At 41.3% G+C, this 243,793-nt stretch overlaps 3 protein-coding genes and 1 pseudogene across 8 annotated transcripts; 3 read left to right on the top strand and 1 right to left on the bottom strand.

The window, feature by feature from the left end:
- The first annotated feature begins 108,884 nt into the window (after positions 1-108,884).
- Positions 108,885-111,266, top strand: id2a (inhibitor of DNA binding 2a). 2 transcript variants are annotated; one of them, XM_063038077.1, is made up of 3 exons: positions 108,885-109,403; positions 109,604-109,667; positions 110,219-111,266. In XM_063038077.1, the coding sequence occupies exons 1-2, from the start codon at positions 109,047-109,049 to the stop codon at positions 109,658-109,660; spliced, it is 414 nt and encodes a 137-aa protein (XP_062894147.1). In that variant the 5' UTR covers positions 108,885-109,046; the 3' UTR covers positions 109,661-109,667; positions 110,219-111,266. The 2 variants fall into 2 exon arrangements, with proteins under 2 accessions (XP_062894147.1, XP_062894140.1); XM_063038070.1 differs by having other exon boundaries at positions 108,894-109,403; positions 109,601-109,667.
- A 10,253-nt stretch (positions 111,267-121,519) lies between these two features.
- On the top strand, positions 121,520-123,962 carry LOC134357250 (craniofacial development protein 2-like; annotated as a pseudogene).
- Positions 123,963-131,616: 7,654 nt separating this feature from the next.
- kidins220b (kinase D-interacting substrate 220b) lies at positions 131,617-227,404 on the bottom strand. Of its 5 annotated transcripts, XM_063038044.1 has the most exons (31): positions 227,293-227,404; positions 215,021-215,103; positions 206,513-206,661; positions 205,435-205,533; positions 205,237-205,335; positions 203,528-203,626; positions 202,984-203,082; positions 200,944-201,042; positions 198,792-198,989; positions 197,744-197,842; positions 194,075-194,173; positions 192,416-192,514; positions 190,050-190,227; positions 175,781-175,945; positions 174,204-174,383; positions 171,724-171,889; positions 169,840-169,991; positions 168,863-169,161; positions 163,414-163,554; positions 161,069-161,309; positions 160,884-160,972; positions 158,668-158,812; positions 156,263-156,425; positions 155,250-155,428; positions 152,275-152,480; positions 151,875-151,991; positions 141,239-141,376; positions 140,105-140,203; positions 137,708-137,947; positions 133,421-133,616; positions 131,619-133,243 (listed from the first exon to the last, which is right to left on the bottom strand). In XM_063038044.1, the coding sequence occupies exons 3-31, from the start codon at positions 206,618-206,620 to the stop codon at positions 132,252-132,254; spliced, it is 5,184 nt and encodes a 1,727-aa protein (XP_062894114.1). In that variant the 5' UTR covers positions 206,621-206,661; positions 215,021-215,103; positions 227,293-227,404; the 3' UTR covers positions 131,619-132,251. The 5 variants fall into 5 exon arrangements, with proteins under 5 accessions (XP_062894098.1, XP_062894105.1, XP_062894114.1 ...); XM_063038028.1 differs by having other exon boundaries at positions 131,617-133,616; XM_063038035.1 differs by lacking the exon at positions 151,875-151,991 and having other exon boundaries at positions 131,617-133,616.
- On the top strand, positions 226,457-227,230 carry LOC134357253 (uncharacterized). Its single transcript, XM_063068596.1, has one exon. It carries the CDS (start codon positions 226,457-226,459, stop codon positions 227,228-227,230), a length of 774 nt encoding a protein of 257 aa, XP_062924666.1.
- Positions 227,405-243,793: the final 16,389 nt, after the last annotated feature.

Below are 243,793 nucleotides of genomic sequence, written 5' to 3' on the forward strand. Positions count from 1 at the left end.
TGGATCCCATGCCTTCTGACTTTCTGAATAAGCCTACCGTGTGGAACCTTGTCAAATGCTTTACTAAAATCCATATAGATCACATCCACTGCACTACCCTCATCTATATGCCTGGTCACCTCCTCAAAGAACTCTATTAGGCTTGTTAGACACGATCTTCCCTTCACAAAGACATGCTGACTGTCCCTGATCAGACCATGATTCTCTAAATGCCCAGAGATCATACTTCTAAGAATCTTTTCCAACAGCTTTCCCACCACAGACGTAAGGCTCACTGGTCTATAATTACCCAGACTATCCCTACTACCTTTTTTGAACAACGGGACAGCATTCGCCTCCCTCCAATCCTCCATTACCATTCCCATGGACAACGAGGACATAAAGATCCTAGCCAGAGGCTCAGCAATCTCTTCCCTTGCCTCGTGGAGCAGCCTGGTGAATATTCCGTCAGGCCCCGGGGACTTATCTGTCCTACTGTATTTTAACAACTCCAACACCTCCTCTCCCTTAATATCAACATGCTCCAGAACATCAACCTCACTCATATTGTCCTCACCATCATCAAGTTCCCTCTCATTGGTGAATACCGAAGAGAAGTATTCATTGAGGACCTCGCTCACTTCCACAACCTCCAGGCACATCTTCCCACCTTTATCTCTAATCAGTCCTACCTTCACTCCTGTCATCCTTTTGTTCTTCACATAATTGAAGAATGCCTTGGGATTTTCCTTTACCCTACTCGCCAAGGCCTTCTCATGCCCCCTTCTTGCTCTCCTCAGCCCCTTCTTAAGCTCCTTTCTTATGGTTTATGGAAAGAGGAGTAAGATTTGCCAGGAGCATCACCGTACAAAACTACTTTTTTTCTGTCTTTGCTTTATTCTGAATAGGAAGATGTAAACAAAAAGTCATTTACTGCAGGCTAGGCATAAGATGTAATTATGCCAATCAACATTAAGTTAGGAAATTAGAAGTCTTTTCATTCCAGTCAATACAATTTTCACACACACACACCCAAAGCACATTTTGGAATGAGCATTCTCAAATGAATTCGTAACATAGTAGATGAATACAAGTTGGCAGCAAATGGACTATTTGCTTAAGAGGAACTAAATATATTAAATCCATTATTAAATGCACTGCCACTACAGCTTACAGATCCCCACAATTTAGCACTAATTGGCATCAATTTGTAGCTGACTCAGAGGTTGAATGTTATGAGCAAATGAAAATATCCACATTGGTGCTGCAGGTGGTGTTCCTCCCAAATCGCAATGAGGCACATCACTGAGGCAGAGCACAACTCAGAGTGGGGGATTCTGATAATGCATTGCCAAGGGAGAATCCATTTCTCCAATGCTAATCATCTCTGCTGCCGCATCGAATATGATGACGCAAAGTCCTTTCAATGTGTTTAAACTCTAACCTCTGCTGCAGGGATGTGACTTTTTCCATTACCTAACCTGCCATTTCCCTGTGACCCGGCTCAGCACAGTTGATGAAGTGGTGCCTGTTGTAGCAGATATAAGAGCATTTCTGTGGCACAGATTCGTGTCTACTGGGAATTAAGTTGAAGCTGTCAATATGCATTAAACTTAAGATCCTTAACGTGCATCACAGAGGGGAGACTTTCATCCCATCTGTCATGGATGGATTCAAACCCAGGTGCTAGGAGTGAAAGGACAGCTTTCTGGCTACGTCACCCAATTCCCTGGTTTATTGAATTGCTTTGTTCGCTGCTGACATTTAGCATCAATTCCTCCTCTATATACCGTATTGATTGTCCAGACTTACAAAGCAACGTGGATCATAGTTCCACTGCTGTATCAATGATGGTTCTATTTTTCTGATTCACAAGGCAGTGATTGAAACAGTATTCACGAGCATTCTTAACCCCCTGAGCCCTACTGCAGCTAATGAGTAACTGGGAACTTTCGGAATAAAGCTAAACGTAAAGGAAGCAGCCGGCACCCCTAAAAACAGATATCTCTTTCACAGCCTGAAAGTTCATTTCCAAGCAATTTAAAATGCAGGACGTTTCATCTTCAGAACAGTCCAAACAACGGTCTCATCCGCCTGACCAATTATAAGATGAATCCAATGGAAGGAGACTGAACACTGTTAATTATACATTTATTTTCCTGTAAGTTCACTTGTTATAGAGCTGGCATGGTCAGTACAGTAAGCTGAAGCCTACTTTCAACACAAAGTGGGGGATGAAGGATGACTCAGAACTCTACTAAATAGCCTTGAGAACAATGACATTTTGCACGTTTACTGTGGACTGGGACGACTTGTCCAGATTCTTAAATAACAAAGTATTATCCCTGGGTTACTGATTGGTAAGCAAAACACTTCTGTGTCTCAGGTTTACATTGTACAGACATGCAGACGTCATCAAATGCTTCTATATACCTCACTTTCTTATCACGGACAGAACCTTATCGTCTTCTTCCTGGATCAGCTGCCCACTTCATAAATTGTTCACGATGCATAGTATAGAGGAATCTGTACCACTGGATGTAGTTTTAAAGTAGCTGCTCCCCCAGAGCCCTTGCACTAGTATCATGGATTGAGTCAGTAAAAAGCATTGTGCATTGGAATTAAAAGAATAACTAGGATACTGCAAATTTGCTGAACATACAAGGTAAAAAATGGACAACAATGTGCCTGTACCTGGATTGATTAGCACAGGAAGCACATTTCACTTTACTTTGATTTAAACTCTGAAATTCACAGGATGACTAAAACAATCATAAGGCACTGTGCACTGCATTAAAGTTCTCAGCCTTCTGTCTCCAAGGATGAAAGGGCGGGGGTTAGTGGGAGAGCCCTTTGACTTCCAGCAAAGCACATGATACAGCTAATCTGTCTTCTCATGGACAGCACTGGAAATGTATGCAAATCCAATTGGCACCAATAGGTTTTACGTTAATAACTTCAGAATTAGATACAGTTGTTCCAGTGTGTGAATTTATCACAATCTCTTTTTTTTTCAACCTCTGTCCTCTAAAAGTTAGTCACAGCACAAAAGTTACTCCGTTATTATGTTTACGTGTGCGTAATCTTCTGGCATATGCCTGCAATTTGGTAGAAACATCTGAAGATGGATTTTGGGAACTCGATCTCAACTATAGTTTTTGATGTGCAATAAACTGAAGGCCTTTTTTGAGGAATTAAGTTCAAATCATGTATGAACATTGATCTCCAGATTACTTTTATTGCAATCAACTAAATTGCTGCTAAATCCAAACAATCAAATGAATTTGACATTGAGTATTCCTTCAGAGTGGCTAAATTTTGTTTTCTTCTCTCTCTGTTACAGTTGCCACAGTTATCAGGTCAAACTACTGAGCAGTTTGCAGGGGATCCTGTGGAAAATCTGGTCAAGGCATACTCATCCAAGCTTTGGAGACAGGAGAAAGGCATTCAGATCGTCCAGCCTTTCTGTCATTCAATTAGCAAGATCCATATTCTCTGGTCTCCCTGTATTTTATCCTCAGTATCCAGTACCTTACGAGAATTACAAGAACCAGCAAATTTTAGGATGTTGCAAGCCAGAGAACCTGACTTACTAGCCCATATCCAGCCCACCACTCCCATAAGTCTCCACTGCTGGTCATGCACCACCATGTGACCTGATAGATCTTCAGGTCCATTAAATACAATTGTTGGCTCTCAGTGAAAGAGTTGGTTGAATTGCCCTCCAAAACATAAAAACTGATTTAAAGGAAAAGGCGGGGAGTCCAAACTGTGACACTAACTTCATTTTTTACTTAAAGCGAGGCACCCACTTATGACATTGAGGTGTAATGATGTATGCTATTTACATACTTCTATATTTGACTCACAATGAATTATGTAAACAAAGAATGCTTAATCAAACAATACCTTTACAATATTGCTCAAATATTACTGAAATATTAAAAACACAATACACCTCCCTGCTAAGCTATAAGGTCCAACTCAACATAGAATGCATCTCAACATATATATGATATATAGACATATATAGTATACTATGGAATGCCATTACAGTATAGACATCTACAGTATAGTAAATTTAAATTGTCCCATTCAGAACTAAAGATTTAATTGCTGTGAAGAACTTATTACTTTTGTGGGATAATGTCTTCCCTGACAAACAGGGGCAACTCTGCTTGGTAGGAGAGAATTGTGGCTGTGAACAAATCTCCAGCTCGGGGCCTCCTCTGTGGTGGTTGTAGGAGTTGACTCTGGGTCTGCAGGGAGTGGTTCTGACAGCTCTGGACACCTTTCTTCTGGGTGTATCGGCATCCCGAACATGGCCGGGCAAGCTTCACAGGACTATGTGGATCATAATGTGTGAACACAGTGTCTGAGTTCACCATTTCATTTGCCTTTTTGAAAACCACCTCACACTGCTTTGTCCATTGCCATTTCTTCCCGATCTGTAGTAATGATTTCAAGGGATGGAGCACATTAGCCAGGTTAGGCATAAACCTGTTATAGTAATTGTCAAACTGAGACATATCCTTTGGCCTTGGATATTCACCACTGATTCGATTGTTTAATTCTCATGTGCCAATGACATAACTACAAAATGTGATCACAAAATAATCTGCAGATGCTGGGGTCAAAGCAACACTCACAACATGCTGGAGGAACTCAACAGGTCGGGCAGCATCAGTGGAAAAGATCGGTCGATGTTTCGGGCCGGAACCTTTCGTCAGGGTTCCGGCCCAAAACGTCGACCGATCTTTTCCGCTGATGCTGCCCGACCTGCTGAGTTCTTCCAGCGTGTTGTGAGTGTTACAAAATGTGATGTTTGGTTTAAAGAATTCACACTTGTTGCATTGTGCTCTGAGCCCATAATCTTCTAAACTTTTTAACACTATCTTGAGATTTTGGAGACATTCCTTGTCATCTTTAACAGCAACACTGATGTCAACCAGGCGACATTGAATACCTGGACAGCCTTGCAACACCTGGTCCCTAGCTTTCAGCCGGAGTGTAGATGCAGAATCTCCTCCAAAAATAATCCTATTATAGTGATAATAGGATTTGTGAGTGCTTATGGTGAGAAACACTTTGGACCCTTCTTCCTTCTCCATCTGTAGGTAGGCCTCAGCTAAGTCCACTTTGCTGAAGTGTTTTCCTCCAGAAAGTTTTCAAAGATATCCTCTATCCTGGGCAGAGGGTATTGAAGTGCTTTCATGATTGGGTTGATGATGCCTTAAAATCACCACAGATCCTGACAGACCCATTCCTCTTAGCTACTGAGACCACTGGCATTGTCCATGGGCTCCACTCAACCTTGGAATGAATTCCTTCAGCCTCCATACAATCTAGTCCTCTGGCTACTTTATCACAGATGGTATAAGGAACTGGACAGGCTTTGCAAAACTCGGGTGTGGCATTTTCATTTAATACTATTTTATTCTTGATAGGTTTGAGTTTTCCAATGGCATCCCTGAAAATGACTCTGGCATCATCTAATACCTTTCTTATTTCACTTTCAGTTTATTCTTCTGCAGGAGATGTGGTGGATGAATCTCCAATCAAGTTGTAGTTGTCTCAGCCAATCACGCCCCACAATGCTGACCCTCCTGTTTTTACCACATACAAGCCCAGTGTGGCTTGTTGATTGTTGTACTCTACTGTTACGAATGTCATTACCACAGGAGTTATAATTTCTCCAGCATAAGTTCTGGCTCGATATCTATAGGCTTCTCTATTGTATGTTTGAAATGCCATTTCATGTTGTGGAATGACTGAAACAGCCAAGCCAGTAACCAATTCCATTTTAATGAATGTGCCACTTATTTCTGGTGTAAGCCATACTGCCTGTCTATTCAACCAACACACATAAAAGTTGCTGGTGAACGCAGCAGGCCAGGCAGCATCTCTAGGAAGAGGTGCAGTCGACGTTTCAGGCCGAGACCCATCGTTTGTTGTTTGTCTGCCTGTTTACTATTAATTTTCACATTGTAAATCTCAAGGCTATCCATTCCTGCATCATTCTCATCATCAACAGATGTCCCTTCAACAGTGTGCAGTTTAGTGATTTTTCTGAAACTGTGCAACTTGACTTTTTATCTGTTTCTTTAACCTATTCAGTTTGTTTACTATTGTCTGCCTGACATGGTCTTTGTATATATCCTACTTTATTGCACTTTCTGCTGGTGGACGCAGCAGGTCAGACAGCAACCAGAAGAAGAAGCACAGTCGACGTTCCAGGCCGAGCCCCTTCGTCAGGATGCTGTCTGGCCTGCTGCATTCCACCAGCATTTTGTGCGTGTTGCTTGAATTTCCAGCATCCGCAGATTTCCTCCTGTTTGCATTATTGCACTTCCTGCTAGTTTTGCTTTGAAATCTGCATTTGTCTGGTGTATTTGAGCCTCTGCCACAATGGGAACATGATTTGTTCGCCCAGGCCAGTTTCTGTTTAGACGTCGCAATTTTGTTCATGCTTACTTTCAGTCCTGACTGCAACTCCACTGCGTCTTTGTCTACTGTCCAACTTCCCTTCTAAATGTAAGTTGTGCTTCAGTTTTTCAGTTGTTTCTTGTAAGATTCCATAAACTAACCAATCTCTCAGTGCATCATTAAACCCATCATTGAACTGCCAATGCTCAGACAATCTCTTCAATTCAGCTACATGCACTAAAATGAACACGCCTTCCTTTTTATTTATTTATTGGTTGATTGATTGAGATTTAGCGTGGAATACGCCCTTCAAGCCGCCCAGCAATCTCCAAATTTAATCTAAGTCTAATCACAGGACAGTTTACAATGAGCAATTAACCTAACAACCGCTATGTTTTTGGACTGTGGGAGGAAACTGGAGCACCTGGCGGAAACCTACACAGTCATAGGGAGAAAGTACAAACTCCTTACAAGTAACAATGTGAATTGAACCTGGGTCGCCTGTACTGTAAAGCATTGTGCTAACCATTACGCTACTATGCTGCTGTAAATGATTCTGCTTATGAAACTTAAAGCATTCTGCAATCAATGGTTTCTGTTCTAAATGTTCCTGCATTACTTTCATGCTATCAGCAAAGCACATTTCGGCTGGTTTAGTTGGAGCAGTTAAACTCTTAAGCAAACTGTATGCTCTTCCATCTAGTACGCTCGGCAAACGTGGCACTCACTTTGCAATGGCTATCTCATTTGGTTCAAAACACTGCTCAGTTAGCTTAGTTTCCAGCCATCTCTTGTGGAATTGAACGCATCTCTCTTTCCAATGTAGCCAACCACTTCTGCTGATTTAATGATTATTATCACCTGGTACTCACCGTTCATCAACCTGTGAATTCCTCCACTTTCTGCTTTTTTTAAAATTCGTCTGTGTCTTCCCTTGACTACAGTTCAGCATTCAACACCATAATTCCATCCAGGCCCGACAGGAAACTCAGAGACCTCGGCCTTGATCCTGTCTTGTGCAGCTGGATCCTGGACTTCCTGTCAGATTACCAGCAGGTGGTAAGAGTGGGCTCTCTCACCTCCACCCCTCTGACTCTCAACACAGGAGCCCCACAGGCCTGTGTACTAAGTCCCCTCCTATACTCCCTGTATATCCATGACTGTGTCGCCACCCACAGCTCTAATCTGCTAATTAAATTCGCCGATGGCACTACATTGATTGGCCTAATCTCAAACAATAACAAGGTGGCCTACAGGGAAGAAGTCATCTCTCTGACACAGTGGTGTCATGAAAACAACCTCTCCCTCAATGTCGCAAAAACAAAGGAGCTGGTTGTGGATTACAGGAGGAATGGGGACGGGCTAACTCCTATTGTCTTCAATGGATCTGGGGTTGAGAGGGTAAACAGTTTCAAGTTCCTCGGCATCCACATCACCGAGGACCTCACATGGTCAGTACACACCAGATTATGGTGAAAGAGGCACAACAGTGTCTCTTTCACCTCAGACGGTTGAGGAAGTTTGGTATGGGCCCCCAAATCCTAAGAACCTTCTACAGGGGCACAACTGAGAGCATCCTGACTGGCTGCATCACTGCCTGGTATGGGAACTGTACCTCCCTCAATCGCAGGATTCTGCAGAGAGTGGTGCGGACAGCCCAGCACATCTGTAGTTGTGAACCTCCCATGATTCAGGACATTTACATTTTTCACATTCAGGTGTGAAAAAAGGGCCTGAAGGATCACTGGGAACCCCAGTCACTCCAACCACAATCTATTCCAGCTGCTACCAACCGGGAAACGGTACCGCAGCATAAAAGCCAGGACTGACAGGCTCTGGGACAGCTTCTTCCACCAGGCCATCAGACTGATTAACTCACGCTGATTTGAGTGTATTTCTATGTTACATTGACTGCTCTGTTTATTATAAATTATTATTAATTACTATGATTGCACTTTGCACATTTAGACGGAGACGTAACATAAAGATTTTTACTTCTCATGTATGTGCAGGATGTATGAAATAAAGCCAATTCAGTTCAAATCATTTGCTGCATTACTTTTTTTAACTTGACCGTTTCTCGCTGCACTTTTTCAACATGAGCATCTCGCTGTGCTTCAACATTCATCTCGGGCTTGTTGTAATCCCATCCTCATTACCACTGTTATGTTTTGTAATGCCAAAACATAGAAACTAATTTAAAGGAAAAGAGAGTCAGCAATGCAAGTCTGACTTCATTTTTTTGCACTTTAAGCATATTTATGATGTGCTGGCATAATGACGTATGCCATTTACATACCTTTAGCTATAACCCATAATGCATTATGTAAGCAACCAAGTATGCTTAATCAAACATTATATTTACAGTATTACTCAAATATTACAGAAATATTAAATACACAATATGTTATCATGTAATGGGAGATGCCAGTTATTTACTGATATCATGCTGGAAGGACCCAGCTGTAAAATGATGAAACTTGCCTCATTTGATAAGCAGACAAAAGAGCCAGGAATGAATTTACAATTAAGGACAACATGACAAAAGCATCTGGGCTACCAAGCAACATAAGCACTAGGGAAAGATTGCTGGGGGACTGACAGGCATTCTCAAGTCTTTTGCAGCCACCAGAAGAAAGATGATTGGAGAACAGGAACACACTCACACTCAATAAATCCACAATAGAATATTAACCATAATAGAATCAATGAAAGACCACACCAACTTGGGCGTTAAGCCAGTGTAGAAAAGACAGCAAACTGCACAAAGTATGGAAAGAAAGAAATAATATTAATAACAAATAAACAGTAAATATCAAGAACTTGAGAGGAACAGTCCCTGAAAGTAAGTCCACAGGTTGTAGGAATAGTTCAAAGATGGGGCAAGTGAAGTTGAGTGAAGTTATCCCCTTTCATTCAAGAGCCTGATAGTTGAGGGTTAATAACTGTTCCTGAACCCAGTGGTGTGAGCACTGAGGCTCCTGTATCTTCCTTCTGATGGCAGCAGTGAGAAGAGAGCATTTCCTGGGTGGTGGGGGTCCCTGATGATGGACGCTGCATTCCTGAGACAACTTTTCATGTAGTTATGCTCAGGGGTGGGGAGGGCTTCACCCATGATGGGCTGGGCCAACTCCTTCCTTCAGTTAGTCCTGACGAAGGGTCTCGGCCTGAAACGTCGACTGCACCTCTTCCTATAGATGCTGCCTGGCCTGCTGCGTTCACCAGCAACTTTGATGTATGTTGCTTCCATTACTTTTTGTAGGATTTTCCATTCAAGGGCTTGGGTGTTCCCATACTAGGCTGTGATGCAGCCAGTCAATGTACTCTCCACCACATATTTGTAGAAGTTTGTCAAAGTTTTAGATGTCATTCTGAATCTTTGCAAACTCCTGAGGAAGTAGAGATGCTGTCGTGCTTTTTTTATAATTGCACTTACTTGCTGTGCCCAACGCTGGTCCTCTGAAATGATAACACTGAGAAATTTAAAGTTGCTGACCCTCTCCACCTCTGATCCTCCACTGAGGACTGTACCACGGACCTCTGGTTTTGTCCTCCTTAAGTTAGTAATCAGCTCCTTGGTCTTGCCGACATTAAGGAAAAGATTGTTGTGGCACCACTCAGCCAGATTTCCAGTCTTCCTTCGGTATGCTGATTTGTCACCACCTTTGATTTAGTGAACAGTAATGTTGTCGTAAGCAAAAGTAAAATATGACACTGGAGCTGTGCTTAGCCCACAGTAATAAGTGTAAAATGAGCAGAGCAGGGGGGGTAAGCACACAGACTAGTGGTGCACCTGTGCTGTTGGAAGCTCTGGAGGAGATGTTGCCAATCTAAACTTACTGGGGCCTGCAAATGAGAAAATCGAGGATCCAATTGCAGAAGAAGATATTGAGGTACAATCAAGACATCTTGTCCTTGTATTGAGGGCAAAGTCTTGAAGCCTATTGATTAGTTTTGAGGGGGTGATGGTTTTGAATGGCAAACTGTTGTCGATAAAAAGCATCTTGATGTGTGCACCTTTGCTGTCCAGGGTTGAGCAAAGAGCCGATATGATGGCATTTGCTATGGACCTTTTGCTCCTGTAGGCAAATTGGAGCGGATCCAAGTCACTTCTCAAGCAGGTAATATTGGTGGTAGGGATTAATCAGAGATAGTCAGTCTGGTGATCCTCATTGATTAATTTTATTAATTTTAGCTTTAAATAATTGTGTGGATGGAAGTATGATCTATGGACTTCATTTAGGCTTTTGTCAAGGTTCCACATAGGATCCAGGGAAATTTGACAAATTGGATACAAAACTGATTTAGACAATAGACAATAGGTGCAGAAGTAGACCATTCGGCCCTTCAAGTCTGCACCGCCATTCTGAGATCATGGCTGATCATCTACTATCAATACCCGGTTCCTGTCTTGTCCCCATAACCCTTGATTCACCTATCCATAAGATACCTATCTAGCTCCTTCTTGAAAGCATCCAGAGAATTGCCCTCCACTGCCTTCTGAGGCAGTGCGTTCCACACCTCCACAACTCTCTGGGAGAAAAAGTTCCTCCTCAACTCTGTCCTAAATGACCTACCCCTTATTCTTAAACCATGCCCTCTGGTACTGGACTCTCCCAGCATCTGGAACATATTTCCTGCCTCTATCTTGTCCAATCCCTTAATAATCTTATATGTCTCAATCAGATTCCCCCCTCAATCTCCTTAATTCCAGCATGTACAAGCCCAGTCTCTCTAACCTCTCTGCGTAAGACAGTCCGGACATCCCAGGAATTAACCTAGTGAACCTGCACTGCACCTCCTCCACAGCCAGGATGTCCTTCCTTCATCCTGGAGACCAAAACTGCACGCAATACTCCAGGTGTGGTCTCACCAGGGCCCTGTACAAATGCAAAAGGATTTCCTTGCTCTTGTACTCAATTCCCTTTGTAATAAAGGCCAACATTCCATTAGCCTTCTTCACTGCCTGCTGCACTTGCTCATTCACCTTCAGAGACTGATGAACAAGTACTCCTAGATCTCTTTGTATTTCTCCCTTACCTAACTCCACACCCTTCAGATAATAATCTGCCTTCCTGTTCTTGCTCCCAAAGTGAATAACCTCACACTTACTCACATTAAACGCCATCTGCCCACTCACCCAGCCTATCCAAGTCACCTTGAATTCTCCTAACATCCTCAACACATGGCACACTGCCACCCAGCTTAGTATCATCAGCAAACTTGCTGATGTTATTCACAATGCCTTCCTCTAAATCATTGATGTAAATCGTAAACATCTGTGGTCCCAATACCGAGCCTTGTGGCACCCCACTAGTCACCACCTGCCATTCCGAGAAACACCCATTCACTGCTACCCTTTGCTTTCTATCTGCCAACCAGTTTTCTATCCACGTCAATATCCTCCCCCCAATACCACGAGCTCTGATTTTACCCACCAATCTCCTATGTGGTACCTTATCAAATGCCTTCTGAAAGTCAAGGTACACCACATCCACTGGATCTCCCGCGTCTATCTTCCTGGTTACATCCTCGAAAAACTCCAATAGATTAGTTAAGCATGATTTGCCCTTGATAAATCCATGCTGGCTTGGCCCAATCCTATCACTGCAATCAAGATATGCCGCTATTTCATCTTTAATAATGGACTCTAGCATCTTCCCCACTACTGATGTTAGGCTAACAGGGTGATAGTTCTCTGTTTTCTCCCTCTCTCCTTCCTTAAAAAGTGGGATAACATTAGCCATTCACCAATCCTCAGGAACTGATCCTGAATCTAAGGAACATTGGAAAATGATCACCAATGCACTGTAATTTCCAGAGCCACCTCCTTTAGTACCCTAGGATGCAGACCATCTGGACCTGGGGATTTGTTAGCCTTCAGTCCCATTAGTCTACTCATCACCGTTTCCTTCCTAATGTCAATCTGTTTCTGTTCCTCTGTTACCCTATGTCCTTGGCCCATCCATACATCTGGGAGATGGCTTGTGCCTTCCCTAGTGAAGACAGATCCAAAGTACTTATTAAATTCGTCTGCCATTTCTCTGTTTCCCATAACAATTTCTCCCAATTCATTCTTCAAGGGCCCAACGTTGTTCTTAACTATCTTCCTTCTCTTCACATACCTAAAAAAACTTTTGCTATCCTCCTTTATATTCCCAGCTAGCTTGCATTCATACCTCATTTTTTCTCCCCGTATAGCCTTTTTAGTTAAGTTCTGTTGCTCCTTAAAAATTTCCCAATCATCCGTCTTCCCACTCACCTTAGCTCTGTTATACTTCTTTTTTAATGCTATGCTATCTCTGACTTCCTTTGTCAACCATTAGTGATGGAAGGCATAGTCAAGGATTGTTAATGCAATGTAAGTCCATGAGGACCTTGCACTTTGTTACATCTATCAATAATCTGGATGTGAATGCTGCATATATGATTAGCAATTTTGTGGATTGTTGGTGTTGTTGACACGGAGAAGGCTGCTCTTCAGCTACAGAATGATTTTGATGAGTTGCTAAAATATCTAGAGTGATGTCAGACAGAACTAAAACATGTAAAGTGAAGTGGTGAATTTCTGTCAAGGCAAAGCATACACAATGAATGGTAGTCCCCTATGGGAAACTAAGGAACAAAGGAACGTTGGTGCACATGTCCAGGTATCCCTGAAAGCAGCAGCATAGGGAGATAAGGTGGTTAAAAAGGCACACGAGATTCTTGCCTTTACTTGCTAAGGCATGGAACATAAGGTAAGGGAGGTTATGATACAATGATACAAAATGTTAGTTAGATCACGGTGGGGAGTATTGTGTGAAGTTCTGATTGCCATACTAAATGAAGAATGTGCTTGCATTGGAGAGAATGCAGAGGAGATTCAGCAGAATATTGCCAGGGATGCAATGTTCCACCATTCAGTAGATACTGGATAGGCCAGGTCTGTTTTTCTTGGAGAGGGGAAGGCTGAGGGAGGCCTGAAGAAAAATTGCAAGATTATAAGGGGAATAAATAGGGTAAAACTTTCTCTTTTGCAGAGGTAATTATAACGATTGGGCATAGTTTTAGAGTAAGGGGAACAGTTGGAGACGACTGGTGATATTATGTTATAAGTGCTTTCTCTGATGGAAATTAGATTTGAATCCAAATTATATTGGAAGGATTAATGTTTACCTTTGATAACAGTGTGTATTACAAAACTGCCAATGATGCAACATGGAGCACTCAAGAGAAATGGTTATCATTTTATCTGTTTGAGCACAGGAGACTGAGGGGTGACCTTATAGATCTACATAAAATTATGAGGAGTGCAGTTGAATGCATTCAATCTTTTTCCCAGGGTGGTCTGTGCATGGAATGAGCTGGGAGGAAATGGTTGAAGCAGGCACATTAAGAACATTTAAAAGATATTTGGATAGGTAGGTGGATAGGGAAGTTTTATTGGGATGTGGGTCAAAAGCAGACGAATGAGACTAACTTAGACAGGCATCTTGGTTGTATGGATGAGTTAGGCCAAAGGCTCCGTTTCCATACTGTATGGCTTTATGACTCTATTAATGGAACTAATTCCGATTATAATTCCAATATGACAGATATTGGTAAATTAGATGCAATGGTAGTGTAACAACAGTTCCAGCCTTATGTTTTCATTTTCTGTGCCCTGGAAATAAGTGGCACGTACAATAGCTGAGGAAAATTACCATTTTGAGCAAGTTGGCATTCACAAGAAACAGTAAGATTATTGAAAGGAGCAAATAAATTTCTTATGCTGCCTATTTTCATTGTCATCTTAAAATCATTTCGTACTCATATCTCACATCCTTAATACCAAATGCCAGTAAAACTAATTAATGTTGCATTCTGTAAAATGATGCGTAGGGAGCAGAGTCCTTCTCTGCTCAACATTACCCAAATGCCAAGTGACGGTACTAGATTAACCTGGTGACAGACTTACAGAAACAGATGCTAGCACAATTCAGTGGGTACTAATCGACTAAACTCGCTAAGTGCCAGGCATATTTAAATTAGTAATAAACCTATATCAAATGGATGACAAGGCTGTAGCAAATTATCTCTGCTGCTTTATTAATTCGATGACAGCTCTGTGCACTTCTGGTACTAAGCCTATTTAAAATTTATGCTACTACTCCAAAAAAAAGTGGTGAAGGCTCTTGACTAAATTGGTCAGAGGACCATATTATACTTGTGAGTGGGTTTATTAAATTATTTTTAGTGCTATTTTAATTTGGTTCTAGGTTTATGTTAGAATTTCAGTAATTTGTGAATAAGGCCACAGATAGGGTTATATTAAGCACAGATGCTGGAAAATGTTAAAATGTTGCTTGAATTACTTGACTTCCTACTCCCAAATCCAGACCTTGCTGGGGCTTCACCACAGAAATGTGGCCTCAGCCGGATTGCCCTCATATGCAATAAATGAAAAGGGGCAACTCTACTCTCTGGAGCACAGGAGAATGAGATGAAATCTTATGTTTGTATACAGAATTTTGCGGGGCATAGAGAGGGTAAACGCACACTGGCTTTTTTCTGCTGAGGTTAAAGCTATTGTTCATACATTTAGGGTGAATGGTGAAATATTTAAGGAGAATCTGAGGGAGGAACTTTATCAGATTTATTATCAAAGTACATATACGTCATCTTGTGCGATCCTGGGATTACTTTTCTTGCGGGCATACTCAATAAATCCATAGTAGAATGATAACTACAATAGAATCAATGAAAGACTGCACCAACTTGGGTGTTCAACCAGTATGCAAAAGACAACAATCTGTGCAAATACGGTAAGAAAGAAATAATAATAATAAATAAACAATAAATATCAAGAACATGAGATGAAGAGTCCTTGTGACTGTGGAACTAGCTGCCAGCAGAAGTGATGGGTTCAATTGCAACATTAAGAGAAGTTTGGATAGATACATGGATGAGAGAGGTATGGGCAGCTATGGTCCAGGTACAGGTAGGTGGGACCAGGCAGGAAGGCAGGTCGGGGTGGATTACATCAGCTAAAGTGTTGTAGTGCTCTATGACTCAAGGCCAGGGACCCTGGTTCAATCCGGACCTCGCATGCTGTCTGAGTAACATTTGTCCATGCTCCTTGTGACCATGTGAGTTTCCTCTACTGCTTTGAGTTCCCCACACGCTCTAAAGCTGTGCGGTAGAGAATGTAAGAGAGTCGATGGGATGTGGGGAGGCAAAAAGTGGGATAAATGAATGTAAATGGGTGGTTGAAGGTCAGCATGGCCAGTGGATCAAAGGGCCTCCTTCTGTGCTCCATCTTTCTATCATTCAATAAATCTATGAAAACACAAATCTGTAGCAGCAAATCCCTTCAGCACACAATAGTAATTGCACGCTGACTGGGAAGTGGATGCCATAATGGTCGTGTCACTGCCTAAAAATCAGCAAGGGCAACATGCAGTTTCCCTTTATTAAGGAAAAGATCTTTTAGATATCTAGTTTACACTTTAGAAATTTTCCAGACAATTACTCTGGAAAACAAGCTGCATTGTCCAAACTCAACTGGATGCTATGTTCTGATGAAGGGTTTACACCCTAAATGTCAATTTGTTTGTTTTCTGCACAGCTGTTGCTTACCTGCTGAGTTTTTCCCTGTATTTTGTGTTGCGTGGTAACTCTTTTTGGCTGCTCCTCTTAGCAATGTGGACAATGTTTTCCATCCTATTACAGATTGCCATGTAAGAGAGAACTAATAATTTTGTACTAAGCAGCCAGATTATTCTAGGAGTAATTGTGCATGTGCTTTTGTGCACCATAGATTTTAGGAGACATTAAAGTTCCCATCATGCTTTGGGTCAATGCACTCTAACCTTTGACTGAAAAGTATGGTTTCAAATCCATTCCAGAGACTTCAGCATATAATCTAATTTGACATTCTCAGCTTTAAGATTCAAGATTCATGATAGTTTAATGTCATTTCCATTACACAGGTGTAAAGAAGAATGAAATAATTGTTACTTCCGATCCGATGCAGCACAAAAAAATCACTATGAGATAAAGAACACAATAAAGATAAATACATCAGATAACATATACATAGAATGAGTGTATGTCCATAAAGTTAAGCTAGGCACAGGAGTGTCTGTACATAAGGTGACTCTGACAGGAAATGATAAAGTATTGGTGGTGGGGTGGAGCAGGGTGGGTTAGCAAGGGAGTTACACAATGTCAGAAATAGTATCTTTCAGCACTATCCAGTTCAGTCTCCACCTGCTGTCTCAAGTGGATTTAAAAGATCCAACTGCACTTTTCAAGGAGTGTAGTTATTTTCCTCTGTCAATATTAATCCTGTAACTAACATTACTAAACAAAAATAGGTTATCCACTGCAAATCACACAAAATGCTGGAGGAAATCAGCTGGCTGGGCAGCATCTATGGAAAGGAGTACAGTCAACATTTCAGGCTGAGACCCTCCCTCAGGACTGGAGAAAAAATGATGAAGAATCGGAGTTAGAAGGTTGGGGGAGGGGAGGAAGAAACGTAAGGTGATAGGTGAAATCGGGGGGAGGAGGGTATGTATTAAGTATGTGGAATTAAGGTCTCAATTGAAAAATTGTCATCTTCCAACATGACCCATTGTGTAACACTGCACTTCAGCAATAAAGGTTAACCATTTTCTATACGTTGCGAGCCACCTCTAAACAAAAGTAGCCACTGACGATCACACCACCTTCAGTGCATCTGTATAGCCTTTGGCTTTCAGAGAAAATAGTGTTTGAAGAGCACCAGCTCAAGGCCAAAAGAAAACTAATTTTCTGCCAGATAGCTGTGACTCCTACCCTTCCAATAACTGGATTATTAGAACAGACTAGGGCTTGAATGGTCTATCTCTTTTTCAATGCTCCTTCACATTCTGTGAGGGACAGATTGACACAGTCCTAGATGTTACAAATGTAGCTTTCCATCTGTGACAGTAGCCAAAGCTCCTCAAACACTACGGCCAGCTCTCAGTGCTACACAGACAGATTGGAAATAGACACAGTATTATACATGTGTGCTCATTTTAACAACATAGAACACAGCACGCAAACAGGCTCTTCGGTCTATAATGTCTCTGCTGACCACAGTGCCAAATTTAACGGCACATGGTCTATATTCCTTCATTCTCTGCCTGCTTATATGCTCATCTAAATGTCTTTTAAACATATCAGCATTAATTCTCTAATTAGGTAACAGGATGTCAACTAACAGAAAGCAACAGACTCAGGAAGAGAAGATGGGCCCAATTACTTTTTTCCACAGTTATGGTAAACAGTGTCCAGACTTTATGGCTGATTATTCTTAGTCACCATAGACAAAAACATTGCGTGCAGTTCAGAACATAATACAACCTCCTCACCCCCCCATTCTAAAGGCATGATTTTGAGCCCGTTTTCTGTAAGTTACTGGAGACTGGAAGAAATGTCCAAGCAAGGGACCAGACCCAGAAGAACAGTATCCTTTTGGCTATCGTTTACAAGATCAACCCAGCCACGTGTGCTCTGGAAGTGTGCTGGAGGACATTGCATCTGAAAGGTCACAAAGGTCAAGTGAGAAATACAAAAAGGTAGCTTTGGAGGAGGAGCAGAGAACCTGCCACTCCAATGACTACAATGCTCCCTGCAGTAACAACCTCTTTTGAGGGATATGCAGCAGTGTAGTGTTATTGGTCAGCCACGGCTTCCTACCACTGCTATCCCCCCCCCCCAAAAGGAGATGAAGGTGCTAGCCAGGTGCCCATTGATACATGTGTGGGCAGAACTTTGATTGATTACAGTGACTGATCCCTAACCTATGGTAAAAGGAACAGCAGTCAATGTTGCTGGGGTAAGAACTGACCTTCAAAGCATTTGACAACAAGGCACTTCATGCACACAGTGCATTTGCTCAGTAATAGCAAAAGAAAATCACAAATAGATCAAAGAAGTCACTTCTTTTTCATTAAATTATTGAGATATTTTAACTAAAAACAATACTGTGCACAAAAACGTCAAGATCTAACTTGTAATTTTTTAGGGCATCTTTTGAAGGTTCCCTTTAGCCACTATTGCAAAAGTATAGTTGAAGCATTTGTGCCATGTTTAACATGAGAGCACAATAATCAAACAAAAATTGTGTTATTCTGTCTGCTTTAGTTAGTTTATCATGCACAGTACAAAAATACCACAGGTCCAGCACATGAATCTGCATCCTTCCTCAAGCAATGTTTTCACCTTTGTGCTGATAACCCATCTAAAAGACTTATTCATGCAAAGAATGTGGCTCTGTAACTAATCCCGACTATTAATGGGTGGCCCTTTCTAATCCTCTATACCTAAGAGGTTCACAAGATTTAATTTGGACTACAGTTGAAATCAGCTTCATGGATTTAAACTGAAAAGTGGCTTGAATGGCCAACAATGCAGAGTAAACAATACTGCTTACGAATTGAAACAACAGCACAAGTCCAGACAATGACCCTCTTCAGAATTGGGTGACCCCCTGACAATACCGTTTTCAGTCAGTGGGGAGAGTGATGAAGTCTTTGGTACTGCTGAAGGGAATCATTGAATCTTCCAGCAGTAAGGAGGCCCTCTAACCCACTAAGCTCTGTTCTGTGCCTCTGAAAGGGCCCACCATCCAGCCCCACTCTCTCCCCTCTCCTCATGCCTTTTCAAATCTTATATTTTTAAAAATATTTGACTAACTGTTCCTAATGTTTTGCTTCCATTGTTATTCTGCCTTGTTTGCAGCAGAGGGAACAGCTGTGAGATGCTAAACCTGAGTTTGAGGTGGCAGCACTGCTCACTCATTGCCAGGCAGCTGTGATTGGTGAATGGGTGTGGGTGCCATATACGTCCACCCATTCCTTGATTGAGGAAAGAGACACATTTCCCAAAAATGTTTCGCTAAACAAGACTTCATGAGTTTAGAACAAACAAGAGAAAATCTGCAGGTGCTGGAAATGCATGCATCACACACAAAGTGCTGGAGGAACTCAGCAGGCCAGGCAGCATCTGTGGAAAAGAGCAAACAGTCGACATTTCGGGCTGAGACCCTTCAGCAGGACTGGAGAAAAAATGAGGAGTAGAGTTAAAAGGTGGGGGAGGGGAGGGAGAAACACAAGGTGATAGGTGAAGCCGGGAGGGGGGAGGGGTGAAGTAAGGAGCTGGGAAGTTGATTCCACCATCAACACTGCCCTCAAATGCATCTCTTTCGTTTCACACACTCCATCCTCCCACCACCCCTAACAGGGATAGGGTTCCTCTTGTCCTCACCTACCACCCCAGCACATAATTCTCTGCAACTTTCGCCATCTCCAACAAGGTGCCACCACCAAGCACATCTTTCCCTCCACACCACCCCACCCCCCCCCACTTTCTGCAGGGATCGCTCCCTACGCGACTTCCTTGTCCACTCATCCCTCCCCACTGATCTCCCTCCTGGCACTTACCCTTACAAGCAGAACAAGTGCTACACCTGCCCCTACACCTCCTCCCTCACTACCATTCAGGGCCCCAAGCAGTCCTTGCAGGTGAGGCGACACTTCACTGGTAAGTCTGTTGGGGTCATATACTGTGCCTGGTGTTCCTGGCTGTCTGCCAGAAAAAGCAGGATCTCCCAGTGACCATCCATTTTAATTCCACTTCCCATTCCGATATATCAATCCATGTCCTCCTCTACTGCCATGATGAGGCCACACTCAGGTTACAAGAACAACACTTTACGTTCCATCTGGTTAGCCTCCAACCTGATGGCATTCCCCATCCCCTTTTCTCTCTCTCACCTTATCTCCTCACCTGCCCATCACCTCCCTCTGGTGCTCCTCCCCCCTTTTCTTTCTTCCATGGCCTTCTGTCCTCTCCTATGATACCCCCCCCCCTTCTCCAGCCTTGTATCTTTCCCAATCAACCTCCCAGTTCTTTACTTCACCCCTCCCCTCCTGGTTTCACCTATCACCTTGTGTTTCTCCCTCCCCTCCCCCACCTTTCAACTCTACTCCTCATCTTTTTCACCCCAGTCCGAGTGAAGGGTTTTTTGCTTGAAACCTTGACTGTAGTTTTTTCCATAGATGCTGCCTGGCCTGCTGAGTTCCTCCAGCATTTTGTGTGTTTCACTTAAATTTAGAACATTGGGCAAACTGCATTATGGGCATTTTGGTGCTGAGTATTTCTGTGGGCAGAAGGTCAAGCGCTGGTTGCTAGAGTAAACAAATAAATTCATAAATCAAAGAGTCAAGAGCATTATCACCAAAAGCTGCAAGTTAAGTTTTCATAAATTGAAAATTACTGTTGTGCCATCTAATATCTCTGGCAGCCATCGTGAGACACCCTGAACCCATCTGCTTCAGTGGCTGTGGTTTTAACGTGTAGTGCAGCAAAAGCAGATTTGAAGTTACAATAGCAAAAAAACACAATTGACTTGCAAAGCTTTTCACAGAAATTACTGCAGTCTCAACACTGAGCCTGAATAGCCAATGTTTTGATAAAGCACACTCACATCAGAACTATCTGCGAGGATGTAAGACTGAAGATTCCGAAAGAATGGACCAGTTTTAAGTTCTGGCTAAGCCTTGCCTTAAAGTAGTTAAAGTTGTGACAATATGTGGTATCATACCTATATGTGCTGTGTGCTGTATGTGCCGTGTTTTACTGGATACATATGTCTGGTTGAATGACAATTAAATGTGAACTTGGAAAAGTTCTGCTGGAAGTGAATAAAAAATTCTTCCAGGTGTCCTGGTTTCCTCCAGCATTCCAAAAACATGTGAGCTGGCAGGTGAATGGGCCACCACAAATTGCCCCAGGGCATTGGTGATCATAGAATATGAAAGAGGGAGATGATGGAATGGAAGAGAATAAAAGGGTAGGATAAAGGGTAAATGTATACTTGGAAGTCAGAAAAGACTTGAAGGGCCGAATGTCCCTTTCCTTGCTACATCTCTGGAAGACACTAAAGGCCAGCTACAGCCATGCAAATAATTCTGCTCATACAATGTGCCTGACTTGATTTTTGATTATTTCAAATAAAGGTTCTCCATGGAATTTCCAGAGGCCAGTCCCTCTTGGTGGGATAAATATTGAAAAAGAAAGCAAGAAACAGCAGAGAAGACGGGAAATTAAACTAACACAGAAACACAAAGAAAAGATTTTAAATCTTTTAGCAGAATCCCATGGTAAAATGAATCAGGTAGACATTATTTACATATCAGCCTGAAATTAAGTGCAAAGAGACCATGGTTTAATCCAGTACTGTACTTCCAAGGAGCTTCAGTTTAAAGATCCAGAATTTACTATGGGTCAGAAACTCAAGTCTGCCTGCCTTTTAATTTATCAGTTACTGGCTCAATTTAAGTTTCCATTTTTACATTAAGGGCCAGTATGCTCGAATATAAAAATGTATAAATGTATTAATGTATAAATTGCATTTGACACAATAAGGCAACTAAAAGAGTGAGTAATTAATTTTCATCTAATTTCAAGCTTCCATGGAACTTTGAAGCAATGGATGTGTAGGCATACAGGCCCTTTCTGTCAGTCATTATTATACAGTCAAATTTCCTTGAAATTAAATCAGAAAGCAATACAAGTAACAAGTTCAGTAAACTGTTCAGAATTATTTATCCTGCAATCCAGTTGCCTTACACACTTTTTTAAAATAGGGTCTGGTACAAGGTGGGATCTTAATGATAAGATTTGTCCAATATTCAGTTTTATGGCTGTTAAATCATTGAGAGAAAGCAACAACAAGGCAGAAAAAATCTACAATGAGATTGAGATCTTGATGTCAAACTGAAACCAAACTTGGTAAAAGCATGCTGAAAGGAGGTTTCAGAAGTATACAGTATCTATGTCTAGAAGCTCTTCGATACTCTCCCAATTATATTCCATGACATGGAGTTATACTGTGTGCTCCATAACACTGCTTTTCAAAACAGTCCTGGAAATTGAAATTCCTAGGAGGAGCAGAGTTTAGTTAGACAGAAAACATTGAACATACGTAAGGCACAGCAGGGTCACAACTAATAAGTGAGAGCTGTAAAACATAGTCAGCAGAGATTCACTTCACTAAGCAGAATGCTCCATACAAATTAACTTTATATTCCTTCAGAATAGTCCATCCGTCATTTCAAAACTAAACTTCATATGGGATTCAAATATAGAACCATTTTCATCAGCATTCCAACCTAGGGTTCAACGTTCCCCATTATCTCATTCTTAATCTAAGAACTTCCTGAGAAAGAAACTGTTGTTCTCTTTGACTCAGAACTTCTTGGGACAGGGGCATCTATTAGCTCAAAACTATTAAATACTGTGGCAAAGCTCCCCTGGATTCTTGATTTTATTCCACAGGCACAGATTACCAAGAGAAGACAACCCACCCGTTCCTACAGTTCACGAGAGATGTGTAGCTGGTGCATATCAGAAGTCCTGGTTATACGACCACTGACGCCAGGCAGACAATTTCTGAAGAGTATTGATAACGGCTGGCATCATCCATCTTGTAAAGGCACTTCCACTTCTGTAGAAAAATTTACCAAGAACAATCATGGCCATGGAAAGACCAGGATCGCCCACGTGATACGACATGGCATGTGACGAACAAACATGAAGTCTTCAGAGATACCTGCTGTTCTACACTCGACATGAAATTAAAGTTCTGGTGGCTGCCTATTTGTAGGAAGTTAGGTTATGGGTGATTTTACATAAATGATAAAGTTGAGATGTTGAAATCCAGTAATTGTTATTCTCTACATACAAGGCCTGAATTCTATCAGTCAAAACTTGGATGTTGAGGAGATATCTTGGCTTCAGATTTCACTGCTCCTTCCTGCCACAGCTAAACATTGCATTGGTGAGAAACCCTCCATCTTGCCACCCTGGGACTTCACCCTCAGCTATGCCACCTCGTACATATTCCCTGAGAGACATCTCAATTTGTCCACTCATTTAATGCATGGTAGCTTCCTGATTTTTTTTTTGACAGAGAACATAAGAAACTGCAGATGCTGGATTCCAGAGCCTGATGAAATTCCTCAGCCCAAAACATCAATTATTCCTTTGCCTTTATAGATACCACCTAACCCACTGAGTTCCTTTCACATTTGTTTTTAAATCAAAGTCAGAATCTGTTTGGCTGAGGGCTGAGATTTCCTTAAGATCTACTGGATGATATCCTCTCCACATTTATTTACTCTCAGTCATTCAAGAACAAATGATGCTGAGGTAGATTTTGGGTTGGGATTTGAGAGCCCTTACCGTGGGTAACCTACTTTCTTCAGTCTTCCTGTTTCTATTTCTGGTCCACGCATTTTCAATTGTCTTCTCCTCCTATTACCTCACCAAATTAATAGCTGTTCTTCTTTCCCCAAGGTCATGTCTCTGTGAATTTTGCTTAATTTTTTCATCCAAGTAAAATAGTAGTTGTTTTCAGTAATAGACAGATTTATTTGACAGCTTTTCAAATCCAGCTTGTATTATGCATGATGCCAGTACCATTTTCTGGCCTGTTGAGAAAATAAATGTTAGTTAGCAACTTCGCTTCTTCCCTTCTTGGGTAGTCCTTCAGGATGAAGGATGCTTCCACTCCAGTTTTGAGGCTTCAGATGATGAGGTCAATATGTGACTTTGACATAGATGGGACAGGAGGAGTTTGATGAGAAAAGTGGATGAGTAGTTTGGGAGGTTGTATGCACCTTCCACTATTTACCTTGCATGTTTCCAACTCAGGGGACCCTTAGTGCTGAATGCCAAGACAAGTCCTCTTACTTCATTTGTAACAGCCATGATCCAGAGATGCCCAAGAAATGATAGAAATGTTTTGCCCTTTTTTGAGGTGGCTTTTAAAAAACACTCAAATCATTTCCTCTGTCCACCTAGTAATCAGCTCCTATGGCCGAGATCAAAATGACAATAGCAACAGAAATGTCACAATAAGAAAATGAATACTAAGGGTCTCAAGAACCCTGCAAAGATAGCTCTTTCTGGTTGTGCCTCATACACAACCTGATGACTCCCAGCTTACAGGAGCTGTAAAGTGTTCAGAGCATCTGGACTGCCCTGAAGTCCACTATAATTAGCACCTATGAAGAAACTCTTGGCTTTACTATCAAAAATCACCAGGACTGGTTTCATGAGAATGACCAAGAGATGTAGGAGATAATTAACTGCAAACATAAGGCATTACTAGATGGAAGCTCCACCATCCTCAAGGGAAAAGAAGCAATTCTACAGGCACCCAAGAAGTTGTCAAATACTGTTTTAAAACAATCTATTTCCAAACTTAATGCCAGCCCAATCACTTGAAAGGACCAAGGACCACAAACATGACTCTTGCTATTCCCAGCGTGAACTAATTTTCTAGCAGCACATATTTAACACCGTTGTGGATATATATTAATTATGACATATGTTAATCAGGATACACATTAATCAGGAAAATATTAATTAGAATATCTATTAATCAGAAGCAATAATGACTGATCTTAATCAGGCCATAAATTAATCAGAATATATATTAACCAGGACATATATTAATCAGGAAATATGTTAATTAGGATATATATTAATGAAGACACAAATTAATCAGCATATATTTTAATCAAGGCTTTTTTAAAATCAGGATATTAGTTAATCAGGGCAAATTGCTAGATATATGTTTGCCAATGCAAGGGTTAGTCCAGATATACCTTGATCCTCATAAACATAAATGAGGGCATAAGTTACCCAAAGGGATTTCAGTCCAAGTATATGTTTCTCAAAGTACATCTTACTCTGTGTATTTATTAATAAGAACAAATATTAATATAGCATTAATTTCTGCCTGTCCTTTTGCTTTAAGTGTTCTGTAGATTCACCCAAAGGGACTGAGTGTGGACATCTGATCATAGCTCTGTACTATGCCAAATGGACAAACAGATCTTTGGTTTGATCTCCATCCACCTTATGCTGAGTTACCTTATAACAACAGTACAGCAGATGGTCAATACTGTTGGCATCAGCTTCCATCTGGTCCCCAACCCCACCCATGAAAGGAGCAACACAAACAGGGTTCCCTCTCCCGAGCCAGTTGCTCCTACTATAAAATGTATGTGTCAAAGTGTAATGGAATCATGCTCAATAGTAATTATTTCCCCAAACAGTCACCAGAACTTGTTCTCTAGGGTCACAGATGTTCATTACTTACCAGAGGGTGACATCTGCACCTGGCAAAGGAAGTCATTGTGAGCCAGTACCCTTTGGAAGGGAGAAGAGAAAGAACAGCAGAGCAAAATAAATCCAATGTCACAACAGACAACAAAGAAATCTGTTTCTGTCTCTCTGAACAAATTTGGAATGGCCAAGCAAATCTTTAAAAGGCAGTATGCTTGGCTTTGTTTCATAATAATCTTGTCAGTTGAAAAGAGAAGCAATTCACCATCACATTTACATCACTTTCTTCATCGGAAGTGCTCAAACCACATCCTAATTAATAATAAAAGCTCTGCTTAATATAGCTTTTGTCTGTGTGTTTACTCCTGCTTTCTTAGAAATTGCATTTTTCTATTTTTAAATAGAAACAGACAACTTTTAATTTGTGTGAACAGATGTTCTAACATTACTTGAAGGAAACAAGGAGACACGGACAGTGCAACAAGGTTAGCTGCTGTGTTTGCTTTGCTCATACGTCCCACACAACCTGACTAGTAAAATCAAGTTTATTAGACCAATTATAGTCAATTTTAGCAAGTAACAAGATTAGTAACCAACACCTGCAAAATCATTGTATTTTTTTTGCTGTGGTCTGATGCCACAGTGCTTTATGCTTTTGATTTTTACATGTACTTAATTATATCCACAGCAGAAAAGAAAATGTACACGGCTATAGCAATTAAACAGATAAGTTTTGTTGGATGAATGCATCTTACAATGCAGAGATATGAAATTAAATTTATCCTCAAATACCAGTTGCAGTTCTTTGATTAATTTACGTGAAAACTCTTATTATCTTTTTTGATGGCTGCTTTTGTGAAGTCTGTTAAAAAAATTCTGAATGTGCTCTTATAGATTCGCTCTTGTTAAATATGGATTTGCTCACTTAGAAGCCATGACTATGGCTTATGCTTTTGCACTCATAAGGAAACCGGTTCTCAACAGAGCATTGGAAAATTGGTTGGAAGGGTCAGGGTAAGTTTTAGAGGGCAATCATTATGAGTAAATCTTAATATTCGATGGCCTTCAATAGCTGATTGCTCTGCCCCCAATCCCATCCTCATCCCATTAGCACAATGTTTTAATGTCATTTCAGTAATAATTTTGTACATTAAAAATGATAAAGGGCTAATTTCACAAACATTCTCCAAACATTAAACTTTGTACATGAGGGGCACATTTTAGGAATTTACAAGCAGAAGTCAGCATGTTCTTCAAACCCTTTCAAATATAAATTCATCAAGCTCATTCAGTTTGGAGAAAGACATCATCCAAATTATTTATTCTCTCAAGGGAACATTTTTTCCTGATCTCCGTTATTTTTAGCAAACTTCTAATAATTAGTTTGTAGTAAAATAACTATCATGTAATTCATAGAAATACGGCAAACATATACCAAAGCCTATGATGGCTACTCTTACAAGTCATACCTAATCCTCTCTATCATATACTCAATTCTAATTATTAAATTTCATTAGGCTTCAGCTCCGAGAAAAACATTATCACAATCTGCCAGCTGATCAAGTATTAGAAACAAAAAGGTATTTCTTTGCTGGGGGTGTATTGTAGACCTCCCAACAGCCAACAGGAGGTAGAGGAATATATATGTGGGCAGATAATAGCTGCAATAAAAATAGGGCTATTGTACTCGGGGATTTCAATTTCCCAAATATATATTAATTGGGATTGGCTTAGTATTAAAGGTTCAAAGGAGGTGGACATTTTGAAGTATGTCCAGCCAGTCTCATTGATGCAGTATGTGGAAGGAGCATTGCTTGACCTTGTCTTGGGGATTGTAGCTGATCAAGTGGAGGGGGTGCCACAAAGATGGAAGTGGGGGAGAGGTGTGTTAACGTTGGAGATAGCGAACATAACTCCATATGTTTTTCCGGCAAAGGATAGGGATGGACAGGTAATAAAGTTCTTAAATCAGAGTAAGCCATTTGACACAAAGGAAAAACCTGGCAAAACTTAGATTGGGAGCGTCTATTTGCAGAATGCTGAGACCGCTTCTTAATCCGCATCTTCACAGTGGGAAGAATTCGGAGGAGAAATAACAAAAGTTCAAAGCCAGCTTGTTCTTGTCAGAGTAAATCCAGGCGCCCTGGATATCGATGGACACTGAAGGCTGAATAAAGAGGAAAAAGAATGCATATGGAAAGTAAAAGGAAATATGGCCTGTTATTTTGAACTTTGAAGTACATATAGGAGACGTACTTCTAGCATATGTAGGGAAATGTTTATAAAGGAAACTAGGAAGGCTTAGAGGGGTCACAAAAATATCACTGCGAAACAAGATTATGGTAATTTGGAAGGCATTGCTGGGACTATGGTAGAGATTTATAAATCTTACTGGACATAAGAGAGGTACCAGATGATCAGAGGATGGTAAATGTGGACCCCTTTTCAAGAAAGGCTGCAGCAAAAAGCTAGGTAACTATAGTCTTTCGAGGCTAACATTGGTAACAAGGAAGATGTTGGAAGAAATTCTGAGGGAAAGGATTAATGATCACTTGAAAAGGCAGGAACTAATTAGAAATAGTCAACATGGCCTTTCAAAGACAGATCCCAACTGACCAATTTGATTGAATTATTTCAAGAGTTAACAAAGCATATCACTGAGGGTGGAGTATTAGAAGTGATTTACATGGACCTTACAAGGGAAACAGGTTCTCATGGTTAAGGCCCATGAAATTTAGGGTAAATTAGCAAACTGGATCCAAAATTGGTTTGGGAACAAGAGGAAGACGGCGCTGATAGTAGGGAGTTTATGTAATTGGATGTCTGTATCCAGTGGTGTCCTACAAGGATCTGTACTGGGATACGGTATATGTGAATGACTTAGATGCGGATGAAGGAAACCTAATCAGTAAATTCCCATATGACATTAAGTAGGAGGAGCTGCTGACATTATGCAAGATAGTCTTAAACTGCAGAGGGATATCAATGTGTTGGTGAAATGGGCTAACAAATAGCTAATGCTGATTAATTCAGACAAAGGTGAGGTGATGCACTTTTGAAGCGCTAATCAGGCAGGACATTTATCATGCATAATCACAGAATAACATACAAACCTTGGAGCATGTCTATAGATTCTGGAAGGTGACAACACAGGTTGAAAATGTGGTTAGAAAGGCATATCAGATACTGGACTTCATCAGTTGGTGCATCAAATACAAACAATAGTCGGGGAAATTATACTTCAAATTCATAAAATGTTGGTCTGACCTCAGCTGAAGTTAGTTCAAAGTTCAAAATAAATTTATTATCAGAGTTCATATATGTCTCCATATATATTCGTTTATCTCCATATATATTCATTTTCTTGTGGGCATACTCAATAAATCCAATAACCATAGTAGAATCAATGAAAGGCCACACCATCAGGATTGATAACCAGTGTGTAAAAGGCCACAAACTGTGCGAGTACAGAAAGGAAGAAAAAAGAAATAATAAGAATAATAAATAAATAAACAATAAATATTGAGAACATGAGATAAAGAATCCTTGAAAGTGAGTCCATAGATTGTGAAAGCAGTTCAGTGATGGGGCAAGTAAAGTTGTGTGAAGTTATCCCCTTTGATTCAAGAACCTGAAGGGTAAAAACTGTTCCTGAACCTGGTGGTGTGGGTCCTGAGGCTCCTGTACCTCCTTCCTGATGGTTGAGGGGTAATAACTGTTCCTGAACCTGGTGGTGTGAGTCCTGAGGCTCCTGTACCTCCTTCCTGATGGTTGAGGGATAATAACTGTTCCTGAACCTGGTGGTGTGGGTCCTGAGGCTCCTGTACCACCTTCCTGATGGCAGCAGTGAGAAGAGAGCGTGACCTGAGTGTTATGTGCAGCTCTGGTCACCATATATAGGGAAGATGTAATAGTGCTGGAGAGGATGGAAAGCAGGCTTACCAGGATGTCGGCCGGAATGGAGCAGTTTATTCACAGGAAGAATTTGGAAAAGCTAGGATGGTTCATCCTGGAGTGGAGGAGGTTAAGAAGGGAGATTAATGTGGTATATTAAATTATGATTCGTATAGATAAGATGGAATGCAAGAAATTTTTCCCCATATCTAAGCTGGATAACTGTAAGGATTTAGGACAAAGGGGAAAAGATTTAGAAAGCATGTGAGAAGCATCCTCTTCAACATCAAAGTCGGGTTTATTATAATATGCACAAGTACATGTATGCAGAGATGCGATGAAAACTTGCACTAGCTTCATAGACACGTAGCAGCAGAGACACAACTTTTGCAAGAAAAACAAATGATATAAGTTCTACAGAATTATAGAAGAAAGAACACAATTAGAACAGAAAAGTGATTAATGTAGTCGTGTCACTACTATGCAGAGGAAGTGATTAAGCTTGCACACGTGGCTCAGGAACTGAATAGTTGAAGAGAAATAAGTGCTTTTGAACAAGGGAGTAATGGACTTCTCTACTTAAGCTTTCTGTACCTCCTGCCTAACAGTGGGTGTGAGAAGATAGCGTGGCTGGACAAATGGAGACCTTTGAGGATAGATGTTGTCTTCTTGAGGCAATGCCTCACATAGATACTTGCGATGGTGGGGAGGTATACGCCAGTGTTGTACTAGCTGTGTCTGCTACTCTCTGCACCTTCTTACATTCATGCATACTTGAATTGCCATAGTAGACCATGAAAGGAACTGCTTAAGAGAGTGGTGCAAGTTAGGTAACTGAAAGCATCTAAGTTAGCTGATCTCAAAGTGTATCTTTTTTCGTAATTAAATATTCATCAAATGATTACATGGAGTTTAGAAGTGTGATTGTAAGCCCACTTACTGGAAGCTGTCTCACAATACATCGCTCTACAAACAAAAGAAATTTAACCATTTGACTCCCATTGCTCAAGGTAATTAGTTTTGTTGTCCTTACACTATCACATACCTTTGACATTCAAGAGAATTCCATTGTTATTTTCCCAGAATCCGCATCCTTCTGATCAACTTTAACCAGAAACTCAGTTGGACCAGGCACATAGATGCTGTGGTTTCAACAGCACTTCAGATACTGGATGTCCTGTGGTAAATGACTCTTCTGACAAACCCAAAGCCTTTCTAATGTATAGTTATTTCAGAGTCTTCCTAAATCTCCTTATAGATTTAGGTGTTGAATTAGATTTTAGACTGGTTCTGGATCTGAAGTCAAAGAAGCTCTGTTCCTTTGTGAGGCTTCCTTTGCTCTGGTATTCTACTTCTTTAAACTGCACTGGATTCAAAATTCAACACTTCATGACTGAGTCATTCATCACCCAGACTTCACTCAAGCAGAGATCATTTGATGTCCTTTAGATTTTTGCTGCAATTTCAATTGAATATCTCTTGCTCCACAAGCCCAGCTGTTTCCTACCCCCCACATGTGAGGTTGAATTGTTGGAAGGAGGACAAAGTGCACAAAGTTACTTATTTTGCTTGAAGCTGCCTTCTTTCTTATTAGTGTCAACGTGATATTTCCGATCCAACTGCTTTTATCCTTCTCCAGAAGTCAGATTTGTTGATCAAAGCTCAAGCATATTCTTTAGCTGTTTATCAGAAGTTGTACACCAAATAGTAGCATGCAGAATGGCTGTGTACTTAAGCATGAAGTTGACTAATGGTAGTTATGCTTCATGCTGAATTTTATACAATACTGCAAAAACTTCCTTCTGAAAGCTTCCTTAACTATTCTTACTGGTCTCTATACTACTTTGACCAGTGACCAATCGGGAGATCAGGAGCTTGAGAAGACGGAATTTCACTCGGGTTCACTGACCGAGTACAAAAAGGCAGCAGCTTATGGCAATATTTTTGGAGCTTTGACCAGCAACCAATCAAGAGACTGGAAGCTTTGAGGCAACGGAATTTCACTTAGGTTTGCTGATCGAGTATAAAAAGGCAGCACTCACGGCAGTTTTTGGAGCTTTGACCAGCGACCAATTGGAGTTTGGAAGTGATTAGTGAAAACAAACTCATGAAAGGCAGGAGCAAGTGGAGTGGACAGAGCTTGAGTGGAGATTTTGTGGCTTTAGCTCTTCGAGGCTTCAGTCAGAGAAGACAAAAACAAAACCCTGCAGATAGAGGTCCCCCACTCCCACCAATTCTTTACATTTGATCAGTTAGATCAGTAGAGATGCCAGGTAGGATAGTTGAATGCTCCTCTTGCAGGATGTGGGAAAGCAGGGAGACCCTGATAACTACAACTGCGAGAAGTGTATCCAGCTGCAGCTTCTAGCACTCTGCGTTAAGGAGTTGGAGCTGGAACTGGATGAACTCCAGATCATTCGAGAGGCTGAAGGGGTGATAAGTAGAACATGTAGAGAGGTAGTTACACTCAATGTGCGGGACACAGGAAACTGGGTGACACTTAGGAAGGGGAAAGGGGTTAACGAGACAGTGCAGAGTACAACTGTGACCATCCCCCTCAACAATGGGTATATCACTTTGGATACTGTTGGGGGTGGGGAACAATCTTGCTGAGGAAAGTCACAGTGGTAGGGTCTCTGGCACTGGGACTGGCTCTGTAACTCAGAAGGGAAAGGGGGAGAAAAGGTGAGCTGTGATGATAGAAGATTGGTTAGTTAGGGTCAAGAACAAGATTCCCAGACAGTATGTTGCCCCCTGGATGCCAGGGTCTGGGATATCTCAGATTGAGTCCTCAGCATTCTTAAGCAGGAGGGTGAACAGCCAGAAGTCGTGGTCGATGTAGGTACCAATGACATGGATAGAACGAGTGACAAGGTTCTTCAAAGGGACTTCAGAGAATTAGGTCGTAAGTTAAAGGGCACGACCTCCAAGATTGTGATCTCAAGATTGCTACTTGTGCGGTGTGCTAATGAGGCCAGAACAAGGAAAATTATACATTTTAATACGTGGCTAAGGAGTTGGTGTAGGAGGGAGGGCATAAGATTTTGGATCATTGCGCTCTCCTCCAGGGAAGGTGGGACATGTACAGAAGAGATGGTTTGCACCTGAACTGGAGGGGGACTAATATCCTAGAGGGAAGGCTTGATAATGCTGCACAGTGGGGTTTCATTAGAGTTGCAGGGGGACAGGAACCAGAGTATCAGAACAGTTCATGGGAGAGGTTGTGGGGCAGATGTTGCAAAGACCTCAGACAAAGTCAGGAATCAAAAGGTTGGGGATGGTGTGACTAGTGTCCTGAGCTGCATATATTTCCATGCAAGAAGTATCGTAGGAAAGGTGGAAGAGCTCAGGTCACGGATCAACACCTGGATTTATGACATTGTAGCCATCAGAGAGACTTGGTTGCAGGAGGACAGGACTGGCAGCTCAGTATTCTGGAATTCCGTTGTTTTAGACGGACAGAGCTGGAGGGATTAAAGGAGGAGTCAGGGAAAATGTCATGGCAGTGCTCAGATAGGACAGTCTGGAGAACTCGTCTATTAGACAATAGACAATAGGTGCAGGAGTAGGCCATTCGGCCCTTCGAGCCAGCACCACCATTCACTGTGATCATGGCTCATCATCCACAATCAGTATCCAGTTCCTGCCTTATCCCCATAACCTTTGATTCCACTATCTTTAAGAGCTCTATCCATCTCTTTCTTGAAAGCATCCAGAGACTTGGCCTCCACTGCCTTCTGGGACAGAGCATTCCACATATCCACCACTCTCTGGGTGAAAAAGTTTTTCCTCAACTCTGTTCTAAATAGCCTACCCCTCATTCTTAAACTGTGACCTCTGGTTCTGGACTCACCCATCAGCGGGAACATGCTTCCTGCCTCCAACGTGTCCAATCCCTTATATGTTTCAATCAGATTCCCTCTCATCCTTCTAAATTCCAGTGTATACAAGCCCAGTCGCTCCAATCTTTCAACATATGACAGTCCCGCCATCCCAGGAATTAACCTTGTGAACCTACACTGCACTCCCTCGATAGCAAGAATGTTCTTCCTCAAATTTGGAGACCAAAACTGTACCCAATACTCCAGGTGTGGTCTCACCAGGGCCCTGTACAGCTCTTTGCAGAAGAACCTCTTTGCTCCTATACTCAATTCCCCTTGTTATGAAGGCCAGCATGCCATTAGCTTTCTTCACTGCCTGTTGTATCTGCATGCTTGCTTTCAGTGACTGTTGTACAAGAACACCTAGATCTCGTTTTAGTTCCCCTTTTCCTAACTTGACTCCATTTTAGATAATAATCTACCTTCCCGTTCTTACCACCAAAGTGGATAACCTCACATTTATCCACATTAAATGCATCCGCCAACTCACCCAGCCTGTCCAAGTCACCCTGCATTCTCATAACATCCTCCTCACATTTCACACTCCCACCCAGTTTTGTGTCATCTGTAAATTTGCTAATGTTACTTTTAATCCCTTCATCTAAATTATTAATGTATACTGTAAACAGCTGCGGTCCCAGCACTGAACCCTGCGGTACCCCATTGGTCACCACCTGCCATTCCGAAAGGGACCCGTTAATCGCTACTCTTTGTTTCCTGTCAGCCAGCCAATTTTCAATCCATGTCAGTACTCTGCCCCCAATACCATGTGCCCTAATTTTGCCTACTAATCTCCAACGTGGGACGTTATCAAAGGCTTTCTGAAAATCCAGGTACACTACTTCTACTGGCTCTCTCCTCTGTCCATTTTCATAGTTACATCCTCAAAAAATTCCAGAAGATTAGTCAAGCATGATTTCTCCTTCGTAAATCCATGCTGACTCGGACCTATCCTGTTACGGCCATCCAAATGTGTCGTAATTTCATCTTTTATAATTGACTCCAGCATCTTTCCCACCACTGACATCAGGCTAACCGGTCTATAATTCCCTGTTTTCTCTCTCCTTCCTTTCTTGAAAGTGGGACAACATTAGCCACCCTCCAATCCACAGGAACTGATCCTGAATCTATAGAACATTGGAAAATGATTACCAATCCATCCACGATTTCTAAAGCCACCTCCTTAAGTACCCTGGGATGCAGACCATCAGGTCCCGGGGACTTATCAGCCTTCAGACCCAACAGTCTATCCAACACCATTTTCTGCCTAATATAAATTTCCTTCAGTTCATCCATTACCCTAGGTCCTTTGGCCACTATTATATTTGGGAGATTGTCTGTATCTTCCCTAGTGAAGACAGATCCAAAGTACCTGTTCAACTCGTCTGCCATTACCTTGTTCCCCATAATAAATTCACCCTTTTTCTGTCTTCAAGGGCCCAGCTGAAGGGCCCACCTCTATTGAGGCGTTATGGGTGGAACTGAGAAATAAGAAAGGTATGACCACATCAGTGGGGCTATATTACACATCACCCAACAGTCCTAGGAATTTTGAGGAACAAATTTGTGGAGAGATTACAGAGTGTTGCATGAAACATAAGGTTTTTATAGGAGGTGATTTTAGCTTCCCCATATTGACTGGGAATCCCGTACTGTAAAAGAACTCGATGGGATAGAATTTGTCAAATGTGTTCAGGAAAGTTTCCTTAGCAGTACGTAGATGTCCTAATGAGTGAGTGTGCGATATTGGATCTACGATTAGGGAATGAGTCAGGGCAGATGACAGAAGTCTGTGTAAGAGAACACATTGCATCCAGTGACCACAATGCCATTAGTTTCAAAGTAAATATGGAAAAAGATAGGTCTGGTCTCCATGTTGAGATTCTATATTGGAGAAAGACCAATTCCATTGGTATATTTTCTGGCAAAAGTGTACTTGGTAAATGAGAGACTTTAAATATACCCACAGACTTGGCCCCAACCGCAGTCTGTAGCAGAGCATTCCCCAGATTCACCACACTTGGGCTAAAAGATTCCCTACATAAAAGGTCGCCCCTCAATTTTGAGGCTGCGGCCTCTAGTTTTGGATACCTCCACCAGTGGAAACATCCTCTCCACGTCCACCTTATCTAGGCCTTTCAACATTCGGTAGGTTTCAATGAGATCCCCCTGCATTCTTCTAAATTCCAGTGAGTGCAGGCCCAAAGCTGCCAAATGCTTCTCTTATGTTAACCCTTTCATTCCCGGTGTCATCTTCGTGAACCTCCTCTGGACTCTCTCCAATGACAACACATCCTTTCTGAGATAAGGGGCCCAAAACTTCTGACAATACTCCAAGTGCAGCCTGACTAGTGTCTTATAAAGCTTCAGTATTACTTCCTTGTTTTTATATTCTATTCCTCTTGAAATAAACGCTAACATTGCATTTGCCTTCTTTACCAGATTTAACCTCTGAATTAACCTTCTGGGAGTCTTGCACAAGGACTCCTAAGTCCCTTTGCACCTCTAATGTTTGTATTTTCTCCCTATTTCAATAATAGTTCCTTTTACCAGAATTCTTTATCATACATTTCCCAACATTGTATTCCATATGTGCCTGTGAGAATAAAAGGTAACATTAACAGGTGCAGGGAACCTTGGTTTTCAAGAGATTTTGACCCTGTTTAAGAGAAAAAAGGAAGTGCATTGCAGGAGTAGGCAGGTAGGAACAAATGAGGTGCTTATGGAGTATAAGATTTGCAAGAGAACCCTCAAGGAAGAAATCAGGAGGGCTAAACGAAAGCATGAAGTTTCTCCAGCAGACAAGGTGAAGGAGAATCCTGAGGGTTTCTACAGATATAATAAGAGCAAAAGGATAGGATGGGGTCCTATGGAAGATCAGAATGGACTGAAATAATTTCTTTGCATTTGTCTTTACCCAGGAGATGGATACAGTCTATAGAAGTGAGGCAAAGCACATCAACTTCATAGACCAGTTACAGAGGAGCAGGTGTTTGCTCCCCTGAGACAAATCAGGGTGGATAAATCTCCAGGGGCAGACAAGATATTCCTACAGTCCCTATAGGAGACACGTGCAGAAATTGCCAGGACCCTAGCAGAGGTATTTATATCATCCTCAGTGAGAGGAGAGGTACCAGAGGATTGGTGGATAGTGAATGTTTTTCCACCGTTTAAAAAAGGATCTAAACATAACCAGGAAATTATAGGCCAGTGAGTCTGACTTCAGTTTGGAAAAGTTATTGGAAGGTATTCTAAGGGAGCGGTCCCCAACCACTGGGCCGCGGACTGGTACCGGGCCGCAAAGCATGTGCTACCGGGCCGCGAGGAAACGATATGAGTCAGTTGCACCTTTCCTCATTCCCTGTCACGCACTGTTGAACTTGATGATAGGGTTGCCAACTGTCCTGTATTAGCCAGGATATCCCCTATATTGGGCTAAATTGGTTTGTCCCATATGGGACTGCCTTTGTCCCATATTTCCCCCGCTAAGGTACAGCGTTCTTATAAAACCTTTCGTGCCAAAATGGCATAAAGCAAAGCAGCAATTACCATTAATTTATATGGGAAAAATTTTTGAGCATTCCCAGGCCCAAAAAATAACCTACCAAATCATACCAAATAACACATAAAACCGAAAATAACACTAACGTATAGTAAAAGCAGGAATGATATGATAAATTCACAGCCTATATAAAGTAGAAATAATGTATGTACAGTATAGTCAGGAAGATTAAGCCAAAACCGATTTGTGGGGAAAAAAAATCGGCACGTACGCGCATGCGCACATCACACATGAGCACACAGGTGCCCGTGCAAGGCTTCATGGTCATGGTAGTCTTTCTCGGGGTAAGCAAGAGTGTGTCGTATTTGACTGCTACTTTTGTCCTTTATTTGGGAATGAGAAAGTTGGCAACCCTAACTGTAAAAGACATGCTGAGGTGAGTTTAACCCTACTTGAACACCCCCCCACCCACCCCCACCCCGGTCGGCTGGTCCACAAGAATATTGTCAATATTAAACCGGTCCGCGGTGCAAAAAAGGTTGAGGACCCCTGTTCTAAGGGACCGGATATACAAGTAGTTCAATAGACAGGGATTGATAGACATGTCTAACCAACTTAATAGAGTTTTTAAGGGAGTTACCAGTAAAGTGGACGCAGGCAAGGCAGTAGATGTTGTCTACATAGATTTTAGCAAGGCATTTGACAAGGTCCTGCATGGGAGGTTGGTCATTCAGGATAAGGTAGTAAATTGCATTATACATTAGCTTTGTGGGAGAAGCCAGAGAGTGGTAGTAGTCAGTTGCCTCTCTGACTGGAGGCCTGTGATTAGTGGTGTGCCACCGGGATCGGTGCTGGGTCTGTTGTTGTTTGAAATCTGTATCAGTGAATTGGATGATGATGTGGTCAACTAGATCAGCAAATTTGCGGATGATACCAAGATTGGGGGTGTAGTGGATGGCAAGGAATGCTATCCTGGCTTGCAGAGGGATCAGTTGGAAAAATGGGCTGAAAGATGGCAGATGGAGTTTAATGCAGAGAAGTTCATGGTTTTGCACTTTGGTAGGACCAACCAGGGTAGGTCTTGCACAGTGAACAGTAGGGCACTGAGGAGTGCGGTAGAAAACAGGGATCTGGGAATACAGGCCCATAATTCATTGAAAGTGGTGTCACAGTAGTTTGGGTCATAAAGAAAGCTTTTGGCATATTGGCCTTCATAAATCAAAATTTTGAGTACAGGAGTTGGGATGTTATGCTGAAGTTATATAAGACATTAATGAGGCCTAATTTGGAGAATCGTGTGCAGTTTTGGTCACCTACCTACAGGAAAGACGTAAACAAGGTTGAAAGAGTACAGAGAAAATTTACAAGGATGTTACTGGGACTGGATATCCTGAGTGATAAGGAAAGATTGAATAGGTTAGGACATTATTCCTGAGAGGTGATTTGATAGAGGTATACAAACTTATGAGGGCTATAGATAGGGTAAATACAAAGAGGCTTTTTCCACTGAGGTTGGGTGGGATTACAAGTAAAGGTCATGGGTTAAGGGTGAAAGGTGAAAAGTTTAAGGGGAACATGAGGGGAATCTTCTTCACTCAGAGGGTCGTGAGAGCTGCCACCACAAGTGGTGCATGCGAGCACAATTTCAATTTTTAGAAGTTTGGATAGGTACATGGATAGTAGGGATATGGAGGGCTATGGTCCCAGTGTGGGTCGATGGAAGTAGGCAGTTTGAAAGGTTTTGGCACAAACTAGATGGGCCAAAAGGCCTATTTCTGTGCTGTACTTCTTTATGGCTCTATGACTCTATTGTACCATTTGAATTCAGGTGATAAAAAGAAACCAGAGTATGTTTGATACCATTCCATTTCATAAAAGTTGCCCACAGAGCAGATGGAAAGTGAAGAGTAACAAAAAGAAGCTGTTTACCCATTACGAGGATCTCAGAGCAATTCTAGTATAATCATGAACCCATATGTTTCACGTCAGTGCATTTAGAGAGGTTAAGCAGATCATGAGAACTGTAATTCCCCTTTTCACAGAAGTTTACATGTACTCTTTGAAGCGCCTCAGTAAATCATCATAACCATGTCAGCAAAGCAATATTTGGTGACTTCTTCCTACATTTTGAAAAATATTTCATTTTCTTTCTGATAATTCAGACAATTTCCAAATAAGGGCAGTAAATGAAGTGTTTTGCAATTGTTTTCATTGATTAGTCCTGTGTGTCCAGTATGAGAATTCGATCAGTTTCTTTCTCCCTCTCACAGTATGTATTGCCACTCCAAAGCACAACGTTGAGCATCTCTACTCACATGGTAGATAATAGCAATGATTCTGGAATAGTTTCACATTCTCGGCAGTTTCCCAGTCAATGTCTGTCTGTAAAGACTGTTGCAAGGAAGCAGAGGGTGATGGTTAAGTGTTATTTCTCAGACTAGATGTCTGAGTCTGGTGGTGTGTCACTCAGATCATTGTGGTTTGTAATTTATATAAATGATTTGAATGGAAATGTACAAAGCCTGGTTAGTAAGTTTGCACCTGATATTGAAATAGCTGGTGTTGTAGACAGTGTAGAAGATTGTGAAGAATTACAGGGCGATCTTGATCAGCTATGTGGGCTGAGGATTTGCAAATAGCTTTTCATCCAGATAAATGTGCTGTATGGGACTTTGGGAGATCATACCAGGGTAGGAATTATACAGTGAATGGTAGGGTGCTGGGGAGTGTTATGAAACAGAGGGGTCTAGGAGTGCAAATACATTGTTGCTGAAAACGTGCCAGTGGCTAAACTTCATTAGGAGATTGAGGAGATTTGGTATCTCTGGCAAATTTCTACAGAGGTACTGTGGCCAGCATTATGACTGGTTGCAATGCCACCTGGTATGAAGACTCCAATGCACAGGAACAAAAGAGGATGAGAGGGTTGAACACTCAGCCAGCTTTTCGGGGGCACAGCCCTCCCCCCCCCCCACTACCATCAAGGTCATCTTCAAAAGGTGAAGCCTCAAGAAGGTGGCATCCATTATTAAGAATCTTCATCAACCAGGACATGCCCTTTTCTCATCAGAGAGGAAATACAGCTGCCTGAAGGCCCAAACTCAACATTTTAAGAACACCTGTTTCTCTTCCGCCATCAGAATTTTGAAGAGTCCTCGAACCTATGAACACTACCTCACTCTATCTCTTTTGCACAATTTATTTATTTTATATTGTAAGATAGTATTTGTCTTGCACTATATTGCTGCCACAAAACAAAACAAATTCATGACATAGCTCAGTGATAATAAGCCTGATTCTGATTTCAAATAAACCTGATTTTAATTTTGATTTTTAATTCTGATTCTGTTTTGGGCTTTCTCAAAAGTCTGACTTTGTATTTGCATAATTTACACTGCATGACGTAAATTTGCCTGTTTTGTCAGTGTAGCTGATCGCCAACAAATTGTCATACCATCCCAACAATTCATAAAGATGCAATGTTGAAGTGTTCTCATGTGTAGCTTAGGTCGCTGCAACCAGTCTCCCCTTTGCAGTTACGCCATTTTTATTGTTTGCTTAGTTGGTGGGTGGCTGTATTCATTGATTATTGTAAAATAAAAACAGAAGATGTGGGAAATAATCAGCAGGTTAGATACATCCAAGACATAGAACATAGATCAGTACAGCACAGGAACAGGCCCTTTGGTCAATGAGGTCTGTACCAATTTAAAATGCACATGTCTATATATTGTCTATATCTCACAATTTCCTGCCTGTTTATGCATCTGTTTAAATCCCTCTTAATTTTGCTGTCATATTTACTTATACCATTTCCTCTGGCAGCAAGTTCCGGGCGCATATTTGCCTTTGAAAGTCTCCTTGAAACTTTTCTTCCCTCACTTTAAAGTTATGTCTTCCAATATTTGACATTTCCATACTAACAAGCAATATCCTACGTATTCCACTTATAATTTATATACTATCAGGGAAGAGGAGTAAAAGATAACAATTCAGGACACAAGCAAAGTTTGTGAAGCTGCAGGAGAAATGGGGGAGGGGATGTCTGATGTTTTTGATCCCCTTGTTTCTTTTTTTTGGGAGTGGGGAAGATGGCCAGCCTGACCTGCCAGGGATGTATTGCTACTCTTCATTACACACTCCTACATTCCTTTGTCCACATTCTCCCTCTCTAACAGTTCTCATTCACTCATTGACCAGCTAACTTTCTTTGCAGTTTACCACTCTCACCCTGGTTTGACACGTTCCCCCTCTCCCACCCTCCCTGGTTAATACTTATGGTATATGTGATAACTAATCCCAGCCCCTCATTGTCAAAGTCAAAGTACATTTATTTATTATCGAAGTATGTATACTTTATACAACCTTGAGATTCATCTTTTTACAGGCAAGCACAAAGCAAAGAAACCCAATAGTACTCACTAAAGCAAGACCATCAAGTCCCCAACGTGCAGAGAAAAATACAAAGAAAAAAATCCATGCAAGGAATAAAAGTAAGCAAATAGCATTCATAAAGTGAGTCCACACTGAGATAGTTGCAGACCACAGCCACAGTTCAGTGCAGAGATGAGTAAACCTCGTGGAGTTGAAGTTCAGCATGGAAGTGAGTAATTTGAAGGAGCAGCAACTTGAACTAGCTCGTGCCTCACCTCCAGCCACGATAGCCTGTCCTTTTCAATCTGGCCCGGCACTTAAATCGTACAGGCCCTGCCATTTTGATACACACCTAGGCTGGTGCCCATCCACCTCAATTTGGCACGTACCCAACTTTTCCAGTTCAGCTCGGCACTTAAATTGATCAAACCTCGAGACTTTCCTTGCTCTCAGACCTGAGTCTGGGCACCCCCTCTCCCAGCCTCTTCCCACCTTGCATCAGTTCTGCTGAATTGAATTGCCTCTGAATTCACTCCAAGAAAGACCAAACATTGGCTCATTCTCCAGCCCAAACCCTAACACCTTGTTTCAGCCCGTACACACCATGCCACAACCGTCCTGCACCTTCGAGACTTCTGTTCCCACTGCAAAAATGCCAGATTATACAGGCAGTTCAACTCCGACATGGAAGTTACAGTCTATTCTTTGCAGTGATCGTTCAGCTGAAAAAGTATAATTAATTACGTATTTAGTTGTTTTCTTTGTTTTATTTACCATCAGCAAGCAGTAGTTGAGTTTCACCAGCATCACCTTGAACCATTGACTGAGTAAACTTTCAAACTATGAAGACATAGCAGTAGAATTAGACACCTAGCCCATCAAGTCTGCTCCGCCATTCAATCAGGGCGGATCCTTTTTTTTCCTCCTCAGACCCACTTTCCGGTCTTCTCCCCATAACCTTTGATGCCATGTACAATCAAGAACCTATCAAGCTGTATCTTAAATACACCCAATGATCTGGCCTCCACAGCTGCCTGAGGTAATAAATTCCACAAATTCCCCACCCTCTGGCTAAAAAAACTTCTCCACATCTCTGTTTGAAAGGGCACCCCTCTATCCTGAAGCTGTGCCCTCTTGTCCTAGTCTCTCCCACCATGGGAAACATCCTCACCACATCTACTCTAAGTCTTTCAACATTTGAAAGGTTTCTATGAGATTCCCCTCCCCATTCTCCTAAATCCCAACGAATACAGACCCAGAACTGTCAAACCTTCCTTGTATGATAACCCTTTCATTCCCAGAATCATCTTTGTGAACCTCCTCTGAACCCTCTCCAATGCCAATACATCTTTTCTTGGATGAGGGGCCCAAAACTGTTCACAATACTCAAGGTGCGGCCTTACAAGTGCCTTATAAAGCCTCAGCATCACATCCCTGCTCTTGAATTCTAGACCTCTTGAAATCAATGCTAACATTCCTCACCACCGAATCTACCTGCAAGTTAACCTTTAGGATGTTCTGCACATGGACTCCCAAGTCCTTTTGCATCTCAGATTTTTGGATTTTCTCCTCATTTAGAAAATAGTCTGTACATGTATTTCTTCTACCAAAGTGCATGACCAAGCATTTTCCAACATTGTATTTCATTTGCCACTTTCTTGCCCATTCTCCCAATCTGTCTAAGTCCTTTTGCAGCCTACCTGTTTCCTCAACACTACATACCCCTCCATGAATCTTTGTATCAGCTGCCAACTTGGCAACAAAGCCATCTATTCCATCATCTAAATAATTGACATACAGCAGAAAAAGAAGTGGTCCTAAAACCAACCCCTGTGGAACACAGCTAATCACTGGCAGCCAACCAGAAAAGGATCCTTTTATTCCCACTCACTGCCTCCTACCAATCAGCCAGTGCTCTAACCATGCCAGTAAACTTCCTGTAATACCATGAGCTCTTAACTTGGTAAGCAGAAGACCTTACTTCGGTTATCATTTTGAATGCCCCAAAACAATTCTGGGAGCCTATTCCTAGATCTGATTCTGCAGGCTGTTGAAATGTGATCTTTCTATTGCCAAGTGAAAATATATGGCAAATGATGGCCATTGCAAGGATAACAATTAATTTAGCTGGGACTCATTGGTACGCTTTTTCAGGACCAAGAACCTTGCTACTGTTTTCTGACTGTGGCGTGTAACTAAGCTAGTTACTTTTGCTGTTTAATATTTTTGGAAGGCCATTTCCAAAACATGGCACTTTTACATGCAGGTTCAAATGTCAGGTTTTATGCACTAAATACCTTTGAATGAATTTATTCATCTATTATTCCACACAAAACCTGAGACACAATCCAAACAAGCACCAAAATTGCAATGCTAGTATAAGTTCTTTAGTGAACTAAAGGATCAATTAATTGCCTCACAACACACACAATTTCCAGTTTTCCAGCATCTGCAGAGTTTCCCGTGTTTATGATTAATTGCCTCACCTTGTTTCTGGCTACTTAGTGGCTTTGGATCAAAGACATTTTCCAATTTCTGCATGGTATCTTTCAAAAAGACATTTTTCAACTCACTTGATGCAAGATTAGTCAGTGTGCTGTTTCTTGTAGCCCAGTCTCCATCAGAAACATTGCTTTTATCTGCTTGCATATCATATTATGCTGTGCCATCATTATACAACCTCGCTATTAATCTCTGCCATATTGTTAATTTTAAATAACAAGTCCATTTATTCATTATATGAGTTGAATTGTTTTTGAACTTGGTCATATGTGGCAAGGCTCCCAATATTAACAATTGGGGCAAATCTGTTGTCCTATTTCTATTCAAAAGGCTGATCTACATCTGGTGTATGTGATAGCCTACTGATAGGTCAACTTCAAAGAAGTCAGTGTCCCTCTCCTTTGTCATTGTAGCCTATAGTGCTGACACACAATATGGGCCTATCTAAATGAGATTCAAGAAAAACATCATAGAATACATTCGTGGGCCAGAAACCTTAATAAAAACATGGTAAGCAGGAATAACAATGTCTAAGAGAAACTAACACCTTGTTGACAATTTGGAATATTTAATAAATACATTAAGGCTCAAAATATATGCAGGTATATATCCAAACAGATCATGTAAGACAGCACTCTTAAACTAGTTGCACATTGAGATATTAAAGTGATCGACCAAATGTGTTTCATCACCACAAACTGAAGGACCACATGATTTTCCTGACCAGCAAGATCACACAAAAATACACAGAGAACAGGATGTACCAGTTTAAAAATGCACTGCAAGAACAGAAGTAATTTCTGTGATACTTTACTACAAGCTAAGATGGCGGTAAACTTCCAGCAATTTCACTGCAATATATCCAAACTCGGAGCTTGAATTTTTCAATTTTAACTGACGAAAACAGAAGAAACACTCCCTGAAGGCCCAATTGAAAAAGTATTTTATTCTTTATTGCAAACAACAGGAATTCTGCAGATGCTGGAAATTCAAGCAACACACATCAAAGTTGCTGGTGAACGCAGCAGGCCAGGCAGCATCTATAGGAAGAGGCGCAGTCGACGTTTCAGGCCGAGACCCTTCGTCAGGACTAACTGAAGGAAGAGTGAGTAAGGGATTTGAAAGCTTTCAAATCCCTTACTCACTCTTCCTTCAGTTAGTCCTGACGAAGGGTCTCGGCCTGAAACGTCGACTGCGCCTCTTCCTATAGATGCTGCCTGGCCTGCTGCGTTCACCAGCAACTTTGATGTGTGTTGCTTATTCTTTATTGTCTCTTTTTTGATAAAAACACCCTCCCAACAGTAAAAGTCAACTAGGCAATATTTACAATTCAGTTTGCTTTGAGAATGCCACACATAACTTTCAAAATGTACATGCAAACCTGTGACTTATGTTACTTGCTTGTAGGATGTGCTGATCAGAGGATTAACAGCGATGTCCTGATTGATGGTGTAAACTTAATAAGTTAATATAATTAAATGTGCATATGTTTATTTCTGGTTTTCATTACTAGAGACCAGAAGTTGATAGACCTTTTGAATGAAGCCTTTTTAAGTAACTGAAAGTACAATTTTGCCAGAAACTTAAAACCAACAAAAAAGACAAAAGAAAATCACATTCCATTTATACTCAGCTAAATACAAGATGTTCATAAACCCAGTAATCTGTGCAATCTTTCCATTCAAGTTGAATTACAGCTTTTTAACAAAAATGAAGTTTATTATATTCTTATAATTTAAAAATTACAAGAAAAAACTGCAAAGCTTTTCATTTTTATATTCATAGACAATGTGTTAAGTAATGTTAAATTACATTTTAAAAACAATAAATTTAGCTGATTCTTCCACAGGAGCAGGGGAATTGCAGATTTTTTTGATGAACTGGGCTCTTTCTGCAAGCATAGTGTTTTTTTTCTCAATAACAAAAGGATTGTGGGGATGACAGTCACTTTCCACTATTGCTATGCAAGCAGAGCAGTAAACGCATGTTGATTAGCATTTCAAGAGCCAACACATTAGTTCTGGCAAGAAAAGCTCTTCTTGCTGGGTAGAATTTGTTTTGTCCTCCCTTCTGACATTTGTTGCAACTTTACCAGCCCAGGGAGGCGGGAGGAGGGTGGCAGAGTGGGGGGTGGGATTGATGATGGGAGTGTAAGTTAAAAAAGATTTACAGAAGAACCTTGGAAGTTGCTTAACTGTAGAAAAGCAAACAGTTAAATATTCATGAATGTAAATGGTTAAAAACACATTTGAGAGCAAGACCTTGTAGAGTCCATTAGGATGCAATGAAATAAGTTATGACAGATCAGACATCGGACCTTATTAACGTATAATTATATATACTATTATTTTCAGAAAATATATACATTCAACAATGGCCTTTTGCCAATAATTTAAACAGTACCACACATTTTCTCATGCAACAAAGGTCATTGCTAGTAGTTAGGCAACCAATGCAGTTGTCTCAGGAACTCTTTTGCTTTCCCAGTTTGTAAATGTAATACTATTCAAATAGAACCCTACAATGAAAGTAATAGTTTTGTGCACTGTAGAGAAAATGTTCTGTGTTTACCTAACGGTTGAATGGATTTGTCACTGAACTAAATGAAAGGCAAAGAAAATAGATTATTCAAAAGTGTCAACTTGACAAAGTGCTAATAATAATGAGGTCCCTAAAAGAGTCCTGGAGAACGTTATATTTGTATGTAAATCAAATATGCTGCAATTGATTATTTCAGGTAACACTCACAACACGCTGGAGGAACTCAGCAGGGCGGGCAGCATCCATGGAAACGATGAGTCAACGTTTCGGGCCAGAACCCTTCGTCAGGACTGTAGAAGGAAGGGGCAGAGGCCCTATAAAGAAGGTTGGGTGAGGTGGGAAGGAGAAGGCCGGTAGGTTCCAGGTGAAAAACCAGTAAGGGGAAAGGGGAAAACCAGTAAGGGGACAAGCCAGCGAGCACTGTGAGGGTCATGTTTTTTGACTTCTCCAGTGCGTTCAACACCATCCAATCTGCTCTGCTAGGGGAGAAGCTGACAGTGATGCAGGTGGATGCTTTCCTGGTGTCATAGATTCTTGATTACCTGACTGGCAGACCACAGTACGTGTGCTTGCAACACTGTGTGTCCGACAGAGTGATCAGCAGCACTGGGGCCCCACAGGGGACTGTCTTGTCTCCTTTTCTCTTCACCATTTACACCTCGGACTTCAACTACTGCACAGAGTCTTGTCATCTTCAGAAGTCTTCTGATGACTCTGCCATAGTTGGATGCATCAGCAGGGGAGATGAGGCTGAGTACAGGGCTACGGTAGGAAACTTTGTCACATGGTGTGAACAGAATTATCTGCAGCTTAATGTGAAAAAGACTAAGGAGCTGGTGGTAGACCTGAGGAGAGCTAAGGTACTGGTGACCCCTGTTTCCACCCAGGGGGTCAGTGTGGGCATGGTGGAGGATTACAAATACCTGGGGATACGAATTGACAATAAACTGGACTGGTCAAAGAACACTGAGGCTGTCTACAAGAAGGGTCAGAGCCGTCTCTATTTCCTGAGGAGACTGAGGTCCTTTAACATCTGCCGGACGATGCTGAGGATGTTCTATGAGTCTGTGGTGGCCAGTGCGATCATGTTTGCTGTTGTGTGCTGGGGCAGCAGGCTGAGGGTAGCAGACACCAACAGAATCAACAAACTCATTCGTAAAGCCAGTGATGTTGTGGGGATGGAACTGGACTCCCTGACGGTGGTGTCTGAAAAGAGGATGCTGTCCAAGTTGCATGACATCTTGGACAATGTCTTCCATCCACTACATAATGTACTGGGTGGGCACAGGAGTACATTCAGCCAGAGACTCATTCTACCGAGATGCAGCACAGAGCGTCATAGGAAGTCATTCCTGTCTGTGGCCATCAAACTTTACAACTCCTCCCTTGGAGGGTCAGACACCCTGAGCCAACAGGCTGGTCCTGGACTTATTTCCTGGCATAATTTACATATTACTATTTAATTATTTATGCTTTTATTACTATTTAATTATTTATGGTGCAACTGTAACGAAAACAAATTTCCCCCGGGATGAATAAAGTATGACTAAGACTATGACTATGACAAAGGGGTGGGGGAGGGCAAGCAGGGAGGTGATAGGCAGGAAAGGTGAAGAAGGAATATGAGAAAACACAATGGGTAGTAGAAAGGGGCGGAAACGTGAGGGAGATGATAGGCAGCTGGGGGAGGGGCAGAGTGACATAGGGATAGGGGAATGGAGGAGGAGGGAATTACCGGAAGTTGGAGAATTCTATGTTCATACCAAGGGGCTGGAGACTACCTAGACGGTATATGAGGTGTTGCTCCTCCAACCTGAGTTTAGCCTCATCATGGCAGTAGAGGAGGCTATGTACGGACATATCTGAATGGGAATGGGAAGCAGAGTTGAAGTGGGTGGCTACTGGGAGATCCTGTCTATTGTGGCAGACGGAGCGGAGGATCTCGACGAAGCAGTCCCCCAATCTGCATCGGGTTTCACCGATGTAGAGGAGGCCGCATCAGGAGCACCAAATGCAATAGATGACCCCAACAGACTCACAAGTGAAGTGTTGCCTCACTTGGAAGGATTGTTTGTGGCCCTGAATGGTGGCAAGAGAGGAGGTGTAGGGACAGGTGTAGCACTTACGCTTACAGGCATAAGTGCCGGGTGGGAGATCCATGGGAAGGAACGTGTGAATAAGGGATTCACGGAGTGACCAATCCCTGCGGAAAGTGGAGAGGGGTGGAGAGGGAAAGATGTGCTTAGTGGTGGGGTCCTGTTGAAGGTGACGGAAGTTGCAGAGGATAATGTGCTGGATCCGGAGGCTGGTGGGGTGGTAGGTGAGGACAAGGAGAACTCTGTCCCTGTTGTGGTGGCGGGAGGATGGGGTGAGGGCCGAAGTGCGGGAAATGGAGGAGATGCGGATGAGGGCATCATTGATGACGGTAGAAGGGAAACCACGATCCCTAAAGAAAGAGGGCCCTTGAGATGTCCTGGAACGGAAAGCCTCATCCTTGGAGCAGATGCGGCAGAGACGGAGGAACTGGGAATAGGGAATGGCGTTTTTGCATGTGGTGGGGTGGGAAGAGGTATAGTCGAGGTAGTTATGAGAGTCAGTGGGCTTGTAGAAGATGTCAGTGGACAGTCTGTCTCCAGAGATGGAGACTGAGAGATCGAGAAAGGGGAGAGAAGTGTCCGAGATAGACGAAGTGAATTTGAGGGCTGGGTGGAAGTTTGAAGTAAAGTCGATGAAATTGACGAGCTCAGCATGGGCGCAGGAAACAGCACCAATGTAGTCATCAATATACTGAAGGAAAAGTTGGGGAGCAGTACCAGAATAGGTTTGAGCACAGGCTGTTCCACATAACCAATGAAGAGGCAGGCGTAGCTGGGTCCCATGCGAGTTCCCATAGCTACACCCTTAGTCTGAAGAAAGTGGGAAGAGCCAAAAGGGAAGTTATTAAGTGTGAGAACCAGTTCCGCCAACTGGTGGAGGGTAGTGGTGGTGGGGAACTGGTGAGGTCTATTATCCAGAAAGTAGCGGAGGGCTTTGAGGCCTTCTTCGTGGGGAATGGAGGTGTATAAGGATTGGACATCCATAGTGAAAATGAAGCAGTCGGGACTGGGGAACTGGCAGTTATTGAAGAGGTGGAGGGCATGGGATGTATCCCGGATGTAGGTGGGGAGGGACTGAACTATGGGTGACAAAATGGAGTCCAGGTAGGCAGATACAAGTTCGGTGGGACAGGAGCAGGCAGAAACTATAGGCCTACCGGGACAGTCAGGCTTGTGTACCTTGGGGAGGAGGTAAAACCGAGCGGTGCAGGATGTGGGAATAATGAGTTTAGCAGCTGAGGATGGAAGGTCTCCAGAGTTGATAAGGGCGGTGATGGTGCAGGAGACAATGGTTTGATGATTTTTGGTGGGGATCTGTTCCAGGGGTAAGTAAGAGGTGGTGTCAGAGAGCTGCCGTTTGGCCTCAGTGAGGTAGAGGTCCGTCCGCCAGACTACTACGGCACCACCTTTGTCAGCGGGTCTGATGGTGAGGTTGGAATTAGTGCGGAGAGAGTGGAGAGCAGTGCGTTCAGAGGGAGTGAGGTTGGAACAGGAGAGAAGAGTGGTGAAGTTGCGACGGTTGATGTCTCAGCGACAGTTGGAGATGAAGAGATCGAGTGCAGGTAGAAGGCCCAGGCGGGGTGTCCAGGATGAGGAGGAGGGTTGAAGACAGGAGAAGGAGTCATCAGTAGGAGGAGGGGAATACTTGCCAAAGAAGTAGGCTCAGAGACGTAGGCGACGGAAGAAGAGTTCAGCATGCATTCACTGGCTTGTTTTTCGTGTGCTATTGTTTCAGAAAATTTCCCCCGTTGTGTTTGTCTTTGGCCTCACTTCATGTGAGTAAGTGTGACTGCTGCACTTAGGCAGCAGTCAAAAGCAGCTCTTCATGAGTAAGAGCAGGAACAGGCCATGTGGATCTTCAGCCTGCTCTTCCATTCATCATGCTGATCTTCAGCCTCAGGGCCAACTTTCTGCATGTTCCAAGGAGGCAGAGACTGCAGCCAAAGGTAGCAGTCTTTCAATGGTGATAGTCATTGTATGGATTAAAATGGAGAAATTTATTCCAAACAACATTGTTTTTAAAAAAAACTGTACTGTTGAAAATCCAGCTAACCGAGCAATTTGGGCACCTCAGTCTCATTCAGGGAATTTGTCTCCTCCTTTTTATATGAGAGTTTTGGGCTCTGCACAATTTTTTTTGTGTAAGGCTCCACCAGTAGCACTGCAATTAGCAATGTTTGTCTGGGGGGAGATTTTCTAGCACTCCACTCTTATCAATTCACGGAACATAGTTTTATACTAGCTCCATTCCCCTGAAACTGCGAAATTTAATGGTCCAGCACTCAAACAGCACCCGTTGTTATCACTGAGATCTGAGTTCTCCCTCAACAATGAACGTAATCTCAGATGTAAGCAGAATAGTTTTCTCTCTCAGCTCGTTCCAGACAATGTTGATCTCTGTCACTGACAATGTTTGCTGCTCAGTGCTGCATTACAGAGGTCATCCCAAGCTTCACACACAAGGACAGAAGATGTTTGCTGGTCCTTCAGCCTATGGGAGCAGAGAGAGTGGGCAGAGGCACTTGCTTGTTGTTTAGACTTCCACAAAGTGCATGGATTTAAGGACTGCACGTGTTTGCACATGACTTCCCTGGCAACTTGCTGCCAAGAAAAACCTGGCTGTAATCTCAGTGGCCTCTAGCACAAAGGAAGTGCCTCCTGTGGACACTGCCCCTTGTTGCCAAAGTCCATCCCACTGAGTCTATGTAACATGAATCACTAGTAAGTAATCAAAGACCCCAAAGTATAACTAGCATTTAAAAATATTTGGTAGGTAACCTTATCATTTAGTGAAATGGGTGAGTTTGCCGCAAAGAGAATTTGAAATCTCATCCTGCAACTGACTACAACCTAAGTAGGCAATACAAGTTTTGAGGATAACTGCCCAGCCTTGTACTATTTTCAAAAGCTATAACCCAAGCTTGTAAATTTTAAATCCCACTATTATGACAAAAAGGAATACAATGGAAGTGGAAGTTACAGCATCCACCACAATCTCTGTCTCTCTCACACACACACACAAATTCAAAGAACATTTGATGGATGAAGAAAAGCATGAATATTTCTGCACCTCATGGTAATTCCACTCTTGTTCACCTTCTTTCAAAATGAAGGTCTTGTTCTGATGTAAACACGAGGAATTCTGCAGATGCTGGAAATTCAAAGTTGCTGGTGAACGCAGCAGGCCAGGCAGCATCTCTTGGAAGAGGTACAGTCGACATTTCAGGCCGAGACCCTTCATCAGGACTAACTGAAGGAAGAGCTAGTAAGAGATTTGAAAGTGGGAGGGGGAGGGGGCTGGTGGGGTGGTAGGTGAGGACCAGGGGAACCCTATTCCTCGTGGGGTGACAGGAGGATGGAGTGAGAGCAGATGTACGTGAAATGGGAGAGCAGAGTTGATGGTGGAGGAAGGGAAGCCCCTTTCTTTAAAAAAGGAGGACATCTCCCTCGTCCTGGAATGAAAAGCCTCATCCTGAGAGCAGATGCGTCAGAGACAGAGGAATTGCGAGGAGAAGGGGATCTTGTTCTGATTTCCACTTGATCTTTCCACACAGAAATTTATCCTTTGTCTGTGTTCACTGCTTGAATGTGAATGGCTGAGATCCCAGAAGTGAAATACTGGAACCCAAAAATTCAGTTCCACAAAATTATGAAAGGTCATCTCAATATCAATAATTAGATTAGATTAGATTCAACTTCATTGTTATTGTGCCGAGTATAGATAAAAAGCCAATGAAATGCATTTAGCATCTGACCAGAAATGCAAAGAATAGTGTTATTTACAAAAATGTCTGCGAATAAAAAAAGCGCTACAGCACACAAATATAAAAGTACTGAGACAATGGCACAATGGCACAATAATGGTACAATGGCAGTGATTTTTCAGCCTACCTCTCATCCTAAACAACTGACTGGAGCTCCATGTCTGAGTATTATCATTTATCTGTATTCTCCAATACTACTTTACCAGCATGTCTTCAAACCTTCCACCTCTACCATCTGGAATGACAGAGTTAGCAGGCAGATGGGAATGATACCAACTGTACGTTGCTTATCAAGTCACAGACCATATTGAAACTATAAAGCAAATCCTTCATCTCTGCTCAGTTAAAATGTCAGAACTCCCACCAAATGGTATTCAACTGTGATGGTTCAAGAAGACCATAAGATATAGTTACCAATTCGTTTCCAAGGTCAATTAGGGCTACACATAAAATCTTGCCATAATTAGGAGATGACCCACAGCCATAATTAGGAGATGAATAAAAAACGATTAGTTGAAACAAGCTACTGACAACAATGAAAACCAATAGATTGCTTTTATATTCATAATTGTTCTTCTAAAACTTGTGCACCAGTAGATCTCCTTCATATTTTTCTCAGAGAGCAGCATAACATGCTGCTTTATAACTGACATGTACTTGCTTCATTTTGAGTGCATTTATATACAAATTCCATTTTAATTTATTCTGTGATTTGTACCATTGTTTAAGGGCTCAAATTCTACAAAGCAGTCTATGAGAGTCACAAATCAATGGGATTATTTCGTATATATTCCTTCACTATCTTTCGTTATCTTGACTATGGCACGTTGAATGCAGAAATGCATTCGGCAAATTTTATGGTGTCAGAAGGACACCTGTCTCTCTTCTTATAACTTCTCCTCCGGAAGAAGATGCAAAGTCCTGAATCTGGTGGGTGCCATATTACTCAATATGACCCTTCCAAACAACTGTCTTACCACAGGTACTCAATTAAAAATGTAACGTTCCATTATATTAGCTCGTGTATGTCTAGGGGAAATCCCACCCAGCACCCGCCTCAACACTCCCCACAGGGTCGGTTGCCACCCGAATCAATCACAACATCAATCATCAGCCAGCACACCCAGTAAATTCTAACAAATACACTTTATAGATATTACTAATTCTATGACATTAATATACATTTGATACAGAGAGGAAAGTAATGAAAAAAAAAGGCGCCAACACTTATCAAAGTCCAAAGTCCAAGTTCTTCGCGCGCTACGTGGAGCTCAATTCGACTTCAGACGACCACCCGAATTCCGTCGACTCACGGCTCGGGACCACCCTTAGTGATCGACCGGAGCCTCTCCACATGTCCGCGGTTCTCCTCGTCTCTCCTCTGACTCCCGCCAAAACTCAGTCCACAGTCATATCATACAGCATGGTATCCGAAAACAAAATGATACATAACCACCCATTGGCTAATAGAACCCTGCTATCTCAATTTAAAGTAAAACAAACTGCTAGCGCAAACTCTCTTCAGCGTTAAAGCACAACAAAGCCGCATTCCCCAGATTAACGTAACAAAGTCGCCATTTTAAATGTAACAAAAGAAAGACCCCATACAAAAATAATTAAGGGAAATGCAACATCTTTTGGTCCAGCATTATCCCAGATTGCCACTCAGTTTAGAATGTTTTGAAGTTGGCAAACATTTTTTTATTACTGTCTAGCAGCTCCCAGTATAACTGTTATTATGTGAGAAGGCATTAGACATGACTTCACTGCCCCATAAATGCTCTCTCACAGCATCATTTTTACAAGGCCCTTTTAACATAAGTTGTCATTTTAGAAAACCAAATCTGTTTAGTTGACTATGCCCATGATTGTCAATACAGCTATACTGACTGGTAACACCGGAATTATTTTTCATCAGCAAGTTGAGGCAAGATTACTCCTCTGCGATGCACGTAAATGATTTCTGGTGCAGTAGCTCTTTGATTTGTCCCCTCCACCATCCCTAAATCCACCTACCCTAAATGCAGCTCAGCCATCAGCTTGGGAAGCTACTTTGGGAAAACATGCTAACCCACTACTTATGCACTAATTAGGGTCAGACAGACCCCATAATGATATTGCTACTGGAATGTGTCAGTCAACCACCTGATAGTTGCAGTCTGAACCTGGTAGGAGAGTAATGGGCTATGAGAGAACATACTGTAAAAGACACAGTGTTCAGCATCTTGGAGACCGCAGTCACCTTGTCAGATATATCCTACAGGCCCCTTGGATAGATTTTCTCTGGGTAGGCATCTATTGACAGACATCCCACCTCTCCCGGAACTTCCGGGAGTCTCCTGCATATTAATAGTGGCTCCCTGATGCCCGCAAATTATATACAATATCACGGAAATCAATTTTTTTGAGAGCGAGCGAGAGAAAAGCAAGAGAGAGTGCAAGAGCGACTACGAGAGCACGCGTGCAAGCGAGACAGCGAGCGAGCGAGCGAGAAAGTGATAGAGAGTGAGAGAGCAAGCAAGCGAGAGCGCTTGAGAGCGCGCGAGCGACCACGAGAGAGAGAGAGCGCACGAGCGAGAGCGCGCCATGGCAGAGTGTTCCAAAAAAAATATAAAACGTATGTCACCCCAGACTACACTAAAGTGTACCCCTGCCTAATAGGGGTCAAAATAATGACAGTGTTGCTCACTGTACTGTTTGCAACAGCAACTTTTCTATTGCCCATTGTGGGTTAAAATGTAAAAGACATGTTGAGGTGAGTTTAACAGGTGTCATTCGTTCATTAGCATAGCTAATGTTATTTGAACTAGCTGGCTAGCTGCTAAGGAGCTACTCTATTGCAGACATCCCACCTCTCCCGGAAGTCTCCTGCAAATTGATGGTGCTACCTCCCTGAAATGAGTTTTTGCAGGGTGAGATGTCTGTATTGATAGCTAGTAAGGGCTAACACAGCACTCCTTTGCATTGCCACAATACATTAACTTCCCAAGGACGCACACTCTGAAACTCCTAATTGGCAAATGGTAAGGTGAATTTATAATCATCTTTTCTTCTATGAAATGAAATAGGAGTTTAATTCAGAGGATTCACTGATCTGAATTTCAAATTTTTCTTTTATTTCTTGAATAAATACATTTCATGTATCGATTGTGATGCAACATCAGAATAAACTTTATAACTTGACTGACACAGCTGAAATTATTTTCAAGGAAGAATTCTGCCACAGATTTCACACAGTGATGGTGTTGAATATTTTGTCTCATGTTCGCTTTGCACACTTTCAAACAAGAAGTAAACATTTGCTTAGGACTTATTCATAATGTCAATAAAAGGTGGCCTGGAACTCATACACTGTGGCAGTAATCAGTTTAAAAATAAACTTAATTGACATAAAATAAGCAAAAAATTAATGTAAAGATTCAAGAAGCTGAAGAAAAACTGAAAAAATCCCAAAGGATTGAGCGAGAGAGAAAAGAAATTAAAAGATAAAGGGAACAGAAGGACAGAGTAAGTATGGTTTAGACAGATTTCATCCCATTGTCACCATCTGTACAACACAGTTCCATGGTTTCTTTCATGAGAACAGAGCCGTGAGCAGATTCTAGCAGTTCCTCCATTCACCATTCAGTCACAGCCTCATCAGCTCCATATGGATGGAAACAACTGCTGGGCTGAATCAGGATTTCTTTCCCAGAATTGACATGGTAATGAAGTCATGGGCTCGTCTCCTAAAGGACCTCCGTGGGTACTCTCCCTCTGTAACGAATCCAACCTTTTCACTCCATTCACTTCCCAAAATTATCTCATAACTCTGCAACATCTGTGACTGGCTAATTTCTCTTTGAGTGCCTGGTAATGGTTTATTAGTTTTCCATGCACTACATGCTAGCTAACACTGGGTGACGTGGACCACTACAGGACCCATGCAGACACATGGAAATTGTAAGTCCCCACCACACAATATATATGGCTTTATGTGGCACATCTGCAGATAAAAACAAATACAGTATCGTCTCACAGTAACAGCAGAAGGGATTTTACAACTAAAGTGGGCCCAGAGAAACGTAACAATAAATTCCACCACTCCCCTCTTGCCTCAGGCGCTGCTAAAGCATTTCACACATTGTTTTGCTCTAGACTTAGTTATTCTTTCTACTACTAAAAGCTATTAACAGCTGCTTTAATATTGCATCACAATCTGCATGAGTGGAACAGCATCTGACATGTGATCCAAAGAAGAGACCGTTGACCTGAAATGGTAACCTTCCTCTGTGCACAAATGCTGTCTGAACTACTGAGTATTTTCAGCACCAAATGTTTATATTACTCACACTCAAACCTCCGACAGCTGGTTGAGACTAGAAGCAGAACTTATAGAACCTTACCAAGCCAAGGACTGGAAACTTCTAATGAAAGGTTCTTTTTTCCCCACTGCAGTGTGAGTTGAATCCTGGGAAATTTATGTCTGGAAATTTTAAAAAATGCAGAAATCTGCAATCTGAGGCCTCTGCCAGTCAGAGTTGACCGTGGATATTGTGTCCTAGCTGTCAGATACACAAGCCTGGGCAGTACGATATGGAGAGCAAGCTGTTGCCTGCACATGTAAGCAAGCTCCCCCTCTCCAGACATCCGATGAACCCAAAGGAACGGCAGAGACCGATAGAGTTTGGTACCAGCAGCGTCGCAGGAGTTGCCAGTTAACATTGAACTCAAAGTAGGACTGCCTTAGGGACTCTGGCTCCGGATTTTTCCCTTGGGGTTTACTCCTGAAACCTTCCCCAGGAGTGAGGTTTGAGATCAGAGTTTTCCTTCTCCTAGATGAGCTGCCAACTACGGCTGATGAGCCCCATCTGCCCAAAGCTGGTAAACCACCTTTGCCCTTTCTCCTGTCAGTATAACTGGTTCTGCTGGGCATAGTAGCTAAGCCACATGTGAGGGCCATGAGCTGGATTTGGTTGTCAGAGGCTATTTGAAGCGCACGCCATTGGGATCACTTAATAAGTAATGCGAGCTTGTCCCCATTATTACCCCTGGCTATAACAAACTTAAGGAACCAAATCTACAGTACAAACAGGAAATTAAAGAAACACTCAGCAGGTCAGACAGCATGTGTGAAAGGAGAAACAGAATTAATGTTTCAGACATGATCTGTCATTAGAAATTAAAATTCACAGATGATGCATGATCTCCTGACTGTTCCAACAATTTCTGTTTTTATTTAAGTTTATGATTGGGTTAAATAATTTTTTTCACAGCTTTTCCAAGTATTTTAAAATCCCCTCACGCTTTTGTGTTGAGGGATCTCATTGTTTCCTGCACAATGCCAGTGTAAAAAGTTCAAAAGTTCAAAGTTCAAAGTAAATTCATTATCAAAATACATATATGTCACCATATACAATCCTAAGATTTGTTTTCTTGCAGGCATAGTCAGTAAATTCAAGAACCATAATAGAATCAGTGAAAGTCTGTCCTTCAACCAAGAGAAAATCTGCAGATGTGGGAAATCTGAACAACACAAACAAAATGCTGGAGGAACTCAGCAGGCCAGGCAGTATCTAGGAAAAGAGTACAGTCAACTCTTCCGGCCAAAACCCTCAAGCAGGGAATACCCAACAGGGCAGACAAACAACCGATGTGCAAAAGACAACAAACAGTGCAAATACAAAAGAAAAATAAATAAATAAATAAACAAGCAAGAAACATCAAGAACATGAGATGAAGAGTCCTTGAAAGTGAGTTCACAGGTTGTGGAAAAAGTTCAGTGATGGGCAAGAGAAGTTGAAAGAAGTTATCCCCACTAGTTCAGAGACTGATGTTTGAGGGGTAATAACTGTTCCTGAACCTAGAGTGCAGGTCCTGAGGTTCCTGTACCTTCTTCCTGATGGCAGCAGTAAGAAGACAGCATGACCCAAGTGTGGGGTTCCCTGATGATGGATGCTGCTTTCCTGCAACAGCACGCCACGTGGATGTGCTCAGTGGTGGAGAGGGCTTTACCCATGAAGGACAGAGCCATATCCGCTACTTTCTGTAGGGTTTTCTGTTCAAGGGCATTGGTGTCTCCATACCAGGCTGTCATGCAGCCAGTCGATATACTCTCTGCCACACATCTATAGAAATTTGTCACAGTTTTAGATGTCATGCTGAATCCTCACAAACTTCTAAGGAAGTAGAGGTGCTGTCCTGCCCGACGCAGGCCTCTCATGGTCTGAGTCGACGTTCCCTCCCTCCCCCCTGCTTTCTTCATAACTGCACTTAAGTGATGGGCCCAGGACAGACTCATTGAAATGATAACGCCAAGGAACTTGAAGTTGCTGCCCCTCTCCACTTTTGATTCCCCGAAGATGACTGTCTCATGGACCTTTGGTTTCCTCCTCCTGAAGCCAATAACCTTCTCCTTGGTCTTGCTGACACTAAGTGATGGCACCACCCAGCCATGTCGATTCGTCACCACCTTCGATTCAGCCAACAACAGTGGGGTCATCGGCAAACTTGAATATGGCATTGGAACTGTGCTTATCCACATAGTCACAAGAGTAAGGCGAGAAGAGCAGGGGACTATGCACACAGCCTTGTGTTGCATCTGTGTTGATGGAGATTATGGAGGGAAATATTCAAGTTTGCTGATGACACCACTGTTGTTGGCCGAAGGGAGGGAGATGTTGTTGCCAATTCGAACTGACTGGGGTCTGTAACTGATGGAGTCCAGGATCCAATAGCACAAGGAGGAACTGAGGCCAAGGTCTAGAAGCTTATTGATTAGTTTTGAAGGGATGATAGTATTGATGACAAGCTGTATTTGATTTTAAAAAATCCTGGTGCATGCACTTTTGCTGTCCAGATGTTCTAGAGTTGAGTGAAGAGCCAATGAAATGGCATCTGGTATGAACCTGCTGTGTCATTAGGCAAGTTGGAGCAGATCCAAATTGCTTCTCAGGCAGGAGTTGATGTGTTTCATCACCAACTGCTCAAAACACTTAATCACAATGAATATAATGCTACTGAATGATAGTCATTGAAGCAAAATACCACATTCCTTGGGCACTGGTGTGAATGAGGTCTGCTTGAAGCTGGTGTGTGCTTCAGACTGCTATAGCAAGAGGTTTAAGATATCGGTGAACACTCCAGTCAGTTGATCAGGACAGGCCTTTAGTACTAGGCCAGGTACCCCATCTGGGCTGGATGCTTTCCGTGGGTTCACCATTCTGAAGGATGCCCTCACGTCGACCTCAGAGACTAAAATCACAGGGTCACTGTGGGCTCTGAGAGTTCATAAAGGTGCCTCCATGCTTTCATGGTCAAAGTGAGCATAGAAGGCATTGGGCTCATCTGGGAGTGAAGCCTTGTGTCACCTAGGTCGCTTGATTTCACTTTGTAAGAGGTACCACAGCTTCAAGCATCCTTCATTGATCAAAGTTTTGTCTGGAATTGCCACTTCGTACATGAGATGGATTTCTGGAGATCGTACCTGGGTCTCCCGTATATCTTATTTGGTCGCCAGACCTGAATGCCTCTGATTTGCCCTTTGGCAGACTGTGGATCTGATGGTTCCCAGGCCTTCTAGTTGGGGAAGACTCTGAATGATTTTGTGGGAACACACCTATCTATGACTGCTTTTATGAAGTCTGTGACAACCATGGTCTATTCATTCAGATCCACCGATGAGTCCTTGAACACGGCCCAGTCCACCGACTCAAAGCAATACCATGGCTGCTCCTCTGCCTCCAGCGATATTGTCCTTATCTCTAGACCTTGCTCTTTAGCCACTGCCTGTATGTGGGTAGAAGAAAGATGGTCAAGTGATCAGATTTACCAAAATGTGGTCTCGTCATGGAATGGTAGGCATTCTTGTCATAGTAGAGCTGTGGTTTAGTGTGTTGGGATCTCTGATGCTACAGGTTGTATGCTAATGGTAACTAGGCAAAGATTTCTTTAAACAAGCCTTTTTGAAATCCCCAACTATGATTTGAAATGCATCAGGGTGGACTGTTTCTTATTTGGTGATGGCAACATGCAGTATCTCAAGTGCCAATGGTGATATTTAAACTGCAGTCAGGATCACAGACTGGGAGGAGAAGATGACGGCGCGATGCAGCTTACAGTGGCCACTCCACTGATGATGATATCTGTTATCTGTCAAGTAGGGTGCCGTGTGCAATCCTGATTTGATGGAGACAGACTTGAGAGCACGGAGGAACATCCGGTGAAACTTCTGAAATGCCCGCTTCGCTGCCACTGCTACTGTGTGATCCAGAATCTCCGAAGGGGAAGGCCCTGAGTCCTTGGCTTTGCATGTTGCTCAGCGGCCGGGGCAGAGTCAAAGCGCTCAGCAGAGGATGGTGCTTGGAGAGGCTGGGTCGGCGGGAGTGGTTGGAGGCTCGAAGTTTTCGGATGGACTCAGAGTCGGCTGCGGTCGGGTGCTTCCAATGGTGCTGCATCGGCAATTTTGCGACGCTTGGAAGTTCATGGCAGGGAGAGTTTCTCCCCTCTAACGTCTGCATGAGATGATGGGGCTATCAGGACTTGAGACTTTTTTTTACCATGCCCATGATCTGCTCTTTATCAAATTACGGTATTGCTTTGGACTGTTGTAACTATATGTTATAATTATGTGGTTTTGTCAGTTTTAGTCTTGGTTTGTCCTGTGTTTCTGTGATATCTCTCTGGAGGAACATTGTATCATTTTTTTAATGCATGCATTTCTAAATGACAATAAACGAGGACTGAGTGTCCTCATAATCTAATAATCTAATCTAAGAGGTGAACTCTCATGGTAAGTAGAATTTGTCTGAAAAAATAAGATCACTCCCTATTTTTTTGAGGCATTAGGTCCATTCAACTTATGGGAGGTAGTGTGGTGTCAAGAATAACATTCAGAGCGGATCAATCTACCTGTAATTATTATTGCAGCTGCTTCAAAAGAGCCGTAGGATCATTGGGGACCCAAGTCACCCCAACCACAATCTATTCCAGCTGCTACCATCCAGAAAACGGTACCGCAGCATAAAAGCCAGGACCAACAGGCTCCGGGACAGCTTCTTCCACCAGGCCATCAGACTGATGAACTCACGCCGATCTGAGTGCACTCTAGATTACATTGACTGTTCTATTTACTACAAATGATTATGATTGCACATGGCACATTTAGATGGAGATGTAACATAAAGATTTTTACTCCTCATGTATGTGAAGGATGCAAGAAATAAAGTCAATTCAATATTCAATTCAATCATAACAGTGTTAGAGTGAGTTTTTCGGTAGATGATTCATTTACACTTAAATGACTCTGGCCACCAGTCTTCTGTTCTTTGACAAAGTACTGTGGATTGAGTTCACAACAATGCATTCCTGAAAGCTATGAACCCAGTTCATTCCTAAAAGTTGTGAATACCGGAATACTAGCCCAGACGCTACGGATGGAGGTGTGAAGTTTACAGGTAGTTTCGAAGACAGTATTATCTATACTTTATAATTATGAATTGTCCTCTATGTTAGCATGTAAAATACCAAATAAATGTATTGTGGATTTAACTTGCATTCCTAAAGGCTGTGAGTACCAACCCAGACATGCGGGCATCAGCAGGAAAGGATGAAGTCAGAAGGTGTGATGTTTTGTATGTAGCTTCAAAAGAAAGTATTGTCTATACTTTGTAAATAGAGATTGCCCTTTGTGTTTAGCAAATAAATACGGCGCCCACATTGGGCTTCTGAAAGCATCCCCGTCCATCTGATGCCTGCTGTACCTTGTTTTGTCGAATAAGGAAGCTGTTTTGTATCTACCAGTAACTCTGTCTCTCTGGTGATTTCATCCATGTCACAACAGTGTCCGAGAAGAGCAGGGTGAGCTGCCACAATGCCTATTGCCCAGTGACACTCACATCTACTGTGAGGAAATACTTTGAGAGATTGGTCATGACTAGAATCACCTCTTGCAAGACCTGAACCTTCTTCAATTCACCTGCTCTACCTGCTGAACCATGTCTATGCCCACCTGGACAAGCCAGCGAGCACTGTGAGGGTCATGCTTTTTGACTTCTCCAGTGCGTTCAACACCAGCCGCCCTGCTCTGCTGGGGGAGAAGCTGACAGCAATGCAGGTGGATGCTTTCCTGGTATCATGGATTCTTGATTACCTGACTGGCAGACCACAGTACATGTGCTTGCAACACTGTGTGTCCGACAGAGTGATCAGCAGCACTGGGGCTCCACAGGGGACTGTCTTGTCTCCCTTTCTCTTCACCACTTACACCTCGGACTTCAACTACTGCACAGAGTCTTGTCATCTTCAGAAGTTTTCTGATGACTCTGCCATAGTTGGTTGCATCGGCAAGGGAGATGAGGCTGAGTACAGGGCTACGGTAGGAAACTTTGTCACATGGTGTGAACAGAATTATCTGCAGCTTAATGTGAAAAAGACTAAGGAGCTGGTGGTAGACCTGAGGAGAGCTAAGGTACTGGCGACCCCTGTTTCCATCCAGGGGGTCAGTGTGGACTTGGTGGGGGATTACAAATACCTCGGGATACGAATTGACAATAAACTGGACTGGTCAAAGAACACTGAGGCTGTCTACAAGAAGGGTCAGAGCCGTCTCTATTTCCTGAGGGAGACTGAGGTCCTTTAACATCTGCCGGACGATGCTGAGGATGTTCTATGAGTCTGTGGTGGCCAGTGCGATCATGTTTGCTGTTGTGTGCTGGGGCAGCGGTTGAGGGTTGCAGACACCAACAGAGTCAACAAACTCGTTTGTAAGGCCAGTGATGTTGTGGGGATGGAACTGGACTCTCTGACGGTGGTGTCTGAAAAGAGGATGCTGTTCAAGTTGCATGCCATCTTGGACAATGTCTCCCATCCACTACATAATGTACTGGGTGGGCACAGGAGTGCATTCAGCCAGAGACTCATTCCACCAAGATGCAACACAGAGCGTCATAGGAAGTCATTCCTGCCTATGGCCATCAAACTTTACAACTCCTCCCTTGGAGGGTCAGACACCCTGAGCCAATAGGCTGGTCCTGGACTTATCTCCTGGCATAATTTACATAATATTATTTAACTATTTATGGCTTTATTACTATTTAATTATTTATGGTGCAACTGTAACGAAAACCAATTTCCCCCGGGATCAATAAAGTATGACTATGACTAATTTGCCTATCACCACAATAGGTCTACAGTGGATATAATCTCATTGGCTCTCTCAGCCTTGGATCACATGGAGTATAACAATATCTAAGTCAAGCTGCTGTTCATTGATTACAACTCAGCATTCAACACAATAATACCCTAAGTTCTAATCAATAAGTTCCAAAACCTGGGCCTCTGTACCTTCCTCTACAAATGTATCCTTACTGAAAGACCATAGTCTGTGCAGATCAGAAATAACATCACCTCCTCGCTGTCAATCAACACTGGTGGACCTTGAGGATGCGTGCTTAGCCCACCGCTCTACTCTCTCTCGCCCATGATTGTATGGCTAGGCACAGTTCAAACATCATCCTTTGCCGACGACACAACTATTGTTTGCAGAATTTTATATCATGATGAGAAGGTGTACAGAAGTGAGCTAGATCAACAACTTTGCACACAACATCAGTAAAACCAAAGAATTTGATTATGGACTTCAGAAAAGGGAAGTCGAGGGAACACACACCAGGCCCTCAGAAGTGGAAAGGGTGCGCAGTTTCAATTTCCTGGGTGTCAACATCTCTGGAGATCTATCCTGGGTCCAACATATTGATGCAATTACAAAGAAGGCAAGACAGTGGCTATATTTCATTAGGAGTTTGAGGAGAATTGGTATGTCAAAAAGACATTTGCATATTTCTACAGATGTACCGTGGAGAGCATTCTAACTGGTTACGTTATCATCTGGTATGGAGGGGCCACTGCACAGGATCGAGAAAAGCTGCAGAAAGTCGTAAACTCTGTCAGCTCCATCATGGGCACGAGCATCCCCAGCGTCAAGGACACCTTCAAAGAGGCAGTGCTTCAAAAGGGCGGCATCCATCATTAAAGACCTCCATCACCCAGAACGTGCTTTCTTCTCATTACCGTCATCAAGGAGGAGGTACAGGAGTCTAAAGATACACACTCAACATTTCAGGAACAGCTTCTTCCTTCTGACATCAGATTTTTGAACGGACATTGAACCCATGAACATTACCTCAGTATTTTTTTCCTCTCTTTTTGCTCTCCTTATTTAAATAAAATTTCTTTCTCTATATATACTTCTTGTACTTCCTAGTTTTATTATTATGTATTGCAAAGTACTACTGCCACAAAACAATCTATTTCACAAGACATGGCAGTGATATTACACCTAATTCTGGTTCTGATTTCTGAAGCTGTACAACTTCTGCAAGGATTTCTGTCTGTGGAGCTTCAAGCTGCAAAACAATATTTGCAACCTGATGGGGTGGTTAACCACTTCAAAGTATTTTGTTTGACAGTTTGAAATGTCCTCATGTTAAACTCTACGGTGTTAACCAAGAGGCTCACAAACTGGATTTGGTGAATCCCAGAAATTAGACATTAGCTTTAATTATCACATGCACATTGAAAGATCAAAATATACTGTGAAATGCATTGTTTGCATTGACGACCAACACAGTCAGAGATGTGCTGGGGGCAGCCCACTACCAGTGGTCATGTGTGTTGCTTCCAGAGGCCCTGGTTTCCTCCCACAGTCCAAAGATGTACCAGTTAGTAGGTCAATTAGTCATTGTAAATTAGGTTAAGGTTAAATCAGGCTTTTTCGGTAATGTGGCTCGAAGGGCCGGAAGGGCCTATTTAATCATAGTCATAGTCATAGTCATACTTTATTGATCCCGGGGGAAATTGGTTTTTGTTACAGTTGCACCATAAATAATAAATAGTAATAGAACCATAAGTAGTTAAATAGTAATATGTAAATTATGCCAGTAAATTATGAAATAAGTCCAGGACCAGCCTATTGGCTCAGGGTGTCTGACCCTCCAAGGGAGGAGTCATAAAGTTTGATGGCCACAGGCAGGAATGACTTCCTATGACACTCTGTGCTGCATCTCGGTGGAATGAGTCTCTGGCTGAATGTACTCCTGTGCCCACCCAGTACATTATGTAGTGGATGGGAGACATTGACCAAGATGGCATGCAACTTAGACACCACCACCGTTGCATTGTATAAAGAAAAACATAACCTGCCTACAACTTCCTAACTCTAACTCGTATGTCTTTGGAATGTGGGAGGAAACTGGAGTACCCGGAGGAAACCCACATGACCACGGGCAACGTATGGACAGCAGTGGGAATGGAAACCCCAATCTTACAGCTGGTGCCATGAAGCATAACACTAACCGCTAAGCTACCGTGCCATCCCAGGGAATGCTAAAACTCTCCGGGAACCTCTGTAATCAGAAGGAAAATTGTGGATTTTTGTCAGGCAGCTTAACATTCGAACCACGTTCCAAGTGTTTGTTGCACTGAAACAATGTCTGCTTTGGGTAAAACCTTATGTCTGGTGCCTTTCTGAGTGTTATTGGAATGTGGTCAACATTATAAACTCCCTGACGTTTTAAAACTTAATATATTTCTATTAAAATTGTTCCCATTCATCCAGCTTCATTGAACAAGCTGGGGAGGAGGGGGCAGGCAAAAGAATTATCTCTGATGTAGTTGGATTAAAGGGCATTGAAGAATCATTCAAAGGTTTCCACTTTTAATTACCACAGGAAAAAGAATTTGACACGCAATTGTTCACCTCTGGGTGAAGAACCTCCCCCTTTCCTTATCTAAGCTTGCAGAGATAAAATAACTACATGGCATGGAAACATAATGTAGTATTTAACACTCCAATAAAATGAGGCAGTAAAAATGAAAAAAACAACTTATTAAGGAGCCTCTGATGGTATTTTAAATGTTCAGTCATCTGCTAGGCACACTCTTCAAGTAATAAGGTTTGATTCAGATTAAACAAAGAAAACAACAGATAAGGCAAAGCGGAGAAATACTGGAATACTCGACAGAATTAATGTTTCAGTTGATGATCGCTCCACAGCAATGTATAAAGATTAGATGAGTTGGTGTTTGCCCCAACTCTAATCCATCGATTTGCACGTTTGCAAGAGTTGTGAAGAAGTCAGTCTACTCTCAGTAGAGAGGGTGGACTTGTTGAAGCATATTTAATATTTTAGTTAGGCTGGTATGCTGAAGCATGGTTAATTTCCCAAGATTCCTGAAATCTGGTAATAAATGGAGACAATACACTAGAAAGGATACCCCAACAAACTCTCAAATAAGAACCTCTTCCTACCCTCCAGTAAATCAGCGATTGGAGCCCACATATAATCACGGATCACTGGCTTCTTCTGGAATTCCATCAATACTTGCAGCCCAGGGCTGAATTCTCCAGGAACTGGACTCCACTCTTTCAGTGTTGTTTCCATTAGCAAAAGCACTTACCTGTGGCTATGGCCTTTTTAGTGTACTCCTCACCAGTCTGGAAGATAAACCTGGTAATCAAGCTAACTTCCACCAATGGCTCTATCAAACTACAGCTATGCTCACTGTGCCGATTAATTTCCAGAACAATAAACAATGGGTCAAACAGCATCTGTGAGGAAAAAAGAATTGCCAACAGTTTGGGTCAAAACTCTGCATCCAGACTAAGACCGGAGAGGGAAGATAGCCAGTGTAAAGAGGAGAGAGGGACGGGTGAGACAGGGCCAGAGGCAATTGGTGGACTAAGGAAGGATAAAGGAAATGGGCAGATTCGAAAAAAACATCTAAACCTGTAGGCTTCAACTACCTCCTCTCATCTCCCAGAGACATTAACTATATTTAAAAAATTGTATTTAAATACAATACCTATAAAATGCCAAACACATGTCACAGGAGCATTATCAAACAAAAATCAGCACCAATCCAAACACTAAGTCAGGTAACGGAACATTATGACTAGATAGGTTGGTTTTACAAAGCAACTGGAAGGAAGGGAGCGGTAAAGATACGTTGTGCTGGAATACATAAGCACAGGAGTTAGATGTAATGATAGAAGGTTAAATATATTTGTATGAATGCACCATATTCTAAGAGGGAGGGGCTCTTGTATCTAGACCTAATCTGTTTTCTTCACCTTAGATGTGTAGGATTCTGATGAACCTAACTGCCTGTGATATCGCTATCATTCATTATGTTTATTTATTTATGTATCTATTTCTCTATTTATTTATTTGTTTATTTGTAGAGATTCAGCACAGAATAGGGCCTTCCAGCCCTTCGAGCTACATCGCCCAGCAATCCTCCGATTTAATCCTAGCCTAATCACAGGACAATTTACAGTGACCATTTAGCCTAAGAAGATGTTCTTTCGAATGCTGAGGAAACTGGAGCACCCAGAGGAAAACAAGGTGGTCGCGGGGAGGACATACAAACTCCTTACAGGCAGTGGAGGGAATTGAACCCCAGCTGCCTACACTGTAAAGCGTTGTACTAACCTCAACACTACCATGTCATAACAGAGTCAGAAACTTTTCTCCCTAAATAGAAATGTCAGATACTAAGGACATGCTTTTAAGGTGAGATGGGGAAAATTCTTGGAAGATTTGCAGGGCAATGTTACTTACACAGAGTAAGTGCCTGGAATGGGTTTCCAAGGGTAGTGGTGGAAGCAAATACATATCAAAGTGATGTTTAAAAAGCTTTTAGATAGACACATGAATGTGCAGCTAATGGAGGAATATGGATCATGTTCTGGTAGAAGGGATTAGTGTAATTTTGCACCATGTTCAGCAGAGATATACTCGGCTGAAGGGCCTGTTCCTATGTTGTAAGATTCCATGTTCTATAACTGCAACACATCCAGTCAATAAAATACAGTACATGATCCACATGAACTGGAAGACTTATTTATGGAAATACCAAATCCAGAATAAATAAGGTACAATCATATTTCAACCAACTAGAAGCCGCTGTTAGCTACTTAAAATTTTCAGCTCAAGACCGGGTGGGTTATAAATCAATGGCAGAGTCAAAGGCTTCAACACTTTTTCTTGAAAATGATTTAACATGAGAGACAACTCTTACAACAGAGTAACAAAGCAATAGAATTTCCACCCCAGAGCTTTAGCCAAGGTGTCGTTTGGAAAACAACGTGGGCAGGATCCTTTTCTGAGGGAGGAGAATGAGAGTTAGAAGGGGTGGTTTACATCTACTCTATTTCTGGGTGTCAGAAAAACCACTCCACAAGCTCCAGGAGGACAAAGAAGTCATTCCAAGGCTTTCTTGGAAAAATGTTTAAATCCTCACCAATATATGAAAATCCTTCACCCATGTCCAAGCAAAGTGGAGAAGAAGCAGCTGGGAAGGCACTGAGAACTTTGTTCCTTTGTGGAAAGCAATTAGAAGCCCAGCAAAAGAGACTGAAGGAGCTCATCACCTCCCTACCCATCAAGCACCTTGTCATACCAGTACCTCGTCTGGCATCTCAAAACCCACAACACTGGAGTGAAAGCAAGCTACCTGTTACCCCAAGAGAGTGCATAAGGAAGGTGTTAATCTGAAGTCCATGTCCACCTCTTCTGATGTACCGGACACAATGAATTGAATTGAATTGACTATTTCTTACATCCTTCACATATATGAGGAGAAAAATTCTTTTTTATGTCTCTGTCTAAATGTGCAATGTGTAATCATAGTCATTTATAATAATTGATAATAAATAGAACAATCAATGTAACACTCAAATCAGCGTGAGTTAATCAGTCTGATGGTCTGGTGGAAGAAGCTGTCCCGGAGCCTGTTGGTTATTGGAGATGCAGTATAAAGTTCTCAAATTGACCTGGACAGTGTTCCATGCTACAATGGGACAAAATAACTATTCGTTCTGTGAGATTTTGCTGTGAATGCACTTTGAAAGCTGTCAACTGCCTAATCAATAATTTGCCAATTCTAAACACATAATAAGGGACATAAAACCTTAGGCTTTCTTGAAATGAATCCTCCAACACCATAGGCATTTTGGAGCACCCTTTCATCACTTGTACTTCCCTGTCTGCCCCCACAGCTACCATTTTCCCTAGTTGAACTTCCATGTTACATTTCCAATAAAAAGTTCAAACCTGTAATCTTTCATCTCTTCTGCAATCCAGCAGTGTGTATCTCCAGCATTCAGTGTTCAGTGCTCTTAATTTAAATTTCCTCTTTTTATTTCTGCTGTTTATTATGGGAAAGGAAATAGATGTAGATCTGGGGGCAATGGGATTAAGCATTACTCCTGCACAAAGTCAGCATGGTCACCCTCTTTGCATTGAATTTTATGATGTAATCTTCTGGTAAAGTTTGTTGTCATTTCTCTTTGTTATCCATTGCTTCCAAGATAGTATTAAGGGAATGCTTTCTTTTATGACCTGCTATATTTTCAGTTAGTTGATTTCCAGGGAAAGGTGATACTGTAGTTCCATCATTTTAGAACCCTTTGTTTTTCACAGAGTATATGATTGCCTGCAGTTATTTACCCTTGTAACCTTGAATTTCATTTCTTGCAAACAATACGCTCTGCTTCACAGCCTGTAAGTAATGGTCTTCATGACTGTCAGGCATCACAGACAGCTTGCTGTAAATAAGTACAATGATTACAAAACATAACTGGTTGTTGGCCTACACTAGGAGACTTTATTCGCTGAATTTCAGATATATATTGTCCTTCAAACACAAACAATTCTACTACCAACAAAAAATATTCATGCATTCCGTGAATTGTTTGTCATTATCATGAATTGGACAATAAAGTACAGCAGCCTTTCACTGAGAGGAGCCCGCCCCTCCATTGCGAAGATTGTTTCAAGATACATGAGTAGTATCACATTGTAAAGCAAGCCAGTGTTGAACGTGGCTTCAACATGGAAATTTCAAGCTATCATCATAAATTAGATCAATAAAACATTGAAGAAACTCCAACAATGCAACTTCGTGTACATGAAATGGATGGTAAACTACATTTATGAAACATGCATTCTGAACTCAATCAATGAAAAATTACCGCACTTTTGCAGGACATGAACTGAGAACCCCAAAGAATAATGCATTCTAAAGTTCCTAACCACCGATAAGTGTCTTTCTGCAGAATAACTGTATCCAATACAGATTCATCACAAAGTATTTGCGTTGAAACCAAGTCGTCTTAAAGTTGGGATCTTCATATTAATATAATGCCCAGAGAATGTGCAATAATTGGGAAAGGACTCAAGAGATAACAATTGAATTGACTTTATTTCTTATATCCCTCATATACATGAGGAGTAAAAATCTTTATATTCATCTAAATGTGCAATGTGCAATCATAGTAATTTATAATAAATAGAACAGTCAATGTAATATAGAGTACACTCAAATCAGTGTGAGTTCATCAGTCTGATGGCCTGGTGGAGGAAGCTGTACTGGAGCCTGTTGGTCTTGGCTTTTATGCTGCGGCACCGTTTCCCGGATGGTAGCAGCTGGAATAAATTGTGGCTGGGATGACTTGGGTCCCCAATGATCCTACAGGCCCCTTTTTACACACCTGTCCTTGTAAATGTCCTGAATCATGGGAAGTTCACAACTACAGATGCGAAAAGACAGAGAGCCATGAATGAGATAGCTACTTCAGATCAACATGTTTAACTGATTACAAATCCACAAATGGGGCTGCACTAATGATGTATCACAGAATGCTACACTGATACCGCTGGTTTCCTTGGCTGCGTAAGTCTAGGGAATACACACTCCAGTACTGCCAAACCCGTGAGATTGAGACGGCTTCTCCCACCCCAGACTCCGGTTTGTGTGGATGCTGTGTAATTTGCTACCCTGTTACAACTCAATGCCAAGAAACAAATGCATACGATTAAAGGAATTATATTTATGAATCTTAACTTAACTAAAGGGTTAGTAAAGAAAAGAAAGAAAAAACCAAAAAGGACCCATTATAATTAAACAGTCAAATGTGCACAAGTTGGAGCTCAATTCTTCCCAAAATTCATATTCACTGATCCTCAGTCAATCTCGACGCCTGGCTCCATCGAATCACGGTCCCCCACTAGGTCGTATCCTACGATCAGTTCTCTTCAGCGTCTTCTCTCTTCATCTCCCACCAAACAAAAGACCCAGCTCACATTTCAAAGCACCCGTTATCTCGACTATAACTCAAACACTGCTTCTACATAAAGACTATTACGTTAGCCATCAAACCTCTCCCAGGGTGATAAATCAGTTAAGTTCCTTCATCACTGGTGCACCTTATTTCTCCTTTTTACATAAAATGATTAACATGGAAAGCTGGATGTTTTCAGGTTAGCAATGAGTAAATTGTATTGTATAAGAACAACAATGATATCTAGAAAATCCATGTGAATTTACAGTCCTCTTCAACGATCACACCATACAGTATATTTATTCCCCATCAAAAACTTTACCTTCCCAAATCTAGCACAGAGACATGATCTTAGCCCATGGATCCATAACAGACCCAATCACAGTGCCGATGCTCTCAAGTAAAGCTACTTCATCACACTGACACGTTTTTTCAATCTTTCTCACCGTAGTGCTGTTGGAGTGGAGCTAGTCCAGAGGACAAATGGGAAACGATGCAATGTCCTTTGCCTTCACTCTTGAAATAAGGTCATTCCAACTTCAGGGAATGGTCTGCAGAGTGCAGACAGTAACTGTGCGCACACATTATTTGGTCACTCAGCCCCAAATCACGATCAACTTGTTCACTGAAGTGTGGAAGAGAATTGGCCTAAACTGAAACTCAACAGAAGTCCATCCTCAGGCATAAAACATTCTGAAGGACAACTGGAAAACATGGACTGCTTTCCAGATCTATGCAGCCACTTCCCAAATCTATGCATCCACTTCCCAGATCTATGCATCCACTTCCCAAATCTATGTATCCACTTCCCAGATCAATGAAGCCACTTCCCAGATCAATGCAGCCGTTTCCAGGGAAGCTAAGCATCAATAATAAATTTCTCCATCACCTTCAGTGAATCATTACTCTTTGGCTATATGATGGAATACGAAAGTAAGTTGGACTAACAACTAACTAAGTTAGACAGCATTAAAGAAGATACCAGATTTCTTCAGATACATAAAGTGTAAAAGAGAGGCGAGAGTGGATATCGGACCACTAGAAAACAATGCTGGAGAGGAAGCAATGGGGGACAACGAAATGGCGGACAAAATAAATAAGTATTTTGCATCAGTCTTCACTGTGGAAGATACTAGCAGTATGGAGGAAGTTCCAGGTATCAGGAGTCATGAAGTGTGTGAAGTTACCATAACTAGAGAGAAGGTTCTTGGGAAACTGATAGGTCTCAAGGAAGATTAGTCATCTAGACCTGTTGCAATGGGGCGTAGGGAGTGGACCCAGAGCAGGACACAGGCATGGAGAGTGGGTTAGGATTCTTACACGGACTTGAATGTTGACTTGGACTCAGAGCCAGGACTTGAACTTGACTGGAACACAGAGCCAGGACTTGGAACTTGGACACAGACATGGAGACGATAACACCAAACAATGATAGGCAATTCGTATCGCGGCTTGGAGCAGCGGCAAATGGCCAGCAATATGCAGCCGGACACAAGACGACAAAAGCAATGACAGACAATTTATATCTCGACTCTGGGTAGCACATGAAGCAGCAAACAGCCGGCAAAACTCAGCTGGACGACAGGCTCTCAACTCGACCCAGGAATTGCGGACGACAGGCTCTCGACTCAACCCAGGAACAGCGGATGACAGGCTCTTGACTCGACTCATTCTTGGCAAAGCGACACTGCTGAAGTGATGAACCAGCAGCAAGTAGATGAAAGCCAGAGTTTTTATGCTGCTGGTTTGAATGAGAATCAGGTGCCCTAATCAAGGAGCCCAGTGGAACACAGGGAAAAGGAAATTAACTGAAATGAGGAGTCAACAGACCGGACCGTGACAAGACCAGATGGTGTACACCCCAGGGTTCTGAAAGAGGTAGCTGAAGAGGACGTGGAGGCATTAGTAATGATCTTTCAAGAATAACTAGATCCTGGAATAGTTTCAGAAAACTGGAAAATTGTAAATATCACTCCATGTTTCAAGATAGGAGAGTGGCAGAAGAAAGGAAACTATAGGCCAGTGAGTCTGACTTCAGTGACTGGGAAGATGCTGGATATGATTAAGGATGAGGTCTCAGGCACATAAAAAAGGCCATAGTCAGCATAGTTTCCTAAAGGGAAAATGTTGCCTGACAAATCTGTTGGAATTCTTTGAAGAAATTACAAGCAGGATAGACAAAGAAAAATTGGTTAATGTTGTGTACTCTGATTTTCAGAATGCCTTTGACAAGGTGCCACACATGAGGCTGGTTAAAACTATGAGCCCATGGTATTAGAGGAAAGAGTTTAGCATGGATAAAGCAATGGTTGATTGGCGGGTGGCAAAGACTGGGAATAAAAGCTGCCTTTTCTGGTTGGCTGCCAGTGACTAGTGGTGTTCCACAAGGATCTGTGTTAGGGCTGATTCTTCTTACGTTATATGTATTGATGGCTTTGACGGCTTTGTTGCAAAGTTTGCAGATGATATGAAGACAGGTGGAGAGGCAGATAGTTTTAAGAAGTACAGAGGCTACAGAAGCACTCAGACCGATTAGGAGAATGGACAAAGAAATTGTAGATAGAATACAGTGTCGGGAAGTGTATGGTCAAGCACTTTGGTAGAAGAAATGAAAGTGTTGACTATTCTCTAAATGGAGAGAAAATACAAAAAACTGAGATGCAAAGGGACTTGGGAGTCCTTGTGCAAGATTCCCTAAAGGTTATTTTGGAGGTTGAGTCTGTGTGAGGAAGACAAATGTGATGTTAGCAATCATTTCATGAAGACTAGAATATAAAAGCAAGGATGTGCTGAAACTTTACAAAACACTGGTGAAGCTTCACTTGGAGAATTATGAGCAGGTTTGGGCCACTTATCTTGGAAACATAGAACATAGAAAATAGGTGCAGGAGTAGGCCATTCGGCCCTTCGAGCCTGCACCGCCATTCAGTATGATCATGGCTGATGTGCTGAAACTGGAGAGGGTTCAAAGAAAATTCACAAAAATGTGAAATGAAGAGCATTTGATGGTTCTGGGCCTGAATCAACTAGAATTCGGAAGAATAAGGGTTGACCTCATTCAAATCTATCGAATATGAAAGGCCTTAATAGAGTAGATGTAGAGAGGATGTTCCCTATGGTGGGAGAGTCTAAGACCAGAGGATATTGCCAAAAAATAGAGGGGTGTCATTTTAGAACGGAGTTGAGGAGGAATTTCTTCAGCCAGAGAATGGTAAAACTGTGGAATTCTCTGCCACAGGCAGCTGTGGAGGCCAAATCTTCATGTATATTTAAGGCAGAGGTTGATAGATTCTTGATTGTTCAGAGCATGAAGGGATATGTAGGGAATGGCAGGAGACTGGCGCTGAGCGAAAAACTGAATCAGCCATGATAAAATGGTGGAGCAGACTTGATGGGCCAAATGGCCTAAATCTGCTCCTATGTCTTATGTCTTATGGAAACAAGCCCAGTATAAATTTTATGGTCCATGCGCAGCAGAGGCCCTTGATCTCTTGCATGCCTTGGAAGCATGAACTACCAACCTCAGGCAAATCAAAACATTGGAGATTAACCACAAAATCCTACAAATTCTTTGGCAATGTAACTGAATGATAAACCACCATCCTCTCACAGACCAACGTCTCCCACCAGAATCTAATAATACTTAGTTGATCATATCTATCACTTCCCCAACACCAGGCTCCCAAAACAGATACTCTGAGCTGTGTCACAGCAAGAAATTACCAGATGGAAAGAGGAAAATCCTTTCAAAGCCTCCTTGGAAATGTGTAATAGTCCCAGCAGCTCTGGGGGCCCCTGGTCCATGGTTGTTTTAAGTGAAGAAGGAGCATTCAAGGTTGCAGTGAGAAAACTGAGTCCATGCAGCAGGAGACAAAGAAGCTAGCGTATATGACAGAAGAAACAGACCTGCTCCCAAATTCACCATGCACCTGCTCTATCAAACAGCTCCTGCCCTGGCTATGGCAAAGTTTGTGAATCCCACATTGGCATCACCAGGCATCTTAAACCTCATGGAACAGGAGTGGAATCCAGTCACCTCCAAACCTGAGGAGCTGTAGATGAAGGTTTATTCCTGATATTACTATTTCAGTGTGCATTTGTGAAAATGAATGCTACCTTAACAAAAAATGAATTTATAGAAACTAAAGCTAATAGTTTATAGGTATCACCTAAATCAAACTCTTGATTGAATGCCAGGAAGTTAGGGTTTGCATCCTTAGATGCCATCGCCCCATGAAATCGGAAAACTAGCACAAAGGGTAAGGTTTCACTATTGATTTCACAGTGATGTCACACACTTTCCCCGTTCAACCCTTTCAAAACCAAACTGTTTACTAAAAGGCCAAATTAAATTTCTTCTAGTACTTAAAATAATTGCAGTTTTCTACAGAAGGGTTCCTTAATCATATTCCTGTTTCCTAAGACATACCATTTTTTTACAATGTCTGGGATACTGAAGACTTCAAATCAAACTGACTTGATATTCTCACACAAGTCCATCTCACCTCTGTCATATCCATATTGCAATGTTCACAAACAAATGCAAGCACGTAAATACACAGATCCCAAGTATCTCTAAAACATCAAATTGTTCTGCTGTTCTTTTCTCTTTTAAATTCCTCCTTAAAACCTACCCTTCAGATCGAACTGCTATCACCTATTCTGATCTTGCTGTCTGTGGTTGTGTCAATTTTTTACTTGCTATTACTCCATCAGAGGAAGGTCTTGTTATTTTAGACCAGGTATTCCCAACCTTTTTTATGCCATGGACCCCTACCATTAACTGAGGTATCCTGGAACCTCAGCTTGGAAACCCCTGACTTACAGTCATCAGATGAATGCAAGTTATTGTGTTTCTTTAAGCCTGTAATGTGCCTGTGGAATGGGCTGGAAAGCACTCTAGTGTGTCACAACAATATTTTGATTTGCAGATCCACTTCCCCCTTAGCAGCCATTAAATGTCAGGAAGTGTTAAATATCACAAACAAAACATGTATTTAAATGAAAATACTTAACATACAGATACTTGCTGGTGAAGTAATACCAGGAACAAAACAGTTGTAATATCAGTCCAGCTATGAGGTTGCATATTTCAGAAGGTGATTATGCTGCTAGCTTGAGAGAAGGACTGCATGTCTGGCAAACAGCGAAACAAAAGAAGGGTCAGGTATATTTGGCACTGTCGAAGGCATCTCATTCTCTAATCACTATTCAGTTCCAAACACAATTGAAGTTCCCCTGGGGAATGCTGCGACACCACGCACTCCAGCTTCATGGGTGACTCAGCTGCACAGGAAGAGAAAGTTCAAAGTTCAAAGTAAATTTATTATCTAAGTACATATATGTCACCACATACAACCCTGAGATTTATTTTTCTGTGGGCATACTCAATAAATCCAATAACCCCGATAGGTTCAATGAAAGACTACAGCAACTGGGCGGACATCCAGTGTGCAAAAGTTAACAAACTGTTCAAACACAAAATAAAAAAAGTAATAATAAATAAATGAGCAATAGATATCTAGAACATGAGATGAAGAGTCCTTGAAAGGGTGTCCATAGTTTGTGGGAGCATTTCAGTAATAGGGCAAGTAAATCTGAGTGAAATTCAAAAGTCTGATGATTGAGGGGTAATAACTGTTCCTGAACCTGGTGATGCGAGTCCTGAAGCTCCTGTACCTTCTTCCTGATGGCAGTAGTGAGAAGAGAGCATGACCTGGGTGGTGGGGGTCCCTAATGATGGATGCTGACTTCCTGCAACATTGCTCTGTGTAGATGTGCTCAATGGTGGGGAGGGCTTTACCCGTGATGGACTGGGCTGTATCCGTTACTTTTTCATAAAAGGTCATAATGATAGAGAATGTTGCAGTTATAAGATTGGAGAGATGCAGATATGAGTCCAGGACTGCCTTCTTATTACTAGAGACAGGGACACCATTCTGGAGGGAAAGAGTGGTTGTGGTCCATCACAATAGCAGAGTATTATGCAAACAAAGAGCAAAGTTCTCCTATGAAAACAGAGCTCTGCAAGTAGATTTTGAGGAACAGTAATGAGATTTAAGAAGCCAAACTTGTGCCAATGAGCACAGAGATGGAAGGACGACACAGATGAATGCTTTGCAGAAGATAAAATGCAGGAAGGAGACTGCTAGGATATTGGGACTGATTCTGGGGTAAATGCAATCCATTCAGGGGAAGAAAATTAGCGTGAGCACTCAATACTTTATTGAAATGTCCACACCAGACCTGCTGAAGCTTTCACCATCCTTGGATTTTTTTCCTTTTGTCTGTCCAATGATACCTCTTTGGCATTTCACTTCATGTTCAGTGCTTTGTTCAAGTCCCAGCTCTTTAATCACTCTCCCCAACAGCCATAATCTTATCATGAATTGTAAAATGTAGAAGCCATAAACTGTTGCTGGGGCATTGGAAGCAGACCCAAGTGCAGGACACAGACACGGACGTAGCATTAACAGATGTGTATTTTTATTAGTAGTTACCAGGAAGGCCGGAGAGCAAGGATTAAATGATTACATGGACATGACTGTTGGACAACAAACCAGAGGAGCTTTGACTTGGATTTGGACACGGAACATGGACTTGGACTTGCACTTGGACATGGACACGGGACCTGGACTCGGACCCGGACTTGGACTCGGATACGGGGCTCGGACATGGAGTCGGGACTCGGACTAGGACACGAGAGGACAAAACCAAACAACGACAGTCAATTCGTATCTTGGCTCGGAGTAGTGGCAAACAGCCTGCAATACTCAGCTGGACACGAGACGACAAAACCAAACAACAGTCAATTTGAACCCTGGCTCAGAGTAGCGGCAAACGGCCAGCAGTTCTCAGCAGCCCATGAAAATGACATAATTCGTATCTTGACTCAGAGTAGCAGCAAATGGCTGGCTAATCTCAGCTGGACACGAAACGACAGAATTCACAAAGCAACCCCTGGCACCGAAGCAACTTAGAATAGAGTCCGCTATTCTCAGTGGCCCCAGAACGTGCATTGCCGCACGGGCTGCGGTGTGACAGTCCAGCCCTGAGTAGATGAAAGCCGGGGATTTTATGCTGCCAGTTTGAATGAAAATCAGGTGCCCTAAACAAGTAGCCCGGTAGAACACGGGGAAAAGGAAATTAACCGAAATGAGAAGTCAATGGACCGGACCATGACATAAACTAAATGCTACAGATGTTGGAAACTTTTGATAAAATCAAAAAATGCAGTGGGGGGAGCATACCCATAGAGAGTTAATGCTCTAAGTTAGTAACCTATAATTTGCTCCACAGATTGTGCTTTCTGACCTTTTCCAGCACTTGCCATTTTTATTAAAGATTTAGAAGTCTTGCTGACACTTGGTTACTGTGAAAGTATTTCCAGAGCAGTCACTTTCATAGTCCATTGCCAATTGCACTAAACCATTGCGTTGCGGACTCAGATATGAATCACTGGAGTGAGAGGACATTCATATTTGTATATCCCCTGAGAGTCTTTCTGTTTCTCACATTCTGATATGTCGGGAGGAGATCTGGAAACAGTCTGGTAAAGGATCTTTTCCCACATTCGTCAAATGATCTTCTGGCAAGTCACCCAAGGCCAACCTAGCAGATCTCAAACTGAACCACTCCTACAGCTTAACTGATAATGGTTAAGGGTGGCGAAAGATACAGAATGGTGGAAGGGAGTGGGATGGGGTTTTTCCCTTGTGGTTTGCATTTGGAAACGTATGCATCTCATTTCAATAATAATTTTAAAAGCTTTTTTTAACTGTAGTCTCCTTCTCCACATTCTTCTGGTATTTTAAAAGGCACTTTATCTTGCGTTTTTATATTCCCATCTCTACTTGCAGAGATATCTATTTAAGTTACAACTATAAATAAGCTACATGGGAAATTTAATTAGCACAAACATGCCTGTGTCATCTGAATGACCAGCTCAACATATCCCCAGATTAGTATCAGTAAGGAAGAAAATTATTATTTTGGATGCTCAAGAGACAATTCCAAAATGATCAATTACAAATTTTAGTAGATTATACTTAAACTTTCGACAAAACGAATATCTAATATCTAATGAGGATGTCATGAACAGAGCAAGCACAAAAAGAGAAATAATGTATGAGATCATGAAAAGGCAATGTAACTTCATTGGACATGTGATTAGGAAAGAGGAGCTAGATTGCACAGTAATTATGGGAAAGATTGGAGGGAAGAAAGCAAGAGGAAGGCAAAGACAAATGATGATGGAGACAGCAGCCAGAGAACTGGAAATGAATACCAATGAATTGATCCACTTGACCCGAAACAGAGTGCGTGAGCCATGGTAGTCAAAGCTCAAAATGGGCATGGCACCTCATGATGATGATACTTAATCTTACTTAGCAACTCTAATTGGCCTCACCAATATCTTACATAACTGCAGCATAACTATACTCAAATATTCAAAGCACTGCTTGATGAAGGCCAGCATGCCAGATGTCTTCTTCACCACCCTTTCTATCTGTGATGCTGCTTTCAGCAATTATGCATTTGCATTCTTATGTTCCACAACATTCCCCAGACCCCTACCATTTACTCCACAATTCCTCCCCTGGTTTGATCTCCCAAAATGCAATGCCTCATTTTCATGTGGAGTGAAAGCCATCTGCCAACCCTCAACCCACATACCCAGCAGATCAAGACCCCTTAAAATTTTTCATAATCTTCTATACTATCTATAACAGCACCCATTTAAATATCATCCACAAATTTACTAACCTCGTTCTTTCACAATCAAATCATTTATATAAATTATGAACAACAAAGATCTCAGCATCGGCCCCTGTGGCACACCACTGAACACAGTCTAAGAAGCAACTCTCAACCATCACCCTCTGTTTCCCATCACGGGGGCAATTATGAATCGAGTATGAATCCTATTGAAGAGTCTTAGCCCAAAATATTGACTGTTTATTCCCCTCAATAGATGCTGCTTGGCTTGCTGAGTTCCCTCAGCATTTTGTGTGTGTTGCTCAAAATTTTCAGCGTCTGCAAAATCTTTTTTGTTTGTTTATGATCCAATCCCCTATCTCTCTCTCTGGATCCTTTGTGACCTAACATTGCAGACTAGCCGGCCATGAAGGACCTTGTTAAAGACCTTAGCTAATTACTATATAGATTGTTCTGTTGTTTTCTCAATCACAAATGGGATCAAGCAGAGATGCGTGTAGACACACACCCCCTTCAGCATGATGTTCAGTTCGATGTTGACTGATACATCCTGGGGCAGCGATCCTGGAATCCACATCAAATACATGATAGATTGCAGGCTGTTCAACCTGTGCTGGCTTTAAGCCGTTACTAAGGTCAAAGAGACGGTGCTGAAAGACTTCCTATTCACTGACCACTGTGCTCTCAACACAAGCTCTGAGTCCAACATGCAGGACATCATCGATAAATTTTCCACTGCATGTGACAACTTCAGTCTCACCAACAGCAACAGGGAGACAGAAGTCATGCATCAAGCAGCCCCAGACCAACTGTATGTGGAGCTGTCCATCTCAGTGAATGGCCAGCAGCTCCAGGCAGTCAACAAGTTCACATATCTCGGCAGCACCCTCTTAAGAGCAGTTCACATTGACAACGAGGTCAGCTGCAGGATTGCCAAGGCTAGTGCTAATTTTGGGAGACTATGTGACACTGTCTGTGGGCAAAGGGGAATTACTCTGAAGACCAAGCTGAAAACCTACTGTGTTGTCATCCTACCCACACTCCTCTATGCATGCAAAACGTGGACTGTGTACATGACACATGCATGTAGACAGAACCACTTCCACTTGTCATACCTATGGAAGATCATGATAATCAATTGGCAAGACAGATGGGCAGGTCATGTCGTCAGGATGTCAGACAATCACATCCCGCAGTTGTTCTTCAGGGAACTGCCCACGGAGAAGTGCTCTCATGGGGATCAGTGAAAACGATTCAAGGACATGCTCAAGGCCCTTAAAATTGATCACGTCTTGGGAACATACAGCCGTGAACTGCTCATCCTGGCGCAGCCTTCTCAGTAGAGGTGCCACCTAAGCTGAAAAGAATCGCTAAGCCGAAACAAAAAGGAATCGACAACAGCAGCAGGCACGTTAACTACAGAATCTTCACACACTTCATCTAGGTGCAGGAGGTACTTCCTAGCCCAGATTGGACTCATCCGGACACACAAATAACAAACACACCCACCCAAAGATGCCAGTGGTCCTCATCACTCACGATGGACGCAGACACACACATCCTTGAGGTGTTCCTGCGTTGAGTATTATGGAGGAGATGTTATTACCAATCTGCATTGACTGTGATCTCCCAATAAGGAAGTCAAGGATACAGTTATAGGGGGATGTTAAGAGGCCAAGAATTTGAATCTAGTTTATTAACACTGAGAGAATGGTGGTGTTGAATGCCAAACTGCATTCAATATAATCAGCAGCCTGATGTATGTTTTTGCTTTTGTTTTGGTGTTCCAAAGCACAGCTGAGAGCCAGTGAAATTATGTCCACTGTTGTGGAGGTAAGCTAAACTGCATCTAGGTTCTTGCTGAGCGGAGAGTTAATTCTAGTCATAGCCAGCCTCTCAAAGCACGTCATCACAGTAGATACAAGTGCTACTGAGTGATAGTTATTGAAGTGGCTCACCCTGGCAAATCAAGCCACACTTGTTAAACTTATAAAATGACCTGCCTGAGACAGTGTTGGAAACAGGTTCAATAGGAAGCTGGACATACCTGAGAAAGAAAATTCTTCATTGATCAGAAAAAGCAGAGTAACGGAAATAACTGAATAACTCCTTCCAACAACCAACACAGGTCTAATGATCTTAAGTGTATGTTTCAAATAGAATATAATATCAAAGCACACTGTATATATAGTTGTACATTTACTCATGGTCTGAAAGAGCAATTAGACAATACATTTTATAGATTTTAAGATGCAGTGTTCACATGAGTTCATTAGTACATGAACTCTGTTAGACACCTTGGGCATCAAAACACAGAGGAAAAATATGGATCATCTCGATGAACCAGCTTTCTTCACCTTGGTTTTTAGACGCTCAGTAAGCAGTTGGAGGAAGCTATAAATCTTTCTATTTTGCTGGTGTTGTCGGCAGGAATTGCTGGATTGTAACTATCAATCACAAGTTTCTATGTTGAGGAGAAAGTTGTAGCTTTTGATCAGTGAACCTCCATAAATCTGTCCCAGATGGACTGGTGTTCCTCACGTTCCAGGTGGTATGATTGCAATGATGATGCTACTACAGTGCCAGATGGTATCATTTCAGTACCAGGGAGTTTTTGTTCCCTCTCCATGTGCTACTTTCCTAGTTCCAGGTGATGTAACTCTGGCTTCAGACAGCACTGCTTCAAGTCTTGACTCAGTTCCAGGATATTATTCCATTTCTGGGAATGGGGCGGGGGGGGGGTGTGGTACTATCTCAGAAGCAAGCACTCCATAGTGTTATCAGCGTATTCTCTCAGTTCTAGCACGTACTATCACAGTTTCAGTTAGTTTTATTCCAGTCTTAATTTAGAACTATTCCGGCACTGTGGGATGATACTATAGCTCCCTGATCATGTTATTCTAATCCCAGGTTGCATCATTCCAGTTTTAGTGCAAAATATTCTGTTTTAGCTGCAGACAGTGTTACTCCAGTTCCAGAGTCACAAAGTTATAGAGTACTGCAGTACAAAAACAGGTCCTTCGGCCCAACTAGTCCATGCCAAACATGCCAACTAGTCCATGCCTAGTCCCGTCGACCTGCATCTGGACCATATCCCTTTATATCCTTCCCTTCCTTGTACTTATCCAAATATCTTGTTGACATCGAACCTACATTCCCCACTTTTGCTGGCAGGTCATTTCACATGTTCACCATCCTCTGAGTGAAGAAGCTTCCCCTAAAATATCTCACCTTTCACCCTTAACCCAGGACTTCAGCGGAAAAAGCCTGCCATACCCCTCTTAATTTTGTATACCTCTGTTTTCTCTGTATTCTTTCAATCTTCTTGACATCTTACCTGTAGATAGGTGACAGAATACTCCAAATTTGGCCTCACCAATGTTTTATACAATTTCAACATAACATTCCAACTCCTGTTCTCAGTGCTCTGATTTAGGAAGGTCAATGTGCCAAAAGCTAACTTTACAACCTTATCTACCTGTGACACCACTGCCAAGGAAATGTGGATCTATATTTCCAGATAGCTTTGTTCTACAGCACTCCTCAGTGCTCTACTGTCCACTGTATAAGTCCTACCCTGATTTATCCTTCCAAAGTGCAACACCTCAAACATATTAAATTCCATCTACTATTTTCAGCTCATTTTTCCAGCTGTTCCAGATCCTACTGCAAGTTTTGATAGCCTTCCATGTTATCCACGACGCCTCCAATCTTGGTGTCGGTTGCAAATTTGCTGACCCAGTTTATCACATTATCAGCAAAGTTATTAATATGGATGACAAACAACAACAGACATAGCACAGTTCCCTGCAGCACACCTCTTGTGATAGGCTTCCATTCACAGAGGCAATCTCTGGCTTCTCCTGCTAAGTTAATGTTGAATCCAATTTACTACTTCATCCTGACTGAGCCTTCTGAAACAACTGAACCTTCCTGATTGGTCTTGTGGGACTTTGTCAAAGGCTTTGCTAAAGTCCATGTACTGCCTTTCCTTCATAAACTGTCCTGGTAACCTTCTCAAAATATTAGTTAGAAATGATCTACCACACACAAAGCCTTGTTGGCTATCCCTAGTCAGACCCTGCCTATCCAAATAACTATATTACACACCCAAAATGCTGGCGGACCTCAGGAGGTCAGACAGTATATATGGAAAAGAGAAAGCAGTTGACGTTTCAGCCCAAAAAGTCGACTGTTTACTCTTCCATAGATGCTGCCTGACCTGCTGAGTTCCTCCAGCACTTTGTGTGCGTTGCTTTGGATTTCCAGCATCTGCAGATTTTTTCGTGTTTGTAAATACCTATTTATCCTGTCCCTTAGAATACCTTCCAATAATTTACTCACTACTAATATCAGGCTCACCAACCAATAATTTCCTGGTTTATTGTTAGAACTTTTCCTGAACTACAGAAAAATAGTAGCTATTCTTCAGTGCTCCAGCACCTCTTCTAATATTTGTATATCTGTTCACTTGTAATGTTACTGTGGCACTGTAATTTCCTTTGGGATCAATAAAGTATCTACCTATCCATCTAACTATCTCACCCATGGTTAAGGATGTTTTAAATATCTGTACTAGCATCTCACAGGGTCTGAGTGGACACCTTGTCAGTGCCTTGAGACTTATCCACCATAATTTGTCTCAAGATAGCAGGCATCTCCTCTTCTGTAATCTGGATACATTCCATGACCTTATTACTGTTTTGCTTCAGTCCCTTAGACTCTGTGTCAATCTCCTGAGTAAACACAGATTCAAGAATCTATTTAAGATATCCCCCAATTCTTTTGGCTCCATGCATAGATGATCACACTGATCTACAAGTTAACCTACCTTGTCCCTTATTATCATTTTGCTCTTAATATATCTGTAAAAGCTCTTGATATTCTCCTTCACCTTGTCAGCTAGATAAACCTCATGCCTTCTTTTAAATTTGCTCTTAAATTTTCTCTGACAGTTTTTGTACTCCACAGGTGCCTCATTTGTTCCTTGCTGCCCATACCTGCCATGCACTCCTTCTTCCTAACCAAGGCCTCAATATCTCTCAAAAACCAACGTTCCCTAAACCTGTTTGCCTTTCCTTTTATTCTAACAGGAACATACAAACTTTGTATTCCATTGCCAGAACACAACCTATCCCAATCCAGACCTGACAGATTTTTTCTGATGCCATCAAAATTGGCCCTCCTCCAATTTAGAGTCTCAACTCAAGGATCAGATCTATTCTTCTGCATAATTACCTTGAAAATTAATAGAATTATGATCACTAGATCCAAAGTGTTTCCCTACACACATTTTTGTCTCCCGCCCTGTCTTATTCCCTAATAGGAGATCCATCCAGTATTGTGCTCTTTCTAGTTGGGACCACTATATACTGATTAACAAAACCTGCCTGAACACATTTGATGAACTCTATCTCAACAAGTCCATTTACAGTATGGGAATCCCAATCAATATGTGGAAAGTTAAAATTAACCACTATCACAACCTTATTTTTACTGCAACAATCTGTGATCTTGCTACAGATGTTTTCCTCTAAATTCCACTGAATATTGGAAAACCTATAATATAATCAAATTAATGTGGTCATCCCTTTATTCCTCATTTCCACTCATATAGTTTCAGTGGACAAGTCTTCCAATCTTACCTGTCTGAGCACTGTTATGACATTTACCCTGACAAGTAATGCCACTCCTCTCCCTTTAACGTCTCCTCCTTTAACCCTGGAACACTGACTGCTAATCTTGGTCTTGCTGCAAAAAAGACTCACTAAATGGCTACATTATCATAATTCCATATGCTGGTCCATGCTCTAAGCTCATCTGAGATCAAAACCCTGAGGGCCATATCTTTTGGCTTAGCACCTAAATCCTTGCACACACTTAGCAGGACTTCATTACCATCCTGCCTACATCACTGGTACCGACATGGACCATGATCTCTAGCTGTCCCTTTTAGAACGCTTTGGAGATGATCTGAAATAACCTTGGCCCTGGCACATGGATACAACATACCATCTGCTATGATGCTGACTGACGGTTGCTGATGCTGGAGAGATAGCAATGGGGTACAAAGAAATAGCAGATGAACTTAATAGGTATTTAGTGTCAGCCTTCACAGTGGAAGACTCTAGCAGTATGCCAGAAATTCAAGAGTATCAGGGGGTAGAAGAGAGTGTAGTTGTTGTTACTAAGGAGAAGGTTCAAAGTTCAAAATTCAAAGTAAATTTATTATCAAAATACATGTATGCCACCATTTGCAACCCTGAGATTCATTCTCTTGCAAGCATGCTCAATTAATCCAATAACCTTAATGGAATCAATGAAAGCCTGCACCAGCAGGCAGCCACCAGTGTGCAAAAGACAACAAATTGTGCAAATACAAAAAGGAAAAAAAAATTAAATAAGCAATAAATATCAAGAATATGAGATTAAGAGTCCTTGAAAGTGAGTCCTAAGGTTATAGTAATAGTTCAGTGATCAGTCAAGTGAAGTTGGGTGAAGTTTCCCCTTTGTTTCAAGAGCCTGATGGCTGAGGGGTGATAACTGTTCCTGAACCTGGAGGTGTGAATAATGAGGCTCCTGTACCTTCTTCCTGATGGCAGCAGCGAGAAGAGAGCGTGTCCTGTGTGGTGGGGGTCCCTAATGAGAGATGCTGCTTTCCTGTGAAAGCGTTTCATGTAGATGTGCTCAATGGTGGGCAGGACTTTATCCATGAAGGACTGGGCCGAATCCATTTTTTTTTGCAGGATTTTCCGTTCAAGGACACTGGTGTTTCTATACCAGGCTGAGATGCAACCAATTAATATACTGTCCTCCACACGTCTATAAAATGGTGCTTGGGACGTTGAGAGGTCTGGAGATATATAAGTCCCCTGGAACAAATGGACTACACCCTGGAGTTCTGAAATAGTTCGCTGAAGAGATTGTAGAGGCATTAGTAATGGTCTATCAAGGCTCTAGATTCTGGAATGTTTCCAGAGGACTGCAAAGTTTTAAATGCCACTCTACTCTTTAAGAAGGGAGAGAGGCTTTCTAGGCCAATTAGCCTGACTTCAGTAGTTGGGAAAATGTTGGAGTCCATTCTTAAGGATGAGGTTTCAGGGAACTTGGAGGTGCATGATAAAGTAGGTGAAAGTCAGCATGGAACCCTGAGGAGAAATTTTGCCTGACAAATCTGTTGGAATTCCTTGAGGAATGACATACAGGATAGACAATGAAGAGTCAGTGGATGTTGTTTACTTGAATTTTCAGAAAGCCTTTGACAAGGTGTAATAAGACTGCTCAACGAAAGTATTAAAGGAAGGATACTAGCATGAATAGAAGATTGGCTGATTGGAAGGAGGCAAAGAGAATAAAGGGGCCCTATTCTGGCTGGCTGCCGGTGACAAGTGGTGTTCTGCAGGGGTTGATATTGGGACCGCTTCCTTTCACGCTATATGTCAACGATTTGGATGACGGAATTGATGGCTTTGTGGCCAGATTTGTAGATGATAGGTGGAGGAGCAGATAGTGTTAAGGAAGCAGAGATTCTGTAGAAGGTCTTGGACAGATTGGGAGAACTGGCAAACAAGTGACAGATGGAATACAGAGTAGTGAAGTGTATGGTCATGCACTTTGGTAGAAGGAATACAGGTGCAGAGGTGGAGTTACGAAGACTTAATGGCGATTCCTTCGAGTTCATCTGCGAAAACAGCTTAATTTCTGTTTTTGATGTCTCTCTTTTTCCTTTGCAGGGTAAATGGGATTATGTTGAAAACCCTGACCTGGAGTTACACTCAGACTCTGGGTCTTGGCTGCTCCCAGGAGCTCACAACCGGCCACTTTTTGAAATTCCGAGGACATGGCCTAGAAGACGAGAATGCCTTCGGAGTTCTGAGGCTTCGTATCTCTGTTGACGAACCAACTCTGTGCCAGTGTTGCAGACTAAAGCATCAAAGGAGAAAAATGGAACATCGGGAGCTGTCGAAGTCTCTGTACTTGAAAAAGTGAACTCTCTCGCTTTCGCTCTCGATGGTGCCAGTACTTTGTTGCCAATTCCCGGGTCGAAAAACTCAGAAAAAAAAGCAGCGCGACTGACTTTTAACACCATAAATCAGCAAGTTGTTTTCTTTTATCTCTCCCCTCTCGCTAAGAAAGGGGACACCCCTTTTTCCTTTTATTAGGGAGACAGCCTGTAGTATGTCAAATTGTCAGGTGAGCAATTATTTTTTGTTGTACTGCAGATCAAGGTCTTTTTTGTGGGCTTTGCTATTGCTTGCTTGGTGGCTGCAGGGAGCTGATGCATTTTTTGTGCTGAGGTAAGTGGGAGAGGGGTGGGTCGTTGCTTTGCTGCTGTTTGTGTGCGAGAAGGGGGAGTAAGGAGGCTTCAGGGTTCTAACTTTTTTACTAGCACTCATTATTTGGGGCATTCTTCTGTTTTTGTGGATGTCTGTGAAGAACAAGAAGTTCAGGGTGTATATTGTATACATTTCTCTGATATTAAATGGAAATATTGAACTATTGACTATTTTCTAAAACGGAAGAAAATACAAAAAATCAAAGGTACGAAGGGACTTGGGAGTCCTTATGTAGGATTCATTAAAGGTTAAATTGCAGTTTGAGTTGGTGGTAAGGAAGGCAAATGCAATGTTAGCATTCATTTTGAGAGGACTGACCGCACTTGGAGTATCGTGAGCAGTTTTGGGCCCCTTATTTAAGAAAAGATATGCTGGCATTGAAGAAGGTCCACAGGAAGTTCACAAGAATGATTCCAATAATGAAAGGGTAAATGTATGAGATGTGTTTGATGGCTCTGGGCCTGTACTTGTTGGAGCCTAGAAGAATGGGTGGGGGTAATCTCGTTGAAATCTATTGAATATTTAAAGGCCTAGACAGAGTGGGTGTGGAGAGGATGTAGTGGTTGAGCCTAGAACCTGATAGCATAACCTCAGAACAGAGGGACTTCCATTTAGAACAGAGACGGGAAGACATTTCTTCAGCCAGAGGGTAGTGAATCTGTGGAATTTGTTGCCATGGATGGCTGTGGAGGCCAAGTCGTTGAGCATTTTTAAAGCAGAGGTCGATAGGTTCTTGGTCAGTCAGAGTGTCAAAGGTTATGGGGAGGAGGTAGGAGAATGAGCTTGAGAGGGGTAATAAATTAGCCATCATAGAATGGTGGAGCAGACCCAATGGGCTGAGTGGCCTATTTCTGTTCCTATGTCTTATGGTCTTAACTTATCTGGTCTTATCTCCTCCCTATTCCCTTCTGAGCAACACAGCCAGACTCAGTGCCAGAGACCTGGTCGCTGTGACTGTTCCTGGTCGGGTTTTCCACCAGCAAATTCCAAAGCAGGGAACAGCCACAGGGATAGTTTGCATTCTCTGCCTGTCCCCTTTCCCTTTCCTGACAGTCACCTAATCGCCTGCCTCCTGCAACATAAGTGTAACTACCTCCCTGCAGCTCTTATCTTTCACCTGCTCCAAATGTTATCCAGCTCCAGCCCCAGGTTCTTAATTATGACTGTAAGAAGCTACAACTGTATGCTCTTCTTGCAGCTGTAGTCAGGGATACTGTATGCCTCTCTGTCTTCCCACATTCTGTAAGAGGAGCACTCAACTGTCCTGACTGTCATACCCACTGCTCTGACTGTGCAATAAGAAAGAAAGGAATCTCACCCTCGTCTCGGCTTCTTTTCATAGAAGTCTCCTGAGCTAAAGCCTCATCTCCCTTCTCTAACTGTGGCCCACTCTAACAATGGCCACTCCACTTAAACTTCACTTCTTTATATTGTCCCTCGCCGAGTGCCTAATAATGCAAACAATCTCAACCACCACACGAAGTCCTGACAGGCCCTGCTCACTTTTTAAAACTGGCACTTGAAATCCACAAGAAAACATCTTCAACTGTCTCTGTGATCTCAAAGCACCACAGATTTCAAGTGCAGTCAGTATTATTCAAATTCTGAATGGTACTTATTCTTGTCCAAATATCATTATTCTATCTCCAGGTGTAATAATTCCATATCAGAGTCAGATGGTTGTGGTAGGCAGGGGAGGGAATGGCGATGGAGAGGATAGTTCAAGTTCTCTGTGGTATTGTATTGATAAGAACTCTTCTAGTTCCAAATTGTGTTATTCTATTCTAACGTAATTTAATTTCACTTCTAAGGAATTGAGTTGCTAAGTTTTCTCTTGTTGATGGATTATTTCAAATGGAGGCAATATTATATTGGTTTCTGTACTGTTACTCTAGTCCAGGGTGATATTTGATTGGGATTTCAGGTAGGTCAAGGAGTTCTGATTGAAAATCCCAGCTCTCCTAATCACTAGAATTTTAACTCCGTGTCATGTATGATATCTTAGGTTGATCATTGTTTGTATACCACCCGATAAACAGCTTTGACTTACCAGGTAACAGTGGTGGTGGAGAGGGGTGGGGAGGGGGTGGGTGGTTGCAGGAGAAGGTAACAGTTGTGCAGCAGGAACTACAGGAGGCCATAACCCAGGAGCAGATTGACTCCAGACAAGGGCATATTGATACAAGTTTTGTTAGAGTTTATCTGGTGATTGTGCAGAGTAACGTGAAATTGTTGTCTGAGGAAATCAGCAAAAGCGGAGATGAATGCCCCTCATAATTTCATATACTTTTGTCCAGTCTCTCCTCAGTCTCTGATGCTCTGGAGCAGTGGTTCCCACCTGGGTCCATGGACCCATCAGTTAATGGGAAGGGTTCATGGCATAGAAAAGGTTGGGAACCCCTGAACTAGAGAAAACGATACAAGTTTGTCCAATCTCTCACAGCTAAAAAGACGAAAGGTCAACCATTCTGAACAAAAATGTACCCAACAGCCGGTGGCTGGTGGCTAACTGCGATACACAGAAAGTGTACCTTCATTCAGGTGAAATGTGAAGCTAAGCCTGGGCTATCAGGTAGCTACAAAAGATCCCTCAACATCATTTGAAGAAAGGAAGGGGAATTTTGCTATTCTGACCAGTACTTGTTCCTGTGGGAAGTTCACATCCACTGATGCTCTGGGCTGTCCGCACTACTCTCTGCAAAGCCCTACAATTGAGGGAAGAACAGTTCCCATACCAGGAAGTAATACAGTCAGTCAGGATGTTCTCAATTGTGCCCATGTAGAAAGTCCTCAGGAGTTGGGGACTCAAACTTCTTCAACTGTCTGAGGTGAAAGAGGAACTGTTATGCTTTTCTTACCACACAGTCGGTACGTACAGACCAAGTGAGATCCTCGGAGATGTCTATACTGAGGAACTTGAAGCTGTTCACCTTCTCAACCCCAGATCCATTGATGTCAATAGGGGTGAGCCTGTCTCCATTTCTCCTGTAGTCCACAACCAGCTCCTTTGTTTTTGCTACATTGAGGGAGAGGCTATTTTCTTGACACCACTGTGTCAGGGTGGTAACTTCTTCTTTGTCGGCTGCATCATTATTATTTGAGATATGGCCAAACAATATAATATCATCTGAAAATTTAATTAGCAGATTGGTGCTGTGGGTGGCGACACAGACATAGGTATACAGAAAGTAAAGGAGGGGGCTTAGGACACAGCCCTGGGGGGCTCCTGTGTTGAGAATCAGAGGAGCAGAGGTAAGGGAGCCCACTCTTACCACCTGCCTGTGATCTGACAGGAAGTCCAGGATCCAGCTACACAAGGCAGGGTGAAGGCCGAGGTCTCTGAGCTTCTTGTCAAGCCTGGAGGGAATTATGGTGTTGAATGCTGAACTGTAGTCCAAGAACAGCTTTCTCACATAAGCATCCCTCCTCTCCAGGTGTGTTAGTACAGTGTGTAGAGCTGTGGCTATTGCATCATCTGTCAATCGATTATGTCAGCAGGCGAATTGTAGGGGATCTAGTGTGGGTAGTAGTATGTTGCAGATGTAGTCCTTGACCAGCCTCTGAAAGCACTTGCTTATTATTAAGGTGAGCACGATAGGATGCCAGTCGTTCAGACATGTTACCTTGGTCTCTTTAGGTAAGGGACAATGGTGGATGTTTTGAAGCAGGAGTGCATTTTATACTGGGACAGGGAGAGATTAAAAATGTCTGCAAACACAGCAGCCAGTTGTGCCGTGTACACTCTGAGTACTTGCCCTGGGATGCCGTCCGGTCCGGCAACCTTGCGACTGTCCACCTGTTGGAAACACCTGTATACCTCAGCCTCAGAGATGACCGAGTGTGGTAATCCATATATATGTTGTAACTGGGTTAACTGTCTGGACACGCTCCTCTGCTGACTGCCCCTGTGGCTCCTCCCACAGTTCCTGTATAAAGGTGTTTTGCCTTGCCCATCCCCCTCAGTCCGGGGGCAGACACTCACCATGGAGGTCGGATTGTACAGCGAATAAAAGCCTTTCAGTATCTTACCCAAACGCAGTATCTTACCCAAACTCAGTCTTTTGGAGTTATTGAAGGTGCTTCAATTTTATTCGCTGTACATTTGAAAGCATGGAACATGCACTAAGACCCGACAAATTAGACCTCGATACGCAAACGCCTGAAGCTGGAAACGCTTTCAAACTCTGGCTGGCCTGCTTCGAAGTGTACCTAGAGGAGATTAAAGCGACCAACCCCGTAGTGAAGCGCAGAGTTCTACTCTCCAGGGTCAGTCCAGGGGTCTAATCGCTGATCAGAGACCAGCCGAACTACAATGGCGTGATGAGCGCCCTCAAAGGACAATACCTGCGGCCGATAAACAGCGTCTATGCTCGGCACCGCTTAGTGACACGGCAACAACGGCCCGGGGAATCAAGTGTTGAGTTCGTCCAGGCTCTACGGACACTCGAGCGAGCCTGCAATTGCCAGGAGCTGACGGCAGTGCAGCATGCAGAGCTCCTAGTGAGAGACGCCTTCATCACGGGGATCAGGTCAGTGTATCTGTGCCAGCGGCTGTTAGAAAAAGCCGATCTTACCTTAAGTTCGGCGATCGAGCTGGCCAACATGCTGGAGGCCACTCTGCATAACTCTGAAGCTGTCCAGGCATGCGATCCCCCAATGGCCTCGTGGGCGCCACAGACCCCGCAACCCACTAGCGAATCGACCTCGGCTGCGGCCAGTCGCAAGTCCGCAAAGTGCTACTTCTGTGGACTGGAGAAGCACCCCCGGAAACGCTGCCGGGCCCAAGAAGCTACCTGCTCCAGCTGCGGAAAGAAGGGCCACTTCGCAAAGGTCTGTAAGTCAAAACCATGAGTGGGATCGAGCAGCGCTGCATGTGAAACATGGGGGTCGCCATCTTGCCTGCCGCCATCTTCCCAGCACGCCGCCACCACATGCGAGACATGGGGGCCGCCATATTCCCTGCACGCCACCACCACATGCGAGACATGGGGCAGCCATCTTGGTCAGCGCCACCTCCCACCTCCTACGACCAACGGGTGCTCATGGGGCACCCCACCAAGCCAGACCAAGACAGCGACCCAACCCTGGCCTCCGTGATCCTCGACCAAAGCGCTCCCCACCAGCTCGCAAGGTCAATGATGGACACCTTGGTGGAGGGGCACAGGACAAGCTGCCTGTTTGACATGGGCAGCACGGAGAGTTTTATCCACCCGGACACAGTGCAGCATTGCGGACTCATGATATGGCCGGTAAGTCAGAGGGTCACCATGGCTTCCGGATCGCATACAACAGACATCCGGGGGGATTGTGTAGTGACACTAGTGGTGCAGGGCACAGAATATCGAGACTTTACGTTACTGGTCATGCCTCAACTGTGTGCCCCTGTGCTATTGGGGCTCGACTTCCAGAGCCACCTGAAAAACGTGATGATGAAGTATGATGGGCCCCTCCCACCAATTACTGTCATAAATCCCGTTTTGTTGAGATATGCCACGTACCCCGCTACTGACCACACACACACACCGACCCGCACATCCCACCCAACTCCATGCCAACTGCCGCACTACCGATGCCACTTGCGGCCTCTCCACCCTCAGGATCCCGCCCCCACCGCTGTTCGCCAACCTGACCCCTGACAACTAAAAGCAGGAGGTACAGCGCGGGGGACAGAGCTTTCATTAAGTCAGAGGTGCAGCGGCTGCTCAGGGAGGGGGTCATTGAGGCAAGCACAAGTCCTTGGAGGGTGCAGGTGGTCGTTGTTCGGAACGGGGAGAAGAATAGGATGGTTGTGGACTATAGCCAGACCATCAATAGGTTCACGCAGCTCGACGCGTACCCTCTACCCCGCATCACGGATATGGTCAATCAGTTAGCACAGTACAAGGTGTACTCGACCATAGACTTAAAATCCGCGTACCATCAGCTGCCCATCCGCCGGGAGGACCGCCCTTACACTGCCTTCGAGGCGGACGGCAGGCTTTATCAATTCCTGCGCGTCCCCTTCGGTGTCACGAATGGTGTATCTGTCTTCCAGAGGGCAATGGAACGGATGGTGGACCAGTGCCAACTGAAGGCCACGTTCCCATATCTGGATAACATCACCATCTGTGGTCACAACTGGCAGGATCACGACAACAACCTCCAAGAATTTCTCCAAGCCACCAAAGCTTTCAATCTCATCTATAACAAGGACAGGTGTGTATTCGGGACCACCCCACTTGCTATCCTTGGGTGTGTCATGGAGAATGGAGTCATTGGCCCTAACCCCGACTGTATGCGCTCCCTGTTGGAACTCCCTCTTCCCAACACCCTCAGAGCTCTCAAAAGGTGCCTGGGCTTCTTTTCATATTATGCCCAATGAGTCTCTAACTACGCAGACAAAGCCCGCCCCCTGGTCAAGTCCACCACGTTCGCCCTCTCAGCCGAGGACCGCGCGGCCTTCAGCCGCATAAAAGGGAATATTGCCAAAGCAGCAATGCATGCGGTGGATGAGGCCATTCCCTTCCAAGTAGAGAGTGACGCCTCTGACTTTGCACTGGCTGCTACCCTCAACCAGGCGGGAAGACTAGTGGCGTTCTTCTCCCATACCCTTCAAGGCCCTGAAACTCGGCACTCCGCGGTGGAGAAAGAGGCCCAGGCCATAGTAGAAGCTATTAGGCACTGGAGGCACTATCTTGCCGGCAAAAGGTTCACCCTGCTAACTGACCAGCGCTCAGTCGCATTCATGTTTAATAATCAGCAGCGGAGCAATATCAAAAATGGTAAAATTCTGAGGTGGAGAATCGAACTCTCCACCTACAATTATGACATCATGTACAGGCCTGGGAAGCTCAACGAGCCCTCCGATGCCCTATCCCGGGGAACATGCGCCAGCACGCAGATCGACCGGCTATACGCCCTACATGTAGATCTTTGCCACCCGGGAAAGCCCGGAACCTGCCTTACTCCCTTGAGGAGATCAGGATGATGACCAGGGACTGCCATGTCTGCGCAGAGTGCAAACGACACTTCAACCGACCTGAAAAGGCACAACTCGTCAAGGCCACCCACTCTTTTGAGCGACTGAGTGTTGACTTTAAGGGCCCCCTTCCCTCCACCGACCGCAATGTGTACTTTCTTAACGTTATTGACGAGTACTCGTAGTTCCCCTTTGCCATCTCCTGCCCCGACACCACTACCACGTCAGTTATAAAATCCCTGCGCAAGCTCTTCACTCTGTTCGGATACCCATGCTATATCCACAGTGACAGAGGGTCCTCGCTTATGAGTGACGAGCTGCGCCAATACCTACTGGCTAGGGGAATTGCAACCAGTAGGACCACGAGCTATAATCCCCGTGGGAATGGACAGGTAGAGAAGGAGAATGGCACGGTGGGGAAAGCCACACTCTTAGCCCTCAGGTCAAATGGACTGCCGGTCTCCCGCTGGCAGGAGGTCCTTCCTGAGACACTCCACTCCATCCGCTCCCTTTATGCACGGCCACCAATGCCACCCCTCATGAGCAGCTGTTTTCTTTTCCCAGAAAATCGACCACTGGAACCACCCTACCAACTTGGCTGACGTCCCCGGGGCTAGTGCTGCTCCGGAAACATGCGAGGAGCAATAAATACTCCCCGATGGTCGAGAGGGTTCACTTACTTCATGCGAAACCCCAGTATGCCTATGTGGTTTTACCTGATGGGCGGGAGGACACGGTCTCCATTCGCGACCTGGCGCCCACAGGAGCACCGGACCCCTACCCTGAACACTCCATGGTGACTATTGACCCCATACCCACCAATGTATGTACCCACGAGACACCACGCACTCCAAACCCTACACAGACACCACACGACACCAGGGATTAACAACGCCTAACGTGCTAACACCTCAAGTCAGGCCGGAGCCAGCACAACCGCTGTAGCCAATGCAATCACCACTGGTGCTATGTAGATCACAGCGACGGACTCGACCACCTGATAGACCTGACCTGTAAATATACTTGATGTAAATATTGTCAGTCACTTCACCCCGCGGGACTCTTTTTTTAAAAAAAGGAGGGGTGAATATGGTAAACCATATATATGTTGTAACTGGGTTAACTGTCTGGACACATCCCTCTGCTGACTGCCCCTGTGGCTCCTCCCACAGATTCTGTATAAAGGTGTTTCGCCTTGCCCCTCCCCCTCAGTCCGGGGGCAGGCACTCACGATGGAGGTCGTACTGTACAGCGAGTAAAAGCCTTTCAGTATTTTACCCAACCTCAGTCTTTTGGAGTTATTGAAGGTGCTTCACCGAGGTTCAGGTCACATCAGTGGCTCTCCTCGGGGACTCAATGGTGGCCATATCAAACCGAGAGTAAAAAAGACTTAGACAGATTAGGACAAGTGTATGGTCATGCACTTTGGTAGAAGAAATAAAAGGGTTGTCTATTTTCTTAATAGAGAGAAAATATAAAAAACTGAGGTGCAAAGGGACTTGGGAGCCCTTGTGCTATATTCCCCAAAGGTGACTTTGCAGGTTGTCTTTGGTGAGGAAGGCGAGTGCAATGTTAGCATTCATTTCAAGAGGACTAGAATATAAAAGTAATGTTGAGACTTTATAAAGCCTCACTTGCAGCATTTTGAGCAGTTTTGGGCATCTTATCTTAGAAAGGATGTGCTGAAACTGGAGGGAGTTCATAGGAGGTTCACAAAAACGATTCCAGGATTGAAAGGCTTGTCAGATGAAGAGTGTTTGATGGCTCTGCACTTGTTTTTACTAGAATGCAGATGAATGAGGGGAGTGACCTCACTGAAACCTAGGAAAGGCCTTGATAGAGTGGATGTGGAGACGATGTCTCCTATGCTGGGAGGGTCTAAGACGAGAGGACACAGCCTCAGAACAGAGAAGCGTCCGTTTAGAACGGAGATGAGGAGGGATTTCTTTAGCCAGAGAGTGGTGAATCTGGGGAATTCTTTGTCACAGGCAGCTGCGGAGGCCAAGTCTTTTTTTACATTTAAGGCAGAGGTTTATAGATTCTTGATTGGTCAGGAATGAAGGGTTACAGGGGTAAGGCAAGAGATTGGGGCTGAGAGGAAAATTCGATTAGTCATGGTGAAATAGAGGACACGATGGGCCAAGTGGCCTAATTCTGCTCTTATATCTTGCGGTCATATGGTATTATGGAAGTATCAGAGAAGTTTAAAGTTCTGTTTCATATTGAAACTGAAAGTTACTGTGAAATTGCACTGTAGATGTCAGGAGAATATGTGTGAAAGATGTGCAAAATTTTATTCTAAGCACAAAAATTCCTAGCTTGTGACCGTGCTGTTGATTCCAACTCTGTTAACAATTTACCAGATAGGGTTTCTAGAGTCATAGAACACTACAGCATAGAAACAATCCACTCAGCCCACGGAGGCTGTGCCAAACCAGTAATCTGCCTAGTCCATCAACTTGCACCCGGACCATAGCCCTCCATACCTCTCCTATTGATGCATCTATCCAAATTTCTCTTAAATGTTGAAATCGATCCACATCTAGCACTTGTGCTGGCAGCTTGCTCTGTACTCTCACCACCTTCTGAGCAAAGAAGTTCCCTCTCATCTTTCCCTTAAACATTTCACCTTTCAATCTTGACCCACGACCTCTAGTTTTAGTCTCAGCCAACCTCAGTGGAAAGCGTCTACTTGCATTTACCCTAACTATCCATTTGGTTTTGGGTGAAGGGGCTAAGGATTTACAAAATTTAAACCACCTCAAGAAGCTGACATTAAAACAAGTTCCATTTCTCTTCCAACACATTCTGTGTCTTGTAACGTAGATAAATTTCCACTGAATTTCCATCAACGTCAAAGCAACTCAAAGCTCAAGCCAGGATCACCCACTTACACCCCGGCCTGACTTATAGTCCATCCCCTGACCAGTGTTACTCTGGATAATGGCAGCAACCTTAATAGCTCTTACAGGACATGCCTGGTAAGTTATTCACAACCAACTGACATTGGACGATCATAAATTGAAAATGATTGTATAGGTTAAATCCACACCAAACAAAGCGATACGTTATCAAACAAAACTGAGTGCTTGCCCTTCGCTGTTGAATTGTGTAAGTGCTGACATGTCTCCATATAACTGATAGCAACTTCAAAATATTGCAAATTTTTGATTGGATGTGGGATATTTGGAGGGTACGGCCCCGGATCTGGGCCGTACTCTCCAAATATCCGGACCTGCCTCTCAGTTTTTTTTTACACTACCTTACTTTCCATTTTTCTATTTTCTATTCATGATTTATAATTTAAATTTTTAATATTTCTATCGATTTGTAATCCAGGGAGCGGGAAGCACAGAATCAAATATCACTGTGATGATTGTACATTTTAGTATCAATTGTTTGGCGACAATAAAGTATAAAAGTATAAAGTATAAGGAGAGTTTTAAATAATGATCTTGGTGTTGAATTCCTCATGGTGTCTAGTTGGAGCATCAATCTTTAGTAATTCTCTAACATCCTATTATTGACAGCAGATAAGAAAAATGAATGTTTCCATTTAATTATAATATTTAATTGTTCTGGTTATTCATTGTTTCAATTGTCTGTAACTAGTCTTCAATGTAGTTTCTTCAAGAAATTTAAATATTTTAAATTTGGTGTTGGTGGAGCCAGATACAATAGGGACTTTTAAGAGATGTTCAGATAGGCACATGAATGTGATGGAAATAGGAGAATATGAACATAGTGTAGACAGAAGGGATTAGTTTAGTTGCCCACTAGTTTAGTTGGTTCGGCATGACTGTGAGCTGAAAGACCTGTTGTACTGTGCTAAGGACCTATTGATCACTCTGAGTGTTTTCACATTTTGATTTTTTTTAATATTCTAAAAGAATGTCAAGAGTATGTACTATATCTGCCGTTTGACACCCGGCTAAATCGAAGTTTTTATTTTACTGATGTTTCATTAGTAGGACTTAAGTAGCAAGTACTGTTCTTTGGCTGTTCCTGATTTAATTATTGTTATTTTTATACACTCAAACAATAAAAGGCTTTCCAGCAACAAGCTTCATGAAGTAAAGACTAATCCTTCAATGCAATGAGCAGCTGATCTTATTGTTTTCAATAAGATAACAATTACATTGCTCATTCACCAGGCCCCAAAGTTCATTGTCATCACTATAGTTTTAGTTTAGTGAAACAATTGAAAACAAACACAAGAAATTCTATGAATGAAATACCCTGAAATTAATATCTCACTGTTCATAAGGAAATAGAACGCAATATTCCACTCTTGCAGCAAATGATTTTCAGCGTTTAACTTTACAAAATAACTTTAGGTATGTATATGATTTCATAAGGATCATCAGATCCAAAGGGGGAGAATTTCAAATAAAAACAGGAAGTGTTGGGAATACACAGCAGATCAGGTACCATCTGCAGAGAGAAAAAAAGGTAATACTTCTGTCTATTACAGTAGTGCAGCTGGAAGAGCTGCTGCCTCCCTGCACCAGAGACTCTGGTTCAATCTCTGTGTTGAGCAATACACACGAAAAGCTGGAGGAACTCAGCTGCACCTATGGAAATGAATCAACAGTCAATGTTGTGGCAGGGCCCCTTCATCAGGGACTACTTCATTTCCATGGATGCTGCTTGACCTGCTGAGTTCCTTCAGCATTTTGTGTGAATTGCTCTGGATTTCAAGCATCTGTAGAATCTCTTGTGTTTATGACTCTCTGTGTTGAGTTTGCATTCCCCCCTCCCCACCCCCGTTGTGGTCCAGTTCTCCTTGCACATGCCAGGGACAGTCGGTCAGTAGGTTAATTGATCTGGTGTGAAGGTGAATGGTAGAATCAGTGTGGGGATGGGTTTTGGAGGGGCTAGGAAATGTGGGGAGACTTCAAGGAATGAGATTACTGCAGGATTAGTGTGAATGGGTTGTTGATGGTCCACCTGGACTCAGAAGGTGGAAGGGCCTATTTATATGCTGCATCTATGACTCAATCACGTAAATTTTAACCATGTGCTGATGAATAATATGTTGTCAGTGACTAATTGAACTTTAGTTATTAGTTCCAGCTCAACCATCAATGATTTTTCAGTCTGGAATTATTTACCCCATCTTCTGCTGAATTGAATTGACTTTATTTCTTACATCCTTCACATACATGAGTAAAAATCTTTACGTTACATCTCCATCTAAATGCACAATGTACAATCATAATAATTTGTAATAAGTAGAAATAAATAGTCTACGTAATATAGAGTACACTCAAATCAGAATGAGTTCATCAGTCTGAAGGCCTGGTGGAAGAAGCTGTCCCGGAGCCTGTTGGCCCTGACTTTAATGCTGTGGTACCGTTTCCCAGATGGTAGCAGCTGGAACAGATTGTGGTTGGGGTGACTCAGGTCCCCCAATGATCCTTCAGGCCCTTTTTTTCACACCTGTCTTTGTAAATGTCCTGAATAGTCATATTCATAGTCATACTTTATTGATCCCAAGGGAAATTGGTTTTCGTTACATTCGCACCATAATAATTAAATAGTAATAAAACCATAAATAGTTAAATAGTAATATGTAAATTATGCCAGGAAATTATGAAGTAAGTCCAGGACCAGCCTATTGGCTCAGGGTGTCTGACCCTCCAAGGGAGGAGTTGTAAAGTTTGATGGCCACAGGCAGGAATGACTTCCTATGACGCTCAGTGTTGCATCTCAGTGGAATGAGTCTCTGGCTGAATGTACTACTGTGCCCACCCAGTATATTATGTAGTGGATGGGAGACATTGACCAAGATGGCATGCAACTTAGACAGCATCCTCTTTTCAGACACCACCGTCAGAGAGTCCAGTTCCATCCCCACAACACCACTGGCCTTATGAATGAGTTTGTTGATTCTGTTGGTGTCTGCTACCATCAGCCTGCTGCCCCAGCACACAACAGCAAACATGATAGCACTGGCCACCACAGACTCACAGAACATCCTCAGCATCGTCTGGCAGATGTTAAAGGACCTCAGTCTCCTCAGGAAATAGAGACGGCTCTGACCCTTCTTGTAGACAGCCTCAGTGTTCTTTGACCAGTCCAGTTTATTGTCAATTCGTATCCCCAGGTATTTGTAATCCTCCACCATGTCCACACTGACCCCCTGGATGGAAACAGGGGTCACCGGTACCTTAGCTCTCCTCAGGTCTACCACCAGCTCCTTAGTCTTTTTCACATTAAGCTGCAGATAATTCTGCTCATACCATGTGACAAAGTTTCCCACCGTAGCCTCATCTCCCTTGCTGATGCATCCAACTATGGCAGAGTCATCAGAAAACTTCTGAAGATGACAAGACTCTGTGCAGCAGTTGAGGTCCGAGGTGTAAGTGGTGAAGAGAAAGGGAGACAAGACAGTCCCCTGTGGAGCCCCAGTGCTGCTGATCACTCTGTCGGACACACAGTGTTGCAAGCACACGTACTGTGGTCTGCCACTCAGGTAATCAAAAATCCATGACACCAGGAAAGCATCCACCTGCATCGCTCATGGGAATCATGGGAAGTTCACATCTACAGATGTGCTGGGCTGTCTGCACCACTCTCTGCAGAATCCTGCGATTAAGGGAGGTTCAGCTCACATACCAGGCAGTGATGCAGCCAGTCATGATGCTCTCAATTGTGCCCCTGTAAAAAGTTCTCAAGATCTGCGGGCCCATAGCAAACTTCTTCAACCCTCTGAGGTGAAAGAGGCGCTGTTGTGCCTTTTTCACCACAGAGCCGGTGTGTACATATCACGTGAGGTCCTTGGTGATGTGGACGCCGAGGAGCTTGAAGCTGTCTACCCTCTCAACCCCAGATCTATTGATGTCAATAGGGGTTAGCACATCTCCATTCCTCCTATATTCCACAACCAGCTCCTTTGTTTTTGTGACATTGAGGGAGAGGTTGTTTTCTTGACACCACTGTGTCAGAGAGATGACTTCTTCCCTGCAGGCCACCTTGTTATTGTAAACTTCATCAGATGAAGATTCCTTCAACTCTTGTTAGCTTAATCTGAATATTACCAGAAATTTGTGTTTTATTTCAGATTTCTTACACCTGCAGCATTCATTTTCAAGATATTTAAGGTATCAAGGTATTTAACGATCAGCTACGATCTTATTGAACAACAGAGTTGACATCAAAGGGCCAAATGTATTTTTCTGCTCTTAAGAAAGATATTTAAATAGGAACATTCATCCTTCAAACTGTTGCACCTTGCACCAGAACTTTGATCCTCCTCTAACAAAAGACAAAACACTAAACCCATGGAGGATGTTTTGGGTCAAGACCCCTCATCTGTAAAGGGTGCCTATAGATAGAGAGTCTTGACTTGAAATATTGACTGTCCATTTCCCTTCATAGATGCTGCCTGTTCTGCTAAGTTCCTTTCCAGTTTTGTATGTTGATCCAGATTCTAGAACCTGCAATCACTTGATTATATTTTGATTTGGCTCCAGCTGTTTACCATGGATTCTGCATTTTTAATTCACAATCTGTAGTTATCAATTAAGAAATCAGGAATGTAAAAAAGTGCAAATATCTGTATAGTATTTGCATCTAATGAATAAAGGTTAAAAACAGCAGGTGCATGACCACGAACACATTTTTAAAGTATTTAAAGGTAAAAACACACTGGTCCAAAGTGGGGGCCAGAATCTGATCATCAGCTCCAGTCAGAATTATCAGCGCCGAGCAGATTTACTTTTAATGAGACAAAGACACTAATATTGCCCACTCACTGCCTTCCAGCATTACAAAGTTGAACACCAGAGGTGGCAACGACGAATGGGGAAATTGCTCTAAAACAGATCAGTCGACCCGGTCGGCCCCTGGTGCAGCAGTAGGTTACGAGTCCACAGGTACACCTTCCTGCCGCAAACGGCACAGACTGTATTTGCATTTGCTGCAGCTGATGGGGAAGAACGACCCTGTTGCACCGCACTGGTTCCCGGTGTCCCGAAGCCCCGCCCCGGGAGCCGAGGCTGCTACAAGAAGCGCGTGACGGGGTTGGTCTCGGCCAGAGTTCGGGGTCATGTCGCGGTGCTCAGCTCGGGACTTCTCGGGCTAGCAACACCTGATTACCTTCCCGCTCCACACGATCTCCAAGCGTGTCACGAAGGAAGCAGCGGGAAGACCGGCTTTCCAGTGATGGGTAACGTGCACAGTAACAGGCGCACGGCTGTTGTTGCCAGTCGGGATGTTCAATTCAGTGGGGTTTTTTTCCGAAATGCGTCTTGTCAACATGTCGCATCGCTTGCAAAACAAAAGAAGAATGGGGAACGAACTTGGCCGCTTCTGGATAGGATCAAACAAGTTTTTACCATTATTCGCCCTTCTCCCTCCCCTCCCTCCCAGAATTGTTGAGTCATCTTTTCTGAGTAACAGTTTGTTGATGCAGCTGCCTTTAGTCACACTGGAAATTATTTTCGCGCAGATGGTCGACATATAGTGGGGAGATTGTGATGCGATTCTCGGTGTCTCAGAGCGCTTTATGTGAGAATGCGAAAAAAAAAGCACTTTTGAGGAAGGTTGCCTGCAGCATTCTTCACGGTTCTTTCTGATGCCCGATTGTCTGTGCAGCTGAATAAAGTCAGGACAACAGTGAAAGGCTGGACCAGACTCGCTGACGCCAGCCCAAGAGAGCTCCCACCAGCTCTAGAACTGGCCAAAGATTGCATTTAGGTCCCTTTTCTTGCCAGCTAATTTTCTTTATTTTTCCTTGTGACCGGAATAACATACAAGGAAAACTTTTGTATGTTTGAAAGACAGTTTTAAAAAGGTCGCTTTAACTTTTAATGTCAGTTAATTGCAGATAGTTATCTGAAGTTTCACATCAATTGAGGAAGGAGTCGAAATACTTTATTCGAAAAAAAATATAATTTAACCGATTGAGTTTTTTCTAAATTAATTCGTGGAAAAACAAATCTGAATGCTAGTGCTGAGAACAGCAAAAGCTTTCAGTTCTTAAAGTTTGTTTGGACCGATTATTCTAGTGGCATATTTGTAGTTGTGCAGCTGAAAATCCCTGTGCATTTTGTTTGTGCATTGAGAACTGCCGAGATGACTTGCCTTTAAATTTAACTTTAGAAATGCAAATAGTGCAGGTGTGTGGACCCTAAAGGCCGATCTGTGCCGAAGTGGCGAATTCAATGACAATTTCTCAGCTCGTAATGGGCGGTGAGTAATAGCTTAGCAGTTGCTGTCCTTGTACTCCAATCTGATTGACAGCACCCATTGCCATGGTAGCCGCCTGAGTGGCGCCGCTCTGACTGGCTGGAGGGTCGCTATGAATGGGTGACGTCAGCTGGCGCCAGCGAGTCGGCGCGGGTTGGAGGGAGCTGCTCACTGCCGCTTGTTCTTGCCAATTAATCAGCTGTCAGCGATCAGTCAGGGAGGCGGTGGCGGGGCCAATGGACACAGCTGGGCCAAGAACACAAAAGGACACAATGTAAGAACCGCCTGCGCCAGATGTGGACAAGTCCTTGGGAATTTAGACCTCTTAAGCTTTCTTGCATTCGCATCGTTCTACTACACACAAAAACATGGTACTGCAGACTACAAGAACACAAAGAAAAATAATCTGTAGCATTGCTTCTTAAATAAAGAATTGAAATGGATCTGACTTCTGTTTTTTTCTAAAAATCGCTTTGCGAGTCCTTCAGAATGTGGGAACCAGAATTTTTGTACAACACACACTCCTGTTGCAGGTAAAAGGTAATCGAACCAGTTTTTATAATGGTCATTGGATTGATGCCACGTGAATTGTATCCAAAAAATTAAGATTGCCCTTATGCCTATTACATTAATGTTACTGCATCGAGAGGGAAAATAACAAATTCTGTTATTTAAGAAGAAATTCAGTGGAAGTTGCAGGTGATAGTTCTATCATATTAAAAAGTGAGAAGGGCCAGTACTTAAAAAAAAAAGCATAGTTGTGTAATTATGACAGAACCATAAAAATCTGATTAGTTTATTCCATTACATAAAATAGACTTGCTGTAATACTAACTGTAAAACATGATTGTCATGTTAACAGTGATAACACTAACCTATTGGAATACAGATAATGCACTTTGGTTACTTTTTGTTATAAAAAAAATCCATTGTTGTGAACGCAGCTTAAAATGTACAGTGGATTCTGATTAATTGGGACCAGTACCTTCTAGCCCAATTTAGTGGCTGCTCCAATTAGCTGAAGTTTCACTAAAATAGTTTAAAAAGGTGTAAGAGATGGGTACAGAATTAGCCCATTCAGCCTGCTCCAGCATTCCATCATGGCTGATCACGGATCGCACTCAACCCCATACACCTGCCTTCTTGCCATATCCTTTGATGCCCTGACCGATCAGGAAACTATCAACTTCTACTTTAAATATAGCCACAGACTTGGCCTCCGCTGCAGTCAGTAGCATAGCATTCCACAGGTACACTACTTAATGGCTTTTTTTAAAAAAAAAACTTGCCTCTGTTCTAAAGGGTTGTCCCTCAATTTTGAGGCTGTGCCCTCTAGTTCTGGATGTCTCCACCAGAGAAAAAAATCCTCTCCTCATCTACCCTACCGAGTCCCTTCAACATTTGGTAGGTTTCAATGAGATCCCCATGCATTCTTCTAAATATTTAAAAAAAAGACCAAACTAATTTTAACTAACAAATTATGTATTCAAATGAAATAGAGAACAAATTAGAACATTGATAGTGCTGTAAGTCTATTAGTTCCTAGTAGTTGTGGATGGAGGAATTCATTCAGTGTACAGTGACATTCTTTTGATTGACTGTAAATGAACAAAATCTGTAGACACTTCATCCAAAGAGTGGGCTACTTCAAAGAGTGCTTTTGATGACTGCATCCTCCAAATCTTTTCATTGTAATATTCAAAATGATTTTCTGTACCTTCAAATCCTTAGTATTCCTAACTTGTTGAAGTAAATGAAATTGTTTCATTTTCACTCCCGGTTGTTATTCGCCTTTTGAAACCAGTTCTTGAAACCACAGTAAGTAAAACAGTTCTGAGTTGTTCTATTCGCCAACTATCAGTGACAAAAAGCACTGCTTTTTAAACACAAACACACACAAGGGACACTATGTTTAAAGGCCACACGATGTGCACGCGAACTATAGCCAGTTACAAAATGTTCAACAACCGTCTCCTGCCCCAATTGGTGTCCCAAACAAATGAAGGGAATTCCAGCTCTCTTCTCAATGTTTTTTTTTAAAAGAGTTGTCCTAAATAAGCAGCTGTCCTGATTAACCAATGGCCCAATTAACTGGGATCCACGGTATTGTAGCTCACAGGGTGCTGTATATCTGTATAAAATCAAAAGAACACATTTTTGAAATATTGAAGACAAACTTGACTCAAAAAACTCCCAGGCAGTGTTTAATGCATTTCTTAATTGAAAGGCAATTCCAATAGTAGTTCACCAAAAAAGCAATGTGACATAAACACATCTATGAATTTAATTACTTATGAAGTTTACTGAGGATCATAAAGCAAATCCCATAAAATAGTCATTTCACACATTTTGCCTTGTAAGCAGTCATTTATGCTACTGAAAGAGGCCATTCATTTAGTCTGCTGTCTTTCAGATCCAGCCCATTTCTCCATGTATTTACTTGTAACCGATTCTCTTTCACAAGCTCACTAATTTCCCCTGATAGGGGCAATTTGCAGTTGTCAATTAATCCACAAATCAGCATGAATTTGAATACACAGAGGAAAACTGGAGGACCAGGAATGACCCAGATGAACACAGGGAGAATGTGCAGACTCCAGGGGGACAGTACTGGAGCTCAGTCCTGATGATGAGTCTTCAACTTGAATGCTCAATTTCACTTCCAATAATTGTGACTTGTGAGTACTACTGAGTACTACAGCATTTTCTGTTTTTTTTTAATTTTACAATTGGTCAGGATTAAATCTAGTTCACTATAGCTTTGAGCTATAGCTGATTCAAGACAACAGACGGAAAAGCTCTTGATTCTGGAGCAGTTCATAAAATCACTTAACAGCAATAAAACAGTGTCAGGTTCATTTGCTTAATGTGATGCACTGTGCACCAATTTAAAGTCCAAATTATAATGTTCAAGGCATCTTAATGTATTGTTAAATCTGGATGGTGAGGTAGGTAGGTAGCATTATTTATGATGTATAAAGTCTAGCAGTATTGGCACATCTTTGAAAAATCACTGATGGCCTCTTAAGTTAATTGTGTAACCTTTGGAATCAATAACCTGCTTCCTAAAGTCAATTCCATACATCGCTAGCATTTTCAAGGTCAATACTGCAGTTTTAGAGAACACTAAAACAATGCTACTCAGCATGAACCCTGATTTTTGAATAACCACTCACTGTTGATAGTGACTGGGAAATGGTTCCTTTTCTCTGTGGGGCAGAGCAACTTAAAATTATCTCCATGTTTTCAAACCATGCTTACTTGTTCCATTAACAAATAACACACATGCAGAATATCACTTACAATAAGATGTAAACAAATAAAGTGTTTCACAACTTCCTTTTTTATGTGTGTGTAAGAAGATAATATTTCTAGAGCAGTGGGCATCATTATATTCGCTGTTTTTGAGCAGTGTGCGAATTACACCATCTCCTGGAAAAGTAGAAATGTTAAGTCACTAGCATAAAACTAAAGTGCACAATCCTTAACAATATTTGTAGAGATACAGATGTGTGTGTGTTACCAGACCCAAAAATAAAATCAGAAAATGTTGAAAATACTCAGCAGATCGGGCAGCCGATGTGCAGAGATATACGGAGTAAATATTTCTGATTGATGACCTCCTTATCAGTTTTTTTGTCCCTTGTTTAAATTGCATCCTCTTATAACACTCTACAATATTCAGTGTTGCCACAAAGAACATCTGTTATTTTCATCCTTTGATAAATTGCTGACTGTAGAAAAAGCAACCGAGAAACTCATACAATGACCCTAGAGAAAGCCAGAACATATAAAACATGCTGTATGGAATAATTGTTTATTCTGGATCTTAATGCCAAGCACACTATCCTGTTTGCCACTCTTAACCTGACACTTGGTTAAAGATACCTCAAAAATATTTAATGTGAAATGCACATTCCAATAATGCCCACTGCCCACACATTTCAGTGAAAATGGGGAATTTACATTAAATAAATGTTGTCTATTGTTCTGCAGCATTTACAAGTGGAGTTATTGGAGTATGTTTACCTGTACTTCAGAGGAAAAGTAACCCCCCCCCCCACCCCGCCAACCATCCCACCGTCGGTTTTACTTCCATGAACAATTATTGTAAGGCTTGATTAAATGTATAGTAGGCATAGCACACATTAATAATACACCTTCTCAAAATAGGGCTGGAGAACACAATTAATTAATTCTATAAAATAATGATTTTAACACAAGCTTTGAAATGTATGGGAAATTAAATTATTGGCTAATCGGTCTCTGTTGTCAGTCTCTTTAAATGTACCCGGTCAGATGAAAAAAACCTATCTTTCAGGTTCCTTGTTGCAGTCCGAAGTCCGCCTCTGCTGTAATCCAGTTGGCTGAGGGGACAAGAAAGAGGTGGGTAAACCTGGGGAGCCGGGCCAATGGGAGAGCGAACTGAAGTTATTGACATTTCCCATCCAGCCAATGAAACGGACCAGGGAAGGAACACATTAAAGCCCGGAGTTTTGGTATAAATAAGCGAACTAGAAACGGACAGACACAGAAAACAACGGCCGGACACCACTAGTAGTGGAAAGGAGCATCTCTTCCTGCATTATTTGTAGAAAAAACCTTTCCCTCCAAAAAAAGTCCCTGGAATTTGAAGGATCCGCGATGAAAGCTGTCAGCCCGATCCGATCGGCCAGGAAACAAAGCAGCGGCGACATTGTGCGGGGCCTGTCAGAGCAGAGCCTTGCTATTTCCAGAAGCAAAACGCCGGTGGAAGAGCCGCTTGGCCTCCTCTACAATATGAACGACTGCTACTCCAAACTGAAAGAGCTCGTCCCCAGCATCCCGCAAAACAAGAAAGTCAGCAAAATGGAAATCCTCCAGCATGTCATCGATTACATTCTGGATCTGCAGATCGCTTTGGACACGCACCCTTCCATCGTTCTCCACCAAAGCCAGAACTCACCCTCCAGAATGCCCCTGTCAACACTCAACACAGACGTTGCCATCCTATCCTTACAGGTATTGTCTTTCATTCTGAATGCATGCTGTTGTTGGGTCAACTGGCATCTATATATTGCGACCAAACTGCATTTAAGTTTTGCAAAAAATAACTCGGTTGGATTAGTTTTAATGTATGTCAGCCCTGTGTTTGAATGTATGAGCATGTTTTCACCCTGTTTTAATGGTGGGGCTTCACGTTTTGTTTTCTTTTTCAGCAGGCATCTGAATTCCCCAAACAGTTGTTGTCGGACGACAGTAAGGCTTTCTGTCGTTGACCAACTGGTAAGTGTAAAAGCCCATTTTATTTCTATGCGCGTATGTGCTTATTTTCTAAGCCTTGATTTAGAAAACCACGATAACAGGGAATTGAATCGCTGTATTATATATAGAGAAAGATACACATGAGACAAGTCTTAGAAATGAATTAGGCGCTAAGGTGCTTTGCTGACATTTCTGTCGGTAATGTTAAAAGAACAGACTTAGTAATGTGATTTCCTTTTTTCGCAAATCCATTTAGCAAAAAATTCCAAGTTTTTAAAAAATATATAAAACATTGGATTATTTTCTACATTGTGGTAGCTAAACTTAGCCTGAAGTTAAGCATAAAGGAATCTCAAAATTAAAAAGAATGTAGTCGAGCAAACAGCGTAGCCCCGGGTGGATGCACGTGAGTTTGTTTTAAGAGGCGCTTTGTACGGTCTCGGTTTAAGGGCGGCTGGAGTCTTGCAAAATGATGTTTGTGTGACTTCCTCCGTGGCGCCAGTCTGTCCGAAGGCCCAAGCTGTGTGTGTTTTGTTACTAACACGCCCCTCTTTCTATTCAATGTTTTGCAGGTGTTCGCACATCACGAGGCCTGAGCTGAAGCAGCCCCTGGAGCGATCGTTGCCAAGTGGCCCAACAATCATTGACTGAATGACTTTCTAAATGATCCTCCAAACTCCCTTTTCACCCGGTCTGATCGGTTATTTATAAATGGACTGAATGCCCTTTCTTCATTTGGAAGGCTCGCAGTTGTTTTTTCCCTAGTTTCATTATTAATATATCCCAGATGAGGGAAGCACGCACACACTCTCTCACACTTACACACAAGGAATATCGTCGATGGATGAAGACTTCATCTTATGATGGTGGAGCGTAGCCAGAAGAGATCTTCTAAGCAACAAGCAGATATTTTTTTGCCAGATTTTATTTTCTGGCAGACTACTGGCGCTGATTTTGTGAGATACACAACCTTGTGAACTCTAATCAAGAGTATCGTGTATAGTAGCAGAGATGTGCATTTCTGCAACGTTGTAATGCTGTACTTAATTATTCTGAAACTTTTTATAAAAGTTAATATTGTAAATCGTACTTTTTATACAAAATAAATCGTTGCTTACTGAATGTGAAATTACTTAATTGCTCATGGAGTGAATGAGAAACGTAACTGGCCTGTTAGAAAACGCTGCCCTGAGTCACTGTCAATGTGTTCACTGTTCTAGAAGCAGGGGAATGTGTACGAGTGGCTGGTCCGAGCCAGTATGCTAACTGTATCAATTATGAAGCGACGACCAATAATTTGCGAGCGTCTCTGCTAAGCCTGTTTTGCGTTTAAAATAGTGAAAGGTCAGTGCAGGTGTATCTTAATTGTTGAAGATGATTTTTGTTAGGATGGACTGAGATGTTTTGGCTATAACAGCAAAATCTATTTTCAAATACCAGAAATTTGCCACTTATCCAACGCCGATCAACTGAAAACTCAGATTCTAAAAGGTGACTTTTTTTTCACAAATGGAACCGAGAATGAAGTGGGTTCAAGACGGTTTCAAAATAAAAATATTAAATTACGATTTATCTGTTACAGAAAAAATAACGTTTTTATTAAACTTATTTAAATACTTCGCAACAAATTTAACTGTGTCACAAGTGTTATGCCTTTAATTTCAGTTTGTAAGGACTGCCCTGTACTGAACCCGCTCCCGCTAACTGGAACCGCGCTTCCTATTTCTAAGAACTTCGAGCTGCTGTTCCGTGACGCGCAGTAGTTCACTGGGTTATCCGGGCGCCAGTTTGCTCCTCGGTACTGCAACTCTTACTCTGAAAGGAAGCCGCTTGCGAAATCTCTCACCTGTCTGCAAAGAGACATTAACCTGAGTTAAACAGGTGTGTGGGAGGCGCCAGCGAGTCTCAAGCTGGCGCCCTTCCCTGCCCTTGACAAAGTGCCTCCCACAGACACGCACACACACAAACACCGCGCATTCCGGAGCAGCATCTCCGGCTCATTGCAATGTACCGACGCAGGCATTGGCAACGGGTCCCAGCGTTCTTACGGCATCATGGCTTGGACTAGGAAAACTCCCGAGTTCGAAACGTAATCCTGCATGGGTTCCGGGAAGTTCCCTGCATATTCCCCGCCACTTCAGTAGGCCCGCTTTGGGGATACGTTGCCACGCCGTTGAGTAAGTTTGCGTGTTCGCACACTTCGGTACGACAGCTGGTGAGTGTATGCAGGACACGGCAAAGGAACAGAACCGTGGGACACAAGCTTGAGGCCACACGTGGGTTAAACGTGGGTTGTGTTTAATACCGAGCAGCATCGCCTAGCAACATTCGTACGGGCTAATTGGGTACCACCCTCTCTACATATACTTTACTTTGTCTTTACACTAATACACCAGGGAGGGGGTTTACTCAAATGCCTTCAATAATGTAATACTTCACCACACGAGAAGGGTGGCGAGTTACGCCCGTCTGATTCTACTTATGCCGGGATATGAACCTCTCGTCTTTGCACAAATAAACTGAGCCTGCACTTGTCATTTATGGCATTCTCACATTTTTTTCATGCAATAAACTTGGTGCAACAATTTCCCGGGACCCAAAAGGGCAAAGTGACACTGACTCCACAGCTCTCCGCACCCTCCACCACTGCACTGCACCGGGACCCCAGGGAAATCACTCTCGGTGCTGAAATCTACCATCATGACCATATTTCAATAAACTGCCCCCCTTCTTTATGAAGCCAGTGTTTATGTTCGGGAAGTACTGACAAGCTCTCGAAATGAGTGTACAAGCCCCCGGGGGCTCTGGCCTGCCGGTTAGTGGGAGCGCCGCGCCATCTGTCGGCGTTGGTAGCAAAGGCAACTTCAGAATCATCAGAAACGAGAGAAAATCTGCAGATGCTGGAAATCCAAGCAACACACACAAAATGCTAGAGGAACTCAGCAGGCCAGGCAGCATCTATGGCAAAGAGTATTGCCGACCCCGAAACTTCGACCACTCTTTTCCATAGACACTGCATGGTCTGTTGAGTTCCTCCAGCATTGTGTGTGTTAGTTTAGTTATCACCGGCATAAGTCAGGTTTAGTTATCACCGGCATATATCGTGAAATTTGTTGTCTTTGTTGCAGCAGTACAATGCAATAGAGAAAAAAAACCGTGAATTACAGTAAGTATATTTATTAAGTAGTTTAAGTAGAGCAAAAATTTAAAATATAGTAGTGTTCATGGGTTTAATGTCCATTCACAAATAAGGCAGAAGGGAAGAAGCTGTCTCTGAATCGTTGAGTGAGTGTCTTCAGGCTCCTGTAACTCCTTCCTGATGGCAGCAATGGGAACAGGGCATGTCCTGGGTGATGGCAGTCCTTCATGATGGATGCTGCCTTGAAGATGTCCTGGATATTATGGAGGTTAGTGGCCGTAATGGAGCCAACTCTGCAGTTTATTTTGATCTCCAGATTGGTGATGCAGCCAGTGAGAATGCTCTCCACAGTACATCTGTAAAAATTAATTTCTTGACAGGACCTTGACTAACACATGACATGGAGTGGATTTTGCAGGCAGGATGACCAGAAGCTCGTTGGAAGACATCTGTTTACCAAAGGGAGGAATTCAGAAAAGAAGTCCCAAAGAGTTGAGTCTGGGTGTGAAGGTCATATTGGGTCTTTCACAGCTGGGTTTGGGAGTAAAGCTAGACTCCAATTTGTTTATTATTGTCATATAGACCAGGGTGCAATGGCATTCATTGCCTGCATGAAGCGCACAGAACAGACAGCACAGGGAGCAGAAGTTTTGGAAAATCCATGCAGGGAAATAGAATGTACTGAATGAGATGTGGCAATAGGCACTTGGGAAATTGAGTGATTGATGGTTGGGAGACTTGTTGGTTTGTTTGCAGTTCAGCTCAGAAAATCATTGACTGGGAGTCAGAAACAACTGAAAGTTGTACTTACAAAGCACTTACCTTGATCCCACAAGTCTCTAAAGGAATTTTTAAGTATATCTGAAGTGTAGCCATTGTTGTGTATAGGAGGAGCAGTAGTTGATATCCTTTATGTGAGTGAAAATTTAAAAAAAAACTGCTTCAATCGATGCTAACCTGAGTAAGTTCCCCACTCCTTCAACACAGTGCCATGTGAAAAGAGACAGGGCCTCATCTCATCTCTAACACCCACTCAGTTTTACACAGATCTGGGGTGGGATAAGACTGTCTTTTGACTTAAAGTCTAGTGTGCTTCCAGTTAACAAGAAGAATCAGTTGCCTCCAATAACACACAAAACCCTGGAATCATCCTTTACTGTCAGACTGATTGTTTGGCAGCACAAGCTGGTTCATAGGACAGAGTGAGGAGATGGAGGGCTGGAACTTGTCAACATACACGTCAGGACTGATTCAGTGACTGTACAGAAAGTTGGTTTTGGCAGAGTCTTTGGATATATTCAAGGCAGAGCAATAATTTTACAATGAGATTTCAAGGTGACTAATGGTAAGTACTTCACTAGAAGAGATTTCACAGAAACATAAAGATGTGTGAGATGTTTGAAGAAGGAAAATAAGTCAAGGAGCAGGGAAGAGTTTGAACTAGATGTTGTACTGGAGCCATTTTCCAGCAATTGCAGTTTGGATCAAACACAGAGTGAAAAGTACAGCCTGTCAGGGAAGCTTCACGGAGAAAGAATAATCATAAGCCATAAGCCCTGTCTCTGTCAAAACCAGGATGTCAATTGACTCATTTGCAGGGATGCAAACCAGTTTATGCTTTTTTTTTGGAAATTCCAATAAAATGACTGTGTACATAAGTCCATTTATTTAGGAACGATTTTGAACTGTACAGTGTCATTATGCAGATCGGTACATTTGGTTTTTCCTTGCCAATAACACAATACATTTTCTTGTAGTTATCACCTTTGTAACATTAAAGCTTGTGATTTGCCACATTTATTTGAATTAGTAGGGCGGTGATGCCCTCTGCTGGCCAAAGGTTGAAAACCAAGCCCATCAGCTTGAAAGCTGTTTTTCACAATTCTGTAACATTTAAATACTCATGTAATGCAGACCCACGTGACTCTTCCGGTTCCTTGACACATCCAGTCAGCTTCGTCCCCTTGTTCTTTCCTCACTGCCCTGATTCTTTTTCCAAGTATTACCCAAACCCCTTTTGAAATTTATTTTATTTAGAGATACAATGAGGCCCTTAAAGCTGTGCCACCTGACATCCCCTGATTTAACACTAACTTATCCCGGGATAAATTTACAATACCATGTCTTTGGATTGTGGGAGGAAACTGGAGCATCTGGAGAAACCCATGCATTCGACAGGAGGATGTACAGGTTCCTTACAGAGAACACAGAGATTGAGCTCCGACGACCCGGCAGTAATGGCATCACACTCACCACTACACTATCATGGTAGCCATAGTTACATTTGAATTTCCTTCTACTCCATTTTAGACATCAGAGACCATAAAACCGTAAGATGTGGGAGCAGAATTAGGCCTTTCAACCCATTGAGTTTGCTCCACCATTTGATCATGGCTGATTTAGATTAGATTAGATTCAACTTTATTGTCATTGTGCCGAGTACAGATACAAAGCCAATGAAATGCCATTAGCATCTAACCAGAAATGCAAAGAATAGTGTTATTTACAAAACAACTGCAAATAAAAGGTAAGTGCTACAGCACACAAATATAAAAGTACTGAGACAGTACAATATGGGTACAATACTGCTTAGCACTGTGATGTGAGGTTCAGCAGGGTCACAGCCTCAGGGAAGAAGCTCTTCCTGTGCCTGCTGGTGTGGGAGTGGAGGCTCCTGTAGCGCCTACTGGATGGGAGGAGAGTAAAAAGACCATGATTAGGGTGAGATGCATCCTTGATAATGCTTTTCGTCCTGCCCAGGCAGCGTTTATGGTAGATGTTCTCAATGGTGGGCAATTGGGTGTCGATAATCCGCTGGGCAGTTTTCACCACACGCTGGAGTGCTTTGTGGTCCGATACGGGACAATTGCCATGCCACACTGAGATGGAGTTGGTGAGTATGCTCTCAATGGTACAGTGGTAAAAGTCCATCAGTATCCTGGGACAGAGGTGAGCTTTCTTGATGCTCCGCAGGAAATAAAGGCACTGTTGCGCCTTTTTGATTAGGATGGAGGAGTTCAGGGACCAGGTGAGATCCACGGAAATGTGGACACCAAGGAATTTGAAGCTTGATACACGCTCCTGTACAGCTCCGTTGATGTAGATGGGGATGTGAGTGTGGCTCCTAGCATACCTGAAGTCCATAATGATCTCCTTGGTCTTCTGGGTGTTAAGGGCCAGATTGTTGTCGGCATACCACGCGGCCAGGTGCTGGACCTCGTCCCTGTAGGCTGTCTCGTCATCCCCTCTGATCAGGCCAACCACCGTGTCGTCTGCGAACTTGATTATGGAGTTAGAACCATGTACAGGAACGCAGTCATAGGTGAAAAGGGAGTACAGAAGAGGGCTCAGCACAGAGCCTTGAGGCACGCTGGTGTTCAGGGTGAGAGTGGAGGAGGAGAGGTTGTCTAACTTAACTGATTGGGGTCTGTTAGTCAGAAAGTCCAAGGTCCAATTGCAGAGAGATGAGCTGATACCAAGTTGGCAAAGTTTGGCGATCAACTTGGAGGGGATCACAGTATTGAATGCCGAACTAAAGTCAATGAACAGCATTCTGATGTAAGAGTTGGGGCTGTCCACGTGGGTCAGGGTAGAGTGAAGTGCCGTGGAGATGGCATCCTCTGTTGACCCTGTCAACCTCATTCTCTTGCTTTTGCCATGTAACCTTTGGTGCTCTGATTAATCATGAACCTATCAACTTCCTCCTTAAATATACCCAATGACTTGGCCTTCATAGCCACCTGTAGCAATGAGTTCTGCAGATTTACCATCCTCTAGCTAAAGAAATTCCTCCTCATCTCTAAGGGACATGCTCTAAGTCTCAGCCCTCTGTTCTTAGATTCTTCCCCTCTTGGAAGTGTCCTCTCCACGTCCACTCTAGCTGGACCTTTCAATATTCAGTAGATTTCAATTAGATCTCACCTCGTCCTTCTAAACTACAGTGAGTACAGGACCAGATCCATCAAATGTTCCTCATATGTCAATCCTTTCATTCCCGGGATCATTGTCATAATCCTGCTCTGACCTTCTACAATGCTTGCATAGTCTTTCTTAGATAAACGGCCCAAAACTGCTCACAATACTCCAAAATGTGGTCTGACCAATGCCGTATAAAGTCTCAGCATTACATCCTTGCTTTTATATTCTAGTACGCTTGAAATGAATACTAACATTCAATTTGCTTCCCTACTGCAGGGAGCGCGAAGCGCAGAATCAAATATCGCTGTGATGATTGTACGTTCTAGTATCAATTGTTTGGCGACAATAAAGTATAAAGTATAAAGTACTACCAACTCACCAACTCAACCTGCTGGTTAACCTTTAGGGAATCCTGCACTAGGACTTCCAAGTCCCTTCGCACCTCTGATTTCTGGAACATAGTCCGTGACTTTTGTCTTTCTACCAAGACCATTCACTTCCCAACATTATATTCCATCAGCCCCTTCTTTGCCCATTCTCCTAACCATCAGCTGGAAATGTATCGGAGAAGTTGATGGATACTTGGCAGTAAAATTAACTGAAATTAAACAAAGAAAAGTGGAAAGCGGAAAGGTCTTCTTCCAGACTGCACTCTGTAATTTCTTTGCCTCACTTTACACGGGATTTACACACATCAGTATAGTAATAGTTACACATTTCAACTTGGCCAGGAAAGCTTAATTTTCCATGGCCCTTTCAGACATCGATACCATTCACTGGCTCCACAACTCTCTGGGTTTAACCTCTCCCCAGTCTATTGATGCTAATCATCATGAAGAAAGAACACTGAGGCTGTCTACAAGAAGGGTCAGAGCCGTCTCTATTTCCTGAGGAGACTGAGGTCCTTTAACATCTGTCAGACGATGTTGAGGATGTTCTACGAGTCTGCGGTGGCCAGTGTGATCATGTTTGCTGTTGTGTGCTGGGGCAGCAGGCTGAGGGTAGCAGACAACAACAGAATCAACAAACTCATTAGTAAGACCAGTGATGTTGTGGGGATGGAACTGGACTCCCTGACGGTGGTGTCTGAAAAGAGGATGCTGTCCAAGTTGCATGCCATCTTGGACAATGTCTCCCATCCACTACATAACGTACTGGTTGGGCACAGGAGTACATTCAGCCAGAGACTCATTCCACCGAGATGCAACACAGAGCGTCATAGGAAGTCATTCCTGCCTGTGGCCATCAAACTTTACAACTCCTCCCTTGGAGGGTCAGACACCCTGAGCCAATAGGCTGGTCGTGGACTTATTTCCTGGCATAATTTACATATTACTATATAACTATTTATGGTTTTATTACTATTTAATTATTTATGGTGCAACTGTAATGAAAACCAATTTCCCCCCGGGATCAATAAAGTATGACTATGATTGCATTTACAAAACTCCAAATATAGGAACAATCAAATTGGGAGCAGGAGGAGGTCACTTTTCCCTTGAGCATGGTCCACCATTTAATAAATTCAGAACTGATCTGAATACAACCTCACCATCACACTCCCATCTACACATAGTGATTTTACATGCTTATCAACTACCTGTCTACCTTTACATTAAATATATTCAGAAACTCTGCTTCCACCACCTTTGGGGAGTTCAAAAGTTTCACTTTCTCCAAGAGAAAAAGAATCACCTCATACCTTCCCCAAATAGACAGCTCCTTTGGCATGAACACTAGTTTTAGATTGCCTCATGAGAGGTAACCTTAACAATAAAAAAAAACTAACTCACTTTTGTAAAAAAATAACCTTTGTAAATAATAGTGTTTAAAATAGCCAAAAGCAGAGTGATTTTAATTGGCCAATAACAAGCATTCTGAGTTGTGCTCGTCTTTCTAACCTTTTTGACAATAGTGGTGTAGAGCTGTAGCGTCACAGTACAGAGAGCTATGCTCAACTATGACCTCCAGTGCTGTCAGTGTGGAGCCTGCAAGTTCCTCCTGTGACTACGATCATTTCCTCCAGCTTCCCTCCACATCCAAAAGACATGTGGTTTGGTAGGTTAATTGCCTGTTGTAAATTGCTCCCAGTGGGTGGGTAGAATCTGGGATGGGGTGGCAATGATGAGGATGTATATAGAATTATAAAGAAGTTGAATTGATAAAGGATGAGTACAAATGGGTGCAGAAACTTTAAGTTCTTATTAATGAAATGTGTTGGATACTATGATACCGCAGAGAGCAACAATTACAATAACACAATTCTAAGTGATGCAGAAAGCACACTACCACACATGAAGCAAACATGGAAATATTAAACTCCACCCCTTTAAGCTTGAAAGAAAAGTTACATGACCTGCAATGCACTTTCTATTGGTCTCTTTCAGTTTTTGTTATTTTTCTTTCTTGTTGCCATTTGGTGGGTGGATGATAAGTTATCTTTTATGCGAAGGGACAGTTGGGGATTTGGTGTCTGATATTTGATGTCCTGTTGGTGTTTTTCTGTGTAGGTGAATCTGTTAGTTTATGTATGTGAGAGAGGGGTTTGGGGGTTTGATACTTTCGCTGCTGTTCTTTTCTCGTGATGAGGGGGCTGGGGATTTGATGTTATCATTGCTGTGTTTTCTTCTGCGAGGGAGGGGGCTGAGGATTTGATGCTATTGTCGCTTTTCCTTGTGAGGGAGGGGGTGGGGGGGTTTGGGAGTTTACAACTTTTGTTTCTTTTTCTTTTATGTGTCGGGGTGGGGGGAGTGATGGCTTTTCTTTTCAACGACTCCCTGATGGAAATGACAGAGTTTGTCATCGAAACGTTGGATAAAATTGATACCTGTACTCGGCTGGAAGCCCAAAAAGAGTTTATTCATATTGGGAAAGTTCTAAGCATCAGCATGTGTTTTTGAGTGGAATATCATGGGAATATTACCATCACTTGAAGCCCTTGTCCTTGGTAGTAGAGGTCATGGCTCTGGGAGTTCTTGTCAGTGTAGTCTTGTCAGGTGTAATGTCTTTTCCAGATGGCTCACTCTCCAGCTACTGTGCTCAGATGAGTGAAGGGAATGAATGTTGAGGGTAATTGATGGTTTGCTTTGTCTCAAATAGTGTTGAGCTTCTTGACAATTGTTTCTGCTGCACTCATTTAGGCAAGTGGAAAGTATTCAGTCTTACACCTGTCTTGTGCCTTTAGTTGCCAGGTGACAGTAGCTGAGGAGTTGCTGCAGGATGCGGTCTGTGCCCTGGTCTTTCAGCTGTGGTATCTATGAGGCTTGGAGTCAGAAAATGCTAAGAAAACTCAGCAGGTTAGGGAACATCTGTGGAAAGAGAGTCAGCTGGAGACTGCAGCCAGAAAGTTCTATTCAAAAGGTTCAAAGGAACATCAGAACAAGCCTGATGCATTTTGGAAACAAGTCCTGTGGACTGATGAAGTTAAAATAGAACTTTTTGGCTGCAGTGAGCAAAGATATGTTTGGAGAAAAAAGGGTGCAGAATTTCATGAAAAGAACCTCTCTCCAACTGTTAAATAAGGGGGTGGATCGATCATGCTTTGGGCTTGTGTTGCAGCCGGTGGTACGGGGAACATTTACTGGTAGAGGGAAGAATGAATTCAATTGAATACCATCAAATTCTGGAAGCAAACATCACACCGTCTGTAAAAAAGCCAAAGACGACAAGAGGATGGCTTCTACAACAGGATAATGATCCTAAACACACCTCAAAATCCACAATGCACTACCTCAAGAGGGACAAGCTGACGGTTTTGCCATGGCCCTCATAGTCCTCTGACCTAAACATCATCGAGAATCCGTAGATAGACCTCAAAAGAGCAGTGCGTGCAAGACGGCCCAAGAATCTCACAGAACTAGAAGCATTTTGCAAGGAAGAATGGGCAAAAATTCCCCAAACAAGAATTGAAAGACTCTTAGCTGGCTACAAAAAGCGTTTATAAACTGGGATACTTGCCAAAGGGGGTGTTACTAAGTACCGCAATGCAGGGTGCCCAAACTTTTGCTTTGGGCCCTTTTCCTTTTTTGTTATTTTGGAACTGTAAAAGATGGAAATAAAAAAGTTTTCTTGCTTAAAATATTAAAGAAATTTGTCATCTTTAACTTTATGCCTTTTGGAAATCAGTTCATCTTTTACTCGCTTAGCTATTCACAGTAACAGAAATTTTGACGGGGATGCCCAAACTTTTGCATGCGACTGTAGTGGAGAGGTTGTGAAGACTTCAGACAAAGTCAGGAATCAAAAGTTTGAGCATGGTGGGACTAATGTTCTGAGATGCTCAACACAATTTCAACGCAAGAAGTAAGGGCAGATGAGCTCAGGGCATGGATCAACACCAGGAATTATGATATTGTAGCCATTAGTGAGATATGGCTGCAGGAGGAGCAGTTAAATATTCTGGGGTTCTATTGTTTTAGATGCAACAGAGTGGGAGGGATTAAAGGAGGAGGGAAGGGCTATTCCAAGTGTTGCTGCCTACATATACTTTCAAGGTGGAAGGAAAGCCAACATAGATACATGTCTTGCATTACAAGTCAGTGGTGCCACCGTACAGTTAGGTCAGGGCCTTGCCTTGCTGCTGGTACCACGCAGCCCAGCACTACCTGTCTCCGGTCGGGTTGTCGGCGACTCAACGGGCACACCCTCTGGTGCGCTTGGGTTAACCAGGGAGGAGGGTGTGTAGGCACCCAGCAGGACTGAAAACGAAACCTGTCAAAGGGCAAATGAACTCTTTGTGAGTCAACGGCCACCTACTGTCTGTGTGAGGAGTGGTGTGCCACACAGTCTTTCGTTTTGCACCTTGTAAGGCATTATGATGACAGACAACCCAACAAACCCTATACTTCCAGAGCCGGGAGTGCTCAGGAACTCTGCGGAACGCCCAGACCCTGGCCGAGACAGGCAGTATGAAGCTGCAACCTCAAACCCCATGGGGAAGGTTGAGTCCGACAAGGGGGCCGAGCGAACTGCGCCTCTTTTGCGTTGTAAGGTAAAAACGATCACTGCAACCTTCAACGCAAACACCATCCGCCTCTTGCCTCGATGCACAGAGTTGGCATCACAGGCAAGCAGCCACGAGATCTCCATCCTGGGGATGCAAGAACATCGTCATGTACACCCTGACGAAGAGATAAGGTTCACAGAGGTAGAGGAGATGCACCTCATCACCTCGTCCACATGGAGAGAGCCGACGACAATGTCAGTACAAGGTGGAGTAGGGCTGATGTTGAACAGCAAGGCGAGGAAGGCACTGAGGGGTGTAGTCTCAGTCAGTGACAGAATCCTTACAGCGGAATTCAACGGAAACCCGGCGACCTCTGTCATCATCTGTTACTCCCCGCACAACAGCAGCGAGGAGAAGGAGGTGGAGGCCTTCTACAGTAAACTTCACAAAGCTGTCACTTCAATACCGGCACATAACTTCCTGGCCGTGCTCAGTGATTTTAATGCCCAGGTTGGACTGGAAGATGTTCCATACTCATACCAAGACTTTACCAACAGAAATAGACAATATCTAGTCGATTTCATCCAGGAACACAGTCTCATTGCCGCCAATACACAATTCAAGAAGTGAGCTGGTAAACTGTGGACATATGAAAACATATGAAAACCTCTTCGTTGGTTATGTGGAACAGTCTGTGCTCCAAACCTATTCTGGTACTGCTCCCCAACTTTTCCTTTGGTACATTGACGACTACATTGGTGCTGCTTCCTGCACCCATGCTGAGCTCGTCAATTTCATTGACTTTACTTCTAACTTCCACCCAGCCCTCAAATTCACCGTCGATCTCGGACACTTCTCTCCCCTTTCTCGATCTCTCGGTCTCCATCTCCGGAGACAGACTGTCCACTGACATCTTCTACAAGCCCACTGACTCTCATAACTACCTCAACTATACCTCTTCCCACCCCGCCACATGCAAAAATGTCATTCCCTATTCCCAGTTCCTCCGTCTCCGCAGCATCTGCTCCGAGGATGAGGCTTTCCGTTCCAGGACATCTCAAATGTCCTTTTTCTTTAAGGATCGTGGTTTCCCTTCTGCTGTCATCAATGATGCCCTTACCCGCATCTCCTCCATTTCCCGCACTTCGGCTCTCACCCCATCCTCCCGCCACCACAACAGGGACAGAGTTCCCCTTATCCTCACCTACCACCCCACCAGCCTCTGGATCCAGCACATTATCCTCCTCAACTTCCACCACCTTCAACAGGACCCCACCACTAAGCACATCTTTCCCTCTCCACTCCTCTCCGCCTTCCACAGGGATCGGTCCCTCCACGACTCCCTGATCCACATGTTCCTCCCCACGGATCTCCCACCTGGCACTTATCCCTGTAAGCGCAAGTGCTACACCTGTCCCGACACCTCCTCTCTTGCCACCATTCAGGGCCCCAAACAGTACTTCCAGGTGAGGGAACACTTCACTTGTGAGTCTGTTGGGGTCATCTATTGCACCTGGTGCTCCTGGTGCGGCCTCCTCTACATCGGTGAAACCCGACACAGATTGGGGGACCACTTCGTCGAGCACCTCCGCTCCGTCCCCCACAACAGACAGGATCTCCCAGTAGCCACCCACTTCAACTCTGCTTCCCACTCCCATTCAGATATGTCCATACATGGCCTCCTCTACTGCCATAATGAGGCTAAACTCAGGTTGGAGGAGCAATACCTCATATACCGTCTGGGTAGTCTCCAGCCCCTTGGTATGAACATAGAATTCTCCAACTTCCGGTAATTCCCTCCTCCTCCCTTCCCTTATCCCTATGTCACTCTGCCCCCTCCCCCAGCTGCCTACCACCTCCCTCTTGGTTCTGTCTCCTTTTACTACCCATTGTGTTTTCCCCTATTCCTTCTTCACCTTTCCTGCCTATCACCTCCCTGCCTCCCTTCCCCCACCCCTTTATCTTTCCCCTTACTGGTTTTTCACCTGGAACTTACCAGCCTTCTCCTTCCCACCCTCCCCACACCTTCTTTATAGGGGCTCTGCCCCTTCCCCCTACAGTCCTGACGAAGGGTTCCGGCCCGAAACATCGACCGATCTTTTCCACAGATGCTGCCTGTCCTGCTGAGTTCCTCCAGCTTGTTGTGAGTGTTGCTGAAAACAGAGCCTCCATCTACAGGAAACAGCTCGATTACATCCTCGTAAGAACAAAATGGCGTAATTGTGTGATCAACACAGAAGCCTACAGCACCTTCAACTCGGTCAGTTCTGACCACAGAGTAGTGTCAATGCAAGTGAGACTGAGCCTGCAGCAACCCAAAGCCACAGGTCCCAAGGAGAAGATAGACTGGAAGGCAATCTCCTCACAACCTATTCTTCAAGCCCAGTACACAGTGGAGGTGAGAAATCACTTCGGCCCACTGGAAAGGGGGGAGGAAGAGACTGCCAGCGACCGCTATCAACGGCTCATAGACACACACACAGATGCAACAAAGAGTTTGCCGACTGTGAAGCGAATCAAGAAGAGTCGGATCTCGAACCATCCTGACGTCGTCTCAGCAAGAAGTGTGGTCAATGCTTGTCATGCTGAACTTAGAAGGAGCGAAACAGAAGAGCTAAGAGACAAGTTCAAGACAGCAAAGAAGAATCTCTTTGCCACCTACGACCGACTGAAGGAAGAGGAACTAGCTGAGAGGATTAGAGAGATAGAATCTGCAAATGAAGACATGCAGCATGGAGAAGCATGGCGCCTAGTCAATGAGATCAGTAGACGGAAGAAGTCCCCATCAGGTTAAATAAGTGGTAAAACAGCAGAGGACTGTGTCCTGACATGGTTTACCCACTTTAAGAACCTGCTGGGAAGTCCTCCAACGATCACGGAAGAAGAAGAGGACATACCCATGATACTAACGCAAGTCGACATCGATGACAGCCCATTCACCATTGAGGAACTGAAGAAGGCCAAATATGCACTCAAACAGGGCAGGAGCACTGGACCAGATGGGATACTACCAGATGTCCTGAAGAACTGCGACCTGGACGATATCTTGCTGGACATATGTAATAGGGCACTAATGAAAGGCGACAAATCAGAACAGTGGTCACTCTCAAACATTATCCCAGTCCCCAAGTCTGGATCCCTCACAAAGACAGATAACTACCGTGGTATCAACTTGACCTGCATCTTAGCAAAGTTATATAATCAGATGATCTTGAACAGAATTCGCACCGCCATTGATCCTAAGCTAAGATTCAATCAGAATGGTTTTCGGCAGAAGCACACAACAGTAATGCAAATACTTGCTCTCTGTAGGATCATCGAGAAAGTCAAGAAGAACAACCTACCAGCTGTAGTTGCTTACATCGATTTTTGCAAAGCTTTTGACTCCAGTCACTGTGGTAAAATGCTGAAGATCCTGAAAACTTACGGAGTGCCAGACCATCTACTGAGAGCAATAGAGTCCAGCTATACCAAAACCATGGCGAAAGTTGTATCACCAGACGGAGAAACAGCAGTGTTCGAGCTCCTAGCTGGTGTGCTGCAAGGAGACACTCTGGCACCCTACATCTTTATAATTGTCCTTGATTACGCTCTGTGACAAGCTACCAAAGGTCATGACAAGCTTGGTTTTACCATAAAACCATGACGAACCAAAAGGGTCAGACCAGTTACGCTCACAGATCTCGATTTTGCAGATGACATAGTCCTGCTCTCTGACCAGATGGAGGAAGCACAGCAGCTACTGACAAAAGTGGAAACTGAGTGCAATAAAGTTGGACTTCACCTAAACACCAAAAAGACAGAGTACATGGTGTTTAACTGCGACGAAGGTACTCTCAAGACCGTAAAGAATGATACTATTAAAGTCTTTGACTACAAGTACCTCAGGTCAAGAATGATGAGTTCGGAGACGGACATAAAGATACGGAAGGCGCTGGCGTGGAGGGCTATGAACGACATGAAGGAAATCTGGAAGTCGAACCTGACCAGAGGGCTTAAAAAGAGGATTTTAATAGCGGTCACAGAGTCCATTCTGAGTACGGATGCGAGACGTGGACACTCACCGAGATGATGCGAAAGTCTGTAGATGGTTGCTATATGTGAATGCTCCGGATGGCTCTTGATGTGAGTTGGCAACAGCACATGATGAACGTCGAGCTCTATAACAACCTACCGATGCTCACCACTAAAATCGAGGCGAGAAGACTGCAACTAGCGGGGCACTGTCTACGCCACCCCGAGCAACCTGCCAGCCTAGTCATCATATGGGAGCCCAAGCACGGGAGGATGAACCCTGGGCACCCTCCCAAGACTATGGTCAACACGCTCCTAGAAGACAGTGGCGCGGCTAATGTAGATGAACTGAACACACTGATGAGGCAGAGGGAGAAGTGGAGAGTCTGTCATCGTGCCCGACGCCAGCCCCCTAGGCCTGAGTCGACGTCGTAGTAGTAGTAGTAGTAGTAGTAGTAGGTGCCACCGTACCAGGGCCAGAAGAACTTTGATGCACTGAACTTTTGATCTTTCTTATGTCACCTTAAGTAATCATCATACATTCTAAGTTTTGGTTAACCTGGACATTTATTTTCTGCTTAAATGCAGAAGAATCTCAGGACACTAATACTTTTCTTCATCTTAGTTATGAATATGTGTTGCATACTAACAGGTCAGGTTGTTGGGTGTGTTCTAAAGAGGGCCTATATACAGTATTCAGAAGGTGGATTGCCAATGCATTTATACACCTCGATCATAGTGAATTTGGTTCCATGTTTTACTTTGATAATGAAGTTAGAACTGTAAAGGGAGCACAGGACTACACTGCCTATAGGAATGATTCTTGCCAATGTAACAGTTTTGAGGGATGGTATTTACAATTGCATAACCCCTCTGCTCTGAAACTGCTTCATGGGAAGAGGGCGAACTACTGAATGTTACTGTAACCATCAAGGGACAGGTCTAGATTTAAGTAACAGTACGAACGCGATTAAGAGTATTTATTGGATTTGTGGCAACCAAGGTCATACTTTAAATAAACAATCAGCAGTTCAAGATTGAAATTGGAAATTCCTTTACATGGAAGTTAAGGATTTTTGAAACTCTTCACCTAAGAGAGTTGTGAAGCAAATAATATGAAATTTAAGCAAGAACATGATTCAGGTAAAAGGTCTCATTGAATAGTGCAGTCGATGTGAGTGTCAAATGGCCTACACCTGCTGCTATTTTTAACATTTCTCCTGCTCTTCTCCAATTTCAACATAGCTAATCAAAACAGTTTTATTTCCTTTCCTGATAATGTTCTTCCTAACTGCTTCATATTATCTGCATTAAAGGAGGCAATAAGGAAATATTTTTAATTTGTTTATCAGGAGATGCTGTTTCAAATTAAAGGGCTGTATTACACATTTCTTTCCACCACTAAATACGTGCTCAGTTTTACAAGTCTGCCTACACAACTTACATCTACGAAGCTAAGGGCATTGACCACAATCCTCACATTTATAAGTGGCCTTATGATAGTCATAAGTACAATAAAATATAAATTTTAGTTCTTGTAAAACACATGTAAGATCACCAGTTTCAGCTGATTCAAGAACAGACTGCATTTACCTTGAGTCTTCGACATAGAACAGGGCATTTTGCAAAGATGTTTCAAACACATAACACTGGAGAAATGAAGGGTGAGAGGACACATGACAGCCCAAAGTCAGAGAAACATTGAGAGTTGTAGGATAGAAGAATGTTTTAGAGAATGGGAGGAGAAAGATGAGGCAATATTTAAGATTAAGAAAGGAAACTGAAAGAAGTTGTGAGAAGTATAAGATGAAAGGCTCAGCAGTTGGTGGGCTGAAACAAATTTAAGACAATTGGTTTTATCCAAAAACACACACAAAATGCTAGAAGAACTCAGCAGGCCAGGCAACATCTATATAGGGAAGTGAGCAGTGGATGTTTCTGTCTGAGACCCTTCATCAGGACTAATAAGCAAATATTCTTAGGAGCTGCTCATAAGTTAAATGGATTTTAAGATTTTACTAATAAATGTTGAAGACTTCTGGCATTTTCTGAGAAATGAGAAGAATGTGATGATATCTACTTTATCATTAAACTTCATTCCATGCTGTAATGTTCCCTTGAAGAGATAATTCCAATGTAAGGTTATGCTCCTCGAGGGACTAGTAATGACCAGGTTAATTACAAATCATATTTGCAAAGCTTGAGATGATACAGCAGATCTATTAATTGCTTCAAAAGATGCAGCCAGAAAATGACATAGAAAACTGCATACTATCTAGCTCTCTGTATGATCTGTGCTATGTGTCATCCCATTACTGTTAGCCCCAGTGACTGAATACATTAAAGTTACAAGGCAAAATTCACCAATTTATCAATTTAACATTGGCAGAATCACCAAACCCTAAAATCTATACCTACAAGGACAAGCTCAGTAATATAATGGGGATGTATTTCTTCCAAGTCACAAGTGATGTTAGACATTATTCATATGTCTTTGACTTAGCGATAATGAAGCTCCAAAGTCCTGAAATTCCCCCAAATCCTGAAGTTTTAAGTCAGAAGTCTCAAAAGGAAAAAAGGCTTTTTTTGTCGCAATGCCGAAGACTGTTTCACAGCACTAATTCTTGATAATGATTTACATTTGGAACTCATTTATAAATAATTTTCTGGCGCTTAGTGGTTAAGCATCAACTAAAACTAATCTGTACTCACAGAGAACATATCAAGGTTCAACTTTTAGAGGTCAAATTTCAGAGAATTAGATGGGCTGAAGTTGAATCGAAAATATAAGTGATAACCTATGGTGATGTGCATCAAACTTACCGGCTTAAATACTAAATAGGTTTAGTAAAGCTACTTGTGTTTGCACTTTTCTTGCATGGCTAATATTATAATTTAAAATAGGGATGATGGTTGTGTCTTTGACTTTTGCCTGAAAAACTGATGGATCATTTTGCAGAGCACCTGCACTCTCTCAATGACCATCTTGATCTAACATTTGCAAGTCATTTCCTCACTCTGACATGTCTGTCCTTGGCCTTCTCCATGGCCACATTGAGGCCAAATGCAAACAAGAACAGCACCTCATATTCTTCTTTGGCAGGCTACACCCCAATGGGATGAGCATTCAATTTCCTGTAAACTATTTCCCTTGTGTGCCTTGCACATTTTCCATCCCTCCTCCCTCCCTCATTACCTATATTCGTCACCCATCCCCATCTAGTTCACTCACACATCTCTTTACCTTGGTCTCTTCCCCTTTGGTTTATCTTTTCTCTCCCCTCCCACATTTGGTTCCATCTGCCCATCATCCCTCCTTTATCGGGTTTCACCTCTCTTACCAGTCTGTCTCTATCTACCCCCTTTCCCTCCTTCACATGGTCCACCTATCATTTTCCTTTTCAAATATTTCCACCTATCACTGACCATTCTGTCTCAACACTAACCCTTCCCCCTCTTTCTCCATCTGTTCCTACCCATCATCAGCCAACCTCTGTCTCACCTCTTTATACTGGCTACACTCTCACTCCCAGTGCAGGGTCTCAACTTGCAATGTCGGCACTCTTTGCCTCCACAATGCTAATCAAACTGCTGGGTTACCCTTTCTTGCAGATTCCAGTTCTGCAGTCTCTCATGTTTCCAAGCTGATGGAGTGATTCAGCTTCCTCCCATCACATGCGTCCAACCATCCCAGAAAAGCTGGAGTTCTGCTGAACAGTAAACAATGGCACAAAGCAAGGGCTTTTATACAAATCCCTTTAAGTCATTTCAAAAACTTCCTCCATAGATGAAAAGCTTCAAAAATCTAATTAGCAAACTTCCAGTTGAGCAGAAGCTTTAACTTTATGCCTATTTATTCTCATATTCTGCAAGTTATTTATGGAATACCAAGCAAGGAAATCCCACCTGCCCACCACACCAGTTAGCGGATTCTCTTGGGCAATCTACTATGCATCCTGTAACATGATCATCCTTGACTTCTCTTCTATGGTCATTATTCTGCAACATTATCATGAAGTTAACTTCATGATAATTTGCTTCTGTTTGCTCAGGTTTATCCTAGTAGTATTTCCAAAGCTGAATGGTGCATTTTAAATTTGGGAGTAAGAAAATTCCAATGCTTTAGGACTTGAGACATCAGGTAGTTAAAAAACATCACTACTTGAGTGTACTTAAGATGTGGATTCTCACACTAAATATAGTAAAACTCTGATTAACTATCATCTTATGGTCTACCATCTCCCTGTGACTCCAATGTTTATTTAAGGTAGTGTTCCACAACAGTGCAACTCCAATGGGATCCCACCATTAAGCACATCTTTCCCTCCCCCCACCCCCGCTTTCCACAGGGATCGCTCCCTACGCGACTCTCTTGTCCATTCGCACCCCCCCCCCCATCCCTCCCCACTGATCTCCCTCCCGGCACTTATCCTTGCAAGCAGAACAAGTGCTACACATGCCCTTACACTTCCTCCCTTACCACCATTCAGGGTCCCAGACAGTCCTTCCAGGTGAGGCGACACTTCACCTGTGAGTCAGCTGGGGTGATATACTGCGTCCGGTGCTCCCGATGTGGCCTTCTATATATTGGCAAGACCCAACGCAGACTGGGAGATCGTTTTGCTGAACACCTACCCTCTGTCCGCTAGAGAAAGCAGGATCTCCCAGTGGCCACACATTTTAATTCCACATCCTATTCCCATTCTGATATGTCTATCCACAGCCTCCTCTACTGTAAAGATGAAGCCACACTCAGGTTGTAGGAACAACACCTCATATTCCGTCTGGGTAACCTCCAACCTGATGGCATGAACAATGACTTCTCAAACTTCCGCTAATGCCCCACCTCCCCCTCGTACGCCATCCGTTATTTATTTATATACACACATTCTTTCTCTCTCTCTCTCCTTTTTCTCCCTGTCCCTCTGACTATACCCCTTGCCCATCCTCTGGGTTCCCCCCCCCCTTTTCCTTCTCCCTGGGCCTCCTGTCCCATGATTCTCTCATATCCCTTTCGCCAATCAACTGTCCAGCTCTTGGCTCCATCCCTCCCCCTCCTGTCTTCTCCTATCATTTTGGATCCCCCCCCCCACTTTGAAATCTCTTACTAGCTCTTCCTTCAGTTAGTCCTGACGAAGGGTCTCGGTCCAAAACGTCGACTGTACCTCTTCCTAGAGATGCTGCCTGGCCTGCTGCGTTCACCAGCAACTTTGATGAGTGTAACTACTGTGAAGTTTCTACAAGATGACCTTTGCAGAAATATGCATTTGTCTGCGATATTTATTCCTGCTGCTTGCCTCAAGTGTTAAAACAGCGTGTACAAACAGAAACATCTGTGTCTTTATGTTCTTAATAACATTCAACCACCCCCCCCCCATTGTACAAAGAACACATGCAAGTTACCAGACTAACAATCTGATAGCCAGATTTCTACCCTAACAATCCAAAAAGTTCAAATCCCACCATGTTGAATATAGACCAGTTTCAGTAATGGCAATTAATAAACCACAGATATTGTAAAAGTCCATAGGGTTAACTAATGATCTTCAGGGAAGTCTGTCAACTTTACCAGTCTGATTTATAAACTGACTCTAGAGCTGAATCAACTGTTACCTGAACTGGCCTGACAATTGCCTCAGTTGTATTATAGTCAAATGTGTCTCACCAGGGCAATGAAGTATGGTAACAAGAGAGAAGAGGCTGTGGTGTGGAGCACTGTGTGGATTTCTTCTAGGTACTTTGCTTTCTTCCCACATGCAAAGGTGTACAGTTTGCTAGGTTAATTGCTTGCTGTAAATTCCCACTAGGGTGCTGGTGAGTGGCAGAATCAGGGGATGGGAGGTATATGTTAATGAGGATAAGAGAATAAAACCAAAATAGTGTAAATTGGTGGTTGATAGTCACTACCGGTTCTCTATGTTGATCTGTCTATCACTCACTCTGTTGACAGGTAAATTCATAGTTCATTTATTGGACAGCCAAAATAAACTAGACAAAATATTACCACCACAACTGTTTATTTCAACATGTACACAAAAGACAAACGCTTCTATAAGATCACACAATAGCAATTCAATAGGGAACTTTGACACTAAACCATTAAATATTAATATTACCATCTTTATTGAAAATACAAAAGCCTCCACTATCAAAAGATACAAACCAGATACTGCTCAACGGTGACATACGCACATCTAAAATCAAGAGGATTCATACAAACACAAGCACAAGTTACAGCAGTAAATTTCCACATATATTTGAAGAATACACATGGCAATAAATACTGATCGCATTGTACACTTTGAAATGACATTGAGACATACCAGCTTTACATTCACAAGAATAGTTTAACTCTGAATCACAACAATATTTATACACACACAAAACAATAAACAGTATTATTCAATATATTACCACTACACATAATACTTCCTTGTTAGAATTAATCTAGTACTTGATTTGAGGTATGTTCCAAAACAAACTAAGAAAAGTGCATTATGAAAAATAAAAGCCAAACATGGAATACTTGACAATGCAACAAATGATTTCCATTTATAGAACTTGGGGTTTTGACAGATCACCGTTTCTTTTACAGGATGCTCTCCCGTTCTTCTCCGTAGGAATCACTGGGACCAACTACATGTAGCTCAGTTGAGGTGCTACTCTTTGTGTGCTTAATAAAATTTGAAGGAACTTTGGAAGCAAGGCACCGCTTCATACCTAGCCCTCGCAGGTTGTCATTCTTGAATGAAGCTGAATACATATCATTCTGGACTGGTGCTTTATTCATTGCAGAGCCTGGTGTAGGATGGACAACTTGAGATGCATTTTTTCCCAAGTGCTCAAGGTCACCGGCTGTTTCCAAATATTCTTTTGTCTCATTTTCATCTGCATTCTGCAACCTAGAAGCATTACTGTTGTTATTCAGGGTCTCTGTGCTTGCTGTTCTGTTCAGGTTGGTTACATTATATGCTTTGTGAGATACAGGCCAGTTTTCCTCGGGACTGCTGGCTAACAGACTGCATTCAGAGGTTGAACCACTGGGGCTCTTCTTATCCTCAGAACAGATAGACATACGAGCAACACTTGGGTCTTGTAGGCCACTTAGACTGTTTGGAATACCTCGCTTATCTTTGGATGGATCATCCTCCAATTCAATCAAATTTGTTTTCTCCAACTGGCTGTCTTCTGTTTCATCATGGAGTGAGTGGTTTGGTGAACTCTCACTGGATCTAACCCCAGAGTCTGATGAATCCTTTTTGTCAAGCATAGCATCAGACAGATATTCCTTTGACTTGATCAGGGATTTAATAGCAGCATTTGCATGATCAGTAGAATTAGTTTGTTTTTCATTCTTCACCTTTGTTGTTCCATCTTTAAGAAGTGGCGTGTAATCTGCTTCTTGGCCTGATTCATCCTCTTCACTGGGTAGTTTCCGATACTGCAAGCCCTTAATTGTTAAATCGGTTCCTTGGAAGATCATCACTTTGTCTGAAGATTCCTTTCTAGACAGCAGCTTAATTGTTGAGGCATCTGGCCTTTCATCTTCTTCAGTAATGGGATCCAACAGAGATGGATCAGCTGTAGAAACAGTGGAAGACGGATAATCACAATGATCATCTGTAGAAGACTTACCTGCACGTAAAACTGTTTCTCTTTTTCCTGTAAAGGATTTTTTGTCATTGTTTTCTTTCTGTTCACCATCTTGTTCTGAACTAGACTGAAAGGTTGTTATGCTTTGCCCCATAAAAAACTGACCAGCACTATGCGAAGTAGAGAGATGAGATTCTTCAGTAATGGCAGCTGTGGAGCAGGATGGACCATCTAGCTGTGCCATCTGTGCAATATATTCTTTGTAGGCATCTCTGTACTCAGCCTGCTGCTTATCTGTGAGCCTGGAGAGGCCATTAGATTCCAGAGAGTTGATACTTGAAACACTTGGCGTCCTTTGAGGCTGTAGTTAGGAGAAAAAGACTCATTATCAATATTTGTTTATATATATGGTAATAATCATATCAATTTAAAATACATTTTTAACTTTTAATCATATACAGTGAATTCCCATTAATTGGGCCATCAGTTAATCGGGGCAGCTGCTTATTTAGGGAAACTCTTAAAGAACATAATTGAGAACATAGCCAGAATCAGTTTGCTTCTTTGGGACACTCTGCCCCTTAATCGGAGCAGGAGATTGTTGTTGAACACTTTATATCTAGAGTCAGACGCATATACTTGCGTGTCCATTATAGATAGATAGATAGATATACTTTATTGATCCCGAGGCATTAGACACTACACTATACTTAAGAGTTTTTAAATAGTTTCAACTGCATGCACTTATATTAAAAATCAATGATTTTGTCACCAATAGCTGACGAGAAATAAACAGCAAAATAATTTGGAACCGTTTTGCTCACTGCAGTTTCAAGAAGTCAGGCTTAGAGATGCCAGAAACGGCCAGAGTGAAAATGAAACAATTGTACTACTTCAACAAACTGGGAACCACAAAGAATTAAATTACAATGAAAAAGAAGATTTGGAGGATGCCATTGTGAAAGTATTGTATGAAGGCAGTCCATTATCTACACTATGTGTCCGCGCTGATTTTGTTTGTTTACAGTCAATCAAAAGAACACGTACACTGGATGAATTTCTCCGCCAATAACTATTAGGAACTAACACACAGCTTTATAACACTATAGCAGTATTGACAGTATTCCAATTTGTTCTGTATTTCATTTAAGTACATAATTTCTTACTCAGTTAAAATTAGTTCGTCATTTTTTTAAAAAATATACCTTTTTAACTATTTCCATGAATCTTCAGCTAATTGGGGCAAATGCTTAATTGGGCCAAAATTGGTCCTGAAGTGTCCCAACTAACCTGAATTCACTGTACTAGAAAATGGTAAGTAGAAATTTATCCTGTCAACTGCAAACAGATAATTTCAGATGCAGAGAACACCACACAAAATGCAACTAAAGTGTGCATTTAGAGGCATCCATAGTTGACTTTTTAATGTGTGCATTCACCCCAGTTCCAATTTCCTGCACTATTACTGTATCTTTAAAACCCCTTAATGTTTAGGAATATATTCATTATTACTACGAGTTTTCCCAACAATTCGCCCTCCACAATTTTCTTGGGTCGAGAATTCTGAATATTAACTATCTTTTGAGTGAAGAAACTACTCCTCATCTCAGACCTGAATAGCTCATCTTCTAATTTAAGACAGTAATACTCATTTCCAGACATAAGAAAGTGAGGTTTATCCAACGTGTTGTGCTCCTGAACAGCCTACCAATTTCCACTCAGCTATAAACAATCTCCTTCAATCAGGAATTAGACCCAACAATTGTAGGTTTGTCTCATACACATATCTCACAGTTTGTGCATGTCTGCATTCAGCCATGAGAGTCTGGACAGTTGGCGACTAGGCATGGGGCTTCAAAGTTCCTTAGTTGTTAGGGATGCTTCAGGAAGCTCGGCTACCAGAGAATAGAGTGTTTTGGGTCAGCAAGATAGGTCTCCACATTCAAAGCCAGCAAGTAAGGGAATGTGGTGACCACTAAATGCAGCTGTAGTCTGCAGACCCACAGCTTCAACACCTGGCCCATTATTTATTTGCTATCCAAACTTCCACCCAATTAGCATAATAGCATTAAGCTATTCCTTTCAATGTAGCTTCTTTCAAACTTTACAGAAATAAACATCTTAAAATGGGCATTTATCACCATGCTTAACTATTAAAACATATTACAGAATGTAGAGTATGGTATGTTTTTGTATTAGGGTAAATAAAGTTCACTTGCTTGCTTGTTTATATTTGTGTTCCAGCTTTTAGAAAGATCTGTACCTGGACACTCAAATCTATTCACTCCTCCCAGGTTTTGCCAAGGAGGAAACAGTTTGAGTGATCTTATTAAACCAATGTAAATTCCATCAGACTTCGATACATAAAACTCCACCCACTATAGTTTTGTTTTGCAACCTAAATTAGTTTGTGTCTTCGGTGTATATCCAAGTATGCATGGCTCAATGCCAGTAACGGATTGTGAAGAGGATGTAGAGAGGCTTCAGGAGGATATGGATAGGATCTGTGAATGGGAAAGGGTATAATGTGGAAAATATGAGGTCATGTATTTTGGTAGAAAATAGAAGGCAGAGTACTTTTGAAATAACAAGAGATTGAACAGTGTTGACATTAAGAGTGACAAGGGTCCTAGTATGTGAATCACTGCAAAGTGAGAAGGAGGTGCAGCATACAATTGGAAGAGAAGCTATATGTAGGCATCAATTGCAAACTTAATTTCGGTGAAAGCACAGTTGGTATTTTGTCTATTGTTTCTGTACCCAAGGAAGGACATGTTTGTGATAAGGGAGTGCCACAAGGGTTCGTCAGATTAATTTTTGGAATGGAATGATTGCCTTATGAAAATGCATAATGCAGACTGGCCCTGTACTCTCTTGAATTCACAAGAATGAGAGGTTCAGGCAAAAGGGACTGATTATAGTTAATTATTTGGTCAAAAGACAAACAACCAACTATAACTTAACTAATAGTGGTCAGAGAATTATACAGCACGGAATCAGACCTTGCAACCCAACTGGTCCACACCGACTAAGCTGCCCATATAAGCGAGTCCGATTTGCCAGTCTTAGGCCCATAACCTTCCAAACCTTTATAATCCATGTACCTGTCCAACTGTCTTTTTTGTTCCTCTGGCAACTCACTCCACATAGATAACACCTGTTGTGTCAAAACATTGTCCCTCAAGTTCCTAAAAAATCTTATCACTCTCACCTCAAACACATGCTCTCTAGGTTTAGATTCTCCAGCCCTGGGAAAATGATGGTTGTATTCACTGCATCTATGCCTTTCATGATTTTATGCACCTCTATAAGATCACCACTCAGTCTTCTATTCTCCAAGGAATAAAGTCCTAGCCTCCCCTTTAACTCTGCACAGTAAAGATTTACGACAATGTTGCCAGAAAATAAGAACATGACTCTTTACAATTTTACATCTTTCATATAGCAGAGTGACCAGAACTGAACATACTATTCCAAGTGCAGCCTCACCAGTCTCCTGTACAAAGACACTATGACCTCCCAACTTTCATACACAAGGCTCAGATTTTGAAAGCCAGTATGCTAAAAGCCTTCTTCACCATCCTGTCTACCTGCAACCCCACGTTCAGTGAAACCATGTACTCCAAGGTGCCTGCTCTACAACATTCCCCAAGGCCCTGCCATTTACTGTGAAAGTTCTAACCAGATTTCACTTTCCAAAATGCAGCACCACACACTTGTCCAAATTAAACGTTATTTGCCATTCCTTGGCCCACTTACTCAGCCAATTATGATCTCCCAATGGCCTTAAAATCAGTTTCATTGTCCACTATACCACTTATTTTAGTGTGCCTTGTACATTCTTATCCAAATTGTTGATGTAGATGAAAAACAATGGGCCCAGCACTGAACTCTGAGGCACACCACTAGTCACTGGCTTCCAGTCTGAGAAACAACCTTTCACCGTCACCTTTTGCTCTATACAAACGAGCTATTTGTGTATCCAATTAGTCTATTAGCCAGCTTTCCCTGGATTCTATGTGAATTAACCTTCCAAACAGCCTAACACATGAAACTTTATCAAAGACCTTACTGAAGTCCATATAAACTCTGTCAACAGCCCTGCCTGCAGTTTTTTTTAAATATGTGACCAGAAAATCAATCATATTTGTAAGACACGATCTTCCATGAACAAAGACATGCTTACTACCCCAATAAACTAGTTTTTCCAGGTGTACATATATCTTATCCCTCTACTTACCACAGATGTTAGACCTACTGGCATCTAGTTCCCAGGTTTTTCTTTGCCACCATTCTCAAATAAAGGCACAATATTTGCTCTCGCCCATGGCTAATTTGCTCTTGCCCACATATCTGTGATGTAGGCATAAAGCGCCAAGTGGCCTTGGCCTGCTTCCATTCTTACTTCCTATCAGAAAAGAAGAGTTCAGGGACAGTTGATCTGTTACTAACCTGCCAACCAGAATTGGAGTGTCTTACTGGTTCTTCAATATCAACAGCTCTCAATTCCTCAAAGCTGAAACTTAAGCTGAAGGTTTCCTGTGGTGAATGGCCAGGAACTTCAGTGTTTCCTGCAAAATCATTGTTGGTTGCATGAAGATTGGAGCGATCAGGTTGCGCTGGAACATTTTCACCAGCAGCTCTCATTTCCTCCTGAAGTACCTGTGTATCCAAATGTCGCATCTCAAACACCTTGGAAAAGATTAAACAAATGGAGGTCAATTAATTATTTATTTACTGGACTACAATATATTCTATTACTGGGCCTCAGTACCTCCTTGTGCAACTGAAACCATGATTTCCAGTCAGTTCAGATTGGCAACATCTCCTCCACAATCACCAACAGCACACGTGTACCACAAGGTTGTATACTTAGCCCGCTTTTCTACTTACTTTATACTTAGGACTATGAGGTCAATTACATTTCCAATGCCATATTTAAGTTTGATGACACCAGTTGTTGACTGAATCAAAAGGTGGTGAGAGGGAGATTGAAAATATGGCTGAATGTTGCCACAACATCTTACTCAACATCAGCAACACCAAAGAGCTGATTTTTTGACTACAGGAGGAGGAAACTAAAGGTCCATGAGCGAGTCAGGGCATCAGAGGTGGAGAAACTCAGTAACTTTAAACTCCTCAACATTATCATTTCAGACGATCTGTCCTGGGTCCAGCACGCAAGTGCCATTACAAAGAAGGCATGACAGCGCTCTATGTTCTTAGAAGCTTATGAAGATTGAGCATATCATCTAAAGCTCTGACAAACTTTGAAAAGCCTACAAAAGGTAGTGGATACAGCCCAGTCCATCACGGGTTAAGCCCTCCTCACCTTTGAGCACATCTATAAAGGAGTGCTGCCACAAGCATGAAGGAGCTCCACCATCTAGGCCGTGCTCTCTTCTCGCCGCTGTGATCAGGAAGGAGGTACTGGAGCCTTAGGGCCCAGGTTCAGCAAGAGGTATTACCTCTCAACCATCAGGCTCCTGAATCAGAGCGGATATCTTCACTCATCCCAGCACTGAACTCATTTCACAACTGATGGACTCACTTTCAAGGACTATACAACTCACTTTCAATATTTATTATTATTGTTTTTCTTTATTTGCACACTTTGTTGTCTTTTGCATATTGGTTGTTTGTCTCTGTCGCTGTTTGTGTGCTGTTTTTCCATTGACTCAATATTGTTTTCTTAGTACTTACTGTGAATATCCACAAGAAAATGAATCTCAGGGCAGCATATGGTGACATACACAGTACCTATATACATGTACTTCGATAATAAATTTATTTTTACTTTTCACTTTATATTCTATCCCAGTTTACGAAAGCAAGTATCAGTGTGCTTTCTTGACCATCTTATCTATGTGTGCTGCTGCCTTCAAGCTCTCTCTGTTCTCAGTAAGTTTTAAGATTCATTGTGTATATCCTAACCTCATAGGTCCTTGCAATGTACATCACTTTCATATCTTTTTAGGATTAAATCCCATTGAGAAAAGATTACCCTCTTCACCATCAACACCACTTGAGCAATACTTCAAAATCAGTTGATACCAGATGTGAACACAATTTTTTAAAAACACACTCAACAGAAGGCCAGTGCAGTGCAGTGAATTTATAGAGCACTTTTAAATGTTAAGTCATCCTAGGCAATTCACAGTAATGTCAAAAAAAATTGCTATCACATTACATAGGAGATAATACTACAGAACGTGGACAAATACAAGGATTTTCAGGTGAAAAGTAAATGGAGAGAGCGAGAGAGAGAGAGCGAGAGAGCGAGAGAGATAGATATTGATTGATTAAGTGACAGCATTTCAGAGCTCTGGCCTTTGACAGTTGAAGCCCCTGCTGCCAATAGTGGTATGATTAAAATTGGAGACTAGCAAAAGTACAGAACTGCAGGAATGCTGCATCTTAGAAAGTTACAGGAATCAATGTAGAGGTGATAACCGAAAATAAGAGCTGTAAGATAGTGGCTTTGCTGATAGTGTGATAGATTAGCATGCACAAAATGCCGGAGGAACCCTGCAGGTTAAGCAGCATCTGACCTGATGTGCTGAGTTCCTCCAGCATTTTGTGTGTGTTACTCTGGGTTTCCAACGTCTGCAGAATCTATTGTGTATCTGATAGATTAATACAAGTGAGGAAATGAGCAACAGAGCTCTGATTGACTGAAACCTAGATAGGGTGAAATGAGGGAGAATTGATTAGGAATTAAAAACAGGCTTTTTCCATTATCAAGCTTTTAAACCTATTAAATCAAATGAAAACTTTCTATGTGAGATTTCAAAGTAATGGTGTAAGGAGTTTTGAAGAGTTGACACCATTGAATTAAAGTTATCATACCATATTTCTAAAAAGCTGCCAATCACCAAAATTCATGCTTAATTCTTTCTTCAATTCATCCAGATTGCACTGAACTAATACTCTTCCATTAATGTTTGCCTGAACAAAGAAAGAACAATAGAATTAAAACTAAGGTTTACATCAGCAAAAACTGATTTTTCATTTAAAATGAGTCATGGACAATGTGCCCTTGCAAAAAAAGTAAATGTTATACATTGGATCAACTGACCAGACTATGAGAGCATCAAAATATAGAAATATCGTTTGGGATTGGTCCTGTCTTTTGTACTCTTCTATCCTGAGATTACGTGGCTGACTGATGAGCCTCGCATTCAAAATGTGCAGCTTAAGCAGCACAATAATATTTCCACACCCCCATCCTTCTGCATAACTTATAAAATGATTCTACACAATTACAAATATACAATGATTAAAAGGACGTAAATGCAACTTTAATTAATTAATAATTTTAACTAATTCTCATGGCACAATTCACAATAAAACAGACAATTTTATGTTGATATACCATCAAATATATGCAAAGTATTGATAGAGGAATATACCATTAGAGAACAGAATATTAAGTAAAAGATTACATTAGAACTTAAGTTGTGAGGAGATTTCTAGAAAGGAATGCATTAGTTCAAGCATTCAGCATTCTAGCACTATTAAAATGCTAAATATGTAAAATAAGCAGTATTAAAAAGCACTCACAAAATGAAATCAAGCACAAAATATTATTTCGGTCACTAGCTGAAAAGTTTTCTGCTTTCTTATATGAAACAAAGATCAAGTTACTTTTGTTAGCATTCTTCATTTGAATCTATGGAAAATCTTTAGAGTTCTTTAGATCTGAAAGACCTATACCTTACCAGGTCTCTAACTTTTCAATGAAATCAGTTAAGCAATGAATGATGAGTGTCATGGAAAAATCCAGATGCTCATACAAGTGAATGCAATACTGTGAGAAAGTTTGTATAATAGACTCCTCAATTACAAGCACAAATACCACTAAATGGGACAATCTGCAATGAGGTTTAAACACTTATCTCTGATAAAGACATGAGAAGGAGACTCGGCCCTACGAGAAGCTGAAGCTAACTTCAAGGTAATTGAACATTACACAATTCCTACCTTTTTGATAGTGCAAATGTACTGAAGGAGCATGGCTTGGTCAATTCCTTCCAGTTGTCGAAGTTTTTCACAAATAGCATCCACATTCATTGAACTGAGTGGAGCGGTAGAACAAGCTGCTACAATAGAATTTGCCACCTATTAGACAAGAAAACATCAAAATGTGCAATTTAATTATATAGCAATTTTAAACAATCTCTTCTTACCTGAAAAAAATACAGCATTGCTTTAGTCATCAACTGTGCATTTCCAGGTTGAAGTTTCAAGTTTCCCCCCCAATGCTAAGTACAGATTTGCATACGGGAGGAAATGAAAACCAAATCAGGAGGCGAGTCCTTAGAATGGCTCAGATAGTGAAACATGTTTAAAGGGTGAACTCTGTAAACTGTCAAATTTCTAAACAGCTCAATAAGTATGAATAATGAAAAGAATTTTAATCACTTGAAATTTCTTAACGAAAAGGTTTTAGAAACCTTTAGATAAGAATACGCATTTCGCCTAAAATTATAATGAATAAAATGCATTAAAACAACATAGTTTTCATTAGACCAAATTAATGCGTGAATGCCTGAAGGACAGTAAATTAAGTGTATTAAAATAGGTGTTTTACCACTACTCTCTAATCCTCTAATTGGTACTAAAAATCCATCAGCAGAGCACACTGAAAATTTCCTTTCGAACACTTCGTGTTCTTTCAGTTTTAACAGTGCTGAGAAAGCTCTCATTACCAAGTAGTTAACATCAGCAAACTGTTCATATTTTAGATTTGCAAGGAACAAAAGTAGTCAGGTATTGAGAAAGTTTGTACTGTTACTCTTTTGTGAAATATACAGAAAATTATAATGTCCTCAGTATTTTTAATGTTATACTTCATTTTCTGATTTCTAACATCTGTGATATTTTGCTTTTGGATTAATGTCCAAATTATCTCAGATTCTCGAAGCTGGCATTAATTGCTTAAAAATCAAAAAGTATCAGTTTCTCAGTGCTGCTTTCCACTTGTCTTGATAAGCGAAAATATACTAACTACATCTTGATAAATGTGAAAGCTATTTTCCATAATTTCATGCTTAAACTGTGTTCAAAGAATGGCAACATTGTTATAGATAATACTTTTCACTGAAGTGGCAAAAGAGTACAAACTAATTGAACACAACAGAAATACACAATACTAGCATAATTTCATCACTTAATTTTGTGCTCTATGTCTTTTTTTAAAAACTGCTACACTTACCTGTTTCATCGATTCAGATGTCCAGCAATACTTGAAAGAACACTACACAGCTCTAACAATCATCATAGCTAGACATTTAGAAAATGCCCGTTTTGCAAATGCACACGCACACACAAAAAAATGCTGGTCTTTGTGGTCATCAAACTCCAAGCAAAAAAAAACTGGCCAATCTCATGCCCAAGCATATGCATAATATATAACAGTAAGCCATTTTTTTCTTGACAAATACACACACCAACATCCCTTGCCAAATCCATTTTCTCCAGCCATGCATGTATAAAGCCGAGAAATGAGTGGCTTACTCTCCAAAATCTATATTGCTTGTGCTACCACAACATGAAATAAAAGCATCCAGTCAAGTCTTTCTAATCCCCCAAATTCTTCCAAAAAAAAATCAATCAACTGCCATCTTTGAACAGCTCCAATTAGCAATTTGGTTTGAATTGGGAGAGACAACCCATATCCACTAGACTGAATATATTTTAATTATCAGAAATAGCATTATAAGCAATATCAAAGGTCAATAATGACCAATAATGTGGACAACTTGCACATAATAGAGCACTTATGGCTTGAGATTTTTGTGTCCCTTGTTGAAATGTATACTACAGTATGAAATAGATCACTTCTATATTGTGAAGATTTGTGGTTTATAGTTAATATTTTCAATTCATTTGTTTTAAATTACAATTGTGAATTACTAACAGGTTGAAGCATTAACAAAAAGAAAAAAAAAATCACATTACATGCAAAAGGCTTGTTAATCTGATCTGCAAGCAGTCTTATAGTTAGTAAGGCAGCATAACACAAATTGTTAATAATTCAGCAACAAAAGTAGCTGCTTCATGAATCATTCACTCCAGGAGTACACAGGGATGTTTTTGTACCTGTTCTAATTTAAGCTGCATAGGAGAAAAGAAGAAATAGAGGTAAAATCTGTCAAAAACTACAAAAAGAGAAGAAGAAATTGACTACAAGATAATCCAAATGGTTTTCATTCAGCATTGGCTTGCTAATTCATTCAACGTGGAAGTTTGCAATTTATTATCATTTCATTCTGTAACACCTAGTGACATACTGCCTGCCATTCTACAATAAAAGGTGCTTTGAGTATATGAAAAGCACTTCAAAATTATTTCTTTAAATCACTAAACAAAAAGGAGCTAAGAAATGTCCATTTCTGAAAGATATCAAAATACTATGGCATTGTTAAGAGTCAGCCCTCTTAGCACTTAGCTTTACTAATGTACAGTAAAAGAATAATGCCAAATGTAAATTAAAAGCAAAAATGCCTGAGAAATTACAGATTTACTAAAGTGGTTGTACATTAAGTTCATGTTTGAAAGATGAAGTAGTTCAATGAACAAAGTACATTCACAAGCACTTCCACATTTACACATGTGGAAATTAATCCAAGCAGAACCTGTGCAATAATAACAGTATACAACTGCTGACACACAAAATATTTAATTACTATATTTACAGACATTAAGATCTCTATCATCCTTACTTAAGATGATATACTACATTTGAAATAACATTCCTACAAAATTTACAGAAGGCCATTTTTAAAATCACAAAATCCTGATTTGACAGAGTACAAAAGAATTCATGTCTTTGGAAACCTATTTGAACACAGACAGAAAATAATAATTAAGAAGCTCTATATTTACAAATAAGTATGTACAGAATGAAGAGATATGGACCATGTACAAGCAGAAGGGTTTTGTTTAATCACACATTATTAGTTTAATTATTTTAGCACAACATACTTCTTCCTGTGCTGTTCTATGTTTTAGATAAACATGGCTTGGGGATATGCATGCAAGTTGTATACACACACAGACCATTGATAATATAAGTCAAAGTAATAAGGGAGCCTTCACAAACTTCCCAATTCTGTTGCTGACAAACAGAATTACATTGGAGGAACAGAAGAAAAATATCTATGTTTTTATTATAAGGTTGTATTCCAGTCAGCAAGTGGAATATTCCATCATGTAGACAAATAACGTGCTAAATCATTTGTTAAGAGGAGGAAGATGAAATCAGCAAAAGGAAGGAAGATGCAAAAATTTTTGCCAATGTCAAAGGATTTTTGGGAAAATTAAAGCTTTAACTATGACTTGCAGAGCTATATAAATAATGGCAATATATTTCAATATATTTAAACAGACAATTTTAATATCCATTATGGAATTTTCACACTCAAACTTTCTTAAAGTCAGGAACTTGTACTAGAGCACTACACAAGTAATGTTGACCTCTTGGTACTTTTGTCACCCGCTTGGTCTTACAGTGTGAAACTGCATTGTGATTGCTGATTAACCATAATGTTATCCTGTTATTACCCCAATATTCACATATTTTCTTGCATTGCTGGGCATACATTAGCTACAGATGTAATAATTTGTTTTTGAATAACATCAAATTATCCATTACAGTGCTTTATTTTCCTTATTCAAGCATTGGTAATACATCCAAATCACAATCCGATGTTACAATAATACATTACTTCCCAGCTCTTGTAACTACTGTAGTTCAATATTTTTCCTTTTAATGTCCATAAAATGTATCTTAATAAAGATTTTGAACACACCATTACCACACTCCAAATTCATAATATATCAATATTCAAAAATATTGATTAAGCGAATGTGCACAAATTATTTAAAACCCCATAAAAGCAAGCAACTGTGACACCGAGTTTATTTTGAAAAGAAAATCAGTGGATAAAAAATTACCAAACACTGCATTACAAGTTTAATAGTCAAAACTGAATATAGCAGATTACAGGATCCATAATAAAGAAAGATAATCTGCAATAACTTTACAAATGTGATGAGTGATAACCAGACAGTAGAAACCTTATGGGTAAAATTAAGAAACCAAAAAAGATTTAAGGCTGCATGGGTTTCCTCAGTCAGCAGCTATAAGTGATAAAATCATTTAATGCAAGAGATCAGACATACATGGAGCAAAAGGCTGAGGTGGTTTTAGTGGGGACAAGGTAACATTTCAATGATCTGAAATAAAAACAGAAAATGCTGGTAATAGATCAAACTACATCTGTGGGAAGAGAAAGAAAGTTAATGCTTCAAGTTGAAGTCTCTTTGTCAGAACTGGGAAGGAACTTGTACCTACAGTACAAGTGGCCACAGAAACTATAGGTCAGAGTGAGAATTTGAAGAAGAATTAGTGGCAAGCAATAGGAAGCTCAGGGTAGTTCCTGTGGAATGAATGCAAAGTGGTCACCCAATGTAAACACAGAACACATAACACCAGAGTGGAAGTATAAGTGAACTGCTGTTTCACCTGGAAGGACTGCTTGAGTTCCTGGATGGTGGGAAGGAAAAAGATAAATGATAAATATTGCATTACTTAAAGTTGTAAGGGAAAAGAGCCACATGAATGGGAATGGTTGATGGGAACAGAAAAGTAAACCAGAGAGTAACAAAGAGAACAGAGGTGTATAAGAATTGAACATCCATAGTAAAGATGGATCTGCTGGGAACAGTGGATTTGAAACAGTCGAAGTGGTTGCGGACATCCCAAGTGTCATGCACATAGGGTAGGAAGAGACTGGACCAGAGGAGAAAAGATAAAATCAATGTAAGATAACAGCAGGTTGAATCAATGACTGTCAGTGCAGTCCAGTTTGTGGCTGCATCGTATTCAAATGCTACTGGTTAATTTGTTCCATACTTTACAATATTTAATATTAATGCATTCCTTATTTATGTGTGATTCATCTGTAGATTTTATCCTCATCTTCATAAGTTATCATGTATAAGGTGTGTTAAGTGTACTACTTTGCTTGACACCCAGGTCTGAAGAAATGTCTCATTTCTATATACATCATAAAATAAGTACTTCATTGATCCCGAGTGAGAAATTATTTCCTTACAGTAGCAACATTTAAAAACACACTTAGCAATAATAATAGTAGTAAATATAATTTTAATAAAGTACAGAATAATATGCACGATATTATCAGAGTTTACCATGGATATTATGTCCTAACTGCCTAGATAAGCAAACCTGGGCAGTACGATATTGAGAACAAGCTGCTGCCCTTCTAGCAAGCTCCCCCTCTCCACACATCCAATGAACCCAAAGGAACAACAGAGACCAATATAGTTTTGTACCAGCAGTGCCGCAGGAGTTGCCAGTCAGTATTGTACTTAGGGACTCCAGCTCCAGACTTTTCCCTCAGGGTCACCTCTGAAGTCTCCTGCCCCCATCCAAGTGGGTGTAGCCACAAGGTAGTAGAGGTTTGAGATCAAAGATTTCCTTCTCCTAGGTGAGCTGCCAACCACGGCTGACGGGCCTCATCTACCCAAAGCAACTGGTTTTTGAGATGCCAGTAACCTGCCTTTGCCCCTTCTCATGTCAGTAAAAATGGTTCTGCCGGCTTAGTAGCTAAACCACACTTGAAGGCCAGGAACCGGATTTGGTTGTCATAGGCTATAAGAGGTGCATGCTATCGGGAGCATTTAATAAGTAATGGGAGCTTGTTCCCATTACCACCCTTGGTTATAACAACCTTACGTGTACTTTGATAATAAATTTACTTTGAAAATGAATTTGAAGATCTGAGGGTTAATTTATCTATCTACACAGAGAGCTGTTGATAGCTGGAATACAGTTTCAGAGGTGGTGATCGAATCAGATATGAAAATCACATTTAAAGGCATTTAAACAGACACTAAACTAGGCAAGGCATAGAAGGATACAATCCAAATGTGAGCAAATGGGATTAGTATAGATGGGCAGAAAGGTCAGTAAAATGCGGAGAGCTGAAGGACAATTTCTGTGGCACACAACTCTATTACAATGAAGCTAAATAAGTCACTAGGAAGCAACATTGTCCTTCCTTGGTGGAGCGGAGAGCAGAGAGCTATTGAGAGAAACAGTGGTGTAACAGCAACAGTTTCAAGTCAGGTTAAACTTACAAGGATGTTGTTGGACCTGAGTTATAAGGGAAAGTTGAATAAGTTTGGGGCTTAATTCCCTAGAGTGTTGGCAAGATCTTGTAGAGTTATACTAAATTATGAGTGTAGGTATTGTAAATAAATACAGGTTCTTTACCTTAAGGTTGCGTGAGATTAGAAGAAGAGGCCATAGGTTTAGAGTGAAAGATGAAATATTTAAGGGGACCTGAGGGTGAACTTCTTCACTGAGGGTGAACAAGTGAGGAACACTGAGTGAGGAACAAGTTGCTAGCAGGGGTGTTGGATACAGGTTCAGTTGCAATATTTTAAAGTTTAGATAGCTAGATGGATAAGGGGGGGTATAGAAAGCTATGGTCCGGGCAGAAAAACAGGTTGCTGCGAACTAGACGGTCCGAAGGGCCAGGTTCTTTGCTTTAGTAGTGCACCAAATCTTCAATCCAGCTAGATTGCCTATTGGCACATTTGTAATACACTAAACATCTCTGAATCCAAAAGAAAAGTTGTTTGTCTTCAGTGGCTTCTGTTTCTGTATTTCTTGATAAGGTCATTCACTACTCCCAGCCCTCCATCCGAGCACAGATCTTCTCATGTTCTCTCTGCTATTCATCTACTTCCTCTGCAACATTACCCTTGTTTTATTTCAAACTTTCCCCAGTTCTGAGTTTATCATTCCTCTAAAATGTTAACAATGTTTCTTTCGCCACAGGTGTCACTAATGTGCTATTTTGCCATTTTCTGTATTGTAATCCACAAAGTTAATACTTATGCAATTGATACTTGCAAATGAACAAAAACAAATTAAATTCTAACCAAGTAATAATTAATCAATAACTATTACAACACAATTGTATTTTTTATTAAAAAGCTATTTTAATGATGAGTTAACTTGAAGCAACTCAAAACCGATCAACTACTTAACTACATATGGCCAACACTGCAACCACATACATCGTACCGACACAGTCAAAAGAGAGTGAAAAATATTGCTCAAAATGACTTTTTCTAATTAGTTTGGTATATCATAGTGGGAAAAAGCAGTAATATGCTACAACTCCACACCATATAACTACTCATTACCAGTGAGGTGTCTGTGGGGGAAGGAAGCCCCTCATCAGCAGCCTCCTCGATCACTTCCTGACAACAAGAAAATCATAATTTTGGGTAAACACACAAATCAAAAACAAATTATGTACACCTTGTACATTACACCCTGACCAGTAAACTGAATATTTTTGTTCCACACACCCTTGCAATTGCTTTTTGTGCAACACATTGGGGAAAAAAGGGTACAAATTAACCTGAAATAATTAATTAACATATGGTATACTGCATGATAAAATGATGGTCACAAATGGAGGAAAACGCAAAATGCCAACACAGATTTTGAAGTGATCAAGATGACACTGTAGTGGCCATGCATTGTGATTTTTGGAATCTTAATGACCCACAATGCATTGCTGGTCCGATCACTGAAGTTAATCTTTGGTGGCTACACCTTGCCACTTGACTCTTATTATTCAATTCATATATTCCATTCAAATTTGGTACTCCTCGTTTCACAAAGAGTAACTGGGGTCCTATTTCATGACCTGGATGTGTCTGAAATGTTAGGCAAAGGGATACAGCAAATCACAAACCAAAAGTTAAGCACTATCATTGACAATCCATTTCAGATTTTTAAACAGACATAATTTAGGTTGTCTGAACAAGAAACTTATAAGTTTTTTAAAAAAAGGAACACTGTACTGTTTGATAAAGGTAAATAGTTTTAGCTGATGTGTAAAGGAGAGAATAACTTCAGCACAAAACACAAGACTCTGCAGATGCTGGAAATCCAGAGCAACACACACAAAATGCTGGAGGAACTCAGCAGGTCAGGCAGCATCTATGGAAATGAATAAATAGTTGATGTTGTTTCAAACAGAGACTCTTCTTCAGGGCTGGAAAGGAAGGAGGAAGACGCCAGAATAAAAAGGTAGAGGGAGGGGGAAGGAGGACTAGTTTGAAGGTGATAGGTGAAGTCAGGTGGGTGGGAAAGGTGAAGGGCTGGAAAAGAAGGAATCAGATAGGAGAGGGGAGTGGACCATGGGAGAAAGGAAAGAAGGAGGGATACAAGGAGGAAGTGACAGACAGGCAAGGAGGAGAGGCAAGAGGCCAGAGTGGGGAATAGAAGAGGGAGGGAAAATAAATTACCAGAAGTTGGAGAAATTAGTTGTTCATGCTATCAGGTTGGTGGCTACCTGATCAGAATATGAGAGGTGGCTCTTCCACCCCGAGAGTGGCCTTATCGTGGCAAAAGAGGAGGTTGTGGAGCAACATGTCAGGACAGGAATGAGGATAGGAATTATAATGGTTGGTCACTGGAAAATCCCATCTTTTGCAGATGGATTGAAGGTGCTCGAGAAAGCAGTCCCCCAACTTATGTCAGGTCTCAGCAAGGTACAGCAGGCGGTATCAGGAGCACTGGACAACACAGATGACCTCAAAAGATTTGCAGTTGAAGTGTTACCTCAACTGGAAGGGCTGTTTGGGGACCCGAATAGAGGTCTGAGAGGAGGGGAATGGGGAGGTGCAATATTTCTGTCCTCTGCAAGGATTTGTGCTGGGGGGGGGAGATTAGTGGGGAGGAACAAACAAACAAGGGAATCATGGAGGGAGCAATCCCTGCAGAAAGCAGAGAGTGGGGTGGAGGGGAGGAAAGAGGTAAAGATGCATTTGATGGTAGGACCCTGTTGAAGATGGTGAAGAATGATGTGTTGGATGTGGAGGCTCATGAAATGGTAGATGAGGACAAGAGGAACAATCCCTTTTAAGGCGGTGGAGAGGTGGAATGAGCGCGGATGTCTGGGAATTGGAGGAGATGTGGGGGGTGGGGGAGGGCAAAAATCAATGGCAGAGGATGGGCAACCCTATTCTTTGAAGAAAGAGGACATCTCTGAAATCCTGGAAAAGAAAACCTAATCCTGGGAATAGATGCGGCAGAGATGAAGGAACTGAGAAGAGGGAATAGCATTTTTGCGGAAGACAGGGTGGCAAGAGGAATAGTCAAATAGCCATAGAAATCAGTAAGTTTATAAAAGATATCAGAAGACAGTTTGTCTCCAGAGATGGAGACAGAGGTCAAGAAAGGGGAGTGAGGTGTCAGAAATGAACCTTGAATTTAAAGGCAGGGTAGAATTTGGAGGCAAAATTAACAAGCTCAGCACGGGTGCGTGAAGCAGCACCAATGCAGTCGTCAAGGTAGTGTAGGAAGAGATGGGGAGCATTACCAGGGAAGGCTTAGAACATGGACTCTTCCACATAGCCAATGAAAAGGCAGGCACAGCTTGGGCACACATGTTGCCCTTGGCTACCCCTTGAGTTTGGAGAAAATGGGAGGAGCTGAAGAGAAATTGCTGAGGGTGAGGACCAGTTCTGCCAGATGGAAGGTGATAGTGGTGGTGAAACAGAACTAGTTGGGTCTTTTGTTGAGAAAGAGTTTTAAAGCCTTCTTGAAAGGGGATAAAAGTGTATAGGGACTGGACATCTATGGAGAAAATGAGGCAGTCAGGCCTAAGAAATTGGAAGTTGTTGAGGAGACAGAGAGCATGTTAAGTATCACAGATGTAGATGGGAAAAGACTGAACCAAGAGGGAAAGAATGGAGTCGAGGAATGTGGACAAAAGTTCAGTGGGGCAGGAACAGGCAGAGACAATGGGCCTATCTGGACAGTCAGATTTATATCTCTTGGGTAGGAGGTAGAAACAAGTAGTACAAGGTAGGGGAACTGAGTCCAAATGGCAGTGGATGGGAGTTCTCCAGAGTTGACAAGGTTAGTGATGGTGTCGGAGACAATTTTCTGATAGCCCAGAGTGGGGTCATGTTCAAGGGGTAAGAGGAAGTATCGAGTGTTCCTGCCTGGCCTCAGCAGGATACAGCTCAGTCTGCCACACTGCAACAGTACCCCTCGTGTCTGCAGGTTTGATGGCAAGGTTAGGATTGGTGCAGAGAGAGTGGAGGGCTTTGTGTTCAGAGGGGATAAGGTTCGAGGAGGAGAGAGAAGTGCTGAAGTAAAACCAGTTGACGTCTCACTGGCAATTAGAAATGAAAAGATCCAGAGCAGGTAGAATCAGAGAGGGGTGTCCAAGAGAAGACACAAAAATACAAAATTCTATCTGGATTTAGAAAAAAAAATATCAGAATAAGTTTACATGCAAACTTAAAATTCAGGAGGTATTGAGAAATTTCCAAGAAGCAAAGCAAGCTGGTATTGCAGAGATACTACTTTGGCAGGAATTAATAAAGAATCTAAGCAATAACTTTATTATTTCTAAATATTAAGGAAGTAGCAATTTTACAGTTCTATCACATACCAGGGTAATAAAGTTTGATAATAAATTTAAATGACTTACAAAATATGTTCCATATAACAATACAATATTCATTCTTCCCCTTTTGCAATACTTACTAGATTACTGTTCTGTTCCCTTGAGAAACTGGATTTGGTTGATGAACGTGAGATGGGATACTGCAAACTGCCAAAACATTGCCTTGGCAGATAACAAATATGAGGGGCAAAATATGGCTATGGAAAAGGAACAGGCAAAAAAAAATTATGAAAATCAAATGAAGTCATAAAGGAAAAAAAAACACAAAACATATGACATGACAGCAAATTGTCAACAATATGACTACTTCCCAAACCTTGCTTCACAATGAACTAAACTTAAAACAAGACATAATAATATGGTTACAAATTAAAAATGACGGAATGGCAATATGGAATGTTGGTGTCATGAAAGATAATTTTAAAAAGTCTGTGTTCACTCTAGATCTAGTCCTGTTAAATAATGGAGTAGTTTACTTACCCGGTTATAAAATGGATGCTGTTGGCCAACCATGCCGCTATAGAAGTTGCTAGGATGCTGTGGTGACATTACATTACCATTGAATGAGGTGGAAGAGCAGACTGATGGTGCCTGACTAAACACAGTCCGAGGTGGAGCTTCTTGCAAAGGTAGTGAAGGAAAAGGAATATTCACTGTGGACATCTGGTCCCTGGCTGCTCGGATATCTGCAGGCACAAAGAAAAAGCATGCTCAATAAAGACAGTAATGTTCCCAAATACATTTTCAGAGAAAGATACTTCCCCAATTTTTATCCTGGGCAAATTGCATCTTTTTTATTTTTTGCAGCATTCATGGTATATGTACTTTGGTGAGTAAGGGAATGTCTTCATTTTGAAACATTTGTTTACAACCAACTTATATTAATTTTGCAATTTTATTTTTTTTTGTAATTTATTTTTTATTGAACTTCATCATCAATTAAGTGGTAAACAACACACATTAAAGTTGCTGGTGAACGCAGCAGGCCAGGCAGCATCTCTAGGAAGAGGTACAGTCGACGTTTCAGGCCGAGACCCTTCGTCAGGACTCCTGACAAAGGGTCTCGGCCTGAAACGTCGACTGTACCTCTTCCTAGAGATGCTGCCTGGCCTGCTGCGTTCACCAGCAACTTTGACGTGTGTTGCTTGAATTTCCAGCATCTGCAGAATTCCTGTTGTTTGTGTTGTTAAGTGGTAAACAAGTAGCTTTCAGTCTCCCAAGCTGTTAACTGAAAATGGGTAATACAAAAAAGTCGATCTGTGGGACTAGCTGAAAGCACACCGTCTTCAGATTGCAGCATCAATGAAGTATGAACTTTAGTGTGTAAAGAACATCACTGATGTCAGGATTACAAAAATAGAATTAAACAAAACAGTTGCATGGCAGAGCAACTGATATGCTGTATCTGCAGCATGTAGGAGCTGATGGAAACAACTGGGATTCATGGTAACCACATCTGAAGCATTTACAACAAGAAACTTCAGCTCAGAACTGATCATCGAGAGTCCAAGATTCGAATACTGCCACACGTTATGAGGGAAGATTACCCAAATAGTTGTTCCAGAGGGTATTCACAATCTTTAGGTCAATTTAGATTGATCAAAAATGAGTGAAATGGTTACAAAGATCTTGGAGGCAAGGTCAGAAGAAGCCTCGGCCATTGTAGGTGTTCAACAGTTTTGAGCTTTTCCAGTACGCATGAATGAGACCAGAAACTGCAGAGTGGATGAGCAAGCTGAACACAGTGCTATGATAAGGCACTTTTGTGTGCACATAAAGGAAGGAAAAAGGGAAAGTAGAATGAGTATCAGTTATAACATAGGAAGATTGAAAAGGTTTCTTTGGATAATTTTCCACACAAATCGTATAGAATTTTTTGAGGAAGTTACCAGGAAAGTTGATGAAGGCAAGGCTGTGGATGTTGTCTACATCGACTTTTGAGTCACTTGACAAGGTCCTGTATGGGAGGATGGTCAAGAAGATAGAGCCACTCAGCATTCAAGATGAGATAATAAATTGGATTAGACTTCAACTTTGTGGGAGAAGCCAGTGAGTGGAAGTAGATGGTTGCCTCTCTGACTGGAGTCCTGTGACTAATGAAGTGCTGCTGGGATTGGTGCTGGGTCCATTGTTGTTTGTCATCTATAATCAATAATCTGGATGATAATGTGGTTAACTGGATCAGCAGATTTGCAGATGACATCAAGATTGGGGCTGTAGTAGACAGTGAGGAAGGCTATCATGGCTTGTAGTGGGATCTGGACCAGCTGGAAAAATGGACTGAAAAATGACAGATGAAATTTAATGTACACAAGTGCGAGGTGTTACACTTTGGTAGGACCAACCAGGGTAGGTCTTACACAGTGAATGGTAGCACACTGAGGAGTGTGGAAGAACAAAGGGACCTGGGAATACAAGTCCATAATTCATTGAAAGTGGCATCACAGGTAGATACAGTCGTAAAGAAAGCTTTTGTCATATTGGCCTTCATAAATCTAAGTACTGAGTACAGAAGATTAGATTACGAGGACATGCAGTCCTCTTTTATTGCCATTTAGTAATGCATGCATTAAGAAATGATACAATATTTTTCCAGAATGATATCACGAAAACACATGACAAACCGACTTAAAAACTAACAAAAACCACATAATTATAACATATAGTTACAACAGTGCAAAGCAATACCGTAATTTGATAAGAACAGACCATGGCACGGTAAAGATGCGATATTACTCTGAAGTTGTACAAGACATTGGTGATGCCTAATTTGGAGTATTATGTGTAGTTTTGGTCATTTACCTACAGGAAAGATATTTATATAATAAGGTTGAAAGAGTACAGAGAAAACGCAAGGGTGTTGCTGGGTCTGGAGGACCCAAGTTATAAGAAAGATTGAATAGATTAGAACTTTATTCCTTAGAATGTAGAAGATTGAGAGGAGACTTGATGGAGGTATACAAAATTATGAGGGGTATAGATAGGGTAAATGCAAGCAGGCTTTTTCGACTGAGGTTAGCTGGGACTACAACCAGAGGTCATGGATTAAGGTTGAAACATGAAAGTTTAAGAGGAACACAAGGGGAAACTTTGTCACGCAGAAGGTTGTGGGAGTGTGGAACGAGATGCCAGTAGAAGTGGTGCATGCGAACTTGATTTCAACATGTAAGAGAAGTTTGGATAGGTACATGGATGATAAGAGTATGAAGGGCTATAGACCCAGTGCAGGTCGATGGCAGTAGGCAGTTTAAACAGTTTGGCATGGGCTAGATGGGCTGAAGAGCCTGTTTGTGTGCTGTACTTTTCTATGACTCTATATGTGGAAATGCAAAGCTCAGAAGGTTAAGTGGGTTCCATTATAAATAGAAAGAAGGTAATATAGTAGGGAACAAGGAAATGACAAACATATGTGGCTGTCAAACATTTTGTTTGATTGGCATACTAGCAATACAGACCTGCAATAATTTCACGCAGCTTAGGATCCAAATTCACTGTGCATGGTAGAAATGTCTTCACATCTCGTGCTGAAAGAATAGGCATTCTCGAAGAGAGGAATATTTCAAAGCTACGAATATCACTATCAATTTCTAGAAGTGGTTCCACATCTTTGGTAGTTGGTATGTTTTTGGAAATCCTTAATATGAATCATAGGAAATAATATTGCATAAATAAAAATATTACTTGCTTCTGGTGCTAGCAAAAACAAGAACAGAATATTTTACTATTTTATGTTCAAAATAGTTTCCAAGAATGCTATTTAAACCAACTTCAGAGACACTTTCAAAGGATCAAAAAAAGACTAAGTTTAAAGCAAAAGAAAACTGATTTTCCAACACTTGCACTAAATGCTAAGAGGCAGATCAGTAGAGAGGGATGAGTAGACAAGGGAATCACACAGACCGATCCCTACAGATAGTAGGGGTGGGGCGGGGGAAGGAAAGAATGTGCTTAGTGGTAGGCTCCTGTTGGTGATGGCAGAAGTTATGAAGAATAATGTGATGGATATTATGCAAAGGACTTGAAGGCATCATAGTAGTACTTTGTAGTGTCATTGTGTCACCAATGTTTTGGTATACAATTATACGCTGTGCTAACAACTACAATGTAGATCTAATCTTAAATGTTACTCTACAGTCAGAACAGAGTCCTCAAAAATAGCAATGGATCCCATGATGAATCTTCAATTCAATCTGTCAAGCAGTCTGTTAAAAGCTTTTATTTAGACTTTCAGAAAAATGGAGGTTTTTGTAGCAGGGAAGGATTTGATTGATCTTAGAGCAGGTTGAAGGGTCAGCACAACGTCATGTGCCTAACAGACTGTACTGTGCTGTAATGTTCTATAAAATCTGTGTAGAGAACTAAGGATTACAAAAAAAAAACATTTTATAACGGTATCAGATAGAGAAGGTAACTTTATGTCAAGGACGTCAGAAATGCAGGAATGAATTTTGATTATATTTCTGTATACCTTTCATAAATGTTTTTCAAGGTGAGATGATCTGGAACATTGTCAGTCTCTTCCAGGTATAGAATAAGCCAAGATGTCCTGTACGGCCATTGTTCAGTGAGGTTTATCCAAGAGGCAAGCCGATCCCAGTTGAAACTAATTTGGTTTGCCCTCAGTAGACGTCCTTTAATGAAATGTAATTATATTTTAAAATTTATTACAAGTCTTGGCACAGGGTACCAACCTGAAATGTCAATATTTCTTCCTCGCCCACCCCCCCACCACACACCAGCATCTCCTCCCAGAAGGTGCTTTTAAGCCTACTGACATCCCCCAGCAAATGTCTGTTGCTATAATTTATATAAATTAATTTCAATTTTTAAAATTCTACAAGCATTTTTTCTTTCATTTCTCTGTCTTCAAATTACTTTCAAACATTATACGGAAGCAAGCAATAGCAAGCATATTTTCTCAAGGGAGTGATATTATAAAAATATGCCAATAACTGTAAAAGTGCTTTGATACAAAGCTCACCCGAGTTTTACAAGCACTTCTGAATGAAAAAAGGGCTACTATTGTATATGAAAGTCACAATTAATCCACATTATCTTAAAATTCTTACTGTATGTTGATATGCACTTAACTTAACTGCCTTTTTATTATCATCTGTGTTTGTCACACATTGGTGCTAATAATATTTTTATTGGATGCCAGTAGTATTTTTCTCCAGTTCAGAGTTACATGGATTTATTTTTATAAAGATATTAATATGGAAAACTTATTCCAACATGGACAACAGATAGATTCGCCTTAAAATAATGATACGGTTTCAAATTTGAAATTTAATTTTTAGTATTTGAATTTCAATGTTAAATATGGTATCTGTTCTTCCTTTTTTTCACTATAAAAAATGTTGTTCCCCAACCCTGTCACCCAGCTGGGGAAAAAAAAACAGCTGTTTCAACAGCTTCTGTTGGAAATAGTCCTGTTCTTGCCCATCGTGGCTTTTCATGTTGGCTGTGGGCCAGCCCTCTGTTACTGTTATGGTCCCCAATACTCACTTCTAGCCGATATTTCCAGAAAAAGTCCTTAACAATATCCTCAGCTTGTCTGACATCTGTGTCTAGTCATATACCTTGCCAGTGAGAGAATAGCTCAAGGTCAGACACTTGCATATCTGAGTTGGCATTCCACAACTGAACTCACCAGAGTCCAGGGCACAACACAAAATTCTAGCACTTCAGCTTCATGCAGAGGATGACTAAAGCAAAGCTGATCACTTAAATATGGCTGTCAGCCTTGATTAAAATGAAGATCAATTCAAACGTGGCTTATTTTATGGAAATGTTTTTAATTATCTTCCAGTAAAAAGTAATTTTATTTAAAAAGTATCTATACTACTTAAATTAATCTGAACTTTTTAAAGAGTTGTGATGGAGCCCCAGGATCCGTGAGTAGAGGGCCTAGTCACCACCTCACTTCCAGTTTCACTTTGTGAAAGGACAGTGACAGGCAAGTCCTGAGCTCAGTAAGAACTGCACATCAGCATGGGGCAAGTTTGACCACAGAAAAAGCTCTGCACCGAATATATGATTTTTAAAAAAATGAAGGATCTGGTTTGTTGGCATCCCTTGAGTTCAAGTAGCCATCTTGAACCCCGCTTTAACTGAAAACTGCAGCTGTTCTCAACTGCTCTTCAGGAGGAAATTGCCTGTCTCTATTCCACAGCACAATCATTTTTATATAGCAGGAAGCAACTTATTTTACTATTAAACTGCTGATGAAATTGTCAATTCATTTAAATGCATTTCACTTTCACCACCAGCAAAACAAAAGACTTGGTCACTGACTTCTAGAAGGTGGGGGAGGGGGTACTATAATGGTGCATGTTTCTGTTTACATCAACAATGCTGAAATCAAGAGGGTTGAGAGGTTCAGCTTCCTAGGAGTGAACATCACCAATGGCTTGTCCTAATCCAACCACATTGATACCACAGGCAAGAAAGCACACCTGCAATTATTTCCTCAGGAGGCTAACACTTAAATAGTTGTGTGATGATACCACCACAAGATAATCAAGGGAAAAAGAAACCAATGACCAGGAAGTGCAGAAATAACAGCAATCCAGTAATCTATGTAAGTGTGACTAATTCTATCAGTACTCCATCTCATTAAGCACCTGGCAGCTGAATAACACTACCATCTATACTGCAAAACTAAATATTAATACATGATGAATGCAAAAACCATTGAACAATAAGGTACAATATCATACCTGTGCAATATACAACCTATCAAGCATCTGCTTTAAAGTGAATATACATGTGTTAACAAAGTACCTTTTATGAAGCAGATGTGAACTCAGAAACATAATTGAAAGTACATTTACACAGAAACTACATAACCGAATTATAATTTTTACTCACCTGTTACTGAAACAATGTTGAGCAATCGCCTCATAGTCTGAGGACTAATGTCACTGAACCAGTCTTCTGTAACCAAAAGCTTTGTAAGATCAAAAGACATTTGCCTTGTAACTTGACGCTGCATCTGTCGACGACGATAGGTATCCTGTTGACACAGAGAACAATCAAATTTTCCTTTATAGAAATATTGCTGCAGGTTCTTTCATTATCACCAGAGCAAATAGATGAGGCTAGTTTAATATCACCTAGGAAAAACAGCATCATTGACACCTTGTGCCAAAAGATAACTGCAGATTATTGTCAGGCTAGAATTTCTTACAGAAACTGTTGGTACCTTTAAAATAACAACAATGGCAGCATACACATAGTCTACCAATCACTAACACTTGAATCTTCTTCACACTTGGGATACCTAAATAATTTCTCATTCAGGCAAATTCAATATTAAATTCATCACCAAAAAAATTTTTCTTCTTTCTAATGGTGCCACTGTGACATGCAGAATGTACAGCCGATAAAGATATTCTTCCCTTTAGCCTCTGCCATTAACTTGGTCAAAAGTATGGATAAAAGAATGATTGGTTTAACTCATCCCTATCAGCAAGCACCTAATGTCTCCATAACTTGGCCTTTTCTCCTTGGAGCAATGAAGGATGAGAGGCGGGAGGAAAAGATGGTGACGCGACACAGCGCGCGCAGCTCTCCGGTGAAATGATATCGTATTTGTAAGTAGGATGCCGTGCACAATTCTGATTTGATGGAGACAGACGTGAGAAGTACGGAGGAACATCTGGAGAAATTTCTGAAATGCCCGGTTCTCTGCCGCTGCTACTGTGCGATCAAGAATCTCCAGAGGTAAGGCCCCAAAATCCTTGGCTTTGCCTGCTGCTGGCGGCCAGAGATGGTGCTTGGTGTTCAGTGTCGGAGGCCCGAAGTTTTTGGACGACTCAGAGTCGGACTGTGGTCGGGCATGGGAGGGAGAGTTTTCTTCCTTCTCCCATCTGCATAAGATGTGGGACATCCGAGAAACTTTGAACTTTTTTTTTTAAACCATGCCCAAGGCCTGTTCTTCATCAAGTTATGGTATTGCTTGCATTGTTGTAACTATATGTTATAATCATAAGGTTTTTGTCAGTTTTTCAGTCTTGGTCTGTCCTGTGTTTCTGTGATATCACACCGGAGGAATATTGTATTATTTCTTTTAAGGCATGCATTACTAAATGACAATAAAAGAGGACTGAGTGTCCTCATAATCTAATAATCTAACCTGATAGAGGTGTACAAGATAATGAGAGGCATTGATCGTGTGGATCATCAGAGGCTTTTTCCCAGGGCTGAAATGGCTAGCATGAGAGGGAGTATTTTTAAGGTGCTTGGAAGCACGTACAGAGGAGATGTCAGGGGTAAGTTGTTGTTGTTGTTGATGATTTTTTTTTAAAACACAGAGTATTAAGTGTGTGGAATGGGCTGTTGGCGGCGGTGGTGGAGGCAGAAATGATAGGGTCTTTTAAGAGACTCCTGGATAGGTACTTGGAGCTCAGAAAAATAGAGGGCTATGGGTAAGCCTAGGTAGCTCCGTAAGGACGTGTTCGGCACAGCTTTGTGGGCCGAAGGGCCTGTATTGTACCGTAGGTTTTCTATGTTCTATTTCTATACTTAAATACTGAACTCAGTCAATATATCAAATCTAACATGCAGCAACACCGTGAGTGCCACAGTTGATCCAAGTTGCATTCTGATAAAAGACAACTATTTTTAATTAACCTGATTGGTATATAAAACATTATTATTGAAAGTTGGTAATTTATAGAAGGCATTATTAACATTGCCGTTTTTCTATTCACTCTATGGAACAACAAAGAACCCTTTTAAAATATACACACATTTCATTAAGATTGGAAGAAGGAAATTGTGTACCATTATTATCAATTGTACTTAAATATAAACAAAGTCCTTAGTTTTATTCTTTAAAAGTTACTACCTTCCCAAGATTTCCAGTCCGCATCCTTTAGAAATAGTAACTTAATATTCAATAGACTCCATGGCCACAAAATAATATTCCTGACTAGATCATTTCTCTCCGGCAATTGAAAGTTGATAACTTCAGCCAATACACTTTCCAGATGACCACTAAAATTACAGTATAGAATATTTTTTGAAAAACTCAACATGAAGGCAACTGATGAAAGGAAAGCTGATTTAAAACAGTTTCTTACTCTTCGATTCAGTGCTGTTTTACTGCCAAGTTTAGTCAATTCTCCCAAGCTGTGTTGTGAAAGTTTTCGATCATTATCTTCATGCCAGCCTTCAATTAAAAAAAACAAGTCTGTTAAATCTTTTAAACTCCCAAGGTGACAGCCAATAACGCAATGCAAATTTTAGTCAATGATAACAATCTTACTAGTATAATCTGAGTTTCCAACATCTCCATTAGATGGCGCTGCAGCATAAACTTTCTTTGCACTAAGCCCACGGCTGTTAAGATACACAGGCAGATGGACTATATTCCGCATATAGTCATGTCCATTTATATTAGAGTCTCTTAAAACACTGTTCAGATTTTGATTGATAGCTTTTATGATGATATGAGGATCACTAGCAAAAATAGCGATGAAGGGACCTTTTGAAAATAGAACTCTCACCTAGAAGAAAAATTGACAGTTATCTCAAGTATTTCACAGATACTGAAACATACTCATACCCTGATAATTTAAAGCAAAAGCAGATTAGTTTTCCTATTATATATTTAATTCCCATAGAAACCAACCGCTTTCAATTAACACAATTCCTAATGCTTCAACCAACTTCGTATTTTGGAGCATAAACTCCTCAGAGTACTCCATCTGCAATCCCATTAATGTTTAACAAAGAGTTATCTTTTCAGAGCTGCAAATATAGGATGTAATATGGGAACGACTGTGCATTAGAATACATGCTTTTTCAATTTTGCGTATGTTAATGAAGTTAGCATTTCAGGTTGGTGTGACCCACTAATCATTTCCAGAGCACCTTTTACTTCAGATTCCAGCAAAAGTTGTTTTTATAGTTGTACTTCTTCCACCCAAACCAGGAAGTGAAAATCAAAGCAAAATCAAATTCTAAATGTAAAATAAAGAACAGAAAGAAGACAACTAAAAAAGTAGCTATATGTATATTTATTTGAAAACTCTCATGATTAGAATTCAAAACAAAATTAGACCTTACTCTTGGATACATATATCTGGAGATCATAGATCAATTGGCAGCAATTAACATATGGTTAAAATTTGCTTACACTTCAAATGGACAACCCTAACCTCTTCTGCAATGTTTTGTGTTTAACCAGTGAGCAATTACACAAACTTCACATAGCTACAGACATGTACATATCTACGAATACAGAATTTATATTGAGGTAGTTGCGTAACGAAACTTACGAAGCACCAGGTAAACAACGGACACCAACTTCCCAAATTTTATATTCAAGAATGCGTTTAAGAATGGCAGAAAGATACAGCTCAATTTTCTCCAAATAACAAATCAGCACTGGTAGCCATGATATTACCTGTGCTGCAACGTTTAAGGATTTAGCACAAATTCATTTGTAATCTAACTGCAAGCATTATTTGGAACAATTGTAGCAGAAAATTTAAAAAAAATAAATCACTATTTTTTAAAAAAAGCTATTTGAATAAAAGAAACAATTGCATTTGTTGCAGGCCGGTGAGCACAGCATCAGTAATGGGAAAGTTATTCTGATGGCTTCATGCATGGTAGATCATGTCTAACCAATCATATAGAGTTCTGTGAGGAAGTTACCAGAAGGTTGATGGAGACAAGGCAGTGCATGTTGTCTACATGGACTTCAGCAAGGCATCTGACAAGAGCTCACAGGGGAGGTTAGTCAAGAAAGTTCAGTCGCTCAGCATTCAAGATGAGGTAGTAAATTGGATTAGACATTGGCTTTGTCAGAGTAGTAGTAGATGGTTGTCTCTGACTGGGGGTCTGTGACTAGGGGAATGCTGCAGGGGTCAGAGCTCGGTCCGTTATTGTTTGTCATCTATATCAATAATCTGGACGATAATGTGGTTAACTGGATCAGCAAATTTCCGGATAACAGTAGGATTGGGGGTGTAGTGGACAGTGAGGAAGACTATTATGGCTTGTAGTAAAGATTGAATAGGTTAGGTATTTATTCCTTGGAACAAGGAAGATTGAAGAGAAATTTGATAGAGGTATATAAAATTAATAATAAAATTATTATATAAAAGGTAAATGCAGAAGGCTTTTTCCACTGAGGTTTGGTGGGACTACAACCAGAGGTTATGGGTTAAGGGTGAAAAGTGAAAAGTTTAAGGGGAACACGTGAGGAAACTTCCACACTGAGAAGGTTGTGAGTGTGTAAAATGAGCTGCCAGCACATGTGGTACATGCAAATTCGATTTCAATGCTTAAAGAGATATTTGTATAGGTACATAGATGGTAGGGGTATGTAGGACTGTGGGCCCAGTGCGGGTCAATGGAAGTAGGCAGTTTAAATTGTTTTGGCATGGACTAGATGAGCCAAAGGATCTGTTTCTGTGCTGTACTTTCTATGACTAACGAATATCATACAATTTCATTTTTAATTTCATGCAAAGGGTTGCCTGTATTTATTGTACTTTTCCAATAATGATAGTTTGCAGAACAATGTACTCATCACCCTGTCTTGCAACTGTTGATTAATTACAAATGAATCAATGTACAAGCTGTGGAGATAATTCCTACCGTATCTAACATCTGCAGGACTTTATCTTGCTCACATGCATCCAAGCCATCAATAACAACCACAAGTCGCGTTTGATTCTGAGTAAAGCCATCAATTGATTTGGCCATCCGGGCCATGAGTTCCACTTCGTTTTTCAGAACCTTCCAAAGAAATACACTTCTTTTGTCACCAAAGAAATGCTCCATTTTAAATTAACTCTTACTAAGAAATACTTTCTGAACAGAAAAAAATTAAAACTATAGATCTACTCAAAATCGATGTATACACTGATTACATGGGAATAGTGTACTTATTTTTTTCCATTCTCTTAGATACAATTCACAATGTTATGTTTAGTCTATGAAATTTTACCTTTCCCCTGACAGGCTTCAATTACTTATAAGTAATTTTTACCAAAGTTTAGACAGCAAGTAGTACCAAACTGTTTATGTTGGAAGACAACAGCTTTTAAGGTTTTCATCTAACATTAATGGACACATTCTGCCAATGGAAGTTGAACAATAACTAGAATTGGAGTTCGCTAAAATGTCTGAACTTGGTTCTGGAGCACTGATTTGACTGTGAATCTCTCAAGATGATGGAATAACTGGCAGACACGGCCACTCCAGAGATCTTTGGCTGATATGAAGCTGTTCTGTTGACTCTGCTCAGGTTCATTCAATTTCACACAAAGATTCTGAAGGTCAATTTCAAACAATTTCTGGAAAACAAGCTAAAAAAGACGAAAGAGCTCATTGGGAGGAAAAAAAAAGAATTTTGGGAGAAAACTTATGTGTCATATAAAAAACAAATAGTAAAAGTTTCTATGGGTACATAAATTGGAGGAGTAAGCACGAAATAATCTGCAGATGCTGGGGTCAAAGCAGCACTCACAACACGCTGGAGGAACTCAGCAGGTCGGGCAGCATCCATGGAAAAGGTCGGTCGACGTTTCGGGCCGGAACCCTTCATCTTTTCCACGCATGCTGCCCGACCTGCTGAGTTCCTCCAGCGTGTTGTGAGTGATAAATTGGAGGAGGGAAGCTAAGCCAAATGTGGGGCCTACAGAGAATGAGGCTGGTGAATTAATAACAAAAAATTAAAAAATGGCAGACACAATCAATATTTTGCCCCGAAATGTCTCACCAGGTAAGATATATGCAAGATATCAGAAAGGTTAATGTTAAAAAAAAATGAAAGAACTTACGAAGTCCCAATTACAAAGGGATAAAATACTGGAGAAACTCCAGAGTCTAATGGAGATGGTCATCAGGGGTTTAAAGAAAGTGGCTGCAGAGATAGTAGACTTATTGGTTGACATTTTTCATAACTTGCTGAACTTCGGGAGGGCACCAGGAAATTGAAAAACAGCCTAAGTGACTCCTTTGTTTAAAGAAGGAAAATGACAGAAAGCAGGGGACTAGAGGCCACTAAGTTTAGCAGCTCTTGCTGCCAAGATGCCACACCAACCATCAAAGAGGAATAGCAGAATATTCAGGAAAGCTGAGTAGACTTAAACCCATCCAACAAGATATTATGAAAACTGAAATTATACTTGACAAATCTGCTCAAATTCTTTTTGAGGATATAACTGGGAGAGTTGACAGAGGGAAACCTTTAGATGTAGCGTATGTACACTTCCAAAAAACATTTGACAAGGTGCTACATAAGATGCATAAATTAAAAGCTGATGGTATAACACTAAGTATATTAGAATGGGTTGAAAACTGTCCACCAACAACAGTAGCATTGGAATAAATGGCTCTTTTTCAGTCAGAGAGCAGGTAACTAGTGGAATATTGCAGACACTGCTCTTCACCTGAACAAAGGAACAGCATTTCCCAATATTTTCCAATGATATAAAAAGAGATGGAAGGGCATAAATGATAAAGGTACTGTGATCCTGCAACCAGATATAGAAAGAGTGAGTTAATGAGCAAAAAACTAGCAAATAAGAGTTTAATGTAGAAAATATGAAGTTGTGAACTTTGGTAAAAGAAATCAAAAAGGTGGATTAATTAATTGTAGAAAGTCTGCAAGTGAATGGTCAGATAGATCTAGGTGTTCAAGTACATGAATCATATTCATTACAATGGTCGTCCTATCCATTACAAAGAATACGAAGGACAATTCAATGGCTCTTCACACAGCCCTAGACCACCTGGACAACATAAACACCTATTTCAGGATGCTGTTCATCGACTACAGCTCAGCATTTAACACCATCATTCCCACGATCCTGATTGAGAAGTTACAGAACCTGGGCCTCTGTTCCTCCCTCTGCAGTTGGATCCTCGACTTCCTAACCAGAAGACCACAGTTCAACACTGGTGCACCTCAGGAGTGTGTGCTTAGCCCACTGCTCTACTCTCTTTATACCCATGACTGTGTAGCTAGGCATAGCTCAAATACCGTCTCTAAATTTGCTGATGATAAACCATTGTTGGTAGAATCTCAGATGGAGACGAGAGGGCGCACAGGAGCGAGACTGCTGCTAGAATCTCAGATGGAGACGAGAGGGCGCACAGGAGCGAGACTGCTGCTAGAATCTCAGATGGAGACGAGAGGGCGCACAGGAGCGAGACTGCTGCTAGAATCTCAGATGGAGACGAGAGGGCGCACAGGAGCGAGACTGCTGCTAGAATCTCAGATGGAGACGAGAGGGCGCACAGGAGCGAGACTGCTGCTAGAATCTCAGATGGAGACGAGAGGGCGCACAGGAGCGAGACTGCTGCTAGAATCTCAGATGGAGACGAGAGGGCGCACAGGAGCGAGACTGCTGCTAGAATCTCAGATGGAGACGAGAGGGCGCACAGGAGCGAGACTGCTGCTAGAATCTCAGATGGAGACGAGAGGGCGCACAGGAGCGAGACTGCTGCTAGAATCTCAGATGGAGACGAGAGGGCGCACAGGAGCGAGACTGCTGCTAGAATCTCAGATGGAGACGAGAGGGCGCACAGGAGCGAGACTGCTGCTAGAATCTCAGATGGAGACGAGAGGGCGCACAGGAGCGAGACTGCTGCTAGAATCTCAGATGGAGACGAGAGGGCGCACAGGAGCGAGACTGCTGCTAGAATCTCAGATGGAGACGAGAGGGCGCACAGGAGCGAGACTGCTGCTAGAATCTCAGATGGAGACGAGAGGGCGCACAGGAGCGAGACTGCTGCTAGAATCTCAGATGGAGACGAGAGGGCGCACAGGAGCGAGACTGCTGCTAGAATCTCAGATGGAGACGAGAGGGCGCACAGGAGCGAGACTGCTGCTAGAATCTCAGATGGAGACGAGAGGGCGCACAGGAGCGAGACTGCTGCTAGAATCTCAGATGGAGACGAGAGGGCGCACAGGAGCGAGACTGCTGCTAGAATCTCAGATGGAGACGAGAGGGCGCACAGGAGCGAGACTGCTGCTAGAATCTCAGATGGAGACGAGAGGGCGCACAGGAGCGAGACTGCTGCTAGAATCTCAGATGGAGACGAGAGGGCGCACAGGAGCGAGACTGCTGCTAGAATCTCAGATGGAGACGAGAGGGCGCACAGGAGCGAGACTGCTGCTAGAATCTCAGATGGAGACGAGAGGGCGCACAGGAGCGAGACTGCTGCTAGAATCTCAGATGGAGACGAGAGGGCGCACAGGAGCGAGACTGCTGCTAGAATCTCAGATGGAGACGAGAGGGCGCACAGGAGCGAGACTGCTGCTAGAATCTCAGATGGAGACGAGAGGGCGCACAGGAGCGAGACTGCTGCTAGAATCTCAGATGGAGACGAGAGGGCGCACAGGAGCGAGACTGCTGCTAGAATCTCAGATGGAGACGAGAGGGCGCACAGGAGCGAGACTGCTGCTAGAATCTCAGATGGAGACGAGAGGGCGCACAGGAGCGAGACTGCTGCTAGAATCTCAGATGGAGACGAGAGGGCGCACAGGAGCGAGACTGCTGCTAGAATCTCAGATGGAGACGAGAGGGCGCACAGGAGCGAGATTGTTGGTAGAATCTCAGATGGAGACGAGAGGGCGTACAGGAGCGAGATTGTTGGTAGAATCTCAGATGGAGACGAGAGGGCATATAGGAGCGAGATTGTTGGCAGAATCTCAGATGGAGACGAGAGAGAGTATAGGAGCGAGATTGTTGGTAGAATCTCAGATGGAGACGAGAGAGAGTATAGGAGCGAGATTGTTGGTAGAATCTCAGATGGAGATGAGAGAGTGTATAGAAGCGAGATTGTTGGTAGAATCTCAGATGGAGATGAGAGGGCATACAGGAGCGAGATTGTTGGTAGAATCTCAGATGGAGATGAGAGGTGTATAGGAGCGAGATTGTTGGTAGAATCTCAGATGGAGATGAGAGGTGTACAGGAGCGAGATTGTTGGTAGAATCTCAGATGGTGACGAGAGGACGTACAGGAGCGAGATTGTTGGTAGAATCTCAGACAGAGACAATAGGGTGTACAGGAGCGAGATATGCCAACTCGTGGAGTGGTGTCTCAGCAACAACCTTGCACTCAACATCAGTAAGACGAAAGAGCTGATTGTGGACTTCAGGAAGGGCAAGATGAAGAAACACAAACCAATCCTCAGAGGGATCAGAGGTGGAGAGAGTGAGCAGTTTCAATTTTCTGGGTGTCATGATCTCCGAGAACCAACCTGGTCCCAACATATTGATGCAGTTATAAAGAAGGCAAGACAGCGACTATACTTCATTAGGAGTTTGAGGAGATTTGGTATATCAACAAATACACTCAAAAACTTCTACTGATGTACTATAGAGAGCATTCTGACAGGCTGTATTACTGTCTGGTATGGGGGTGGGGGGGGGCACTACTGCACAGGACCAAAAGAAGCTGCAGAGGGCTGTAAATTTAGTCAGCTCCATCTTGGGTATTGGCCTACAAAGTACCCAGGACATTTTCAAGGAGAGGTGTCTCAGAAAGGCAGTGTTCATTATTAAGGACCTCCAGCACCCACGGCATGCCCTTTTCTCACTGTTACCATCAGGTAGGAGGTACAGAAGCCTGAAGGCACACACTCAGTGATTCAGGAACAGCTTCTTCCCCTCCGCCATCTGATTTCTAAATCGACATTGAACCCAGGAACACTAACTCACTTTAAAAAAAAAATGTGTTTTTTGTACGATTTTTAATCTGTTCAATATACGTGTACTGTCATTGATTTACTTATTATTTTTTCACCTTCTATATTATGTATTGCATTGAACTGCTGCTGCTAAGTTAATAAATTTCACAACACATGCCGGTGATAATAAACCTGATTCTGATTTGATACTTCTGAATATAATGCAGGGAATTGTTTTCAAATCAATGCTTTGATACATAAACAGCTCCATTTCTTATTCAACTCATGAACTTTCTAAAAGTTTATTTATACATTTATTTATTTTGCATTCATACACCCCAACACACCCAATGTCAAAGAAAAAGTTTTTTTTCTTTTGTTTAATAAATGCAAAACACTTACTTTCATAAAACCTTCAGGCTTTAGCTTGTGAAGTTTTGAAGCTGCATGTAAAACTCGCTTTCTTTGAGAGTGAAGGACAGAATCTAGCACTTGCCACCATGTATGGCAGTTCAAAACTACTGCTAAACCAATGATGCAAGCAATAGATATCAGAATAGCATTAACTGTCAGCTGTTCCTCATCTGCTTTGAAGACTGCCAGAAGCAAGACGCCAGCAACAAAACAACCCAAAATAAAAATAAAGATGGCAAATGATGGGATACAGCAGGTCTTTTTCCATTTCTTCACTCCCTTCTTTCCTGTAGATATGCAAATCAACAATATTAATGTTACTGCTCCTTTTAGAGGGTAGCACATTACAGAAAATGTATACAACAAAATATTTGTAGTATTTAGTTCATTTCAAAACTTATCAGTGCCTTATACATTTTACAACTGTTGTAATTTAAGTACTGTGAACTGATTTGATTCCCTTACTTAAAAGATACTGTGCCATCATTAGAGGCAATTCAGAGAAGGTTCACTCGGTTGATCCTGGGTATGAAGGGATTGTTTTATGAGGAAAGATTGAACAATTAATCCTATGTTCTTGGAGTTCAGAAGGTGAAGGCAATTTTATTTCCATATGACACAAAAGTAGTCCATTCAGCGAAAAGGGGTCAGGAACCAATGTAGTGTAGGGTAGAATTATTGGGTGAATGGAATTTCAAGTAGGTTAGAATAGCAGCAGCAAAGACTTAGAAGATCTTGTTTCAGTGGAATTTGGCCTGAAATAACCAGTGCACTGGAATAGTCAAAATTAGAAATAACAAAGTTTGGGGGTTTCAGGAACAGATGAGTTGGGGCAGGCAAGAACTAGATAATGTTATAGAGGTGGTAATATTCTGTGCAGACCAAAGCTCACTGAGATCAAATATAATACGAAAGTAAGCAATGATCTTGCTTGCTTTGGCAATGTTTTCACTGCTGATCCATACCTTGTGTATTTTCAGTCTTGAAGACTCTGAAAAGTCTTGTTGCCAGAAAACCAAATTCTTTTTCACAAGCATCAGAAAGAGTTGCAATCATCTCAGCCATAGACGTTTCCCCACCAACACTAGACAATCTGTTGTAATCTGTAAACATAAATCTTTTAAACAGAAAAGGAGAAGTTTTAAATGAATTAAGCTTATTAATTCATTGAAGAGAATATGTAGTGCATTTGAACGTTTAACATGCATTTTTAATTGGAAAATTAGAAAAACAAAATCCAAAAAGTGCATTAAAGTGATTCAAAGGACAATAATTATAAAGACAATTCTAGAAAATGAATTTAGTGAGACACATTTGGCTCTTCAACTGATTTCAGGCATATTACATACGTTGTCAAAAGAACTTCTGTGATCATATTCAAAGCAAAATTATGTCCATAAAATATCAGTAAAAATAGCCTGACTTAAGACTTTATTCATACTACATGGTAGACAAGTCAAAATGAAATATGAACCGATCTAAATAATTTATAAACTAAAACTGGAAGTTGGGAGAGAAACAGGACAGTTTCCTTAGTCCAATTTTTATTTCTATGCATTTACAGTCCTGTGGTAAAGCCTCAGGCACATATAAATATATACATATACATACACAGTGTACCTAAGACTTTTGCACAGTACTATCGTGATTTTATGTATTGCATTGTCCTGCTGCCGCAAAAAAAAAATCTCATGACATATGTGAATGACAAGAAACTCAATTCTGTTCTGGGTCTCTATTGTGGATTAAGAGTGGGAAGAGTACAGGGAGAGTGGAATCACTGTTGGAAAAAGGGGACGGGAGAAGGGAGGGAGCGGGAAGCTCTGTAATAATCAGTAAACCAATTGTTTGGATTCAAATTACCTTACCTGGTGTCTCAGGGGTGGGCGTGTTCACATCCACACATTCCCCCTGCCCCTGGCACTTCTTTGCCACCTGTCCCACACCCCTCCTATGGCGTTCCACCCTCACTATTTCCAACATCCTTTACTCCTGCCAGATTTACAAACATGCTTTCTGCTCCATATCGACAAGTACAGTACTGTGCAAAAATCTTAGACACCCTAATTATATATATGTGCCCAAGACTTTTGAATGGTATTGTAATTTGTAAGCATTTCATTCTATTCAAAGAAAGAAAATCTAAAAACAGCACAAGTTGAAAACTTGAAATCAAAACAGAATATGCAGGAAACATTTAAAAGGTCAGAAGGGTCCTGGACTAGAATACATATGGACCTGAAAGATTCAAGATGGCGCCAAGCTGCAGATGACCATGGGTTCGTGGCTCAGACGTAAGAATTTTTAGGTTCATAGGGATTGCTTTTGGAGACAGCATGGGAATTTAGGTGTTGGATTAAGGTTTATGGACAGGAATGAGGAGTCAGGGGCAGTAAATAAAGAGCTAGGAGAAGGAGCCAGTGGTCAATGTTCAAGACAGAGCACTCCCTGGGCCGGAGGACAGGGTCTTAGGTCTGCAGGCCCAGAGAATGAAGGCCAGCAAACCCTGAGGTTGGCAGGACCCAGGGTTGGAGGTCCATGGTCACTGAGTCCCAAGATTAGAGGCCAGAAGTCAGTCAGCAGAACTTGAGAACAGAAACCCACGAATGGCATGTCCTGGGATCAAAACCCTGAGGCTGGCGAGTATGGAGATCTGCTAAAATACTATCTACAAATAACAGGATGTTTACCAGCTTGTCTCTGAACTTAAAAACTCCTTGACGTAGGTGACCTGCTCTCAAATAGAAGATGAAAGGTTGACAGCAAACAGAGAAGTTTGAAAATTTTATAGGACATCAAGACTGAGGTGATAGAAATCACTATCAGGTGATTTAAAAACTGATCTTTACCTGACAGGCAACGCTCTGGAGGTTTGCTCTGGTAGTTCTGGTGGGTTCACAAACATCAGTTTAAGCAGCAGTTCCAAATAGCTAATTTGCCGTGCAAGCTTAGTACTCAATACCCAGGCCCAATTCCAATTTTCTCCTTCTTGCCGACCACCAAAGTAAATAATTGCTTTGAACATTAAAATATTTTAAAAAATATATTAACTTGTTGTCCTTCAACATGATGAACCAAAAGAGAAGCTAGAACCTGAATTGTAAGGTGCAGTGATTCAGCATTTAGTGGGAAATATTAAATATATCAACATTCATACCAAATATTTCTTCCCATTCTCATGAAACATATGAGCCCAAACACTAGAAGGTATTTAGAAGGTAGTACTTCCTTCAGAATTTCTTAACTAAATTAATTGTTTGGACTCTTAAGCATGATTGTCATTTGGGGAACACTTTACAGAACCGTAAATGTTGGAATGATCCTACAAATACGGAGTAATAGTATGTATTTGAATTGACAGTGTTTTAATTAAATAGTTTAGGAATGACTAGAGGCCACAATGTTAAGTTTTATAAGGTCAGATGAGGTCTATGATGCTACTTTTCTAAACTCCAGGACATACTGCAGATTCATGCAACCACAAAATTCCTTTAGGAGAGAAAGGGATAGATTTCTTGAACAGATATCATCTTATAGAATCACCAGGGCAGAAAAAGTTTCCTGTGGCATACAAAATTATGAGGAGTATTGATAGGGTGAATGAAAGCAGGCTTTTTTCCCCTTCAGACTGGATAAGGCTAGAACTGGAGGTCACGGACTTAAGAGTAAAAAGTGAAATACAAAGTATTTTGGAAAATCTGAAGGGAAACTTCTTCACTCAGAGGTAGTACAAGTGTAGAATTAAGCTGCCAGCAGCAGTGGTAGATGTGGATTCAATTGTATCTTAAGAGAAGTTTGGAATAAGTACATGGATGAGAGGAATTTGGAGGGATATGGTCCAGGTGTAAGTAGATGTGACTAAGCAGCAGATCAGATCAACATGAACTAAATGTACTGAAGGGTCTGATGCTATGAGTAGTTCCATGGAAGACTCACACAGGAACTTTGCTAATTTCAGGATAAAAACTCTTACCAGATATAGTTTTCACTACTCCCAAGTTTGAGGGGGAAATAATACAACGGCTTTCAAAATTGTTTGGCTAAACTGGCTAAACCAGATCTGTTTTGGTTTGCTACTGTTTGAACATTTGTGTCAGTTTCCTAATGTGGTGGCATCCTCACTTCTAAACTCAGAAGACAGTGGATCTAAGCCACACCATAAATTTGAAGCAGCAAATTATTCTAGTGCTTCAAACGCTAGACTATTCGAACAACTGTGATTCAGCAGAGCTGCTGAACCAAGACCTGATCTGTCTGTTAAGGGGACATAAGCACCACGTTCAAACAGATTATTTGGCAATTTATTAAATTTCTAGTTTATACAATCTTGTTGCATTGCCAAATTTGCCCAGAAGTAGGTATGTTTATCCTTTGACACATAAATACGTGTCAGCCCACAAAATAACTCAGGAAATTGGCAAAGTAAGTCCAGTTTAAAAAGACATCTTTAGAATATTTTCCACGCAAAGTTATATGTTAACACTTTACCTGAATTGTTTCCAATGGTGGCTTCCAACAAAGATCATAACTGTGGTATCATTGCCATTATGAATAGAGCGGAAGCAAGTTGGAGCCTTATTACAGCTTTCGCTAGTAGCCATAAAGAAGCTGCAGAAAAGGCAGCTATAGAGGTAAGGGAGGGGTAGCGCCTCTGGTGAAGGGGCATGTCATGTCCATTCCGGGCATCTCATTCACCTTTGGACTCTACCAGACACTCAGCTCTCCCTGTGGCTCAAAGTAACTGTATGTGACAGTGGCCACATCCTGGTACACCACTTTTGAGGGGGGGGGGGGTGGGAGTCTAAACCAGGTGAGGGTAGCCAGCAGACTCATACCCTAGTGAGATAGGGACATGCCTGCCATAGCATGCATAGTCAGCTCCGGTGGACTGGCCGGATGAGATCTGCAGTGAGATCCAATGGCTAAGAAGGCAGTACTGCAACGCTCCATGAAAAGCGAAGGGCATGATAAGGCATAGAAGACATCAGGTTATCCACTGCAACCAAGGAAGATCCCAGTTTGTGACACTTGCTCATACCACTCTGCCAGGACTTCTGAGGTCAAGAGAGTGAAACTGTCGCAGTTAATGGCTTTTCCACTTTTAAAACTCTCCCTCACAGGTTTCCTGTTGTCGCAGGACACGATATGAACAACCACCAGAGGCAAGGACAAATGTTGAGTGTGGCTGTAGAGGAAGACTTGAATATTCAGACTTGCTTTCATAATTCCCTCCCTCCCCATTAAATGTGCTGCAAGGCAACACAATTGTATTTCATTATAGGTAGCAATAATAGCCAACAGACGTGCTTTTATGCAGAATTAAACATACCAAAGAAGATGTAAATAAGTGCCAGCAGACTCAATCCAACTGCTACACCAAGCTTCAGATCAACTACAAAGCCAAGCAATACACCTGTTCCCACAGAGATCAGGAGAGTAATGAATACCACCAGCCAAGAGAACTGGAAAAGTGGTTCCACTTGCTGCCCAGCAAAAGTCTTCATTTCATCTAAGGGCAACAATGAGAATAAGAGTGTAAAAGTGTACTGCTTGCAAAAGACCTAATACAGATAAAATGATTTACCCAATTAAACTTCATTGATTACTGGAATTCTCTGGGACATAAAAACATGAAAGTAGAATATTTAGTTCAAGTGTTTCCACCATTTCAACTGAACTATGATTTAACTCTGCATATATGCCTTTTCTCTATATCCCACAACACTTCTGGCTTTTCAAAAATTCACTAATATCAGCTTTAAAAATATTTACACAAGAGATTCTGCAGATACTGGAAGTCCAGAGTAATACATACAAAATGTTGGAGGAACTCAGCAGGTCAGGCAGCTTTAATGGAAAGGAATAAACAATCGATTTTTCAAGTCAAGACCCTTCATCACTTCTTTCCTGTTTAAAATTCTAGCACAGTAACAAGCCCTTCTGCCCAATGGGCCTGCACCACCCAGTCACACCATCTGATCAATTAACCTACTAACCCAAATGTCTGATTAACTAACCTACTAACCCGTACGCCTGATCAACTAACCCACTAACCCGTACACCTGATCAACTAACCCACTAACCCGTACGCCTGATCAACTAACCCACTAACCCGTACGTCTGATCAACTAACCCACTAACCCAAACGTCTCTGGAATGTCGGAAGAAACCAAAGCAGCCAGCGGAAACCCATGCAGTAACAGGGACAACACACAAGATCTTTACAGACAGCAGCGGAACTGAATCTGGGTCACTGGCACTGTGGACAAATTAAATTTCTCCCACTTTATGCATATCAAAATATTTTTAAACTTCATTCCTGAAAAGCTTGGATTTAATTTTGTTTACACTAACATCACATGGTCTCGAATACCTCAACCTTTGGATACATGCTTTATCTACCTGATCAGATGCTCAGAACTATTATACATATTAAATAATTTCACACTTTAGCTTTCAAATTCCAGCAAATACAAATAACATATACCTAATTTTGCTCTTGTTGTTTAATTTTTCCCTTGAAGTGAAATCATAATGGTAAATGTATAGTGTACTCAGAGATGCACATAATACTGAAGAAGTGGCCATGCATTCTTGTAACACAACCTTTGTTTATGCCCCGCATAGTTTAACATGGGTTAACTGTTTCTAGACTTCCTCAACCTTACACAATATTTGAATAATCAGGCTGAAGGGAAAATAATAACAAAGGTGCATACAGAGAAATAGAAAAACATGCTATTCAGCTCCAGACAACACAAGAAAGATCGAACCAACTTGTTGAAACTGGAACAAAGAAATTTAAAACATACTGTTTCAATGGTGGACAGAAATTACATTTGTGAAAGTCAAAAATGCAGATCTAATAAATCACCAACCTTCTATAGAAGTATCATCATCATTTACCTTCAAGCTTTTTCAGAAGAAATGATTTTCCACTTCCCCATTGTGCATAAAGTCCAACACAAATAGGTGGCTGCATAGTTGGTTCACTTAGGATGTCAGCCAGTGCACTGCTATATAGGTCATAACCAAGCATATCCCCATCCGTCTCAGAAGGTGAGAGATGTCCTGCGATCATTTTTAAAAGGGGGTTATAAACCAGAACATTTACCATCAATTAAATTAGTTTTATCATATAAATACCAAAAGGAAAAGGCAGGGATCAGTGAACAATGTCAGTTAAGGCTAATTTATACTTCTGCGTCAAATCTATGCTGTAGGTACGGCATAGCCACGTACCCTATGCCGTAGCTTGACGTGGACCTCCCTAAAAATGTAACTACGCGTCGCGGCGACACAGACCGCAACAACTGTGATTGGTCCACTTGGTAGCATCGCATCTCTTCCTACGCTGCAATAGCTTCCCATTGGGGGACTGAAGGGCAGGGAAGGAACTCTGGCTGCAATGCTTTCCATAAAGCTTTACAGACCTCCGAAATTATGGAGGACCTTGTGCTTGACGCCAATTTGTAGCTAGCTGCTACAGCCTGCTGACTTCCAGCTGAAGCTAAAACTCGAATGGTGATTGCCAGTCTCAGAGTATACTGTGTGTACACTGATGCAAAATAAATGGTTGGAGATGATGAACCAAATCGTCAAAGCTACCTGCCGACATCCAAAAATATTTAAAATGCATTTCCTCGTCCATGTCTCTCAGTGGCCGGACCAGCACAGAAAATTCACCCTCCTACAGCTTCAGTCGCCATTGTTTGAAGTTTGAGTTTCTTCGTGTTGAGCTTCAACACGAAGAAACTCAATGGCATAGAAACCCCACCGCCAATTAGCGTTTTGGCAGTGAATTGCAGAGCGACGTAGACACACCAACGCACAAGTATAAATGCTCACAACGGCATAGGCCACTTGTGTAGGCTACGGCGTAGGCTACTATGCAGAAGTATAAATCACCCTTTAGTCTTCTGAAATTTACAAGTAAAAGATTGATTTGAGTGGAAAGAAACAGTTACAATAGCAAGAGATGGAAGGAAAAGGAATGGGTTAAAAGGAAGGAGTAAATAAGTAGTTAAGAGATCTTAAGATCACAAAAGAAAATTACATAGATCATCCAAAAATAGCTCTCTGTAGCAGAATTAACACCCAGTTTGAGTGTATAAAAACTAATGTACAAGAATTAACCAAGCTAATCCAGTAAGCACAAATATCCAATTAACACAAAGGGATTTACCAGGCATGTCACATAGACAAATCAGTCTTGTCAGTCTAACCCCAGTTACCAAAATGAGGGGAAGTATTGCAAGCATCCATTACTCACTAGGAGGCGAGTACAATCACACTCGTATTAGATCAAGATGACTTGGGGGCAGAGTTCACTGCAGCCTGGTCCAAAGGAACTGAACTCTAGTCAGGGGGAAGAGAGCGACTGCTCTTGGATATTGAGCCATATTTGGATCTTGTTTTGTATTAAGAAGTCAGCAGGACATCTTTTAAAATTCTGCTAGATAAACTGCAGCCAGTCAAATAATGGCTAATCATGTGCACCCCCAGACCTTGCAGCAGGAGTTCCTCGGGGTAATAACCAACCATCTTTAGCTTGAAACAGGCTGGCTTGAAAAGAGGAATGCAACAAGGGTGCATGAGAAAATGTAGGCAGGAAAAATCCAAAGTAGTATAAAAATGCATGGTATCAAAAGGAATGAGTAGCCTCTATGAAGCACAATATGGGAGCTTGTGGTTGGTAGCTTTGCATATGCTTTCAAAGGAGGAAGAGTTGAGTGTGGAGTGGATGGGGGCAAGAGTACTGACACACAAATAAAGGGAAAAATGTGAAGTATCAGAAATAATAAGCAAGAAGGGAGAATGGTTCAGCATCTTAAAGTGGTTAAGTTGTCAGGACATAAAAATTCATTCCACAGGAGAAAAACTTGCAAGGTCTGACCATAATTTTTTTTAAAACCTCTGGCTAAAAGTATGGAGGAACATGACAAATATAACACAGCTGGTTAGAAAATTAACAGGTCAGTTATCTATAGCCCAGAGAGGCTATAAGAGATAAAAATTCCAAAAGACAATAGAGATGTAGGAATGTAGAACATAGAAAACCTACAGCACAATACAGGCCCCTCGGCCCACAATGCTGTGCCAAACATGTACAAATTAATTAAAATTAGTCAGCATGAGTTTATTAAGGCAAGGTCACATCAAACTGAAATGAATGAATCTTGCAGAGATAATGAGGAGGAAGAATGAGATGGCACAATAATATAGCCTATATAGCTTTCTGCAAAGTATTTGACAATTTCTCAGATTAAAATAAAAAGCCTGTGAAATCCAAAAGAGGCAAGAAAAATTAAAAACTGGCTCCATGAGGAAAGAACAAAGAGAAGACTGGAAGGGCATGTCCCATGGGTTCCTCGCGGCTCAATATTAGGTCTTTTTTTGTTATACTGACATTGACTTAATACACTGCAGTTCACCAAAGTTATCCAAGTGGTTGATAGTGAGGAAGAATGGCTGTAGGAAAATATCAACGGAATAGATAGGCAAACACAAAGAGCCAATTAGAATGCAATACAGAATGTAAGGCAATATATTAGGGAGAAGGCAAATAAGGCAAGGAATTACATGATAAATGGTAGGAAAGTAAGAACTGAAGAGATAAGGAATCTTGGTTTGCATGCCAAAGGTAAACATAAACAAATAAACAGAATATAAGAACAGGGAGATCAAGCTTAACCCTCAAATTATGCCATAGACATCTTTTATCAGGGTGTGCAAAATTACGAGAGGCAGTAACAGAGAGAACAGGCTGTTATTTCCCTTGACAAAAATTATTAACTATAGGGTAGAGATTAAAGTTGATTGGTAGCTGGATTGGAAGAGACCAGAGGGCAAAATTTTTAAAAAAATCACTTAAGTGTGGTGGGAACCTGGAACTCTTATGACCTTCAAGTAGTAGATGGATCTTTGCTTGAGGATTATGGACTATCACACTAAGCAACCCAATTAGCTCCATTTTGACATTACTTGAAGGCAACTTCATGTGCTTAATTTTATAAAGCCCACCATAAACAGCACATTAAATGCTAGTTCAGTGCAAGCAATACCAAGCATTCTATGCAAAGATAAACATAAAACTAAAAGATCTGTTTAAATATAAAGATTACTCACTTATGATAGTCATTTTCCCTCTCTGTGAGTTCTATAGAATTATCTTCCTTAAAGGGAATTGGAAGTAGTGCTTGAACATTTTTCAGGCAAAAATATATTTTTGATAAGAAAGGAGCTGAAACTTTCCAAGAATGCAAAGTTGAGCAAAATATCACATCAAGTGAAATTATATAGGATCAATCATCTTATGCCTATTCCTAATCCATATATGTTTATCTGTCAGCAAGGGCAAGACAATGCAAATTTTACAATCTCACAGTTCCTTAGTTTCATAATCAGCACGAATGCAGCAGTTGGCCATATTTAATCAAAGCAACAAATCTTAAATAATTTTTAAATTATTTGTGCAAGATTCTGACATACCCTTGGAGGGATACTCACACACTCAAGCATTACAGCCAAGAAATCCAGACACAATGTTTTATATGCTGCATTTCATACTGCTCTTTGCTTTCCTTTCACTGCTTTTTCAAAAGACAGTTATTTTTCTGTTCAAACTTTTGCTTCTCAAGGAAATAAACAGCATGATGGTTACATGCTACTTTTGAACTTGGGTCAGGAAACTCAGAACCACATGTTCCATTCTATTTAAACATTCTATATCTTATTTTCCATATAGAATGGAAGTAACAAAATTATAGCTGTATTCTAAACCCAAGTGCAAAGAATTAGTTTTCCAGCACAATACAAACCTGTTCTGCTTGATGAAAGGTAAAACAGGTAACTGTCTAAACAAATGTAATCCAACAAAATGTTTCAGTTGCATACTCTTCAGCCTTAGTGGGTTAGTGATGAAAGAACTGTACATTTACGAAGATGGATGAGGTACTTTAGTATCCAAGTTATCTCGGATGATGTTGATCTTTACAGGCATCAATGGAACTACCTATCCAGGCAATTGAGCACACACCTAACACGTAGATTGCAGGTGGTGCAAAAGCAGAGGAGAATCAAGAGATACAGCACTCTGACCTGCTCACAGTATTTCTCTGGCTGGTCAAGCTAAATTTCTGGTTATTGGCGAACCCAATGATATTATAGAACATAGAATAGTACAGCACATTACAGGCCCTTCGGCCCACAATGTTGTGCCGACCCTCAAACCCTGCCTCCCATATAACCCCCCACCTTAAATTCCTCCATAAACCTGTTGACTAGTCTCTTAAGCTTCACTAGTGTATCTGCCTCCACCACTGACTCAGGCAGTGCATTCCACACACCAACCACTCTGAGTAAAACACCTTCCTCTAATATGCCCCTTGAACTTCCAACCCCTTACCTTAAAGCCATATCCTCTTGTATTGAGCAGTGGTGCCCTGGGGAAGAGGCGCTGGCTATCCACTCCATCTATTCCTCTTAATAACTTGTACACCTCTATCATATCTCCTCTCATCCTCCTTCTCTCCAAAGAGTAAAGCCCTAGCTCCCTTAATCTCTGATCATAAGCCATACTCTCTAAACCAGGCAGCATCCTGGTAAATCTCCTCTGTACACTTTCCAATGCTTCCACATCCTTCCTATAGTGAGGCGACCAGAAATGGACACAGTACTCCAAGCGTGGCCTAACCAGAGTTTTATAGAGCTGCATCATTACATCGTGACTCTTAAACTCAATCCCTTGACTTATGAAAGCTAACACCCCATAAGCATTCTTAACTACCCTATCTACCTGTGAGGCAACTTACAGGGATCTGTGGACATGTACTCCCAGATCCCTCTGCTCCTCTACACTACCAAGTATCCTGCCATTTACTTTGTACTCTGCCTTGGAGTTTGTCCTTCCAAAGTGTACCGCCTCATACTTCTCCGGGTTGAACTCCATCTGCCACTTCTCAGCCCACTTCTGCATCCTATCAATGTCTCTCTGCAATCGTCAACAATCCTCTACACCATCTACAACACCATCAACCTTTGCATTGTCTGCAAACTTGCCAACCCACCCTTCTACCCCCACATCCAGGTCGTTAATAAAAATCACAAAAAGTGAAGGTCCCAGAACAGATCCTTGTGGGACACCACTAGTCACAACCCTCCAATCTGAATGTACTCCTTCCATCATGACCCTCTGCCTTCTGCAGGCAAGCCAATTCTGAATCCACTTGGCCAAACTTCCCTGGATCCCATGCCTTCTGACTTTCTGAATAAGCCTACCGTGTGGAACCTTGTCAAATGCCTTACTAAAATCCATGTAGATCACATCCACTGCACTACCCTCATCTATATGCCTGGTCATCTCCATATTGATGGCAGATTTGTTGATAATGCTACTTAATATGAGAAGGTGGAGGTTACACTGTTGTTAACAATTGGCATTGCTTGGCATTGTACAGTGTGAACATTACTTGCCGTCTGATTTGCCCAAGAGTGGCTAGACCTTGTTGCATGCAACACGACTGCTCTAACTGGCTGAGAAACTACAAATGGAACCAAACTCCATGCAATGAATGACTGACTATGTCCACTTTTCTTCTGATAAAGTGAGGCAATTGAAATGGAAACATTGAAAACACTGCCCTGGGGAACACAGGCAGCAATACCCTGGCACAAACAAGAGAAAATCTGCAGATGCTAGAAATTCAATACCCTGGGATGAAAATGGAGTTATCCAGTGTAGAGTTTTTAAATGTTTTTTTTATTGATTTTAATTTTACTCAAGTCCTTTAATTCAACAACAGGTCAAATGCTGTCTTAATGTCAAAGGCAGTTCACAGTCACATCTCTGGAATTCACACCTACACAATGGCTCTGATGTGTCCTGGAGCCAGTTGCCCTTACATTCAAATTAAGCACAGGTCATCAATGAAAATTTTGTTCCAACCAAATCAAGACAAAGCCCCAGCGTTGTTGGCAAATTTTTGTAATGTAGAATTGTACAAATACATACAAAATGTTTTTTGGGTTGGAAAAGTAGCTGGTGCCTACTGTAGTTTTTACCTACTGCGGGTAAGATCATTGGTTTCTCACTCCCCTTTCTATTACGGCTACTGCCATTCACTCTCTTTTCTTCTTTCTCTGACTGGTTTAAGTGAGTGTTTGACAGACCACCCCGTTTTCTTAGATATCTTGCATAACTAATAACAAATCACTCAACTGGGAGATTTGATTAATTCTCTTTATTATACATTCAGAACTACATGCTTCATTGCCTGTACTTTTTTGGGGGGTGGGGGGGACATAAAAACATTTCATGGCTCTGTTGTTTATTTATTCTGTTTAATCTTCCTGTTCTGACCTGGTTAGTGATCTTGCAGTACTCTGTTTATTTGCTGAAAATTATAAAACCAAAAGAATTTTTAAAATACAAAGCAAACAAAAAAATGATACACTAAGGATACAAATATACTTAACTGCACCCTCAAATGCATTTCTATTATGCACAAATAAAAGGGAATTACAATTTCAGGGGGATGAGAATACAGAATTTGCAATAAGCTAATTTTAAGAATTTTTCTTCCATGTTTCTGCCATTTTTGGTTAATACTGCATATAATAATAAAGTATTAAACCCAGGTTTATTCATTTAAATGGAAATGAAACTACAATAAGCTGATAAATATACAAAATGCCTAAATGCTTCTGGTTATTTTGAAATGTCAATAAGGAAGAAACCATTTAATTTATAATATGTAACTCTATGGACACAATGGAGAGACTGGGCTTATACAAACAGACAACTATTGTATTCTCAATGCTTTATTCACTGTTAGTAAGTAACAGAGCTGATTTTGAGATGAAGGGGCACCAGGCCCTTGTCTTCCACACCATCACTGACCTCATTAGCTCTGGGGATCTCCCATCCACTGCCACCAACCCTCACAGTTACCACACCCCGCACTTCCCTTTTCTACCTCCTACACATGATCCACAAACCTGCTTGACCAGGTAGACCTACTGTTTCAACTTGTTCCTGCCCCAATGAACTCATAACTGCAAACCTCGACTGTCTTACCCCCCCAAGTTCAGTCCCTACTACCTACATCCGTGACACTCCACACGCTCCAAATTTTTTAAATGATTTCAAGTTCCCTGGCCCCTATCATCTTATTTTCACCATGGATGTCTAGTCCCTACACACCTTCATACCCCACCAGGAAGGCTTCAAAGCTCTTCTCTTCTTTTTGGACACCAGACCCAACCATTTCCCTTCCACCACCACTCTTCTCTGTCTAGTGGAACTTGTCTGCACTCCTAATAATTTCAGTACGCTGGATGAACTCAGCAGGTCGGGCAGCATCAGTCAGAAACGATGAGTCGACGTTTCGGGCCGGAACCCTTCGTCAGGACTGAAGAATGAAAGATGGGGAAGGATTTGAAGTATACTTGCAGCTTCAGTTGAAAGACCAGTAATTTGAAAGACAAAGGGGTGGGGGAGGGAAAGCATTGACGTCATAGCCCTGAAAATAATGGGTAGTAGAAGAAGGAGGTGGAACCATGAGGGAGCTGGGGGAGAGGGTAGAGTAAAATAGGGATAGGGGAAGGGAGGGGGAGGGAATTACCGGAAGTTGGAGAATTCTATGTTCATACCAAGGGGCTGGAGACTACCTAGACGGTATATGAGGTGCTACTCCTCCAACCTGAGTTTAGCCTCATCATGGCAGTAGAGGAGGCCATGTATGGACATATCTGAATGGGAATGGGAAGCAGAATTGAATTGGGTGGCTACCGGGAGATCCTGTCTGTTGTGGCGGATGGAGTGGAGGTGCTCGACGAAGCGGTCCCCCAATCTGTGTCGAGTTTCACTGATGTAGAGGAGGCCGCACCGGGAGCACCGGATGCAATAGATGACCCCAATAGACTCACAAATGAAGTGTTGTCTCACCTGGAAGGACTATTTGGGGCCCTGAATGGTTGCAAGAGAGGAGGTGTAGGGACAGGTGTAGCACTTACGCTTCCAGGGATAAGTGCCGGATGGGAGATCAGTGGGGATGGACGTGTGGATAAGGGAGTCGTGGAGGGACCGATCCCTGCAGAAAGCGGAGCGGGGTGGAGAGGGAAAGATGTGTTTAGTGGTGGAGTCCCGTTGAAGGTGGCGGAAGTTGCGGAGGAACTTAATAATTTAATAACTTAATAACTCTTAATAATTTCTCCTCTGGCTCCTCCTACTTCTTTCAAACAAAAGGTGTAGCCATGGGCACTCGCATGAGTCCCAGCTATGCCTGCCTTTTTACCAGCAATGTGGAACAGTCTATGTTTCAAGCCTACACTGGTGTCCACCCCCACTTTTCCTACGCTACATTGATGACTGCATTGGTGCTGCTTCTTGCACTCATGCCGGGTTCATTGACTTCATCAATTTTGCCTCCAACTTCCACCCAGCCCTCAAATTTACCTGATCCATTTCCAATACCTCACTCCCTTTTTTCGATCTCACTGTCTATCTCTGGAGACAGCTTATCTACTGATGTTTATTATTAACCCACAGACTCTCAGTTACCTGGACTATACCTCTTTCCACCCTGTTACTTGTAAAAACACCATTCCCTTCTCCGAGTTCCTCCTTCTCTGCCACATGTGCTCTCATGATGAGCCTTTTCAGTCTAGGACGAAGGAGATGTCCTCCTTTTTCAAAGAAAGGGACTTTCCTTCCTCCACCATCAACACACCACCCTACCAGGGATAGTGTTCCTGTTGTCCTCACCTACCACCCCACCAGCCTCCGCACCCAGCACATAACTTTCTGGAACTTCCACCATCTCCAACTGGATCCCACCACCAAGCACACCTTTCCCTCCAACCCCGCCCCCCACTATTTTCTGCAGGGATCACTCCCTACACAACTCCCTTGTCCATTAGTCCCTCCCCACTGATCTGCCTCCTGGCACTTATCTTTGCAAGCGGAACAAGTGCTACACCTGCCCCTACACCTCCTCGCTCACTACTATTCAGGGACATAAATAGTCCTTCCAGGTGAGGCGACACTTCATCTGTGAGCCTGTTAGGGTCATATACAGGAGGCCGCACAGGACACAGTATATCAGTGAGACTCAACATAGATTGGGAGTTTGTTTCGCCGAGCACTTACGCGCCATCCGCCAGAAGAAGCGGGATCTCTCAGTGGCCACCCATTTTAATTCCACTTCTCATTCCCATATGTCCATCCATGACCTCTTCTACTGTCATGATGAGGCCACACTGAGGTTGGAGGAACAACACCTCATATTCCATCTGGGTAGCCTCCAACCTGATGGCATGAACATCGATTTCTTGAACTTCCAGTAATGAGCCATTCCCCCTTTCTTTCACCATTCCCCATCCCCATTTCCCTCTCTCACCTCATCTCCTTGCCTGCCCATCACCACCCTCTGCTGCTCCTCCCCCCTTTTCTTTGTTCCAAGGCCCTCTGTTCTCTCCTATTGGACTCCCCCTTCTCCAGCCCTGTATCTCTTTCACCAATCAGCTTCAGAGCTCTTCACTTCATCCCTCCCCCTCCCAGTTTCACCCATCACCTTGTGTTTCTCTCTCCCGTCCCCTACCATTTAAATCTATTCCTCATCTTTTTTTTTTCAGTCCTGCTGAAGGACTTTGACTGTACTATTTTTCCCCCATAGGTGCTGCCTGGCCTGTTGAGTTCCTCCAGCAATGTGCGTGCGTTGCTTGGATTTGCAGCATCTGCAGATTTTCTCGTTTGGGATTTTGAGAGAAGTTTGTTTTATATTTTGCTCTGATTCCAGTCTTACCACTCAAAATGCTTTAACATTTTAGGGTTTTGAGGTTTACGAAAAGGTAGAGAGGGAAGCAAATCATAAACACAAGATATTCTGCAGATGCTGGAAATCCAGAGCAACAACACACACAAAATGCTGGAAGAAGTCAATAGGTCAGGCAGCATCAATGAAAGTGAATAAACAGTCGACAGGCCAAGACCCTTCATCAGGTCTGGAAAGGAACGGCAAAGAAGCCGGGATAAGAAGGTGCGGAAGAGTACAAATAGAAAATGATAGGTAAAGCCAGGTGCAGAGAGATGAAGCAGGGAGGTAATAGGTGGAAGAGGTAAGTGCTTGAGAGGAGGGAATCTCATAGGAGAGGAGAGTGGACCATGGGAGAAATAGGAGGGGGGCACCAGGGGAGATGATAAGCAGGTGAGAATAGGTAAGGGGGAGCCAGAGTGGGAATAAAAGAAGGGGGAAGGGGGGGGGAATATCACAACTTCATTCAGAGGGGACACAATGATTGTTCATCAACATATGGATCTATATACGAGTACAACTTAAAAAAGAAAGGCAGTCACTCTGTTGGGATAATACCATGGACACACCATCCGCAACAACCACCAGGTCATTTGAGGTACAGAAATGCAGAATTATTAGAGAAAGGTGTAAAAGCAACAGGGTTGTTATTGCAGATAATTCAACATTCCTAATGCAGACTGGGTCTTCCTTACTGCAAGAGATTTAAATGGAGCAGAATTTGTTTTGTGCATCCAAGAATTAGTATGTAGATAGTCCAATGAGAGTAGTAGCCATACTTGACCCTGTGTTGGGAAGAGCCTAGCCAATTGACTAACCTTCAGAGAGAGAACCTTTAAACACTCCTTAAATTTTAAGCTGAGTATAGTTAAGCACAGACATTGTGGAAGAGTGTTAAATAGGAGCAGGGTACATTGCAAAAATATTAGACAGGAACTAGGGAGAGTTAATAGGGAACAGCTGTTTTAGTCCAAACCCACATCTGAAATGTGGAGGGTATTTAAAGACCAACTGTGCAGAGTATAGAACAGGTACTATGTTTCAGTAAGAAGGACAAGGTAAGGGAACCTTGGATGATGATAGAGATGGTGAACTTAGTCAAGAAAGAAAAGAATGCACAAGGTTTAGGAAGTTAAAATCACATGGAGTCCTTGAGGATTATAAAGAAGCTAGAAAAGAACTCAAGAGGGAATTAGGAAGGCCAGGAGGGCCATGGAAAGTCCTCAACAAATAGGATGAATGAAAATCCCACGGCACTGTATACACACATCAAGCGCAAGATGATAACTAGGGAGAGGGTAGAGCACTCAAGGATAAATGAGGGAAAATGTGCTTGAAAATGAGGATGTGGGCAAGGTCCTAAATGAGTACTTTGCATTGATATTTCAAAGTTTCAAGTCTCAAGATGCATTTATTATCAAAGATTGTACAAATTATACAATCTTGAGATTTGTTTGCTTACAGGCAGTTGCAAAGGAACCCAAAAGAACCCCATTTAAAAAAAAAGATCAATTCCCCAGTGCCCACAAAGAAAGAGAAAAAAAAACCCACAATATATAAACAATAGAAGCAAGAAATAACAGCACTCCCACCAAATTAAGTCACTAGATCCAAATCCCTGGCACAGCCCGGAGTAGGCCCAAAGCCTCAGTACTCAGTTCATCATATTAGTAAGGCAAATTGCTGCATAGCTCGCCCACACGAAGCACAGCAGCCAGGGGCAGTCTCACAGCCCTAGTGTCATGAAGAGACAAGGCTCCAGACTATATCTGCTAAGGAGAATGGTGTGAAGGAAAGCAAGGTCAGTGTGGAGTATGCTAATATGGTATGACATTTTGAGATAAACGAAGTAGCGTTACATCTCTTAAAGAACATTAAATGGATGGGAATATCCGAGGTATTGAGAAAAGCAAGAGATGAGATTGCTGAGGCCTTGACCAAAACCTTCCTCCCCTCTCTAGTCATAGGCAAGGTCCAAAAACTGCCAAGTAGCTAGTCCATAATTCAAAAAACAAAATAGAGAAGGTCCTGGAAACCACTGACAGGTGAGTCTATGTCAGTGACAAAGCAGCTACTGGAGAAGATTCTCACACAGATAATACTTACCAGCTTTTGGAAAACCATGGCAAAAATTAGGGATAGCCAGCATTGTTTTGTGTGAGGCAAGCCATACCTTATTAACTTGATTGAGTTCGGAAAAGTTAACTGATGAAGAGTGGTGAACAGTGGTTCCATTTCTAAACCACTGCACAGTCCAAGACAACTTTAACCTTGGATGTTATTTTAAAAGATTCACACTGTCAATAATCATAGGAAATATGATACTAAAGTGAGCTTGGCATAATCAATCCAAAACATTCAATGTGTTGATACTTTAAGTCACTTATTAAATTTAATTTAGGTATTACCAACTGAGATTTATCCACTTCTTGTCACCAATGAGGCCCTCCATTCGTCGGGGTCAACCAACCATGGATATTGCATCTTAGCTGTCTACGTGATATGAAAGCCAAGGCATTACGATATGGAAAGCAAGCTGTTGCCCATGTAAGCAGGCAGCTGCTGAATCTAAAGGAACTGCAGAGACTGATTCAGTTTGACACCGGCACCATCGCAGGAACTGCCCATCAGCATTTAACTCAATGTAGGACTGCCATAGGGACTCCAACTCTGGATTTGTCCCCCCCTGGGGTTTACTCCCAAAGCCTTCCCCATGAGTGGCTATAGCTTCAAAGCAGAGGAGTTTTAAGATCAGAGTTTTCCTTCTCCTAAATGAGCTGCCAACCATGGCTGATGAGCCCCATCTGCTAGAAGAGACTTTCGATATTAAGATCAGAATCATGATGATCTTGAAATGAGGAACCTACAATATATTCAATTTTACAGATGCATTCTTTTATTTTTGCAATTCCCACTGTAACCAATATTGATACTAGTTTGATTGCAGGTATACTGATTAGCTAAATAAAATACTGGCATTTTTACTTCAGGCTTAATCTGTCAATCCATAAACAAATTGTTATGGATTAATGGAACAACAGAAAATTGATCTTTTCACCACATTGATCTGATGTGAGACAAATAAAACAGACAAAGGCATTCCGCAAAGCCTAGCAAACTCTGAGCTTACTTGTAGTTGTGTTTAGGTCACCTACAGTTACCCAAATTTCTCTCTTTGGTGGTCTAATTTACAGGGAGCTAAATCCAGGAAGAACCAACCAGAATATGTCAAATTTAAAGGTCAAGCTTACCAATATATTCTGACTGCCTCATCTCCGTGTACACTTATCACACTTACAACATGAACAACCAAGTTAACCCTTCAAGCTTCCATACCTCATTAGATTGGATAGATTCTCAGAATGCACCTAGTAAAGAAATATCCTCAAAAGATATAGCCCCTGTCTGTTTTTCCTTCTCCTTTATGCCACAGACTGCTGCAGGAATAATGGTACCTCCCAATGTGTCTGCATCATAAAATGTAACCTTTTAGAATTATTGATTAGCCATGATCAGAGAGAATATATTTAATAATAAAGGAATAAATTGCCTTTAATAGCAATCAGGAGGAGGAACTGCTTCTTTTCCTTCTACATGACCTTCTACAAAATAATTTTGTAGAATTGTGTTTCAGATGCCTTACACAGCAAAGAACTTTAACAGGCCAATACCATTAGAGAAGCCATATAATTTTAACTACCCAACTCTGACATTTTTCCTCCGTATACATATATTACCACAAGATACCATGGCCAAGAAAGTTCAGTGTTTTTGCTTCCTGATGAGACTAAAGAAATTTGGCACATCTCCTTTAACCCTCATCAATTTTTATCAACGCACCATAGGAAACATTCTATCTGGATCAGCTTGGTATGGCAACCGCAAGTAACTACAGAAAGTTGTGGTTATAGCTCAGCACATCACAGAAATGAGCACTTCTATGTACAGCCAACATGTTTAAAGATTGCACCCTGCCCAAGCATTCTCCCTTTTCCTGTCTCGTTGGGCAGAAAGTACAAAAGCTTGAAAGCACATACCACTAGGCTCAAGGACAGTTTCTATCCTTCTGTTACAACACCCTGATCAGTTCCCTAGCATGTTAAAATGGACTCTTGATCGCAATCTACCTCGTTATGGCCTTTCACCCTATTGTCTGCCTGCACTGCACTTTCTCTGTAACTACAACAATTCACTCTACATACTGTTATTCTTTTACCTGTGCTATCTCAATGCATTATTGTAATGAAATGATCTGTATGGATGGTATGAAGGCAAGTGTTTTACATTGGTACTGTACATGTGACATAATATATTAATTTAATAACTATATATACACACACACACACAAGAAATGTTCTTACTTGCTCCAAATATCTGGGTCAAAATGCTTTTCTGATGGCTGCAATCTATGTTGTATGGTGTTTCGCCTGCCTTGTTAGGTCGATATAGAAGACGTCCATCTTTAGGATTTCTCAAGAGCAATTCAGCCAATTTCCTGCTTCGTCCACGGATTGCTATATGAAGTGGAGTGTCCCCTTTCTGAAAGCATTGATGATAAATCCTTCTCTAAATCATATGTTTTTACTTAAAGGAGACCGCATTAAAGACATTCAAAATACAACTCAAATAATGCAGTATCCAACTGGTTGAAAATCCTGATGGTTTGGCATCTGGCACCCTTGTTGTTCCAGAACAAAAGCCAGAAGTGTGGACTGTAAGTGGAGTACAAACTAAAACTTAAAATTGGAAACTGACCATGATCTTTTACCACTCCCTTTTAAACTCACCTGGTCCGAGTTTCCAACTGTGTTGAAAAATGTGGAGCAATACCAAAGACCCATTCTTGGTTATTTCTCCGTATCTTTTGAAAATTATTGTCACACATGCATCCATTCACTCTTTTTTGATGCTTTTTTGCAATAAGGGGTACTTTACAGTGGCCAATTAATCTACAAGCATGTCGCTGGGATGTGTGAGGAAACCAGAGAAAATTAATCTAGTCACTGCAAGAATGTACACATAGACAGTACCCAAGGTCAGGGTTTAGCACAGGCTCCTAAAGCTGTGAGGCTATTCAATTCTCACTAAATAGAAGTTCAATGCCAGTCATGCAAAAGTTACATGCAGATTATTTCAAAATACTTCTCTAATTGATATGGATTTACTTTTAAAATGTTGCAAGCAGTTTAGGAGAGCAGGGATCTCCACTTCATGGCAACCCATGAGTTTTGTCCAAAGTCTGAGGACTTGATCTTTAAATAACATTTTCCTCAAATCACCCCAAAGGGAATGACTAATAGGCTACATTAAGACTGAATGAGAGGCCTGACAAATCTCTTTGCTGCTGCAGAGAAACTGCCACTTCCATGAGAACTTGCGTTATGCTGATCTCAATAGAGATTGAATTACTAGTATATACTGTGTATCAATCACAATTAACACTCTCAATCAAAGCATCAAAGCAGCAGTAATCTGCCCCCATTCATTTAGGAAATCTCCATATACTGCAAATTGAACTTTCCTATTCTTTCCCAAATAATACTCAAGCATGCTCAAAATCTTGACAGGTTCAGGGCCCATATTTTTCTACCCAATCTCTGTTCTGTACCCATTTATTGCAAATTTGCAATCACACTCTGTTTGAGCGTCTGCAAAGTTTGATCCAAAATCATTTTTAAGTGTTTTATATGATAGTTGTCTCATTCACAATAAAATTCAAAACCAACATTCTACTATGAAATAATTCACCTACCTGATTTCTAAAATTGAAACTGAAAGTAAAAAAATTATATTTTTGGGATTTAATTTTAGAAAAGAAAATTAAGAACAGTAAATGGATGTGTATGCAGTTAAGAGGTTACATAAATAATAAAACACAATTAAATACAAGGCAGCATTAATGCAGATTAGTAATGCAAATGATAAAAGTTAGTTCAAGTACAGGTTTTAAAAGAATGCTTAAAATTTACTGAGGCTTACCAAAACAGCTGCTGTGTAATATTTATCCAACAGCAATTTATGAAAATTATATTTGACCTAAATTATTGCCATCACATGAAAGTATATGAAATGAAATCCAGAAACAAAGAAAAATCATACCAATCTTCTGCAATACTTCAAAAAATAGTACTTTCTATATTAACATTACATCTGCAAAAAGGCTTTTATTTCTTGCAAGGCCCTAAATACTACTCTATATGTATGCATTACATTAGACAACTTAAAATTTCAATTAACTTCTACCTTTTTTCAAGAGCCCAGTGAACAAATGATGAATTTATGGAAAGCAATAAAAGAGAAGCATACATAATTGTTTAGTAGAACAACTGCTTACACTAATTTCTATTTTCAGTTCAAAATATCTCAGTAAAAGTGATAGAGTTGTAGAGCATAGAAAGAAGTGTTTTAACCATGCCTATTAAAAAGTACACACTGATACTAACTCCATTTTCCCTGTCGTCTAAAATACTCAGAATTTAGAGATATGCATAATAGCCATCTTAGACCCCAAATTAGCAATTCACTCTTGCCAGCAAAATCAGAATTACACTATTTCAAAGCTCTCCAAGATTATCTGCTAAATTGTCTTCTATTGCAGATCTAAAATTTCATACAATATTTCCAGAGCAAGTTTAAAAAGCTCTCTTCTCTCAACCAGTAAAAATAACATAACATTACAATATAGTATTAATTTTACTTATCAATTGCATAGAAGAGCAATTATTACCTTATCTACTGCAGACACTTTAGCACCCTTGTCCAATAAAAGTTCAACTATCTCAATATTTCGCATTTTAGTTGCTTTAATGAGTGGCGTCTCACCATCCTGAAAGTGAAGCAAATAGCCTTCTGTTCATTTTAAGTTCAGTACCAGAAGAATTATATAACTTAACAAATAATGCCAATCTATTTGTTGACAATATTGCCATAAAGCAAGTTTTCATGGCAATTGTCAAGGATCTTATTCTAAATAACTTCCCAGCAACCACCAATTACGAGATTAAAAACTGAAATAATAGACTAATTGAACTCCAGTTTAAAGATTTCATTTACAAAGATTGTAATACAAAATATCACATTCTAGAGATGACAAGAAAATTCAAATAAACGAAATGGCGATGACAAATACCATTAGAGATATTAAGAAATCAAAAGGTTCCAGTTAATATACCCAGAGCTAACCAGGCTAGGGATTATACAAGCTAAGCACAAAAAAAGCTTTCTTTACACTTCTCACAATTAATGGAACATTCCTATAAGGCAGCAAGGCATTTGTTCAATTTCCTTATATGTTATCCTGTGGTTTGAGTGTAATGTAACATCAAAATGACAGGGAAACAGAATTAGTATTACTAACAACTAAATAAGTCTTTACACACTTTTTAAAAAATTCAGGACAATTGAAGACGGCACAGAAAGAGTATTTTACCAGAAGAAAGAGATAGGTCAAACCCAAATGAAATAACACAGCAGATCTTGTGATATATCAAGTCAATTATGTTTTTCATGCATGTTTAGATTTCTGAAAGTGTTACTAGAATTGAAAATTATAAGAGTACATTGAAGAATCCTGAGCTCTGAGGAAGTAAAATACATAGAACATCTCCTTATCCAGTTTTATGGACTGAGAAATAAACAGCAGGTGTACAAAGTAGAAAGGAGAAGCAGGCAAGAATGAATTCAGTGGCATATGAAACGTACCAGGAGAAATTAAGAAATGGAAAAAATATTGCATTATTACAGAAAAATGGACAAATTCAGCATAGCAAGTCCAAACCTTTTGTTTGGACAAGAGATTGTTTGGAAGCTACAGATCATATTTCATTGAGAGAAAAGGAGCACCTTGCCTTTTAAGAACGAGTCATTTAATTTCTGTCAGTTATTCAATGAAGAATAAATGAGCAAATGTAATAACTTCACTAAGATAAGGAAGGGCAATATTAAGTGTCATTTTTATGAAACTGTTTATAGAGCAGCTTAGGTTGGCCAGAACATGTGCTGGTTCATAATTCACAAAATAATTTCTCACTGCAATGATTTTTATACAAAGTAGTAAATACACATTAAGTAAAATCTGTTCTACAAAGCCTAAAAATAGATTGACTAATACCAGAAATTATACAGCCTCACAAATATAACAATAAAATTTCACAAGTGGGAAGCAAAAACAAGCATCTTAAATTTGCTAATACTATTCAAGTCATCATTCAAGTTAGAACTGCAAATTGGGAAAAAGATCCATTGCATAATAAAAGTTACTGCATCAGTAGTGTCAAGATGTATGCAAATTGGACTATTCCTTCTTAGAATAGGTTGAAAAGAAAAAAATGCAAAAATATCAAAATTATTTAATACTGTAATGATTCTGGTAAATATCTAGTCATACCTTAATGCAGATTTCTGTGTCCGGATTGCACTGAAGAATATCTCTTACTATGGTTGCATTTCCTTTCTCTACAGCCCAGTACAGAGCTGTTTTATTATCCTAAACACATTGTGAGAAGAAATGATAACAAAAGTTTAATTAAAATTCAGTATCACTCAATATTTACTTTGTTGAAAGTGGGGTCATAAGAAGAGCTTCCATTTTTTTGGACCATGCAAATCAAAATTCAATTTTATGTCAAAATTAACTCAGAGGCTGACTTTACAACGAAGAATATTTATCCATCATTCTACAACACTCAAAAGTGAATTGTCTCATTCTATCTGTTGTCAGAATTTTCCAGTCATTACTGGAAAATGTTATTTGGTCATCATTGTAACATTGTGAGGACTTGTGTTCCATTTGAGCACATTTTTTCCCACAACATTAATTACTTTTCAGATAAAGCCTATTGCTATGAAGTGGCAATAAGGACCTTGTTTACTTTCTTTATCACCATTAAACAAAGCTAAAATGTTGTAGCTGTGATTCAAATATCAAGTCCAGTCAAGTCGCTTTTATTGTCATTTCAACCATAACTACTGGTACAGTACACAGTAAAAACGAAACAACGTTCTTCCAGGACCATGGTGCTACATGAAACAACACAAAACTACACTAGACTACCTGAAACAAGACAAAACTACACTAGACTTCAGACCTACATGGGACTACATAAAGTGCACAAAACAGTGCAAGACAGTACAATAATTAATAAACAAGACAATAGGCACAGTAAAGGACAAATTACAATATACAGGTATCCCCCGCTTTTCAAACGTTCGCTTTACGAAACCTCACTGTTACGAAAGACCTACATTAGTTATCTGTTTTCGCTAACAGAAGGTGTTTTCACTGTTACGAACAAAGGTAGCGTGTGGGAAAAGCAGCGTGCGCCCCGAGCAGCCGCTCTCCCCTGGATTTGGAACGGCATTCTAGCCGGCATTGCTTAAACACGTGCCTTTGAGCATCTGTGCATTATGTCAATTTATTTTTAGCATCCGTTTGCAAGATGAGTTCTAAGATATCGAAAAAGCCTAAAAGAGCTCGTAAAGGTGTTACACTTAGCGTAAAACTGGACATAATTAAGCGTTTCGATTGTGGTGAACGAAGTAAGGACAAAGTGAGTTTGGCTTGTAGAAGCTGACGAAGATGATGTTGAAGAGGTTTTGGCTTCCCATGACCAAGAACTGATAGATGAACAGCTGATGCAATTGGAAGAAGAAACAAGGTCCAATGCATTCGTCCCTGTCGTTGCTAAGTTCACATGCTGATGGAATTTGGGGAGCACTGACTTGAGATTCGCATGGTTGAAATCTCCGGCAACAATAAACAGTCCATCAGCGTGTGCGTTCTGCAGTTCGCTAATAGCCCCATACAGTTCACAGGGCGCCTCCTTAGCATTAGAGCTGGGGGAAATGTAGACACCGACTATACGGACGGTGGTGAATTCCCATGGTAAATAAAATGGTCTGCATCTAACAGTCACAAACTCCACTAGCGATGAGCAGTAACTAGAGACTAGCACAGAGTTCTTGTACCATTCCATGTTGATGTATACACACAAGTCACCACCATGAGGCTTACCGCTCAGAGCTGCATCTCTGTCGGCCTGAAACAAAGCGAGCCTGTCTAGCTGAATGGCGGCATCTGGAACTCTGTCACTGAGCCACGTTTCTGTAAAAACAAAAATGCAGCAGACTCTAAACTCACGCCGAGTAGTCCGCTGGAGTCGGATGTAGTCCAATTTATTGTCCAAGGAGTGGACATTGGAGAGCAGAATGGACAGAACAGCTGGCCGGCTAGTGTTTGTTTTCAGCCTAGCACGAAGCCCTGCCCGCTTGCTGTGCTTCCGCTTCCTCACACACTGCTTACAACGTCCCCACCCCCGGCCACCTGCATCAGGCGACACCGAGTACTGGAGGCCTGGTCCCCGCAGCAAGCAGAGGTCGCGTAGCTTCTCCAGCAGATCATCATGAAGGTTTGTTCTTGAGCGATTTCTGTACAGTAGCAGTGTCTGGCGATGGTAGATACGAATACCGGTTGCTCTGTTGTCCATGTGCCCCACTTATATATAAATTGTACCCTAAATCATTGTGTTTGAGGCAGGAACTAAGGAAATAATAAAAATTGCACTTTTTCCTCCAGCATTCTAACAAACTTATTCATTTCCCTGAATCAACAGCACGAAGTTGAATACAGATAATTATTTAAAAATGTTGTTTATGCAGTAGTGTAGCTAGTTCTGCTGCTATCTCACAGCTTCCATGATCCAGAACCAATCCTGACCTTTGATGCTGTCACTAGGTTTCCTCCAGATATTCCAGTTTACTTTCACATCCCAAAGACAGGCACGTTGGTACATTAATTTGCCATAGTGTACTGAGTGGTAAAATTTTGGTGAAGTTGACAAAATGTGAGGATAAAAATAAGATTGACATAGGATTAACGTAAATGGATGCTTGATGGCCAATACATGCTCAGTGGGCCAAAGGCTCAGATTCTTTGTTGTATGATGACTCCAGTTTGAAATCCCATCCACGAACCTGAAATGGTATACCGTAGTACTGGCTCCATCTCACAACTCTAGTTTACACTGCACCTTAAAGCACTCATTTAAAATTGAACTAGGAAATCACTTCAATATCTTCTAGTACCTATTCTTTTGGTACAAGCCAAGCCAAAGTCTACTAGGAAACTAAATATACACTCAGTGGCCACTTTATTAGGTACACCCTAATGACATGGCCAAAAGATTCAGTTGTTCAGACCAAACATCAAAATGGGGAAGAAGTATAAACTAAGTGACTTTGACCATGGAATGATTGTTGGTGCCATATGGGGTGGTTTAAGACCACAAGATAAGACATAGCACCAGAATTAGGCCTTTTGGCCCATCGAGTCTGCTCCGCCATTCGATCATGATTGAATCCCTTTTTTACCTCCTATAAGACATAGGACCAGAGTTAGGCCATTTGGCAGATTTTAAGTATCTTAGAAACTACTGATCTCCTGGGATTTTCACTCACAAATGTCTGTAAAGTCTAGAGAATGGTGCGAGAAACAAAAAACATCGGGTGAATGGTAGTCCAGTCGGCAAAAATGCCTTGTCAATGAGAGAGGTCAGAGGAGAATGGCCAGTCTGGTTCAAGGTGACAATGACTCACATAAAAAAGCATGCGAAGAGCATCTCTGACTACACAACACGTTGAGACAGCCAGAAGACCACGAAACTACACTCACTGGCCACTTTATTAGCTACAGGAGGTATATTAGAGAGATATGGGCCAATCATGCGAAAATGTTTAGATGGGAATCTTAGTAGGCATGGACTAGCTGGGCCAAAGGGCCTATTTCTGTGCTGTATCACTGCACATTTCTTCAAGATAATTCACTGTAGAAATAATTTCTAGTCAGTAAATAGCAGATGGAAATCTAGAATATTTTCTTTGCTCACATTCCATAACTCTGACCCATTGCCTTGTACAGAATATCCTTCTCCATGAGTAGAGAAACAATGCTGTTGCAGAAAGCATGTGATCAGTCATGATCTCCAATTTTGTGTAAAACCTGTCTGCTCTAACATTAATGAAATTAATTATCTCAACCTATAGGTATGTTTTGACTTACCGTCCCTTTTATATCTATGTCAGCATATTTCTGCAGTAGAGCCCTCACGATCTCTACATGGCCCCCTTTAACAGCACCAATTAGTACGGTATCACCACTCTGAAAAACAAATGTTTATGGAGAATTCTCCCATATACAATTTCACATCAATGATAATTAGAATATAAAAGCAAAACTGGACATAGTAATTGAATTCTATTGTAAGAGGTCAAACTGAAGTCAGTTTAAGCCTTTGGCAGGCAAAAAAAAGATAGTTAAACCCCAAAACATGATGTACATAGTGATGGCTGACACAGTGGAATTGCTCCCAGAGCTGCCTCCTCCCAGCTTCATTGACCCAGATTCAATCCTGACCTCAGTGTATCTGTGTGGAGCTTGCACATTCTCTCCGTGACCACATGGGCTTCTTTCATGTGCTCTAATTTTCTCCAACATGCCAAGAATATGCAGGTTGGCAGATTAATTGGCCACAGTAAATTGTTCCTACACAGTACAGTATATTCTGGGAAGAGTTGATGTGAATGCAGGATAGAACAAAATGGAAATAATATAGAATTATTGTAAGTGGGTGCTTTGTGGCTGATGGGCCAAAGTACCTGTATTTCTCTTTGAATCTTAATGGTTACACTTGTGCACATGCATGTATGGGGTTGGGGGGGGGTGTTGGTGATGGGAGGGGGCAACTACAAAAGATAAAAATGCCCAGGCAGTTAGTTTGGGAAGGGACAGTGTGAACAGAAATTTAAAAAATGAGAAGGAAATAAAGACAGTCTAAGATGAACTTAAGATTGCAATATCTCTTAGCAGAAAGCTCCAATAATTAAAAAACCTGTTATCAAACTATAATTAAAATCATAAACAGATGTTATATTTCAACTAGTATACAAATAATACATTACTAGTTACAAGCAGCTGGAAGCTTAAAGTTGCAAAATGCACATTTTTTCCAAGATTATAATATCAAAAAGAATATTTATACTGATGTGGTTAGTTTCAATTAAAATTTTCTGAAAACATACCACTGTAAAGGAAAGAAAAATGTACAAACCCTGTCAGGGATGTTGACATAAGTACCAGCATCTAACAGATCCTGAACAGTCTCAATGTGACCTTCCTTTGCAGCAATCATCAAAGCTGTATTTCCATCTTTATCAGTCAAATTGACATTTGGATTGCGCTTTAGCAATTCTTTCACTTCTTCAGTGTAGCCGCCTTTAACAGCCACTATTAAAGCTGTCATGGAGTTCTACAAAAAGGCACGGGCAAAGAAAGTTCAATTTTTTAAAAGCTTGAAGTAATACTTTCCTAATGTTATTAACTTTAGTTATACTTTATACTTTAGTTTGTCTACAATCTCATATCCTCCTAATGAGGAGATAGCTAATATATCCGTTAATTTAGGTTTTAAACTCAGTATGTGTAGAGAATAAAGAGCATTAGTCAGGGGTGAAGCGAGAAAAAAAATGGAACAGATATTTGTACATTACAATGAACTTCTGGGGAGTTTGGGGTACAAGAAGAATGTACCTCGTACAGGTGGACATAATACATTCCCAAAAATCTGTAAGTATTGTCAAACAAAATCCTACGAAGGTGACGCAACACCTTTTGACAGAGTGAATCAGGAAGTTACATACTCCTCGCGCAGCAAGTGACCAAATTGAGTCTTATTTATTTGCAAAAGACAATTTAAGATATTTTTTAAAAAGATTAAAAGGTTAACAAATAAATTGAGAAACAACTTGCTATTAGCTTTGAAAGTTCCACAAATTAAAAAAAAGGCAAAAACAGGTAGGGAATTTGTTTTTCCTTTGAACTTTAGAGAAGGCAGAAGCTTGAAAGGTAATACAATCCCTAAACAAAAACTATTAATTTAACATGGAAAAGTAGTTTATTCAATTGTGAAAAACTTAGTGCAACATTAGCACAAAATAAGAAATTATTTCTTGGATTGTGTGGGGCAGTAACACAAGCTTCTGCTATTGCAAAAGTAAAAAACCCGCCAAGAAAATTTCTTCAGGTTTTAAAGAGTTCTATTATATAGCACATATATAGGACAAATGTGTGATAACATAGAAGAGTACAACAAAGGAACAGGCCATTTGGCCCACAATATTGTGCCAAACCAACTGAAAAGCAAATCAAAAACACCCAAACACTAATCCCGCTTACTGACACAATGTCCATATCTCTCCATCTTCCTTACATCTGTGTGCCTATCCAAACGTCTCTCAAAAGCCTCTAATGTATTTACCTCTACCACCATACCAAGCAGCGCATTCCAGATATCCACAACTCTGAATAAGAAGAACTTAATCCTCACATCTCCCTTAAACCTACCGACTCTCACCTTCAATGTATTCCCTCTGGTATTAGACATTTCAACCCTGGGAAACATACTTACTGTCTACTCTATCTATGCCTCTCATAATCTTATAAACCTCTATTAGATCTCCCCTCAGCTTCTGGCACTTCAGAGAAAACAGTCCAAGTTTATCCAGCCTCTCTTGATAGCACATGCCCTCTAAACAAGGCAGCATCCTGGTAAACCTCTTCTGCACCCTCTCTAAAGCCTCAACATCCTTCCTATAGTGGAGCGACTAGAACGATATGCAATACTCCAGTGCAGAGGTTTATAAAGTCCCAACATAACCTCTTGACTTTTGAACTCAGTACCTAGACTAATAAAAACAAGCATTCCATAAGCCTTCTTAACTACCTTATAGACCTGTGTAGCACTTTCAAGGAGCTATGAACGTGGATGCCAAGGTCTTTCTGCTCTGCAACACTTTACAATCTTGCCTTTAACAATGTACTGTCTTCTTGCATTTGCCCTACCAAGGTGCAACCCTCAATCTGGGTTAAACTCCATCTGCAATTTCACTGTCCATATCTGCAACTGGTGTATACCTCACTGTATTCTTTGCTAGTCTTCTACACTGTCCACAACTCCACCAATCTTGGCATCTTCCACAAACTTACTAACCCACCCATCTACATTTTCATCCAAGACATTTACATACATCATAAACAGCAGAAGTCCCTGTGGATCTGTACTTCACCAGTGTCATCTTAAAATGGAAAATCAAGAGCATTTCACTATGCATTATAAATATTAACATACGTTATTTAGACTTCAAATTTCAAAACCCATTTAAAACCACATTTGACATTAAACAAAAACCACTGCAGATACATACTGCGCCTTCTTGATCAACATCCGCACCCATTTCCAATAAGTATTTCACACACTCGAGATGACCCTTTCGTGCAGCCCAGATTAATGGAGTTGTTCCATACTAAAAAAAATAAACATTCAAGAAAACACACTAAAATAATTTCAAATGTATTATTTCAATGGATTCTATAGTTCAGATTGAGCAACAAGCTGTTCATGATCTACGAATATTTATCCAAATGATTTTCAGAACCAACAGCAATTCCTTCCCAAAGACACGATTATAATTCTTATTCACATAAGGCAAATAACAATTAAACATGCATTTAAATTTATTTATTTATTTTTTAAAAAGTCACTTTGGTAATCATTGCTTTTGTTGTTGTTTATACACTGGTTACAGAAAGTTATGTTTTCTTAGTCTACTAAATTCTTCACTCAATTTTGGTAGAAGTTATTAGAAAACCAGTGCTTTGTAAATGGAAAGTTATGCGACATCTTTATAAACAAACATAAAACTTGTTAACTGCTATTTTTCTACTTAAATTTCAAATAAAATTCTAGATCAAAATCCTCCTAAAATAATTTACCCTCCATTTAATAATCAAACAAATTACTTTGGAAAAAAAAATCTAACATTTCACCACAATTCTTCCATTCCAAGTATATTTTATCACTAAAAACTGTTTAATATCTTAGTACAAAGTTTGCAATAAAGATGCATCATTTATTTAGGAAGATGCTCTTCATTCTTCCAGTTAAAGTAATCTCAGCTATTGCAAAATTATTCCAGATTGCAAAACAAAAGACATCTCATAAAAAAGTGAAAATATCCCAGCAACGATCAACTTTCTTTCACATGGATCATAAAAAGGTTACAAAAAAAAGTAGTGAAATTTAGGACAATAGTTAAGTAAATAATTGAAAAATAAAGAGGAAACAGACAAGTATAAATAAATGGCAGCGCTCTCACAGAACTAGTACCAACATGATGGACTGAACTACTACCTTCTAGTCTACGAATTAAACACAATCCGTATCGTGAGACACAAAACCTAACATTACTACTCAGCAGCAGTCAACATTCAGACTACGAGTCTTCAAGATTAACAGCCAAGCTTATATTATTCTGGGACAGTGCAAAACAGGGCTTGAATTGTTTCTTCTGATAACTTGTAAATAGTTTCTATTTGAGAATATACCAGTGCTTATTGAAGTAGAACATCAATATGTTTAAAGCTTGAAACTCATTGTATTTTTGTCCCTTGCCTTTGAGTAGTTTAATTATTGCATTATACTCTTTTTTAACTAAAAGTTAGAAATTTGCAGCATTCCAGTATTGAATGGCAGACAGAAACAGGCTGGGTTTTACGATCAAATTTAAGATAAAAAGCAAAAAAAATCTAAACGGATCCAACTCCAGTGTTTTATATTCCATATAATGGAAAATCAAACAATGATGGATTCTGCCAGAGAAAAGAAGCTTACATAGGTTTAAAAAAAATGCTAGTGCAAGAGCAACCCCCATTTGGATGCTCATGCAAATATTCATAACCATGCACTATCCTTACAGTGAAAACTAACAAAAGTTAATGCAATATCACAAACTATAATTTCCTGAAATCATCCTTTTTCTCACCCCCCCCCCCGGGGGTGCACTTCTAAAATCGATCTCTTCTTCAAATCGATCTATTACTGATCTAACCTTCTGGCCAACGGGTCACTTTAATAGCCTCTGCTAGGAGGCCGGATGATAAAAGAAAATTTGTTTCAGATACACAAAACATAAATAAATACAAAAACCAGACAACTCAGATTGTTAGCACATCATTTAGAGAGAGGAAATAATTTGAACATCAAGTCTTCCCCCTTGCTGGTAAGGGTAACTGTAATTCCTCTGATTGTAATTTTCAAGTTTATTTCTGTTAAATCTCAAATATCACTCTTGAATCATGCAGACAAAAATCTTACAGGATTTCCTGTTGATCAAATAGAGAAAACTATATTTTTGATACACTCCAATGCATAAGCTTATATGAAGGATTCTAAATCACATATTTACCTTGTCAGAACAGTTGACTTTGGCACCATGCTGTAGTAGAAGTTTAACAATTTCATGATGTCCTCGTCCAGCTGCCCATATGATAGGGTAAACACTATACTGTGGATTAAAGTAACACTTAGATTAAATGACTGCTTTTGAAACATGCTGAGATGTGAGAACACAAAAAATTATCAAGTATATAAATGTAGGAAATAAAATAGCCAAAGTCTACAAAATACCATTTCAAACTGTATGCAACCGACAAAACCAAAATTACCAAATTACTATTTTAAAAAAAACCACTGAGAACCACAAGGCTAGGAACAACAGTAAGTAAAGTACTATGAAAAGAAGTAGAGATCTCAAAGTTTTGAAACCGATCATACATAGCAGTATTTAGATCAATAACCTGTAAACTCTGATTTTCCAATGCCCATTATGGGTACACAGTTTGCAAGGTGTAATATAGCAGGTAGAAGCCCATATCAAATATACCAAAGAGAATTGATATCAAGGTATGTATGTGGTTACCTCCAGCACTGTCCAGAGGAAAATCACTCACCTGTCCAGTAATATTTGGGTTTGCACCTTTCTCAAGTAATAGTCGTGAAATTTCCGTATGACCTTTGTACGCTGCCCACATAAGGGAAGTCCAACCACCCTACAACATATAGCGTAAAATCAGAGCAATTTATAAATATTAATAGGTCTATTCCTATTCCCCTTTTATAAAAAAAACACATCCAGCAAGAAGCAAATTTGCATATATACATTTAATTATTAAGATTTGGAGAAGCATATGAAACAAATTCAATCCAAACATTGTTACTCTGCTCACCTTTTATATCAATGGCCTTAATCATCTGTTCGGTTCAAATTTTAAAGCTACATATATCTTTTCTGAATAATATGCTGTAGGTTCACCTAAAATTACAAATTTCATTCTGTTTTTGAGTATTAAACAGCTATGCATCTCCTGCAATAAGCACTGCTGATTAAACTTGTCAAAATAAAAAACACAATTATATTTAAGATTTGGGTTGACAGAAAAATATGAGGATAGAAATTTATGCAAAGCCTAAGGTGCTAAAATAAACATGCAACACAGAAGCAATAATTCTTCTTTCCACCTTTGAAGTTCAAACTCTTACTTAAACAGAACCAAACATTGAAAACAAAGCAATATTATACATTGTGCATTTAGCACTAGTTACCCCAAGATCAATTTTCAATTTTATGACTGCAATATAAACATCATTTTCTTTTTATATTCCTTTTGCCAACATAATTTATAATGTTGAAGCAAATAGGCAATTAACTTTTTCAGAGCCAGTTATCAGCACAGATCACCACCTCACCTTACACAGGCTAACCAAGATAAAAACACTAGATTCACTGAATAAATTTGTATCCCACTCACTCAATGATGCTGTTAATTTGCAATCCAACATGGGGTGCCAAAGCATGGTTTACATTCCACAACAAAATTAAAATTAAAAGGTGCATGAGAAGGATATTGCTACTCATGTATTCTCAATTTAATCATGCATTATATACAAAGGAAAGATTTTTCATTACTGAAATATCTAGCCAGTTTGAATTAAATATGAAATTGCAAATTTATTTCAGCATTCAATTTTGTTTAATGATAAGCTTTATTAACCTCAATCAGTACAAGTTATTCTGGTCTTTATTCAAACTGCTATGTTCATATACTATACTGTGCAAAAGTCTTAGGCACATATATAGCCAGGATGCGCACGATTTTTGCACAGTACTATATTCATTTTATGTATTGCTCTGTACTGCTGCTGCAAAAATAAAACAAATTTCATGATTTATGTGAGTGATGACAAACTGATATGGGTCTCTAGTGTGGACTGAGAGTGGGAAGGCGGCAGGGAGAGAGAAAGTGCCAGAGAGACATTCTGTAATGATCAATAAACCAATTGTTTGGAAACAAATGACCTTATCTGGTGCCTCAGGGCTGGGTGTGAATGCACCCAGGCCATTCCCTCCCCTCAACACTCCTTCTCTGCCACCTGTCCCAAACCTTCCCACAGCACTCCACTCACTATTACCAACATCCTTTTCTCCCACCAGGTTGAGAAACATGCTCTCCACTCCACATTGACAAATACACTGCAAAAGTCTTGGGTATCCTAGCTATATATATGTGCTTCAGACTTTTGAACAGTACTGTATTTTTCAATATAATTCATGGTCAAACGTAACTTGAAAAACAGGAAAAGAGTTTCATTTTACACTCACCATATCTCTGTGCTCCAGGTTAGCACTGAAATTAATAAGTTCGCTTACAATTTCTAGATGACCTCCTTTTGCAGCTGAAATAAGAGCTGTCCAGTTATCCTGTAAAAAATGAAACAATCTCAAGTGAAAGTGAATTTGAAAATACCACTTAAGCAAAAAAAATCTTCGTTATCAAAATTAGATACAAAAATTACTTACAACATCTTCCAGGTTACAGTTGGCTCCTTTCTTGAGCAATTCCTGTACTATCTCCAAATTTCCTTGCTCTGCTGCCAGCATTAATGGAGTTTGCCCAATCTGCAGATAGAATTGTTCATCATTATCAAATAGTTTCAACATTCAATTTATTGCCAAAAATGAACACAACTCTGACAGATTCAAGCTACTTTAAGTATTTTTTATTATAAGGTAAAAGCAACACCTTGTATTCTGCAGGCATCTTACACTTTTTAAGAGCATGTAACAAAGTAATCAAACAACCAATTACCTCTTCAGCAAGTTAGGATATTAAGATTTGCTTTCTCAGCTTGAATACATTTCTGAGCATGACTGAGCATGTACTTGATTAAGAATGATTAATGGTGTTCTTGAAAATGCAAAGCACCATGTCAATTTAAAGCTCACCTAAAAAAAAGCATTTCTCAATACCACCCTAACCTTGGAGGTTGGATTTAAGGAAGGAAAACAATTGATGACATAATCCCCAAATTCTTCTTAACTGACTAAACTGTATAAATTGCCACTTTCCTTGAAAGCGGTCAGTCAACCAAATGGGAGGCATAGCTCTCAGGCTCCAGTCTGAAAGCAGACTATAACTGTGGATACAGCCATATGACTGGATAATTATTTCACTCAGAAATCCAAAGGTTTCAACTCAAAGTTTAGCGTTAACCAAAATTAGAAAAAAAAATGTAGATTTCAATTTAGGTCTCAAGAGTCACCAAGCAGCCAAGGTGCTTACAGTATATATGCAAGAGCAGAGGGAAAAAAAATAAAATCAGAGGAAAACATGTCCTTTGAAAGTCTCAGACACCTTCAATCCACCAGTTACAGAACAAAACTGGGACAAATCTTCACTTGACTGTTGGCTAAGGGAGTCAAAGTAACAGCAATTTCTAGTATTAGCATTTCTAAAATAATAATAACAAAAAAAAAGCATTTTCTTCTCCAATTTATTTGTAGATCAATTGTGAATATCAAGTTCTTTACCTCTACCTGAAAATATGAAATAAAATGCACAAGCAGCAACTTCAATTAAGTATAATCAACTTCCTACCTCATTTCTTTCATCCACATCCTTGTACTTCTCCAGCAATGCCTTGAAAGCACTGACGTTCTCTTCTTCAATATAGGTTAATAAGCTCTGAGCTGTGACAGTGGCCATTTGTGATACAACCTCTCACAAATGCAGCCTTTTGACCGCACCTAACAATATTAACACAAGTTTACCTCACTTTCAAATCAACAAAAGGAGATACTAACAGATGTTAAGTATGAGTAAAGGAGTACAATTTTAATTTCATGTACCCAATGAGGGCAACAAGTATTCCTACACCAAATAGTTATATTCATAAGAAATTTTCCTAATTTTTCAACAGTACATTTCACCTGCCAAAAATATTTACTTTGCTACAAATTTAGCACCCCTTATCTGAATATCCAAAAATCCTTTGAAATCCAAATTTTTGAACACTGACACGATGCCACAAATGGACAATTTCACAAGGCACTGGCAAAGTTCCCAGGTGATACACAGGTCTCTACGCAACACAGACAGTTCTGAGAAGTGACCTCACATATCCTGAGTGGGGACCTCTTGGCGCCTGTTTTCATCAGTCATCACAGCCAGATCTTCATGCATTCCTCAGTGATTATCATGTGTTTTGCACTTATTCTCTGCTCTGAGTTGTGAAGATATGTTGAAAATATGAAAAGGCCTGCAGTTACCCCTATGAGTAATAATGAAATGAAAAAAGAGGAAGCATTTAGGTCTATCTACAGTTGCAAGAAAAGGTTTGTGAACCATTTGCAATTAACTGGTTTTCTGCATTAATTCCTCATAAAATGTGATCTGATTTTCATCTGTCACAATAATCGACAAAGACAATCTGCCTAAACTAATACCACACAAACAATTGTACTTCTTCAAGTCAGTACTGAGTACATTTAAACAATCACAGTCTAGGTTACAAAAAAAATGTGGGTAATGCCTTCTACAAAAGCTATTTGGAGGCAGCCTTCCGATCAATGAATGCTGGAGGAGGTGAAAAAGAACCCAACGCTAACAACAAAAGACCTGCAGAAATCTCCAGAACTCGCTAAAGTGTCTGCTCAGGTGTCCGCTATAAGAAAAACATTGAACAAGAATGGTGTTCATGAAAGGACACCACAGAGGAAGCACAGCTCTCCAAAAAATTCATTGCTGCACATCTCAAGTTTGCAAAAGACCATCTGGGTGTTCCACAATGTTTCTGGGACAAAATTCTGTGGACAGATGAGACTAAAGTTGAACACCTTGGCATAAATGCACACCTCTATGTCTGGAGGAAAAAGGGCACTGCACACCAACACCGAAACCTCAAACCAACTATGAAGCATGGTAGAAGGAAATCATGGTTTGGGGATGCTTGGCTGTTTTGCTGCCTCAGGGTCTGGACAGCTTGTAATCGTTGAGGGAACAATGAATTCAAAATTGTGTCAGGACATTTTATAGGAGAATGCCAGGGTCGTGGTCTATCACCTGAAGCTTAATAGAAGTCAGATGATGCAACCAGACAATGATCTAAAACACAAGAGTAAATCAACAACAGAATGGTTTAAAAAGAAGATATTTTGTGTTTTAGAATGGCCAAGTTAAAGTCTAGACAATAACCCAATTGAAATGCTGTGGCATGACCTGAAGAGGGTTGTTCATGCAAGGTTTCCCAGAAATACTGATGAACTGAAACAGCTTTGTATGGAGCAATGGTCTAAAATTCTTCCTCTCCATTGTGCACATCTGATCAGCAGCTAGAGGAAACATTTAGTGGAGGTTATTGCTGCTAAAGGAGGTTCTACCAGTCATTAAATATAAGGGTTAACATACCTTTTCCAGCCTAGACTGTGAATGACTAAACAATGAATTCAATAAAGACATGAAAAGTACAAACGTTTGTGTTATTAGTTTAGACAGATAGTGTTTGTCTATTATTGTGACTCAGCTGAAGATCAGACCACATTTTATGAATAATTATTGGAAAAAACAGATAATTATAAAGGGTTCACAAACTTTTTCTTGCAACTGTATAACACAGAAAGTCAAGGTGTTGGAAAAGCTCGACAGCGATGGAAGTGTGAGGCATCTGACAGAGAAAACACGAAACACTGCAGGAACTCAGCAAGTATGACAGCATCTGTGGAAATGAATAAACAGTCAACATTTCAGAACAGATCCATCTTTGGGACTGGAAAGAAAGGGGGAAGACACCTGAATAAAAAAAATGGGGAGAGGAGGAGGAGGATAGCTCAAAGGTTTTAGGTGAAATCAGGTGGTTAGGAAAGACAAACGTCTGAGGAGGAAGGAATCCGATAGGAGAGGAGAGTGGACCATGGGAGAAAGGAAAGGAGGAGGAGACCATGGAGGAGGTAATAGGCAAGTGAGAAGACACAAAAAGACAAGAGTGGAAGACAGACTGACTGAAGAGAATGGTGCTGAAACGACCACCATCCATGACCTGAAGAAACAGAAAGACAAACTGTTGAAGTTCCACGCCGAAAGTAAGGAGCAAAAGTTAATGAAAAATAGAAAAACATTGCATAAAGCAAAAAACAAAGATCTCAATTTTATACTGTAACAGTGGATTTGTCAGTGGTGTGAACATATGCCACTTAATGGAATACAATCATGAAACAAGCAAAGATCTATCATGATGAACTGAAAATTGAAGTGTGAATATTCATCAGGTTAGTTGCAGAAATTTAAGGGCATGGCATGGCATTACATTTTTAAAGATTTGTAGTGATAAAGCATCTACTGATCACAAAACAGCATAAAAATTGAAGGGCTAGGGTAACATGTATTCATAACAGAACAGAAATCAGTTTATAAAATCAAAGAAGGATCGCTACGACAAAAACCCTGTTAATGAGACAGATGATACTGAAAGAAACATTTAAAAAGTCATTCAGCACAGTGCCTCCACATCCCAAGAGCATTCGCTTCCAGGTCCCTCAACTGCTTCTGATGTTCCTCCGCAGAATGATGTCAACAATGATGTACCCTCTCCCTCAGGTTTCTCAAGGCTGATGTAGTTGCAGTGTTTGGTGCTACATTTATCTTCTTTTATAAGCAAAGATCATAATTTTTTTGTAACTACAAAACATTTTTGCATGAAATCTGAATTTCATCCCCACCTAAAATCCCATGTTTGAATGTAACATGACCAGCGTCATTATTGCATTAAAAATAAAACATTGACTTTTTTTCCCGTTTTCATTGAAATCTTTTGTTTTTACACCTTGCATAAAACCTAGAAAAAAGTTAAATACAAATATAGTGTACAGTAACCTTTTAATCAAAACACGACATCGTAGGTGGAGACTAAAAGCCTGCCATTGTTTGTTCTTCAACAGCTGATTCAGGTATTCTTGTGATGCTGCTGTGCTGTTTTTGTTACCCTGCACACATTATACTTTCAATACAAGACCATAAGACATAGGAGCAGAATTATGCCATTTGGCCCATCCAGTCTGCTCCACCATTCAATTTTTTTGATTCTTTTTTCCCTCTCCTCAGCCCTGCTCCCTGGCATTCTTCCCATAACCTTTCATGCCATGTCCAATCAAGAACCTTTCAAGCTCTGCCTTATATACATTCAACAATCTGGCCTCTACAGATGCCTGCAATAACAAATTCCACAAATTCACCACCCTCTAGCTAAAGAAATTTCTCCACATCTCGGTTTTGAAAGGGCGCCCCTCTATCCTGAGGCTGTGCCCTCTTGTTCTACACTCCCCCACCATGGGAAACATCCTTTCCACATCTACTCTGTCTAGGCCTTCAACATTTGAAAAGTTTCAACGAGATTCCCCCTTATCCTTCTAAATTCCAGTGAGTACAGACCCAAAGCCAACAAACATTCCTCATATAATGACCCTTTCATACCCAGAATCACCCTTGTAAACTTCCTCTGAACCTTCTCCAATGCCAGCACATCTTTTCTTAGATGAGGAGCCCAAAACTGTTCACAATAGTCAAGGTGAGGCCTCACCAGGTCTTATAAAGCCTCAACATCACATTCTCGACCTCTTGAAATGAATGCTATATACTATATTAAAGGAATGTAATATTTTTTCCTGTTAAGTGCACGTGTGATGACCAAGTGCAAGACAAAGACCTGCTTACTGGTAGCACAAATTCAGAGTCGGAAATGATGGCGATGCCAAACAGCCACAGACTGTCCACCGAGGAGGCTGAAGTAGTGATATCTCACTTGATGGTTCAATGTACACATTGTTTCATCCATAAAATTATCAAAATACTGTATGAAACTACACTCAGGGTATATATGCTGTATATGTACTGCAAATGGATTTTGTGTTTAGATTTTGGTCCCATCCCTAAGTTATCTTATTATATAGATGCAAATATTCCAAAATCCAAAATACTTCTGGCTCCAAGCATTTTGAATAAGGGGTACTCAACCTATATTCATTTAGAGAAATTTCTCAATTAGTACTATGTTCAGATTGATTTGACCTTAAATAGGTGCAAAGCAAAGAACTTTTAAAATGCTCATTATGTAATGGCCATACCTCATCACAAATTATTCCATGAAGCCATTTAATATAGCACTCCCTTTTCACGACATTGAGCATCGGCATTCAGCAGCCAACAACACCTGCCGTCAAGAGTTGTCATTTCAATTTGGACAACGTTGTGCAGAGACGTACAATTAATTGTTACAGCTTATACTGCACACTCCACTCCACATCACTATGCATGGGCTCAAAGATCAATACAGAATGTCAGCAATCATTCTTCATTATTTATATCCTCCTTCATAAAGACAGTCTCTTAAAAGTAAGATGCAATATGGAGAATGCTGGGAAGGAAGTAACAAAAAGCACAAAGACGACAAGAACAGAATGTAATTATTGAATGGTAGATGTGTTACCAGGAAGAGGATGGGAATAGAACAAGTGATAAAACAGCACTGAAATATTGTACGAGAAAGTATCAGATATGGCGAGCCTGTTGTGTATTGTGAGGGGATCCCGGACGAGCCCCCAATTATGTCACGTACCCTGTGACGGGATTAAAGAAACCGGCAGAAATAGAAACCACTTTGGAGTCTAGTATTGCTAATAACTAATAATATTTATTAATAACTATGCAATACAGTAAACTAAGTGAAGATAAATCAAACAGGTTAGCAAGAATTATACATATAAGTAAATCAGTAACTGTGGGAAAATATGTATGAAAAACCAAGCTTCTTTAAGTCTAGGGGTAAAAAGTTACATTCTTACGATGTTGAGCAAAGTTCAGTTCAGTTTGTAGTATGAGGTTGAATAGCGATGTGGAGGGAGAGGGCTGGACGAGGGAAGGGGGAGGGGGGAGTCAAGTCTTCAGGTGAGCTGTTGCTGTCGATCTTCTTGTCGTCCTCCGAAATCCTTCACAAGTCACCGATTGTGATTTTACCAACAAAGGGGACTATACTTCGGTGTGGTTGAGCTGTCTACCCAGGCCAGGGTCGGACACATGGACAACTCTCCACCAGTCTTGCCCTTTGAACTTTCACTGGCCAAGCAATTCCATCAATCCGCCTGATCGATCCTCCAAAACCCACTTTCTCTACGGGCACAACAATGCTCATTCAGAGTCCAGATCATGTGTCTGAGGTCTGTATCATCTGTCCTCCTATTTATTTCACCAGGCTGAGCATCACTTGTCATTCAAAGAGTTCCTCCTTCCTTTGTCTGTAAAGAAATGCAAGCAAGCAACAAGTCCTTGAAAGTAACATCAATAATGTACTGTCGGTCGCCGATGGCAACTTTCGAGCTGCTCGGTGCTGTCTCCAAACACAACTCAGTAGAAATCCAAAGTTACTTCCAGTGCCTTAAAGGGACAGTACAACCGTCAATCTTCGTCTCTCTCTCTCTCTCTTTTTAAAACAAACCATCAATGATAAATAACTCTCTCTGTCTCTCTTCAAACAGTTAATAGGGGCACTCCTGGATCCCCTCACACTCCCCTTCCTCAGGGAAAAAAATTGTCAAAGACAATTTTTTTTTGTCTAAGTGTACATCACAGAGTTTTACACAATACAGAGGAAAAAAAACATCAAATGACAGAGCAAAAATGGTTACAGTTTCCAACTTAACATCGGGATAAGCAATCGGCTATGATATTGTCAGTACCTTTTACATGTTTGATTACCAAGTCAAATTCCTGCAATATTAGACTCCAATTTAACAACCTCCTATGTTTATCTTTCATTTTATTTAGAAACACCAGTGGATTGTGATTTATGTAAATCACAAGAGGTCTTTGGGCAGGACAAATATAAACCTCAAAATGTTGTAAGGCCAGAATAAGTGCCAATAATTCTTTTCCAACAGTTGAATAATTCTTTTGGTTCACATTAAATTTCTTTGAGAAATAAGCTACTTAAAGAATTTTCTATAATACCCAACCATCCCTAAAAACCTTCTCAAAGCTTTCTTGCTAGTTGGAACAGGAACTTCAGCAATCACTTGAACCTTGGCCTGTACAGGAGCCAGCTGGCCTTGGCCCACCACATACCCTAGATATGTGACTGTGGCATGGCCAAATTCACTTTTAGCAAGGTTCACTGTAAGATTGGCCTTAGAGTCTATCAAACGGTTTCTCTACCACTGCAATATGTTCTTCCTATGTGTCACTCCAGACCACTAGGTCATCAATATAGGCCTCTGTGTTTTCTAACCCTCTAATCACCGAATTGATCATTCTTTGAAATGTCCCTGGTGCATTTTTCATCCTAAAGGGCAAAACATTGTACTCATACAGTCTCGACAGTATCACAAATGCTGATATCTCCTTAGCCCTCACTGTTAAAGGAACACCCCAGTATACATTTATTCAACTGTTGAAAAAGATTTATTGGTACTTATTCTGGCCTTACAACACTTTGAGGTTTATATTTGTCCTGCCCAAAGACCTCTTACGATTTACACAGATCACAATCCGCTGGTGTTTCTAAATAAAATGAAGGATAAAAATAGGAGGTTGTTAAATTGGAGTCTAATATTGCAGGAATTTGATTTGGTAATCAAACATATAAAAGGTACTGACAATATCATAGCCGATTGCTTATCCCGATGTTAAGTTGGAAAATGTAACCATTTTTGCTCTGTCATTTGATGTTTTTTCCCCTGTATTGTTTAAAACTCTGATGTACACAGACAAAAAAAATCGTCTTCGACAATTTTTTTTCCCTGAGGAAGGGGAATGTGAGGGGATCCAGGAGTGCCCCTATTAACTGTTTGAAGAGAGACAGAGAGAGTTACTTATCATCGATGGTTTGTTTTAAAAAGAGAGAGAGAGAGAGAGACGAAGATTGACGGTTGGACTGTCCCTTTAAGGCACTGGAAGTAACTTTGGATTTCTACTGAGTTGTGTTTGGAGACAGCATCGAGCAGCTCGAAAGTTGCTATCGGCGACTGACAGCACATTATTGATGTTACTTTCAAGGACTTGTTGCTTGCTTGCATTTCTTTACAGACAAAGGAAGGAGGAACTCTTTGAATGACAAGTGATGCTCAGCCTGGTGAAATAAATAGGAGGACAGATGATACAGACCTCAGACACATGATCTGGACTCTGAATGAGCATTGTTGTGCCCGTAGAGAAAGTGGGGTTTGGAGGATTGAACAGGCGGATTAATCCAATTGCTCAGCCAGTGAAAGTTCAAAGGGCAAGACCAGTGGGGAGTTATCCATGTGTCCGACCCTGGCCTGGGTAGACAGCTCAACCACACCGAAGTACGGTCCCCTTTGTTGTTAAAGTCACAGTCAGTGACTTGTGAAGGATTTCGGAGGATGACGAGAAGATCAACAGCAACAGCTCACCTGAAGACTCAACTCACTCTCTCTCTCCCCCCCCAATCACTATTCAACCTCATACCACGAACTGAACTGAACTTTACTCAACATCGTAAGAATGTATCTTTTTACCCCTAGACTTAAAGAAGCTTGGTTTTTCATACATATTTTTCCACACTTACTGATTTACTTACTTATATATATAATTCTTGCTAACCTGTTTGATTTATCTTCACTTAGTTTACTGTATTGTGTAGTTATTAATATTATTAGTTATTAGCAATACTAGACTCCAAAGTGGTTTCTATTTCTGCTGGTTTCTTTATTCCCATCACGGGGTATGTGACAGTATGAAAAGCTTTAAAAATGAGGAGAAAGCCCATGAAATTAACATCAAAAAAGTTTGACAAAGACTGGCTAAATGGTTGTTCAGGATTGTGCAATTATGATCTCAAGATCAAGAAAGACTAATTAATTCAGAGGCAAATGGACACCAATGTAAGTGAATGTATGATGAAGTTCCTGGAGGTGAAAAACTGTAAATCACGAAAGTTGACTGGCTAAATAATACAATTAAATAAGCACAACCATGTTTAGATCGAATCTGTCTCTCTGCAGATAATTTCCTCCAAATTCCATTTTTTTTCTCTAGCACCTTTCTACCATCCCTTATATTAAAATTTAATTTATGTAAACATAACAGTAAATTTATACTTGCCCGATTGCCTATTTTTTCCAGGGTAACAGATCTTTAACCGGATACTCTTTTATGCAGCTCCAAGCTGCTCAGTGGCCCAAACACTGCATAAATAAGAAAAATATTTGTAAGGTTTGTGATTTTTTTTTTAAAAAACTTGCTTCAAGTCAACAGGATTGTTTAATTTGGCAACATTACATCCACAATTGCAAATTTTCCAGCACAGTTATAGAACTTAAGTATTAACCAACATCAGAATTAGGCCATTCAAGCCTCTAATCAACAAAAAATGAGGAGTTCAATAATTTCCTTCAGGTTAAGTTTTATCTTATCTTATCTTTAAGGACTAAAGAATAATCAAATGGGCGAGGATGAAGGAGAGGTGAATTATATAACAAAATAATTAATACAGAAAATTAAATATAGGTAAAAACCATTACAATGAACTTTGCAAACTGCTCCTTTTTGAATCATGATGTGCTCTTTTTTAAAGCACATTAATTGTCTATTAAGATCAGTGCAGAAATTTAGGCATTAACAACCATGCTCAAATTTCTGGTGAGTTTAATGGACAATTAATGTGCAAATTCAGCAGGTTCTAAAAATAATTTGGTGGCTAAGGGCAAGATACTTTTGAATCATGAAGATTTTATAAATTCACAATAGCTCTCTTCATCGGAATGAATTGTGCATTAATAACAGCCAGTCAGTGATATGCTATTATTTTTCAGCAAGCTCTGGCTCTCGGTAGGGATTCTCACAGGATTGGCAAGTACCTATATTGATTACTCAATACTTTAGACAAGTCATGTTGGGGAACTTAAAACACTATTCCAAACAGAAGGACTGTTCTCTGGCACTGGTGAAACTTATTAAAAATAAATTATATATAGCATAAGCCCCAGAGTACTACTGCACTGAAGAACTTTTAAAAATTAGTATTTGCATCTCAAAAAGCATTTTTAGCAGATGAATGCAACTCTCTTTATATCATGACATAATCTCCACTACAATTTGACACTGTCATTGTGTTTTGTTGCAATCTGCAAATTTGATTGGAATGAAAGCAATTGTGAAATTGAAACATTTTTATGTCAGACTAATAAAATCATTATGAAAAAGTTGTATATTAATTAAAAGAAATGAACAGCTCTAACAACAATTATTTAAACAGCACATTCCCCATTTCATATACCAATGAAGCTATTATTTTTGTGCAACCATGCTTACTGGATGTCAGGACAAGTTATAACAACCTCCTCATTATGAGAAGCCTTTCAATAAATTTGGATAACTGCATGATTACATATAGACCAAGGTTTCCCAGAATCCAAAATAAAATTAGGACACGTATAGTATATAAAATTCATTTTGATTTTCAAACCATATGAAAATGGCAACTCCTTAAATTGCATTAATTCAAGCCACTCCTTGAAAATCATTGCCTCTGAAGACAACACAATGTCCAAAGACAAAACAAATAAAGCACATCATCAATATTGTACCAATGCTGCAATGCAATATTCAGCCTAGGAATTAATAATATATGAACAAGGATGATTACAATACCCTACCAATTACTTCAATTCTTCCCTGCAGCTCACGTGGTTTCCTCTCTAATAGAAGAAAGATAAAAGCAGAAATGCAGCTTTTACTTTATCCACTTCACTGGCAAATTATTCCTAAGAAAAATTGATCAAGCAAGGAATTCAGTCTTATTTGTGCCCAACTATATAGTGCCTTGAAAAGGTGTTCAGTCCCTACAACTATTTTCACATTTTACTGTCTTGTTTTCTAAATTTAGAGTTACTAAATACACGTGGACTAAGATGTTAACTGCCCTGTGCTATCACCAGTGGGATCATCAGTTGATCTGCCACCTGTCTTCAGGAGTTTCAGCCCACTTATGATCAAGACTCCCTCGAGGTGGTGGGCCAGCAGTGCTAAAGCACCACCTCCCGCTGGTGAGCTTAAAAACTTGGCCTCTGCTTCTATCAGAGTTGTTGGTCACTTCCATCCAACAGATAGTCGGTTCTTCAGGTGTCTATGCAACTACTGAAGGGTTTGCAAGATATATATACACTGTGTGACTATCTGCCCCTCTGGACATACCGAAATAAAATACATATAAAATATATTGAAGATTTTTGAGCTAATCTACAAAACACTGTGCATCATGTTAAATCAAATGAAAAATTCCAAAACCTGTAAACAATTGACTAAAAATTAAAAACCAAAATTATGAAACTGAAAAAATATTCATCCCCTTTGAAATTACTTTCCTCAAGTGTAATAGGGAGGATGAGAGGATGAATACAGGGTCCTGGTGGAGGACTTTCTCAAATGGTGCAAGCTGAATCATTTGCAGCTCAACATCAGTTAAGACAAAAGCGACAGTTATGGACTTTAGGAAGACTAAGCCTGCATTGCTCCCTGTTACTATTGATGGTGAGCACGTGGATGTGGTGAGGACCTGAAAGTACCTGGAGGTGCACCTGGATGACAGACTGAGTGGGAGCACCAATACAAAAAGGCTGTTTACAAGACAGGCCAGAGTCACCTCTACTTCCTAAGGAGACTGAGGTTCTTTGGAATATGCAGCCTTTTCCTTCACATGTTCTACCAGTCTGTTGAGCCAATACAATCTTCTATATAGTGGTGTGATGCTAACAAGCTCAATAGACTGATTGGAAAAGCTGGCTCTGTTATAGGAGTCAAACTGGACACACTGGAGGCTGTGGTAGAACAGAGGATTCTACAGAAAATCCTGGCAATTCTGAACAATGTTTCTCACCTTCTGCATGCCACCTTGGCAGAACAGAGCAGCACTTTTTGTAATAGACTAAGACAACTGTGCTGCTCCAAAGAGTGCTATATGAGGTCATTCTTACCCTCGACCATAAGGCTCTATAATGAATCAACACCTTATCAGGGAAGTGATGACCCCCCGCTCCTATTAGACGGTTTGAGGCAACTTTTTTAAAATTCATTTTTACTTCTCTTTTAATATTTGTATTTCTGTACATCTGCGCTCCTGTGACACCGTAATTTTATTTGGGATGAATAAAGCATCTATCTACTGTATACGACCTTACCAACTGACCCAATTTGATGAAGAAAATTGGAAGATCACCTGCTTTCAACTAATTCACATATCTTCCTCATCCAACAGTATGGTAGATTTTCAACAGACCAAACGAAAATGAAGACAAAAGAGCATTCCAGACGAGTCGACATAATGATAAAAGAGAAACACAAATCTGGGAAGGGTACAAGACCATCTCAAAGGCAATGAACGTGCCTCAGAGCTCAGTGCAGTCCGTCATGAAAAAGTGGAAAAAATATGAAACCATAGCCACACTGCCTAAGTCAGACTGCCCCTTCAAACTTAGTTGCCAGAGAAAAACAGCACTTATAAGAGAGGGTACTACTGTGAAGCCAACAGTCACTCTTAGTGAGCTGTAGAAATCAGTGACTGGAACTGGAGATGAAGTTCATAGCTCCAGAATCTCCAAGGCATTGCACAAAAAGGGTATTTATGGAAGAGTGGCAAGGAAGAAGCCCGGGCTTTAAAAAGAAAAGCATATCCTTGCCCGAAACGACTTTGCAAAGCATCTCTTATAAGATACTGTAAAGATGCGGAAGGTGGTCTTGTGAGCAGATGAGACTAAAGTGGAACTTTTAGTCCTCATCACTAGGCAGTATGTGTGGCATAAATCTAATATAGCACATCAGCCAGGTAACACCATCCCTACTGTAAAGTATAATGCATGTAGTATCATTCTATGGGAATGCTTTTCAGCAGAAGGGACTGGAAATCAGGTCAGGATTGATGGAAGCTGCATGCTGCAAAATACAAAGAGATCCTGGATAAAAACCTGCTCGCCTCTGCCAGAAAGCTTAAACTGGGGAGGATGTTTGTCTTTCAGCAGCACAACGGCACAAAGCACACTGACTGAGCCACTATGAAGTGGTCTCAAATGAAAAAAAATTGATGTCCTTGAGAGGCCCAATCAGAGTCCTGACCTTAACCAGATCGAACATCTCCGGCAAGACCTTAAGATTGTTGTCCACTGCTACTCCCCGATTAACCTAGCACAGATTCAGCAATTTTGCATGGAGGAACGGACAAATCTTGCTCCATCACATTGTGCAAAGCTAATAATAGCTGTGAGACTGGTTTAACCAAGTACTGAGCAAAGTGGATGAACACTTTTCAACTGCTGGCATTTCAATTTTTGAATTTTTAGTTTCTTATGCTTTTCAATTTTCCCTGTTTTTGGGTTCTATTGTGAAAAAAGGAGCATGTGATTCATAAATAAAAATTCTCAGTTAAATTGATCAAAATCCCCAATTGTAACATTCATTTACGTGAACAAACAGTTGAGGCTGATAAGTATTATGGTGCCTTGTAAAAGTTACGTTAAAATTTAAATGTCTATAATTTTGTTGCTTCTGAGATCTTGACAGTTGCACTCTGCAAATTGATCATAAAAAACAAAACTAGATCAATAAAGATGCAAAAGATTTGAAGACTATTTTCATTACTATGCAAAACTGCAGTGACATTCCAAACACACATACAACTCAAAATGGATTTAACCTTAATACATTTCATTTTCAAAGTTAATGACTAAAGTGGAAAATGAAACATTTTTGATAGAATAGAAAGCAAAATTTCTAAATACTGGATTATTTTTGCATCGACATTTATGATTAATCAGTAAGGATTAAAAGTCATTATAGATCATCCTCAGCTTATAAACAGCACATTTGTATACCAAATAACCCTAAAAGCACAAAAATAATCGATAAAATAAAAATCAGCCTCTAAGGTTGTACATACTAATGAACACTTGGCAGACCAGTAGGATAGATTTGCCACCTCATGTGGTGCTGGGGACATTTTCTACTGGGTGGGAATGCAGTTCGTGGCCGTATTTCCACCTTGCAAACTCTTTGGGTTATCAACAGTTCTCCAGAAAGGAACCCTGCTACAAACAAGGGAGGGGTCTGTATATTCCAATACAGAATGTACAATATTTGGATGATTCTACTCAGAAATAAAATTCAAAACCTGAACAAAGAGGATTCAAGAATGAATAAAAATTGACCCACATTTACTCCTGTGCAAACAAAGCCCAATTTTGAAATTCACTTTTTTTTTTGCAAATCCTCTCTTAAATTTATGTTTAAATCTCTTCCATAATGGGAATCATCCAGATCAGTCTTTTTGATCTTCTCTGCATTGAGCTGTCCTTTCTCTGGTGACTCCTGCTGTCTTCACCTAAAGGCACAAAATCTTAGCCTTCCTCCTCAGGGATCTCCATCAGTCTATATTGCTTTCCTCCAAAGTTTTACCTACTTGGCCTAGTTTAGCAAGTGTACAGTGTATAATTTCATTTGATAATACTGAACAGCTCAGAATATTTTTGTACATCAAGAGGTGATGTACAAATACAAAACATTCTGCAGATGCTGGAAATCTTGAGCAACACACACACAAAATACTGGAGGAACTCAGTAGGTCAGGCAGCATCCACTGAGGGAAATAAACAGATGCCAATTCTTGCCCTCCATCAGGACAGTACAAATAGAAGTTCCTTTTCTTCTTCCTTTATCAAATTTCTTTAACCAAGGCTAACAAACTAACTGCACCAGGCAATCCTGCTGCCTCTCAACAACCTGGGTTCAGTCCTTCCTCCAGTGCTGGAGTGTGGATATTCTCCTCCTGCACTGATCTTCTCTGGCTGCTCCAGTGTCCACCTTTATCCCCAAGATGTGCTGTTTGTCAGAGTAGCCACTTGGCACGCTGAATTTCCCCAGCAGGTTGTTTTATGCTTTATAGAATGGGAATTCATGCCCATTCACAATGATAAACTCCTATGACCAACAAAAAGAGGTTTCACGAGGAAATCTGCAGATGCTGGAAATTCAAGCAACACACATCAAAGTTACTGGTGAATGCAGCAGGCCAGGCAGCATCTCTAGGAAGAGGTACAGTCGACGTTTCAGGCCAAGACCCTTCGTCAGGACTAACTGAAGGAAGAGCCAGTAAGAGATTTGAAAGTGGGAGGGGGAGGGGGAGATCCAAAATGATAGGAGAAGACAGGAGGGGGAGGGATGGAGCCAAGAGCTGGACAGTTGATTGGCAAAAGGGATATGAGAAGATCATGGGACAGGAGGCCTAGGGAGAAAGAAAAGTGGGAGGGGGGGTTCAATTCTTGAATTCGCTCTACTGTTAAATAATGCTATTATCCCATAATTTAACAACTGAACAAATTAACTGTGACAAAACAATACACATTAAGTATTTAGTCTTAATTATTCCATCAACTGGTAATAGACCTGATTTTAGGTAGACAAATGCAGGGATCCCTTGATTCATAAAGGGATTGTATTCGTGAAAGACATTTTGTGAAACAAAAATTTGCAATTCTAAGGAGGTCCAGGAAAATCAGTATTATTGTACGTATTCTTCTGCACAGAGTGGCAAACTATTGTTGTCATGAAAACCAGCCTTAACGAGACATTGCGGGATTGAATATTTGTAAAGCAAGAAGATCCTGTACAACAGCGGTCCCCAACCACCGGGCCGCAGAGCATGCGCTACCGGGCCGCAAGGAAGCGATATGATTTGGCGATATAAGTCAGCTGCACCTTTCCTCATTCCCTGTCACGGTCACCAATCAGCCATTACGCATGCAAGGTCATGACCCGCACGTCATCCGTGCCAGGGTGGGAAGGAGATCAACTCCTCGAGCTTGCAAATGACGACGGGCTGAAAAGTATGTTTGACATAACACCTCTGTCAGCATTTTGGATCAAAGTCAAGGCTAAATATCCTGAGATAGCCACGGAAGCACTGAAAACGTTACTTTCATTTCCAACATTTTTCTGCGAAGCGGAGTTTTCTGCAATGAATGCAACGAAAACTAAACTGCAATAGACTGGACACAAGGAACCCCCTTCGGGTATCGCTGTCTCCCATCACCCCTCGATGGGGCTGTGTTGTTGCAGGGAAACGAGTCCAGGGCTCCCACTGATTCAGCGATATTGGTGTGTTGCAATGATTTTATATGTTCATACGGGGGAAATATGTGCTGTGTGTTTAATATCCAAATGTTACTTAAAATGTTATGAAGCTATTGACTTATAAGTGACCCTATAACAATTACATCACGGAAACAGGCGTTCTCTGCCCTTCTAGTCCATGCCGAACGCTACTCTCACCTAGTCTCGCCGACCTGCACACAGCCCATAACCTTCCATTCCTTTCCTGTCCATATACCTATCCAATTTTTCTTTAAATGATAACATCGAACCTGCCTCTACCATTTCTACTGGAAGTTCGTTCAACACTTCAAGCTCCCGTCCTCCCCTGATAATTGACTTATCACTGTATTCATGCGAGGAAAATACGCGCTGTGTGTTTAATATTAAATTCGTTAGATAAACCCTTTTAGAAACAAAATTGAGTGTATTACCCACTTATCGCCTATATTCCAGTAGTGATTAACACCCACCCCCATGAACAGAATCGCCAAAAAGGATTTGCTGGGCGGGCGGGGCAGAAATCGACAGGTTCACGATGCGCATGCACACTGGTGCCCGCGCAAGGCTTCATGGCCATTGTAGTCTTTCTGGGTAAACAACGCATTTGACTGCTACTCTTGTCCGTTGGCAACCCTACCCACCCCCCCACCCCCGGTCGGCCAGTCCGCAAGAATATTATATTAAACCGGTCCGCAATGCAAAAAAGGTTGGGGACCCCTGCTGTACAAGTCTTCCATGCATCATCGTATGACTTTAAACAACAATGACAGATCCAGAATGTTATCTTAGCCAATGCTAGCTAAACTTAGATAATGTTTTAACCATAATAGCAGAGAGTGGGTGATGGAAAGGGTGCCCTATACCGCATTTATCCAAGTGCAAGGATTTGATTCTAGTCCGTTCCATTCCTGAATGTAATGCCAACTAAAACAATGCACCTGGATCAAAATAAGTAATAATTTTAATTCCAAACAAGAGAAAAGGGGGAGGAGAAGATGGCGGTGCAACGCAGCGCGTGCGGCCGCTCCGAAATGATATCATATGAGTTAACTAGGGGCCATGCACAATCCTGATTTGATGGAGACAGACGTGAGAAGCATGGAGGAACACCTAGAGAAACTTCTGAAATGCCCGCTTTGCTGCCGCTGCTACTGTGCGATCCAGAATCTCCAGAGGGGAAGGCCCCAAATCCTCGGCTTTGCCTAATGCCTGTTGCCAGGGCCGGGGTCGAAGCGCTCGGCAGAGGTGGTGCTCGGTGGCGGAGGCTCGAAGTTTTCGGATGGACTCAAGAGTCGGTTGTGGTCGGGTGTTTCCAGGATGCTGCATCGGCAAGTTTGTGGCGCTGGAAACTCATGGCAGGAAGAGTTTTTTTTCTTCCTTCTACCGTCTGTACGAGATGATGGGACTTTCGAGAGACTTAGAGACTTTTGTTTTTACCGTGCCCATGGTCTGTTCTTCATCAAATTACGGTATTGCTTTGCACTGTTGTAACTATATGTTATAATTATGTGGTTTTTGTCTTGTGTTTCTGTGATATCATTCTGGAGAAACATTGTATCATTTCTTAATGCATGCATTACTAAATGACAATAAAAGAGGACTGCATGTCCTCATAATCTAAAATCTGCAGAGGCTGGAAATCTAAGTAACACATGGAAAATACTGAAGGAACTCAGCAGGCCAGGCAGCAACTATGGAAAAAAGTACAGTTGACACTTCAGGGGGAGACCCTTCGGCAGGACATTAAAATGTAACTTTAATTCACTGTTCTACCCCTTCATCTTGCTACACAAAACACATTTTGCACACGTTAGTTCAGGAAAATGAAACATATTAATCTCAATTTTAACAATAAGTCACGCAGTTTGAGGAGAATTATTATGTCACCAAAGACGCTCAGAAATTTCTACAGATGTACCATGGAGAGTATTCTGACTGGTTGCATCACCAACTGGTATGGAGAGGCCACTGCACAGGATTGGAAAAAGGTGCAGAAAGTTGTAAACTCAGCCAGCTTCATCATGGGTGCTAGCTTCCCCAGCATCCAGGACGCCTCCAAAAGGCAATGTCTCAAAAAGGCAGCATCCATCAATAAGGAGCCACATCACCTAGGGCCTGACCTCTTCTCATTGCTACCATCAAGGAGGAGGTACAGGAACCTGAAGACACACACTCAACATTTCAGGAACAGCTTCTTCCCCTCCATCATCAGATTTTTGAATGGACAATGAACCCATGAACATTTTCTCAGTATTTATCCCCTCTCTCTTTTGCCCAACTTATTTATTTTTTTAATATATACTTACTGTAATTTATAGTGTTTACTACTATGTATTGCAATGTACTGCTATTGCAAAACAACTAACTTCATGACATATGCTCGTAATATTAAACCCGATTCTTACAGCAATCAATAATTAGCAGAAAAAAAAACTGGCAACATTCCAACTGATAATTATCATAAAAAACGTACTTGGTTCTCTCTATCACATTTAAATGCCTAGGATCTTTTTGTTTAAACATCTAAATAAAGCAGCACATTCTTCTAAAAATAAGAATGCTATAAACATTTAATGACAGGATGTTGAACAATTACTTTTCAGATATTACATTGGAATCCTGAAAGGACTGTCTTTAAATAAAACCCCTTTCTCTCATATTTTAGCAACACACATCAAAATTGCTGGTGAACTCAGCAGGCCAGGCAGCATCTGTAGGAAGAAATACAGTCGACATTTCGGCCGAGACCCTTCGTCAGGACTAACTGAAGGAACAGCGTTTCTCTCATATTTTGTTGGCTTTCATTTTCTTTTGCTATCAGTCCCACATTATTAATATTATTTTATTGTATTATATATGCAATTTATTTTCCATTTCCTCTAAAATTCTTCTCAATTTATCAGTAGCAATAACTACTTTTTATAAACTGCTAATCAAATGACAATAACATCAGGGCTTTTTAAATACAGACATTCACCCCCCACCCCCATGTTTAATTCTACTTCATCATATATGCTTCTGGGGAAGCTTGCCAAATATCAAGCCAGATAAAGGACAAAATTTATTTGTCCAATCAAAGGGTGCTGAACCAACCTTGCATGCAATCACCTAACAGAGACCAGTGAACAAATCCAAATTATTTTCTACCTTGAATAAACAGCATACTTTTTTTTGAAATAACACAGAAAATGCCTGAAACACTCAGCCAAGTCAGGCAGCATTTGTGAGAAGAGAAACATTTCAGGCCAAAGACACTTAGTAATAATTCAGTTTATCTTTCCATTTTTGCTGCTGATCCAACATGTTCAACTCTTAGTTTAGGTACTCAGAATTTTCAAAATTTTTAATATTCTTTTCTTATTAACTCACTGATTGGTCACAAGGCAAGAGCAATTTGGAATAAGATGCTATAAAAACCAACAAAATATTGCAGTCAAAACAATTATTTCTCAATTAAAGGTGATCAACACAGAACTTTCACCAAGGAAAAGTGGTAAAATAATAAGTCTCAAACATAAAGCAGGCATCTTTTAAAAGATAAATTCGCATGAAGCAGCAAACATTACACTTAGAGTCAGAATAAATCTGCAATTTTTTCAACCCAGTCTACAATTTTTTTTTAAACCCCCTTCATCTGAGGGTCACAAACAAGCTATCAAATACGAGACTTGAGTAAGCTTGAAGCAGTTCAAACTCTCTTGAAAGCAAACAAAGCATCTGGCATTAATAAGTCAATTACTAATTACAAGTTTCACATCAGCAACCATAACATTGCGATAACATTATTAATAAACAGTAAACATACAAAACTGAAATTTCTCAAAGAAAGCAAGATCTAATTTACTTCAGTCTACCCAAAGACAAGTGTGCGCAAGATTATGATTTCTACAATGGATTGGCATTACATCCTAAATTACCATCTTCTTCAATATGATTTAGCTTGGGCAAAAAAAACATTAATTTTATTTCACAAGGTTGTTGACAAGCTCAATGAACCTGCTGGATTACTTTGTCTTTTGCTGACAATTTTCTTAGGAATAAAGCATTGCAAAATTACTTCATAAGAAATGTATGCCACTCATTTTTAAATGATTCAACACCATACCACCATTTATTCCAAGGAGGCAATTATACCAAAAGTGGAATAAAGGATATTCTAAACATGTAACAATTAGAGGAATCATCAGGTACATAATTACACCAAAGCACCTGCTACTACACTACATTGTAATATACTGTACACACATTCCCAGATCTCCTATGCAATCCACACAGCAGAGAGACTTTTTACTGTATGCCCTTCCACTACCAATCAAACCCCAACTTGCAAGAAGAGCCGAACCCAGCTTGCCCAAGTCCCAATGCCTCAGCCAGCCGGACTCCGGTTTGCCTCATGTCAGAATGGCCCAGCCGGACCCCGGTTTGCCCCACGTCAGACTGACCCAGCCGGACCCCGGTTTGCCCCACCTCAGTCTGACCCAGCCGGACCCCAGTTTGCCTCATCTGTCTGACCCAGCCGCACCCCGGTTTGCCCCACCTCAGACTGACCCAGCCGCACCCCGGTTTGCTCCACCTCAGACTGACCCAGCTGCACCCCGGTTTGCCCCACCTCAGACTGACCCAGCCGGACCCCGGTTTGCCCCACCTCAGACTGACCCAGCCGGACCCCGGTTTGCCCCACCTCAAAATGGCCCAGCCGCACCCCGGTTTGCTCCACGTCAGACTGACCCAGCCGCACCCCGGTTTGCCCCACGTCAGACTGACCCAGCCGCACCCCGGTTTGCCCATCAGACTGACCCAGCCGCACCCCGGTTTGCCCCACGTCACAATGGGCCAGCCGCACCCCGGTTTGCCCCACGTCAGACTGACCCAGCCGCACCCCGGTTTGCCCCACGTCAGACTGACCCAGCCGCACCCCGGTTTGCCCCACGTCAGACTGACTCAGCCGCACCCCGGTTTGCCCCACGTCAGACTGACCCAGCCGCACCCCGGTTTGCCCCACGTCAGACTGACCCAGCCGCACCCCGGTTTGCCCCACGTCACAATGGCCGTATTCTCTTTCAAACGAGTGGCCAACAACCGCCAGATGGCTCTGAAAAACAGGGGCGCGGGCACGACCGCGACCACAGCCGAGAGCGCCGCTCCGGTCCCCGAGCTCCCGGCTATCATCACTGAACCTGCTCACAAACGGAATAAGACAGCTACCCTACACTAAATTCAAAAGGATACCCACTTACCATCGATAAACAACCGCTCTTCACAGTGTGTTGTTAGGTTTTCTTTTATTGTCCGGGTGACAGCTCCTCTACGACGCGGCCATTTTACCGTCACTCAAACATCGGTCACGTGGTCCATCCGCATTACGTCACGGGACGGGGGGTGGAATTTGTTGCGGGCGCTGGCAGGGGGCGACTCAGAGACCCGGGCAGTAGGTGGAGGGCGGATTCGGGACGGGAGAGATGAAGATCCGAATGGGACAGGGAGGGGTTTGGAGACCCAATGGGATGAAGGTGAATTGTGAATAAAGATCTGATGATGGTGGTGGGGTAGAGATCGGAGCCCTGATTGGGGTCTCCTTCCTAATCCTTTCTTCTCCACATCTCCCGGGCCCCTTCCAACCTTCGGCCACCTCTTCTTGCCTCTCTCTCTCTCTCTTCCTCTTCACTCGCCCTATCAGCCCCATCTTCACCCCACAAGCTCCTTGAATATATTCAACGCCGTGTATTGGTGAGGTAAAAATAATGGAGATTGAACAGGAAAGAACTCAGTCCATGATGTTGAACTGAAGAGCAGGTTCAGGAATTCACACAACCCACTCCTGTTCCTATTTTGTCTTCATGGAGTGTCTTGACTGCATGTTTGCCAAGAACGAGAAAGTCCTAAAGGATTCAAAGTCACAAATGTATTCAGGGTAAAAGAGTGATGTCACATTTCAGAATTTCAGATTGTGTATCATAGAGAATGTAAATGAAGTTCCTTCCAGGCAGTTAAAGCCTCTCAAATTCAGTTTATAATGCATTTACAGCGCAAACATTGGTCATTCAGCCCAACAGATTCATGGCTGTGTTTATTCTCTACACATACCAGTGCTCCATTCTATATTCTTATCAGCATAGCATTGTGCTCTTTTTAATCACGATTGTCCTTTGGAGTACGTTTTCTCCACTTCCACTTGCTTGTGCCTCTGAAGTGCCTAAAATTCTCTGTTACCACAGGGTTTCTCCAGTCATCTGCTCCTGAAGAACCGGAAGATTGTGGCTTCGCTTATTCAACATGCATCCAATGTGTACAGGAAGGCACAGACAACTCGTGTTGGAGACTAAAGCTAGTTCATGATTTCTTTTAAAGCTACATTTCCTAGCTGTTTGTGATCCTTTGCTCCAATCAACGTAATGATGTTGATTTAAAAACGTAAACACGAGGAATTCTGCAGATGCTGGAAATTCAAGCAACACATATCAAAGTTGCTGGTGAATGCAGCAGGTCAGGCAGCATCTCTAGGAAGAGGTACAGTTGATGTTTCGAGCCGAGACCCTTTGTCAGGACTAACTGAAGGAAGAGTGAGTAAGAGATTTCCCACTTTCAGATCTCTTACTAGCTCTTCCTTCAGTTAGTCCTGACAAAGGGTCTCGGCCCGAAACGTCAACTGTAACTCTTCCTAGAGATGCTGCCTGGCCTGCTGCGTTCACTAGCAACTTTGATGTGTGTTGTTGTAATGATGTTGATCTCCTCTTTCAGGTACTCCACGTACATCCATATAGAAGTCCTGGAGTGGCAATGACGCTCACTTCCCATATGATTCTGGGCAGAGAGACCTCTGCTGCTTAAATTCCTCGCCTATACTACCTAAGCCGTCCAGAGCTGACACAAGCCTCCCTTAGGCCTAAGTAAGTAATTTCCAAGCCCCAAGAGGAGGGAGTGGAGAAACAGGTTCAAAAGAAACATAAGGGATTCTGCAGATGCTGAAAATTCAGACTAACACTCACGAAATGCCACAGGAACTCTGCATCTATGGAGAGAATGTTTCAGGTTGAGATCCTTCATCAGGACTGGAAAAAAAGGGGGAAGACACCCGAATAAGAAGTGGGGAAAGGAAAGGAGTACAAGCTGGCAGGTGTTAAGTGAAGACAGGTGAGGGTGAGGTGGGTGGGTGGGTGAATGGGGATGAATTAGGAATCTAAAGCAGATGCGGAGAAATTTCTTTAACCAGAGGGTGGTGAATCTGTTACCGCAGGCTGCTGTGGAGACCAGGTTGTTGAGTGTATTCAAGGCAGAGCTTGAAAGGTTCTTGATTAGACATGGCATGAAAGGTTATGGGGAGAGGCTGGGAGTGGAGCTGAGGAGGAGAAAAAAGGATCAGCTATAACTGAATGGCAGAGCAGAGCAAATGGCCTAATTCTGCTCCTGTTTTATGGTCTAAATCTGGGAGGTGATAGGTGGAAAAGGTAAAGGGCTGAAGAAGGAATCTGATATGAGAGGAGAGTGGACTATGGGAGAAAGGGAAGGAGTAGGGGCACCAAAGGGAGGTGGTAGATGAGCAGAAGAGGAGAGCCAGATGGGGTATGGAAAAAAGAGAACGGAGAGAAATTACCAAAAGTTTGAGGTCAGTGTTCATGCCAGCAGGTTGGAGGCTACCCAGGCAGAATATGAGGTGTTGCTCCTCCGACCTAAGAGTGGCTTCATTGTGGCAGTAGAGGAGACCATGGATCAATATGTTGGAATGAGAATGGGAATAGGTGGCCACTGGGAAATCACGCTTATCAGGATGGACCGCAGTAGTCCTCCAATTTACATGAGATCTCACCGATGTAGAGGAGGCCACACCAGTAGTACCGAATACGGTAGTTGACCCCAATAAACTTGCGGGTGAACTGTTGTCTCACTTAGAAGAACTGTTTGGGGGTTCTGAATAGAGGTGAAGGAAGAGGTGAATGGGCAGATGTAGTACTTGTCTCACTTGCAGGGATAAGGACCGGCAGGGAGATCAGAGGGGAGGGATGAATGGACAAAGGAGACACATGGGGGGGGTGCGAATGTGTTTAGTGGTAGCATCCTGTTGAAGATGGCGGAGATTACAGAAAATGATGTGCTAGATGCAGAGGCATGTGGGTAGTAGTTAAGGACAAAGGGAGTTTTATCCCTGTTATAGCACCAAGAAGATGGGTGTGGACGGATGTCTAGGAAATGGAGGAGATGCAGGTGAGGGCAATATCAATGGTAAAGGAAGGGAAGCCCCTTTTTTTGAAGAAAGAAAACATCTCAAATGTTCTGGAATGTAAAGTTGTCCAGAGAACAAATGCGACTGACGTAGGAACTGAGAAAAGGAATAACATTTTTACAATTGACAGGATGGGAAGAGGTATGGGCAAAATAGCTGTGAGTGCCTGTAGGTTTATAAAAAAAATATTAGTAGACGGTCTGTCTCCAGAGATGGAGACAGAAAGATCAAGAAAGGGGAGAGAGATGTCAGAGATGGACCAAACAGAATTTGAAGGCAGGGTGGAAGATGGAGCTCAGCATGGGTGCATGAAGCAACATCCATTCAGTAATCAATGTAGCACAGAAAGAGTTGAGAAGCATGACCAGTGTAGACTTGGAATGTGGACTGTTCCACATAGCTGAATAAAAGGCAGGCATAGCTGGGCCCCATGTGAGTCCCCAGGTTCAAGTTAACCTGGGTGCAGTTGACAAGGCCATTGGGAACGTAGCAGGGAAGATAACTATGAATATGAATGACTGGAGATATTGTAATATGGAGCAAAAACAAACTGCATTAAGGCCAGAGAGTTAGGTTTGTACATATCAAGTCAAAGGATGAACCTATTGTCCTTGAGCTTTTAAGGGGCATTCCTGGAGCAGCAGAGAAGGAAAGTGGAAGGAGCATTAAAGTTACAACAGACCGGAAACTCAGGGAAACTATGCCCCCGCCCCCTCCACATATATTATTGATTGTAAATAATTTTTAAAATTTTTAATATGGATCCCAATAGTAATTCTCATGGAGCATATTAACTCATCCATCTTTCCCCTATACTTTGTTTTGTGTTTTACACCTAGTATATTGTCACTTCTGTTAGTTGTCAGTCAGACCCATATCTTTTTCACATAATCATGTCTAATATAGGACTCAAAGGCTTTTCAGAAAATTCAAGAAATTACCCAGACACTACAAAATCCAGAATTATTACATAATGTTAATTGTAGTTCTGAAAAGATGCCAACTTTATTTACTCAGTATATCTAAAAACCTAGCAGAAAGCTTGGGCACCAATTCTCTACAAAAAAAAAGACAAAGTGACTGGCTTGAGGAATGTAAAATTATGAATGAGTTTAGCAAGATGGAGGAAAGCTGGATCCTCTTGTCTGGACCCTAAACTAATACACTGTATTTAAGTCATTAAGTCAATTAACAACAAACTTGAAAGAAACCTTGTTACTGTATCTGCTTAACTTCACTTTATCGAGAAGACATACATTTATTACTATATTAAAATAGTGGGCCAGTTTCAGGGTAAGGAATAAGGGACTGGGTTTGGGTTTGGGAGTTTCAGGATTAAAATTTGGGATAAGCCTCTTTGGGAAGGCCAACACTGGCATTGGAGTCATGGTTAAGACTGGGATTTCGGGGTTAGGATTGCAAGTAAAGGATTAGGTATTGGGATACTATCAAGATGGTAGGGATTGGGGATCTGAAGCCATGGTTAGTTTTAAGATTTGAAAGATTCCAGGATTATTAGTAAAATGAACTCTGATGCCTACGGAAACTGCTATTGCAACAAATTGCATTGATGTTTAGAGTAAAGTGAGTGAAAAGTATAAATTTTAAATTAAATGAAGTACTTGACAGAATCACAAGCAAAAAACACACAGCACCATGGACAACTGCTTTTATAGCTATCAGATACATTTTCTGTTAGTATTGTCATACACACTACTGTACGTAAGTTTAGGCCAATTTGCAAGGTATACATCTGTGCTGTTGTGTGAGAATCGAAGAACATAGTCATTCTGGCTGCCTTCTCTTGCTACTACATCATTATATCCAATGTTCATAGGATGAAATAAGTAACACATTTAATTACTTTTGTGAAAGTGTGCACCCTAGGGAAAGAATCTGCAGTGGTCAGAAAGAAACAACATTTAATTTTATTTATCCTTAGTTCTTTTATCATTTGGATTTTATTCATTATGCTGCTCTATAATGCAAATCCTTTTACTAATTTCTTTGTTTGGAAGTACATTATATTGAGGCAATCTATTAGTTTATGGATTTGAAGATATTAATACTGCCAGAAGTAAGCTGTGCCATCTAGAGTTAGTAAAGAAAACTACAGGTGTGAGTAACCAAATAGATTTTCACACTAAAAAAAACACATCCCAATTACATATTTTTTTAAAAAATCACAAAAACAGGAATAGTGAAATAGGTCTACAAAATGGTAGAAATTATCAATAAATTGAGCCCCTTTGGATCACCAGTAGAGGTTGGTGCAATTCTGCTGCACTGGTGAAATAAATAGTGGTTAATGGATTCACATCACCGACCGTAACTAAGTAGGCAAGGATCCGGTTTCTGGTTTTTCTTTCCACTTGTTTCTGGAGTTACAAAACATAACCGTGGTGATGAGAAAGTGTTAAAACAAACCTGAGAAGGCTTCCTACCTGTTGAAGTGCAACACATTTTCCTTCAGAGGGGAGAGAGATGTTTTGAGTTTAAAAAAAGGCAGAAAATGGACAACATCGACAAGCAACGAGTTCGGCCATGGGCTCAAAAACAGTGAGTAGGGTGATAATAATGCCCGAACATGATTTTCTCAATCTGCCTTGTAACATTGCTCTTTTGACATGCATTTTCATTTTAATTTGTAGACCATATATTTTTGCTACTGTTCTGAGGTCTGTATATAACTCCCATAAGGGTCTGTTTATCCTTACAGTTTCTCAGCTCTACCCATAATGGCTACATCTTCCATTATTATATCATCCCTTTCTAATGATTTGATTTCAGTTTTTACCAATAGAGCCACCCCACCCCCTCTACCTATCTGCCTGTCCTTTTGATAAAATGTGCATCCTTCAGTGTTGAGCTCCCAGCTATAATCTTCATTCAACCATGATTTGATGATGCCTACAACATCATATACGACAATCTCTAACTCTGCTACAAATTCATCTGCCTTATTCTGTATACTGCATGCATTCATTATAACACCTTCAGTCCTGTATTCATTAACCTTTTCAATTTTATCCCACATTGCAACTCATCCCATTAATTGCAATTTTGCCCTATCTTCAGCCTGTCCTTGCTAGCAGTCTGATTGTAGAGTGCCTCTGTTTCTAAGCCAACTGCCCCGTCCTATGTCTATGACTCTGCTTCCCATCCCCCTGCCAAACTAGTTTAAACCCTCCCGAATAGCTCTAGCAAACCTACCCTCAGCTTCAGGTGTAAACCATTCCTTTCATACAGGTCATACATTCCCCAGACGAGATTCCAATCATCCAGAAGTCTGAAATGCTGCCCCCGCACCAGTTCTTCACCCATACGTTTATCTGCCAAATGCTCCTATTCTTACCCTCACTGGCACTTGGCACAGGCAGCAATCCATAGATTATTACCCTGGCAGTCCTGCTTTGCAACTTCCTACTTAGATCCCTGAAATTTCTCTTCAGGACCTCCTCACCTTTCCTACCTATGACACCCTCTCCCTTTAGAATGCCATGGACCTGATCTGAGACATTCCTGACCCTGGCACCTGAGTGGCAACATATCATCCACGTCCACAGAATCTCGTCTCTATTCTTCTAACTATGGAATTTCCTATCACTACTGCAGACCTATTCACCTCTGTTCTGAGCCACAGTACCAGAGACCCAGTCGCTGTGGCTTCCTCCTGGTAGGTCGTCCTCCTCAACAGTATCCAAAATGGTATTATTTTTCTTGAGGGGAACAGCCAAGGGGTACTCTGTAATGGGATTCCCATTTCCCTTTCTACTCCTGACAGTCACCCAGTTATCTGCCTCCTGCAGCCTAGGGGTGACTACCTCCCTGTAGCCCCTGTCTTCCTCATTCTCCCATATGAGCCAAAGATCATCGAGCTGCAGCTCCAGTTCCTTAACACCTTCTCTGAGAAGATGCAGCTCAGTGCACCTGGTGCAGACGTGGCTATCCATGAGGCTGGAGATCTCTCAGAATTCCCATATCTCACACAAAGAACACAACGCAGGCCCTGGAGCCATTTTCACTACACTAACTGTGCCCTAACAGATGAGGATTGAAGAATAAAGAAAAAGAAGAAATTTACCTTACCCAAGGCTGATGAGCCAAAGCCAATGCCTCCCCACCCACACAATGGCTGCTCTGCTTGCTCCTGCCTGATTTTTATGCACCTTTGCTCATGAATCCTATTCACTGACTGAGTGCAGTTCAAACTCCAAAAACTGCTGTGAAGTGGTTTTTTAAATCTTCAATTGCAGACCTGTGTGAAGTCACCTATTCTTGTACTCTTGTTCACTAGGCACAATTCAAACTTGAAGGAAGAGCATTCTAACTGGCTGCATCATTGTCTGGTATGGTGGGGGAGGGCACTGCATGAGATCAGAAAAAGCTGCAGATAGTTGTGAAAGTCAGCTCCATCATGAGCACTAGCCTCACTGGTATCCATGACATCCTGAAGGAGCGATGCCTCAAAATGGCGGCATCCATCATGAAGTACCCCCATCACCCAGGACATGCCTTCTTCTCATTGCTACCATCAGGGAGGAGGTACAGAAGTCTGAAGGCATACACTCAGTGATTCATAAATGGCTTCTTTCCTTCCTCCATCAGATTTCTGAATGGACATTGAACACATAAGTACTTTCTCATTACTTTTTTTCTCTTTTTGCAGTACTTATTTAATTTAACTTTTAATGTATATATACACTCACAAAGGGCTTTATCATTATAATGGGCTTATGGTTTGAGTTGCATCTGCACCTGCACTCTGACAGAAAGCTATGGACCAGATGCTACAAGGCTGCCCAGGCACTCAGTGTTATCTGGATGACATTATTGATACCAGTGAGGACAACAAGGAGCATCTCCAAAATCTGAAGGTGACATTAAAAAGATTAGGTGATTATGGGCTCAGAGCATGGCACCACAAATGTGAATTCTTTAAACCAAACATCACTTACTGTGGTTACACCATTGATGCTCAAGGATTACACAAGTGTACTTAGAAAATTCAAGCAGTGGTAGATGCCCTAAGGCCAAAGGACGTGTTTCAGTGACGGTCCTTTTTAGGATTTGTCAATTACTATAGCAGGTTCCAGCCAAAAGTGGCTACTGTGCTTCATCCCTTGAATACTGCAGAAATTCATCAATATCATCAGGAACACCTACAACAACATGTTGTCATACATGTGGGAAAACTGTCAGAAAAATTCATTGTCAACACGAGGTAAAGCGGAATGTTTGATGGCTCCTTTCCTCTTCCTTTCGGAAATAGATTGGATTATGAAACAGACAACAAGTGAAAAACGAAATGGAATCCAATGAACTATGTGGTGGCAACTTGATGACCTAGAGTTTGCAGATGACATCGCCCTACTGTCTAGCTCTAACCAACAGATGCAATAAAAAATCAACACTCTTGACCGCTAACTCCACTATGCTGGATCTAGCAGTTAAACTTCTAAAGAAACTGTATGCCTTTAAGTTCAATGCACTCAGCCAAACTGGCACTCGCTTCTCATCAGCTATTCCATTTACTTTAAAATACTGCTCAATCCATTCAGTATACAAAAATCCAGTTATTGAACATCTGTCTTTCCACTGTAGTCAGCCATTTCTGCATTTTTTATTTATGATTATTATCACTCAGCATTCACTGTTTATAAACCTAAGAATTTCTACCTTAGGTAGTTCTAAGGTAAGTACATGTTCGGCACAGCTCTGTGGGCTGAAGGGCCTGTATTGTGCTGCAGGTTTTCTATGTTTCTAATTCGTCCATGTTCTGCCTTTTTTTATAACTCGACAGTCTGCCCCCTTGCAAAGAAGCATGTGCTGTGGTGCTTTTTTTAAAACACAACTTTTTTCGCTGCACTTTCTTTTTTACTCGAACATCTTGCTGTGCATCAACAGGTAGGTAGGCTTGATTTCATTCAAAAGTTACTCATTGCCACTGTTATGTTTTGTAACTCCAAAACATAAAACTAACTCCACCATGCTGGGTCTAGGGAATAACATGTGTACTCTAGTTGCAATTTTACTTCAACTAATGTAGGATGTGGCAGCGTGATAATGTATGCTATTCACATACGATAACGTAGACAATAACCCGTAATGAATTAGTTAAACAAAGAATGCTTAAGCAAACAATATATTTACAGTATACTCAGATATCACTGAAATATTAAATGCACAACAATTCTGAGGAACTTGTACCTCTCAACATCATCGTTGATGAAGACAGGAGCATGTGCAAATCACCCCGCCCAAAGTCAATGCCCATTTCTTTTGTTTTGCTCAGTAGATGGTTATTGTTATGACACCATGCCATTAGACTCTCTTTCCCATACTTTGACTCATTGTTATTTGAGATATGGCACACTATGTTGGTATCATCTGCAAACTAGTAAATGGAATCTGGCCATGTAGTCGTGAGAGTGCATGGAGGAAAGTAGGGAGCTGAGGATGCAAACTTGTGGAGCACCGGTGTTATGAATAATCATGGTGGAGGTGTTGCTGCCTACCCTTATTGATTGCAGACTATTAGTCAGGAAGTCAATGAGTCAGTTGCAGAGGGAAATATTGACTCCCAAGTTATAGAGCTTGGTGATGAGTCTGCTTGGATTTATAATATAGATGGTGGAGTTATAGTCCATAAACAATAGTCTATAATCGATATCTTTTCTGTCTAGTTACTCCAGAGTTGAGTTCAGGGCCAGGGTGACCATGTCTGCCATTGACATGTTTCCAAAATAGGCAAATTGAAGTGGGTCGATGGAGAGGCTGGAGTTAATATGTGCCATGACCAGCCCCTCGAAGCACTTCATCAAGGAAGATGTTATAGACAGTGTAGCAGTTGTTAAAGCACATTACCTTGTTTTCCTCAGGTACTGGAATGATAATGGTTGTCTTAAAGTAGTTGAAAACCTCATATTGAAGCAAGGAGAAGTTAAAAATATTTACAAATACCCCCACCAGCTAATCTGCAGAGGATCTAAGAACACAGCCCAGCACACCGTCTAGGCCAAATGCATTGTGCAGGTTCACTCTCTGAAATGGCCAAGTGATAAAGTACTGGAGAAGGGGAATATGAGAGGACAGAAGAAGGGGGAGGAGCACCAGAGGAAGGTGACGGGCAGGTAAGGAAAAAATAAGGTTTCTTCCATAGCCTTTTGTGCTTTCCTATCAGACTCCCTTTCTCTATTCCCTTTATGTCCTTCACCAATCGACTTCCCAGCTCTTTGCTTTACCCCTCCTGCTCTCCCGGTTTCACCTATCATATACTACCTTGTATTTGTTGACCTCACGAAAGCCTTCGACACTGTCTGCTGACAAGGTCTGTGGAGGATCATGTCAGAGTTCGGCTGCCCCGCCAAATTCATTCAGATGGTACGCCAGTTCTATGATGGCATGATGGCCAGAATGCTGGATGGTGGAGAATCCTCTGAGGCATTCCCAGTCACCAATGGCGTCAAACAGGGCTGTGTGCTCGCACCCACACTGTTCAGCATGATGTTTTCTGCCATGTTGAATGATGTCTTCCAGGACAGTGATGCTGGAATCAGCCTCAAGTACAGAGTGGATGGGAAGCTCTTCAACCTGAGGAGACTTCAAGTTATTACCAAAGTGAAGGAGACTGTTCTGAGAGACTTCCTCTTTGCCGATGACTGCGCCCTGTATGCTGGCTCGGAGCCAGAGATGCAAGTCAATATGGACAAATTCTCCACGGCTTGTGACAACTTTGGACTCACCATCAACATCAAAAAGACTGAAGTCATGAACAGCCTGTTCCTCATGCACCGTACACAGAACCAAAAATCACAATCAAAGGACAGAAACTACAGGCAGTGGATCAGTTTACTTACCTTGGCAGCACCCTCTCCCGAGCAGCAACTATTGATACAGAAGTTAACTGCAGAATAGCAAAGGCAAGTTCTGCTTTCGGTAGACTGCGCTCCATTGTATGGGAACGTCGAGGAATCAGTCCAGCAACAAAACTGATGGTCTACAGAGCCAGGGTACTAACTACCCTCCTGTATGCCTGTGAAACATGGACTGTGTATCGAAGGCATGCAAGACAGCTCAAACATTTCCACATGACTTGTCTTTGCAGAATATTAGGCATCAAATGGCAAGATAAAGTACCAGACACTGAAGTTCTCTCTAGAACAAATCTGCCATCAGTCCACACACTGCTGATGAGAGCACAGACCCGGTGGGCAGGTCATGTCACCTGCATGCCGGACGAGCGCATACCCAAGCAGCTCCTTTTTGGGGAACTCTCTGCTGGAAGACGCTCACATGGAGGGCAGAAGAAACATTACAAAGACACACTAAAGGCCTCCCCGAAGTTATATGACATAGACACAACCTCTTGGGAAATGCTGCCACAAAACCACCCTACCTGGCGTGGCCTCATCCACAAGGGCTGTCAAGCTTACGAAACAAGGCGCATTGCTGAAGCACAACATAAGCGCGAGCTGCACAAATCCCGAGCCACCAGCGCAACAACTGCAGTGCCTGCACGTGTCTGCCCAACATGTGCCAGGACGTTCCGTGCCTGAGTTGGCCTGACCAGTCATCTTCGGACACACCGCATCCAGTCTCAAGGTGACTAATGGTGTCGAGGTCTTCATCGACGATGATGGACGAACCACCACTACCTTGTATTTCTTCATCCTCCTCCCCAATCTTCTTACTCTGACCTCAACTTTTTTTCTCCAGTCCTGATGAAGGGTCTCTACCTGAAATGTTGACTGTTTATTCTTTTCCATAGATGTAATTGTTCTAGTTCTTCAAAAGAATTTGGGAAGTGCTGCCAAGCTGATCACACTGGGCTACCTCATGGTCATAAAGATCTGCTGTTGCTGCCTTAGCAAAGGAATCAGCTTGTATGTTCCCTCTAGTTATTCCAACCTTCCTGTCAGTTTGATTCACATGGGTTATTAGAGCAATTGCAGTAAATAATTGAAAAACAGGAAAAGATTTTTAGTTCATATGTTTTAGTGGAGTTCCAAAGAGGTGAGAAACTCATAGTTTTCATTATTGTCCATTGTCATGTGCTACTCCTGAGACATAACGAGATTCAATGTAAATGTTTACAGCAGTGGCCAACTGCAGAGTTGCAGGCTTTTGTTAAGGTAAAAAGGTTCAGCTGTTTGAGCAGAACAGGAGGGAAGGTAGACACAGTTGCTGCATGAGGTGGACACACTGCATATCCACTAGGATTTCCCACTAACATTTTTCCACTACTGGATTGGGAGGAAAAGCCATCAAAGAAAAAATACATGCGGATTTACATCAATTGGCATTTCACTATGGGCAGAATTAAAATCACACAAGTTCATTTCAGGAACGGGTTACTTAAACTTTATAGTCTATGATGCTGGGGGTGGTGGATGAGGAAACTGTTATCAAAGTTGCTTTGGCCCGAGGGCATCTTTGACCCTCGTGGCCACGATGTCTGCAAACACAAACATACCCCTCACGAACACCCCCATGTTTACTCTTACAGTGTCCACCATCCTATTTTATGGATCAATGAACTGTAAAACACAACTGTTGTGTATTTAGTATTTCAGTAATATTTGAATAATATTGTATATATATTGTTTGATTAAGCATTCTTGATCGTTTAAATGGGTTACATGTAAAAATATGTGAATTGCATACATCGTCACACTGCCACGTGCACGCGGCACTTGAAGTAAAACACAAAGTAAGACATACTTCGAACTCCCATGTCTTCCTTTGTATTAGTTTAAGAAATAATTAAAGAATTATGAAAATAATTAAATAATTAAGAACTAAAGAAATTTGACCTGTCCCCTAAAACCCTCACTAATTTTTATAGATGCACCATAGAAAGCATTCTTCTAGGGTGCATCACAACCTGGTGTGGAAGTTGTCCAGTCGAAGACCGAAAGAAGCTGCAGAAGATCGTGAACACGGCGCAGCACATCACACAAACCAATCTTCCGTCCGTGGACTCACTTTACACCTCACACTGTCGGAGCAGTGCTGCCAGGATAATCAAGGACACGACCCAACCAGTCAACAGACTTTTCGTCCCTCTTCCCTCCGGGAGAAGGGTCAGGAGCTTGAAGACTCGTACGGCCAGATTTGGGAACAGCTTCTTTCCAACTGTGATAAGACTGCTGAACGGATCCCGACCCGGATCTGGGCCATACCCTCCAAATATCTGGACCTGCTTCTCGGTGTTTTTGCGCTACCTTACTTCCCATTTTTCTGTTTTCTATTTATGATTTATAATTTAAATTTTTAATATTTACTAATTTTAACTATTTTTAATATTTAATATTTGTAATCCAGGGAGATTACAAATATTAAATATTAAGCACAGAATCAAATATCGCTGTGATGATTGTACATTCTAGTACCAATTGTTTGGCGACAATAAACTATAAAGTTTCGAAGTTTAGAAGCATAAGAGTGGTGATGAGGTATTTTTTTAAAAAACGAACGAAAGAAGGCTACTGACCTGTGGAAGTGCAGTGAGACATTCAGACTTTAAAAAGTAGAGTAAGGAATGATGAGTAAAAAATGCAGTGCCGCGTGTGCAGAGGCTGCCAAGTTTAAAAAATAGCCAATAAGCGGAGGAATTCATGGGTTCATAAAGAGTGAGTACTGGGCAATAATAATCACAAAAAAAGCAGAAGTGGTTGGCTACATCAGAAAGATTGTTGCATTCAATCACTCCATGGGTAATTGGCTCGTATACTGAATTAACTCAACAGTACTTTGAAGCAGAAGAAATAGCCATTGAGAAACAGGTACCAATTTCAGAATCAGATTTAATATCACTGGCATATGTCGTACAATCTGTTAACTTTATGGCAACAGTACAATGAAATACATGATAAATAGATATAGAGAAAAAACTGAGTTAGGGTTACTATTTATTTATTAAATAGTTACGATAAAATGAGTAGTGCAAAAACAGAATAAAAAGAAGTATTGAGGTAGTGTTCATGGGTTCAATGTCCATTTAGAAATTGGATGGCAAAGGGGAAGAGACTGTTTCTGAATTGCAGAGTGAGTGCCTTCAGGCTTCTGTACCTCCTTCCTGATGGTAATAAGAGAAGATGGCATGACCTGGGTGTGGAGGTCCTCAGTGATGGACGATACCGTCGTGAGGCACCACTCCTTGAAGACGTCTTGGATACTACACAGGCTGGTACCCATGGTAGAACTGACTAATTTTACAGCTTTCTGCGACTTACTTCCATCCTGTGCAGTAGCACCCAGACCCCCAGACAGTGATGCACCCCATCAGAATGGTCTCCACGCTACATCTGTAGAATTTTTCCAGTAATTTAAGTGACAAACCAAATCTCCTCAAACTCCTAATGAAATATAGCCACTGTCTTGCCTTCTTTTTAGCTGCATCAATACATTGCAACCAGGTTAGGTCCTCAGAGATATTGACACCAAGGAACTTGAAATTGCTCACTCTCTCCACTTCTGATCTGATGAGGATTGATTTGTGTTCCCTGGTTCTACCCTTTCTAAAGTTCACAATCAACTGTTTGGTCTTACTGACGTTGAGTGCTAGGTTGTTGGGACAATACTACTCAACCAGCTGGCATATCTTACTCCTGTACACCCTCTCATTACCATCTGAGATTCTGCCAACAATGGTTGTACCACCAACAAATTTATAGATGGCATTTGAGTTATGCTTAGCCACACAGTCATGGGTATAGAGAGAGTAGAGCAGTGGGCTAAGGACACATCACTGACGTGTGCCAGTGTTGATTGTCAGCGAAGTGGAGATATTACCAATCCACACAGATTGTGGTCTTCCGGTTAGAAAGTCGAAGCTCCAGTTGCAGAGAGAGTTACAGAGGCTTTTCGATCAGGACTGCAGGAATAGTGGTGTTGAATGCTGAGCTGTAGTCAATAAACAGCATCCTGACATAGGTAGTTGCGTTTTCCAGGTGATCCAGGCCACATGGAGAGCCATTGAGATCATGTCTGCCATAGATCTATTGCAGCAATAGGCAAATTGCAGAGGGTCCAGGTCCTTGCTGAGACAGGGGTTGATTTTAGCCATGACCAGCCTCTCAAAGCATTTCATCACCATAGACGTGCGTGCTACTGGACCCTCTTTTTGCTGAATGTAGTTGGTTTAAAGGCATACAGTTTGCTTCAAATTTTAACTGTTCCAACAATCCAGCAAAATTGAGCTTTGCTGATATTGTAAAAGTAATACAGGAACATTTAAAATCAAAACCATTGTTGACTGCATCATGCCCATAAGAAAATAAAATAATAAAATAACCCATAAAAAGACTGCCAAGCACCCAATGTTCAATGAGAAAAAATCATACAAACAATAACCACAAGCAAACAGCGTTCTGAACAGAAGTCTGTAAAAAGAGTTCAAGACCCATAGTTCGGCACAGAGCCAAGTAAACATCATGGAGCAGCAATCTTAATCAGCCCATACCTCGCCTCAGGCCCCTACCTTGACGTTTTCAATCTGGGCATTGCCTAACTCTCCATCCAAACAATGGGTTCTGCTGCCTTAAGTAGTGATCTGAACTGGCTTTCCCCTTGCCGCCCTGACCTTTTCAATTTGACCTGGTATTTAAATCTCCATTCAAACAAAGGGTCTGCCTCTTGGATACACCAGACTTCACTGCCTCAGTTGGGCCTGTAAATCTACGTCCAATCATTGTGTTCAGTCACATCGATACACTCTGGGGCCTGGACCCCACAGCTTTGATTCATCTTGTGTCCGACCTTTCACGCTCTTTCTTGCTCTTAGTGATGGGTCGGTTCTGCCACATCAAATTGCCTCCAAGTCCAAAGAGAAGTTACAGATTATATTACTTGTGATGATTGTTTGCCAGGAAAAGTGTAGTCAACAAAATATTTAGTTGCTATCCTTGTTTTGTTAGCCACCAGCGTAAGTCGCTGAGGTTCACCAGCACCTTCTTAAACCAGAAGTAAGACATATAAAAAGAGTATGTCAGGCAGACAAAAATAAATGGACTGCACAGAGAAAACAAAAAGATAAAAAGTGGAGTTGTAGTTTCAAAAAGAGCCCTAATCTGCATGCAGTTAATGAAAAATCTGATAATGATTTCTTAAGAGTGACACAGGACTGGCTAGCCTTAAGATTTACAATGTGAAAACTGACAATAGACAATCAATATGGCTTACATCTGAAATGAACGGCAAATTAATTAAAATAGAATTGGACACCGGTTCAGATGTTTCAGTCATTCCACAGAATGATTTTGAACAGCCTTTCAAAGACACTAAACTGAAGCTTTCAGATAACCAACTAAGAACTTGTATGGGAGAAAATATAACTCATGCAGGAATGACATTCGTAATAGTGAAATACAACAACCAACAAGACAGTAGGAACAGCATTGTGGGGGTGTATATGGCTGAGACAACTACAACTTGATTGAAGATCCATCCACTATTTGCATGCCACATGCCCTGCAATGAAGCCAACTGAAAGTGAATTCAGAAAGGTATTGGATGAT

Source organism: Mobula hypostoma, chromosome 2, assembly GCF_963921235.1.
Source record: "Mobula hypostoma chromosome 2, sMobHyp1.1, whole genome shotgun sequence".
Taxonomy (NCBI): domain Eukaryota; kingdom Metazoa; phylum Chordata; class Chondrichthyes; order Myliobatiformes; family Myliobatidae; genus Mobula; species Mobula hypostoma.

Excerpts from the sequence above, each read along its gene's own strand:
- LOC134357253 (XM_063068596.1), top strand. The coding sequence starts at position 226,457 with ATGGCCCAGCCGGACCCCGGTTTGCCCCACGTCAGACTGACCCAGCCG.
- id2a (XM_063038070.1), top strand. The coding sequence starts at position 109,047 with ATGAAAGCTGTCAGCCCGATCCGATCGGCCAGGAAACAAAGCAGCGGC. Across the intron at positions 109,404-109,600 it reads TTGCCATCCTATCCTTACAG|CAGGCATCTGAATTCCCCAA; the intron begins GTATTGTCTTTC and ends TTTCTTTTTCAG.
- kidins220b (XM_063038028.1), bottom strand. The coding sequence starts at position 206,620 with ATGGCCACTGTCACAGCTCAGAGCTTATTAACCTATATTGAAGAAGAG. Across the intron at positions 205,336-205,434 it reads ACTGTAACCTGGAAGATGTT|GATAACTGGACAGCTCTTAT; the intron begins GTAAGTAATTTT and ends CATTTTTTACAG. Across the intron at positions 152,481-155,249 it reads GCTGCGTGAAATTATTGCAG|ATATCCGAGCAGCCAGGGAC; the intron begins GTCTGTATTGCT and ends TTGTGCCTGCAG.